At 40.8% G+C, this 288,358-nt stretch overlaps 3 protein-coding genes, 1 long non-coding RNA gene, 2 other non-coding genes and 3 pseudogenes across 12 annotated transcripts; 4 read left to right on the top strand and 5 right to left on the bottom strand.

Annotated features, from left to right (window-relative positions):
- Window positions 1-3,198: 3,198 nt before the first annotated feature.
- RBMX (RNA binding motif protein X-linked) lies at window positions 3,199-14,764 on the top strand. The gene is made up of 11 exons (XM_034949544.3): window positions 3,199-3,378; window positions 4,522-4,655; window positions 4,850-4,956; window positions 5,885-6,056; window positions 7,324-7,476; window positions 8,376-8,490; window positions 8,578-8,703; window positions 8,793-8,875; window positions 9,509-10,716; window positions 11,621-11,698; window positions 13,527-14,764. Exons 2-9 carry the CDS (start codon window positions 4,547-4,549, stop codon window positions 9,817-9,819), a joined length of 1,176 nt encoding a protein of 391 aa, XP_034805435.1. The 5' UTR covers window positions 3,199-3,378; window positions 4,522-4,546; the 3' UTR covers window positions 9,820-10,716; window positions 11,621-11,698; window positions 13,527-14,764.
- On the top strand, window positions 4,703-4,774 carry LOC112438576 (small nucleolar RNA SNORD61). The gene has a single exon (XR_003026981.1). It is a non-coding gene; the product is annotated as a small nucleolar RNA SNORD61 (small nucleolar RNA).
- A 21,110-nt stretch (window positions 14,765-35,874) lies between the features above and the next one.
- LOC100974289 (ras-related protein Rab-28-like) lies at window positions 35,875-36,753 on the bottom strand (annotated as a pseudogene).
- Window positions 36,754-36,808: 55 nt separating this feature from the next.
- On the top strand, window positions 36,809-76,990 carry LOC100986185 (GTP-binding nuclear protein Ran-like; annotated as a pseudogene).
- Window positions 76,991-91,458: 14,468 nt separating this feature from the next.
- LOC100986516 (large ribosomal subunit protein uL30-like) lies at window positions 91,459-93,117 on the bottom strand (annotated as a pseudogene).
- A 9,296-nt stretch (window positions 93,118-102,413) lies between these two features.
- Window positions 102,414-218,616, top strand: ARHGEF6 (Rac/Cdc42 guanine nucleotide exchange factor 6). 7 transcript variants are annotated; one of them, XM_034949540.3, is made up of 23 exons: window positions 102,414-103,370; window positions 104,589-104,672; window positions 136,480-136,564; window positions 138,717-138,841; window positions 140,278-140,479; window positions 151,909-151,979; window positions 170,565-170,659; window positions 175,478-175,573; window positions 177,215-177,337; window positions 193,518-193,656; window positions 196,272-196,331; window positions 198,337-198,483; window positions 201,310-201,396; window positions 202,184-202,262; window positions 203,276-203,421; window positions 204,480-204,617; window positions 206,196-206,216; window positions 207,436-207,529; window positions 209,063-209,152; window positions 212,047-212,146; window positions 214,630-214,684; window positions 215,996-216,101; window positions 216,376-218,616. In XM_034949540.3, the coding sequence occupies exons 1-23, from the start codon at window positions 103,206-103,208 to the stop codon at window positions 216,429-216,431; spliced, it is 2,364 nt and encodes a 787-aa protein (XP_034805431.1). In that variant the 5' UTR covers window positions 102,414-103,205; the 3' UTR covers window positions 216,432-218,616. The 7 variants fall into 7 exon arrangements, with proteins under 7 accessions (XP_034805431.1, XP_034805433.1, XP_034805432.1 ...); XM_034949541.3 differs by having other exon boundaries at window positions 102,418-103,370; window positions 204,492-204,617; XM_055106180.2 differs by lacking the exons at window positions 102,414-103,370; window positions 104,589-104,672 and adding exons at window positions 115,856-116,927; window positions 124,448-124,830.
- On the bottom strand, window positions 109,968-110,074 carry LOC112438552 (U6 spliceosomal RNA). Its single transcript, XR_003026963.1, has one exon. It is a non-coding gene; the product is annotated as a U6 spliceosomal RNA (small nuclear RNA).
- Window positions 218,617-224,487: 5,871 nt separating the features above from the next.
- Window positions 224,488-237,227, bottom strand: CD40LG (CD40 ligand). The gene is made up of 5 exons (XM_003812322.4): window positions 236,530-237,227; window positions 234,537-234,668; window positions 230,499-230,556; window positions 228,511-228,573; window positions 224,488-225,893 (listed from the first exon to the last, which is right to left on the bottom strand). Exons 1-5 carry the CDS (start codon window positions 236,683-236,685, stop codon window positions 225,517-225,519), a joined length of 786 nt encoding a protein of 261 aa, XP_003812370.1. The 5' UTR covers window positions 236,686-237,227; the 3' UTR covers window positions 224,488-225,516.
- Window positions 237,228-242,487: 5,260 nt separating this feature from the next.
- Window positions 242,488-246,173, bottom strand: LOC130541169 (uncharacterized). Its single transcript, XR_008955219.1, has 3 exons — window positions 245,116-246,173; window positions 244,044-244,143; window positions 242,488-242,814 (listed from the first exon to the last, which is right to left on the bottom strand). It is a non-coding gene; the product is annotated as an uncharacterized LOC130541169 (long non-coding RNA).
- Between the last annotated feature and the right edge of the window lie 42,185 nt (window positions 246,174-288,358).

The following is a 288,358-nucleotide window of genomic DNA, read 5'->3' as shown; positions in this document are numbered from 1 at the left end:
AGGGGAGACGGGGGAGGGGAGAGGGGAGAGGGGAGAGGGGAGAGGGGAGAGGGGAGAGGGGAGAGGGGAGAGGGAGCTCTATCTACCACACAGTCCTTCCAAGGTAATTGTAACTATGAAGAAGAAAAGGTCCGGCACGGTGGCTCAGGCCTGTAATCTCAGCACTTTGGGAGGGCGAGGCGGGCGTATCACCTGAGGTCAGGAGTTTGAGACCAGCCTGGCCAACATGGTGAAACTCTGTCTCTACTAAAAATACAAAATTAGCCGGGCATGGTGGCGTATGCCTGTAATCCCAGCTACTCAGGAGGCGGAGACGGGAGAATCGCTTGAACCCGGGAGGCAGAGGTTGCAGTGACCCAAGATCGCACCAGTGCACTCTAGCCTGGGCAATGAGAGCGAACCTCTTTCTCAAAAAAACAAAAAAACAAACAAAAAAAAAAAAAGGAGAAGAAGAAAAGTGAAAATTGTCCATAAATTCTACCACTCCAAGATAAACTGGTAACATTTTGGCATATTTCCTCCCAGTTATTTTGTCTCCATATGTATTTTTTTAATAGCTCATATTATGTGATCTTGGGCCGTCTTTTCCCACTGTACTCTCTTGTTTGGTGGTTTCATTCATTCTGATGGCTTTTATTACATCTCTGAGATGATAATTTAGCACAGATCTATGCTCTGAGCTTCAGATTTTTCTGCCCCTATATCCCAAACTTGCTCCTCTGAAACCATTTTGGTAAATGACTGTTACCATCTGTCCCACTAATACCAGATACTTGGAGTCATACATAATGACTTTCTTTTTCCGCAATTCTTCCCCACCCCTTTCCCATCTGTCTTAGTCCATTCCTGCTACTATAACAAAATACCATAAACTGGCTGGCTTATAAACAACAGAAATTTATTTCTCACATTTTTGTAGGCTGGGAAGTCCAAGATAAAGACGCCAGCATATTCAGTGTCTGGTGAGGGCCCACCACCACCACCAGTTTTCTGGTTCATGTAAGTGGCACCTCACTGTGTTCTCACATGGTGGACAGGGGCCTCTTTTATAAAAGTGTTAATCCCATTCATGAGGACCCTACCCTTTTGTGACCTAATCTTCTCCCCAAATCCCCGCCTCCTAATGCCATCACCTTGGGTATTAGGATTTCAACATATGAATTTGGGGGAGGACACAAACATTTAGACCATAGCACCATTAAACACGATACCTATCATATTCATCTAACAATTGTTCTTTCCTCCCCGTGTCCACTGCCGCCACCCTAATTCAAGCCACCATCCTCTCTTTCTGGTCTGCTCCCACAGCCCTATTAGTGTCCTTTTTCCCACACTTACCCCCTACAGTCATTTAATGGGCTCAAAGGTCCTGCCAATCTTGGCTCCCTCATTTCATGCCCCTCAAATTCTTGTCACCTGGCCCTCTTTCTGTCCCTTGATATATGCCAAGCTCTTCCTCTCTACTTTGTGTTTACTATTCTCTTCTTTTCCTGAAGGCTTTTCCCTCAGCTGTTCCCATAGCTAGTTTCTTTTCTTCCTTCAGCTCTGATCTCCAAAGTCACCTCTTCACATAGACCTTCCCTGATGTGTTAATCAAATTTGTTCTCCCTATTATTGTCCATCAAAGCAACTAGTTTATTTCCTCCCTGGCATTAATCACAACATGCCATTCTTTTGTTAATTGTATTCAATTTCTTTAAGAAAAAAATTAAAAAAATTTTTAGTTTCCCCCCTCAACAAGTAGGATGGGCAGATGAAATATAGAATGCTCAGTTAAATTTGAATTTCCGATAAACAGCGAATTTTTAAAATATGAGATTTGGGACATACTATACTAAAAAAAGTATTCGTTATCTGAAATTTAAACTTAACTGGGCGTCCCTTTTTTTTTTTTTTTTTTTTTTTTTTTTAGACGAAGTCTCGCTCTGTTGCCAGGCTGGAGTGCAGCGGTATGATCTTGGCTCACTGCAACCGCCGCCTCCTGGGTTCAAGCAATTCTCCTGCCTCAGCCTCCCGAGTAGCTGGGACTACAGGCACACGCCGCCACGCCCGGCTAATTTTTTTATTTTTTATTTTTATTTTAGTAGAGACGGGGTTTCACCATGTTGCCCAGGCTGGTCTCAAACCCCTGAGCTCAGGCAATCTGCCCGCCTCGGCCTCCCAAAGTGCTAGGATTACAGGCATGAGCCACCGCGCCCCGGCCGCGTCCCATATTTTTATTTAAAAATTTTTAACAGCTTCGCAGAACAAATTAGCGTCCCGCATTTTATTTTTTATTTTGAGACGGAGTCTCGCTCTGTCGCCTGCCCAGGCTAGAGTGCGGTGGCGCAGTCTTGGCTCACTGCAACCTCCGCCTCCCGGATTCTCCTGCCTCAGCCTCCCGAGTAGCTGGGACTACAGGCGCGTGCCACCACGCCTGGGTAATTTTTTGTATTTTTAAAAAGAGACGGGGTTTCACCGTGTTAGCCAGGATGGTCTCGATCTCCTGACTTCGTGATCCACCGACCTTGGCCTCCCAAAGTGCTGGGATTACAGGCGTGAGCCACTGCACCCGGCCTGGTATTTTCATTTCTTAAATCCGGCATCCTTACCCACAGGCCTGACTCTTGCCTTTTCCCTGGGGTTGTATCCTCCTGGCCTAGCCCAGAGCCCACCATTTACAAGGTGCTCAGTAATTGTTCTATATGAATGTACTATCTGCATGCTGTTTTGTATGTTTTTTACTCATCTGAAATTTACATGTATTTATCAGAAATTCCCACACCCACTAAAAACACTTGTTAAAGACAGTTTTTGAAAATATATTATATTGCCCAAACTTCTTTGTTTTCCGTTTCTGCAAAATTGGTATAGTAGGAGTATCTACCCTCATCACATTTTGACAATTAGAAGAGTTAATGGAAAAGTAAAAGTAAAGTTTTGCACCGTACCCGGCCCACTAGGACGCTCAATACACTTCAGTTCTTTATTAAATGAAGCCTGTGCACCATTTTAGCGTAAAGCAAAAAAAGCGCGTCTGTAAAGAACGGGTGGGGGTAGAGAAAACGGTTAGAAAGGTCTGCCGACCCAATACCGAGGGCCCGGGAAAAAGGGAGGAGAGAAGGGTGAATGACACAGGAGCCAGCCAATGGGGAGACTGGGAACTACTTCCCCCCTCCCTTTGCGTTTCAAATTCTAAGCTCCGTTTCCATCCGGGTCCTTCAGCCTCGTTCCCGGGCAGTATAAAGTTTGCTGTCTCCTTTGTTCGCCCTCGTTGCGCAGTAGTGCTAGCGGCTTCGCGGTTCGGTCCTCGCACCCGGCAGCCGCCACTGGTGCTGAGCTGCTAGGAAGCCCCTATCGGCGAGCTCGTTGGAGCTTGAACCCATTGTCACCCCTCCGGTACGTGTCTCCTTTCCTCAGTCCGTTTTTCGTGACACTCTCCCCGTGTTAGGACTGGGGATTATATCTCCCTGGAGATGGGGGTGGCGGGCGCCATTTTAAGAACCCAAAGGTTCCGACCTATTTAAATAAAGCTGAGGGGGTCGAGGGAAAACAAATGAGGGGGCCCGTTTGGTTGTATGCTTCTCGAGAAAGTTTGGCTGCCGTCTGCGGGAGTTGGTAGCGGAGGTCGGGGCTTTGTAGGCTGGAGCGGGGCGAGGAGCGACCGTACCACGGCGATACCTGCATTGGTATGGCGCTGGCGCTAATGATGGGCATGTGGACTTCCATGCGGGCTGCGGGCTTCGTATTCATTGGCGGCCCCGGAGAAGAAGCCCTCTGAATGTTCCCAGCCAATGTTGGTGGTAAAAGTTAGTCCCCTGACCAGTGTCGGTGGTTCTGGGTTGAATCCAAGTGTCGCCATTTTGTCTTTTACACGCGGTTTTTAATGACGAGTTTTAATTAGGTTCCGCTGCAGTCACGGAGTGTCGAGTGTTAGTGTGTGCGTCCGCGTTCCGTTACCTAATAGCAAACGATGTTGACAATTTGTTTTTATCTTTTTCGCCGGATAGTAGAATTTTCGGTAGGGCGGGGGCTGGTGAAGAAGAGGGGCGGCATAACTTGGCTTAAACTTCACATTTTTCCTTGGATTTAGTAGGGAATCCTAATGAGGAAAAGAGGAGTCGTTGGAAGAGGGCTTGGTGTTAAGGTCCTGTGTCTAGCCTGTGACCTTGGGAGTCTTTTAAAACCATCGTTAGGAAGGGTGTGATGAGTAATTGAATCTTTCAAAGGCAAGAGGACTGGAACTAAAAGTTGCTTTTTCAAATGTTAAGCAGCTGTTGCTTAAGAACAGCTAAGGGTGATCAAGGGTAGTGGTAAAAGTTAAGTTGGCCCTTTTAACCAGTTTTATGTAAATTGCACTGTTACTAAGCTACTTAATTCAAATTGCTTCCTACTGTGGCTGAGGCTTAGCTCGTTATCGTTTTCTTTAGTTATTAAGGAACAATGGTTTTAGTGGAAAATATGAGAAATGTGCGAAAGTAAAAGTGTCCAATAAACTTGAGGAACTTTTTGCAGTGAGGTAATACTATTCCTTTTCAACAGACTCACCGGCCCAAAAAAAAAAAAAATGGTTGAAGCAGATCGCCCAGGAAAGCTCTTCATTGGTGGGCTTAATACGGAAACAAATGAGAAAGCTCTTGAAGCAGTATTTGGCAAATATGGACGAATAGTGGAAGGTGAGTTGTCTGGCAGTACAGGCTGGGCTATTATAATTAAAATATAAGCTATGATGAATTTGATTGCATTGATCGTCTGACATGATAATGTATTTTGTCCTCTAAGAAGTTCTGAGCTTTCTGTTTACACATTTACTTTGGTTATTTCATTTGACCTAGGGTAACACTTTATTTTTCTGAAAACTACTTTTTAGTACTCTTGATGAAAGACCGTGAAACCAACAAATCAAGAGGATTTGCTTTTGTCACCTTTGAAAGCCCAGCAGACGCTAAGGATGCAGCCAGAGACATGAATGGAAAGGTGAGATTGTCTACACAATGGATGATAACCTGTTACTAGTGCATAAAATAACATGTAGTTGCCCAAGTCTGGTCTAGGACAGCTTTTGAGTTTTCGTTGTTTTTCAGTATATACCTGTCTGGGATTCACTCATCCTGTTTGTGATCCTGTTCCAAAGAGTATTCTGTAATTGCAGAACCAAATCTAGTAGTGAGTTATATCTTATGCTCGTAACATTCTCTCAGTTCAGAATAATTATGGCATTACATGGTACTTTTTTTTTTTTTTTGATAGTCTCCCTCCGTTGCCTAGGCTGGAGTGCAATGGTGCAGTGCCCACTGCAGCCTGTCTCCCGAGTTCTAAGCGATTTTTCTGCCTCAGCCCCCCCCCCCCCACCCCAGTAGCTGGGATTACAGGCATGCGCGACCACGCCCGGCTAACTTTGTATTTTTAGTAGAGACAGGGTTTCACCATGTTGGCCAGGCTGGTCTCAACTCCTGACTTCAGGTGATCCAGCTGCCTCAGCCTCCCAAAGTACTGGGATTACAGGTGTGAGACACTGCGAGCCACTGCGCCCAGCCAACATGATACATTTTATCTTGAGATCCATAAGCCATATTTTGATAACTTGGCTTTTGGTTTTGGCTACTAGTTTTGATAACAAGCTGATACCTACTTGGCCTTGTATTAAATTTTACCATACAATAATGCAGTGGGTTCACCTTATGTTTCAATCCAGATCATCAGTATCGGTTTTAAGTATTAAGAATTTTAAGCGGAAAAGCCCCATTTATATAAACTGACTATATTTGCAGTGTTTTTTCTTAGACTAATGAGCAACACTTACCCATAACTGCATTTTGAAGGACCAGTTAGTGTCTTAGTGCATAGTAGATGTGCAAATCATTTTTAAATCTTGATTTAATTTAATCATATCTTTTTTTTTTAGTCATTAGATGGAAAAGCCATCAAGGTGGAACAAGCCACCAAACCATCATTTGAAAGTGGTAGACGTGGACCGCCTCCACCTCCAAGAAGTAGAGGCCCTCCAAGAGGTCTTAGAGGTGGAAGAGGAGGAAGTGGAGGAACCAGGGGACCTCCCTCACGGGGAGGACACATGGGTAATAACTTGCGTGGACCTCGGGTTTGGTGTATAAGTTAGGGACTGCAAGCTCACACCAAGTGGATGCTTTGGTTAAGTCCTTGAGGAAAGGCGCCAACTTTTGAAATTGACAACACTTGTTCATTTACCAAAGTGATTGCCAATTGAAAGCATGGGAAGCATGTTTTAGATTATGGTGTTAAACCGTGGACAGTGTTACTTCTTGTCCAAGTAGTTCACTCTGTAGGAAAGGCATTTAAAAATTGATAGGCCAAGGTGTTGGACATGAAAATGAAATCATTTTTATTTTTTAAAGTTAGCTGGGCGTGGTGGCAGGTGCCTGTAATCCCAGCTACTCGGGAGGCTGAGGCAGAAGAATCACTTGAACTTGGGAGGCAGAGGTTGCAGTGAGCTGAGATCGTGCCACTGTACTCCAGCCTGGGGGAACAGAGCGAGACTCCCTCTCAAAAAAAAAAAAAAAAATTTTTTTTAAGACTACCTTCAGTTCTTATTTCCCCAGTCTCTATGACTGCACTGCATGCTCCATCAAGTACAAGTGAAACTAGACTACCCAAATCAATAATGGTTTTTTTTTTTTTTTTGGAAGGGGGGAGAGTTTAGCACTGTTGCCCAGGCTGAAGTGCAGTGGCACGATCTTGGCTCACCACAACCTCTGCCTTCCAGGTTCAGGCGATTGTCCTGCCTCAGCCTCCCGAGTAGCTGGGATTATGGGCATGCACCACCACACCTGGATTTTTGTATTTTTAGTAGAGACAGGATTTTACCGTGTTAGACTGGTCTTGAACTCCTGACCTCAGGTGATCCGCCCACCTTGGCCTCCCAAAGTGCTGGGATTACAGGCGTGAGCCATCGTGCCCGGCCCAATAATGGTCATATTCTTGATGAAGCAAAGAAAACTTTTATAGTGGCCGAGCCTGGTGGCTCACACCTGCAATCCCAGCACTTTGGGAGGCTGAGGCAGGCGGATCACAAGGTCAGGAGTTCGAGACCAGCCTGGCCAGCATGGTGAAATCCTGTCTCTACTTAAAAAAAAACCACCAAAAATTAGCTGGGTATGGTGGCGCACACCTGTAATCCCAGCTACTCGGGAGGCTGAGGCAGGAGAATTGCTTGAACCCAGGAGGCAGAGGTTGCAGTGAGCCGAGATGAAGCCACTGCACTCCAGCCTGGGCGACAGTGAGACTCTTCAAAAAAAAAAAAAAAACTTTTATATCTTGCTTGATTCTTGTGAGTAGTAATATTTTTCTTTTCTATTTTTGATGCAGATGACGGTGGATATTCCATGAATTTTAACATGAGTTCTTCCAGGGGACCACTCCCAGTAAAAAGAGGACCACCACCAAGAAGTGGGGGTCCTCCTCCTAAGAGATCTGCACCTTCAGGACCAGTTCGCAGTAGCAGTGGAATGGGAGGAAGAGGTGAATGTTCCGTGTATGATGATCTGTGCTACTACCATAACACAAAGAATTGAGAGGTGAATGATGCTTAAAATTTTAATTGGCCAGGCGTGGTGGCTCACGCCCGTAATCCTAGCACTTTGGGAGGCCGAGGCAGACGGATCACGGTGTCAAGAGATCAAGACCATCCTGGCCAATGTGGTGAAACCCCGTCTCTACTAAAAAATACAAAAATTAGCTGGGTGTAGGGCGGGTTCCTGTAATCCCCGCTACTTGGGAGGCTGAGGCAGGAGAATTGTTTGAACCTGGGAGGCAGAGGTTGCAGGGAACCGAGATCATGCCACTGCCCTCCAGCGTGGCAACAGAGTGAGATTCTGTCTCCAAAAAAAAAAAACTTTATTCATGGAGTCTGGGTGCGGTGGCTCACGCCTGTAATCTTGACACTTTGGGAGGCTGAGGTGGGCAGATCATGAGGCCCGGAGTTCGAGGCCAGTCTGGCCAACGTGGTGAAACCCTGTCTCTACTAAAGATACAAAAGTTAGCTGGGCGTGGTGGTGGGCACCTGTAATCCCAGCTACTCGGGAGGCTGAGGCAGGAGAATCACTTGAACCCAGAAGGCAGAGGTTGCAGTGAGCCAAGATTGCGCGACTGCACTCCAGCCTGGGTGACAGAGCGAGACTCCCATCTCAAAAAAAAAAAAAAAAAAACTTAGTCATGTGTTCTAGGTGATTAGATAAATGGAATTAGCACTGAAAAAAATTTAAAATGTGAATGGGAAATTGTAGCAAATAAAATTAGGTGATCTAGCCTCCGTAATGTCATCTTTGAAGTCAGTCTCATTATTTTTCATATCCTGAATGTAAGTTCACGTTATAATTTTTTCTCTGGCTATGTTTAAAAAAATGATATTTTTCCTTAAGCTCCTGTATCACGTGGAAGAGATAGTTACGGAGGTCCACCTCGAAGGGAACCGCTGCCCTCTCGTAGAGATGTTTATTTGTCCCCAAGAGATGACGGGTATTCTACTAAAGACAGGTAATATAAAAGTGCAGCTTTTTAAATTAATAATTAAGGTTGAAGGAAAGCTTATCAAAAGCATAAACCAAAACTTTTGCTTTGTAGCTATTCAAGCAGAGATTACCCAAGTTCTCGTGATACTAGAGATTATGCACCACCACCACGAGATTACACTTACCGTGATTATGGTCATTCCAGTTCACGTGATGACTATCCATCAAGAGGATATAGGTAAGTGACTTTGCTTCTGTGGCTTACATGTAAGAAAAGTTGCAATGAAAGTTGATTCTCTGGGACTTAAAGGTTTCTCTTTAATTTAGCGATAGAGATGGATATGGTCGTGATCGTGACTATTCAGATCATCCAAGTGGAGGTTCCTACAGAGATTCATATGAGAGTTATGGTAAGATACTGGTTAAGGGTCTTTAGTATCACCAGCTTGAGTTTTTAGGTTCGTGAGCCAGTTTATTAGGCTGTGTGGTGCTTGCTTTTAAAGGGATGTTTGCTTGCTTTTAAAGGGGTAACTTTATCAGCTGGGCTTTTCCTAGTTTTGTGAGGGGCTTTTTTTGTTTTTCTAAGTTTCTTTTGAGGCTGTTTGCTTGCTTTGGAGGGGATTTTGCTTGCTTAAATTGGCAGCCTTATGTGTTTTCCCCCAACAGTGAAAATACAATTTAAAAATTTTATTAACAAGATCAAATATTTACCATTGCAATATGAAGGCAAGTTCTACAGTTCAAAATTGCAACTTATCACTGGAAAGTGGCTGAGTGTCTACTATAAAATAACAAGCTCTCTGGAATATCCTCTTGAAATACACACCGTCTTCAGTCTTTTCAAACAAACATTAAAATGAATCCAATTCCATATCTCAGCAGATGAGCAAATCCCTGTTATGGCCAGCAATGGCAGAGTTTAAAACCTCCCACCCAGTTGAGAAAGTAAACTTTTAATACAAGAATTCTGTAAATTCAGATTTAAAATGTTGTATATATACAATTTATAGTGTTGCCATATTACCTGACCATTGACCCTGCAGGTAACTCACGTAGTGCTCCACCTACACGAGGGCCCCCGCCATCTTATGGTGGAAGCAGTCGCTATGATGATTACAGCAGCTCACGTGACGGATATGGTGGAAGTCGAGACAGTTACTCAAGCAGCCGAAGTGATCTCTACTCAAGTGGTCGTGATCGGGTTGGCAGACAAGAAAGAGGGCTTCCCCCTTCTATGGAAAGGGGGTACCCTCCTCCACGTGATTCCTACAGCAGTTCAAGCCGCGGAGCACCAAGAGGTGGTGGCCGTGGAGGAAGCCGATCTGATAGAGGGGGAGGCAGAAGCAGATACTAGAAACAAACAAAACTTTGGACCAAAATCCCAGTTCAAAGAAACAAAAAGTGGAAACTATTCTATCATAACTACCCAAGGACTACTAAAAGGAAAAATTGTGTTACTTTTTTTAAATTCCCTGTTAAGTTCCCCTCCTTAATTTTTATGTTCTTGTGAGGAAAAAAGTAAAACATGTTTAATTTTATTTGACTTTCGCATTGCTTTTCAACAAGCAAATGTTAAATGTGTTAAGACTTGTACTAGTGTTGTAACTTTCCAAGTAAAAGTATCCCCTAAAGGCCACTTCCTATCTGATTTTTCCCAGCAAAATGAGGCAGGCAATTCTAAGATCTTCCACAAAACATCTAGCCATCTAAAATGGAGAGATGAATCATTCTACCTATACAAACAAGCTAGCTATTAGAGGGTGGTTGGGGTATGCTACTCATAAGATTTCAGGGTGTCTTCCAACTGAAATCTCAATGTTCTCAGTATGAAAAACCTGAAATCACATGCCTATGTAAGGAAAGTGCTATTCACCCAGTAAACCCAAAAAAGCAAATGGATAATGCTGGCCATTTTGCCTTTCTGACGTTTCCTTGGGAATCTGCAAGAACCTCCCCTTTCCCTTCCCCCAATAAGACCATTTAAGTGTGTGTTAAACAACTACAGAATACTAAATAAAAAGTTTGGCCAAAACCAACCATGAAGCTGCAAAGGTGCTTGCTCTTACTGTTTCAAATTTTTGCAACTCTGTAGTGTCTCACTTTTAAAGGAACAGCTTGATTGCAAAGGAGAAAATAGATAAGCAATGAAGTTATCTCCAACTTCCTAAAGGCTTATGACTTCTAAAAAGTGAATCTATCAGCATTCCACATCAGATTTAAAGCATCAAATGCCTGTGAAACAGCAAAGATGGTAAGCAAAGCAAACTAGTTTTTCCGTCTAAGTCGAAATTGAACACTTACCTTCCTCATAGTACAGTGAAACATACTGTACCTCAAGGCAATGGAAATGCCTTCTAGATTAAAAAAAACTTTTGGAAAAAAGAAATATTCAATAGCGTATTAGAAGTCCTCCAAATTCAACACTTGGATTTTTTTTTTTTTTTTTTTTTTTTTAAAGCATGTGTGACACTTAAAGGCTTTATTAATAGAGCTGTTTACCAATGGCGATCTGGGGCTTGGGAGGGGGTATTTTTTTCAAAGTCCATTTTTGATGAAGACCTTTAAACATGCTTCATATGTTTTTAACATTTTTTTCAAATTAGTCTTTTAGTCAATATAGGAAATGGCTTAAGTTTGGGGTCCCCCTTTTTACCCCTGTAAGCCATTGCAAACTTGACATTTAGTTGGATGCCTGACTTGTTTTTAGTTCTATGAAACTACACTGTATGGAGAAAATCTATTGCAAGTGGTCTTTAAAAAGCAAAACCTGAGGCAGCATGACCCAGGTCCAGCCATGAAGTTGAAAAAGATGCTCTTGAATATAGTAAACTTGAAGACCTCCAACTAAAAATCCTTATACTGCACTTATTCCTTCAAATAAGTTTTGTTCGTTCAACTTATGGATTTAACGTGGCAGTGCACCATTGGAACAGAATGACAATCCATAAGCCATGCAACTTAACCATTTAAGCCATTCCAGTCCATCCCGAGCCAGTGAATCTTCCACTACTTAAGAGAAATAGTAGAACATGAAATATATTAAGCTGCAAGTCTGAACTTGCCTTTTCTTTCTGGAAAAGAGGGCAGTAATAGGCAAGTTTTAAAAGAATTTCCTTAAGAGAGATAACTAGTTTTCATTTATTTAACTTTTGCAGGTTGGTGATTTTGCTGATTATGGTCATGGAGTGCTGATTGATTCACAGTAGATAAAGCTGGCAGTAAGAAATGTTAAGGTAAGTGTTGAAAGCAGTGGCCTTTGAAGGTTTAAATGTTGTGTAACTACCATTTAGTTTAGCTGTGACATTGGCAAGTTATTGTGGTCCTCACTTCATCTGTAAAAGAAAACGCTGCTTGGAATTGATGAAGTTAAGTGCTTTAATGTGTAGTGCCTGACACATTCATTGTGAATTTAGAGGTTACATTTCTGAGTCTGGCTCATTCATGAGATTATTCTTAGCTATTTTTGAACCCATAAAGCTTGCTTATAGCTCTTCATATGCAAGCATTCTCAACAAGGAAGTACACACGTAAGAAGTTTGCTCAGCTGGGCACCATGGCTCATGCCTTTAATCCCAGGACTTTGGGAGGCCAAGGCGGGCAGACCATGAGGTCAGGAGTTCGAGACCAGTCTGGCAAACATGGTGAAACCTCATCTGTACTAGAAAAAAAAAAAAAAAACACCGGGCGTGGTGGTGTGCGCCTGTAATCCCAGCTACTGGGGAGGCTGAGGCAGAATTGCTTGAACCCAGGAGGCGGAGGTTGCAGTGAGCCGAGATCACGCCATTGCACTCCAGCCTGGGCAACAGCAAGACCCCATCTCAAGAAGAGGAAAAAAAAATTTGCTCAGTGCATTTTGTAAAAGGATATACTTTCGTTGTTACTAGTTAGTGCCTGCTCATTTGCATAGCCACAATACAAATTGACTAAATGTGGAGTTAATGATGCAACTGTGGCTGCAAGTTCCCTGTTTGATTAACATAATTTTATTGACATGACGACATAGTATGTAATTTTAATATTACCTTTTTTTTTTTTTTTTTTTTTGAGAAGGAGTCTTGCTCTGTTGCCCAGGCTGGAGTGCAGTGGCGCGATCTCGGCTCACTGCAAGCTCCGCCTCCCGGGTTCACGCCATTCTCCTGTGCCTCAGCCTCCCCCAGTAGCTGGGACTACAGGTGCACACTGCCACGCCCGGCTGATTTTTTGTATTTTTAGTAGAGATGGGGTTTTACTGTGTTAGGATGGTCTCGATCTCCTGACCTTGTGATCTGCCTGCCTCGCCTCCCAAAGTGCTGGGATTATAGGCATGAGCCACCGCACCTGGCCGCCTATGGTTGATTTTTTAAGCTTGCGTGGTTTTTTTTTTTCTTCTTCTCTTCTGAGACAGTTTTGCACTTGTTGCCCAGGCTAGAGTGCAATGGTGTGATCTCAGCTCACTGCAACCTCTGCTTCCCAGGTTCAAGTGATTTTCCTGCCTCAGCTTTCCAAGTAGCTGGGATTACAGGTGCCTGCCACTATGTTGGTTATTATTATTATTATTTTTTGTATTTTTAGTAGACAGAGTTTCACTGTTGGCCAGGCTGGTCTTGAACCCCTAACCTCAGGTGATCCGCCCGCCTCGACCTCCCAGTGTGCTGAGATTATAGGTGTGAGCCACTGCATGCGGCTTTCTTTTTTTTTCTTTCTTTTTTTTTTTTGAGATGGCTTCTCAACTCACTGCCTCTCAGGTTCAAGCGATTCTCCTGCCTCAGACTCCCCAAGTAGCTGGGACTACGGGTGTGCACCACCGTGCCCGGCTAATCTTTGTACTTTTTGTAGAGACAGGGTTTCACTGTGTTGGCCAGGCTGGTCTCAAACTCCTGACCTTGAGTGATCTGCCTGTCTCGGCCTCCCAGTGTTGGGATTACAAGCGTGAGCCACTGCGCCTGCTTGCTTTTTAAAGCAGTTACTTTTATTTTCAGCTAAAGCAACAAAAAAGTATATATTTAAATGATAGTTTGGGGGGAAGTACTTTACAGTAAAACAAATACTATGTAACAGGATCCCATGTTTTTCATTTTACAGAGTTGTTGAAGCAGAAGGCGGCTGATTGTCAATAAGTCACTACAGTTGCATAAGCAGTGCTGTCAGAATTGGTTTGGTGCAGGCAATAGATTTTGCCTTCAGGGGTTCCTGTGGATCTGAGGAAGGCATCAGTGTTGATTAACACTCATAACTAGGGAGTGACTGGTAGTTACTTAAAGCAAGTAATTGACCAAATGGAAAAGGGGAAGTAATTAAGGAAATTGGTAAGTGGAGGTAGTCAGGAAGTTCTTGTGGTTCTTTACATAGATTTTACAGCTTTGGCTTTCATTTTGTTTAGCTAAAGTCATGGGGACAACTCTTCAATTTAGAACTTAAGTTGAATTATAAAAATGATGGATATAAGTGGTAGCTGTATCTAGTGAAGTGTCTGTCAGTAAGTGAAACATTTTTTGGTGGTGGCTTATCCACAAACAGTTTAGTTGTAGAATAAAACTTATGAGTGACATCTGGAAAGTAACCATGCTAAGATGGCAAGCACACTGGAAACAATTAGGCCACTTGGCTTTCTTTTGCTGTATTGTTTTATAAGCCTACTTTACCTCCCAGTCTTGGAAACAAGTTTTAGTTTTTTATTGGTTTGGAGACTAGAGCCAATAGTATAATGTTCTCAAAGGAAACAGACTTGAGTTGTTGGATTAGAGGAACTAACCCAACTTCTATGATTTTTTTTGTTTGTTTGTTTTTGTTTTTGTCGTGTAGTTATGGCACTGTCTTATTTGGAACATTTGCAACTAGGGATAATACAACATTTTTAACTCTTATTTGACAACCTACTGCTAATCACAGACCACAAGGGTAATGACCAAATTTATGTGGTTTTTGCACTCCATAGTTGTCTTAGCCCAATCTTTCTATACTCTTACGATTACTTGGGTTAACGCTTCTGTGAGGACCTTCTGGCTCTTGAGATACCCTAAATATTTAAGATATTTAGATATCTTGAAGATAGTATAGGATATAGAGATTGTACCAAATAGGAATATAAGGAGTATGTTAAAATGACCAGATACCTGTTTGATAGTTTACTGACCTAGCAGATGTGTGGAAAAGGAATCAGATCTTGATTCTTCTGGGTTTATACTGGTTGTAAAACAGAATGATACAGAAAATGTTTTCCTTGTTTAACTGGTAGTTGAACATAGAACTTGGGTATTATAGATCACTTTTCACTTTTTGGAATGTTTTGTATTGAAACTTAATAAAACTTTAACATGGCATCTTTTTTTGTGGCAAGGGGCTCTTCTTTACTTTTTAGAAATTAGGGGTTTATGTTTTTAAATGTTTTTCCCATGTCCTCCTCCCCCAAACACTACCTCTGTTGCATTGATGGCACTTAATCAGTTTTGCATGGGAATATCCAGAGTCATTGAGGCTGTTCCTGTGACTAGGCCTCCTTTATTGAGAGTGAGCTTCAGGGGGAATGTAGATGACTTCATTCAGTCCTCACTCTAAAAGTTAAATGGAAGCACAATCACACACCTAAGAAGCAGAGGCTAAATAAACCAGGAGTCAACTGTAGTGCTTTTATTTAATTCCTGCTTACCTCTTGGGGAAAAACAGGTCAGCAACAACTCAGTTGTGGCTGTGGATTCCAAATACTTTGGGTCAAGCAATGCATATGATAATATGCTTCTGAATTTGCAGTTTTCAGTTTCTCTGCTTTACCTAGTGTCCTGTATATATCTGACTAGTTGATGTTCGTTTGTGTCTAAAACTGGGCATTGCATTTGGGTTATGTAGTCAGTTGAACAGAACTCAGCACATGGAGAAAGAATGCAGCTAAGCATTAAGATGGCAGAGAAAGCCCTAAGTATTGTCATTCTGTAAATAATCTCAGCTCTACACCTGTTTTTTTTGGGGGGTTTATTAATGAGATGGAGTCTCACCATGTCCCCCAGGCTGGAGTGCAGTGGCACCATCTCGGATCGCTGCAACCTCCGCCTCCCGGGTTCAAACAATTGTCCTACCTCAGCCTCCCAAGTAGCTGGGATTACGGGCGTGCGCCACCACACCCAGCTAATTTTTGTGTTTTAGTAGAGATGGGGTTTTCATCATGTTGGCCAGCCTGGTCTTGAACCTCCTGAACTCAAGTGATCTGCCCACCTTGGCCTCCCAAAGTGCTGGGATTACAGATGTGAGCTACAACGCGCAGCCAGTTCTATACCTATTGTTCCAGGAAAACAGCTCTCTACTCATCCCGTCAATACTTTATGTTGCACATGTCAGTATACTTCCTGAAAAGTAACTTGAACTTTTGTATCAATTAGTTCAACTTTAATCAATTTTTAAGATAACATTTAAATCTGAAATACTCAAGGGTACTGTTTTATGAACTGTGAGAAATGTGTACTCTATCAATGATGGATAATTACCATCATCTCAAAGTACTTGAGTTCTAGCCGTGTATACATCAGTAGTTCCATGTTGCGGAGTATGGTATGCTTTCCCATTCATGGAAACCTGGGCCTTTTCTGGTTTTTGGCTTTTATGCATAAAGTTGCTGTAAATGTTCTCACACTAGGTTTTGTTTTTGTAATTACTGAGATGAAAACGGGTGCGGAATTGCTGAATCAGGATAGATGTACATTTTTTGAGAGATGGCTAGGCATTTTTTCCAAAGTAATATTGTGGAAACACTTAGCCAATGATGTGTGAGTTATTCCATGCCTTGTCAGTATCTGGTGTTACAGTTTAGCCCTTATGGTGAATTTGTGGCTTATCCTCTCAGGAATGAGTAGTACTTGAAAAAAAGTATGGTGAAATGCACTGATCTCATGTACAGTTTGATCAGTCTTGAGAAATGCTTAGCACATCAAGACACAGAACTTAGCTCCGGAAAGTTGTGTGTGCCCCTTCTCAGTCAATAGACCACCTCCCAACACCAGCAACAAACACTGACCTGATTTCCATCATAAGATATTTTTTGCAAATTTTGATTATGTAAATTCTGTTGATGTAGTTTATGTCTAGCTGCTTACAGAATGTTTTGAGATTCATCCACATAGTTGCATGTATATTCCTTTTATTGCAGAGTAGAGTTGCAGTGCATGAAGTAACTATTGATGGACATCTGGGCTAGTTCCAAGTTTTGGCTATTACAAATACTGCTATGAGTATTCTTGTAGGAGTCTTGGACGTAACAGTTTATTTTTGGTAAATGTCGAGTGGAATTCATGAAGTGACAGGGTAGATAATACAGTAGATCTTCAACATTGTTGAAGATTTCTTGAAGGGTTCTTGGAAACTTTTATAATGAAACCAGCTTTACCATAGGCTAATTGACAAAAGAATTAAGTTCCTGCAACATATTTGTAGTTAAAAGTGTCAAACTTTTTTTGAGACATTGTACTCTGTTGCCCAGGCTGGAGTGTAGTGCTATTATGACTCACTGCAGCCTTGACCTCCTGGACTCAAGCAATCTTCCCACCTCAGCCTCCCAAGTAGCTGGGACTACAGGCGTGTGCTAGCATGCCTGGCGTTTTTTTTTTTTTTTTTTTTTTTTTTTTTTAAAGAGACGGCGGGGGTCTCCCTTTGTTGCCCAGGCTGGGCTTGAATTTTGCAATCCTTCTTCCGCCTCCCAAAGTTCTGAGATTACAGGTGTGAGCCACTGCGCCTGGCGCCAAATAAAAGCCAAAACACATCTAATACTGAACATTGAAATAAACGTGAGCTGTGCATACGTTTAAGAAAAGTTGAAAAGCTATATAGTTCTTTACCCAGTTACTTAAGAAGAGTTGAAAAGCTATCTAGTTATTTGCCCAGTTATTTCAGTTCAGAGTCTCAGGAAACTAGAACCTATCTAGCCAGCTCAAGGCCAAGGTGGGAACCGATCTTGGCCAGGAGACCATCCCATTGCAGGACATGCTCACACCCACATTCACTCAGATCGGAACCATTCAGACTTGCAAGTTTACCTTTGGGATATGGGAGGAAACAGGAGTACCCAGAGAGAAAGCCAATGCAGACACGGGAAGGATGTATTAACTCTGCACCCTGGTCCCAGCCAGGAGTTGATTTTTTTTTTTTTTCCTCAACAAAATGATGTTCACTAAAATGACGTTTTTTAAAGATCTGCTGTATGTTTAATTTTTAAGAAACTACCAGAGTTTTCCCAGAGTGGTTGTACCATTTTATGCCCTCAGTAGCATTTTTTTTTTTTTTTTTTGAGACGGCCTCTCTGTCGCCTAGGCTGGAGTGCAGTGGCATGATCTTGGCTCACTGCAACCTCTGCCTCCTGGGTTCAAACGATTCTCCTGCTTCAGTCTCCCAAGTAGCTGGGATTACAGGCACCCACCACCACACCCAGCTAATTTTTGTATTTTTAGTAGAGACGAGGTTTCGCCATGTTGGCCAGGTTGGTCTCAAACTGACAGGTGATACACCCTCCTTGGCCTCCCAAGTGCTAGGATTACAGGCATGAGCCACCGTGCCTGGCCTCATTAGCAATTTATGAGAATTCTGGTTCCTCCACAACATCCTTAACAACATGTGCTGCTATTGATCAGTTTCATTTTAACCATTCTGGTGGGTGGGGTAGTATTGATTTTAATTCACATTTCCCTGATGACTAATGATGCTGAGCACTTTTTTAAAAAGGCTTTATTTGGGGATAATTTTAAATTTTCAGAAGTTGCAAAGTAGAGAGTTCTCATACGCATTACCCAATTTCCCCTAATTTTAATATCTTACATTATTATGGTATTTGTCAACTAAGAGATTAACATTGGTATATTACCGTTAACTAAACTCTAGACTAGGTTGGGTGTGATGTCTCATGTTTGTCATCCCAGCATTTTGGGACGCCAAGGTAGACCACTTGAGCCCAGGTAACCAGCCTGGAGAACATAGCAAGACCCACCTCTACAAAAGAATACAAAAATTAGCTGGGTGTGGTGTCAGGAGGCTGAGATGGGAGGATGGCCTGAGCATAGGAAGTTGAGGCTGCAGTGAGCCGTGATGGCACCACTGCACTCCAGCTTGGGTGACAGTGAGACCATGTCTCAAAAAAGACTTTAGATTTCACATATTTTCTACTGTCTTCTCTCCATTGCAGGATCTACTCCAGTATCTCACATTGCACTTCATACTGGGAGTTTTGGTTTTTTTTTCTGAAACGGGGTCTCGCTCTGTCACCCAGACTGGAGTGCAGTGGCGCAGTCTCGGCTCACTGCAAACTTCACCTCCTGGGTTCAGGCAGTTCTGCTGCAGCCTCCCGAGTAGCTGGGATTACAGGCATCCACCACTATGCTGGACTAATTTAATTTAATTAATTAATTTATTTAGAGGCTGAGTCTCGCTCTGTCACCTAGGCTGGAGTGCAGTGGCACGATCTCCGCTCACTGCAAGCTCCGCCTCCTGGGTTCACGCCATTCTCCTGCCTCAGCCTCCTGAGTAGCTGGGACTACAGGCGCCTGCCACCACGCTCGGCTAATTTTTTGTATTTTTAGTAGAGACGGGGTTTCACCGTGTTAGCCAGGATGGTCTTGATCTCCTGACCTTGTGATCCACCCGCCTTGGCCTCCCAAAGTGCTGGGATTACAGGCGTGAGCCCCCGTGCCCAGCCCATATGCCAGGCTAATTTTTGTATTTTTGCTTTTTTTTTTGAGATGGAGTCTTGCTCTGTCGTCCAGGCTGGAGTGCAGTGGCATGCTGTCAGCTCACTGCAACCTCTGCCTCCCGGGTTCAAGCGATTCTCCTGTCTCAGCCTACTGAGTAGCTGGGATTACAGGTATGCGCCACCACGCTCAGCTAATTTTTGTATTTTTAGTAGAGATGGGGTTTCACCATGTTGGTCAGAATGGCCTTGAACTCCTGACCTTGTGATCCACCCACCTCGGCCTCCCAAAGTGCTGGGATTACAGGCGTGAGCCACCTCGCCCGGCAATTTTTGTATTTTTAGTAGAGATGGGGTTTCGCCATGTTGGCCAGGCTGATGGGCAGTTTCTCACGTGCTTAATTAGCCGTGTGTATAACTACTTTCACAAAGTGTCTAAGACTTTTGTCTGTCTTAAAAATTGGGTTGCCTGCTTTTTAAATGTTACAGAATTTCTTTATGTGTTCTGGATACAAATTGTCAGATATGTTACGAATATCTTCTTCCAGTCTGTCTTGCCTATTTTTTATTTTTTTCAATGAGCAAATGAAATCTAATTTAACAAAAATGGTTCTTGGTTTCTGTGACCTAACAAAATTGCCTACTGCCTGGTCATAAATATTTTTTCCTGTCTTCTGGAAGTTTTGTAAGTTTTTTTGTGACTGGGTCTCGAAACCTCATGACAAGGTTTCACCATGTTGCTCAGGCTGGCCTTCAACTCCTGAGCTCAAGGGATCCACGTGCCTAGGCCTCCCAAAGTGCTAAGATTGCATACATGAGACACCATGCCTGGACAAGTTTTGTGGTTTTAACTTTTATATTATGTCTGTAATCCATTTTGAATTTTTTTGGGTATGAGGTAGGTGTTGAAATTGATTTTTTCAAATACAGATAGGCCTTTGAGCATCTTTTTTTGAAAAGACTAGCCTCCAGTACTTCAGTATCTTAATAGGAAACATACATACCTGGGTCCATTACTGTACTTAAAAAAATTGATCGGTAATGTCTATGTCTATCCTTACCTTGATTACTGTAGGGTGTTTTTTTTTTTTAGACACAGTTTTGCTCTTGTCACCCCAGGCTGGAGTGCAATGGCATGAGCTCGGCTCACTGCAACCTCCATCTCCCTGATTCAAGTGATTCTCCTGCCTCAGCCTCCCGAGTAGCTGGGATTACAGGCACCCACCACCACGCCTGGCTAATTTTTGTATTTTTAGTAGAGATGGAGTTTCACCATGTTGGCCAGGCTGGTCTCAAACTCCTGACCTCAGGTGATCCACCAGCCTTGGCTTCCTAAAGTACTGGGATTACAGTCGTGAGCCACTGTGCCTGGCCTGATTACTGTAGTTTCATAGTAAGCTCTCTAAGGATACTAATTTTTTAAAGTCCTAAAGTTTTCTTCCTGCAGAGTGGATTTTTTTTCCTTTGAAGTTACTATTGCTGTTTTTTTCTACTTCAAACTTCTTACTAGGGGCTTTCCTCAAATAATTGGAAAGTTTTGGCTCTGTGTTGATGATTATAAGAAGAGAGGGGATTAACATGTTTGTAATCTCTGAGGGCTTTTTTACTGTGCTTCACTGTGGGTGCTGTTTGTTGGTGAACCCCTGTGCTATGGTTTGAATGTTCCCTCCGAAACCCACGTTGAAACTTTTTTTTTTGAGATGGAGTTTCACTCTTGTGGCCCAGGCTGGAGTGCAATGGCGCTATCTTGGCTCACTGCATCCTCCGCCTCCCAGCTTCAAGCAATTCTCCTGCTGCAGCCTCCCAAGTAGCTGGGATTATAGATGGGTGCCACCATGCCCAGCTAATTTTGATATTTTTAGTAGAGACGAGGTTTCACCATGTTGGCCAGGCTGATCTCGAACTCCTGACCTCAAGTTATCTGCCTGCCTCGGCCACCCAAAGTGCTGGGATTATAGGCATGAGCCACTGTGCCCCGCCCATGTTGAAACTCAATTCTCAGTGATTCATGGATTAATGGGTTAATGGATTATCATGGGACTGGGACTGGTGGCTTCATGAGAAGAGGAAGAGACCAGAGCTAGCACACTCAGCTTCTTCACCATGTGATACCCTGCACTGCTTTGGGACTCTGCAGCGTCCCCACCAGCAAGGAGGCTCTCACCAGATGTGGCCTCTTGACCTTGGACTTCTCAGCAAGCAGAACTGAAAGAAATCAATTCTTTATAAATTACCCAGTCACAGGTACTTAGTTATAACAACAGAAAACAGAATAAGATACCCTGATGTCAATTTCTTCAGGGTTTTTTTTTTTTTTTTTGAAAGAATTCCTCAAGGAACATATGGCCAAATTCTTGCCTTGAAAGTATAAGTTGTATTGACTAGCTGAAGGTGTAGTTTTCAGGGTGGCCTGTGTGCCTGCATATGTAATATGCTCCCCCATCCAACTGGGCTCCAGTGCTGCCTAAATGGAACCCACCTCCAGCTGGCTTGGCGCAGATGTTCTTTGTCTTGCTGTGGTGATGAGGTGGGAGATGATCTTTCTGGTGCAATGTTGGAGGAGAAAGGGCACAATGACACATTTCACCCCTAGCTTCTCCTCTGTCCATGGAGCCCCCTCTTCCTCCGTTTTAGGCTACCCTTCCCTGACTTCCATTCCTACCCCAAACTCACCCTCTCCCTCTCCCTCCTCTAGGTGTTTCTCTGTTCTATCTAGACTGAGTTCAAATCCCAGTTTCAGCATTACCAGCTGTGTGACCTTGGGCAAGTTGCTTAACCTCACTAGTTTTCTCATCTATAAAATGGGAATAATAATTATCTCATAGCATTGGCTGCTAAGATAAATGAGTTAATAGTTCCTGGCATATGGTAAATGCTGCATAAGTGTTAGATTTTATTATTTTCATCAATTTTCTTCTTGTGTGTCATCTTTAGGGGTGGAATGAGGGGAAGGAACCAGCACTTTGTTAGATCAGCATTTTGTCAAGGACAAGATAAGCTGAGTTTCTTCGTCTCCTGAGTTCGTCATACTCCTCAAGTATTTTGGTGTATTCTGATTAGTACACCCAGAGCCGCCCTCATTTTGTTTTTACTTTACTTCCCCATTCCCACTCCCATACATTCATTCACCTACCACTGGCAATCACTTTAATGCATTTAATGTATGTCCTTTTTTTTTTGAGACTAAGTCTTGCTCTTGTTGCCCAGGCTGTAGTGCAGTGGCACGATCTGGTTCACTACAACCTCCGTCTCCAAGGTTCAAGCAATTCTCCTGCCTCAGCCTCGCAAGTAGATAGGATTACAGGCGCCTGCCACCATGCCCGGCTAATTTTTGTATTTTTAGCACAGACGGGGTTTCACCATGTTGGCCAGGCTGGTCTTGAACTCCTTACCACAAGCGATCCGCCCGCCTCAGCCTCCCAAAGTGCTGAGATTACAGGTGTGAACCACTGCACCCTGCCAGGAAACTTTTAATACTGTTTCTTTTTCCCATTTAGAGGCAAAGTTACCAGCTGAAAGTGAGGAGGAGTGAAAAGTAGAGGTTTGAGGAGAGATAATAAATGAGAGTCATTTGAAAAGTTGGAAAGTGAACAAACTGGAGAAGTATTTGGTATTTTTGAGTCCCATTTGAGATTTGTATCATAAATTTATAGAGAAACCAGTTAAGCATGCTTATGTATTTTTCTCTAGCAGTACTTACAGCTTGAATGCAGGTGTTGATCCCACAAAGCAAATATACAATAAGGGAGAAGTAAATGCTCGAAGGTAAATTGATGTACCATGAGAAGGTAGAATGGATATGGGACAGTAAAGTCAACAATAACTATGCACTACACTATGCTGTCCACATACTACCCCAGTTCCTTATTCTCCTTTGTGGCCAAATGTCTTAAAGGAGTCACTTATGCCTGCTGTCTGCAATTCCTCTTCCCACATTCTGTTTAATTCATTTCAGTCAAGTTTTCACTCTCATCATTCCACTGAAACTGCTCTTGTCAAGGTCACCAGTGACCTGCACATTGTTAGATTCAATCCAAATTTTCCTCTTACTTCCATATTCGATTCCATTAGTCACTTTTTCCCTGATAGAATATCTTTATTTGAATTTTATGATACTACACTTTCTTTTCTTTTTTTTTTTTTGAGATGGAGTCTTAACTCTTATTTCCCAGGCTGGAGTGCAGTGGCATGATCTCGGCTCACTGCAACCTCTGCCTACCGGGTTCAAGTGATTCTCCTGCCTGAGCCTCCCAAGTAGCTGGGACTACAGGCGCCCGCCACTACCCCTAGCTAATGTTTTGTAATTTTGGTAGAGATGCGGTTTTGTCACGTTGGCCAGGCTGGTCTCGACCTCCCAACCTCAGGTGATCCAGTAACCTCGGCCTCCCAGAGTGCTGGGATTATAGGCGAGAGACACCGTGCCCAGCCCACTTTCTTTTTCCTTTACCCCACTGATCACTCCTAGTCTCTTACTGATCCTCTTGCCTAACCTCCATTTTTTTTTTTTTTTCTTTGAGACAGAGTCTCACTCTGTCGCCCAGGCAGGAGTGCAGTGGTGTGATCTCTGCTCACAGCAACCTTTGCCTCCCGGGCTGAAGTGATTCTCCTGCCTCAGCCTCCTGAGTAGCTGGTATTACAGGCGCTCACCACCACACTTGGCTAATTTTTCTAGTTTTAGTAGAGACAGGGTTTCACCATGTTGGCCAGGCTGGTTTTGAATTCCTGACTTGAAATGATCTGCCTGTCTCAGCCTCCCAAAGAGCTGGGATTGTAGGCGTGAGCCGCCGCGACCTGCCGGGGTACTTATTTTTAAATACCCATTGTTTCTTTTTGTCTTCTCTTGATAGAATATAATCTCCATAAGATGAGGGATCTTTGCCTGTTTTGTTTATTCCTGTCTCCCCAAAGCCTGAAGTTCAACAAGTATGTGTTAAATGAATATGCTTCACTTCTCATAGTTGTTCTTCCAAAAATATTTCTAACACACTTGAACTGTTTTGCATACATCTACAAGTGTACTGCTTTATGGCCACCCCAAAGAAAGGCAACCTAAAGTTTTATGAATAGTTGCATTCAACTCCAAGTGCAGAATGTCTGCAGTCTTACCTCTAAGTTTTCTAATACATAAACTGAAAATGTTAAGATGTATCCCTAAACATTCTATATAAAATATTGGGAGAAGAGAAAACAAGAGTATGATATAGTAAAAGGAGAAATTCAGGTAGAGACTATAACACTTGCTTAGGTAACTGGTCACAAGGCAATAACTGGTAATTAAAATATTCTTCCTAAAATATCCATTTTGTATTTTTTTTTTTTTTTTACCTTAGTTAATGGTGACATTTTACTTGGTTTACTAAACCTTCAATCCTGAGGGTTCTAAGCCTGTGTGATGTAATACTCTTTCTTTAGCTTTTATGTTTTTTTTTTTTTCTTTTTGAGATGGAGTCTCCCTCTGTCCCTCAGGGCAGAGTGCAGTGGTGCGATCTCGGCTCACTGCAACCTCCGCCTCCAAGGGTCAAGTGATTCTCCTCCCTTAGCCTCCTGAATAGATGGGATTACAGGCATCCACCACCACGCCCGGCTAATTTTTGTATTTTTAGTACAGACAGGGTTTCACCATGTTGGCCAGGCTGGTCTCTAACTCCTGACCTCAGGTGATCCAGCTGCCTTGGCCTCCCAAAGTGTTGTGATTACAGGCATGATCCATGTGCCAGGCCCAGATTTTGTTCTGTGTACTTTTCATTAACATATTTGTTCTTCATTGCTGGGCGCGGTGGCTCACACCTGTGATCCCACCACTTTGGGAGGCCAAGGCTGACGGATCACTGGAGGTCAGGTGTTCAAGACCAGCCTGGCCAACATGGCCAGACCCTGTCTCTACTAAAAGTATAAAAATTAGCCGGGCGTGGTGGCGGGCGCCTCTCATCCCAGCTACTCAAGGAGGCTGAGGCACAAGAATCTCTTGAACCCTGGAGAGGTGGAGGTTGCAGTGTGCTGAGATCGCACCATTGCACTGCAGCCTGGGCGACAAGAGCAAGCCTCTGTCTCAAAAAAAAAAAAAAAAAAAAAAAAAAAAAAAAAAAAAAAAAATTTGCTCCTCACAAGAACCTTTAAGGTAAATACTATTATTTTTCTCATTGAAGTTATAAGGAAATTCAGTTACATAGATTAAATAAATTACCCAAGTTACATACCTATATACTGATAGACTTAGATTTCAAGTCATGTTCCAGAAATCATGTTTCTAACTAGTATGCTACACTGCCTGTCATGTATATTAATCCATGTAATACTTTATGAATCGTTAAATTTGAGATGACTACTTGTCATCCAAACAGAAATGTCACATGTAGAACTAGGGGTTAGTAATGAGGTTGCTGGAGTTGTATGGGTTGGAGGTAAATTTGGGAGTCATGAGCATGTAGATGGCACTATAAGGTATCAATATTGAAGTGGATGAGATCATTCAGGAAGAGTGTAACTAGAGAAGTCCAAGGACTGAATCCTGGCATGCTCCAACATTTTAGAGGCCAAGGAGGTGAGAATGTAGCAAGAAATCTGAAAAGGAGTGGGCTCAGAGGTAGGAGGAAAATCAGGATAGTGTGGTTTCTAGGAAGCCAAGAGAAAGTTGCAAGAATGACTGTGTTGAATGCTGCTCAGAGATGAAGGAAAAGGAGTGAGCATTCGACACAACATGCTACATGCGTTGGGCATACTAACATGCAGTTAAGCCATTTCAGGGGGATGGAGGGCGCACAACCTTATTTGAAGTGGGTTGAGGAGAGAATGGCACAGAAACAAGGAAAGACAAGAACTAGAGTGAGCTATTTCGAGAAATGTTGCTGTGGTGAAGGACAGAGAAAAGCAGGAGGATGTGGGGTTAAGGGAGGTATTTTTAATGGGAGATACTAGAATATAGGTTTTTGGGACTGTTCCAGTAAAGGGGCAGAAATTGACACGAGAATGAGGGGATGACTGTATTACTGAAGTCTTAGGATGAGGGAGAATGGAATCCAAAAAAGTCACGGGACGTTAAGAGCAGAAGTATTTCATCCACCACACTATGAGGGAAGGCAGGCAAAGAATGAAGGTGGACAAGCAGAGATTAGTAGATTAGGTTGTGGGACAATAAGGACACTTATTTATGAGATGGATCTCCCTCTGTTGCCTAGGCTGGAGTGAAGTGGCGTGGTCTCAGCTCACTGCATCCTCTTTCTCCCAGGTTCAAGTGATTTTCCTGCCTCAGTCTCCTGAGTAGCTGGGATTACAGGCGCCTGCTACCACGCCCGGCTAATTTTTGTATTTTTTTGTAGAGTCTTGGTTTCACCATGTTGGCCAGGCTGGTCTTAAACTCCTGACCTCAAGTGATCCACCCCCCTCGGCCTCCCAAAGTGCTGAGATTACAGGCGTGAACCACTGCACCCTGCCAGGAAACTTTTAATATTGTTTCTTTTTTCTAGTTTAGAGGCAAAGTTATCAGCTGAAAGTGAGGAGGAGTGAGAAATGGAGGTTTGAGGAGAGATAATAAATGAGACAGTCATTTGAAAAGTTGGAAAGCAAGCAAACTAGAGAAGTATTTGATAGTTTTGAGTCCCATTTCAGATTTGTATCATGAATTTATAGAGAAACCTGTCAAGCATGCTTATATATTTTTCTCTAGCAACACTTACAGTTTGAGTGCAGGTGTTGGTCCCACAAAGCAAATATACAATGAGAGAGAAGTAAATGCTCGAAGGTAAATTGATGTACCATGAGAAGGTAGAATGGATATGGGACAGTAAAATCAACAGTAATGGCCATGCCCAGTGGCTCATGCCTGTAATCCCAGCACTTTGGGAGGCCAAGTCAGGTGGATCACCTGAGATCAGGAGTTTGAGACCAGCCTGGCCAACGTGGTGAAACCCTGTCTCTATCAAAAATACAAAAATTAGCCAGGCATGGTGGTGGGTGCCTGTAATCCCAGCTACTCAGGAGGCTGAGGCAGGAGAATTGCTTCAGCCCGGGAGGCGGATGTTGCAGTGAACCAAGATTGCACCATTGTACTCCGGCTTGGGCGACAGAGCCAGACTCTTGTCTCGAAAAAAAAAATAGTAACTATGCTCTACACTATGCAGTCCACTTACTACCCCAGTTCCTTATTCTCCTTTGCTGCAAAATGTCTTGAAAGAGTTATTTATGCCTGCTGTCTGCAGTTCCTCTTCCCACATTCTGTTTAATTCATTTCAGTCAAGGTTTCACTCTCAGCATTTTACTGAAACTGCTCTTGTCAAGGTCACCGGTGACCTGCACATTGTTAGATTCACTCCAGGTTTTCCTCTTACCTCCATATTTGACTCCATTGATTACTCCTTCCCTGATAATAATTTCTTTATGTTAATTTTAGGATACTACACTTTCTTTTTGTTTTACCCCACTGATCACTACCTCCATTCTCTTGCTGATCTTCTTCCGTGCCTTTTTTTTTTCTTTTTCTTCTTTTTGAGAAGGGGGTCTCACTGTCACCCTGGCAGGAGTGCAGTGGTGTGATCTCTGCTCATTGCAACCTCCGCCTCCTGGGCTCAAGTGATTCTCATGACTCAGCCTCCTGAGTGGCTGGGATTATAGGTGTGTGCCACCACGGCCGACTAATTTTTGTATTTTTAGTACAGATACAGTTTCACCATGTTGGCCAGGCTGGTTTTGAATTCCTGATCTCAAATGATGTTCTCATCTGGGCCTCCCAATGTGCTGGGGTTACAGGCGTGAGCCACCACACCTGGTCAACGTACCAATTTTTTTTTTTTTTTTGGAGATGGAGTCTCGCTCTGTTGCCCAGTGGCACGATCTCAGCTCACTGCAAGCTCCGCCTCCCGGGTTCACGCCATTCTGCCTCAGCCTCCTGAGTAGCTGGGACTACAGGTGCCTGCCACCACGCCTAGCTAATTTTTTGTATTTTTAGTAAAGGCGGGGTTTCAATGTGTTAGCCAGGATGGTCTCGATCTCCTGACCTCGTGATCCGCCTGCCTCGGCCTCCCAAAGTGCTGGGATTACAGGCATGAGTCACTGTGCCCGGCCTAATGTACCAATTTTAAAAAACCCATTGTTTCTTTTTGTCTTCCCTTGATAGAATATAATCTTCCTAAGACGAGGGGTCTTTGCCTGTTTTGTTTATTCCTGCATCCCCAAAGCCTGAGATGATGTCTAGAACATAGTAGGAGTTCAACAAATATGTGTTAAATGAATGAATATGCTTCACTTCTCATAGTTGTTCTTCCAAAAATATCTCTGCCTAACACTATTTTGCATACATCTTCAAGTGTGCTGCTTTATGGCTACCCCAAAGAAAGACAACCAAAAGTTTTGTGACTAGTTGCATTCAACTCTTAAGTACAGAATGTCTGGAATCTAATCTCCAAATTTTCTAATACATAAACTGAAAATGTTAAAATGTATCCGTAAACATTCTGTATAAAATATTGGGAGAAGAGAAAACAAGAGTATGATACAGTAAAAGGAGAAATTCAGGTAGAGACTATAACTCTTGTTTAGGTAACTGGTCACAAGCAATAATTGGTAATTATAATATTCTTCCTAAAATATCCATTTTGTTATTTTTTTTCTACCTCAGTCAGTGGTGGCATTTTACTTGGTTTACTTAACCTTCAATTCTGAGGGGTCTAAGCCTGTATGATGTTGTAATAATCTTCCTTTAGCTTTTATTGTTTTTTGAGACAGCATCTTACTCTGTCGCCCAGGCTGGAGTGCAGTGGTGCGATCTTGGCTCACTGCAATTTCCGCCTCCTGGGTTCAAGTGATTCTCCTGCCTCAGCCTCCCGAAGATCTGGGATTTCAGGTGCCCGCCACCATGCCCAGCAAATTTTTTGTATTTTTAGTAGAGACGGGGTTTCACCATGTTGGCCAGGCTGGTCTTGAACTCCTGACCTCAGGTGATCTACCCATCTCTGCCTCTCAAAGTGCTGGGATTGCAGGCGTGAGCTGCAGCGTCAGGCCCAGACTCTGTTCTAAGTACTTTTCATTAACATATTTGCTCCTCACAGGAACTCATCAGGTAAATACTATTATTTCCCTCATTGAATGTGTGAGGAAATTGTTACATAGATAAATAATGCAAGGTCACATACCTATATACTGATAGACTTAGATTTCAAGTCGTATTGTTCCAGAAATCATGTTTCTAACTAGTATGCTACATTGCCTGTTATGTATGTTAATACATGTAATACTTTATGAATCATTTAAGGTGACTTTTAGTCATCCACACAGAAATGTCACATGTAGAATTAGGTGTAAGTATGAGGTTGCTGGAGTTGTATGGGTTGGAGGTAAATTTGGGAGTCATAAGCATGTGGATGGCACTATAAGGTACGAATATCGAAGTGGATGAGATCACTCAGGAAGAGTGTAACTAGAGAAGTCCAAGGACTGAATGCTGGCATGCTCTAACGTTTTAGAGGCCCACGAGGTGAGAATGTAGCATGAAATCTAAAAAGGAATGGGCTCAGAGGTAGGAGGAAAATCAGGATAGTGTGGTTTCTAGGAAGCCAAGAGAAAGTTGCAAGAATGTGTTGAATGCTGCTCAGAGGTGAAGAAAAAGGAGTGAGCATTCGACACAACATGCTACATGCGTTGGGCATACTAACACACAGTTAACAAAAGCCATTTCAGGGGGATGGAGGGCGCACAGCCCTATTTGAAGTGGGTTGAGGAGAGAATGGCACAGAAGGAAAGACAAGAACTAGAGTGAGCTATTTCGAGAAATGTTGCTGTGGTGAAGGACAGAAGAGTAGGAGGATGTGGGGTCAAGGGAGGTATTTTTTAAAAATGGGAGATACTAGAATGTCTTATTTATTTATTTATTTTGAGATGGAGTTTCGCTCTTGTTGCCCAGGCTGGAGTGCAATGGCGTGATCTCGGCTCACTGCAATCTCTGCCTCCCGGGTTCAAGTGATTCTCCTGCCTCAGCCTCCCGTAGCTGGGATTACAGGTGCACGCCACCACGCCCAGCTAATTTTGTATTTTTAGTATAGCCAGTGTTTCTCCGTGTTGATCAGGCTGGTCTCGAACTCCTGACCTCATGTGATCTGCCCACCTTGGCCTCCCAAAGTGCAGGGATTACAGGCATGAGCCACCGCGCCCGGCACTAGAATATAGGTTTGTGAGACTGTTCCAGTAAAGGGGGAGAAATTGACACATGAGAATGAGGGGATGACAGTATTAATGAAGTCTTCGGATAAGGGAAGATGGAAGCCAAAAAAGTCACAGGACGACGTTAAGAGCAGAAGTATTTCATCCACCACACTATAAGGGAAGGAAGGCAAAGAATGGGGGTGGACAAGCAGGAGATTAGTAGATTAGGTTATGGGAAAATAAGGAAATTTACTTACTTATTTATGTATTTATTTATTAATGAGATGGATCACCTTCTGCTCCCCAGGCTGGAGTGCAGTGGTGCGATCTCGGCTCACTGCAATGTCTGTCTCTTGGGTTCAAGGGATTCTCCTGCCTCAGCCTCCCGAGTGGATGGGATTACAGGCGCCTGCAACCACGCTTAGCAAATTTTTGTATTTTTAGTAGAGACAGGGTTTCACCATGTTGGCCAGGCTGGTCTTGAACTCCTGACCTCGTGTGATCCGCCCGCCTTGGCCTCCCAAAGTGCTGAGATTACAGGCGTGAGCCACTGCACCCTGCCAGGAAGCTTTTAATATTGTTTCTTTTTTCTAGTTATTTAGAGGCAATGTTATCTGCTGAAAGTGAGGAGGAGTGAGAAGTGGAAGTTTGAGGAGAGATAATAAATGAGACAGTCATCTGAAAAGTTGGAAAGTGAACAAACTAGAGAAGTATTTGGTAGTTTTGAGTCCCATTTGAGATTTGTATCATGAATTTATAGAGAAACCAGTTAAGCATGCTTATATATTTTTCTCTAGCAACACTTACAGCTTGAGTGCAGGTGGTGGTCCCACAAAGCAAGTATACAATGAGGGAGAAGTAACTCCTGAAGATAAATTGATGTACCATGAGAAGGTAGAATCGATATGGGACAGTAAAATCAACAATAACTATGCACTATACTATGCTGTCCACATACTACCCCAGTTCCTTATTCTTTGTGGCCAAATGTCTTAAAAGAGTCACTTATGCCTGCTGTCTGCAATTCCTCCTCCCACATTCTGTTTAATTCATTTCAGTCAAGTTTTCACTCTCATCATTCCACTGAAACTGCTCTTGTCAAGGTCACCAGTGACCTGCGCATTGTTAGATTCAATCCAAATTTTCCTCTTCCATATTTGACTCCATTAGTCACTCCTTCCCTGATAGTATCCTAATTTTAGGATACTTCACTTTTTCTTTTACTCCATTGATCACTACTTCAGTCGTTTGCTGATCCTCTTCCCTAACCTTTTTTTTTTTTTTTTTGAGACGGAGTTTCGCTCTTATTCCCCAGGCTGGAGTGCAATGGCACGATCTCAGCTCACCACAACCTCCGCCTCCCGGGTTCAAGCAATGCTCCCACCTCAGCCTCCCAAGTAGCTGAGATTACAGGTGCACACCACCACGCCCAGCTAATTTTTGTATTTTTAGTAGAGACAGGGTTTCACCATGTTGGTCAGGCTAGTCTTGAACTCCTGATCTCGTGATCTGCCCGCCTTGGCCTCCCAAAGTGCTGGGATTACAGGCATGAGCCGCCATGCCCGGCCTTTTTTTTTTTTTTTTTTTTTTTGATACAGGGTCTCACTGTGTCACCCAGGCTGGAGTGCAGTGGTATGATCTCTGCTCACTGCAACCTCTGCCTCCTGGGCTTGAGGGATTCTCTTCCCTCAGCCTCCTGAGTAGCTGGGATTACAGGTGCCCACCACCATGGCTGGCCAATTTTTGTATTTTTAGTAGAGACGGGGTTTCATCATGTTGTCCAGGCTGGTTTCGAACTCCTGGCTTCAAATGATCTGCCCGACTCGGCCTCCCAAACTGTTGTGATTATGGGCGTGAGCCACTGTGCCGGGCTGACTTACCAATTTTTAAAAACCCATTCTTTTTGTCTTCTCTTGATAGAATTATAATCTCCATAAGATCAGGGATCTTTGCCTGTTTTGTTTATTCCTGTATCCCCAAAGCCTGAGATGATGCCTAGAATATAGTAGTAGTTCAGCAAGTATGTGTTAATTGAATGAATATGCTTCACTTCTCATTTGCTCTTCTAAAAATAACACTGTCTAACATACTTTAACTATTTGGCATACATCTTCAAGTGTACTGCTTTATGGCTACCCCAAAGAAAGACAACCTAAAGTTTTGTGAATAGTTGCATTCAACTCCAAGTGTAGAATGTCTGCAATCTTATTTTTCCAATACATAAACTGAAAATGTTAAAATGTATCCCTAAACATTCTATATAAAATATTGGGAGAAGAGAAAACAAGAGTATGATACAGTAAAAGGAGAAATTCAGGTAGAGACTATGACTCTTGCTTAGGTAACTGGTCACAAGGCAATAATTGGTAATCATAATATTCTTCCTAAAATATCCATTTTGTATACATATATATATATATGTATATATATTTTTTTACCTCAGTTAATGGTGGTATTTTACTTGGTTTACTAAACCTTCAATCCTGAGGGGTCTAAGCCTGTGTGATGTTGTAATAATCTTCCTTTAGCTTTTAAAAAACATTTTGGCTGGGTGTGATGGCTCACACCCATAATCTCAGCACTTTGGGAGGCCAGTCTTAGCACTTTGGGAGGATAGCTTGAGGCCTAGGCAACATAGTGAGACCCTGTTTCTATGAAAAATAAAATTAGCTGGTCGTGATGGCACTTGCCTATAGTCCTAGCTACTCAGGAGACTGAGGCCGGAGGATTGCTTGAGCCTATTAAGCCTGCAGTAAGCTATGATCACACCACTGTACTCCAGCCTGGGTGACAGAGCGAGACCCTGTCTCATAAAACAAATAAAACCATTTTTTTTCCACCACAAAAATGAGCATGAAAAAGATTTTAAAAATTGAACTGTAACACACAGAAAAGTAAACAAAGCAACTTCCATTTCTGGAAATGATGGAATAATCGATACTGCACCTACTCTCTCCCCATAAACAACTGTAAAACTAACCAACATATAATGAGGCAACTATTTTGAGACATTGCACAATAAGTACTCTAGGAGAACAATCCTTGAGAAAAGAAAGCCACACGAGGAGAGCCCCATGTTCACTCAGTTCTCTGACTAGGGGCAGTTTTCGTATTGTAGCACAGGAAGGTGAAGTTCAAACACAGCACACTGTTCTCACTGGACAAAGGAAGCAAAGATCACAGTTTGGGTTTTGAAGAGGAAGGACATAGACAGTGTCCCCCGGATGTTGGTGTGGGTGTTCCCTGTGGGTCTTTTTAAAAGATTTTATTTTTGAGATGGAGTCTCACTCTGTTGTCCAGGCTGGAGTGCAGTGTTGTGATCTCGGCTCATTGCAACCTCTGCCTCCCAGGTTCAAGTGATTCTCCTGCCTCAGCCTTTCAAGTAGCTGGGACTACAGGCGTCCGCCACCATGCCCAGCTAATTTTTGTATTTTTAGTAGAGATGGGGTTTTGCCATGTTGGCCAGGCTGGTCTTGAATTCCTGACCTCAGGTGATCCACCCACCTCGGCCTCCCAAAGTATCGAGATTACAGGCATGAGCCACCATGCCCGGCCCCTGTGGGTCTTTTCAGAAAATTTAAATTTGTGAGAGAAAAACATCTGAACATCAGGTACAGTCTGATCTACAAAGATTCAACAGTATTTCACTGCCCAGGTGTGGTAGCTCACATCTATACTACCAGCACTTTGGGAGGCCAAGGCAGAAGGATCACTTGAGGCCAAGAGTTTGAGACCAGCCCTTGAAACATAGTGAGATCCCATCTCTACAAAAAAATTTAAAAATTAGCTGGTGTGGAGGTACATGCCTGTAGTTCCAGCTACTTGGGAGGCTGAGGTGGGAGGATTGCCTGAGCCTGGGAGTTCGAGGCTGCAGTGAGTGTGGTTGTGGCTCTGCACTCCAGCCTGGGTGACAGAGGGAGACCCTGTCTCAAAAACAAAAAACCCGAAAAAATAAAAAAACAAACCCACCACCACAACAGACAGACCCCCAAAACAAAAAAAACCTGTCATAACTCATTCCTGGACTACTCTTACGTAGTTTGCAGGAGAAATTCCAGGTGGAGCATCAGCTGAACATTTATCTAAATTCATAAAGTCATGTAAACTGAGTATTACACAATACATCATGACTACAAACTACAAAATAGGCAATTTAGGCCCCTTTTTATTTATTCATTTATTTATTTATTTTGAGACGGAATTTTGCTCGTCACCCAGACTAGAATGCAATGGCACAATCTCAGCTCACTGCAACCTCCACCTCCCGGGTTCAAGCCATTCTCCTGCCTCAGCCTCCTGAATAGCTGGGATTACGGGCGTCTGCCACTATGCCCGGCTAATTTTTTTGTATTTTTAGTAGAGACAGGGTTTCACCATGTTGGCCAGACTGGTCTCGAACTTCTGACCTCAGGTGATCCACCTGCCTCAGCCTCCCAATATGCTGGGATTACAGATGTGAGCCACTGTGCCCGGCCAGGCTCCTTTTTAAAAATGAAAAAAAATTTCTATTACAGGCTTATTTTGAGCATTTTCAGTTAGATGATAGCTTTATTTTTACTCGCCATTGATAGCAACAGAAAACCTTCTCAAGTATCTATAGGCAAAATATGTTACTTATGTGAGTTCACATGAGATAATGAAACCACTGTGACAAGATCCTGGCTGATGATCAAGACTTGGATACTTTTCATATTTAAAACATTTACAGCAGGGAGCCGGGCGTGGTGGCTCACGCCTGTAGTCCCAGCACTTTGGGAGGCTGAGGCGGGCGGATCACAATGTCAGGAGATCAAGACCATCCTGGCTAATACGGTGAAACCCCGTCTCTACTAAAAATACAAAAATTAGCTGGGCGTGGTGGCGGGTGCCTGTAGCCCAGCTACTCGGGAGGCTGAGGCAGGAGAATGGCGTGAACCCGGGAGGCGGAGCTTGCAGTAAGCCGAGATCGCGCCACTGCACTCCAGCCTGGGCGACAGAGCGAGACTCCGTCTCAAAAAAAAAAAAAAAAAAAAAAAAAATTTACATCAGGGAGAAAAGCAAGAACATACAGAGAAGCAACACCATTTTTTTTCTTTTCTTTTTTTTTTTTTTCCAGATGGAGTTTCACTCTTGTTGCCCAGGCTGGAGTGCAATGGCGTGATCTCGGCTGGCTGCAACCTTCACCTCCCGGGTTCAAGCGATTCTCCTGCCTCAGCCTCCCGAGTAGCTGGGATTACAGGTGTGCGCTACCATGCCCGGCTAATTTTTTGTATTTTTAGTAGAGACGGGGTTTCACCATATTGGTCAGGCTGGTCTCAAACTCCTGACCTCAGGTTATCCCCCCACCTCGGCCTCCCAAAGTGCTGGGATTACAGGCATGAGCCACCGCGCCCGGCCGGACACCATTCTTTTTCAGTGAAACAGTCTGATTCCAGAGAATGAGACTTCCAGTTTGAATGCAAAGTGTGTGGTCCCAAAGTTGAATTCTTTTGAACCCAAGTACATGCCTGCGGTTGGGAGGAACACTTAAAGATGAAGCAAGTTCGGAGGAAAGTGTTAACTGAACTACAGAGATGGTCACTGATAAAACAAGTTCTTAGAAGTTCTCAGACACACCCAGAGGTGAAGGGCAGCCAAAACCATCAACACAATGGAAAAATGAGCTCACCCAACTGCACACACAGAGCTTCTAGAAGGGTTAACAGCTCTTGCCATAGGTTCCTGGTTGTAGTTTACAATATCTGCCTTTACCACCCTCTGTGACTGTTCTATTTCTGCTTTGTTTAATTTGATTCCAAGGATTTCAGCAACAACTTTTTGAAAACACAGGAAGACAGAGTCTCTTGCCTTGGCTGAAACAAAGTGGCTATTAAAACCATTTTCCTGGCAAAACCGTAAGTGTTTTTCAGGTTTTACTGTTCGATTATGCTCCAAATCAATTTTATTGCCCACTAAGGTAACCAGTGGCTGAGTTTCTGACTCTTCACTCACTTTCTTCACTAATCTTCTAAAAATTCTCAAAGCTTTGATAACTCATAATACCATATACCAAGATGATTTCCTGTGCTCCATAGATGGATCTGTCCAACATTTTGCTTCCTATTGTCTGGCCTCCTGTATCCCAAACTAGAGAGTAACATTCAAGTTTCCTGGCAATGTTATCCTTCTCAAAAGAAATCCAGTCCTATAGTTTGTACTGGTTCCTGAAAGTTTTTTGAGCAAAATCTGTAGCTAAGGAGGTCTTCCGGGAGGTGCTGTTCCCTAGCACGATGATTTTCAGTGCTGGTCCTGGCTCTCTTCGTTAGAGTCCTACATGATGTCCCAGGAACCATGCCCGCCCCGCTCCCCCAGGTGGAGGGAGGAGGGGAAGGAGAAGGTCTCCAGGGGTGAGGGAGGAAGAAGGGAGGGTAGTGGGGACAGTACCTCACTTGTCTGCTCGATGTCAGCAGTGGCTGGAGAATCTCTCGCCAGGTGCCATCTTGCCAATCTCTTCTCCCTCTGCCCTCTGTGGGTCTTTTGTTGAGGGCTGGGCTGTACATGCATAGTATGAGATTCTGTGAGGCCTAGAAAAGAGCAGCTGCTATGAGGTTGAAAGAAGAATGGAGAAGGCCGGGTGCAGTGGCTCATGCCTGTAATCCCAGCATTTTGGGAGGCCGAGGTGGGTGGATCAGTTGAAGTCAGGAGTTTGAGACCAGCCTGGCCAACATGGTGAAACCCCATCTCTACTGAAAATACAGAAATTAGCTGGGTATGGTGGCACATGCCTGTAGTAAAAGCTACTTGAGAGGCTGAGGCAGGAGAATGGTTTGAACCTGGGAGGTAGAGGTTGCAGTGAGCCAACATTGCATCATTGCACTCCAGCCTGGGTGACAGAGCAAGACTCTGTCTCAAAAAAAAAAAAAAAAAAAAAAAGAATGGAGATACTAGAGGTTGCACAGTGCTGAGAAATATGAGGTTCTGACCTAGCCAGAGTGGAGAGAACTTTTTAACATCATAGGCATTCAATTGAAAAACCACACCTTAGGGGAAAGAACCACCTCCTAGAGTAAAGACTACTCTAGGCAGGGTGTGGTGGCTCACACCTGTAATCCCAGAACTTTGGGAGGCCAAGGTGGGCGAATCACGAGGTCAGGAGTTTGAGACTGGCCTGGCCAATATGGTGAAACCCCGTCTCTACCAAAAATATAAAAATTAGCTGGGTGTGGTGGCAGGTGCCTGTAATCCCAGCTACTCATGAGGCTGAGGCGGGAGAATGGCTTGAACCTGGGAGGCAGAGGTTGCAGTGAGCCAAGATCACGCCACTGCACTCCAGCCTGGGTGACAGAGTGAGACTCCATCTCAAAAAAAAAAAAAAAAAAAGATGAGAAGAGAACAGATGGAAAATTGGAGAAGGGGAGGCCAATGAAAGGTAGAGAAAGGAAAGAAAGGGAAGAGGTGCACAGAAAAAAAAAGGTGGGGCTGGGCGTGGTGGCTCCCACCTGTAATCCCAGCACTTTGGGAGGCCGAGGTGGGCGGATCATGAGGTCAGGAGATCGAGACCATCCTGGCTAACATGGTGAAACCCCATCTCTACAAAAAATACAAAAAAATTAGCCGGGTGTGGTGGTGGGCACCTGTAGTCCCAGCTACTAGGGAGGCTGAGGCAGGAGAATGGCGTGAACCTGGGAGGCAGAGCTTGCAGTGAGCCGAGATCACGCCACTGAATAGAGCCCCAGAGACCTGTGGGACAATAACAAAAGAAGTAAATAACACATATCGCAAGAGTTACAGAATAAGAAGTGAGAGAAAATGTGGGGTTGAAAATATATTGGTTGAAGTAAGGCTGAAATTTTCCTAAATTTCGTGAAAGGTATAAACTTACAGATTCAAGAAGTTGCAAATGAATGCCAAAGAGGATAAACTCAAAGAAATACATGCTAAGATACTTTTTTTTTTTTTTTTTTTAAGAGGAGTCTCACTCTGTCGCCCAGGCTGGAGTGCAGTGGCGTAATCTCGGCTCACTGCAACCTCCGCCTCCCGGTTTCAAGTGATTCTCCTGCCTCAGCCTCCCGAGTAGCTGGGATTACAGGCACCTACCATCACACCCAGCTAATTTTTGTATTTTTAGTAGAGATGGGGATTCACCGTGCTGGCCAGGCTGGTCTTGAACTCCTGACCTCAGGTAATCCCCCCGCCTCGGCCTCCCAAAGTGCTGGGATTACAGGCATGAGCCACCGTGCCTGACCTGCTAAGACACATCTTAATGAAACTTTTGAAAACTAAAAGGAAAAGTCTTGAAAGTGGCTACAGAGAAATGATGTGTTGTATATAGGGGAACACCAATTTGAATGGCAGCAAATTTTTCACCTGAAACAATGGAGGTCAGAAGGCAGTGGCACAATATTTTTCAAGTTATCTCAAGAAGATAACTATCAATTACAAATTCTATCTCTGGTGACGATATCCTTGAGGAATGAAGGAGAAATAAAGACATTTTTACACAAAGAAAACAGAGAATTTGATGCTAGCAGACCTACCCTCAAAGAATGGCTGATGGAAGTTCTCCAAACAAAGGAAATTATAACAGAAGACATGGAACTTCAAAAAGAAAAAAGAACAATGGAATAGGTAAAAGTAGGAATAAGAATAATAGACTATCTTCAACAGTTTTAGAAATATGTGGTGGTTGAACCAAAGTCATATCATCTGATATGGTACTCAGTGTTTGTAGAGGAAATGTACATTGTCACTACATACACTTTGCATATAATTATATTTTTAAATAGATGTAATACATAAATATGTTTTAGGAGTGGGGAGGGTAAAGAGACCTAAATGGAAGCAAAGTTTCTGCACTTCATTCAAAATATAAATTGTATAAATTGTTGATATCACTAGACTGTGACTAGTTATATATTTATATTGTGATAGAGTGACCACTAAGCCTATACAAAGTGATATGTTCAAAAATACTATAGCTAATTCAAGATATAATTCTACAGAATGTTTAAGAAACTCACATGAGGCCGGGCGCGGTGGCTCACGCCTGTAATCCCAGCACTTTGGGAGGCTGAGGCGGGCGAATCACCTGAGGTCAGGAGTTCGAGACCAGCCTGGCCAGTATGGTGAAACCCCATCTGTACTAAAACTACAAAAATTAGCCGGGCATGGTAGCTCATGCCTGTAATCCCAGCTACTCGGGAGGCTGAGGCAGGAGATTCAGTTGAACCTGGGAGGTGGAGGTTGCAGTGAGCCGAGATGGCGCCATTGCACTCCAGTCTGGGCAACACAGCAAGACTCTGTCTCAAAAAAAAAAAAAAAAAAATGAAAGAAAGTAAAGAAAAACAGGAATGAGAAACTGAGAAACAGAAGGGACAGAAAAAAAAATAAATGGCAAACATAAGCCCTAACACATCAATAATTATTATGAATTTTAATGATCTGAATACACTAATTATAATACAAATTGGAAGAGTAAATACAGAATGTAATCCAACTATGTGCTATGTACAGTAAGCTGACTTCAAAACATGGTTGACATAGGTAAGTTGAAAGTAAAAGGATAGAAAAAGATGTGTCATAGAAGTATTAATATACTAATGAAATAATCAGGAGTGTATTAATATCAGATGCAGTAGACTTCAAAGCAAAGAAAATTACTAGGGATAAAGAGGGGCATTATTTATTGATGAAAGGATCAATCTAAAGAAGACATAATGATCCTTACTTTTGTATGCACCAAACAACAAAGCTTAAGCTACATAAATAAAAACTGATAGAATTAAGAAGAAATTTAAAAATCCATAATTGTAGATGGGGATTTCAGTATCCACACCCAGTATTGACAGACTACTGTAAATATAATCAGCAAAGATATAGAAGAACTGAAGAATGTCATCAACTAAGAGGATCCAATTGACATTTATGGAACACTTTACCCAACAACAGAATACACGTTACTTTCAAGTGTCCATAAACTATTCACCAAGATAGAACCATATCCTGGGTCATAAAACTCAATTAAAGAAAAATTCAACTCAGAGCATATTCATTTTCTGTTGCTGCTATAACAAATTACCACATATTTAGTGGTTTAGATAATTACAAATATCTTACATTTCTGTAAGTCAGGTGTCTGACATGGGTCTCAGGTTAAAATCAAGGCACCAGAAGAGCTGCATTCCTTTCTCTTTTTTTTGAGATGGAGTTTTGCTCTTCTTGCCCAGACTGGAGTGCAATGGTGCGATCTCGGCTCACCACAACCTCTGCCTCCCGGGTTCAAGCGATTCTCCTGCCTCAGCCTCCGGAGTAGCTGGGATTATGGGCATGCCCCACCATGCCCAGCTAATTTTGTATTTTTAGTAGAGATGGGGTTTCTCCATGTTGGTCAGGCTGGTCTCGAACTCCTAACCTCAGGTGATCCACCTGCCTCAGTCTCCCAAAGTTCTGGGATTACAGGCATGAGCTACTGTGCCTGGCCGGCTGCATTCCTTTCTATAGGCTCTAAGGGAGAATCCATTTCCTTACTCAGTTGTTGACATACTTCAATTCCTTGTGGTTGTAGGAATGAAGTCCATATTTACTTGTAGACTATAAACTGAAGATGTTCCCAGCTTTTAGAGGCTAACAGATTCCTTGGCTTGTGTCTCGCTTCCTTCATCTTCAAAGTCAGCAATGGCAGATTAAATCCTTGTCATGCTGCAACTCTTTTTTTTGCTTCCCTCTTCCACTTTTTTTTTTTTTAGACCCAGTTTCGCTCCTGTTGCCCAGGCTGGGGTGCAGTGGCGTGATCTTGGCTCATTGCAACCTCCACCTCCCGGGTTCAAGCGATTCTCCTGTCTCAGCCTCCCAAGTAGCTCTGATTACAGGCATGCGCCACCACGCCCTGCTAATTTTGTATTTTTAGTAGAGATGGGGTTTCGCCATGTTGCTCAGGCTGGTCTCAAACTCCTGACCTCAGGTAATCCACCCACCTTGGCCTCCCAAAGTGCTGGGATTACAGGCGTGAGCCACCTTGCCTGGCACCTCTTCCACTTTTATGATTAGATTGGGCCCATGTGGATAAACCAGGGCAATCTCCTATTTTTAGTAAACTGATTAGCATCGTTAATTTCATCTGCAATCTTAATTCCTCTTTGCCATGTATCATAAGATATATACAGGTTCCAAAGATTAAGATGTAGACATCTTTGGGTGGCCATTATTCTGCCTACCACACACAATATGTCCTCTGACTGTAATGGAACCAAACTGGAAATCAGTAATAGAAATACATACCACCACGCCTGGCTAATTTTATTTTTGTAGAGATGGGGTCTCGCTGCTCAGGCCAGTCTGGAGCTCCTGGGCTTATGTGATCCTCTTGCCTTGGCATCCCAAAGTGGTGGGATTATAGGCATGAACCACTGCACCCGGCTTAATTTACGTTTTATAGTGTGCAATTCAATGTTTTGGGTTTTTTTTTCTTTTTAAAGCATATTTACAGAGTTGTGCAACCGTCACCACTATCTAACTTAAGATATTTTAGCCAGGCATGGTAGGTAGCACGTGCCTGTAGTCCATGCTACTTGGGAGGCTGAGGCAAGAGGATTGCTCGAGCCCAGGAGGTTAAGGCTGCAGTGAGCTATGATCACACCCACTGTACGTCAGTCTGCTTGACAGTGAGACCTTGTTTCAAAAAAAAAAAAAATTTCTATCACCCTAAAAAGAAACCCCATACTTACTCTTAGTCACTTTCTATTCCTTTCTGTCCCTGGGCCCAGAAATAACTACTTTCTGTTTCTATGAATTTTCCTATTCTGTACTTGCATATAAATTGAATCATACAATATTTAGTCTTTCATGACTGGCTTCTTAGAATGTTTTCGAAGTTCATGCACATTGAGGTACACATCAGTACTTCATCTCTTGGTCAAATAATATTACATTGTATGAATGTATCACATTTGCTTTGTCCATTCATCAGTTGATAGATATTTGGGAGTTATACTTTTTGTCTATGATGAATAATGCTGCTGTGAACATTCCTGAGCAGGTTTTGGTAAGAACCCCTGTGTTTTCAGTTCTTCGGGGTATATACCTCAGAGTAGAATTGCTGGGTCCTAAGGTAACTAACTCATTGTTTACCATTTTGAGGAAATACAAAACTATTTTCCAAAGTGGCTATACCATTTTACAATTTCATGAAAGAGAAATTTATAATACTAAATGATGCTTATATTAGAAAAAAGGAAAGATCTCAAATTAATAATCTAAATTAATAATCTAAGTTCCTGATTCAAGCAACTAGAAAAAGAAAAGCAAATGAAACCAAAGGACTGGACGCAATGGCTTATGCCTGTAATCCCAGCACTTGGGGAGGCTGGGGCGGGAGGATTGCTTGATCCCAGGAGTTCAAGACCAGCCCAGACAACTAGTGGGACCCTATCTCTACTAAAAAAAAGTTAAAAAATAAACCAAAGAAAGCAGAAGAAACAGTGCAAGAAGAGAAATCACTGAGGCCGAGCGTGGTGGCTCATGCCTGTAATCCCAGCACTTTGGGAGGCCGAGGTGGGAGGATCACTTGAGGTCGGGAGTTTGAGACTAGCCTGGCCTACATGGTGAAACACCGTCTCTACTAAAAATACAAAAATTAGCTGGGCGTGGTGGCACATGCCTGTAATCCCAGCTATTTGGGAGGCCGAGGCAGGAGAATAGCTCGAACCCGGGAGCCGGAGATTGCAGTGAGCCGAGATTGAGCCACTGCATTCCAGCCTGGGCCACAGAGTGAGACTCCATCTCAAAAAAAAAAAAAAAAAAAAAAATCACTTGAAAACAGGAAAACAATAGAGAAACCAATAAAACAAAAATTTGTTCTTCTAAAATGTGGTACATATACACAATGAAATTCATCCATAAATAAAGAAGAAAATCTTGTCATTTGTAACAGCATGGATGGAGCTGGAAGATATTATGTTAAGCAAGATAAGCCAGGTACAGAAAGACAAATATTGCATGTTATTACTCATATTTGAGAGCTAAAAAAAAAACATTGAACTCGTGAAGATAGAGAGTAGAATGATGGTTACCAGAGGCTGGGAAGAGTAGTGGGAGGAGAGGATAAAAAGTGATGGTTAATGGTAGAAATACAGTTAGATACAAGGAATAAGATCTAATGTTCACTAGCATGATAGGGCAACTATAGTTATCTCTAATTTATTGTATATTTTGAAATAACTGAAAGAGTGGAATTTGGAAAGTTCAAAGGCTTGAGCTGATGGATACCTCAATTACCCTGATATGATTATCATACATTGTACACATATAAAAATATCACATGTATCCAATAAATAAGTACAACTATTATGTATCAATAACAAAATTAAAAATGTTAAAATCTATGTTGCAAAAAACCTGGTTATTCTTTTTTTTTTTTTTTTTTTTTGAGACAGAGTCTTGCTCTGTCATCAAGCTGGAGTGCAGTGGTGCGATCTCGGCTCACTACAACCTCCGCCTCCCTAAAACTAGTTATTCTTAAAAAATGAAAATAAAATTGATAAACCTGTAGCAAGACTGACAAAGATAAAAGGAGAGACAACGTAAGTACCACTATCAGGATTCAAACAGTGATATCACTACAGAGTCTATAGTTGTTAAAAAAATGAAAAAGAAAATATTAGGACCAACTTGACACTCATAAACTTGACAACTTAGAAGAAACTGGTCAGTTTTTCCAAAACCATGCAGATACCCAAACTAAATCAAGATAAAACAAATGAGCCAGGCGCAGTGGCTCATGCCTGTAATTCCAACACTTTGGGAGGCTGAGGGGAGGATCACTTGAGCACAGTAGTTTGAAAACAACAACGGCTGGGCGCGGTGGCTCGTGCCTGTAATCCCAGCACTTTGGAAGGCTGAGGCGGGCAGATCACCTGAGGTCGGGAGTTCGAGACCATCCATGACCAACATGGAGAAACCCCATCTCTACCTACCTAAAATACAAAATTAGCCGGGCGTGGTGGTGCATGCCTGTAATCCCAGCTACTCGGGAGGCTGAGGCAGGAGAATCGCTTGAACCCGGAAGGCGGAGGTTGCAGTGAGCCGAGATGGCGCCATTGCACTCCAGCCTGGGGAACAAGAGTGAAACTCCATCTCAAAAAAAAAAAAAAAAGAAAAAAAGCAACAACAACAACAAAAAACCCCAAATCATCAGAATAGTCCTTTAACCATTAAAGAAAATGAATTCATAACTAAAAGGCTTCTAAAAAAGAAATCTGTGTGCTTATATCACTTTGTTCACTGAAGAATCATCCCAAACATTTAAAGAATTAACATCAGTATTACACAATCTCCCCCCAGAAATAGAAGAGGATGGAACACTTCCTAGCTCATTTTATGAGGCCACTATTACTGTGATCCCAAAACTGAAGAGAGCACAAAAGCAAAAACTATAAACTAATGTCTCTCATAATAAATGTGGAAACAAAAATCCTTAATAAAATATTAGCAAATCAGGCTGGGCCCAGTGGCTCACACCTGTAACCCCAGCACTTTGGGAGGCCAAGGCAGCCAAATTGCTTGAGGCTGGGAGTTCGAGACCAGCCTGGCCAACATGGGGAAACTCTGTCTCTACTAAAAATACAAAAGTTAGCTGGGAGTGGTGGTGCACGCCTGTAATCCCAGCTACTTAGTAGGCTGAGGCAGGAGAATCGCTTAAACCTGGGAGGTGGAGGTTACAGTGAGCCGTGATCATGCCACTGTACTCCAGCCTGGGTGACAAAGCCAGACTGTCTCAAATATATATATATGTGTGTGTGTGTGTGTGTGTGTGTGTGTGTGTGTGTGTGTGTGTGTGTGTATCTCAAATGCAGCAACACACAAATTATATACCACAACTGTGATGATTGATTTTGGGTGTCGACTGGTTAAGGAATTCTGGAAAACTGGTAAATAATTCATTATTCTTAATGTTTCATTAAGCACCGAGCCCATCCCTCTTCTGCTTAAAGGGAAACTCAGGTAGTTTGGCATTTGATTAGAATGATTTGGCTGCTCCAGGTGTGTCTGTGACGGTGTTTCCAGAGGAGATTGGCATTTGAGTTGGTGAACTGAATGGACAAGATTTGCCCTCATGTTGGTGAGCACCGTTCAGTCAGCTGTGAGCCTGGGTGTAACACAAGGTTGGGGGAAGAAAAAAATTCTTGCTCTTTCTTCTGGAGCCAGGTCACCCTTCTTCTCCTGCCCTTAGATTTAAGAAATCCAGTTGTTTCTCTGGCCTTTGGGACTCACACCAGCAGCCCCCTGGGCTCTGGGGCCTTGAGCCTCAGGCTGAGCATTACACCATCAGCTTCCCTGGGTTGGAGGTCTTTGAACTGGAACTGAGCCATGCCACTGGCTTTCCTGGTTCTCAGACTTACAGATGGCCTATTGTAGGACTTCTCAGCTTCCATAATTGAGTGAGCCAATTCCCCTAATAAATCCCTTCTCATATATCTCTTTCTATGTATATTCCATTGGTTCTTTCTGGGGAACCTTGACTAAAACAGGTTAAGAGATTTAAACCAGTAATGCAAGACTGGCTCAATATTCAAAGATCAATTAATGTAGTCCACCATATCAATAGACTAAGGAAGAAAATAGGCTGGATGCGATGGCTTACACCTGTAATCCCAGCACTTTGGGAGGCCGAGGTGGGCAGATCATTTGAGGTCAGGAGTTTGAGACCAGCCTGGCCAACATGGTGAAACCCTGTCTCTACCAAAAACACAAAAATTGGCCGGGCATGGTGGCACACACCTATAGTCCCAGCTACTTGGGAGGCTGACATGGGAGGATCGCTTGAGCCTAGGAGGCGGAGGTTGCAGTGAGCCAAGATTGCGCCACTGCACTCCAACCTGGGCGACAGAGTGAGACCCTGTTCCCCAAGCCCTCCCATCAGCCCCCCACCAAAAAGAAAATAATATTATATTGATTAATGCAGAAAGCATATACAAGATTATTCAGAATTTTTCATGAAAAGGAACAGTCTCTAAAATACTTAAAACAAATTTGAGAAAGAATAAAGTAGGAGAAATTACTCTACTTGATGTTAAAGGCTAATACATAAATCCTATAATCTGGACAATGTGGTATTGGTTGAGGGGTAGCCAGCCATAAAGATTAACAGGACAGAATAGACAACCCAGAAATAGACCCACACAAATATGCCTAAGACATTTGTTGTTTTTTGTTTTTGAGGCAGAGTTTTTCGCTCTTGTTGCCTAGGATGGAGCGCAATGGCATGATCTTGGCTCACTGCAACCTCCGCCTCCCGGGTTCAAGTGATTCTTCTGCCTCAGCCCCCCGAGTAGCTGGGACTACAGGCATGCACCACCACACCTGGCTTGTTTTTTAGTAGAGATGGGGTTTTGCCATGTGGGCCAGGCTGGTCTTGGACTCCTGACCTCAAGGGATCCGCCTGCCTCAGCCTCCCAAAGTGCTGGGATTACAGGCATGAGCCACCACGCCTAGCTGCCTAAAAGATTTTTGACAATGGCATAAAAGTAACTCAAGGGAGGAAGAATAGCATTTTTAACAAACAGTGCTAGAACAATTGGACATCTAGGTTAAAAATAAAAAAAGCTAATCTTAACCTAAACCTCATGACTTATACAAAATTAATTCCAAATGGATCTCATATTTAAATATTAAGTGTAAAATTACAAAACTTTTGGGAAAAAAAGTATGACAAAATCTGTTGGACCTAAAGACAGGTGAAGAGTTTTTGGATTTGACACCAAAGTGCAATCCACAAAGGAAACAAAATGGATAAATTGAACTTCATCAAAATAAAAAAATTTTGATCTGCAAAAGACCCTGTTAAGAGGATAAAAAGACTAGGCCAAGACTGAGAAAATATTTGCAAACCACATATCTGACAAAAGCCCTGGATCTATAATATATAAAGAGCTCTCAAAATTCAACAGTTAAAAAAACAAGCATTTCAATTAGAAATTGAGCTAAAGAGGGCTGGGTGTGGTGGCTCACACCTGTAATCCCAGTACTTTGGGAGGCCGAGGTGGGTGAATCACCTGAGGTCAGGAGTTCGAGACCAGTCTGGCCAACATGGTGAAACCCTGTCTCTATTAAAAATACAAAAATCAGCCGGACGTGGTGGCAGGTACCCGTAATCTCAGCTACTCGGGAGGCTGAGGCAGGAGAATCGCTTGAACCTGGGAGGTGGAGGTTGCAGTGAGCCGAGATCTTGCCACTGCATTCCAGCCTGGGCGACAGAGCGAGACTTGGTCTCAAAAAAAAAAAAAAAAGAAAAGAAATTGAGCTAAAGATATGAACAGACATTCACTGAAAAGGACAACGGATGGTAAGTAAGCACATAATAAGATGGCCAACATCATTAGCCATTACAGAAATGAAAATTAAAACTGTAGTGAGATATCACTATATAACTATCAGGTTGGCTAACATTAAAAAAAAGTGACAACCTGTATTATTCCATTCTCACACTGCTATAAAGATACTATCTGAGACTGGGTAATTTATAAAGGAAAGGGGTTTAGTTGACTCACAGTTCTGCATGGCTCCGGAGTCCGCAGGAAACTTACAATCATGGTGTAAGGGGAAGCAGGCACATTTTACGTGGTGGCAGGTGAGACAGTATGTGAGAAGGAACTGTCAAACACTTATAAAACCATCAGATCTCATGAGAACTCACTATTGTGAGAACAGCATGGGGGAAATGCCCCCATGATCCAATCACCTCCCACCAGGTCCCTCCCTCAACACGTGGGGATTATGTAGATTACAATTCGAGATGAGATTTGGGTGAGACACAGAGCCAAACCATATCAACACCATATGCTGGTAAGGACTTACCAAGCTGGATCACTCATACATTGCTGGTAACAATGTAAAAGTGGTATAGCCACTCTGGAGAATATTTTTGTAGTTTCTTAAAAAATTATACCTCACTTACTGTATGATACGGCAAGTGCACTCTTGGGCACTTATCCTAGAGAAATGAAAACTTAGGTTCATAAACCTGTATGTGAATGTTGAAAGCAGCTTCCTTCCTTCCTTCCTTCCTTCCTTCCTTCCTTCCTCCCTCCCTCCCTCAAGCAGCTTCCTTCCTTCCTTCCTTCCTTCCTTCCTTCCTTCCTTCCTTCCTTCCTTCCTTCCTTCCTTCCTTCCTTCCTTCCTTCCTCCCTCCCTCCCTCCCTCCCTCCCTCCCTCCCTCCCTCCCTCCCTCCCTCCCTCCCTCCCTCCCTCCCTCCCTCCCTCCCTCCCTCCCTCCCTTCCTTGACAGAGTGTAGCTCTGTCACCCAGGAGGCTGGAGTGCAGTGGCGCGATCTTGACTCACTGCAACCTCTGCTGCCACCACCCCTGGCTAATTTTTGTATTTTTTGTAGAGACAGGGTTTTGCCATATTGGCCAGGCTGGTCTCACTCCTGACCTCAAATCGATCTGCCCACCTTGGCTTTCAAAAGTGCTGGGAGTACAGGCATGAGCCTCTGTGCCTGGCTGAAAGCAGCTTTCTTTATACTAGCCCAAACTGCAAATAACCCCAACATACTTCAATGGGTGAATGGTTAAACAAAATGTGCTATATCCATATCATGAAATACTACACAGCAAAAAAGAATGTACTATCAATACATGCAAATACCTAGATAAATCTCCAGAGAATTATGCTGAGTGAAAAAGTCAACCTCAAAAGGTTGCATAATGTATGATTTCATTTAAATAACATTCTTAAAATAACAAGATTATAGAGATGGGGAACAGATCAATAGTTGCCAAGGAGTGGGGCATGGAGGGGCTGAATGTGGCTATAGAGACTGAATGAAGGAGCATTATCATGATGGAACAATTCTACATTTTGATTGTGGTGATGATTCCATGAATCTACACATGTAAGAAACATGTAGATTAACACCTGGCCTCTCATCAGAAACAATGGATGCCAGCAGGCAGTAAGATGATATATTCCAAGTGCTTAAAGAAAAATCTTTCAAGCAGGAATCTATATGCAGCAAAAGTATTCTTCAAAACTGAAGGCAAAATAAATTCCCAAACAAATGATAAAATATGTTGCTAGCATAACTGCCTTACAAGAAATTAGAAGAATAAACCCAAAAGAAATGCCAAAAGAAGTTCTTTAGGGAGAAAATAATGAACACTAGAGATTAAATCTAATCCACAGAAACAAATGAAAAGCACAAGTAAAAGTAATTATGTAGGCAATTATAAACCTTGTAAGGTGTATGTATCTCCACACACACACACACACACGGAGTTTTCTAAAAGTTCATGGAATTGCAATATTATGAAAAAACTATACATGGATTCCAAAAATTTTAGCATCCAAATAAACTTGCACTAACTTGTTATACCTTAACAACCTCTAGTTTGAGGTATGAAAAGGATAAGACATCAGTTTGGAAATAGCCTCTATCAGAGCAACATGACTTCTGCCAAATTTGAAGTTAGAACAAACATTATGGTGAAGCTTGGGTGGAAGAATGGTGAAATCATTGATGCATTAGAAAAGTTTGTGGGGACAAAGCTCCAAAGAAATCAGCAGTTTACAAATGGATAACTCATTTCCTTTTTATTTTTTGAGACAGGGTCTTGCTCTGTCACCTAGACTGGAGTACAGTGGCATGTTCATGGCTCACTGAAGCCTCAACCTCCCAGGCTCAAGTGATCCTCCTACCTCAGCCTCCCTATTAGCTGGGACTACAGGTGTGCACCACTATGCCCAGCTAATTTTTGTATTTTTTGTAGAGATAGAGTTTCACCATAATGCCCAGGCTGGTCTTGAACTTCTGCAAGTGATCTGCCTGCCTCGGCCTGCCAAAGTGTTGGGATTGCAGGCGTCAGCCACTGTGCCCAGCACGGATAACTCATTTTAAGAAGGGATGAGACAATGTTGAAGATGAAGCCCACAGTGGCAGACCATCCACATCAGTTTGTGAGGAGAAAAGTTGCTCCTTCAGTTGGTGCTCTTTCAATTAAGGCATGAGTTCATCTTGCTCACGCCCTAATTGAAGGAGTACCTAATAATCACCAATGATCAGCGACAGAACCAATAGCCAACATCATAGACCCTTCAGTTGGTTCCGCTCACCCAATTCTGACTGAAAAACTAAAGTTGAGCAAATTTTCTACTTGATGGGTGCCAATACCATTGTAGCCAGATCAGCTTCAGACAAGAACAGAGCTTTCAAAGGAAATCTTAAATAAGCGGGATCAAGATTTTGAAGCACTTCTTTGAAGACTTGTAGCAGGATATGAAACGTTGCCTTACCAGTACAATCCTGAAGGCAAAGCACAAAGCAATGGCTACCCACAGTTGGAGTGGTTCAGTCAAAGCAAAAGCACAGTAGTCAAGAACAAAGGTCATGGCAACAGTGTTTCCAGATGCTCAAGGCATTTTGCTTGTTGACTTTCTGGAAGGCCAAAGAACAATAAAATTTGCTTATTATGAGAATGTCTTGAGAATGTTAGCCGAAGTTTTAGCAGAAAAACACCTGGGAAAGCTTCACCAGAGAGTCCTTCTTTACAATAACAATGTTCCTGCTCATCATTGTCATCAAATAAGGGCAATTTCGTGAGAATTTTGACGAAAAATAATTAGGCATCTGCCTTATAGTCCTGATTTGGTTCCTTCTGACTTCTTTTTGTTTCCTAATCTTAAGAATCTGTAAAGGGCACCCATTTTTCTTCAGCTAGTAATATAAAAAAGACAACATAGACATGGTTAAATTCCCAGAACCCTCAGTTCTTTAGGGATGGACTAAATGACTGGTATCATCCCTTACCAAAGTGTCTTGAACTTGATGGAGCTTATGTTGAGAAATAAAGTTTATATTTACTTTTTTTTTTTTTTTTGAGATGGAGTTTTACTCTTACTGCCCAGGCTGGAGTGCAATGGCACGATCTTGGCTCACTGCAACCTCCGCCTCCCGGGTTCAAGCGATTCTCCTGCCTCAGCCTCCCAAGTAGCTGGGATTACAGGTACCCGCCACCACACCCAGCTAATTTTTACATTTTTAGTAGAGACGGAGTTTCACCATGTTGGCCAGGTTGGTTTCGAACTCCTGACCTCAGGTGATGCATCTGCCTCGGCCTCCCACACTGCTGGGATTACAGGCATGAGCCTCCACGTCTGACCTTACATTTTTGTTTTTAATTCCATTTTTCCCACAAACTTTTTGAATTTCCTTATATGTGTATGTGTACAATTAATCTTTTCTTCTCTTAATATGTTTAAAATGATTCCATAAAACTGCAATTATAAAATCATATTCTTAGACTTTTAACATATAAAGATGTGATATATACGATTTTTAAAATTTTTTAATTTTTTACTTTTTGAGACGGAGTCTCACTCTGTTGCCCAGGCTGGAGTGCAGTGGCACGATCTCAGCTGACTGCAACCTCTGCCTCCCGAGTTCAAGCAATCCTCCTGCCTCAGCCTCCTGAATAGCTGAGTAGCTGGGATTACAGGTGTGCACCATCACGCCCGGCTGATTTTTGTATTTTTAGTAGAGGTGGGTTTCATCATGTTAGTCAGGCTGGTCTCAAACTCCTGACCTCAAGTGATCCACCTGCCTCGGCTTCCCAAAATACTGGGATTACATGCGTGAGCCACCGCGCCCAGCCAAGATGTGATATATATGATGATAATAGCATAAAGAAGGAGATAGGGATGAAACTACATTACAGTAAGTAAATGACACCAAAAAGAATTTGAAGCTACAGAAAAAATTGAAGAGTACCACAAATGGTAAATATGTACGTTAGTACAAAAGAATTGAGCAACCACTAAAAAAACAAACCCTCAAAATAGAGAAATCATTCAACAAAGGAATTAAAAAGGTACAGTAGAAAATATATGTTTAATACAAAAGAAGAAAGTAAAAGAGGAACAAATGAACATAAAAGATGAGACATATAGAAACAATTATCAAAATGGCCAACATAAATCCAGTCATACCAATAATAAATGTGAATGGATTAAACAACTGAATCAAAGGAAGATATTGTCAGAGTGGGAAAAATATCCCAAGATCCAACTATATGCTGTCTACATGAGATGTACTTTAATTTCAAAGACACAAGTAGGTTGAAATTAAGAGGATGAAAAACGATGGCCGGGCATGTTGGCTCATACTTGTAATCCCAGCACTTTGGGAGGCTGAGGAAGGCAGATCACTTGAGGTCAGGAGTTCGAGCCTAGCCTGACCAGCATGGTGAAACCCCGTCTAAAAATACAAAAATTAGCCAGGTGTGGTGGCAGGTGCCTGTAATACCAGCTACTCAGGAGGCTGAGGCAGGAGAATCACTTGAACCCAGGAGACAGAACTTGCAGTGAGCCAAGATCACGCTCTTGCACTCCAGCCTGGGTGACAGAGTGAGACTCTGTCTCAAAAAAACAGACAAACAACTAAAAACAAGAAAAAAGATGTACCATGCAAACAGTAAACATAAGACTACTGGTATGGTTATATTAATATCAGATAAAGTAGACTAATACACAAGGAAATGTAACTAGAGAGAAATTAGAACATTATATAATGACTAAAGGTCAATTCATTAGAGACATGAATTATAACGATAATTATAAACATGTACACATACTCACCACAGGGCCCCAAAATACAAGAAGAAAAATAGAATTGAAGACAGAAATGAAACAGTTCAAGACTTCATTATTGCTCTCAGTAATGGATAGAACAAACATTCTGAAGACTTGAGCAGTGCTATAAACTGACATTTTGTTTTTGTTTTGTTTGTTTTTTTTTCAGAGTCTCACTTTGTCACCTAGGCTGGAGTGTAGTCGCACAATCTCAGTTCACTGCAACCTCCACTTCCCGAGCTCAAGCGATTCTCGTGTTTTAGCCACCCGAGTAGCTGAGACTACAGGTGTGTGCCACCGTGCCTGGCTAATTTTTGTATTTTTAGTAGAGATGGGGTTTAACCATGTTGGCCAGGCTGGTCTTGAACTCCTGACTGCAAGTGATCCACCCTCCTCGGCCTCACAAAGTGCTGGGATTACAGGCATGAGCCACCACTCCTGGCCAGTATTATATTAAATGTCCAGAACAGACAAATGTGTATAGATAGAAAATAGATTAGTTGTTCCTTAGGCTTAAGGGAGTGGAGATTAACTGCAAATGAACATTAGGGATCTCCTCTGGTTGATGGAAACTTTGTGGTAGATTGTGGTGATGGTTGTACATACAACCCTGGAAATTTACTAAAAATTGTTGAATTGAGCAATTACACCAGTGAATTTTAAGGTATGTAAATTATGCCTCAAGAAAGCTGTTTTTAAAACATTGAACATGAAAATATGATCAATATCATTAGTTATGGAAATGCAAATTAAAACTACAATGAGATATCATTGCATACCCACTAGAATTGCAGAAATAAAAAAAAAAGCACACAGTAAAGAATTGTTGACAAAGATACAGAGAAATGGTAATCCTCATAAATTCCTGATGGGCACGTACATGGTATACTCACTTTGGAAAACAGTTTGGCAATTTCTTAAAAAGTTAAATATAAATTTACCATATGACCCAGTAATTCCTCTTCAAGGTGTATACCCAAAGGGAATGAAAGCACTTGTACACACAAAGACTAGTGCAAGAATTTTCAGAGCAGAATTATTCATGATAGCCAAAAAGTGGAAACAACCCAAATGTCCATCAACTAAGGGCTGGATAAACAAAATGTGGTATATTCAAACAATGAAATATTATTCAGCCATAACAAGCAAGGAAGTGCTGATAAATGCTCCAACCTAGATGGACCTTGAAAACATAATATTAAGTGAAAGAAGCCAGTCACAAAATTCTACAAATGGTATGATTCCATAGAGACAAGAAAGTAGTTGCTTGGTCCTCATGATGGAGAAAAGGAGTAACAATAAATGGGATCTTATTGGGGTTATAAAAATATTCTAAAGTGGATTTATGATGATAGTTACACAACCTGGTAAATTTACTAAAAATCAGTGAATTGTACACTTGAAATGGGTGAATTATATGATATGTAAAATATGTATAAAGACAGTTGAAAAGAAAAAAAAACTACTGTTAAATGTTAGGAGGTTGTACTGATTACTGTTGTTCTGCCCAGATCCTCTCAGATTCCTTTAACAATTTCTTGAACTCCTTCCCTGGCTTTTGTGTTTATTTACTTCCTTTTCTTTTTAGACAAAGTCTTGCTTTGTCACCCAGGCTGGAGTGCCGTGACACAATCTCGGCTCACTGCAACCTCTGCCTTCCGGATTTAAGTGATTCTCCTGCCTCAGCCTCTCAAGTAGCTGGGATTACAGGCACACGCCACCACGCCTGGCTAATTATTGTATTTTTAGTAGAGACAGGGTTTCACTCTGTGTTGGCCAGGCTGGTCTCAAACTCCTGACCTCAGGTGATCTGGCTGCCTCAGCCTCTCAAAGCGCTGGGATTACAGGCATGAGCCCCCACGCCCAGCTGTGTATATTTACTTCTAAAGGCCTGTACCTTTGCCTCTCTGGCTCTCTTGGAAGCCTGTTTTAAGGAGCTGCTTTGCTTGTATGTGCAGAGAACTGACAATGCCTGAGAATTTACATTCATATTTTTGCAACCCCACCCCTTTCCACTTGCAAGTTCTGGATAGTCTTTACCAAATGAAGGTTATTGAGGGAAAGTATGAAAGTTTAATTCCTCTGTCTTGAGTAGGGACAAACCCTGTGACATAATTTACACTTGGCATTCTCCTGTGGGATCATGTGGAAGCAACCCTCCATAGGATGTTGCCTGAAATTACACATTTGCTTAGCTACTTCCGCTTTCCTGTCCTGCTTCCTCCATTTCCTTATTGAGGTCTCCTGGGAGCACTTCCTTAAATTAACTGCATGTACTTGAATCCTCATCTCAGAGCCTGCTTCTGGGGAGCCAACCCAAGACAAGGGGGATTACTTATTCCTAATTTACCCAGTTTTCAGGTGAAGGGACACATATTCAGGTAACACTCCAGGCTTTTCTATGCCCTTCGCTGCTCCTCATGGGAGGAGGAGTGACATGCTAAATTGTGATTTGGGATTAAGAATTTGGCATCTGTGACTTATCCCCTTTCTTTGGGGTATTCCTGCCTGCAGGGAGCATGTGCTGTGGTCAGTAGGCTTAAGGAAAATGGCTCTGCCTTTGCATGAAAGGCCCAGAAGCAGAGCCTGAGGCAGGCATTTAGGTGTATGTGATTTATTGAGGGAGGGCTCTTTAGGAAAAACCTGTAAAAGAATGAGAGTAGGAAGATACAGGGGAGGAATGTGTGTGGTCATGGCCTGTAATGTGTCAGGAGTTGTTTCATGCAGCAATGAGGAACTTGAGGAGTTCTTCCATTAGGAGGCAAGGGAGTTAGGCCTATCAGTCAGTCATTGGTCATTATTGGCGGTGGTGGTGAGGGGTGGGGGTGGGAGGTGTTTGGATTTCCCAGTTGTCTTCAGAAGAGGTGGCTCCCCTTAGCAAAGGGTAATTATTTGGACATGTTTAAAGGTGTAAACTGTTAGCCACAGCACTCAATGTAGCTGGGGGATGGATGCACCAGTTAATGAAGGTGATCAATGAAAGGCACCAACAGTGTCTACTATAGTTCATTCCTTGGACCAATCAGATCCACTTGCTACTTCCTATTAAATTCACTCTATTTGGGCATGGTTTTTCCAGGATTCTAGTTGGTGGGAATTCCTTTGGGAAACTTGCAAGAGGAGATTTAAACAAACCACAGCCTTGACTGCTCTGATTGGTCCTGAGACTTTAACTGATATTCTTTTTTCCTTCTTTCATCACCCATTCTAGATTTCCCTAACTTGTTTTGTTCCTCTGCTGGTCTAGGTGGCTTTCCTGATGGGGTGACCTATACCCTCATTGCTGTGGGTCTGAGCCCGTTTTCATGCCCTTATCAAGTCTGTGGTTGCTTCACTTGCCCATTCATGGCTAAAACTGGGCATTACAGTAGCAAGAGATGCCCCAGTTGGTCACATGAATGCCAAACATACTCTTCCCTGCTCATATTATATAGCAGCAACTTTACGTCCTCATGATAATCTAGGGCCAATTCCCACTGTCAGTATGGTAACTCTTTTTCATACCTGTTGATCTATTGGCAGAAGGAGCCCAAGTGACCAGCCAATACGTGTAGCTTTAGGTGTAGTCAGACTCTTACTACGTCTCTTTGTGGAAGTGATCCCCATCTGGGAACTGGGTCTTCTAGATGCATAGATCCTAAGGTTGTAGAGACAGGAAGCATAAATCCCTCAAGTAGTTCATTAGGAGTGATGGTGAGAGGGTCACTCTTACTTCCATGTCTTGGTTCTTACACCCATGTATTTTTACCTGTTGGGGCCAGAGCACTATATAATGATCTCTGAGTTAGAGGTAGAGTCAGTGAGCTTTTTCTATAAAGGGCCAGACAGTAAATATTTTAGACTTTGCAGTCCATATGGTCTCTGTTGCTACTACTCAACTCTGATGTTGTAACATGAAAGCAGCCAAAGACAGTATGTAAACAAATGAGCATGGCTATGTTCCAATAAAGTCATATTTATCAAAACAGGCAGTGGGCTGGATTTGGCACGTTGTCCATAATTTGCTGATCCCTGGTTTAGAGTACAGATGCTCCTCAACTTTGTTAGTCAAAAATGCATTAAATACACCTAGCCTAGTGAACATTATCGCTTAGCCTAGCCTATCTTAAACATGCTCAGAACACTTATATTAGCTTACGGTTGTGCAAACTCATCTGGCAACATTGTACACTGTAGAGGATTGGTTGTTTACCCTCGTGATTGCCTGGCTGAGTAGGAGCTGCAGCTTGCTGCCCCTGCCCAACATCACAAGAGAGTATCATATTACATATCACTTCCCCAGGAAAAGATCAAAATTTAATATTCAAAGTGTAGTTTCTACTGAATGTGTATCACTTTTGCACCTTTATAAAGTCAAAAAATTCTAAGTGGAGCCATCATAAGTCAGGGACTGTCTGCATATACTGCATCTTGAAGGATAGTGCCCCATCCTCACAGGGATTGTTTCAAAGCTGGTGCTTCATCTGTGCCTTTAAAGTGCCTTTTTTTTTTTGAGACAGAGTTTTGCTCTTGTAGCCCAGGCTGGAGTGTAATGGCACGATCTTGGCTCACTGCAACCTCTGCCTCCCGGGTTCAAGAGATTCTCCTGCCTCAACTTCCTGAGTAGCTGGGATTACAGACGCCCGCCACCATGCCCGGCTAATTTTTATATTTTTAGTGGAGACAGGGTTTCACCATGTTGGCCAGGCTGGTCTCGAACTCTTGACCTCACGTGATCCGCCGGCCTCAGCCTCCCAAAGTGCTGGGATTGATTACAGGTGTGAGCCACTGCAACCGGCCCTAAAGTGCCCTTCTATCACTCTATTACACCAGCAGCCTCTGAATGGTGCACAATGTTGTAGGGCCAATGAATTTCATTGTTGTGTGTTCACTGCTGCATCACAGTTTTCATAAAGTGGATCTCTTGGTCTGAGGTGACATTAGGAGAGATCCTATGTTGGTAGATCAGATACATCATGATCTCAGGTAGTGGTGCTGACTGAGTCCTTGCAGGCAGTGAAGGCAAAATTTGTATGTAGCATATGTGGTAATCTCTGTCATAATGAACCACTGACCTTTTTAGAGGGAAGGGGTTGAATGTAATCATTTTGACCCCACATGACTGGTTGATATCCTCAAGGGATGGTGCCATATTGGGGACTTGGTGTGGTTTTTGTTGCTAGAAAATTAGACATTCAGCCACAGCCATCTCTACATTAGTCTTGGTGAGAGGAAGCCAATGTTGTTGGGCATGCATAACTTCCGTCTTTGCCACCGTGGCTACTCTATTGTGCAAGCACTGGGATGGCAGAGGACAGACTGGCTGACATCTACTGGCCAGATCATCCTGTCCTCTTGGTCATTTAGTGCTTCTTCTGCAGCGAACGCATTCTGATTAATGTTAAAATGAAGAGACAAAACCCTTCACACTTTGTACCCATTCCCATAGTTCCACCCATATGCGTTTTCCCCAGACCTCCTTGATCCCAATCTTTCCATCTTTCCCTTCCAATCCCCTGACCAACCAGCCAAGCCATTCACTGTTTCCCATGAATCAATATATATATTATAAGTTTGGGCCACTTCTTCCACACAAAGTGGATGACCAAGTGTACCACCAAAAGCTCTGCTGACTGTCTTTCAGAGACACCCTTGAGTGGGGTTGTAGGGCAGTAGCTACATATTTTCAGCTGGTACACAAATACTGAGCCGATCTATCAATGAGCTAAATTTGAGATTTTTCCTTCTATGCCAGCTGATCATAAGGAATACTTCCCCTTCCATGTGCCCATTGGTGTCAGTTAAGGAAGAAGCACCAGTGCATCAGTTGTGGATGACATAGGTGTCTGGACCACCTGTTTCTGTAGCTTACTTGGGTCTTTTGGCCTGCTAGCACCCAATCCTGCTGGATGTACCACTTTATCTTACAATAAATTGCTGCTGGGGCCTGCCCAACCTTATGATGGGGTGGGTCTGACAGACCCAAGCTCATGATAAGCAATACTGGGAACACGGTTATTTGATATCCAAAGGGCAAGTACTCAAAAAAAAAAAAAAAAAAAAGAATCTGGGCCAGGTGCGGTGGCTCACGCCTGCAACCCCAGCACTTTGGGAGGCTGAGGTGGGTGTATCACCTGAGGTCAGGAGTTCGAGAACAGCCTGGCCAACATGGCAAAACCCCATCTCTACTAAAAATACAAAAATTAGCTGGGTGTGGTGGCCCATGCCTGTAATCCCAGCTACTGGGGAGGCTGAAGCAGGAGAATCACTGGAACCCGGGAGGCGGAGGTTGCAGTGAGCTGAGATCGCACCATTGCACTTCAGCCTGGGTGACAGAGTGAGACTCAGGTTCAAAAAAAAAAAAAAAAAAGTCTGAAGAGCAAGTGCTCAATCTCTACCAGGGCCCAGGAGCATACCAGGAGCTCCTTTCAAATGGTATATAGCTTTCTGCTTCTAGATGGCATGGCCTTGCTCCAGAACCTTAAGGGTCTGCACCGCATGGTTCCTATTTGGGCTTCTTAGGGAGTCCACATTTTTCTTCTACCACAGATACGTCTCATATCAAGGAATCTTTTGGAGCGTATAACCCAAGTGGTGCGATTGCATTTACTGCAGCTTGGACTTGCTACAGAGGCCTTTCTTGTCCAGGGCTCCACTCACAACTAGTAGCCTTCTATGTCACTCAATAAATGGGTTATTACAGTATTTCTAAGTGTAGAACATATTGCTTCCCTACCCAGAGTCCCACCTTTGGACTCTTTCTTAAAGGTGGGAGGTTAAAGGTGCAATAATTTGTCCATCACTTTGGAGTGAATGTCCCAGCATTCCCTAGACCCTAGACCACTGGATCCCTAAAAACTTCACTCATGTAGCTCATCCCTGTATCTTTGCAGTGTTTATCTTTTACTTTCTAGAATGTACATCTTATTAGGACACCCAGGGTACTTCTGCTTCTTGCTCATCAGGTCCGGTTAACATGATACCATCAATAGAGTGGACCGATATGATGTTCTATAAAGTATTTAGTTGCTTCAGGTCCCGTTAAGTTATAAGAGAGAGCAGGAAAAAGAACAGCCTTGGGGTAAGACTGGGAATATATACTTCTGTCTGTTCCATGTGAATAGAACCAGTTTCTGATTTTCCTTCCTGACACGTATGAAAGAAATGCATTGGTCCAAATCAATAGCCATATACCATCTACCAGAGGTGTGTTAATTTGCTTTAGTTAAGATACTACATCAAGTTCAGTAGATACAATTGGGACTATTACGTTTACTGGGCAGGTGGCAGACTGATATATATATATATATATTTTTTTTTTGAGACAGAGTCTTGCTCTGTTGCCCAGGCTGGAGTGCAGCGGTGTGATCTTGGCTCACTGCAACCTCTACCTCCCGAGTTCAAGTGATTCTCCTGCCTCAGCCTCCTGACTAGCTGGAACTACAGGCATGCACCACCATGCCTGGCTAATTTTTGTATTTTTAGTAGAGGCAGGATTTCATTATGTTGGCCAGACTGGTTTCAAACTCCTGGCCTCAAGTGATTGGCCCACCTTGGGCTCCCAAAATGCTGGGATTACAGGTGTGAGCCACCGTGCCCGGCCCCCAGACTGATTAATTAAAGAAAGATATGACGAGGACCATGCCTCCTGCATTATTTAATATTTTGAGGGTGACACTAATCTTTGCTATTTCTCCCTTCCCCCAGATGTAATATTGGTTTTTATTTACTGTTTTGGCCATTGAAAGGTTTTTCTTTGGGGGTGGTGGTGACTTTCAGGGGCTTTCATAGGCCTTTTCCTATTACAGTAGCTCTCACTCTATAGAGCAAAGAACTGAGGTAAGGATTCTGCTAACTGCTAATGTATTCATTCCGATGATTCATTTGGGAGTCATGGAGATGACTATTGGACTCATTGTGAGACAAACCTGGGCCAATATCCCAATTATTTCCTGACCCCCATAAGCCTCTCCCTAACAAGTGGGCCACAGTAACACTTTGGCTCCTGGGTATCAGTGTCTATTTATTTCCTGGGTCCAGTAGACTTGAAAGAGTCTCTGTATTCCCCTTTCCCCAGCTATCTGAGTAAATGGTCATAGACACTTTTGGAGAAGGCCTGGAGAACGCTACTAAATATACTTACCATGTTGTTATAGGGCCCTTTCTCATGGGAACCTGACCTCTTTTTCATTTTATGGGCTTGGGGTCTGAGAACTGGCTTAGGTCTGGAAGTTAGAAAAGGAGCTGTGACTTTCCATTGGGGCAACTGACTTCAGACTTCTGCTTATCTATATATTTATATGTAGTAATACCCTTGCTGGCTGTTTTTCTGAATTGCCCCTAGGAACACAATGTTCTGTGGGCCATCTCATTAAATCCCTGTGAGTCAGGAGGCATCCCTTGGTGTCATTCCAACCTTGCTGCCTATACTTATAACCAATTCACTTTTGACGGTTAAGTGTTGTCACCTAGTTTCCCCTATTTCAGAATCCTATCACCTCTATTAGCACTAGGGAGCCCAGTTCTGTATGAGCATCTCCTATCATCAGCCCTGGTTTACAGAGGACAGCTACTACTATGGAGCTTTTCTTTTTTTTTTCTTTTTTCTTTTTTTCTTCTTTTTGTAGAGATGGGATCTCCCTATGTTTCCCAGGCTGGTCTTGAACTCCTGGGCTCAAAGGATCCACCCATCTTGGCCTCTCAAAATGCTGGGATTACAAGCATGAGTCACCATGCCCAGCCGACTATGAAGCTTTTATTTATTTATTTATTTATTTATTTATTTATGACGGCATCTCACTGTTGCCCAGGCTGGAGTGCAGTGGTGCAATCTCAGCTCCCTGCAACCTCTGCCTCCCAGATTCAAGTGATTCTCCTGCCTCAGCCTCACAAGTAGCTGGGACTATAGGCATGTGCCACCATGCCCGGCTAATTTTTCTATTTGTTGTAGAGACAGGGTTTCACCATGTTGGCCAGGCTGGTCTCCAACTCCTGACTTCAAATAATCTGCCCTCCTTGGCCTTCCAAAGTGCTGGGATTAGAGGCGTGAGCCACCGCGCCCGGCTGAAGCTTTTCAATAATGCTGGTGTCCCTTCACTATCACATTCCTTATTGTTTTGGTAAGTGAACTATACTCTGGGCCCCTCCAATGAACATAGTCAACTGGTCGGTCTTCTTCTCTCATGTAATAAATCCATCCTAACATGTTCACTTCTCTAAGCTTTTTGATCTATTCCTCTATAGTCTACCACTAAGTTCTAGTATTGATGCTTCATTTAGTGTGGACCACTGCTTTATTCTACCTTCCTAAAACCATTTCAAAACTGGCCTCTGGGGCACTTGCCAGTGTGCTGAATCCTGTGTCACAGGAGAGTACCTCCATATTAACACACTTTTCTCTATTCAGTTTTGTAATCTGTCCTGTAGATCCAGCATCCTCAGATATACTCTTCCAGTTTTTGCTGGTAAACGTCAGCCAAGTTCTGCAGCTCCTTTTGTGTATATAATGACTCTCTTTTTGTGTATAATTCCTCTCCTCCCTCAGCAGGTCAAGCACTTCTCCCGTTATCCCATGTTGAAATTTGACCATAGTTATTGTTCTAATTGCTGGGAAGGGAGGGGGCAGATCCTGAGAAGGGTAGGCATTGTCCCAGACAATGCCTCATTTGAGTTCCTTTCATGATCTTCAATTGGGGCAGGGTGCGGTGGGGGACTGCTGTCCTCTAAAAGGAGGATTGCAGCACTTCTGCATGTCCAGAAGTTTCTGGAGGATCTTGGGGTTCAAGGTTCCCAAATGCATCTACTCAGTAATCTCTCTTCCAAGTCTTAGGGTCCCACTCTTTACTGGGACCCTGGTTTTGGTGTAGGAGACTCACTGGAACTGAGGAATTCAACCTTCTCTGAATTTTAGCTTCTCTTATGATTTGCTCCTGAGCCTGGTGACATGGTTTGTATTTGTGTCCCCAACCAAATCTCACATTCAATTGTTATCCCCAATGTTGGAGATGGGGCCCTGTGGCAGGGGACTAGATTATCGAGTTGAATTTCTCATGAATAGTTTAGTACCATCCCCTTGGTACTGTTCTCACAATAGTGAGTGAGTGCTCTCAAGATCTGGTCGTTTAAAAGTGTGGCATCTCACATGTACACACAAACATATACCATATATAGCAACATTTGCAGTCCAAAAGAAATATAAACAACAGTAGAGATGCAATGTTAAATCATAACTGCATAAAATTAACTGTAGTATATACTGTACTACTGTAACAATTTTGTAGCCGCCTCCTGTTGCTATTGTTGTGAGCCCAGGTGTTGTGGGCATCTGCTTAGAACTGCATGGGACACTAATCATCTCTGCATGAGTAGTTTGTCTCTCCAGTAAATTGCATATCACAATAAAAAGTGATCTCTTGCAATTTTCATGTGTTTTTCATTGTGTTCAGTGCAATACCATCAACCTTGAATAACACCGTGGGACCTATGGTGGGACAAACCTTGAATAACGCCATGGGATGAAGTGCCACTAGTGATGCTGGAAGTGCTCCTAAGAAGCAGATAAAAATCATGACATTAGAAGAAAAAAGGTGAATTGCTTGATATGTACCATAGATTGAGATTTGCACCCGTGGTTGCCCACCATTTCTTTTTCTTTTTCTTTTTTGAGACAGAGACTCGCTCTGTCGCCCAGGCTGGAGTGCAGTGGCGCAATCTCGGCTCACTGAAAGCTCCGCCTCCCGGGTTCATGCCATTCTCCTGCTTCAGCCTCCCAAGTAGCTGGGACAACAGGTGCCCACCACCGCGCCTGGCTAATTTTTTGTGTTTTTAGTAGAGATGGTGTTTCACCGTGTTAGCCAGGATGGTCTCGATCTCCTGACCTCATGATCTGCCTGCCTTGGCCTCCCAAAGTGCTGAGATTACAGGTGTGAGCCACCACGCCCAACATTTGGTTGCCCACCATTTCAGTGGTAACCACTGATAAATGAATCCAGTGTAAGGACTATTATGAAAAAGAAAAGGAAATTAAATTAATGAAGTTGTTGCTGCAGCTGTGCCAGTAGGTATGAAAACCTTGAACATTTTGCAAAATACCTTTTTATGTTGTATTGAAAATGCAGCTTTTGGCCAGGTGCAGTGGCTCACACCTATAATCCCAGGACTTTGGGAGGCTGAGGCGGGTGGATCACTTGAGGTCAGGAGTTTCAGACCAGCCTGGCCAACATGGCGAAACCCTGTCTTTACTAAAAATACAAAAATCAGCTATGCGTGATGGTGCATGCCTGTAATCCCAGTTAGTCAGGAGGCTGAAGTTGAACTTGGGAGGTGGAGGTTGCAGTGAGCCGAGATCTCGTCACTGCATTCCAGCCTGGGTGACAGAGCGAGACTCTGTCTCATTAAAAAAAAAAAAAAAAAAAAAAAAAAAATAGCCAAGATAGGCCAGGCACGGTGGCTCATGCCTGTAATCCCAGCATTTTGGGAGGCTGAGGCAGGCGGATCACTTGAGGCCAGGAGTTTGAGACCAGCCTGGCCAGCATGGTGAAACCCCATCTCTACTACAGATACAAAAATTAGATGGGCCTGGTGGTGTATGCCTGTAATCCCAGCTACTCAGGAGCCTGAGACAGGAGAATTGCTTGAACCCAGGAGGTGGTTGCAGTGAGCTGACATCACGCCACTGCACTCCAGCTTGGGTGACAGAGCAAGACTGCATCTCAAAAAAAAAAAAAAAAAAAAAGTCAAGATAACAGGAGAAGCAGCTTCTGCTGATCAAGAGGCAGCAGACAAGTTTCTAGATGTCATTAAGACAATCATCGTGGAGAAAAGATATCTGCCTGAACAGGTTTTAATGCAGATTAAAGTGCCCTATTCTGGAAAAGAATGCCAGAAAGGACATTTGTTAGGAAGAGAAGCAAGCAAGCACCAAGATTTTTCGCAGGAAGGGACAGGCTAATTCTACTGTTTTGTGCAAATGCAGTTGGTTTTATGATAAGAACTACTCTTATCTATAAAACAGCTAACCCCTGAGCCTTGAAGAGAAAACATAAACACCAGCTGCCAGTCTTCCGGTTGTATAACTAGAAGGCTTGGACAACAAGAGCCCTGTTTCTGGATTGGTTCCATAGATGCTCTGTCCCTGAAGTCAGGAAGTACCTTGCCAGTAAGGGACTGCCTTTTATTGAATGATGCCCCTGGCCATCCAGATCCCTATGAGTTCAACACCAAAGGCTTTGAATTGGTCTCCTTGTTCTCAAACACAATGTCTCTAATCCAGCCTCTAGATCAGGTAGCCATAAGGACCTTTAAGGCTCATTACACATGGTACACTGTGGAAAAGATTGTCAGTGCTATGGAAGAGAACTCTGATAGACAGAACATCATGAAAGTCTGGAAGGATTACATCATTGAAGAAGCCATCGTTGTTATGGAAAAAGCCATGAAAACCATCAAGCCCAAAACAATAAATTCCTGCTGGAGAAAACTGTGTCCAGGTGTGTATGACTTCACAGGATTTACAACAGAGCCAATCAAGGAAATCATGAAAGAGATTGTGGAGGTGGAAAAAAAAGGTGGTGGTGGGTGGGGGGAAGGGTTTCAAGATATGGATCTTGGAGAAATTAAAGAGCTAATCAGCACCACACCAGAGGAATGAACAGAAGACAACCTGATAGAGATGAGCGTTTCTGAACCTGTGCCAGACAATGAAGAAGAAGATGTAGAAGAAGCGGTGCGAGAAAACACATTGACATTAGGCAATTTAGCAGAAGGGTTCTGATTATTCAAGATTGCTCTTGATTTCTTTTATGACATGTACCCTTCTACGATGCATGCACTGAAACTAAAGCAAACTGTGGAAGAATTGGTACTGTATAGGCACATTTTTAGAGAAATTAAATAGCAAAAAAGACAGAAATTACCACGTATTTAATCTCCATAAAGTTACACTAAGTGTGCCTGTGTCTCCTGACTACCCTTCCACCTCTTCCACCTCAGCCACCCCGAGACAGCAAGACCAACCTCTCCTCTTCAGCCTACTCAACCTGAAGACGAGGACAAAGACTTTTATTTTATTTCATTTATTTATTTATTTTTGAGATGGAGTCTCGATCCTGTTGCACAGGCTGGAGTGCAGAGGCACGATCTCGGCTTACTGTAACCTCCACCTCCTGGTTCAAGCGATTCTCTTTCCTCAGCCTCCCAAGTAGCTGGGATTACGGGCACGCTCCACTACGCCCAGCTAATTTTTGTATTTTTAGTAGAGACGGGTTTTCGCCATGTTGGCCAGGCTAGTTTTGAACTCCTGACCTCAGGTGATCCACCTGCCTCGGCCTCCCAAAGTGCTAGGATCACAGGCATGAGCCACCGTGCCTGGCCAAAGACTTTTATGATGATCCACTTAATCAATAGCAAATACATTTTTTATCATGATTTTCTTCATAACATTTTCTTTTCTCCAGCTTGCTTTGTTGTAAGAATATAGTATATTATACATTTGGCATACAAAATATGTGTTAATCGACTGAGTTATCAGTAAGGCTTCTGGTCAACAGTAGGCTATTAGTGATTACGTTTTTGAAGAGTCAAAAGTTATATGCAGATTTTCAACTGCACAGGGAGCGCCTCTAGCCCCCACATTGTTCAAGGGTCAACTATATTTTCTTCGTATATGTATATATATTTCATTGAAATTTCAATGAAGACTTCTGAAGACTACATAGACCTTTTATCAGCTTCATGACCCAGAAATGTCTTTCTCAAGGACCTGGGAGCCATTTTTTAAAAATGTAAACATCAAATGAGGTAGCACCCCATCTCCCAGTTTTTGTGGGAGTGTAGAAACCTAACTTTGGTGGGCACCTTGCTCCAAATTGCAAAACTATTTCCTGTTATAAAGATATGATAATTTTTTTCCTCTAGATAAAACCAATTAACTAGCACAGATGGTCACCTCAATTACTAGGTAAAGTTTGGGTGAAATATGTGTGACAAAATATGCTGCCAAGTCTTCTTACTTGAGGACTGGTCATTATTTATTTACTTGAAAACATGTAAATAATGGTATCTGCTTGGCTATATTAGGGGGTGAGATTCCTTTCTGTTTTTGCAATCTCTTAGTGAGTTACTTGGAATGTGCATCATGCTCTGATTTAATGCTGACTCAATAATAAAACGTTCTTTCTCTACTACCATTGTGGAGAGGAATTCTGGGTTAGGAGAAGATTTTGTTTTTAATTATATTTCCCCAACAATTTTGGTGATGAGAACATGGAAATATATGGTAGCTCCTGACATGAGCAGACAACTGACAGTCTGTAACCATAAAACAATCAGGTAGGAGACTCGGAATTATAAAAAGTCTTCCCTCTAGCGCTCTCTTTTTTGGGACTACTACCTAGACAATCCAACCTGTCCAAATTCAATATGTTACTATTAAATAAACATGGGTAATGTAGACTCTAAAATTCAATCAGGGTCATCATATGGTTGGAAAATATGGGAAGACAGGAATGTTGCCTTCAAGTCTCTCTCTCAAATAGTTAATATCTCTCTGTCACATTTGTGATGGTTATGCACATGAGAATCCAGTTCTGTAGTGGTGGGAGGATGGGTCTTTTGATTTGGATAGATTAACACATCCTTGGAGGGGTTTCATCCTGAATGAATGAGTTCCTGGTGTTATGGGATAAATATTGTTCTAAGAGGAGAGTTAAAAATGATTTAGGGCTGGTCAAAGTACAGTGGTGTTTACAACTAATTGATCACAACTGGTTATTTCTTTGTGTCTTCTCCACTCCCACTGTTTTACTTGACTAGCTTAAAAGATTCAGATAGGCTGGACATGGTGGCTCACGCCTGTAATCCCAGCACTTTATGAGGCCCAGGCAGGCAGTTCACCTGAGGGTGGGAGTTCGAGACCAGCCTGACCAACATGGAGAAACCCCATCTCTACTAAAAATACAAAATTAGCCAGGCATGGTGGCGCAGGCCTGTAGCTCGTGGTGAGCCGAGATAGCGCCATTGCACTCCAGCTTGGGCAACAAGAGCGAAACTCCATCCAAAAAAAAAAAAAAAGAAAGATTTGGATAGCCAGATGAAAAGAAAAAAGAGGGGAAATGCAAAAATTAAAGGCACTTTCTCTTTCATGGAAACCTTCTCCTCCTTTCTCTGCTGTTCCTGCTCCCTCTGCTTCCCCTGCATGTCCTTATGCTTCTTTGCTTCTAACTGACTGTAGTGGCTCCCAGGCAAGGGGGAGGTGATGATCTTTTAGAGAGGTGGCTCCCTTCATGAATAGATTTCCCTGTAAAGGGAGATGAAGGTACAACTTTCTACCGCTACCTGCTGTATTTGAGGATACAAGTTTGTGTGCCTGGTGGCCTAGCTCTGAGTCTACTTTATGTTTTAGACCAGATTCCACCTCCAGGAGGTCTTATCATCTACACACCACACAACACACAACTAGAAAGGCAGAAATAATAAAGAGACAGGATCATGGGATGATTGAGAACTTGGATAAAAGACTGCTTTGGTTTGAATGTGTCCTCCAAATTTCATGTGTTGGAAACTTAATCCCCAAATTCATATTTGATAGTATTTGGAGGTGGGGCCTTTGGGAGGTAGTTAGGATTAGATAATTTCATTAGGGTGGGGCCCCCATGATGGGACGGGTGGCTTTATAAGAAGAGGAAGAGAGACCTGAACTGACATGCTCTTACTCTCTTGCCATGTGATACCTTCTAGCACGTTATGTCACAGCAAGAAGGCCCTCACCAGATGCTGGCACCTTGATATTGTACTTCCCAGCCTCCAGAAATAAACCTCTATTCTTTATAGATTACTCAGTCTGTGGTATTCAATTATAGCAACAAAAAATTGGCTAAGACAGACTGTGTTCCCATGAGGCAACAGAATGGAGAGTAGCTGCACTTGTCACTTGGAAAAAGACAGGCAACCAAGGTATTAAACTTATGAATGTCAAAACTGGAACTGAAGTGTTGTGTAATTTACATTTTTATTGTCTCAATGTGAGGAAAACCAGACCTTCCTATTTGGATAGCCAGCAAAACTGATGCCATTGAGTAGCTACCCAGGACTCTTGGGTGGTTCAGATCCTTTTCTCACTCATTTAAAGGCTTCTCTTCCCTGTGCCCCAGAAATTTGCAGTACTACTATGCAGCATGTTTTCAGTTTACAGCTCCATGTGTGGAGATGTGCACCAGCTACTGCATGGAATTTTGCAATGAGCAGACTTTGATCCTTTGATGGAGCAAGGATGTTAGTGTCCAGAAGATTACCGCATCAGGGGTGTGGTGGTCAAGAGAAGCTGACTATCCACCATCCCTCACAAATATGGATAATCTGAGGATAGAGGTTCCTTGAAACCTTTCTTGTAAAGAGAAACTGGAAGATATTGCAGCTGTTTACTCATAAGACAGGTGAGTACCTCATTGATTTCCATCAGTGACTTCTTCAGGCATTCTAAAAGTTTATTGGCATGGATCCAAGGTCATATAAAAATTGCCCTCTGGCTCTAACCACCTTTATTTTAGCTCTCTCACTGACTATCCAAACCCAAGTTAAGGAAAAGGTAGTAGGATGGCAAAGGCAAACTATTACCCAAATCTTAGCAGCAGCTACTCAGTTTTGGGATAATCTAAGAACAAAAAAAGAAAAGAAGAGATTAAAGTTTGCTGTGTTCTCTGCTTAGTTAGAACTCTTTACTGAAGGGAATAATCCTACAATGACCAATCCAGAAGGGGAAGAAAGAAAGATGGGAGGCTGTATGTTGTTATTGCAAGAAGCCAGGGTGTTGGAAGAGGGATTGCAGAAGGACACTCTGGATGATGCAGAGACTGCAAAGATAAGAGAATTAGGAGAGCCTAGAACAAAACTTTCAGCTAGGAAATACTTGGCAAGTGGTTCAAAATTGACAAATTGAGGGAATCACAAAGGTGAGAACTAGTGGACTGTAATGTGTCAGTAACTTTTCCCATCTGGTGACAGGTTAATTCAGGTTATGGATATTTTGGGTCAGCCTTCTACTTGTCCCCTTTCCTCTGTAATTCCCATAGAGATAGGTCCTTTGACTGAGGAACATGTGTTCTTCATTTCTCCTGAATCTCCTATAAACCTACTGGTGAGAGACCTGCTGTGCAACTTAATAGCTACTATATTCTGTACTGTGGATGAAGTGTCTGTGGAGCCTTTTGGGAAAAGGCATCTGATTTGGATACTATATACTTCTGAAAGAAAAGAGGTATGGCAGAGAGTGGCAGTCTCATACTGTGCTGGAAAAGTCCCCACAAGCTCAAACAAGTCACTTAAATGTGAAGTAAAAAACTATAAATCTTTTAGAATAAAACATAGGAGAAAATATTCATGACCTTGGGTTAGGCAAAGATTCTTAGATACAACACCAAAAGCATGACCCATAATAGAAAAAAATGAATAAACTGAACTTCATAAAAAATGAAAAAAATTTGCATTTCAAATTATTCCATTGAGGAAATGAGAAGACAAGCCACAGACTGGGAGAAAATATTTGCAAATCATATATCTGATAAAGGACTTGTATCCAGAATACATTGAGAACTCTTACAACTCAATCATAATAATGATAATAATAATCAGACAACTGAATTTAAAAGTAAGCAAAAGACTTGAAGGAGCATTTAATCAAAGGGAATGACAATACCGGATTAATTTGAGATATAAAAAATAGCTTACCAAAAAGATGAGCCATGGCCATGTGTCAACAATATCCTTTTTTGAGAGCTCAATTAAACATAATAAAACCAGTTATAAAAGAATTAGAAAAACATGTAATCCCCATGCTTTGGAAGGCCAAGTTAGGAGGATCAGTTGAGGTTAGGAGTTTGAGACCAGTCTGGGCAACATAGTGAGACCTCATCTCTACAAAAAATTAAACAAAAATTAGCTGGATGTGATGGCAGGTGCCTGTGGTCCTAGCTACTTGGGAGGCTGAGATGGGAGGATCACCTGAATCCTGGAGTTTGAGGTTACAGTGAGCCGTGATCACACCACTGCACTCAAGCCTGGGTAACAGAGTGAGACCCTGTCTCTAAAAAAAAAAAAAAAAAAAAAAAAAAGAAAGAAAGAAAGAAAAAGGATAATTAAAAAGGGGCACTTACCCTGTAGTAATCCCACATTTCCAGTAAAGAAGAAAGGTAAATTTCATAAAGATGGGTAAGCTCTATATAGATTTGTACTGATTTTAGAGAAGTAAATTAATTTGTTGTCCATTAACACCTGTAGTTTCTAATCCTGCAACTATTCTGATCTCAGTATCATTGTCTGAAAAAAATTTTTTTGTTGTTCTATGTTCTATGTTCTGCGCTCCCTTCCTCTCTCCCTCCCTCCCTCATTCCCTTCCTCCCTTCCTCTCTTCCTCCCTTCCTCCCTTCTTCCCTTCTTTCCTTCCTTCCCTCCTTTCCTCCTTCCCTTTTTTCCTTCCTTATTTTTTTCCTTCCCCCTCTTTCTTTTCTTATAAGTGGACAAGTCTAAATTCTTACTTGCTCATAAAGGAGTCTGATACTTATAGCAGACAATTCCTCAAGGGTTTTGAGACTCCCCTAATGTTTTCTCTAGTCATTTACAGAAACACTTAGATAAATTTGTTTCACCAGAAGGATCTATAATTTTTCAAAATATAGGTGATTTTGCTGGTAGCCTCAGAAACTAAAGAGCAATGCAAAACTAACACTTTGGCTTTGTTACAATTCTTTGCTTCACAAGGGCATAAGGCCTCACTAGATAAATTGCAACATTGCTTTTCTGAGTAAACTATTTAAGGCATCTGTGTTCAGCTGTGGGCCTTAGAGTGGTATAATCTAGGGGTCATCTCATTTTGCAGATCTAACAGCCAAATGTAGTGCTATGGTTAGAATGTTTATGTCCCATTCTCTCCCCAATTCGTATGTTGAACTCTAATCTCCAATGTGATGGTATTAGAAATGGGGCCTTTGGAGGTGATCAGGGTGTTGCCCTAATGAATGGGATGAATGCCATTATAAAAGAGGCCTCAGAGAGCTTCCTGGCTCCTTCCACCATGTGAGGATGCAACCAGAAGGCACCATCTATGAGGAAGTGAATCCTTACCAGACACTGAATTTGCCAGCATCTTGATCTTGTACTTTCTAGCCTCCCAAAAAGTGATTAATAAATGCCTGTTGTTTGTAAGCTACCCAGTTTATGGCATTTTGTTATAACAGCCCAAATGGACTTAGACACAATTTTGGTACTAATGCAGTACCAAAGAGAGTAGATTCCAGGTTTTGCAGAGTGGGCAAAACCTCTGATGGAGCAACTACATGATAATCCTTCAGATCTTCTCGTTTGGTCCCTAGAATCTGAAGAGACTTTTGAACAAGGGAAATTGGGGATAGCCTCTCTCTTAGCTTTGAAATGTCCAAAGTTTGAAAAATCTGACGTGATTTATGTAATATTCCTGTTCAAAATGATGATATAATAATGTTTATCAATTGGTTATGTAGTATGGCTAAAAGTGGCCACTCAAAAAGCTTCCTAGCTGCAGTGACTTATCACGCAGCTTCGGAAGCTTATGCTTTATCTGCAATTAAGTCTGCATAAGCAGATGAGTTAATACCAGTTAGTAGAACTGCAATTCTTAGTTCTGGACTAAAAATAAACATAAAAATATATACATAATAAATATATGTTTGATGTCTGTCATGCAACGATAACTTTTTTTAAACAGAGGATTTTTTACTTCAATAACAACTAAAAAAATCACATGGAAAGTTGATAGCTGATTTGTTAGGGACTTTGCACCTGCTTTCTCAGATACCAGTAATTCATTTTGCTGATAGAGCTGTAAAAGCTGCTTTTATTTATTATTTATTTTTATTTTTTAGATGAAGTCTCTCTGTGACACCCAGGCTAGAGTGCAATGACACGATCTTGGCTCACTGCAACCTCCGCCTCCTGGGTTCAAGCGATTCTTCTGCCTCAGCCTTCCGAGTAGCTGGGACTACAGGCATATGCCATCACACCCAGCTAATTTTTGTATTTTTAGTAGAGACAGGGTTTCGCCATGTTGGCCAGGCTGGTCTCGAACTCCTGACCTCAGGTGATCCGCCTGTCTCAGCCTCCCAAAGTGCTGGGATTATAGACGTGAGCCACTGTGCCCTGCCAAAAGCTGCTTCTAAAACATGGCTGGCTCCAAACTTAGAAGCTCTATTTTTAATACAACAAGAAGCTTTTGTTCATTTTTTAAAATGTGCTTCACAAAAATAAATGAGCAAATGAATTGAAAAAGGAGCTAAAAGAAATTTGATTGGACTGTGGGAATTACCCAACAGTAATTCCTATACTTCAGTCCCAATTTGCTTGGTTAGTGGTGTTGTGTCATTGACAAAATTATCTGAACAAAAGAGGAATTTTAAAGGCATTAGACCCCTACTAGGCCTACCAAAAAGATAAAATTATTCACAACATATTAAAGAGTTAGGCTATGTAATGTATGCTATTGATGTGCTATTGTTTACGGGCCACTCCAAATATAAGCACAGGAAGTTCTGTCTAACCAGCTTTACCAGGAACGTGGTGGCAGTTAGATTTCGGTAAGAGATATTGTCTAGTTGTGGTATGTGTGACATTTGGATGGCCTGAAATCTTTCTGTCTTCAAAAGCTGATCTTCAGTTAAGCAAGATGAATAAACTCTAAAGGTCTACCATACAACATTGTGCCTATAACCAGTAATACTATATTGTACTCTCAAAAATTTGTTAAGAGGGTAGATCTCTTGTTAAATGTTCTTACCACAATCAAATAAAATTTAAAAAGCTGATGTTTGGAACAGAAAACCAAACACTGCATGTTCTCACTCATAAGTGGGAGTTGAACAATGAGAACACATGGACACAGGGAGGGGAACATCACACAGTGGGATCTGTTGGGGGGTGGGGGGCAAGGGGAGAGAGAGCATTAGGACAAATACCTAATGCATTCAGGGCTTAAAACCTAGATGATGCGTTGATAGGTGCAGCAAACCACCATGGCACGTGTATACCTATGTAACAAACCTGCACGTTCTGCATATGTATCCCAGAACTTAAAATAAAAATAAAAATAAAAAGCTGTTGTTCAGACAGTGGTAAAGCTTCTCTTAAAACTCACAATTTCCACTTCTGGGATACCAGAGCACATTGACTAGGACAGAGGAAGTCATTTTACTTCTACTGTTGCCCAGGAATTATGCCAAATGTGTGCAGATTCCTATAAGCCTCAGTCCTTTGGACAAGTAGAGTGAATAAATCAAACTCTAAAAAGCTATTTGGCCAAGATTTAGTAATCTAACATGTTAAAATGGCTTAGAGCTTTGCCACTAACCTTATCAAAAATTAGAGTGACCCCTGCAAGCAAGCATAGTATCTCTCCCTTTGAACTTATGGTTGGCAGGCCTATGAACTTGGGTCTGAGACCATGTTCTGTTCCCAATTTAACTGAATCCTGTCATAATCATGTTCAATAGTTAAAAGGCCTTCTCTTTTCCCTAGAAACCCTGAGACTTACAGTCATAAGGACTTGCCTGAGTCAGTCTGCCACCCTTATAGAATAGGAGACTTCATCCACATAAAGGTATTTCAAAGGAAAGACAGGTTGTCACTCTATTGGGAGAGACCCTTTCAGGTGCTGCTGATCACTCATACTGCTATCAAAGTGAAGGAGAACCATAGCTGGATTCATGCTTTCTATGTGAAACCAGCACCGCAGGAGGACTAGACAGTTGTTCCCACAAAGAACTTCACTAGAGTAATGGATATTGGTACTGAACTCAACTGAAAAGAGGTATTCTTTATTTTAAAAAAAAATTTTTTGAGACTCGGTATCACTCTGTCCCCCAGACTGGAGTGTTGGAGTGCAATAGCGTGATCTCGGTCACTGCAACCTCTGCCTCCCAGATTCTAATGATTCTCTTGCCTCAAAAAGATGTGTTCTAAAAAATTGATCGCTATTCTCATAGTACTACTCAGACAGAGGTTATTTGAATCACCACAATAAAGAATCACATTTATTGGAAAGCAAACATTATTACACCAAATTTCTGCATTCCCAGTAATGGTTCCTCCAAACACGTATTTCCAATGAGCTCTAAATTGTACTCCCATTGTGGATATGCTCTGGATTACTGGCCGAGTACAAGTGAGATCATCCTCATTAGTAATTTTTGATAATAACAAAGTAATTAGTATGCATCCAGGTACTCAAGTTCTAACTTTAACACAAAAATGTTTTATCAACTGGCTTGATTGAAAGAATGACATAGAAAAGAAAAATATCTAATTAACAGATGAACAGAAATCTGGTACCTACAGATTACTAGCAACTACAAAAGACAGATATAGTGTCACTACTAACATTGGGAGGCAGGTTTTCTCCAGTATGGGTGGATAAACAAAGGTGGATGCCTGTTATTTATAGAGATTTAGCTGACTGCTTTAATTATATAACTATTTAGACCAATGGAAAAAATGGCCCATAAGATGGATTTTTCCTTAAGGCTTAAAACACTAAAGTTGGCTGGACATGGTGGCTCACACCTGTAATGCCAGCCCTTTGGGAGGCCAAGGCAGGTGGATCGCTTGAGCCCAGGAGTTTAAGACCAGCCTGGGCAACACAGCGAGGCCTCATCCCTACAAAAATACAAAAATTAGCTGGGTGTGGTGGTGTGTGCCTATAGTCCCAGCTACTTGGGAGGTTGAGGTGGGAGAATTGCTTGAACCCAGGAGTTTGAGGTTTCAGTGAGCTATGATCATGCCACTGCACTCCAGCCTGGGCGACAGAGTGAGAACTTGTCTCAAAAAAAAGACAAAACAAACAAACAAACAAACAAACAAAAAAACACGAACAAAAAACCAAAAACCAAACACAAAGCAAATTAAAGTTGTGCACATTAAACACTAGAAGTTCAATCCGTACTCTAAAATCAGTGCCTCGTAAGACTTTTAACTAGATGATGGCCATGGATTTCTTTCTACTTCTCATCTTAAAATTATTTAGGAAGTGGAGCAATCACTGAACGGCCTAAATTACCATGTAAATGTGATGTTACTCATGTAATTGATGGAAACTCAGGAGAAATTTATTGGGGCATCAGAGAAAAACTGTTAATTAAAATTTGAAATTAGCAGGGTCCTGAGTTAAGCTACTCTATAGGCCTGGATTGGGCAAGACTTCATGAGGAACTACAAAATAATGCTCCATAGTTAATCATTTGAAAGTACAAGCAATAAAGACATCACAACACTTTATAAAATTAATGTATGGCTAAAACATTTTTTCATTGCTAATCAAGACTCTGGGCTTCTGCCATCTTTTCAGCCTCAGCTGGATAAGCACAGAGACACTTCTGGAAGGAACATAATGGTGGCTGCCCAAGGAGAGCCCCAAGTCCAGTTCAAATTGGTATTGGTTGGTGATGGTGGTACTGGAAAAGCTGCATTCATGAAATGTCATTTGACCAGTGAATTTGAGAAGTGTGTAGCCACCTTAGGTGTTGAGGTTTATCACCTTGTGTTCCACACCAACAGAGGATCTATTAAGTTCACTGTATGAGATACAGCTGGCCAGGAGAAATTTGGTATACTGAGAAATGGCTATTATATTCAAGCCCAGTGTGCCGTTATAATGTTTGATGTAACATCTTGAGTTATTTACAAGAATGTGCCTAACTGGCATAGAGATCTGGTATGAATATGTGAAAACATCCTCATGTTGTATGGCAACAAAATGGATATTAAGTATGGGAAAGTGAAGGAAAAATCTACTGTCTTCTACTGAAAGAAGAATCTTCAGTATTATGACATTTCTGCCATAAATGCCAAAAAGTAACTACAACTTTGAAAAGCCCTTCCTCTGGCTTGCTAGACAGCTCATTGGAGACCCTAACTTGGAATTTGTTGCCATGCCTGCTCTTGCCTCACCAGAGGTTGTCATGGACCCAAATTTGGCAGTTTAGTATGAGCATGATTTAGAGGTTGCTTAGACAACTGCTCTCCCAGATGAGGATGATGACCTGTGAGAATGAAGCTGGAGCCCAGTGTCAAAAGTCTAGTTTTATAGGCAGCTGTTCTGTGATGTCAAGTGGTGCACTGTGTGTGCCGCTTTATTATCTAGCTAAAGGCAACATGTGCTCCATCTGTGGGATGCTGAAGGAGATGAATGGGCTTTGGAGTGAATGTGACAGTTTAAAAAATACCTTCATTGTTTGGACCTGCATATTTAGTTGTTTGGGAATGCAATTGATTTCTTCTTGAGTTTCAAATGTAAGACTGCTACTGTCACATCACAATATTCAGTTGTGCCTAACTGGCATAGAGATTTGGTATGAGTATGTGAAACATCCTTATGTTGTTCAGTGGAGAAATTTTGTTACTATCATTGCCATTCCTTTTTGTTTAGAATCAGAATAAAAGTGTATTTCAAATATCTTTTAAAAATCAGATTTAACTATTCAGCATTAGTATAATATATTCAAAGGTTATTTCCCCAAGGCAGATAAAAATTTCTAAAAAATTCACTTTCTACAAATTTAGTAATTCTGATGTTCTATCATGCTTCTAATAATTGTTTTGCTTTGTATTTTACTACAGATTTGCTGATTTTAGATGGCTACAACTGCCCAGAGAAAGGGAAAAAAACCACAATAAAGATAACTAAAAAAATGTTCACGTTACTATTTTATAGTAACACAGGCAGGAGATTGTAAGGACAGATACAAATTAACAATAAGAGGCTTAATTACTCCCATTGAAAATAAGGTATGAGATTTCTCTCCCCTCCTTTTTTTCCAGAACATTTACTTGAGAAAACTTATAATTGTAAGTACTTTCTCCTCTCTTTTAAATGTACATAAATCCTTTTGCAGACTAAGTAGGTCTTTTGCCATCTTTGTGACCCACAAATGTCTTTCTCAAGAATGGACCTAAGAGTCATCTCTTTGAAATGTAAACATCAAGGGAGAAAGCACCCTCATTTCCCAGTTCCTGTGGGAGGGTAGCAGCCTAACTTTGGTCGCCATCTTACTCCAAGTGTCAGAATCACCTCCTGTCGTAAAGATATGAGAAGTTTATTTTTCCCCTGGATAAAGCCAATTAGCTAACACAATGGTAATGGTAACTTGGTGTCTTAGTCTGTGCTGTTATAATGAAATACCACAGACTAGGTAATTTATAAACAACAGAGATTTATTTCTCATGGTTCCAGAATCTGGAAAATCCAAGATCAAGGAATGGACAGGTTTGGTGTCTGGTTGTTACTGGGAATGAGTCCCGATCCAGACCCCAAGAGAGGGTTCTTGGATCTCGTGCAAGAAAGAATTCGAGGCAAGTCCATAGGGCAAAGTGAAAGTAAGTTTATGAAGAAAGTAAAGGAATAAAAGAATGGCTACTTCATAGGCAGGGCAGCCCCGAGGGCACTGCCCATTTTTATGGTTATTTCTTGATTATATGCTAAACAAGGGGGTAAATTATTCATGCCTCCCGTTTTTAGACCATAGAGGGTAACTTCCCGATGTTGCTTTGGCATTTGTAAACTGTCATGGTGTTGGTGGGTGTGTAGCAGTGAGGATGACCGGAGGTCAGTTTCATTGCCATCTTGGTTGTGGTGGGTTTTAGCCAGCTTCTTTACTGCAAACTGTTTTATCAGGAAGGTCTTTATGACCTGTATCTTGTGCCAACCTCTTATCTCATCCTGTGACTAAGAATGCCTTAACCTCTTGGGAATGCAGCCCAGTAGGTCTCAGCCTTATTTTACCCTGCTCCTATTCAAGATGGAGTTGCTCTGATTCAAACGCCTCTGACATGGTGAGGGCTTGATCTCTGCTTCCAAGATGGCACCTAGTTGCTTTATCCTCTGTCTTAATTTTAGCCCAGAAAGACCCATGTTGGACTTCTACAGAAATGTAAGATAATACATGTGTTTTTTTTTTTAAGTCACTAAGATTGTAGCAATTTGTTACTGCATCAATAGAAAACTAATAGAACAAGGTATTTCCCAACAGCTGAGTGCAAGTTTATGGAGAAGGTTGCATTTATAAGCTGTTAGCAGCAGCACTCCCAGAAATTGGAGGATGGGTGCACTCGTCATTAAAGGGTTGGCAGTGTTCACTTTAGTAAATCTGCCTAATTCTGGGATGCAATTTAAGGAAGCCTACTGTTTGTGATTTTGGTTGCTTTTTTGTTTGTTTGTTTTGGTTCTTTTTAGAGAGCTATTCCTTACCTCAAGGTAAAAAACATATTCTCTTACAGTTCTTTAAATACAATTTTAATTGGGTTTTATACATATAAATATTTAATCCATCCCTTCCGAAATTTGTGTATGTGTGTGGTAGGAAGTAGAAATTTACCTTTTTCCAGATAGATAGCAAATTGTCTCAGTCTCATTTATTGAGGAGTCAGTCTTCTTTCCCTATTGATTTGAAATATTATAACCCAAATTTCCACAAATGCATGGGTTAGTTTCTGGGCACTAGTGATTTGCTCACCTAATCCCAAATCAGCACCACGCTTATTTAATTATTATAGCTTTACAGTATGACTTCATATCTTATGAGTAAAATTTGTTCTCTTAAAAAATTGTCTTGGCTATATGAGGGTATTGGTGATGTTGACTCCATCTCTTATTTAAATATATATATGTAAATATATATGTAAACAGCTTTATTGAGATATAATTTATACATCATACAATTAACCCACTTAAAGTGTACAATTCAGATTTTTAGTATACTCACAGACATGTGCCAGCATCGCTGCAATCAACTTTAGAAAGCCTTTACCAAATAACATCCTATGAAGAAACCCTGAAAGAAATCCCTCATTCTCCCCTCCCCCTGAGCCCCTGGCAACCACTAATGTACTTTCTATCTGTATGGATTTGCCTGTTCCAGATAATAAATAAAAATGGAGTCATACAGTGTGTGATCTTTTGTGTCTGTCTGTTTAACATAATGCTTTAAAGGTTCATTCATGATGTAGCCTGTATTGGTACTTCATTCGTTTTTATGACTAAGTAATATTCCATTATAATGATAGTGACTGGAGGCAGCCAAATGCCTAGGCAGATAGGGGCGGGTCCCTGGTGAAACCCCACCTTCAAACCCAAAACAGCCTGAAACCCGGGGCCCAGAGTGAGAACTTCTATTCCTGTTTGCCTGCTCTCTCCTGATTGGTTCTTTCTGAATAATGCCTTTTAACCAATTGAATGTTGCCTTTTCCAATACTACCTATGGCCCGCTCTGCCCACATCCTGTACCTATAAAGACCCCAGACTCAGTCAGTAGAGAGAGAGAGATGGCCTGACTTCAGGGAAGAGACCTCCTGACTTCGGGGAAGATGACCTGCCCTTCCCATTCCCTTTCCAGCTCTCCTCTCTGCTGAGAGCTATTTTAATTGCTCAGTAAAATTCTCTACTTTCACCATCCTTCAGTTGTCAGAATGACCTCAGACGTGCACCACCACACCTGGCTATTTTTTTGTATTTTTAATAGAGACATGGTTTCACTATGTTGGTCAGGCTGGTCTCGAACTCCTGACCTCAAGTGATCCGCCCTTCTCAGCCTCCCAAAGTGCTGGGATTACAGGTGTCAGCCACCGTGCCCAGCTGACATTTGATTTTTGACAAAAGTACCAGAACGATTCAATGAGAAAAGATAGCCTTTTCAACAAATGGCAATGGAACAATTGAAGATCCATATACAAAAAAGGAACCTCAAACTAAACTTCACATCTTATGCAAAAATTGATTCAAAATGTATCACTGACCTAAATGTAAAACATAAAAAGCATAGGAGAGAATTCTTAGGATTTAGGACAAGGCAGTTTTAGACTAGACACCAAACATATGGTCAATAAAAGGAAAAATTGACAAATTGGACCTCATAAAAGTTAAAAACTTCCTCAGCAAAAGCCTGTGTGGAGAGGATGAAAAGACAAGCTACAGACTGGCAGACTGGGAGAAAATATTTGCAAACCCCATATCTGACAAAGGACTAGTATCAAAATTCCATGAAGAACTTTCAAAACTCAACAGTAAGAAAACAATCCAATTAGAAAATGAGCAAAATATATAAACAGACATTTTACTGAAGAGGATATCCAGATGTCAAATAAGCACAAGAAAAGATGTTCAATATCATTAGCCATCAGGTAAATGGAAGTTAGAATTATAATGAGATATCACACATGTATCAAAATGGCTTAAGTAAAAAATAGTGAGAACACCAAATGCTGGCCAGAATTTGGAAAAACTGATCACTTGTATGTTGTTGATGGGAATGTAAAATTATACAGTCACATTGGAAATAAATTTGACGGTTTCTTACAAACCTAAACATGCAACTATCACACAGCCTACCAATTTCACATCTGGGCATTTATCTCAGAGAAAGAGAAACTTATGCTTACACAAAAACCCATACACAAATGTTTGTACCTACTTATTCATAATAACCAAAAGCTGAAAGCAACCCATATATCCTTTCATGGGCGAATAATTCAATCAACTGTGGTACATCCATATGATGCAATACTACTAACCAATAAAAATGAGTGAACTCTTGACACATGCCTTTTCAACAATCCTGTGACCTCAATATCCAGTTAATGTACTTGCTTTGTAATTAACCATCCAGAGTCATCTCCTCTTGCTTGCAGCTAAGAAAACTGATTGATACAAAGAGAAATAAATGTAAGAGGAAACTACAAGAAACGAGAAGTAGAAGTCAGTGAATGCCTTGTTAAGGTTTATAGTTGCCTAAATAGCCAAAGCCAAAAAATGATACCATAGATAATACTAACAGTCAGGTGACAGGCTGAGAGAAGATCTTTTCAATGTATAAAATTGACAAAAACTAATATTCAAAATTTTAAAGGAATTCTTTGAAAACTACCTGAAAAGACTGGCAACACCATAGAAAAATGGGCAAAAGGCCAGGCGCAGTGGCTCATGCCTATAATCTCAGCATTTTGGGAGTCTGAGGCAGGTGGATCGCTTGAGATCAGGAGTTTGAGACCAGCCTGGCCAACATGGCAAAAACTCGTCTCTACTAAAAATACAAAAATTAGCTGGGTGTGGTGGTGGGTGCTTGTAATCCCAGCTACTCAGGAGCTGAGACCAGGAGAATCGCGTGAACCTGGGAGGCAGAGGTTACAGTGAGCTGAGATCATGCCACTGCACTCCAGCCTGTGTCACAGAGCGAGACTTTGTCCCAATAAAAAGAAAGAAAAATGGGCAAAGCACTTGAATAAGCAAATCACATAAGGGGAAACCAAAATGACTAAACGTGTACGAAGAGATGCTCTACCTCACAAGTAATCAGACAAACGCAAATGAAAACAACAATGAGATATAAGTCTGGACCCATCACATTGTCAAAAGTAAGTTCAATGATAAAGTGGTTGTGAAAATATGATAGGATGAGAGCAAATCCTTGGATTCTGCTAGTGTGAGGTTAAACCTGTGCAGCCATTCTGATGAGCAATCTGGCAGTGCCTAGTGAAATTAAGAATGTGTGCAACCCAAAGCAATTCGACAGGGGAAAGGAAAGTCATTTCAATGGAGGGTAGTTGAAAAACTGAATATTTATATGGAAGTTAAAATACTAGATCTTTAACCTCCCTACTCAGTACAATACACAAAATAAATTTGAGAGGGATTACACACTTAAAGGTAAAAATGAAAGCTATAATGCTCTGGAAGAAAACAGGAGAAAAAACAGGAGAATTTCCCTTCCTTCCTTCCTTCCTTCCTTCCTTCCTTCCTTCCTTCCTTCCTTCCTTTTTTTTTTTTTTTCTTGAGACAGAGTCTCACTCTGTTGCCCAGGCTGGAGTGCAGTGGCAAGATCTCGGCTCACTGCAACCTCCACCTACTGGGTTTAAGCGATGCTCCTGCCTCAGCCTCCCACATAGCTGGGATTACAGGTACGTGCCACCACACCTGGCTATTTTTTATATTTTGGATAGAGACGAGGTTTCACCATGTTGGCCAGACTGTTCTCGAACTCCAGACCTCAAGTGATCCACCCAGCTCGGCCTCCCAAAGTGTTGGGATTACAGGCGTGAGCCACCGCACAAGGCCGAAAACAGAAGAATTTCTGTGTGACCTTGAAATAGTCAATGACTACTTAGGACACACAATATACTAATTGCAGAGAAAAATAATTGATAAATTGGACTTCATCAAAATGGAAAAACGAATGCTCATCAAAAGATACCTTAAATAAGCAAGCCAAACACTGGGAGAAATATGTATTTTTTAATTTTTGTTTTTAATTTTTGTGGGTACATAGTTGGTATATATGTGGGTTACCTGAGATTTTGATACAGGCATGCAACACATATTAATCACATCAGGGTAAACAGGGTATTCATCACCTCAAATATTTATCATTTGTGTTTCAAATAATCCAATTATACTTTTTAAGTTATTATTTTGAGGCAGGATCTCACTCTGTCACCCAGGCTGGAGTGCAGTGGTGTGATCATGGTTCACGGCAGCCTTGACCTCCTGGGCCCAAGCGATCCTCCCACCTCAGCCTCTCAAGTAGCTGAGACTGCAGTTGTCTGCTACTACGCCTAGCCAAATTTTATTTTTGTAAAGACAGGGTCTCCCTATGCCCAGACTGGTCTTGAACTCCTGGGCTCAAGCAATCCTCCCACCTTGGCCTCCCAACGTGCTGAGATTACAGGCATAACCCACTGCACCCAGCCTCTTTTAGTTATTTTAAAGTGAACTATTAAATTATTTTTTACTATAGTCATTCTGTTGTGCTAGCAAATACTAGGTCTTATTCATTCTTTCAAACTATTTTTTTGTACTCATTAACCATCTCCCCTTCCCCCTCCAACTCCTGTCCTAGCCTTTGGTAACTATCCTTCTACTCTCTATCTCCATGAGTTCAATTATCTTAATATTTAGCTCACTGGGAGAAATATCTACACTACATGCACCTGACAAAAGTTTTGTATTCAAAATGCATGAAGAACTCCTGTAACTCAATAATATAAACAGAAACCAACTTTTAAAAAAGGGCAAAGCATTTAAACGCATTTCTGAAAGAAGATGTGAGTGGCCAATAAACACATGAAAAGGTGCTCAACGTTGTTAGCCAACAGAGAGATTAAAATTAAAACTATGAAATATCACTACACACAAGAATAGCTAAAATCAAAAAGAATGATAACACCAAATGTTGGCAAAGATGTAAAACAACTGAAATTTTCATATATGCCAATAGGAGTATAAAATGATATAATCACTTTGGAAAACTGCTTGACAGTTTCTTAAAAAGTTAAACATGTACATATTTTACAGCACAGCAATCCTACTTCTAGGTATGTATTCCATAGAAATGAAAGCTTAAGTTTACAAAAAGTCTTGTATAAGGACAATCATAGCAGCTTTATTCATAAGGGCCCCAAGCTAGAAACAGAGCAGATTCCCTCACCAGAAGAATAGATAAACTATGGTATATTCATACAATCAAATACTATTCACTGATAAAAATGAATTAACTACTGATGTATGCAACATGGATGAATTTCAAAAATATCATGTTGAATGAAAGAAGTCAGGTAAAAAGAAATACATACTATAAATTCCCATTTATCTGATGTTATGGAATAGGAAAGACTAATCTATCATGATAGAAATCAGATCAGTGGTTACTTCAGTGGGGAGGACATGGGATTAACTGGGACAGGGCATGAAGGAACTCTCTGGGGTGATGGAAAAGTTCATCTCTTGATTTGAGTTACCTGAGTGAGTGCATTTGTAAAAACTGGTTGAACTGTACTTTCAGATCTGTGGATTTTGCTATATGTAAATTATATTTCATTTTTTTCAAATACAAATATAAAACCTACTGTTAGAAAACACCTCAACCTCACAGTAGTGGTTACCTGAATAAAGGAAGAAAGTAGAAGGAGCTAAAGTGAATGCCTTACGTGTACTCATAACTTGAAATGAAGAGAGAGAGAGTGTGTGTGAAAGGGAAAACGAACGCATGTCCCGTGAACTTGCTCTAGTATTCCTTCTAATTTTTTTTTTTTTTGAGACAGAGTCTTGGTATGTCGTCCAGGCTGGAGTGCAGTGGCGTGATCTCAGCTTACTGCAACCTCTGCCTCCTAAGCTCAAGCAATCCTTCCACCACAGTCTCCCAAGTAGCTGGGACCACAGGCGCATGCCACCATGCTTGACTAATTTTTGTATTTTTTGTAGAGATGGGTTTTTACCATGTTGCCCAGGCTGATCTTGAACTCCTGAGCTCAAGCGATCTGCTCACCTCAGCCCCACAAAATGCTGGGATTACACGCCTGAGCCACCGCACCTGGCCTCTCCTACCTGCTTTGTCATTCCATCTCATTCTGCTCTCTGGCTCATTTTACTCAAGCTTCCCACTGAATGTTGATGTTCATCATCATTTTAGCTTTTATTTTTTGTCATCTGAAAATACCAATGTTGCTTAAAGTGGATCATAATCTCTTGGGCTGCTTGCTAAAAATGCAGATTGTACCTACCTCATAGGACTACTTGGGCAACTGCATGAGATAATGGTTATATGATGCTTAAAATGGTGCCTATGACAAAGTAAGGACTCCTCCAAAAATTCTGTATTATTATTATTAGTTATTGTTGTTGTATTATTGAAACAGAATATTGGAAGTTGGTGGTGGATAATTTTCTTTTTTTTATTTTACCTTAAGTTCTGGGATACCTATGCAGAACATGCAGGTTTGTTATGTAGGTATGTGTGCCATGGTGGTTTGCTGTACCTATCAATCCATCATCTAGGTTTTAAGCCCTGCATGCGTTAGGTATTTGTCCTAATGCTCACCCTCCCCTTGCCTCCCACCCCCAGAGAATTTTCATTTTTATTAAAATCTTCAGGTGATTCTGATGCATATTAAGTTTTGGAACCACAGAAGAACACACTCCCTAAGGAATTTCATTCATATACATGACCTCAACTACTACTTGTATGGAAATGACTCACGGAACACATTTCCAGATATTTCTCCTGAGTACCAGATTCTAATGTATCCAGTTTCTTCTGGATACCTCCATTTGATAGCCCATAGATACCCTACAATTGACAGATTTGAAAACATACTCAGAGTCTTTCCCTGGACCCCTTTCCCTTCTTTCCCAGGCCTACTGAATGGTAGTTCTGCATTTCATTCAGCTGAACCAGAAAGTAAAGAATCATCTAGACTCTTCCTTCTCTCTTCCCATTCAACATCCGTTTGCTGACAACATTCACTTTCTTTGATACCCATTTCCTGTCAAGCCTACCCCCTTTATCAGTCTGGGTTTTTGTTTCCTCATTTGCATCTCACGGCTGCAGCCCAGGTCCTCTTCTCCCTTGCCTGGATTGTGGCAATGGCAGTCAAATTGGTCTTCCTCTTCCCAGAATATCACCAATTCTAGGAGTGCATGAATTAAAGCTATATATCCTATGAGTCTCAAAGTACTTCATTCTTGCGCAAACACCATGGCATTTCTTTTCCCTGCTTACAAAAGTAACACTTTCTTATGACAAGCAATAGGCAACAAAGAAAGATATAAAGAATAGAATAATAACATGTGTAACAAACCTGCATGTTGTGCACATGTACCCTAGAACCTTAAGTATAATAAAAAAGTTTTATATATGTGTGTGTGTGTGTGTGTATATATATATATGTATGTATGTATAAAGAATAGAATAATACAGTTAGCTGGGCATGGTGGCACACACCTGCAATCCCGGCTACTTGGGAGGTGGAGGCTGGAGAATTACTGGAACCCAGAAGGTGGAGGTTGCAGTGAGCCAAGATCATGCCACTGCAATCCAGTCTAGGTGACAGAGTGAGACCCTGTTTCAAACAAACAAACAAACAAAACACAACAACAACAAAATAGAATAATGAGCAATCATAATACCACCACACAGAGATGAGTATTACTAACATTTTTTTTGTATTTATTTATTTATTTATTTTAGAGACATACTCCCACTGTTGTTTTCCAAGCTGGAGTGCAGTAGCACAATCATAGCTCACTGCAGTGTTTTTATTTTTATTTTTTTTTTGAGATGGAGTCTCACTGTGCCACCCAGGCTACAGTGCAGTGGCATGATCTCGGCTCACTGCAACCTCCGCCTCCCAGGTTCAAGAGAATCTCCTGCCTCAGCCTCCTGAGTAGCTGGGATTACAGGTGTACACCATCATGCCCGGCTAATTTTTTTGTAATTTTAGTACAGATGTGTTTCACCATGTTGGCCAGGATGGTCTCGATCTCCTGACCTCGTGATCCACCCACCTCAGCCTCCCAAAGTGCTGGGATTACAGGCGTGAGCCACTGTGCCTGGCTTTTATTTTTTTATTAAAGGATAACTTGCATACTGTAAATCCTAATGAATTTTTACATATAAATAGACTTGTGTACTCATCACCCAGAATACTGCCATCAACACAGACAGTGCCCTCGTGCCCCTCCACAGTCTATACCATTCACCAGAAAGAACCACTATTCTGATTTGTATCATTGTAGATTAGTTTTACCAGTTTTTGAACTTTATCTGCATGGAATTATACAGTATTTACTCTTTTATGTCTGTCCTCTTTTGTTCAAAGTTACATCCATGAGATTAATCCATGTTGTTGGGCATATCAGTAGTTCATAACTGTTAACATTTTGATGTATGTCTTTTCAGAAGTTTTTCTATACACACTCAGACACTAAAATAGTGTCTATGTTATGACCTTTTTCTCCTTTTCATGTCATACAGGAATGTATCATCTTACAATTGTTTTGTTCTGGTTAAAAAGGCAATACATTCTTACTGTATAAAATGAAATGCTACTGAAATACATAATTTAAAAAGAAAAAGTCTCCCACAATTTCCCAATACACCCACAATAGCACTAACATAGAGGAGGTCATGGACATTTTGACTGGCATTTATCATTCATTCAACAAGCTTTTATTGAATGCCTTTTATGTGCTAGGCATTTTTTTGACACTGAGGGTATAGCAGTAAACAAAACAAAACCTTAGCTATCATGAAACTTACTTTATAGTGGGAGCTACTAACAAATAAACAATTAAATATGTAATGTAATATCAGGTTAGTGATAAATGCTATAATGATAAGTAAAAAAAAGAGAGAGAGTGATGGTGGATTTTCAATAGTATGGTCAAAAAGAAGGCTTTTGGAAGAAATAATATTTTATGAACAGAAAGAAAAGCAAGTGCAGGCCAGGTGTGGTGGCTCACGCCTGTAATCCCAGCTGTTTGGGAGGCCGAGGCAGGCAGATTACCTGAGGTTGGGAGTTCGAGACCAGTCTGGCCAACATGGTGAAATCCTGTCTCTACTAAAAATACAAAAAAATTAGCCGGGCATGGTGGTTATAACCTGTAATCCCAGCTACTCGGGAGGCTGAGGCAGAATTGCTTGAGCCCGGGAGACAGAGGTTGTAGTGAGCCGAAATTGTGCCACTGCACTCCACACTCCAGCCTAGGCGACAGAGCAAGACTCTGTCTAAAAAAAAAAAAAAAAAAAAAAAAAAAAAGAAAGTGCAAAGGCCCTGAGGTTGGGACCTGCACGCATGCAAGGAGGCCAGTGGGTCTGGAACAGACCAACCAAAGAGAAGTGTAGTAGAAAATAGGGTTTGACATTCTGGACATAGGAAGAGGCAAAGATTTCATGACAAAGATACCAAAAGCAATTGCAACAAAGCAAAAACTGACAAATGGGATCTAATTAAACTAAAGAGCTTCTGCACAGCAAAAGGAACTATCAACAGAGTAAACAGACAACCTACAGAATGGGAGAAAATTTTTGCAAACTATACATCTGTCAAAGGTCTAATATCCAGCATCTATAAAAAATTTAAACAAATTTACAAGGAAAAAACGACCTCATTTAAAAGTGGGCAAAGTACATGAACAGACACTTTTCAAAAGAAGACATACATGCAGCCAAGAAACACATGAAAAAAACTTCAACATCACTGATGATTAGGGAAATGCAAATGAACACCACAATGAGATATCATCTCACACCAGTTAGAATGGCTATTATTAAAAAGCCAAAAATAGTAGATGCTGATGAGGTTGCAGAGAAAAGGGAGTGCTTATACACTGTTGGTGGGAGTGTAAATTAGTTCAGCCATTATGGAAAGCAGTGTGATAATTCCTCAAAGAGCTAAAAACAGAACTACCATTCGACCCAGCAAACCCATTACTGATATATACCCGAAGGAAGAGAAATCATTCTGTCATACAGACACATGCCCGTGTATGTTCATTGTAGCACTGTTCACAATAGCAAAGACATGGAATCAACCTAAAAGTCCATGAATGACAGACTGGATAAAGAAAATGTGGTACATAGACACCATGGAATACTACGCAGCCATAAAAAGGAACAAGATCATGTCCTTTGCAGGAATATGGATGGAGCTGGATGCCATCATCTTATGAAACTAATGCAGAAACAGAAAACCAATACTGCATGTTTACACTTATAAGTGGGCGCTAAATGGTGAGAACACATGGAGACATAGAGGGGAACAACAGATACTGGGAGGCCTAGTGGAGGATGGAGAGCAGGAGGAGGGAGAGGATCAGAAAAAAATAACTAATAGGCACTAAGCTTAATATCAGGGTGATGAAATAATCTGTACAACAAACCGCCATGACACGAGCTTACCTATATAACAAACCTGCACATGTACCCTTGAACTTAAAATAAAGGTTAAAAAAAAAGAAAATAAAGCTTGAAAGTAGGCAAGGGTCAGATATTGTAGGGCCTAGTAGTCTATCTAAGTCCTTTGAATTTTATTCTAACTATGATGGAAAGCCATTGGAGAGTTGAGAGCAGGTGAAGGAGATTATCTCATTTGTGTTTTAAAAGAATTACTCTGGCTCCTTTGTAGAGAATAGACTGCATAAAGGAAAGAATAGAAGTGGATACCCCAGGTGAGGAGCTATTGGCAGTGATCCCGGTGAGAGACAATGTGGCTTAGGCCAGGGTAGCAGCAGGGGAGGAGGTGAGAGGAGCATTGGTTCTGGACTTGTGTAGAACTGACAGGACTTGTTGGTTGCCCTTATACAAAATGTAAGAGAAGGAGAGGAAGTAAAGCACAACTCCAAGGTTTTTAGACTTGATGATTTCAGTATTCACATAGATCAATCAAACCTCCTTGCCTCTCAGTTCCTTTAGGAAGAACTGGCTTGATGCGTGCATTGGGAGAAAAGATTAGGTGCCCAATTTGGGTCATATTGAGTTTGAGATTAGATCATCCAAATGGAGATAGTGAGTAGGCAATGGAAATATGAGTCTAGAGTTCAAAGCAGAGGTCAGGGCTGGGGATTTACTGCCATGAAGCTGGATGAAATCACCTAGGGAGTGAATGCAGATAGAAAAGTGAAGCTGCCCAGGGCCTGAGTCCTAAAGCACTCCCATATTTCATAACCTGAAAGATGAGGAGAAACTGGCAAAAGAGACAAACAGAAACCAAGGAGGCCAAAGGAAAACTGTGTGGAGTCATGGAAGCCAAATGAAAAATCTGTTTCAAACAGAGCCACTGCTAGGCCATATTATTCCTGTGTGAAAATAAAACAATACAAACAAAAAGCCCTGTTTCTTCCTCAAGTAGAAGACAACAATTAATATTCTATTTATTTTCCAATAAGAATGGTTACAAAACCCATATACTCATTTTGAATAAATTGTACAAATCAAATATTGAACACAAAGGTATAGACAATCCCAAAATTTAATCACAATTAGGAACTCAAAGCCACCAGGATATAATAATTTATTATAAAATAGTTTCACATTTTGCTTTTATCAAAACAAAATTCTTTACGGCAGTTTCAATGCTTGCTTGCTTGCTTGTCACTATATATGACAGTCTTTTAACATTGTACATATTAAGTAGTTCTTAATAAATTTTAATTTTGGGAAGATACATTCTTTAATGGTGGCCATTGTTGACAAAATTAATATGTCCTGAGAGCTCATGAGCTATTTGCAAATGTACCTGATAAATTATTGCTGCAAATACGTTGCAGCACTTGAACAAGAGTCTTAATAGTTTTTTTTATTTTTTATTTTTTGAGACAGAGTCTTGCCGTGTCACCAGGCTGGAGTGCAGTGGCACGAACAGGGCTCACCGCAGCCTCGACCTCCTGGGCTCAAGCAATCCTCCCACCCCAGCCCCCCAAGTAGCTGAGACCACAGGAATGTGCCATCACGTCTGGCTAATTTTTAAATTTTTTGTTTGTAGAGGCAGGGTCTCCCTATGTTGCCCAGGCTTGTGTCAAACTCCTGGGTTTAAGTTAGCCTCCTGCCTCGGCCTCGCAAAGTGCTGGGATTACAGGCATAAGCCACGTCTGGCCTAGACTCTCACTAGATTTTAGTAATCAACTTTTTAGTTCCAGATTTTAGTTCCTCACACATTAAAAATCATCAATATCACACTCCATATATATTTTCATCAGTCATTTCAGTTGTAAAATTTTTGTAGATGTATTTGTTAATTTTATTATTAGTTTATATTATTATTTTATAATACTTAAGTTATATATGTTTTTTAGAACACTGTAAAGGCAATTATACTTGGCTGAATAATGGTCCCCCAAAGATATCAGTTCCTAATTCCTGGAACCTATAAATGTAACTTTATTTGGAAAGCAGATTTTTTTGCAGATGTAATTAAGTTGAGGATTTTTTTTTTCCGAGAGAGGGTCTTGCTCTGTTGCCCAGGCTGGAGTGCAGTGGCACAATCTTGGCTCACTGCAACCTCCACCTCCTGGGCTCAGGTGATTCTCCCACCTCAACCTCCCGAGTAGCTGGGACCACAGGTGCCTGACACCTTGCCTGGCTAATTTTTTGTATTTTTGGTAGAGACGGGGTTTCACCATGTTGCCCAGGCTGGTTTTGAAATCCTGGGCTCAATCAGTCTGCCTGCCTTCACCTCCCAAAGTGCTAGGATTACAAGCATGAAGCACCATGCCCAGCCCAAGTTGAGGATCTTGAGCTTAGGAGGTTATCCTGGATTGTCCAAGTGGGACATAATGCCATCACAAGTGTCTTTATAGGAAAGAGGCAGTGGGGAGACTACAGACACACAGAGGAGGTACTGTGAAGACAGACAGATTGTGGCTGCAAGCCGAGGAATGCCAGCAGCCACCAGAAGCTGGAAGAAGCAAGGAATGGATTATCTCCTGAAATCTCTGAAGGAAGCATGGCCCTACTGACAGCTTGATTTCAGACTTCTGGCTTCCAGGAGACTGTGAGCGAATACATTTCTGTTGTTTTAAGCCACTAAATTTGTGGTAACTTGTTATAGCAGCCATAGGAAATGAATACAGCCATTATAATCTTTATTATAAATTTTTCCTTTAAATATGATATTTTATTTACTCATCTATTTCAATTTGAAATCACGTACTGTTTATTAACTGACCAGATTAGAAAAATAATCACAGTAGACACCTTAGTTCATTCTTCTAAGAAGGCTGTTGATCTGGTCCTCCCTGTTGCCAGCATCTCCACCTTCTACAAAATGGGTGGTCTTTTTCTTCATCCCACCTCTTGGAGAGGATAATTTGAAGGGCCACATGAAGTTATTTGTTTCTTTGAAGTGTTTTCCAACAGTATAGATCTCATTAACAAGATCCTCCCTGCAGATGATACTGTATTTACCAAGAGATCAAGCAATCAAAGTGTTATCTCTCAAGGCAACTCACTTCTCATTGATTTTGCCATAACCACGCTTGTAGATTAGCTCATTTACTGACTTCAGCTTTGGGTACCCCCATGCAATATATGGTTTTACAATCATCAGCATGTTAATTGAATCCTTGTTGAGCTTTGCAAAGGTTCCATTGAAGATTTGACGAAGGCGAAGAAGCTGCAACACCTTTCGGACCTTTGGGCTCAGAGCATTGCTACCTCTGATCCTGATGACAAATGCCAATTTGAGTTTGTGGGTACATAGAAAGTTGCCAGCTTTTCTTGCCATCCTAGCTATTTTAATCTCAGCTCTGTACATTTGTCTATATTCGTTGTGCTAGTGCTTCATTTTTTTCCTACAAAAGCTTCCTCCTTGCCTTTCAAAGCATCTTTTGGGCAAACTTCTCTCTTGGGCTCTGCGAAATTCCTCCACTTTTTCTTAAGGGTTTCTGGAACAGCAGGAAACTTCTTCTCTTTGACACCCTGTATGGTTTCAGCCAGAAAAGAGCTAAATATGATATTTTATACAATGATTTTTTTTTCTTTTGAGACAGAGCCTTGCTCTGCAACCTCTGCCTCAGCCTCCCAAGTAGCTGGGATTACAGGCGTGGGCCACCATACCCAGATAAGTTTTGTATTTCTAATAGAGATGGGGTTTCACCATGTTGGCCAGTCTGGTCTCGAACTCCTGACCTCAGGTGATCTACCTGCCTTGGCCTCCCAAAGTGCTGGGATTACAGGCGTGAGACACCGCGACTGGCCAAAATGCCCATTGACCCCGACGTGATAGGAACGATTTTTTTCTTTTTCCAACTTTTATTTTGATAATAGGTTCAGGAGTGCATGGGTAGGTTTGTTACATGGGTAAATTGCATGTCACAGGGGTTTGGTATACAGATTATTGCCCCAGGTGATGAAGATAGTACCCAACAGAATACCATTCTCAACATAGGCCCTGGGAAAAATTTCATGGTGAAGACTTCAAAAGTAATTGCAACAAAAACAAAAATTCATAAGTGAGATCTAATTAAACTAAAGAACCTCTGCACAGCAAAAGAAACTATCAACAGGGTAAACAGACAACCTACAGAATGGGAGAACATATTTGCAAACTATGCACCTGTCAAAAGTCTAATATCCAGAATTTATAAGGAATTTATATAATATTTTAAAAAGTTGAATTTGAAATTGATCATAGATTGGCTCTGTGGGGTTATATAGATCATATATGGGCTCAGATATACAGTTGAAATGAATTGTATTTTGCCTTTTTCTAGTGTTTCTATACTGGAGAAGTTGGTGTCAATTTTAAGAGACCATACAATTCGTTTAGCATTATTAATAAATTTTTCTTAAATAGTACTGTTCAGTTTTTGTCAAATAATTTCTAACTTCTTTCAATGCTTTAAGGAGAACCTGTACTTGGATGACAAATAGCCTTTTCAATTGTTATGACATGCCAAAAACAGCTCCTGATACTCACCAAACTCGCTTTTCCTCAAAGAACTGAGAAAACAGGATGTTGAATTGGTCGTGTATGGTCATATTGAAATCACCAATCTGAAATCCCTGAGTTCTTAAACTTAGAGTCTTTGAATTGTAAAAAAAAAAAAAATCACAGATATTAAGATATCTGTGATTGTGAATAGCACTGCTTTGTAAGGCTCTTGTGCAATGGACAACCTGAACCTCTTTTCTGCACAGAAAAACGCATTACATACAGTGTGAGAGAACATGGATATTTAATGACATTTATTTTGCATATTAGAATGGCATCAGTGAGGGGAATAGTGTTTGTGAATGAAGGAAAAAAATAGGAGGAGAGTTTTTATATGTATGATAAACTGAGTAGTATGATCAATTTAACCTTCTGCATCTGAAGTTGAGGAAACATTTAATGAATATTCAGTAAAAAGAGCTGCGTGTCTAGTCCTTTTTTTTTTTGAGACAGGGTCTCACTCTGTCGCCTGGACTGGTTTTGACTTACTGCAACTTCCGCCTCCCGGGTTCAAGAGATTCTCCTGCCTCAGCCTCCCCAGTAGCTGGGATTATGGGCGTGAGCCGCTGTGCCTGACCATCGTGTTTTTTTAAATAAGTACAATTAAGCATCTATTTTTACAAAGGGGATCAGACCATATGTGCTATTTTGCAATTTGCTTTTTAAACTTAGCATATTTTGGATATCTTTCCATGTCAGTACATGATTTATATCATTCTTTCTAGAAGCTGCTTAAGTATTTGATTTGATAGGTGCATTATAATTTAAGTCAATGCTCCATTGATATTTGATTTAAAAAAAGAGTATTTTGCATATTTATTATTTTATGGCAGAATGCCCAACATAGAGCAATATTGCAAATATTCAACTGTGCAAAAATAGTATGTGGTGGTTTAGTACAAATGGGACTGCTTTAAAAAAATACTGAAACAAAACTTGACGGTACTATAAGAAACATTTAAACTAAGTGGTTTCTAGATCTGCTTAGCTTGAGATCTGTCCTCTGTAGACCTATAATGATGGTTGCTACTTCCGACCATGATCAATATACAGAATAATCAGTTCCAATGATCAAATGTGATCACAGCAGGTCTCCTTCTCAGTATCTTTCTACAGACATGTCTACAGACATGATCTGGCCTGGATAAAAAGACAATGGAAATTTCTCAGTGGTTGAAAATAATAAGTATGGTACATATTCTCATGATTCTCTTGGTTCTCATTTCTAGTTAGATTGCGCTTAGATGGTTTCTTCAGTTTGTCATACAGAATGAGCATTCCACCAATGCCCCTGAGAACGTTGGACTATGCATCTTTGTTAAAGGCTTTTCCACATTCATCTTTAAAATCTTCACCCCACAATATATGAAGTTTCCGTTATATGTGATGTCAGTTCTTTGTGACCAGACTGCATCATCACCTACCCCATCGCAGTATGGAGTAGGGAAGAGAACACACTGGCCATCCAATTTAGTGATTTTACACACAGTCTTCTATGCCTTTGAATTTTTTTCCCTTGACAGGTTTCCCAATATTCGTTGCCCAGTGGGTTCTTGCAAAACCTAAGGAGTAGAAAAAGCTGAAAATGACTCCTGATGTACCACCAGAGGCCAGATTGTCAGCAAAATACCTCCAGAACCCAAGCTGCCCCTCCAGAAGAAGAGTATTCACTTCTCCTTGGGAAAACAGACTATATAATCCTCTATGCCTTTGTACTGTTTGTCAGAGGCAATATTTTTACACACACACTGTACCTCTGGCACTGTGAGACCCCTGGGGATCTTTCATTTCAAGAATATTATATAAATGAAGTCATACAGCATATAACTTTTTGAGACTGGCTTTTTTTACTCAGCATAATTCCCTTGTGATCCATCTGAGTTGTTGCATATATCAATAGTTTATTCCTTTTTAGTCCTGAGTAGTATGCTGTGATATGCATGTACCACAGTTTGTTTAACCATTTAACTATTGAAAAACTATTGTACATTATTTAAAGTGTACAATTCAATGGCTTTACGTATATTCATAGAATTGTCCAACCATCACCAAATCAATTTTAGAACATTCTTGTTATTGCTCCCCTTCCCCCTTAAAACCCTCATACCCATGAGTGATAACTTATCATTTCCTCTCAACACTCACCCCAGCCCTAGGCAACTGCTGTTCTATTTTATGTCTTTAGGGGTTTGTCTATTCTGAATATTTCGTATAAGTGGAATCATACAATATATTGTCTTTTGTGTCTGGCTTCCTTCATGTAGCATAATGTTTTCAAGGTTCGTTCAAGATGTAGCATGTATCAGTACTTCATTAATTTTTTATGACTAATATTCCATTATAACATTTTATTTATCAATTTATCAGGTGATGGACATTCGAGTTGTTTTCAATTTTTGCTATTATGAATAATGCTGCTGTGAGTACTTGTATATAAGTTTTTGCATGGATATATGTTTTCATTTCCCTTGGAGTGGAATAACTGGGCCATATGGTAACTATGTTTAACATTTTGAGGAACTGCAAAACTGTTTTCCACAGCAGCCCCATCACTTTACACTCTCACTAGCATTGTATGAGGATTTCAGTTTCTCCACATTCTTGCCAACACTAGTTATTGTCTGTCTTTTTTATTATTGCCATCCTAATGGGTATGAAATGGAATCCCATTGTGGTTTTGATTTGCATTTCTCTGATTGCTAATGATGTTGAGCATCTTTCCACATGCTTATTGGCCATTTGTACATCTTCTTTGTAGAAATGTTTACTCAGGCCGAGGCGGGCGGATCACAAGGTCAGGAGACCAAGACTATCCTGGCTAACATGGTGAAACTCCATCTCTACTAAAAATACAAAAAAAAAAAAAAATTAGCCGGGCGTGGTGGTGGGTGCCTGTAGTCCCAGCTACTCGGGAGGCTGAGGCAGGAGAATGGAGGTGGAGTTTGCAGTGAGCAGAGATAGTGCCACTGCACTCCAGCCTGGGAGACAGAGTGAGACTCCGTCTCAGAAAAAAAAAAAAAAAAAACAAGAATTGTCTACTCAATTTTTATCCATTATACTTATTTGTCTTTTTATTATTTAGTTATGAGTTCGTTATATATTCTAGATACAATTTCCTTATCAGATATATGATTTGCAAATATTTTCCTCCCATTCTGTGGGTTGTCTTTTCGCTTTCTTGATGGTGTCCTTTTGATATGGTTTGGCTGTGTCCCCACCCAAATCTCATCTTGAATTGTAGTTCTCATAATCCCCACATATCATGGGAGGGACCTGGTGGGAGGTAACTGAATCATGGGGGCGGTTACTCCCGTGCTGTGTTCTCGTGATAGTGAGTGAGTTCTCAAGAGATCTGATGGTTTTATAAGGGGCTTTTCACCCTTTTGTTTGGCACTTCTCCTTGCTGCCACCATATGAAGAAGGACATGTTCGCTTCCCCTTCTGCCACGATTGTCAGTTTCCTGAGGCCTCCCCAACCATGCTGAACTGTGAGGCAATTAAACCTTTCCTTTATAAGTTACTCAGTGTTGGATATGTCTTTATTAGCAGCATGAGAATGGATTAATACACCTTTGAAGCACAAAAATTTTAATTTTAGTGAAGACCAATTTATCAATTTTTTTCCTTCTGTTGCTTGTTGTGTTGGTGTTATATCTAAGAAACCATTGCCTAAGCCAAGTTTACATAAATAGTCATTCTGAACTATGAGGTGACAAACTAATTATGGCAGAAGAGTAGAATCCTGGGTCTCTGATGATTACGAAGCTGCATATTAGGCTTGGAAACCCAAATTCTACATTTATTTTACGCAACGGTGAGATAAAGTATTTTATTTTTAAAAATCAAGACCCTCTGTTCTTTAAAATACACATAAAATGAAAAACAAAGATATAAGAAGATATTTGCAAACACATATAAATGACATAAATTTTGTATCTATAATATATAACAAACTTTCACAAACCAATAACAAAAAGACAAACAACCCAATAGAAAAATGGGCAGTAGGAAGGAGTATCTCACAGAAGAGGAAACATATATGGCCAATAAGCATATTAAATGCTCAACCTCATTAGTAATCATAGAAATATAAATTTCATACCCATGAAATAACAAAATTTTAAGTCTGAAATATCAAGTCTTACCTATGACATGGAGCAATGGGAAATCATACCCTGCTTGTGGGAATGTAAATTTGTATAATCATTTTAGAAAAAAAATGATTTGGAGATACCTATGAGGTCAAGGAATTGTAGTGGGAGTAACAAGCAAGTTGGAAAGATGGTAGGTTGTTTAGAAAATATAATGTTGGGTCGGGCACAGTGGCTCATGCCTGTGGTCCCAGCACTTTGGGAGGCTGAGTCGGGTGGATCACAAAGTCAGGAGTTCGAGACCAGCTTGACCAACATGGTGAAACCCCGTCTCTACCAAAAAGGCAAAAAAAATTGGCCAGGCCTGGTGGTGCGTGCCTGTGGTCCCAGCTGCTCAGGAGGCTGGGGCAGGAGAATTGCTTGAACCTGGGAGGTGGAGGTTGCAGTGAGCCAAGATGGCGCCACTGCACTCCAGCCTGGGTGACAGAGCGAGACTCTGTCTCGAAAAAAAAAAAAAAAAAGTAATGTTGGAATTCATGACTTAGGAGACAGAGAAATTTGTGTGATAAAAAAGTACAAGGTGTAACCTTCCAAGAGGTTAGCTAAAGTGGAGAGGAAGTATACATTTAAGATAACAAGGTGTATCAGTTGGTGTCCAATCAGAACATAGACACTACATAGTATTTTTTTTTTTTCTTGAGATGGAGTCTGGCTCTTGTCGCCCAGGCTGGAGTGCAATGGCACGATCTCAGCTCACTGCAAACTCTGACTCCCAGGTTCAAGCGATTCTCCTGCCTCAGCCTCCAGAGTAGCTGGGATTACAGATGCCCGCCACCATGCCTGGCTAATTTTTGTATTTTTATTAGAGACTGGGTTTCACCATGTTGGCCAGACTGGTCTCAAACTCCTGACCTCAGGTGATTTGCCCACCTTGGCCTCCCAAAGTGCTGGGATTACAGGTGTGAACCACCGTGCCCAGCCTACTACATAGTAATTTTAACAAGAAGAGTTTAACATAAAGAATTAACAATAACAGGGGATTGGAGTGTTGAAGAATTGGTTAGTAATAAATAAAGGAAACTCTAAAAAGTATGGGATAGCAGATATAAATAGCAGACAATATAAAAATAATATGTAATGGCCGATACCTCTAGAGCTGTGATAACCCTCCTCTCCACCCACGGTCGAGCTCCAGGCCTTATTGGAGAAGTTGCTCTGGTGCTGAGTTGGTGGAACTTGTTGGATGTACATTCTCTGGAACTTGCTGAAATATACCCCTCTACGGTGCTGGTTCACATGGAAGGTGTCTGTCTCATCAGAGATTCTTTGCTGCCTAAACACTCAAGGGTAGTGCCTGGGGAGGCTGCTACCTACTGTTTGTTGGGAAAACCAGTGCTGCAGAAGGTGGGCAATAGGAAAGCTGGGAGCTCAGCAGGAGCTTGTGGAGTGAGCGCACAGAAAACAGGAAGTAAAACCCCTTCTTCCTGCAATGTCTCTCCACCACTGCCTACTGATAAAACTTCGTATCATGCCAGCTGGCAAAGTCAGAAATATTTCAAGGCCCCAGGTCCATTTCACAGAATAGGCATAAAGGGGAAATGAGAGGTAATAAATTGATTACAGGTTGAGAAGTTCAAGGAACTGAGAGGTCATGATGTTGGATTGTTGTTCTTGTGGATATTGAAATGACCCAAGTGTTGGCAGAAATTAGAGTGGGGTAGAAGGTTAGAGACCAATAAACTCATTTCTGTAAGTGTGACCTTGGTCTATCTGCATCAGAATCAAGTGGGATACTTTGATAACACAAATTCCTTTTTCCCACTGCAAATCTTCTGAACTGGAGTATCTGGGAAGAGAGCTCCCAAATATTCTTTTTTAGTAAGTGCCTTAGTAGATTTGAAATGAAAGAGAATCGGTTAGTAACATTTTAAACACACAAAACTAAATAGTAAAACAGGTACCAGTGTACCCAGCATTCAGTCTTAACAAATGTTCACATTTGCCTTATTTCCTGAAGATCTTTTGATTTTTCATGAAATGTTACCTATTTTAGCTTAAGTTCCACTCTCACCTTCCTTTCTCCTTTATGCCTCACAGGAGATGATCATATGAACATTGTTTTTTGTCAATTCCTGCTTTAGGCAATAGAGAGCCTTTGAGGGTTTTTGAACAGGGGTATTAACACTAGAGGTGTTTTTGGAAAATCAACCCAAATGTGCCCTGTTAGAGAGTTCATTAGGATGAGAGGATGGAGGTGGAAAGCCCTTGAAGAGGCAGGTTCAGTGGCCCAGAGGGTGTGGTACTGAGGATCTGAGGTAGGGTGAGAGATCTTTGCTTTTTTTTCTCATGCTCTTGTGTGAAGCCTGCTCTTTGTGTTGCTGTGACCCCCCAGTCTTTGAATTCCCCCTCTTCCCCCATTCCCTCAGTTCATCAGCTCCTTTCTAGCTTCATTTGAGTCCCTAACCAGCCTGGGTTTCATGGGTACCCATTTCACCTATATGCTTGCCACTGCCCTGGAATTCCTTGCTTTGTTGACATTTTACCACACCAACTGTAACTTCCAATCTTTATACAAATAGAACTGGTTCTTTTGCCTTGAGGCAGTGGCCTTGCCATTCTGATATACTTTATTACTCATAGTAATATTTGCTATAGTGAGTGTCCAAAATGAGGCAGAGTTTTGTCCAGATGACCTTGGTGAACTCAAGCCTGTTTTGGAGGAGGCTGGGTTCACAAAACTTACTCAGGCTTTGTTCTTCATCAGAAGATGTAAGTGATACCTCAATAATACTGCCAGATTTTGTTTGTCTGTAGAGTAAAATTTTGATGAGCAGTTGTGAAAACTGTTCAGATGACATATAAAAATGTGTTTAAGTTCGTCAGATTTGGGAATTTTATTTATCAACAAATGGACTCTGTTTTTATTTCCATTACATAGATTTGGCCATGGGTCAACGTCAATGAAAACTTTTGATTGATTATACTTATTTTGCTTAAGTCACAAGTACATCAAGCAAACCTTGTTATAGAACTATGGACAGACACAATAACATGAATGAGTATGAAAATGATGATGTTGAGTTAAGAAGCCAGAAAAAAGATAGTACCATACTGTGTACTTCCATTTATATAAGATTCTTGAAAATGCAAACTAATCTATAGACACTGAAAATAGATTGGTGGTTGCCTGGCATTTGGAGGCAAAGAGGAAAGAAAGAATTGAAAGGGCACGAGGACAATTTTGGGGGTGATGGAAAGGCTTATCTGGATTGCATTTGTGTGATTGTATCAAAGATGTATGTATACGTCAAAATTCATTAAATCATATATATGCAGTTCCTTATGTGTCAATTACAGCTTAATAAAATGGTAAAAATCATTGACAAGAAAAAATGTTTGTTTTAAGCCATTTAAACCAACCAACAAACAAAAAATCCTTGCTATAATCAGTTACTGTCTATATCAGGGACACCATCTGAATACATTCATTTATTCATTCAACATTTTTTAACATCTACTGTGTATACCTGGCAGTCTGCTGGTAACACAGTGTTAAATAAAAAAAACAAGACCCCGAGTTTAGGAAGCTTACATTCTTGTGGAGGAGTCAGATCATCAGATCAACAAGTGATAATAGTAAAGTGTGACAAGTGTCCTGACAGAGCAAGAAAGGGCAGCTTTGAAAATGTTTAGTAGGGTTATCTAAGCTGATTCTTTGGTAGTAGATGCCTGAAGCTGTGTTGAAAAGAATTCTGAGGCTTAGTAGGAAAGAGCTATAAATGATCTGATGTCTCCCATGCACGAGGAGAGGTAATCATGGTAAGTGCCACACATTTGCCAACATAGGGTTATACTATTAAAGTTGGCCTTATCATAAATTTCCCAATAGTATGCCTATTTCAAGTGGTTCTGAAAATGTTTGAGAATGATGAAGATCTCTTGTTATAGACAGTTTTTTTTTCAGAGCAGTATTTTAAGTGCAAAGTGTTTTTTTTTGTTGTTGTTGTTGTTGGGGAAATAAGAATCTTCCACATTGTAGTGTAGACAGAGGACAAGTGCTCTTTTGTTCTCAAACATTCTATTTTTTCAAGTGTATTTTACCCACTTATGTGACTGAGTCTGAGCCTTTGCTAAGGGTACTGCAGCTGGATTATGTAGTGGAACCAGGTCCAGAAAAAGAATTGCTAAAGAATGCAAGTAAACAGGATGTCAGATGTTATCCTTAGCCTATTTCCCTAAACATAGCTTTTTGGCTGCAAAGTAAAATGCCATTCTTCTAGCTTCTGCTTATACACAGTGATGGCTGACAGCAGGCATAATCTTCGTTTGCTTGGCACGTTGTCACCATGCAACTCAACGTGTTTTGCAAGGAATGATCGTGACACACCATCTCTGGGAGATACTATGAGGACATCCGGCTATTTCTTGGAAGAATTTTCTGTCTACCTTCTTTGAGCCCTGTTGTGCCAGCACATCTCCCCATGAGGCTCAGATCTGTCTGACCTAAGAGCCAGTTGGCATCGTCCTCCTAACAGAAGCCAGATTTTCACTGGGGCTAGACTATTTATTGACAGTGTTTTCCCAGACTGGCCCATGAGTGTCTCATTTCCAAGGTCCCCTGAAGTGCTGGCTCACCTCTGTTTCCCAAAGCACTTGCTTGCTTGTCTCTCCTCCCTCCCCAGCATCCTTTTCACTTTCTTCCCTTATAACTTCTTGCACTCTGTGTGCGTGTGTGTGTATGCGTGTGTGCATGTGCGTTTCTTCTTTTTTTTTATCCTAACGAATTTGTTTTGCAGGTTTTGAAAAGGAAAAACCAGCGTTATCCAGGATTGTTAAATTAATTCTTATCTGTTTCCACATCTTGGACCGTGATCTCTGTGGTTTTAAAATCCCATATTTTGAGTGGGTTCCGCTGTTGTTTAAGAAAAGTTGCTTTAAACCTTTGCTCTGCAAGCACCCGAAGAGAACTCATAAAAAGGAAGACAACAGCAGATGCAATCGCGGATGTGGCTTAGTCCTTGCAGCTGCCCCAGAGTGCTGTTTGGAGTGTACCGTCCTCAGTAATGAATCCAGAAGAACAAATCGTGACATGGCTTATATCTTTGGGAGTTTTAGAGTCCCCTAAAAAGACCATCTGTGATCCGGAGGAGTTTTTAAAGTCCTCGCTGAAAAATGGGGTAGTTCTGTGCAAACTGATCAACAGACTCATGCCTGGCTCTGTGGAAAAGGTAAGGGAAATTTGCAGTCTCTTTGGGACTGCTTATCACCAGAGAGCAGCAATCATGTAACTCTTGAGATTTTTCTATTTCCCAGGCCATGGGAATCTCCTACTTTAATATTTTTCTAAGAGTTAGACATTCTTTCTTACTGTTTTTGTAGTTTGAAAATGTAAGAAAATGAAACGTTATTCTTTAGTAATTGGCCCCCAAATTGTAGTATAGGGAAAACCTGTGACACCACTGGCAACAAGGGACAAGGAGAACACTCATATCACAAGCTTGCTCTATCATGGAGATGCATGTTACATCTCCTTGTGTACAGAGGACATGTTTTGAACTTGGGGTACTTATGAGTCTGTGGAAAAATAGAATGATTTATAACAGATCTTGGTGGTGTTTATTGGCAGTTTGACTAAAATCAGTGTAGATTTCCTTTTACAAAAATCCATTGAAGGAGAGACTATATAGCAACTAGGAAAAATAATTCAAAATGTCACATAAAGTTTGTAAAAGCAATAGAAACCAGATATATGTTTCGAATGCAATGTGCGTTCAAAGTGAAACTAACTTTACTCTCTTTAAAACAATTCAAGATTTTTAATAGCTGGAAACCCACGATCACGAGAATAGATAATTTCTAAAGTAGGCACTTTAAGTAAGCTTAAAGGTACAATTTTACATTTACTTTCTTAAGATCATCATGGACTGTGAGTATAGCACTTTTGCCTTCATGAGCCAGTTTGTATTTTTATTGAGCAAATAAATTTACTTATAATTTCTTAAACTTGAGAAAGAGTGATTAAATAGTGATAAAATGTAAAGAAATGTGGTCAAATGTAGAGGGGAAATAGAATTTTATTAAATTATCAGGGGGAAGGAGGAGAGAGAGGTACCAGGGATTGCTTCCTTTCTTGAAAGCAAGAACTAAGCTCAAAAAACTGTCTTGGTCTCCCTAATTTGCCATCAGCACACTGGAACAGAAGGCATGAGAGAAAGCTTGTAAGTAGACATGGCTTGCCACTAAAGGTTTGGTGACATTTGAAACAAAGATCGACCGTTTAGATTTTTGCATCACTTCCTTCAGTGGTTATTTCTCTTCCTGGATTGACAGCAGTGTTGCCCCACACCTTAAGAGGCCTGCTTTCTCTAGTTATCAGCAAATGATGAGTATACTTTGCTTGGCATGGGATGACAATCTCCAAGTGACATTTCACTGTGTTCCTCTAGTTTTGTCTGGATCCCCAAACTGAAGCTGACTGCATCAACAACATCAATGACTTCCTGAAAGGATGTGCAACCCTCCAAGTGGAAGTAAGCCTACCCCGGGTGCCTTCCCTGTTGTCATCGTTTTTTTGCTCTGCTAATCAAGATTGGTAGTAAGAGTACTTGTTTATTTTCACTGTCATTGGCCACTGAGTTAAACAGAGGTAGCAGACTGGTGGTCCCCAGTAATGGATTGCTAGTCTGTCTTTTCCAGAAACCAGTTCCAAGCAAAACAAAACAAAATAAAAACTCAAACAATAATGTCTTTTATATACAGCATCCAAGCCCTGTAAACAGGCTTCCAGTGACAGAGCTTGTGTGGGTGTGTTCTCCTACTAAGGGGAACCAAAAGTGGGCCACTGACTGTTGGAGAGGGTCACTGTAATCCTCCCAAGTTGAGAAAAGAGGAAAGGCCATTGTTACTCCTTCCCATTAACACTTTAGAACAGAGGCCTTGAAAAGCTGAGAGAACTTGGCTTTGAGGTAGAAATTGTATAGTAAATTTTGTGGCATTATTTTATATTATATGGATCCCTACAGTGTGTATAGGAAGTGTTACTGAAAGGGAGGTGATACTTCCACACGAGCATCAAGTTGCTTAACTTCTCTGTGCTTCAGTATTTTTATCTGTAAAATGGACATGCTAATAGCCAACTCATGGGATTGCTTTAAGAATCAAATAAGGCCAGGCATGATGGCTCATGCCTTTAATCCTAGGCCAAGGCAGAAGGATTGCTATAGCCCAGGAGTTCGAGACCAGCCTGGACAGTATGGTGAAATGGTGACTCTACAAAAAATACAAAAATTAGCCAGGCGTGGTGGCTTGTGCCTGTAGTCCCAGCTACTCGGGAGGCTGAGGTGGGAGGATCGCTTGAACCCAAGAGGTGGTGGAGGTTGCAGTGAGCTGTGATTGCACCACTGCACTCCAGCCTGAATGACAGAAAGAGACCTTGTCTCGAAAAAAAAAAAAAGAATCAAATAAGATACTGCATAATAATTTAGGGCCAAGAGCTCCAACCTTGTAAGATCTATGAGATAATTTATGTAGAGTCCTTAGCATAGGGTCTGGGACAGAAGAAGTACTCTATATTAATAGACTAGTATTAGTCATATTATCCGTGGACAAATAGTTGTGGTTTAAGCATGGACTGTGGTGCTAAACTTTTTGGGTTCAAATCTCAGTTCTCTCTTACTAGCAGCTTTGTGACCTTGGGCATGTTACTTAACTATGACTCTAGGCCTCAGTCTTCCTACCTACAAAATGGGAATAATAGTGGCACCTAATTCATAGGACTCGTGTGACCTTTTTAAAAAATATTATTTCAATAGTTTGGGAGGAACAGGTAGGTGGTGTTTGGTTACATGGATAAGTTATTTAGTGGTGATTTTTGAGACTTTGGTGCATCCATCACTTGAGCAGTGTACACTGTACCCAATGTAGAGTCTTTTATCCCTCACCCCACTCCCACCCTTCCCCCTGAGTCCCCAGAGCCCATTACATCATTCCTATGCCTTTGCATCCTCATAGCTTAGCTCCCCCTTATAAGTGAGAACATATGATGTTTGGTTTTCCATTCCTGAGTTACTTCCCTTAGAATAATGGTCTCCACCTCCGCCCAGGTTGTCGTGAATGCCATTATTTTGTTCCTTCTTATGGCTGAGTAGTATTCCATGGTGTGTGTGTATGTGTGTGTGTGTGTGTGTGTGTATGTATACATATTATATATATGTATATTACATTTTCTTTATCCACTCTTTGGCTGATGGGCATTTAGGCTGGGTCCATAACTTTGCAATTGCAAATTGTGCTACTATAAATATGTGTGTGCAAGTGTCCTTTTCATATAGTGACTTCTTTTCCTCTGGGTAGATACTCAGTAGTAGGATTGCTGGATCAAATGGTAGTTCTACTTTTACTTCTTTAAGGAATCTCCATACTTAAGGTTTTCCATAGTGGTTGTACTAGTTTACATTCCCACCAGCAGTGTAGAAGTGTTTCCTTTTCACCACATTCATGCCAACATCTAATATATATATATATTTTTAATTGTGGCCATTTCTGCAGGAGTGAGGTGATATCTCATTGTGGTTTGATTTGCATTTCCAGTGCTTAGTGATGTTGAGCATTTTTTCATATGTTTCTTGGCCATTTGTATATGTTCTTTGAGAATTGTCTATTCATGTCCTTAGCCCACTTTTTGATGGGATTATTTGTTTTTTGTTTTTGTTTTGTTTTGTTTTTTGAGACTGAGTCTCACTCTGTTGCCCAAGCTGGAATGCAGTGGTGTGATCTTGGCTCACTGCAACCTCTACCTCCCTGGTTCCAGCAATTCTCCTGCCTCAGCCTCCTGAGTAGCTGGGAATACAGGCGCCCGCCACCATGCCTGGCTAATTTTTGTGTTGTTAGTAGAGACAGGGTTTCACTATGTTGGCCAGGCTGGTCTCAAACTCCTGACCTCAGGTGATCCGCCCGCCTGGGTCTCCCAAAGTGCTGGGATTACAGGCGTGAGCCACCGCACCCAGCCTATTTGTTTATTTTTATTTCTACTTTATTTATTTATTATTTATTTATTTATCTATTTAGTTTTGCTGATTTGTTTGAGTTCCTTGTCGATTCTGGATATTAGACCTTTGTCAGATGCATAGTTTGGGAATATTTTCTCCCACATTGTGAGTTGTCTGTTTACTCTGCTGATTATTTATTTTGCTGTGCAGAAATTTTTTAGTTTAATTAGGACCCATCTATTTATCTTTGTTTTTGTTGCCTTTGTTTTTGAGTTCTTGGTCATGAACTCTTTGCCAAAGCCAATACCTAGAAGAGTTTTTCCAATGTTATCTTCTAGAATTTTTATGATTTCAGGTCTTAGATTTAAGTCCTTGGTCCATCTTGAGTTGATTTTTGTAGAGAGGTGAGAGATGAGAGATGCGGTGAGAGATGAGGATCCAGGTTCATTCTCCTACATGTGGCTTGCCAAATATCCCAGCACCATTTGTTGAATAGGGTGTCCTTTCCCCACTTTGTGTTTTCGTTTGCTTTGTCAAAGACCAGTTGGCTGTAAGTATTGGGCTTTATTTCTGGGTTCTCTATTCTGTGTCATTGGTTTATGTGCCTATTTTTATACCACTACCATGCTATTTTGGTAACTACAGGCTTGTAGTATAGTTTGAAGTCGGGTAATGTGATGCCTCTAGATTTGTTCTTTTTGTTTAATCTTGCTTTGGCTATGTGTGTTCTTTTTGGGTTTCATATGAATTTTAGGATTGTTTTTTCTAGTTCTGTCAAGAATTATTATGGTATTTTGATGGGAATTGCATTGAATTTGTAGATTGTTTTTAGCAGTATGGTCTTTTTCACAATATTGATTCTACCCATCCATGAGCATGGGATGTGTTTCCATTTGTTTGTGTCATCTATGATTTCTTTCAGCAGTGTTTTGTAGTTTTCCTTGTAGAGATCTTTCACCTCCTGGGTTAGGTATATGCCTAAGTATATTATTTTTTTTGCAGCTGTTGTAAAAAGGGTTGAGTTCTTGATTTGATTCTCAGCTTGGTTGCTGTTGGTGTATAGTAGTGTTACTGACATATTGATTTTGTATCCTGAACTTTACTGAATTCATTTTTCAGATCTAGGAGCTTTTTGGATGAGTCTTTAGGGTTTTCTAGGTATACAATCATATCATCAGCAAACAGTGAGAGTTTGACTTCCTCTTTACCGATTTGGATGCCCCTTATTTCTTTCTTTTGTCTGATTGCTCTGGCTAGGACTTCCAGGACTATGTTGAACAGAAATGGTGAAAGGGGGCATCCTTGTCCAGTTCCAGTTCTCAGGAAGAATGTTTTCATCTTTTCCCTGTTCAATATAATGTTGGCTGTGGGTTTGTCATAGATGGCTTTTATTACCTTAAGGTATGTCCCTTCCATGCTGATTTTGTGGAGGGTTTTAATCATAAAGGGATGCTGGATTTTGTCAAATGCTTTTTCTGCATCTATTGAGATGATCATGTGATTTTTGTTTTTAATTCTGTTTATGTGGTGTATCACATTTATTGACTTGCATGTGTTAAACCAAACCTGCATCCCTGGTATGAAACCCATTTGATCATGGTGTATTATCTTTTTGATATGGTATTGGATTCAGTTACCTAGTATTTTGTTGAGAAATTTTGCATCTATGTTCATCAGAGGTACTGGTCTGTAGTTTTCTTTTTTTGTCATGTCTGTTTCTGGTTTTGGTTTGAGGGTAATACTGGCTTCATAGAATGATTTAGGGAGGATTATCTCTCTCTGTCTTTTGGGATAGTTTTAGAAGGATTGGTACCAATTTTTCTTTGAATGTCTGATAGAATCATGTGACATTTCAATGAATTCATATATGTAAAGGCCCCAGAAGAGTGCCCGGAATGTAGTAAGTATTCTCTGCATGGTAGATATTATTATTAGCAATGCTGGTAGCTTTGCCCCAGATAAACTTTGCTTCCTTCACCATTTTTCCTAAAGTTAGCCCTAGGACCAGGTTATATCTGTTTCAGAATATTTTATTCCATTTTCCCCTATTGCCTAATTTGCACTCTCTCTCTCAATCTCTGTTTCTTTCTCTCTCTCTATTTATGTGTGGGTCTGTGTGTGTGACTTTTGAGGTAGGTGTGATGGGTGACCACTTTATATCCCTTGTAGAATAATGTCTACTATGGAATTTTCTTTTTTTTTCTATTATGGTCCAGACTCTTCAGGAAATTTTAAATTTTTCTTTAATAAATACTATGATATTTTCTTTTTTATTCCTTTTTTTTTTTTTTTTTGAGACAGAGTTTTGCTCTGTCACCCAGTCTGGAGTGCAGTGGTGTCATCTCTGCTCACTGCAACCTCTGCCTCCTGGGCTCAAGCAATTCTCATGCCTCAGCCTCTCAAGTAGCTGGGATTACAGGCACGCGCCACCACGCCCGGCTAATTTTTGTATTTTTAGTAGAGACGGAGTTTCACCATGTTGGCCAGGCTGATCTCAAGCTCCTGACCTCAAGTGATCTGCCCACCTTGGCATCCCAAAATGCTGGGATTACAGGCATGAGCCACCACGCCTGGCCAATACTATGGTATTTTTTTTTTCAAATAAAAACATGGTGAAGTTGCCAATGATTTCTGCATTCTAAAGCTGCCAGAAGGTTTACTTAGCTTCTTTGCAGTTCTAAGAATACTGGATGATACAGAAACACCTTCCAGGTTAGGCATTGTTCAGGATTTTTCTGATAACTAATGCTTACTCCTTTAAGCACCAATGCTTAAAATATTCTTCTACTTTGGATAGAAATATTTATTGTTTAAAAAAATTATGTTTATTACTTTTATTTTTTTATGGGACACTTCACACATTTTTGTGTTATTCTCGTACAGGGGCCATATGAATATTCTCTGTATCGTTCCAATTTTAGTATATGGGCTGCTGAAGTGAGCACAAGATAGAAATATTTCTAAAATGTATGTCTTAATTTTCTCTCTTCTTAAATAAAAGGCACTGGAAACACTTTTATCTCTTTTTGGTAATTCATGCTGACCTGGGCATTATATGAATATTGTAATGAGGCAATATCTGACATCGTGGTTAAGCACATGCCTTCTCTAATTTGGCAGACCTAGATTAGAATCTTGGCTTGGTCAATTACTGGCTGCATAACTCTGGGACAGTTACTTGACCTCTCTATGCTCCTTTTTCCTCATCTGTATAATGGAGACATTAATAGTATCTGCTGTATATGATTGTTTTAAGGATCAAATGAGATAATACATCCAAGGCACTTAATATAGCACTGCACATAAGGCATACACAATAGCTGTTTTCTGTGGTGTTATTACTCGGTAATGTTCTCTGCATTGTTGTGTGCAAAATTATTCTTGTAAGGTATATATAGGAGCCATATTGAGGCACTCCTAGAACCCAGAAAGAAGACTAATAAAATCAATACATAAGGAATGAGACCGAAAGCTGAGCTGGGGAGCACGAAGCAGCCAAGGAGACTCATCATCTTGTCTGAAGCTTCCAGGTAGCTGGAAGACAGACCTAAACATAAATATTTGCAAATGTCCCTGGATAGAGTCTCTCTCGGGCCCAAAGTGCCTGGCACAGTGCCTGGCATAGGACATACCTAATAGATTTTTGTTGACCCTATAAAACTGTAGATGTACAAAAAGCAAGAAGAGCAGGTCTTGACTGTTGCTTAGAACACAATATTATTTATCTAAAGAAAGCATACCGGCTTGAAATTGTCAGCTTGGAAATGCAGAAAAATGGAGCCGCAGATGCAGCACCGTACCGACAAATTGAGTACTGGGCTCTGGGGCATGGTGACGACATTAAAAAAGCTGTTGCCTTCTGGTCCTCTGGGTGGCCAGTCGGCTTCTCCAAGTAACCCCCATCTGTGTGTTCTCATATGGCTACAATGTCTTAGGGTCTTTAGAGGATCACACATTTAGTAACTGATCAGGAAAGTCTGCTGAGACATCTGGGAACAAAGTGCTCTCGGAAGCACCCCACCACCTTCTTGATAGTGTCCTTTGTAACACCATTTTTTTTGTTGTTGTTGTCTGTTTGTTTGAGACGGAGTCTTGCTCTGTCGCCCAGGCTGGAGTGCAGTGGCACAATCTTGGCTCACGGCAACTTTGGCCTCTTGGGTTCAAGTGATTCTCATGCCTCAGCCTCCCAAGTAGCTGGGATTACAGGTGCCTGCCACTATGCCTGGCTAATTTTTGTATTTTTAAGTAGAGACGGGGTTTTGCCATATTGTCCAGCCTCTCCTGGCCTCAAGTGATCCACCTGCCTCAGCCTCCCAAAAGGCTGGGATTACAGGCGTAAGCCACTGTGCCTGGCCCACAAAAATTTATTAATTAGACATTTTTGTTTTTTACTTTCAATTTTTGTGGGTACATAGCAGGTGTATATATTTGTGGGGTACATGAAATGTTGTGATACAGGCATGCAATGTGTAATAATCCCATCATGGAGAGTGGGGTATCCATACCCTCAAGCATTTATCCTTTGTGTTACAAACAATTCAATTACACTCTTTAAGTTATTTTAATAAGTACAATTATTATTGACTATAGTCACCCTGTTGTGCTATCAAATGGGCCTTATTCATTCTTTCAATTTTTTTTGTACCCATTAACCATTCCTACCTCCTTCCCCAATATACTTCTCAGCCTCTGGTAACCTGTCTTCTACTCTCTATGCCCATTAGTTCAATTGTTTTTATTTTTAGATCCCACAAATAAGTGAGGACATGTGATGTTTGTCTTTCTGTACCTGGCTTATTTCACTTAACATAATGATCTCTAGTTCCATCCATGTTGTTGCAAATGACTGATTCTCATTCTTCTTTATGGCTGAATAGTACTCCATTGTGTATACATACCACATTTTCTTTATCCATTCATTTGTTGGTGGACAGTTAGGTTGCTTCCAAATCTTAGCTATTTGTGAACAGTACTGCAACAAACATAGGAGCGCTGTTATCTCTTCCATATACTGATTTCCTTTCTTTTGGGTAACATACCCAGCAGTGGGATTGCTGGATCATATGGTAGCTCAATTTTCAGTTTTTCGAGGCACCTCCAAACTGTCCATAATGGTTGTACTAATTTACGTTCCCACCAGCAGTGTATGAGGGTTCCCTTTTCTCCACATCCTCTCCAGCATTTGTTATTGCCTGTCCAAAAGTTTTTAATTTTGATGAAGTCAAATTCATCTCTTTTGTTGTTTGTGCTTTTGGTGTCATATCTAAGAAACTCTTTCATAATCAAATGTCTTGAAGAATTTTTTTCCTGTTTTCTTCTAAGAATAATATAGTTTTACTTCTTACATTAAGGTCTTTGATCTATTTTGAGTTAATTTTTGTATATGGTAGGAGGTACGGGTCCAAATTCATTCTTTTGCATATGCACATCCAGTTGTTTCAGTACCATTTGTTGAAAAGACAACATTAACCAATTCCTCCATTGAACTGATTAATGTAGCTACGTAGTAAGTTTTAAAAGCGGGTCCTTCAACTTTGTTCTTCATTTTCAAAATCACTTTGGCCATTCTGGATCCCTCGCATGTCCATATGAATTTTAGGATCAGCTTGTCAATTTCTGCAAAAAAGGCCAGCTGAGATTTTGATAGTGATTGTGTTCAATCTATAGATTGCTTTGGAGAGTGTTGCCATCTTAATAATATTAAATGTTTGAATCCATGAACATGGGATGTATTTCCACTTATTTGTCTTATGGGATGTATTTCCACTTATTTGTCTTTAGTTTCATTCAGCAATATTATGTACTTTTCAGTGTACATGTCTTATACCTGCTTGGTTCAATTTATTCCAAAGGATTTTATTATTTTTGGTGTTATCAAAAAATAGGATTGTTTTCTTGATTTGGTATTTAAATTGTTCACTGCAAGTGTATAGAAATATAATTATTTTTTTGAGACAAGGTCTTACTCTGTTGCCCAGGCTGGAGTGCAGTGGTGTGATTACAGCTCACTGCAGTCTCAAACTCCTGGGCTCAGGTGATTGTCCTACCTCAGCCACCTGAGTAGCTGTGACCACAGGTGTGGAGCACCATGCTTGGCTAATTTTTGTATTTTTTATAGATACAGGGTTTCACAATGTAGCCCAGGCTGGTCTCGAGCTCCTGAGCTCAAGTGATCCACCTGTCTTTGGCCTCCCAAAGTGCTGGGATTACAGGTGTGAGCCACGGTGCCTGCCCTATTGATTTTTTAATATTCATCTTGTATTCTTCACTTCCAAGAACTTATTCATTAGTTTGAATAGTTTTTTAGTGGATTCCCATATGGTTTTCTTATACAAGAGTATGCCATTGGTGAATAGAGATAGTTTTACTTCTTCCTTTACAATCTGGATGCCTTTTATTTCATTTTCTTCCCTAATTTTTCTGGCTGGAACCTCTGGTACAATGTTTAATAGAAGTGATGAGAGCAGACAGTCTTTCACCATTGAGTACGATGTTAGATGTGGGTTTTTGGTAAATGGCCTTTGTCAGATTGAGGTTTCTTTATATTCTGAGTTTGTTATAAGTGTTTTGTTTTGTTTTTTATCATGAAAAGAGTTGGATTTTATCAAATGCTTTTTCTACGTCTGTTAAAATGATCACTGGTTTTTGTTTGTTATATTTGTATGCTGTATTACATCAATTGATTTTCATATATTAAATCAATCTTGCATTCCTGGGATAAAACCCAGTAGATCATGTTATATATGCACATAGAAATTTGTGCACATCAGTGATTATTCTTGAAGGATCTTTCTTCATAGAAATGGGATTACTGTGTAAAATTATGATAGATAATGTCAAATTGCCCTTCAAAAATGTTATACCAAGTTACACTCTCAGCAATAGTGTACACAGTGTCTTCTTCCTGTCCCTGGCAACACTGGATATTATTTGTCTTTAATGTTTGCTAAACTGATGGATGAAAATGGCATTTCATTTATTGCTGTAATTTGTATCTCATGATTACTAATGAGTTTGGACATCCTCTTATCCCTTTATAGTCTATTTGTATTTCCTTTTTGTGAACCAAATATATCTTTCTTACTTTCTTACAGAATGGAGAAGGCAGGGAAAATACTTAGGTCCCAAGTGAAGTTTCCAGAATATATGGAAGAATCCTCCTGTCTAGGTAGAGGGTCACTGATGTCTTTCAACAACACAAGTTCTAGCAATGGCAGTTTTATTTTTGTGTTGCCCCTGAAGTTGGTGAGAGTTGGGGACACCTACAATTCTTCCGATCAGTCAAGAATGGCCTGGGTAGTACCTCTTTGATTGCATTGTCCTGGCTACAACTACATGACCGACTGGTCTCTGAAAGCTCTAAACCTATGGTTTTCCTGTTAGCCAACCCTTTCCTCTGCCTTATCCCCAGAAGGTAATCTGCCTTTGTCCTCTTCCACCATTACTACCAACCCATTGCCAGGGACACCCTACCATCTCCTATTCTGCTCCTGAGCCAAGTTTATTATTTATTTATTTATTTTTATTTATTTTTGAGATGGAGTCTCGCTCTGTCACCCAGCTGGAGTGCAGTGGCGTGATCTAGGCTCACTGCAGCCTCCACCTCCCGGGTTAAAGTGATTCTTGTGCCTCAGCCTCCCAAGTAGCTGGGATTACAGGTGCCCGCCATCATGCCCAGCAAATTTTTGTATTTTTAGTAGAGACAGGGTTTCGCCCTGTTGGCCAGGCTGGTCTCGAATTCCTGACCTCGAGTGATCCACCTGCATCTGCCTCCCAAAGTGCTGGGATTATAGGCATGAGCCACCGCACCCAGCCCCAAGTTTATTTTTTTTTAAAGATATTTTATTCTGGAAGGATTTCACTGAATGTATATGAGATTCAATTAGTACTTATTTCACTTTCTTTCTTCCTCCTTCCCTCTCTTCCTCCTCTCTTTCCCCCTCTCTTACTCTCTCTCCCTCTCTTTCTCCCCCTCTCTCTTTCTTTCTTTCCAGTACCAGCTGGTAGCAGTATGTTTTTTTCTCTGCCCCCACCCCCTCATTCCCTCCTGTCTCCCTGAGTCACTCCATCTGCCTTGTCACCGGAACAGCAGGGGTGCCCTCCCCAAAGTGAGGCTTGTGGGATGGACGATTTGCCATTTCCCAGGGGCTGCTCTGCAGGGAAGCAGTTCTGAAAGTAAGTCAGCTCTACTAATGATCATGAGTCAAGACTAAGTATCTAGCAGCGCGGTGCCTCCTGGGAGGAGTTAGGCACAAGGCCCGGCCTAACCACTACAATTACCAGTAGTTGTAACGGGTATCAGCAGATCTTGCTTCAAGCCCTGACCCTGCCACTTGTGTGAAGTCAGGGTCTCCTTTTCCAGGCCTCAGTTGAGTCATCTGTAAAATGAGGAGACTAGAGTAGGGGTTGGGTAATGTCTAATGGTTGTAATGTCTGTTTTTAACTGGCCCATTTCCATCAGTTTCCGCTAGGCAAAGCTTTGCATATTTAGCTGCTCAGTTGGAACTAGTAGGAAGACCAAAGAGGATTTTGGCAAGTTCTTTTCTTCTGTTGTGCAAATCTGACATGCTTAATGGAATTTCCAAGAGTTACATTAAATGTCACCCATGAGTCTGGCCATCCTAATGTTTTACAGATTGCATCGTATTTCTGTAAAAATTAGACATTGAATAAGATTTTAAATATTTCCCATCTATCATGAACATTTTCGTTCTCTCTCAAAGAGACTATTTGATTTGGGGCCTGTTATCAGAGAGGCCGGAAAGGGCATCTAGGATAGTTGGAGGAAGGGTGGTATGTGAAGGGCCTCTGGAGAGCCAACGCTTCTCGGGTGTCTCAGCGGCTCACCATAGAGTTTGGGGGTTCTGAGTTGCATCTGGGGGTGAGGGAGGAAGCAGGCCACCAGAAAGGGCTAGTCCATGAGTCCGGGAATCCCGCCCGAAGCTCTGGCAGTGACCCGCAACATGCCAGGCACCGGCAGCCCTCGGGTAGGGGCTGAAGCGGGCGGCAGCAGCATGCGCAGTGTGGCCGCCGCGGGTACACCGCGGCTTTTGCTGCTGCCACAGCTACCAGGGCTGCTGCTGCTGCTGCTGCTGCTGCTGCTCTGCCTGCGCCGCTGTCACTTCCAGTTCCTACTTCTGCGATCCAGGTCCGGGTCACTGCTTACCCGCTGCTGGCCCAGTGCCTCCAGGCCGCTTTCCCTCCGCTGCTCGGCTCCGGCTGCGGGCAGGAGGGGACCGGCGCGGGTAGCTGAGCGTGGTCTGGAGAAGCTTCGCGGGCTGGCTCCCCCGGCAGTCGCTCCCCTCCACTCGCCACCCCGCGCACCCTCGCCCGGCTCGCAGCCAGCGCACCCAGCGGGGCGCGCCTCCGGCACCCCCAGTTCGGCCCCGCGATCCTCCGCCCGCCGAGCGGCACGGCTATGGCAACAAGAACTTGAGGACAAGACTCTGACTTCCCTTTAGATTAAAAAACAATCCCTGGGCTGGAGAGGTTGCGGGCGCGGCACAGAGTTTGGAGACGGGCGCCCCCTCCTCGCCCGCGTCCAGGCGCAAAGTTGCAGCCGCCCCTCCCCGCTGGGGCGAGCCTAGCCCAGCTCTCCAGTTTCGCCCTGGTGGCCGCCGCGCTCAGGGCAGGGTCCCAGCTCCGGCTGGGTTGATCTGTTCCCGCAGCCTTGGCACAGGCTTGCCCGCCCGCTCGCCGGCCCCGTGACTCGGGAGGGCGAACGGCTTCCAGGAGGCGGCGGCGGCGCGGCTGGAGTGAGGGAGCAGCCGGAGGACAGGCGGGCAGCGGCCGAGCCAGGTGACCTGCCTGGGGGCAAAAGGGTCAGGGGAAGGGGAGCGCGCGAGGGCCCGGGGGTGGGTGCCGAAGGACCCCCTTTGGAGAGGAACCGCCCTTCTTCCCCACTGCCGTGGCTCGCAGCCCCAGCTGCGGGGTCCGTTCTCTGCCAGGGCCTCACAGTTCGCTGAGATCCAGGGTGCCGGGAAGGGGGAGATGAGGGCCAAGGACGCAGAGCGAGGACGCGCCAAACTTAGGGGCGAGTTGTCCAGCTCTGGCCGCAAGGTTTGCATCCGACTGGATTCTTTCCTTCCCCCAGAACCAGAGCAGGAGTCAACAGTACCATTTTTAATACTAATGTGATGCCCTCCCAACCCCGAGCATCCATACATTTGGAGATGTTTTCTGCGTTAAGTACAGAGATCTGTCGCAGGAATGGTTTGTAGATGGAAAAGACCTGTATTCTACAAGGTGTTCCAAAGTGCCTGTAGTTAATTACAAGTTTTCATTTTCCAGTCATTTAGGAACCCAACAGGTATTTGAGCTATTTCGTTTCTTAGCTCTGCAGCGGAGAGCCCTCAAGTTTATCTCTGCCTCTTCAAAGGTCTTATATTTTCATTTTTGATTTGTTATTGTTTTTGGATAGAGGGGTAACTCACATGATATTTTTCCCTTTTCTTAATGTGTAGTGGGAGTAAAAATACAGTAAATGAATATATTTTCCTCTGCAATTATGTATATTTTGGTCAATAAAAACTTCGCATAACCCCCCCCCCCAAAAAAAAACCTCACAAAATAGGATAAATTTCAGTTTATGCTCTGTAAAGTATTAATAATTTTAAAGGCAAGATTCAAAGGTTCAAACTGTTTTTTTTTAAACTTATATTTGCCTGGAAAACTCATAGTGTCCTTGGACTTCCTATCTTAATTTTGACATTGACCATGGTAAGAGGATCTCTGATGACATCATTTGCTCCAGCCACAGTCTGGAATTCTGTGACTGAGAGCACCTCTCTCCAAAACGTAAGGCCTGGGCCTGCCCTTGTGCTTCAGCTGAGGCATTTCCAAGGATTTCTCTTCAGCAAAGTATTATGCTACATGCCAGGCAATGCTGCAGTCCCTTCTTACATAATAAGCCAGCTTCAGGCCGGTGTACGCTTTGGGTGTGCTTAGAGCAGTTAAAACAAGGGAGTGTTCTGTCTTAGTCTGGGTGCCGTGCAGATGATTGGAGTTTTGAACAAAGTAAATTTCCAGCTACTATTCTCATATTGCATTTCTTTGGTGCTTAATTTTTTGAATGCCTTCTAGTTATCTGAAATTCCCCGTGCCCTTGTAAAGGATGTAGGAGAGATGGCATTACTTTCACTTGACAAAGAAACAGAAAAGTTTAGTTAATCGAAGTCATACAGCTTATCACTGGTAGGATCAAAACTCTAACCTGGATCTCCTGCTTTCAGCCTAGGTTTTTTCTTTGTTCGTTTGTTTTTACTAAAATGTGACATTTTATACAAAAGTGTTTTATTTGGCACATTTTATGGATGGTATGTCTTCCAAGCTACTAATTTTTTCTATTCTTTTTGCCTACTCACATCTCAGCCTTGTCTTTGCTTGTGCAGGGCTGGTGCTGTTCTTAGGGGTAAGGACAGGAGGAGAGTTTTTCAAAGGATGGTCTGTGGTTTCTATTTACCTACAGTCTGCCTCTTCTCTACTCACATTCAGGGAGAGCAGGTGCTGAATAGAGTGAGTAGCCAGGGCCCAGAAATTTCTGATATTCATTTGACATCATTAGTCCAAGTATAACATTACTTCAATCTTTACAAAGAAACTCATTCAGGAGAGGAAATTGAAGAGTATGAGTTTTGTTCTTTTATAGCAATCTGTTTATCACTGTGCTTAGGACCGTAGATGCAAAGGAGGAAAAGGAGTTGAGTATCTACCATTTCTCAGGCACCTCCTATGTTCCAGGCACTATGCTAGGTGCTTTAAATCTATTATCATATTTAGCCCTTGCAACACTCCTGGGAGGTAGGTGGCATTGTACTCATTATACCCTGGTGGAAACCAAGGTTTGGAGATGATCCAGACTGATGCCTCACACTGCCAGTGCAAAGAAGAACCGGAATGTAATCACTGATGTACCTGACTCCAGAACTCATTCCCTTTGCCTTGTGCTAGGCTGCTGTTGCCCCCAAAGCTATTGATAAATACAGGAACACCTAGCTCCTTTGTTTTCAGACATGGCTGTACATTGGAGTCACTTGGGATACTTTTTAAAAATACAAATTTTGGGGTCTTATAACCCAGAGATTTTGAGTTAATTGGTCCGCAATGAGGCCCAGCCACTGGTATTCCTTTTTAAAAAAAATGCTTAAATCAACTTTATATTTACATTCGGGAAATTGCACAAATCCTAAGTATATAGTTTGGTGAATCTTCACAAACTGACACACTCATACAGTCTGCACCTTTATTAAGAAACAGAACAGGATTGGTGCCCAGAAGCTATCCTCGTGCCCCTTCCCAGTCACTATGCCTCACCAAGGGGCACTACTATCATGACTATCCACCACTATCGTAGTAGATACCCTGCCTTCCCACCTGTTTTGGTACTCTATATGAGCGGACTCATACAGTATGTACTTGTTTGTATGAGGTTTCTTTCACTCAGCATAATATTTGTACAAGTCACCCGTGTTGTTGCAGGTAGTAGTGGTTCACTTTTTTTCTTGCTGTATAATATTTCATTGTATGGATATACCATGTTTTGTTTTTCTATTCACTTGTTGATGGACATCTACATTGTTTCCAGTTTTTGTTTGCTGTGAACAATGCTGCTATGAAGATCCTCGTGAGTGTCTCCTGGAGAATATATACACCCATTTCTGTTGGGTTTATGCATTACAGTGTCAGTGCTACGTCATAGGGTCTGCATGTGTTCAGCTTTAGTAGGTACTGTCCAGCCATTTCCCAAATCAGACAAGCCTTGTGATTTTTTTTTTTGAAAGCTCTGCAAGTGATTCTAATGTGTATCCAGAGTTGAGAACCATTTCCCTGGTTTATCCAGCATTCAGCAACCTAGTGACCTCAACTGTCTGCCACTAAGCTGAGAACCATACAGAAGGAGATACCAACTTTCTTCTCAGCCTGGAATCTTCTGGACAGTCTTCTCAGCAAAATTGGGCAGCTTACACTTATTTTCCCATAATCCCTTGTGCCAAGCTACCTTTATACTGCTCGTCCACCCTTGCTTTGTTTTTTTTTGTGAACACATCTGCTAGTCTCAGAACTTTTCAAAGGTAGGAACTGGAGCCTGATCTTCTTTATTTTATTTCTTTATTTATTTTGAGACAGAGTCTCACTCTGTTGCCCAGGCTGGAGTGCAGTGGTGCGATCTCTGCTCACTGCAACCTCTGCCTCCTAGGTACAAGCGATTCTCTTGCCTCAGCTTCCTGAGTAGCTGGGATTACAGGCACATACCACCACGCCTGGCTAATTTTTGTATTTTTCATAGAGATGGGGTTTCACCATATTGGCCAGGCTGGTCTTGAACTCCTGACCTCAAGTGATCCACCTGACTTGGCCTCCCAAACTGCTAGGATTACAGGCGTAAGCCACCGTGCCCGGCCGTGATCATCTTTATAACCCTAGCACCCAGTAGAGGACATGGCACAGAGCAAGTGCTTAGGAAGGGTTTGTTAGATGAAAGATTGATAGAATGACTGAGTACTCAGAGAAGATCTGGGCTGCAAAGGAGACATCCCATCTTTGCGCTAAGAATTATGTACTTTATTCGTAGGACACTGCCTCAGGCCCTCGCTCAAAGCCTAATTGCTTTTACTTATCTCAGCATGTTAGCATTATGGGTAATCTGGTTGCTCACCCTGAAACTGATTAGAAATAGCAGATTAAATGAGATGAGGTAAGGTATGTGAAAGCACATTGTAAACTGGAAAATAGCATCTAAATAGAAAGTTGTGATAAAGGGAAATGAGGGGCTGCCCTAGATTAGATACACTGGCAATGGCAGAAACTCTATATATCTATGTACAACGTGGAATAACTGAAATCAACAGCATGTCAGCAAAGGAGACAGAAAAACTATAAAAAGCAGACCCCCAAACACATAACTCTCTGGGGACTTTTGATGTGGTGTCAGGCATGCTGTGTGGTCTAGTCGCTAGAATATGTTCCTTTTCCTGCCTTGGTCTGGGTTTGATTCCTGGTTAGGGCAGCCTTTTTTTTCTTGAGAAGTTGTATACCAGTGCAGGGACTATGAGCTTGAGCTTTGGACATGGACTGACCTGGTTGGCCACTTATTAGGTATATGCTAACCTCCTAGGAGGTAGTAGTAATACCACTTATTAAGTATATGCTTCTGGCTGGGCACAGTGGTTCACGCCTATAATCCTAGCACTTTGGGAGGCTGAGGCAGGCGGATCACTTGAGGTCAGGAGTTCAAGACCAGCCTGACCAACATGATGAAACCCCATCTCTACTAAAAATACAAAAATTAGCCAGGCATCGTGGCACAAGCCTATAATTGCTGCTACTTGGGAAGCTGAGGCAGGAGAATCGCTTGAACCTGGGAGGTGGAGGTTGCAGTGATCCAAGATTGTGCCACTGCACTGGAGCCTGGATGACAGAGAGAGACTCTGGTTAAAAAAAAAAAAAAGTATATGCCTCTTCCTAGGGTTAAATGAAAGAAAGCAAGTAAAGCACTTAGCACCGTCCTTGGCACTGAGTGAACTCTCAATAAAAGCTAGTTCCTAATTGGAATTTTAATATATCCCAGTAGATCAGTGTTCTGGGATATATTAGATAAAAAACATTGCATTATTTTTTTAAAAGTTCACTTAGTTCAGTTATGGTAAGCTAACTCTGTTTAAGAAGTGAGTCATTGATTTTTAGAAAGATTTCCTTTTGAAAATTTAACATTTAAAAAAATTGGAAGGGCAGGCTGGCATGGTGGCATACGCCTGTAATCCCAGCACTTTGGGAGGCCGAGGCGGGAGGATCACCTGAGGTCAGGAGTTCAAGACCAGCCTGGCCAACATGGTGAAACCCCATCTCCACAAAAGTACCAAAATTAGCTGAGCATGATGGCGGGTGCCTGTAATCCCAGCTACTCAGGAGGCTGAGGTGGGAGAATCGCTTGAACCCGGGAGGCGGAGGTTGCAGTGAGCTGAGATGCTGAGATCATGCCATTGCACTCCAGCCTAGGCGACAAGAGCGAAACTCCGTTTCAAAAAAAAAAGAAAAAAAATGGAAGGGTAAACTGTGGGCTTTCCAAGGGTTCTGAGGTTTTACTAGTTACATTTGCAATTGAGACAGGGCTAAAACTTGAAATAGGAAAAAAAAATCCAGCCATTTTCTCTCTCAGTTCTATGCTCTATTCGGCAGAGACCACTTGTTTTTGGCAAAATGTTTTTAAAAATAAAGTCAAAGGTAAAATCCTCACATATTTTCTAATACTTAACACATCTCTAGAAGGCAAAACAAAGTTGAATATTTCTGGGCGTCTTAGATGAAAAGTGATGTCATACTTGGCCTCTGTTCTCCATGCTTAACAGCAGAAATTAATCCTTCAACATTATTAGCATCTTTCACTCACTATTAAAGTGCTTTCATTTCTGAGTTTGTCTCTGTGCTTTTCATCATAGAAAATAATTCAAATTTAGATTACAGTGTGTTGAAATATGTTTAAAATAATTTAGATATTATATTTAATTGGTTTTTTATATTTTATTTGGAAGGCTACATAAAGACAGTTTAAATTTCCGTGATATTGCAGCCCAGTGATATCCATGGAACAGAGATTGGAACTTTTAACTACAGTTTCAGACAATATATATGCAATCTGAAGAGTTTTAGGAACTCCTTGTAAGAGTTCTTGTTCTTTCCCTAGCTTATTGTCTTGCTGTTGTTCTCAATGCTTAGCATGGTCAATTTTTAACTGCTGAAAACAATTTGTGTATGGTTTCCTTTATAACAGCTCAGGACTAGAAATATATTTGGGGATCCAGTTGTAAAGAGGAACTGGAGAAGACAAAGCAACTGAATTCTTCAGAGACTATGAATTATTCAGTTGTTAACCACAGTAACTTCTTGAGCTACCATTTTGTGTTCTAATAATAGAAACAGTTTGGATGGATTCCTCTGGGTATTGAAAAATCAGATCTTTTCATTCTTTTCTAGTCTATGCATAAACTAGAAGAATGTGAGAAAAGACTATTTTCAGTTGCTCATGTTTACCTGGATGAACTAGTTTAATTTTTGTCTTTTAAAACAGACATATTTATTTTAAAATTAAAATAGCTTGAAATTTTAAAATACACCCCAAAGCAAGATGATCGTTTAAGTTAAGTTAAACAATACAATGAATGGTCTTTTATTTTTGGTGATGATTGCCAAAAACCTCTTGCCTTCAGGAAATAAGCAATAAACCTGATGAATTGGGCATAGTTGAGGGGGAAAATAAAACTCAATGGCTTCTATTTAAAAAACACAGTATGTAATATCTAAAAAAGAAAGGCATTGTTTCTGAATTGGGGTGAATGTACCAAACATATACCAAAAGGAAGGCATTTTGTTAGAAAATTTGATTAATTATTAGAATCTTCCTGACTGGAGATGTAAATTATCTTGTTTTAAATCTAACTCACTCTAATTTGGTTTTAATGTTGGCTGTAATCCAGGCTGTTTCTGGGGACAACAGAACACAATATACCTCTTTATTCAAACCACACAATCTTGGCCAGCTATTCCCTACTCCAGCCCCATTCTAACTTGGTCTTATTGTTATCATTGAGGTGGCCCTCAAGGATCAGTCTGAGAGGTGATGTGATGTTGCCAGCACAGCATAAGGTAGGCAGAGCGATTGGTGATGACATTTGGGGTTAGTACCAAGAGGAAATGCAGAGTTGGTCCTTTGAATTGCAAATGAGGAAGTGTGAAGGCACTTGCCAGTTTCTTAGGGCCCTCCCTTTACCAGTTTTTTAGAGGGGGTTGTTTATGTCCACTTAGTCCAGAAGCTACTCTGTATCTGCATTTCAACATGGGCAATGGCACTTCCTCTGCTGTCAGCTGGAAGAAAGACCTATGACACTAGATGTCTGTCCGATTAGCTCCAGGCTTTGTCATACCCTGGCAAACTGGGCCTTATCACACAAAGAGATGTATGGGCTTAGAGATGTGGATCATCCAAAACAGCATGTAGTCACGTATCATTTCCATTGGACTTCTGGCAGAAGATTTACCTTCCTAATTAAGTTCTACTTAGGCAAATCTGGTAAAATCCAAGCTTTATACTTTCTTGGGGACTTGAATATTATTCCAGGGATCAGACATGTCAATTGAGTGAGTGAATAGGGCAACAGGGAAAAGAAGGAATTAAATTAAGGTGAGATAAAATGCAGCAGTTTGCAAAGCAGCAAGTGAAACTATTATTAAGGACTTGTCTCACCCTCAACAATAACAAAGATGTTTCCCTACTTCTTGGAAGCATGGACATTATTTTAAGAGGCTTTTTTTTTTTTTTTTGACAGAGGCTTGCTGTTTTGCCCAGGCTGGAGTGCAGTGGTGCGATTTTGGCTCACTGTAACCTCCGCCTCTTTGGTTCAAGCGATTCTCCTGCCTCAGCCTCCCAAGTAGCTGGGATTACAGTCACGTGCCACTATGTCCGGCTAATTTTTTGTATTTTTAGTTTCACTATGTCGCTCAGGCTGGTCTTGAACTCTTGATCTCAAGTGATCCGCCCCCCTCGGCCTCCCAAAGTGCTGGGATTACAGGTGTGAGCCACCGCGCCAGCCTTAAGAGGCATCTTTAAGGTGTCAAACTCTTAACATCATTTATGAAAAGCCCTGCCTGTGAAGCAGGCCTGAACACTAATTTGTATGTTCTTCATGAGGAGGTCTCCAGCAAAAGAGAGGTATGTACTAATAATTTCTGAGAAATGTATGCAGATCAGGAGACTGCAGTCTTTCACTAACAAAAGAAGTTTAACAACTTTTTTTGTGAGAATATACATTGTGATAGTGGAAATAAGCGTTTACACTGTTTGTATAACCACTTTGCATTCTCTGAAGAAGGATTGGTATTTGGGAGTGTGTTGTGTATTGGGGCAAATCTTGATTCGAGATTAAAAAATCACCTTCAAGTAGAGACAACAGAATAGAAAATGGTTTTAGGGCTAATGCACCTGTGGGTGACTTCATTTGCCAGATTTTATATAGGGTTCTTTTTATTTCTCATCTTAAAACAAATTTATGTATTACTGCCTGGCATAGACACCAGGTGTTCAACAAATATTTGTTGAATGGATAATGAATGGGTATTTGAATGGAAATGAACTTCTAAAATTTCATTTTAGATAGCTTGTGTATTTAAGAGTCTACATGTAGATGGTCAGGAGTTGACTTTTATTCATAAAAATGACTCTTTAATGGGTAAAAATGAGGACAGAAAGAAAGCTGGGTTTCCCCTAAGATAACATTACTTTATGCCAAGCTAGGGTACTTGTTTCAAGTTTTTTAAAAATTAAAAAAAAGAAAATTAAAGGTGTGAGATACTAACTCCTGTGATGTCATATGGAAGCCTTTTTCTACTTTTCCAGTCTCTAGGCTACTTCTTATTTCTTCTATTACCGAAACTCTCTTGCTTTCACTGGGCTTTCAAGGTGTGAGCTCTTCATGTGAGGATTCTCTAACTGTGATTTTCTCCAAAGTGATCTCAGGCAGTAACTTCATTTCTTTTCGGTGAGGTAAATGCTTTGTCAGCATTTTAAAATCATATTCTTAAAAAAAAAAATTTATTTTTGGCCGCGCGCAGTGGCTCACGCCTGTTAATCCCAGCACTTTCGGAGGCCGAGGCGGGCGGATCACGAGGTCAGGAGATCCAGACCATCCTGGCTAACACGGTGAGACCTCGTCTCTACTAAAAATACAAAAAAATTAGCCGGGCGTGGTGGCACGTGCCTGTAGTCCCAGCTACTCGGGAGGCTGAGGCAGGAGAATGGCGTGAACCCAGGAGGCGGAGCTTGCAGTGAGCCAAGATCTCACCACTGCACTCCAGCCTGGGCGACAGAGCGAGACTCCGTCTCAAAAAAAAAAAAAAAAAAAAAAAAAGAATTTATTTTTAGCAGGTGATGGAAAATATATGAGCCTTGATTTATCAAATTCTACTTTAAAAAATTTGCCTTTTCCTCCTCTCTTTCCTTCTCGGAAAGGCATGCCCAAAGGGCAGGTGCTTCTGGTGGAAGACATACCTGTTTGAATTTTAGACTGGGAGAGAAAACTGACACTTAGCAAGAACTTGTCCAATGTCTGTAAAGTGAGCACCATGCCTGGCACTGTGGGCTCCTGCCTATTGGACAGAGGCAGCATGTATGTGTGAAAGAGTAGAATTTAACAGCATTTAGCAGTGTATGGTTAGGTGTCCAAGTTAGTGGTTCCAGAATCTAGAGCCTAAATGCAAGAGGAATTCAGAAATAGGGAAGCCTGTTGTGTACTGAGGCGTAGTGTTTGGGGAAAACACCATGGAAGGGAGTGATTTGGATTGGGCCCTGAAGGATAGCTAGCATTCAGATGATTGAGGGAACTTTCTGAAGGAGAAGTATAAATGTCAGAGAGAGGCACAGTGAAGAAAGAAGATTCTGGAGCATATAAGGAGATGATGGTGAGAAATGATGGGCCTGCTAAGGTCTACCTTAGAGATGCTTGAGAAGAAATTATTTTAAATTTATTTATTATTACTATTTTTTGAGATGGCATCTTGCTCTGTCACCCAGGCTAGAGTGCGACAGGCTAGAGCGTGACAGGCTAGATTGCCGAGGCTAGTGGCGCGATCTCAACTCACTGCAACCTCCGCCTCCTGGTTTCAAGCGATTGTCCTGCCTCAGCCTCCCCACTAGCTGGGATTACAGGCGTGTGCCACCACATCCGGTTAATTTTTGTATTTTTAGTAGAGATGGCCATGTTGGCCAGGCTGGCCTTAAACTCCTGACCTCAAGTGATTAGCCCACCTCAGCCTCCCAAAGTGCTGGGACTACAGACATGAACCACTGCGCCTGGCCTTGAGAAGTAATTTGAATGCTAGTCTGAAGAGGGTGGTCTTGATCTTGGGTTATATTAGGCTTTTTATTGGATGCCTTTGCTGTGTTTTGAGAGACATGAGTGCTAACTAAAAGCACCATTTCTGATGTCTGTGAGATCTGAGCTCCTGAATGCCCACCTAACAGTGTTTGGATTGTTTCCTAAGTGCAAATCCTGTTTGGAGTAAGTTGGAGCAGGATTCACTAATTAATTTATGTCTGTTAGGCATTGATGAGTGTCTCTGAAAATGACATACTTTTCAAAAAGTGAATCACACAGATATATAAATGGGAAGAGCCAAAAGTCTTTGCCAAATGAATGGCTGAAGGTAATCTCTAAGTAAAGAGAGAAAATAATAATAACTTTGGCACAGCATCCTTTCCTCCAAGTTTAGCAGGTGTTAGGAGGATTTTGGGCATGTGAATTGTAGTCTTTCCAATTACACGTTACCCCTTCTTGCTGCTGGTGAGTTGCTTTGCCGTGTCCCATTGTGCTCTGGCTGTGAGTTGGAGCTAGTTTTAGAGCATAGGCATGAACAGGGGAGGGTGGCTTGTAGTGTTTGCCATTTATTCAGTTTTACAACAAAAACGGTTGAAAATATAACCAATTCCAGAAAAACCAGTAAAATCCCACAGTTCTTTGCAGCTTCTCTTCTCTATGATAATGAGGTCAGGGTGCTTTGTGATGGCATTTAGAGGAACCTCTATTACCTGGGACAGGCAAGCAATTGCAGATGTTGCCCACACTCAGCACACAACTTAAAAAATTAACAACCGTAGAGTCTGAAGCACCTTTGGTCACCTCGTGGTCACAGAGCTTAATTTTGCTGATGAGCACAGGTACATCTAATTTTAGATGTTACATGTTTCCTGGAAAATTGCGTGGAGATTGTTTTTTTTCTTTCCTAAGTGATATCTCTTTCTGAGTTTATTATACTTTCTGCAATACTTTTTCTTCAAGTATGATTAATCATCTATTGATGAGAACAGCTAAACTCTCATTAATTAACCAAATATCTATTGAGTGCCTACTGCGTGACAGGCACTCTTCTAGACACTGAGGATCCAGAAGTGAAAAAAAAATTGACATCATGGGGCTTACGTTCTAGGCATAATTTACCTTTATAAGTCTCTCTGACAGAGCATCCTGTCAATCAACCAATGAATGGTTATTTATCAAGTATTTCGTGTATGTTGAATATTGGGGCCAGGTCTGTGGGGGAATGCGGACTTCAAAGAGCCTACCTTTTAATAGGAAATTCAGGACTAATCTCAGTACCTGCATAATGAATAAAGAATATTGGGCTGATAGACCACTGACAGCTTAAATTTACAACATCTCTACAGACTATAAAGCTGTAGCTGTTTGGAAAAAAGAAACATGAAGGTAGGTCAGTGAGGACATTATGGATAGCAACAGGTGATACTTGGAAGGGCTGCTGCTGAAAGCGACTAGCAGTGGCTCTTTTGTTTCATGGCCCTCGTTTCTCCCTAGTCTTTGTGTGGGACTATTTACCACCAGTCTCTGCTGTAAATTCTGGTAGGCTCTGGGGCTCCTACCCTAAATCTTAGTAGCTCCTAGGAAAGCAGGGACCAAGGGAGCCTTCTCTCCATAGGTGAGGCTCCTCTCTAACTGCCTGGATTGTTAAACAGGCAGGGAGGAGCTGCTGACTACTGAAATTTCTGAGGGTATTCTCATGGACTTCATATATTTACCTTGATTCTCTCATCACTAAGAGTTCTAAAATAAATAGTACCCTGAATGTCTAGGGCATTTGTTCATCTTTTATATGAAGGGACAAGGAAAAAGCATAAAGGATGTTGGACATTGATTTGGGAACACATGTCTGGCCACTCTTCAATGTAAAAACAAATTATTTTCCAAAAGTTCATTTTTAAGTGATTATTAGGGACACAGAAAACATTTTCCCATAGAAACAAGGCTCAACACGGTGATTATGTTTTCTGGCTGGCCCACAACAGCCTGTTGAATACTTAATGTGGCTGAACTATAGAACTCACAGAGGCTAAGTGGCAGGTGTGATGCTGTTTCTGGGAAAATGTGTTCCGCATTCCAATTTGGAACACTAGGGAGTCAGTCCCTGTTTCTAAAGGGGTGGGAGTGGGGGCATTGGGGAAGACACCCTCATGTTTGGCACACAGATGCTCCAGCAGCTGAGAGATCACCCATCCACCCCACGCCGCAAAACTGGCAACCAGTGTGCTTTTGCAAAGGCTCTGGTGACAGGAGCACAGGAGGAGGGGTAGGAGCCCGCCAAGCCACAATGGCTGGCTGACTGTGAGGCAGCTGAGTCTAGGCCTCCTTCTTCCTGTCCTTGGCTTGGCAAGGGCTATTGACAGAGATATTTCATTTTTCCCTTTCCTTCATGCCTACTCTCTTTTTGGTGAGATTATTCAAAACCAGTTGTTCCTTCTTCTTTTTTCTTTTTCTTTTCTTTTCTTTCTTTCTTTCTTTCTTTTTTTTTTTTTTTTTTTTTTTTGAGGCGGGGTTTCGCTGTTGCCCAGGCTGGAGTGCAGTAGTGCAATCTCAGCTCGCTGCAACCTCCGCCTCCCAGATTCAAGCCATTCTTCTACCTCAGCCTCCTGAGTAGCTGGGATTACAGGTGCCCACCACCGCACCTGGCTAATTTTTGTATTTTTAGAAGAGATGGGTTTCACTATGCTGGCCAGTCTGGTCTCGAACTCCTGGACTCAAGTGATCCACCTACCTCGGCCTCCCAAGGTGCTGGGATTACAGGTGTGAGCCATTGTGCCCAGCCATCAGTTGTTCTCTTTTGCTCTCCCTTTATTTAATCCTGTGACTGGCCCCACTAAGATGCCTATATTGTTCTTCATTCATTCCCCTCTTACCTGAACACTTAATACTCAACTAAAGTCTCTGTTATAGAGAAAGGGGTTCTCCCCTATAGGAGTGCTAACAAGGAAGAGTGGGAGTCCTATGGTGATGCTGAGGTAGCCATCAGGGAATGAGATTTGTGACTTAATGAAGAGTGAGGGAGCAAGCTCAGATCTTGGCTTCTGTCATAGGAGCTCCATGGAGCTGAACTTCCTGGCTCTAGATTCTATGAGGTTCGAGTAATCTAGGAGTCCATATTAGTTATGTAAAGTGACTTTATAGAAATCCACAGAGCCAAAAAGAAAACATAGAGAGTTAAAGCTGTCCATGATCACAGTCCAAATGCCACGATGCAGTGGCAGCAAGATAAAGCCAGAATTTATAAATAGGTCATTTAAAAATGACATTTTGAAAAATCAGCTTGTAAACAGGTTATAAGCATGTTAGGCTGCAATACCCTAGACTCTCTTTGCTCTGATTCTGTAGTACTCAACACACTTCTGATTATAATTTAGCTCACCAGAGAGATTTCTCTATTGGGAGAGAGTGCCCTGGCCAGAAAATGGGAGTATTTAATCTTCTTAGTGCTTCATTTATTTTTAGTAAAAATTAAGAAATTGGCCTTTTGGTTTATGCATTGGCCTTTTGTGAGCTTGGCTAGTGTGAGTCCATTCTCAAGAGCCTTGAGAACTGAAGACCTGATTCTGGGCCTTGGGGACCCAGCCAAGATGCTGCCTTTAAAAGCTCCTATTTAGATGATGGACCACAAGACCTCTCACTGAGCTCCTTTGCTCAAAGACACTTTCCAGATGGGAAATGGAGCCTCATAAAGGTAGTGTTGCTTTCCTAAGGTCCTCACAACTGCTCAATAGTGACAAAGCTGAGATTGGAGTCAAAGTCTTCTGACTCTCACATCAGTGCTCTTTCCAATACACTGTATGTTGTTTCAGCTACAGGCACAAATTAGATCTTGGAGAGAAAGGGAGGAAATAAAAGTTGAGAGCAAGATTTGCTCCCTTAAGTTTGGTCCATATCAAATAGGAACAGCTATTATTTAAAACCAGGCAGAGTAGAAATGCCATCCACTATATTCTAGTAAGTGGAATACCAGTGGGTAATGAATCCAATTTCTGAGCTAAGAGCATTATTTGTTGCTGACTTTGTGACTGCTTTTAGTAGGAGCTATGTGCACACATCCCAGATCACGTTCACAGGGCCAGGAGCGGTACCACCCAGTGAAATATGACTAAGCAGCTCAGATTTGCTTGCTCTGTTGCACTATGTAATGACATTTCCACCAAAGTTCAGGGGTTAACAGAGGCAGTGTGCTCAGCTGTGAGAATTAGAGAATGTGATTCAAGATGAGCTAAGTTAATTTAAGATTTTGTTCAATAAGAGCAATAAGAACAAGGAAGAGCTGGAATGTTCCTAAATATTTGGAATCTTTTTTAAAAAACAGGCTTGAAATATAAGCTATATGTCCTTGTAGTCCCAATGTATCACTTGCTTTTCAGTTGATTAGACTTTTAACTCTTGAGTAATGGAACCTATTATAATCACCCCCAACCTTAAATTACCTTTAAATAGCAGTTGATTGGGTGTTACTGAAACCACATGACATTAAACATGACCAGTTCTGAACCAGGGTAGGGTATGCCTTCTTTTCTTAACTAAGATGTGGCTAGACTGCTGTGACTGGTTAACTCAGGTGGTTAGAGCATGATGTCAAGAAAATCAGGAAGCTAGGTGTCATTGCACGTGGCGCAGGTGTTTTAGCTTGGTTCTGTAATCACGAGCTGGACCCCTACCAGACCAGGACCTCACAAATATGGATCGTGGCTCACGAGGCAGACCTGGTTCAACAAATAGGAGGAGCTTAGTGTAGCTTTTCCCCTCTTTTGGCAAATGTGGCCAAGTGCCTCCTAGGTGAAGGCTGACCCTTGAAATGGGAAGGACAGCACAGGAATTAGGCAAGGCCCCTGTGGAGACAGTCTTGTAATATGGAAAATTTTCTCTTTGCTACAATTAGTTGAATTAATCATTTTAGAGGCTATAACAAACTCGATGCAGATGATACAGATGCTACTTGTATTGACAGAAGCAAAGGATTTCTTTTCGCATACAGACTCATGGATTGCTTTTTCATTTTTTCTCTATGTCTCATGGAAACATAAGGTGTGCATGCAGGGCTACAATGCCCCTCAGAGCATTTTCTTGTGTATCTTTATTGGCTCCATCATTTTCCTGCCCTGTGACTTAACTACTCTGAGTCTTAGTTTACTCATCCGTGGAATGGGAAAAATAATTGTACTGACATCATGGGCTTGCTGGGAGAATCAAATGCAAATAAAAAAATATATTTGTATCTTAGTCTGTTCAGACCACCAGAACAAAAAGCCATAAACCAGGTAGCTTATAAACAATGGAAGCGTATTTCTCATAGTTCTGGAGGCCAGAAATCCAAGATCAAGACATATTTAGTATCCTGGTGAGGGCCTACTTCCCTATTCATAGATAGTACCTTCTCTCTATGTCCTTACATGGTGGAAGGGACAAGGTAGCTCTCTGGGGCCTCTTGGATAAAGTCAACAATCCCAGTCATGAGAGCTATGCCCTCATGATCTAATCACCTCTAAATGCCACCACCTCCAAATACCATTATACTGGTGATTAGGTTTCAACATATGAATTTGGGAAGGGCACAAACATTCAGATCATAGCAATATGTATGTGATGTCCAAGCGTGGTGCCAGGAACATAGCAGGAGCTCAGTAAATCAGTAAACAGTAGCTATAAGATAAGTGAGGGAATGGAACAGGGAGTTGGGAAAGTTTCTTCTCATATGCTTCCTGGCTTTTTGCAGTTTAGGGAAAGTGTCATAAAATAGCATACATGTTGAAACTGAGAACTACTCCAAAAGGTTCTATTTGTAATGCTATAGAAATATTAACTTCTTGCAGTTTACATTGGCAGATCCCCAATAATTCACAATTAACACCTGGTGTTTAGTGGTTTGCAAATAGGTTTTGCTGTCATTGGGGATATCTAGAATAAAAAGCTGTGGGGAAACATTTAAAAATTAAATGTCTGGGCTGGGCGTGGTGGCTCACGCCTGTAATCCCAGCACTTTAGCAGGCCGAGGTAGGTGGCTCACTTGAGGTCAGGAGTTTGAGACCAGCCTGGCCAACATGATGAAACCCCATTTCTACTAAAAATACAAAAACAAAAACAAAAACAAACAAACAAACAAACAAAAATTAGCCGGGCATGGTGGCAGGTCCCTGTAATCCCAGCTACTCGAGAGGCTGAGGCAGGAGAATTGCTTGAACCTGGGAGGTGGAGGTTGCAGTGAGCTGAGATCATGCCACTGCACTCCAGCCTGGGGGATACAGCGAGACTCTGCCTCAAAAAAAAAAAAAAAAAAAAAGTTTGATTTCATCTACTGATGTAGGAATGCAACTTAGGTTGGCTATATGTAAATACTTAAAATATCTTTAATAAAGTTTAATCCCTGTCTGTCCTATTGGTTAGAGTAAATGTTTATATTGTTGTTAGATTTGAACATTGCATCATCTGATTGCAGGAATGATACCTTGACACCATCTAGCAGTAGTCTAAGAAGTAGTACTTTTTTCTTGTCTGAGTCACAGTAGTGGTAAGATGAATGGAGGGAGGGAATCCTGCTGTTCATCTGACCTTCACGGATCTAACTGGAACTAACTGGCTTTTTGTGCACCAAAATAGGTATAAAGAAAGTTCAGCTAATCTGGGACTCAGTCACAAACCAGAGACACTGAACAGACTAGTGAGGCTTGCACAGGGTACTAGAAGATGAGTATCATCATGACTTTGCCATGATTTGACTTTGACTTTGAAAAATTTCATTGAAAATGACTTTGGAAAATTACATACAGCATAAATGTGCAAATTTACATTACCTTTTTAACAAGTTCCAGTGCTTTGCAGACGGAAAAGGGAATTGGTTCTCTATTTTGGATGTATAAATGAGTGGGATTAGTCCTAGAAAAGTGGTCTGTACTGTAATCTACCTTTCCTTGTTCTTCTCACACCCTCTCTACATTGGGGAATTCTCCTTTGCTTTCTCCTATTTGGGGACCAGAGCCCTTAGTCTTTCTCCACATCAACATCTCTAAACTTGGTCTCACACTGCTCATTTCCACTAAGACATAAATAACTGATAGTGGCTGAAAATGTTGTGATCCCTCCAGATAATATTTCCATTTTCATAGGGGAGCTCTCTGAAGTGCATGGAAGAAAGATCTAGGGTGGAATTTTCAATATCATTCAATTTAGGACTTAGAAGGTATAGTGTGGTGAAGGGTGTTTGTGGTTGTATCTGATTCTCCAGCTACTCTGAAATAATAATGCTTAGGCATTGCTTTCTCTAGCAGTTCCCAGAGGCTTCTTCCAACTCCTTCCTCTGTAGTTTCTAGTGCCTCAGAATAGGCTTGCAGCAAGAACAGTGTCCATGGATAAACTTGAGTATATTGGGGTTTTCTCAAAAGAGAACCGAGTACAGTTCAGGAAACTTCCCTCAAGCAGATGCAATGACTCTTCTTGATGCACATTTCATTTTCTGATCAGTTTATTTATTTTCAAAATCAGTCAAGTACTTGTACAAGTGAATAATACCAGTGTTGCCATGTATAGGCATTTAATAACCCTGGATAAGGAACAACTAAAACCAGAGGGAGAGGTTTTTTTATCACAACTTTTGCTCTCATGCCTTATTCTGCTAATATTTAACTTCTGCTTATTATTTTAGATCTACTCATCTCTACCACACCCGCCCAAAACGTGTATCCACATGCACACACACATGCACACTCCCATTAGGACTGATGGGCTAAAAACAAGTGAATTTTTTTGCATTGCTACTATTTTGGCATACATGTCATTAACATTTTCCCAGTTGATCAGTTCTAAGGGAGACTCAATAAGTCTGAAATCCCCGGAGATACTAGACACTCTCTCTAGTCTATTGCCTCTTGTTCACCCAGGCTTTGACAAACTAAAACAAAACTCTTGTCAATGTATTTCTGGAAAAGTTTGAATTTTATATTGTAGCATTCAGAAATATATTTGGAATGTGTTGTTGTTTAACTCTTTAGTAATATTAGCATTACTCTTTTATCAGAAATATATTAATGTCTCATTTTTAGATGCATCTGGGCTTTTTGGTCATTTTAACTTTGAATGCAAAATATTCATTGATTAAATGAATAAAGCAGTGAATCCTAGAATAGGCAGACTTGTGTAGGTTTGCATTTGCATGTATCTTTATTGACCCCCCAAAACGTGAAACATTGATATCATATATTTTCACTCTAAAAACAGATTATAGGTTTTCAAGAACATGTACAAAAAAGATAGAAATTTGTCTTGATATGGTTCCCAGAAAATATGCAGCTTAAAAGTGGAACAAATGGCTCTACCTAATGGGAAGACAGACCCTTTAAAATCCTATGCCCATTACCAATCATGTCCCATATGAAAAGGTACATTTTATTTCCATCACCACATTTGGGGAAAAAATGATGCAATCTGTTTTCTTTAAGAGACTTCTAGACATCCTGGAACAAAATGTTTTTAGAAGGGGCATTTCCATCCAGAAGGTGGGCATCTGGTTACCTTCAGATATGCATACTTACATTGTTGGCTGGCAAATTAATAGATTGTACCTGTGCATGAGAACACTTCTAATTTCAAATATACATATTTGAGACTCAATATATTTTAACACACTGACTACATTTCAAAGGTAACAGGTAAACTGTATTGAAAACAACATCTGATTGGTATCTTCACTGGGGACAATAGCATATCAGATTGACAGTTGACTGGTAAAGTGAAATGTATTTCCTTAATGTGTTTTTTGCCAAGAGTTGAGTAGTATTAGACAGGCCAGAGGTCATATTTGGGAAAGTCATCTAAAGCCAGGAAGAGCCCATAGGCCCAGGCAGGCAAATACTTGAATTCATGATGAGCTGAGAGGGGCAAGGTCAAACAGCAGAAACGGAACTGAAGCTGGGAGCAAAAGGCAGACCTGGGCAGAAAGTTTGGGCAACATGGAATTGGGATCCTAGGCAGTTGAGATGCAGCGGGTGGCAGTTGGGAGGAAGGAGAGCAGAGAAAAAGGCACTTTTGACAGTGACTCAACTAGGCACAGCTAATAAACTGTACAGATGCAACCATGTCAAAAAGGCTCCACCTCCTTATTTGTGGACTGTCGAGGACATTATGTAGGTGATGGGCATTAATTGTAACCCATGCATATGAGCTTCCTGTAACTGGGCTGAAACTATTGATACATTCAGGCCAGAAGAGTGGGTCTGAGTATGCACTGTTTATTTCCTGGTGGGCGCTGCCTTCTCAGCTTGGCTCTCATTTCCCATTACTGCTTTGCTCTGACTCACTGATGGCCTGCCACATGTCATTAGGCGGCTCAGCTGCTGCTCTCATTTCTCCCAAAGGTATACGGAGGTTTGTGTCTTGGCTTCTACACTTTTTTTTTTTTTTCCGGAGAGCTGGAGGAAGTGGCCTTTTGATAGTTTTGTTTGTTGAGTTGAATACTTGTAGTGTCTTACGGTTTCAATTTTCCTTTCTCATAGGTATTTGATCCTGATGACCTTTATTCAGGGGTCAATTTCTCCAAGGTACTGAGTACTCTTTTAGCTGTCAACAAAGCAACAGAAGGTAAGCCGGGCTTGTGATTTATATGTTCTGGGTGACATTTTTGAATCCATGTGTTTGTGATTACCCTAGGAGCCAACTCTGGCCAGGATTGTTCTCTTGATGCAAATTTTCCCCTTGCTTCCCCAAATACACCCCAACAAATGTCAAATGCTTGAATTTTTCATGGCTTAGGATTTAAAATATACCTATCATAGATGTTATTCTAATGCCCTTAATATAATGATAAGAACTAAGAAACTATTCCATTCAAAGCTCTGAATCACCAACTGAGTATAACAAAACAGAGAAGAAAAAGGAAAGACCAGTTCCCTTTTTCATAGAGTTTACAAAATACAGCCGTCACTTCCCTTTCCCCACTAGAGACATATTTTTCTCATTGTTTTACGTATGCCTTTGTCCATGTAAAGGAACCCCTCAGTAGCCTTGCACCAAAAATGAAATCTTGGGGTCATAGGGAGTGAAAATAATATCTTTTATTTAAATGTTTAACACCTACCACACTAGAGGTATTAAATATAAATGCTAGTAAATGTGAAGAAAATGATGATACACTTAGAATGTAGCTTCACTCCTTCCCTGGTATATTTTACCAACAGCTGAATAGTAATAATCATACTTAAAATGCTTTGAGCTCTTGCCCTGGATCTAGGCTGTCATAAGAGCCACAGGTGATCTCATCCAATCCTTGAAACAACACTGGGGGTAGGTATTATTATTATTAGTTCCATATTACAGATAAGGAAAGTCAGGCCAACAGTTGCCCAACTAGAAAGTTAGTCGCTGAGTTGGGATTCAGACCCACATCTGAATGACTACAGAGCCCTTATGCCCAAGCACGAGGCTTGCTGCTCAAACTGTTGTAGAGTCAAGAGGCTGTGTGCCCAGCATCGCCAGGTGCTACAAAAAATGTCAAAGCTATGGTCCCTGCCTTTGAGAAAATTACTGTCTATTTAAGGAGACTCAACTTACCCACGTGAAACAATTAGAGGACAAGAGCAGACAATATAATCAAGTGCCAAATAGGTTAGAGCATCTAGGAAGCTATCGAGTAATTATAGTTTTTTGTCAAAAGAGCTGTATATAATAGCAATACAAGTAAAAATACTTCTCCAAAGTTGTTCTTTTGCTATTTGGAAAAAAAATGCTTTTGCAAGGCGTATAGCTGAAAGTACAGCTAATTCAAGTAACTATATTTAACACACATGACAACTATCCAGTTCTAGTCAGGGAGGATCGTGTAATTCTAACATTATGCCACACAAATTATACGTTCCTTTGCCAAACTCTCCTAGCAAGTTTTACAGTCTCTTCCCTTGCCACAGATATTTATAAAATACAAGGAGGTGAAAGTTAAAACCCACAGCATCAAGGAAATTACTTGGATACTGAGCTTGTCGCCTAGGGAATGTTTGGGCTTTAGACTTTTGCAGTTTATATCTTTTAAAAATAAATGGAGAGGAAAAGAACCCTTATTGAAATTTGTCAAGAAGCCAGCTCCTCTCTTTTGTATACTCTCAACAAACTGAAAACATCCAGCTCAGCTCTGGCCTGGTCGAATTTCACAAGGTTTCAAGGAAGAGAAGACTCTTGAATCTGATTGTTAAAAAAATTATTCTAGTATCAAGATTGCATCTTTCCCAAACACATCTTCTCTTTCACTCTCATTCTCCACCCTGCCCCACACACATCAGGGAGATTTTACATCATATATGCCACACATATTGTTACGTGTGAGTAAGAAATGAGCCACTGAGTTATGGGCCAAAAAACAAAGAGAGAAATTTGAAATATTTCAAAGTAATAAGAGCCACAAACAGCTGTTTGGTACCCAATATAGTTCTGCCTTGGATAACAGGGCATACTGTTGCAACTGGTTCAGGAGGGAAGAGTTGTAGGGAAATGGTTAAGAGAAAATGTGGTTCTGTCGCTGTTTTTCATTCTACTGGAGCACGATGGCCAGTAAGGTTAAGAACAGGAAGTTGGCCACCAAAAAGGGAAGGGGGATTGAAATACACTTGGCATGTTCATAATGATAACAGTTAGAATTACAGCCAGGATGCCTCTGATAGTATCCTGAGAAAGATAATGTTATGCGGTAGATGTTTTTCTGATCTGAGTGGTTCCTTTAACATGCCTTTTCCTCTTTTCACAGATCAGCTATCAGAAAGACCATGTGGACGTTCCTCTTCTCTTAGTGCTGCTAATACTTCTCAGACAAACCCACAGGGAGCAGTTTCTAGCACAGTTTCAGGGCTGCAAAGGCAGTCAAAGACAGTGGTAAGTATAGTCCCCAATTCTCCGTCTGTTTTAAAATCCATAAAATTAGATTGATATCCTAGTTGCATCTCCATATGTGGTGAGACAGCCATCCGGTTTGTTTTGGGCATCACTGAGAAAACTAATTATAAACCGAGCACCAATTCAGGCTGGCCCGAAGGAGCAAATCAAAGGCATGTGGTGGGGCAAAAATCCGGATTGAAGCTCCAGCTCTGTCCCTTACGAGAATTAGGCAAGTCACTTAACTGAGAATGCTATGCAAATGGAAGTCATTATGGCTACTTTCTGATGGCAGTTTGCTGTTAATTTCCCTATCCCTTGTTTTATTAGAACTAAATAGTGCCTGACACATAGTAGGCAATCAATAAATATTGATTAGTATCCTCATTATTATTGCCATTTTTATTTTTCTCTTTCCATTCCTAATGAGGAAGGCTTGATTTTAAATTTCAGTCTATGATGAGCTTCTATATTAGGATCTCCCAGTTGCCTTTTCACTTGCTCTTATTGGGAGCTTTTATTTGGGAGGAAATGCCTCATCTTCTGCTCTTTGGGTGAAACCTTTATTTCCTGTCAAAAGCCACCCACTTGCAGTAAGACATTATGACCTATTACTTCCAAAGCACTTGAGCATGTGGTTCTTAACTTTTTTGGATCACAGATCCCTTTGAAAGGCTGATGAACACTATGTCTCTACACCCCTGGTACCCTCTCAAATTGTATACAAAAGCCCATGTGTATGAACTTATTTAGACAAAAATATGTTGTGCTCATCAGATCCTCTAAAGGGTCTGTGACCCTCAAAAAGGAAGTCCAGTTTATACATGACAGATTAAGAATTCCTGACTTAATATATCCACGTAATAAAACTGCAGTTGTACCCCCTAAATCTATAAAAATAAAAAAATGGAAAAAAGAATTCCTGACTTAGGCAACTATGGGTTATTTGATCTTTGCATATAAATAAGTCTTAGCCAAATTAAGATATCCTTAGTAATTAGGAGATGGGAGGCAGATTTTATGGAGGGTAGGGTAGTACATCTTGGTTATATAATTATGTGGACTGTTTGTGTGTTGAGTAGAGGCGGGGTGGAATAGCTTATCCAGGGTGGAATAGCTTATCACTCTACTTTGTTATCTGGCTTAGTTAAATAGATAATCTTTAGATAATGGGGAGGGGTGTGGAGAGAAAAATGAAAGCTATGACCCACTTCAAAATACAGATTCTCACAAATGCCAACGTTTACGCACTGTTTTGAGGGATTTATTAATCCCTCTGAGACCCATTCATGGATTCCTAAGTTAAAAACTCAGGACTGAGATGGATCTGGGGTTTTGTCTTTGCTTCCTCCACTTTATTTGCCTATATCCATATCATTTCTACCCCTGCCTTATTTAGATGAGTGCTTAATCTGGTGTGGCTTTTGTTTCTCTAGGAGATGACGGAAAATGGAAGTCATCAGTTGATAGTAAAAGCAAGATTCAACTTTAAGCAGACTAATGAGGATGAACTGTCAGTTTGTAAGGGGGACATCATTTACGTCACACGAGTTGAAGAAGGAGGCTGGTGGGAAGGCACATTAAATGGGAGAACAGGCTGGTTCCCCAGTAATTATGTCCGTGAAATTAAATCCAGTGGTAAGTGAAGTTTTTAAAAGGCTTTTTGATTGTGACTCTTGTACTTTCTTGGTATTCTTACTGAAAATTGTGTAGTTTTAATTGGTTAACAGAAGCTGTTTATACTTGTATGTGTATGCCAAAAATAAGAGTAGAACAGAACTGGGAAAAATCTGTGATTAGATATTTTGAAACAAATTGTATTTAGATTACATTAAGGCAGCAGAAAAATAAAAAAAGCAAAGGAATTCAAAGCTCAGACAACTGGTCCACCCTAACTGTATCCCTTTATGTCTACTAATTCTAGCCCATGTAATATAGTACATAGTCCTTCTCACCACTCTAAAACTTACCATGGCAGAATCCAATAATAAGAGAGGCCATGTGCTAACTTCCTTTTTTTAGCCTTAAGCCCTGTAAGCAGACCTGAGACTAAATGCCTCAGACATGAGAGATAATAATGATAGGGCTGCAGGAAGCTGTCTGGCCGCTTTGATGCTGAACAAGATTGCCCTTAACTCACTGAATACTGCTAGCTGTTTACCTTTTTTTTGTAACAATAGCCAGAGAATGAAATTGAATTGCTCTTCAGTAGTCTTTTCTTCTCTCTCTCTCTTTTTTTTATTATTATTTTTAGACAGGGTCTCACTCTGTTGCCCAGGCAGAGTGCATTGGCTATCACAACTCACTGCAGCCTGGACCTCCCGGGCTCAAGTGATCTTCTTGCCTCAGCCTCCCAAGTATTTGGGACTACAGGTGCACGCCTCCACACCCAGCTAATGTTTAAACTTTTTGTAGAGACGGATCTGCCTATGTTGCCCAGGCTGGTCTTGAACTCCTGGGCTCAAGTGATCTTCCTGTGTCGGCCTCCCAAGGTGCTGGGATTACAGGCATAAGCCACTGTGCCTGGCCACTCTTCAGTAGTTTTCCTTAGAGTTTTTTTGATAATTCACTTGCCCTTTATTGTTTAAGAAGGTAGGCTCTGCTGATATTGCAAAAAACCCAGCAAACCCTTATACATAAAAATATGTCCCTCACAATACACATAAAACAGCATTTAGTTATTCACATTATTACATCTCTTTACTTTTCAAAAATATTTACACAAGGGCTCTTTTGAGTGGTTAGCTCAGCGCATTATTTCTTTTGTAAATATCTTATTGCTTTTTCAATGCCTCAAAATTGATACTATTAATTAATTAATAAAATTTTAGGCTCACTGTAAGTAAAATGAAACATTCTGGAAATATACAGTTGACTCTATTTTTTTGTTGTTGTTGTTGTTTTGAGACCGAGTCTTGCTCTGTCACCCAGGCTGGAGTGCAGTGGCGCAATCTCGGCTCGCTGCACGCTCCGCCTCCCGGGTTCACGCCATTCTCCTGCCTCAGCCTCCCCAGCAGCTGGGACTACAGGCGCCTGCCACCACGCCTGGCTAAATTTTGTATTTTTAGTAGAGATGGGGTTTCACCGTGTTAGCCAGGATGGTCTTGATCTCCTGACCTTGTGATCCGCCCGCCTCAGCCTCCCAAAGTGCTGGGATTACAGGCGTGAGCCACTGCGCCCGGCTACAGTTGACTCTTGAACAACATGGGGATTAAGGGCACTGAGCCCCCATGCAGTTGAAAATCTGTATATAACTCTGAGCTCTTGAGAGCTGAAAATTTCCGATTCATTTTGATATTCTTGAAGGCTGGCACCTGAGTGGCATCTCATTAAGGGCTCAATTCATTCAATATGGACCAGGTACTGGATGAGACACTAAGAATATCAAGAAGCATTCCATCAATTTCATCAAGAGGGAAATATGTGAATATTTGGAGGCAGCTGTCTTTCTCCAGAGTAACTTGGTAGGATTTCCCACATTTTCCTTGCCTTCTCTAGAATGATTTCAATACATAAATTTCCTTCTTCAAACATGTGGAACTTGAAGACCCTTAAAGGCAGTAGGATCATTAGGGCTTATTAGTTACTTCTAGATTCTAGTGTTCAGAGCATTGCTTTATTTTCATCACTGCCCTAAAGTTACGACTGTAAGACTGAGAATAAATAAAACACACACACACACACACACACACACACAAAAAAAAAAAAGAAAGAAAAGAAAATCCATGTATAACTTTTGACTCCTCCAAAACTTAACTTCTAATAGCCTACTGTTGGTTGGAAGCCTTACTGATTGTATGTTATATGTATTGTATACTGTGTTCTTATAATAAAGTAAGCTAGGGAAAAGAAAATGTTATTAAGAAAATCATAAAGAAGAGAAAATACATTTACTCTTAGTTAAGTGGAAGAAGATCATCATAAAGGTCTTCATTTTCATTGTCTTCACGTATAAATGGGATGGGCCTGCAAAGTTCAAACCCATGTTGTTCAAGGGTCAGCTGTATAATGTAGATAATGAAAGTTCCTCTTCTCTTTGCACTCTCCCCCCGACAACCAGAGTTAGGAGCTTTTTCCTAAAGTGTTTAAGATAAAATTAATTTTCACACTTTTCTGTGTTCTATGTTGTGTTAAAAGGGGTATCCCCTTTAATGGAATATGTTTACTAACAGATTTATAATTATATACCTATATGGAGACTTCTTAGCATTTTTAATTACTGGGAATCAAGAAGGTTCTATTGAGCCCTGGAGTATTTCCACAGGCTTTGCCTGGAATTTCCTTGGTTTTGATGATATTCACAGACGATTTTTACCTCTCACTACATCTTTCAATTGATATAATTTTGTTGATATAATTTAGGAAAATCCCTAAAAGATTTTCCAGGTTCACTCTAACATTGTTCCCTGATACAGTGTCTTTATCTGCAAAGCTAAAAGGAGCAGTAATTTTGTCCAGGAATCCCAAGCACTGCGAGGGGACCTGGGAAGTGAACAGCACACCCTCACTTTGACGTCTCTGCTTATAATGTCCCTCACTGTGACTCCTTGTAGCAGTCTGGCCACTCCCTTATAGACTGCCCCAGGTTATTTGTTCTGGTCTTAGGGGCCTTCATTTTAAAATTTCTCCTATATTCTCTCTGGTTTAGGACTCAGCTTAGGATTCATGTGGCAAGCTCCGACTCTGACTTGAGCACTTAGGTAACCCTTAGAAGCATCTAACCCAACGGTCAAGGACAGGTCTGAGTTGCTTGGGTCAGGAAATGAGTGCTAGTCAGGGAAGGCCTGGAACTAGCAGTGTATGGAACAACCTCTCTCATTTAGCTTATGGCAGCAGCTTCCTAATTGGCATCTCTGCCCCTGTTGTTGTCACTCCTATAATCCAGTCTAAACTCAGTACCCAGAGTGATTCTTTCAAAATGTAACTTGGGGCCGGGCACGGTGGCTCATGTCTGTAATCCCAGCACTTTGGGAGGCTGAGGCGGGCAGATCACTTGAGGTTAGGAATTCGCGATCAGCCTGGGCAACATGGAGAAACACCATCTCTACTAAAAATACAAAAATTAGCTGGGCGTGGTGGCGCATGCCTATAGTCCTAGCTACTTGGGAGGCTAAGGCAGGAGAATAGTTTGAATCGAGGAGGCGGAGGTTGCAGTGAGCTGAGATCGTGCCACTGCACTCCAGCCTGGGTGACAGAGTGAGACTCTGTCTAAAAATAATAATAATAATAATAATAATAATGTAACTTGGGTCATGGCTCCCCATCTCAATAAAAGAAAAAGCCAAGGCCATCACAATAGCCTCCAAGGTCCTCCAGGATCTGGCCTTCCGTTGCCCTTTTGGCTTCCTCTCTGATCTCTCTTCCCCTCACTCATTCCACTTTAGCCACACTGGTCTCTTGGCTGCCTGTGCCAGACAGGCTCCTGCCTCACTTGCTGTCCCCCAGTCTGGAACATTCTCCAGCTATCAGCACAGCTGGCTCCCTCATCTCCTTCAGGTCCACTCACTTGCCTACTTCACAGGAGGGCCTTTCCTGGTCACCCAGGAGAAAATTTAACCCTATCCCCACTCCCTCTATCCCTCTTCCCTGCTTAAATTTTTTGCTTATTATTTTTCCCCGTCTAACATAATACACGTTTACTTATTTATTTCATTTACTGTTTACATTTTACCATTAGAATTTGTAAATACCACAAGGGCAGAGACTTCATTCGTTTTGTTTATGCTCAGTAAATATTTGTAAAATGAATGAATATTACAGCGTAGGTAATTCAATTCTGTTCAGCTTGTTCACTGAGTACCTCCTAGGCACAATCTATACCTCATAGACCCCGTCCCCTAGCACCTTTACAGTCTAGTAATCAACACAGGTCTGTGCAGAACTAACTGTTACAGGCCAGGACACAGTAAGTAGCACAGACAAAGGACTGAGTAAGATGCTGTAGGAACAGTGAAGAAACAATTTGTTTAACAATAACATAAGGAGTGGGGAAGCACTTGAATTGGGTCTTGAAGGATAGAAGAAGCTTCTGACTGGGAGAAGAAGATCAGAGGGAACTTTTAAGTTCAAGCATGGAAGTAAGAGTGGATGGTGGGGTGATTTGGGTTGAGAATCAGATGCATGATGATAAGGAATGGGACCTTGAGCTGGAGCTACATTAAGAGGCGGTGTCAATGTCAAGTTTTAAGCAAGGGATAACATGGTCTAGGAAGATCTTTCTGGAGGTAGCGTGGGGGATGGATTTCAGGGAAGTGGTAGGAATAACCAGCAAGGGTGTAGAGAAACTAGCAGAGGCTACTGCTAAGGTCCAGGCAATCCAGATAGTGGTGTGGATTACTCTGGGGATAATGGGGAGGAAGAGAAGTGGATGGATGCAGTATATACTATTGAAATGAAATTTTAAAAACTTGCTGATGATTAGTTTTGAGGATAAGGGAACAGATGAGAACAATACCAAGTCTAGAGGTCCAGCTTGACGGTGAACGCCTTAATGGCATGCAGTGTCATGCTTCTAGCCAGCCCACAAAGGTTGATCTCTCTTAATGAGGGTGTCAATCTCTGTCTTGGACACTGGTGTGGTGGAGAAGCATAAGACATGGCTTTTGCCTTCAGGGTGTTCATACTGTAGTGTAAGAAGACATCATTAGAATACAATATGATAAGTTTAGTGATAGAGCTAAATACAGTATGCTATGGAGAGGTGGGAGGAGAAGAGAGGAGCATAACTCATCTTGACAGGGAAGTCAAGGGGACTTGTTCATCTTTGTATACTGTCTTGTCTTCATATGCCTAACATGGTGCTTTAGACATTGGAAATATTTGATGTGTGCTGAACTCCGTTAATAGAGAAGACAGGAGGAGGCAGAGGTTGTGTGTGCATGTCTCTGTGTGTGTCTGTGTTGGGCGGGTGATTGGTACTGAAGATGATGAACTGTTTTGTACTTGAGTAGAGGTGCACCGAGTCATAGGTCTGAAGATTTCTAGCAAGTAGTTGGCAGTATGGTTATGGAGCACAGGAGAGAGATAAGAGCTGGTGATGAGGCAACTGACAGTATAGGTCAGTGGACGATGAAGTATAAAATATATAGCAGAGCATCAGTATTCAGACACAGAGAGTGCATTGTGCCTGAAGAGGTTAGGGGAGGCTTCATGGAGGACATAGGGCTTAAGCTGAACACTGAAAGACAGGTAAGTTGTGAATAGGCCCAGAAGAGAGGCAAGGACAATCTAAATCACAGTGATTGTTCAGGGAAAACAAAACCCACCATGATTCTGTGGTAGGACTGAGCAGAGTGAGCTTGATGGACAATGGAAGAGACTAGCTTCAGGTAACAAAAATGTCTTGCTGGGAAACTAGGTGCTCAATAAATCTTTGTTGACTTGAATTCTTTCCTACCCCAACTCTTGCCACCACCACAAAATAGTAGGTAAGCCAAAACCTATCTAGGATGCTGCCGAGGAATATTTTAAATTAAATGCTGTTGTGTTATGTTTGGTCTAGAAAATACTTGTAAATTTTTAATTAATTAATCTCTCTCTGTCTTTTTTTTTTTTTTTTTAACACGGGATCTCACTATGTTGCCCAGGCTGGTCTCAAACTCCTGGGCTCCAGCGATCCTCCTGCCCTGGCCTTCCAAAGTGCTGGGATTACAGAGGTGAGCCACCGTGCCCGGGCTTTATTTCTTTCAATGAACTCCATACTAATGTATAAGCTTAGGAAAATTTGTCTTTAAGGAGTTTGAAAAAAGTGATGTAGTGAAACCCTTTTTTTTTTTTTTTTGAGATGGAGTTTCGCTCTTGTTGCCCAGGCTGGAGTGCAATGGCGCGATCTCAGCTCACCACAACCTCTGCCTCCCAGGTTCAAGCGAGTCTCTTGCCTCAGTCTCCCGAGTAGTTGGGATTACAGGCATGCGCCACCACGCCTGGCTAATTTTGTATTTTTAGTAAAGAATGTTGATCAGGCTGGTCTCAAACTCCCGACCTCAGGTGATCCGCCCGCCTCGGCCTCCAAAAGTGCTGGGATTACAGGCGTGAGCCATTGTGCCCAGCCAACGTAGAGTTTTAAACCCCGTTGCCATACAACCTTTTAGGCCATTTATAAAGTTCAATCAGGCATGGAACTAAAAATCTTTAGTGATCTCAGTCTGCTTACTATTGGGTCAAACATATAACACTGTGGCCACTCGAAGAGTCAGTAATTCTGACACATTCATACATGCAGCCTGGAGGGTGGAGGGACATTTAGCCTGATACTACACATTCTTTTGTAATGTCTTACAAGCAGAACAAAACAAGCCCAAAGCCATACAACCCTCACCCTGCAGATTGCTGTGCCATGGGAGTGCTGTGTGTAGTTTTCCTCCCTTGAGCCTGTCACTGACAAGAGCACTTTGTGCTCTGGTAAATTTGCCCTTGGGGAGTGGCGTTTTAAGTTTTGGATTCCACTGTAGCTCTCATCTAGAGATAATTACGGCCAAAGCTCTGGGGATAGCTTTTTCCCGCTCTTTGAGAGGAGGCCGATTTCAGAGGTCGTATAGCATAAAGAATCACCCACCTAATACTATAGAAAGTTAAGAAATAGAAGACTTGAGTGTGAAACACACACACACACACACACACATCTCTTTTTAACATGAGCTTGTGGCTGAAAGTAGAATAAGTTTTTGTGACCATGATGATAAAAACCTCTTTCCAAGGATGATTGAAACTGGACATTGATGACATCATGAAGCCATTGTCACCAATTCTGCTTGCCTACCTCTGGATTTCCTATTACATGAGAAAAACCCTATTTTGACCAAAAATATGTTTTTTAAGGATCTTATTTCATGAAAAATACATGTATTAATAACTTAGTCATTATATAAGTTACAGAACATATATTAAGGGACTTTGCTCTTGTATTTCATTTGAGTCACATACATTATAAATGAGAAAATTAGCCACTTATACAATTTTCCGTTCTCTTTTAAAAATCAGAGGTAACTTGTAAATTAACTTGTTATTTATACATCAAAGTAATTTCTGCTAGCACAGTGGCAACATAATGGTAATTATATCCTTTTTAAATTTTTGTCTCTGTTCTGTTACCTAGAAAGGTTGAGGGTTTTGTTGGGACTTTGCATTAAAAATTTCCTGGCAAAATTTTTAAGCCAAGAAATTATTGACGCAAGTGTGATTGAGCAGATATTTTAAACAAATTCTATTTTCTCCCACTGATTCAATTAAGAGGGCATCAAATCCTTCTTCTAAAACTTCTTATTAGCAGTAAATATAGATATCAATTGAGGGGATTAGGTACATGGTTAATTAAATTTGTATTAAGGCATATTAAGAAATCACTCTTCCTGCTCATTATAACCAAAGCTAGGATTGAGCTTTATATTTAGACTTCCTGTTTTAATCCCCTGGGTGTATCACATAGATGTTTCCTGTCCAGAGAGACTATTTGTCACTAGATTTCTTTTTGTCTTATCACCACCAACAGGCAATAGTAATCTGTACACCAGCAAAGGAAGAGAAAGAATCAAAAGTTAATTGGAAAGGAGTCTTTACATCAGGATCAGGAGGATTTCTTATGCCTGTATTTGTGTGACACTCTTGTTTGAGTTATATTATACGAACAATCCATTGGAATTCTTCACTATATTGACTGATTTCCACCCCCCCACCCACTGGTTGGATTGCCCAGTCTCCTCATTGCCTTAGAACACCACCTAAAATGTTTACATTTTCATGTTCGTTCTAGTTAGGGCACTTTGAATCCCCCCCACCACCCAGGGACTGAACTTGTCTCCTCGGAACCTCCACATATTCATTCCTTCTCTGCATGTTGCTGAGTGTGGGTTTCAAAGAATCCTTCACATGGCGGGAGTAAGAAGTGGTAGGGGTCGGGGTGGGGAGCAAAGGAGGGACAAGAGGCCAGAAATTGTCACTGAGGTCATAGTGCTGGTGTTTTTCTCTTTGCATTCCCTCTTGTAGTGTTTCATGGAGTCAGTCATTTGCAAGGGCTACATTTTTTTAGACTTTCCAAGTTTATCCTTCCAAATCTGTCTCCCTTCTGTTCTTTGTGTTAATTCCCCATCCTAGACCAAGACTGCAGAGAGAACTAGAACTTCAGTGCTATGCTGAATTAATAGCGGTGAGAGCATGCATCCTTGCCTTGTTCCTGATCTTAGGAGGAAAGCATTTAGCATTCAGTCTTTCCCCATTATGTAAGATGCTAACTGTAGGTTTTTTGTAGACGCACTTTATTAAGTTGAAGAAATTCTTCTTTATTCTTATTTTTTTCCACGAGTTATTTTTTTTTGAATAGGTGTTTAATTTTGTTAAGTGCTTTTTCTGCATCGGTTAATATTATCATGTGACTTTTTTCTTTTAAGAGTGTTAAGATCATGGGTTACATTAATGGATTTTAAAATATTTAACCAACCTAGGATGAATCCCATAGTATACAATTCTTTTAAAATATTGCTGAATTTTACTTGCTAATATTTTGTAAATTTTTTTGCATCTATATTCATGAGGGATATTGGTCTGCAGTTTTCTTTTTTGCACTGCCTTTGTATGGTTTTGGTGTCAGTGTAATAGTGGTTTCATAAAATGACTTGGGAAGTGATGTCTTTTATTTTCTATGTGACATTATATGGAATTAGTATTGATTCTTCCTTAAACAGTTAATAGAATTCTCCAGTGACACCTTATGGGCCTGGAGATTTCCTTTTTCAGAGTTTTAAATTTATAAGTTCAATTTCCTTAATAGTTATAAGGCCATTCAAATGATCTATTTCATATTGGGTGAGTTGTGGTAGTTTTTGTTTTCTGAGGAATTGGTTCATTTCACACGTAAGTGTCAAATTTATGTGTGTAGAGTTGTTTGTAGTATTCCATTATTATCCTTTTTATATCTCCAGGGTCTGGAGTGATGTCCCCTGTTTCATTTCTGATAGTGGTCACATTTTCCCAGGAAAGCCTTATGAACCACCAGTGGATCCAGGCGGATCCTGAACTAGCATAAAGCTTCCAGGAACTGGCTATGCTCCACTTGTCCTCTCTGGAGAGTGACAGAATTGTCCCTCATTGCTACTTTTCTGCCTTATTTTCACTCTACCCAACCTGGCCCCACTGGATAACTCACTGTCGCAAGAACAGTTCTGCCTTGAGCATTGCCATTTCTACATCTGTGTTTCTGAAATCTTCCCTGAAAAGAAAACTCTGTACTGCTTTCCCTGCCTGTTTGAATTCCATCTGCCCTTCAGGGCCAGATCGAGTACCTCCTTCCCAGCAAGGTCTTCTCTAACCATCCCAGATCAAACTCACAGCCCCTCTGAACTCCAGCAGGAACCCCTGCCCATGCCATTGACCAAGACCTTCAGTAGCTTTATCTCTGGGTATCATATTGGTTAGGAACACAGGCTCTTGTCAGGACATACCTGGGCTTCAATCTTGGCTCTGCCATTTCCTAGCTGCATGACCTGAGATAACTGACTTCACTTCCTTGAATCTTAGTGGCCTCCTCCGTAAAATGAGAAGATAGTCTGCCTGTCAGGGTTGTTGTAAATATCAAATAATATGTCTTAAAAGCTATTAAGTATGAAATAAATATTAGGGATATTCCAGTACAATAATAATTAAAAATCAAGGTTAAATGGGAAAATATTTATAAAATAATATTGTAATAGAAGAATTATAAAACTGCAGGTAAGGTTAGAAAGATCCAAGAGTGTGTGCATATGTGTGTTCACAAACATACATAAAAGAATGGGAAGACACACTTCAAAAACAGTCTAAATGATGATGGTTAGCTCTAGGTGATGGGCTAATTGCTGGGTTTTATTTTCTATTCTGTATTTTAAATTTTTGGGGGTGGGACTGCAATAGATTTATAACTTGAAAATATTATTAAAAAATCAAGGTCTGATGATATAGTATTATTTGGTTATTTATACTGCACTATACTTTAGAAAGGGTTTAAAACAGCATACAATATACCAAGTTAAAATTAAAATATAAACCAAAGTGAAGCAGAGGAGAAAATGCAGTAGGAAAGATGCTATGTTGTGACACTGCTAAAAATTTGTTATGACTGTCTCATATTTTTATTGTTTTTTTTTTTAAAAAAAGAATGTCCTAGGATTTCCTTTAGTCATGAGTTTAATAAGTAAAATTAATTTAGGTAAAAGAAGGGCAGTATTTTACAACGCAATGGAATAATATTAAAATTATACTTAAAAGAGAATAATTTCCTGCTAGTTTTCATTGAGTTAAACCTTCTGATCATTTTGTTGTTGGCATAGTAGACAGACCCAAGAAAAGCATGCTTGCCATTACTTATATTTTATTATACTTGTATATTAAATTGCACATTATAAGTACAGATGCTTCTTGGCTTACAATGGGGTTACATACTGATAAACCCATCATAAGTTGAAAGTATCATAAATCAAGAATACATTAATACACCTAACCTACTGAACATCATAGCTTAGCCTAGCCTACCTTAAATGTGCTCAGAAAACTTACAGTAGCCTACAGTTGGGCAAAATTATCTAACACAAAGCCTATTTTATAATAAAGTATTTATTAGGTCATGTACACAGTAGTTTGCCAAGGCAGGAAAATATCAAAATAAAGTATGATTTCTACTGAATGTGTATCGCTATTGCACCATTGTTAAGTTGAAAAATCGTAAGTTGAACAATCATAAGTTGGCGACTATCTGTATACATTTGGCTAGTACTGGTTTTGCGTATCTGTTTTGAATAAGTTGAATGGAGAGGGCAGACAAACCCCAACTGGGAGTAAAGTTCTTGCCCTGGCCCTGCTATTTCTTAGTTAGGTCTTAACTCCTTGGCTTATTCCTTCTTTGGAAATTGAGGGGTCTAGACAAGAAGATCTAACTTTGACCATCTATAGTTTAGCACAGTTGTAGTTTCATTTGTTTAGGAATGTACATTTCCATTGATCCTTCCACTGGGAATCTTTATAGTATGTTAGTTGACCCATGTTATAAAATGTTCATCATAGCCTTCTGTGATATTAACATAATTTAAATGTTTTTTTCACAGAGAGACCTCTCTCCCCAAAAGCCGTCAAAGGATTTGAAACTGCTCCACTTACCAAGAATTATTATACTGTGGTAAGTGTTCAGATGATGAATAAAAATTTTCTTGACTCTATATGGAACTTTTTCACTTGTCAAACCATTGATGTGTTGAGGTGACACAAAGGAAAGACTGAATAAAGTTGCATGCATGAGTCTAATGCCATTCGCATTACAGTGGAGCTCTTTTACTTATATGCTTCTTGCAGATGTCTAGAAGTCTTACATCTACTGTGCTGAAAAATTCAAAGGTAGCACGGATTCACAGCAAGCCCTATTAAACAGCATGAAATAGAAATTGGCTAGTATGTAAGAATTATGGTGAAATTCAGCAGTTAGACATACCCTTACCAGATATTTAGAAGGTGAATTTCCAAGTTCCTGTAATGCAATAAATTTTAAGTGGTTGCATTTTGTAATTTTACTTTAGAATCAATGACTTCATTATTATATCGTCTGGAATATTATCACCCTTTAAAGAGAGCCCAAAAGGAAAACTGCCCTTTGGCACAGTGGGAGGAATGACATGGCTCTGGCTTAAACACAGATATGTCAAAATATGTTAGCTATAAATAGGGTATGTGCAATACTCAAAATAAATTCCTGTTTGAAAAAGAAATCGCATCATTCTCCTTCATCTACTCTCTGCTTTCTCTTCATGTCTCCTTTCCAGACTTGGCCTAGTCACTAATTAAAAGGTCAAGTCATGATTAACCTCTAAGTTTCCCTGTCTGGTAGCCTTGTCATTCCCCCGGCCCTGCCTCACCACCTCAGCTGAAATACAGTTTCACTTTTTACCCAGTGTTCTATGTGCGTTTGTCTTGCGTACTCATCTCCCTTTGTGCATGGATAGAGTTTTTAAACATCTCTATACAGGTATGTGAATATCATTTGGTTTCAAAAAGTTGAATTTCACTCTTCAGTGAATTTGCTCTATAATGATGACACGAGCAATAGAGAATATGAAAAATCAAGAAGGAACTCTCTAGGTAACATGGACAATAAATAATCACAGTCGACTATTTTGTTAATATCTTTTATCTTACATTTCCAAGGCTAAAATATATTACCCAGCAGAGGTAGGTTCCCTTCTCCCTTACTTCCTGACCAATTCTTTTAGCTTTTAGATAACCCCTAATGATTTAATTTTTAAAGAAAGGTTGTAGTGGAATGGTGGATGAAAATATTACCATAGCTTCTTCTCTCTGTGGGTCTGGAGCATATCATCACTCTGCTTTGGATCTCTCTCTGCCTCTGCTGATTCTACCAACTTAAAGTGTGGTTGGGATTATCCAAGGCAGAGTATACTCTGTGATTCTCATGGAATTTATATCAATCCTATATATATAATGGTCGAACTCTGGACATGCTGCAGTTTATATAACCCACCTCCTGTTGGAAGACATGTGTTGTTTCTAGTTCCTTGCTGTAATAGACAATTCTGCATTGAATAGCTTATATATATCACTTTGCCAAAGTATATAAAGATCTGTATGGTGAAAGTTAAGTGCTTAGGTCAAAGGACATATATGTTTAACAGTTTTTTTTTGGTAGATATCATCCCAAACCTCAGACCTAATAAAGAAAACAAATGTCTTGGGGAACTCATGATAGCCTGTGAAGAACCTGTAGAACTTCGATGTGAATATTGCTTAATTATTGGCCAGCTGGATATATTGTAACTAGATATGGATGTGAAGAGATTTTGGTTGGTTGGTTTTTTAAATCCACATTTCTTTGGCTTTGAATAGTTAGGCAAATTTTTAGTGTCAATTAATTCAAAATATGTTTTGAGTGTTCTGATTGTCCTCCTAATCTGTGTTGAATAAAAAAAATCTATTTCATCCACAGGATTTGTAGACTTGTAAAATCAATTTCACTCACATGAAAAGTGCCCTCATCTGATGGTATATTAAATCTTCTTCCCTCCAAGAGTCATTAATTGTAGATATTTTCTGTTGCTAGATCTATAAGAATACTAATGACTGATTTTTACTTCATTAAAAAAATGAAATAACATTTTTCTTTTATATAACTAGTTATATAAATGTTTTTTAAATATCAGACAATACAGAAATAATGTAAAAAAGAAAATAAACACCACATGTAATCCCACCACTTAGAAATAATCACTATTAACATGTTAGTGAATCTCATGCCAAATTTTCTTTAAGGTAGGTGTAAGTGTATATATATATATATGCATATATATGTATATATAGCCTGTAATATCTATGTGTGTATATAAATTTTTAAATAAAACAGGAAATTATGTATTCTTTCTTTTTCATAAAGATTTTTTTTTTTTTTTTGACACGGAGTCTCACTCTGTCGCCCTGGCTGGAGTGCAGTGGCACGATCTCAGCTCACTGCAACCTCCGCCTCCCGGGTTCAAGAAATTCTTCTGCCTCAGCCTCCCGAGTAGCTGGGACTACAGGCGAGCACCACCATGCCCAGCTAATTTTTGTATTTTTAGTAGAGACAGGGTTTCACTATATTGGCCAGGCTGGTCTCGAACTCCTGAGTTCGTTATCTGCCCGCCTTGGCCTCCGAAAGTGCTGGGATTACAGGTGTGAGCCACTGTGCCTGGCCCATAAAGATTTTTCTATCCCTATACCCCAATAATACTTGTCTCTGACCAGACCTGTTCTTTTTTTTTTTTTTTTTTTTTTTGAGATGGAGTCTCACTCTGTTGCCCAGGCTGGAGTGCAGTGGCATGATCTTGGCTCACTGCAACCTCTGCCTCCCAGGTTCAAGCGATTCTCCTGCCTCATCTTCCCGAGTAGCTGGGATTACAGGCATGCACCACAATTCCCGGCTAATTTTTGTGTTTTTAGTAGAGACGGGGTTTCACCATGTTGGCCAGGCTGGTCTCGAACTCCTGACCTCAGGTGGTCCTCCCGCCTTGGCTTCCCAAAGCGCTGGGATTACAGGTGTGAGACACTGCTCCCAGCCAGACCTGTTCTTATGCTCTTCCATTTAATGAGTCTTTGCCAGCCCAGGGCTCCCTTTATTTTGGTCCTGTGTATTAGGTTTCCCAGAGAAACAGAACCAATGTGGGGGGTGGGGGGCGGTGGGGGAGGAGAGAGAGAGAGAGAGAGAGAGAATGAATAAGGAATTGGCACATGTGACTATGGAGGCTGAGAAATTCCACACTCTACTGTCTCAAAGCTGGAGACCCAGGAAAGCTGGTGGTGTAATTCCGTACAAGTCCAAAGGCCTGGGAACCAGAGAGCTGATAGTGTAAGTTTCACTCTGAGGTCAGGAGAAGATCAATTTTCTAGCTCAAATACGCAGACAGAGAAAGCAAATTCTCCCTTCTTCTACCTTTTTGTTCTATTCAGGTCCTTAGCAGATTGGATGAAGCCCACTCACAATAGGCAGGCAATATGCTCTACTCCACCTACTAATTTAAACGCTAATCTCATCTGGAAAACCCTTACAGACACATGCAGAAATAATGTTTAGCTAAATATCTGGGCACCCTGTCTATCCTGCCCAAGCTTACAGGATGTGATGATTAATTTTATGTGCCTACTTGGGTCGACACATAAAATTAATCATCACATCCTGTAAACTTGGGCAGGATAGAGACCTCTGGGAATTTGCAAATCTGTAGACATATTCTCCCCTTTTTCAAGTTTCTAAGGGATTATCTGCTGATTTCAGCCCCATTTAGGCCTTGATGCAATTCTGGTGTCATGTCAATTTTGAAATGTTACATAGTTGTCCAGTGTGACCAAAGTGGCTGTGGGCACCCAGCTCAGACCCGCACCTGCCACTAGGCATGTTTAATGTGGGTAATTGAGACTTGGCCACTCCTGGCTTGTTGTTTTGAATAGGAACTTAGCATCCTTGAGGGACATGGCAGTCCAGAGAAAGCTTTTGCTGCCCCTGACCTTGGTTCCTTAATTGTCCTCAATTATTGCTGCAATATGTTAAACTTCTCTCACTATTAATTATTTTTCTAATAATCTTCTTCTGCCCATTGTCTTTCTTTGCTCATTGTAACTTAATGTTATATGCCAGGAAGATTTAAAAAGTAAAAGTCAGAAAAAGGAATTGATACAGCTTGGTTGTCAGGCTTAATTTGTGTGCAGCACTTAGGTCTTGGCACCCATGGTCTCATTGGGAGGGCAGGTCAAACATGATAGTGTAAGCCACATGGTAGAGAATGATGTAAGGTTGTAAGGTGTTGTAAGGTGGGTTTTTCAAAATGCGGTTGGGATCCTTTGTCTCGGAGGCACCTGGGGAGCTTGTTAAAAGTACAGACATACGGGTGTGGTGGCTCACGCCTGTAATCCCAGCACCTTCGGAGGCCAAGGTGGGTGGATCACTTGAGGTCAGGAGTTCAAGACCAGCCTGGCCAACATGGCGATACCCCGTCTCTACTAAAAATACAAAAATTAGCTGGGCATGGTGGCCTGGGCCTGTAATCCCAGCTACTTGGGAGACAGAGGCAGGAGAATTGCTTGAACCTGGGAGGCGGAGGTTGCAGTGAGCCGAGATTGCACCATTGCACTCCAGCCTGGGTGACAAAGTGAGACTCTGTCTCAAAAAAGAAAGAAAGAAAGAGAGAGAGAGAGGGAGGGAGGGAGGGAGGAAGAGAGAGAGAAGGAGAGAAGGAAAGAAAGAGAGAAAGAAAGAAGGAAAGAAAGAATGAATGAAAGAAAGAAAGAAAGAAAGAAAGAAAGACTACAGACATCTGGGCCACACACCTGACTTGCTACATCAAATTCTCTGGCTGTTGATTCCAGGAAATAGCATTTTAAACAACTCCCACTCCTTCCTTTACCACTTCCCCTTAACACACAGGTGGCTCTGATGCTCACTTCACCTAAAATATGAGAACCAATCAAGGAAAAGGTTGAATGGAGGATGTAGGATTCAAGGCAAATCTTGGAGGAAGGTCGGAAGTTAGACAAGCAGAGAAGAGCTGAAAGCTTATTCAGACAGGGGGAGCCATATGAGCAAATTCTCCCAGGCAAGAATGTGCCTGTCTGTAATTAGTCCCTGCAGGTCAGAGAGTGGACTGCACGCTCTTCTTCTCCCATCCAAATATCCCTTGTAAGATGAAATTCTTTATTCACTGCAACTATTGCAACACACTTAATAAAGCTGGCCTTTGTGCTGTCACAAATAGGCCAGACTCACAGTAATCCTAATATTCAACTCTGGGGATGAGCATCTGTGTGCAGAGTGAAAGGTGGTATTTCCCCCCATCCAAGTAAGAAAATATAATCACTAAGGACCAATATCATTTATTTTGTTCTTGCTTTCTCCTACTTTATGTAACATAATGGTAGATGCCTAAAGGGCATGTTTTATAGAACCTGCCTGCAGTAGAAAATGTGGGAGGAAGGCTGTGGCATGTTACATTACAAAAATCCTAGGAAGCCTCGGGTAACCTTTGCTGTAGCTTCCCGCCTTCTGCTCACCCTCATTTTCTCTCTCACTCATCTATCTACCTCTCTCTGCCACCCTGGATTTTTCTACCTTTCTAGTGCTCACCCACCTTTTTAATTCTACTAGCCTAAACTACCTTACACATTTATCCATTGATTCTCTTTTCCATATCCGCTCTTATTTCTTTCTTACCCTCTTCCCATCTTACTCCTCCATACTGCTCTTCCATGTGAGGGCTGGAGGTGGAGGAAGTGACAGGATCCTGTGGAGTTCGTGAATCTATTTGTGGATAATGGGGAGTAGTGCTGCTTGTTTTGTGAAAGCTAAGGACCTGGGCGTGCAGAATCAATCACTGCAGGCGGTTCTACTGGCATAGAAATCAAATATGACATAAATATTATAATATATTGCCTTTTTTGTTCTCAAAGAACTTTACCAACATTAGCTCATTTTCATAGGCACCATAATTATCTCAGAATTCCTATAATGTAATATTTTTGCTTTGATTTAAGGTTTCCTGAGACCATTATAGTCTCCTTTATCATTGGAGATATCTCTGTTTTCAGCCATTGTTTATGCATTTTAGTTTCTTAAAATAATTTCTTTATACTTTTATGACTCCTTCCCTTTGGAAAACATAGTTATACAAACTCACTCTAAAGCCTCTCCAGGAAATGTGGGAAATGTGTTTTATTGGAAAATCAATAGCCCAGGATGGTGGTAGAAAAAGCCTCCACCTTTTTTTTTCCTGTGGTTTCTCACTGTCTATTTTATTCTGAATTCAGGCAAAGGTTGGTTGAGCAAAAGGATGCCCAGTTGTCCTTGTGAAGACAGAGTCAGGGAGGCAAAGGCAGTGTCTGGACAGAGTCTATTTTAGTGAGTTTGAATGGATTTCATCAGATCAAATTGTACTGCTCTGAAGTTGCTTGGCCTGCCAAACTCCTTGCCTTCTGAGTCACCACTGAGGCCTTCTGTTTGGGAGCACATAGCCTTCTCTGTCTGCTTCCCTTCTTATCCTTTTACATTAGATGCCCTGTGGCCTGAAAAATAAAGAACCAGTCTCAGAAGTTCATCAGTTGATCTTTTGAGATTGAAGAAAGCAATAAAGTTCTGAGTGACTTTGGGAAGGAATCCCAAACATCCACCCTGATGAACATTCCTGCTCATCCAACCACAGCAAGAGAAGTTCTATTTAGTATATTACTACTCACATGTTTTTTTTTTTTTGGGGGGGGGCATAATTTGATAAAAAGACTTATTAACCACTTTTGTCATTTTAATTTTGTAAAGTCCATTCTGCCACTCTCAAAACTTGCAGTCATAGGAGTTTAATGTATATTTCCATTTAGCTCTCCAGAACTCACTCCAAGGCAGCAGGAAGTGTCTGCGTGCCTCCCTCCCATGGGAAGTAACTGCCCTATGCCAGTGGTTCCAGCAGACATGGGTACCCTAGAAAGTGTGTTGCCTCACCTAGCAAATAAACCCACTGGAGCAGGACACTTGGCATCTTTCTTGAAGAATCTTAGCAATTTCAGGTACAAGAGCCCTAGATGGTAGCATTTTAAAGGGAGTTGAAATATTAAGGCTATTTCAGTGGGGAAGAAGCAGAGTGAATTATATCAACCACGGAATTAAAGTAGTGTTTGTTTTAAAAATCACATTTTATGATGAAAATAATATCTATGATTTTTCTAATTTAAAAATTCCCTTCAAGCAATGACTGTTTGCTGTTGTTTTTCTTTATTTCAACAGATATTATAATTCAGGGACTATGACAGTTATAGACAACAGTGCTTTAAGGGAGGGTGACAGCTGGGCATGGTTGCTCATGCCTGTAATCCCAGAACTTTGGGAGGCAGAGGCAGGAGGATAGTTTGAGCCCAGGAATTCAAGACCGGCCTGGGCAACATAGTGAGACTCTGTCTCAACAAAAAATAAAAAATTAGCTGGGCATGGTGGCATGTGCTTGCAGGCCGAGCTACTTGGGAGGCTGAGGCAGGAGGATCATTTGAGTCTGGGAGGCCAATGCTGCAGTGAGCCAAGATAGCACCACTGCACTCCTCCTTGGGTGACACAGCAAAACCCTGTCTCAAAAGCAATCAAACAAACACACAACAAAAAATAAATGAATAATTAAAAAAATTTAAAAAATGTTAGAAAGGAAGGATGAGGATGTGAGATGGCTTGTTACCAGACATGGTCTTTTTAGAAAAGTGTGAACAGGCCAGGCATGGTGGCTCACACCTCTAATTCTAGCACTTTGGGAGGCCAAGATGGGTGGATCACGAGGTCAGGAGTTCGAGACCAGTCTGGCCAATATGGTGAAACCCCGCTTCTACTAAAAATACAAAAATTAGCTGTGCATGGTAGCATGCACCTGTAGTCCCAGCTACTCAGGAGGCTGAGGCAGAAGAATCACTGGAACCCAGGAGGCAGAGGTTGCATTGAGCCGAGATTGTGCCACTGCACTCCAGTTTGGGCGACAGAGTGAGACTCCGTCTAAAAAAAAAAAAAAGAAAAAAAGAAAAAAAGAGAAAAGAGAAGTGTGAACAAAAAGATTAGAAGATTTAATTCCCTCCCGAATATAAAAGGGCCCTATCCTTTTTGAATCTCAACACCAATACTATAGATAACCAAGTAAATATTTTATTTTTATTTTTATATTTTTTGAGACAGACCCTCCCTCTGTCGCCCAGCTGAAGTGCAGTGGCGCGATTTGATTTGGGCTCACTGCAACCTCCACCTCCCAGGTAAAAGCAATCTTCCTGCCTCAGCCTTCCAAGTAGCTGGGATTACAGGCATGTGCCACCATGCCCAGCTAATTTTTGTATTTTTAGTAGAGATGGGGGTTTCACCATGTTGGCCAGGCTGGTCTCAAATTCCTGGCCTCGAGTGATCTGCCTGCCTCGGCCTCCCAAAGTGCTGTAATTATAGGCATGAGCCACTCCCCCGGCCCAAATAAATATTTTAAATAAAGCAATGTGCATATGAGCCTTACCTTCTCCTTTTTACTTAATAAAATATAGTACTGTTGAATTCTAGTGCATTTCTCTCCATTTCTATGAATTAAAAAAAATGAATATCAGTGCTGAGTATAAGTGATTACTTGAGGAACTGCAGTGAACAACAACACAGATGGACAAAGAGCTATCATGATGAACAAGCTTGAGTATTGAGGGCCATGACCCTGCATAAGGACTTGGAGTCAGAGAAAAAACAGAAGAGTTTTTATTGACAGGTGAGAAATTTGTGCTTTGTTTTTAAATAATAGCTTTATTGAGGTACAATTCACATAGCATAAAATTCACCATTTTAAAGTGTGCAATTCACTGTTATTAGTGTATTCACAGAGTTGCACAATGATCGCCACTATCTCATCTAATTTCACAACATTGTTATCACCCCACCAAAAAACCTTCTATCCATTAGCAGTCACTTCCCATTTCCCATTCCCTCCAGCCCTTGGCAACCACTAATCTACTTTCTGTCTGTATGGATTTTGCCTATTCTGAAAGTTTTACATACATGGAATTCTATAATGTGTGATATTTTGTGTTTGGTTTCTTTCACTTAGCATAATATTTTCAAGGTTCATCCATGTTGCAGAATGTATCAGTACTTCTTTCTTTTTATAGCTAAGTAATATTCCATTGTATGGTTAGACCAGCTTTTATTTATCCATTTATCAGTTGATGGACTTTGGGTTGCTGCCACTTTTTGGTTATTATTAAAAATGCTGCTGTGAACATTCATGTGCAAGTTTTTGTGTGGACATATGTTTTCACTTCTTTAGGAGCAGAATTGCTGGGTCACATGGTAGTTCTATGTTTGACTTTCTGAGGAATGGCCAAACTGTTTATCACAGTAGCAGTACCATTTTACATTCTTACCAGCAATTGTAAGAGTTTCAGTTTCTCTACAACCTCACCAACACTTGTTATTGTCTGCTTTTTTTTCTTTGTAATATAACCACCCTATTGAGTATCAAGTAGTATCTAATTGTAGTTTTGATTAGCATTTTCCTAATAGTTAATGATGTTGGGTATGCTTATTGGCCATTTGTATATCTTCTTTGGAGAAATTTCTATTCAAATTCTTTGCCAACTTTAATTGATTATTTTTGTTGTTGAGTTGTAATAGTTCTATATATATTGTGGATACTAGACTCTTATCAGATATATGATTTGCAAATATTTCTTCCATTCTATGAGTTGTCTTTTCACTTTCTTGATAATGTCATTTCACACACAAAAGTTTTTAATTTTGATGAATTCCAATTTACTTATTTTTGTTTTGTTTTGCTTTTTGTGTCACCCAAGAATCCATTGCCAAATTGAAAGTCATGAAGATTTCCTCCTCTGTTTACTTTAAGACTTTTGTAGATTTAACTCTGAAATCCATTTTGAGTTAATTTTTGTATATGGTATGAGGTAGGGGTGTAAATTCTTTCTTTTGCATGTGAATATCCAGTTTTCTCAGCACCATTTGTTGAAAAAAAAGTTCTCTCCCCACTGAATGGTCTTTTTTTTTAATTGACAGATAAAATTATATGTATTAATTGTGTACAACATGATGTTCTGTCATGTTTAGTCATTGTGGAATGACTAAAGCTAGCTAATTAACACACATATTACCTCACAGAGTTATCATTTTTATGGTAAGAACAATTAACATTCACTCTCTAGGCATTTTTTAAGAGTACAATATATTGTTATTTACTATAGTCACAATGTTGCACAAGAGCTCTCTTGAACTTATTCCTCCTAACAGATGTTTCATATCCTTTGATCAACATCATCCCAACCAGCTCCCCCAACTTCCCCAGCCCCTTGTAACCACCATTCTATTATCTAGTTCTATGAGATCAACTTTTTAAGATTACACATATGATGAGATCATGTGGTATCTTTCTTACTATGCCTGACTTATTTCACTTAACATAATGTCTTCTAGGTTCATCCATGTTGTTGCAAATGGCAGGATTTTCATCTTTTTAATGACTGAATAGTATTCCATTGTGTTTTGTTTTGTTTTGAGACAGGGTCTTGCTCTGTCACTCAGACTGGAGTGCAGTGGTGTGATCCTGGCTCACTGCAACCTCTGCCCCCTGGACTCAAACAATCCTTCCACCTCAGCCTCCCAAGTAGCTGGGGCTACAGGGGTGCACCACCACACCTGGCTAATTTTTTAGTTTTTTGTGGAGACAGGGTCTCACCATGTTGCCGAGGCTGGTCTCAAACTCTTGAGCTCAAGCAATCTGCTCTCCCCAGCCTCCCAGAGTGCTGGGATTATAGGCATGAGCCACCATGCCCAGCCTCCATTGTGTTTTTATACCATATTTTCTCTGTCCATGCATCCGCTGATTTCATATTTTGGCTATCATGAATAATGCTGAAATGAACATGGGAGTGCAGATATCTCTTCAACATACTGGTTTTATTTTTATTTTTGAAATTTGAATCTGTCAATATCCACAAAATAACTTACTGAGATTTTGATTGGAATTATGTTGAATCTATAGATCAAGTTGGAAATAACTGACATCTTGATAATATTGAGTCTTTCTACCCATGAATATAGGATATCTCCCCATTTATTTAGTTCTTTGATTCCTTTTACCAGAGTTTTGTAGTTTTATTTGTATAGATCTTGTACATATTTTCTTAGATTTATACCTAAGTATTTCATTTTTAGAGGTGCTAATCTAAATATTATTTTTTTGTTTCAGATTTTAATTGTTTATTGCTGATATAAAGGAAAATGATTGGCATTTGTGTATTGACTTTGCATCTTGCAACCATGTTATAATCACTCATTAGCTCCAGAAATTTTTTGATTTATTCAGATTTTCTACATATACAATCATGTCATCTGCAAATAAAGACGGTTTTATTTCTTCCTTCCCAATGTGTATACCTTTTATTTTTTTCTTATTGCATTAGCTAGGACGTTCAATATGATGTTGAAAAGGAGTGGTGTGAGGGAACACTCTTGTTTTGTTCCTAATCTTAGTAGGAAAGCATCTGGCTTCTTACCATTAAGTATGATGTTAGATGTCGGGGTTTTTTGTTAGCTTTTTTTTCCCTTTTTTTTTCGTAGCTGTTCTTTATCAAGTTGAGAAACTATTCCTAGTTTTCTGAGAATTAAAAAAAAATCATGAATGGATGTTGTATATTGTCAAATGCCTTTTCTGCATCTGTTGATACGATCATGTGATTTTCCTTCTCTAGCCTGTTGATGTGATAGATTACATTAGTGATTTTTTGGAATGTTGAACTAGTCTTGCATACTTTGTTAAATCACACTTGGCTGTGTTGTAGCATTCTTTTTATCTATTGCTGGATTTTATTTGCTAATATTTTGTTGATGATTTTTGTAACTATGTTCATTAGAGATATTGGTTTGTAGTTTTCTTGTAATGTCTTTGGTTTGGGTATTGGGATAATTCTGGCTTCATAAAATGAGTTAGGAAGTATGTATTCTCTCTGCTTCTGTGTTTTGGAAGAGATTGTAAAGAATTGATATAATTTCTTCCTTAAATGTTTAGTAGAATTTACCAGTGAACCTATCTGGGCTTAATGCTTTCTGTTTTGGAATGATGTTAATTACCAATTCATTTTCTTTACTAGATGTAGGCCTATTCAGATTATCTATTTCTTCTCTTGTGAGTGTTGGCAGATTGTATCTTTAAAAAGCTGGTCCATTTAATCTAGGTTATCAAATTTGTAGGCAGAGTTATTAATAATATTCCTTTAACATTATTTTAATGTCCATGGGATCTCTAGTGATATCCTGCCATTTCATTTCTGATACTAACAGTTTGTATCTTCTCTCTTTTTTTCAATGAAGTTCATCAATTTTGTTGATCTTTTCAAAGAGCCACCTTTTGGTTTTAACTTCCTCTACTGATTTTCTGTTTTCAATCTCATTGATTTCTGCCCTAATTTTTATTATTTCTTTTCTTCTGTGTGCTTTAGATTTAGTTTGCTCTTCTTTTTGTAGTTTCCTAGGGTGGAAGTTTAGATTATTTATTTTAGATCTTTCTTCTTTCCTAATATATGCATTCAGTGCTATAAATTTCCCTACAAGCACTGCTTTCACTGCATTCCACACATTTTAATGTTCTTCTTTCATTTCCATTTAGTTCAAAATATTTTAAAATTTCTCTTGAAATATCTTTTTAGAAAATAAATGTATTTTGAGATGTGTTGTTTAATCTCCAAGTATTTTTCTGTTATTGATTTCTAGTTTGATTACATTGTCATCTGAGATCATAGATTGCATGATTTCTATTCTTTTAAATTTGCTAAGGTGGGTTTTATGGATCATAATGTGGTCTGTCTTGAGGAATGTTTCATGTAGGCTTGAGGAGAATATGTAATCTGCTGTTGTTGGATGAAGTAGTCTATAGATGCCAACTCTATCTAGTTGCTTGATGGTACTATTGAGTTCTAGTATGTCCTTACTGATTTTCTGCTTGTTGGATCTCTCCATTTCTGATAGAGGGGTATTGAAGTCTCAACTACAATAGATTTATCTATTTCTACTTGAAGTTCTAGCAGTTTTTGCCTCGCTTTTTTTTTTTTTTTTTTTTACCAAGTATTAAATCACAGGAGGAATTTACTCCAAGAATGCCAGTCAACATACTGGACAATGTCTTTAACTATAGTTTACAACAATAGTTTACAACTATGATGGCCTTTTATGTAGCTTCTTCTAATGTCAGTTCTCACTGAAACGCATAATATTAAAATATAACTCAGCCAAAGAAAATGTTTCTTTTGTTCATTTCTTTTGTTCCTTTGTTCATTTATTGGAATAGCAATTAGCAAGTACCAATGTGTGTAAAATGCCTAAAAAATACACAATGCCATTGTCAAATATGTTTGAAAAACACAATATCATATTGGCCCTGCTTAGAGATTCAAAATATATTTATCATACTAAAAGTTCTAAAAAGCTATGCATAAAGAAATTTGTATAAATTATTTAACAGTTTTTCATAATTGTTATTGTCATTCTTTGGGAAGTTAGATATATCAATATACTTTCAGATTTATCAATATACTTTATTCACCTGGTCTTTGAATGAGAGTGGGTTAAATAAGCAAATTTATTGTCATTTGCACTGACAAGGAACTAGAGTGTTAATATTTTTTTTATTGTTGATTGAAGGGAGAATGCTTCCACTGCAATTTTGATGGAAGAGTTTTCATTTGATTATAAAAGTTGTGCCTCATGTAGTTTGATTCTGTTTTTAGGCACATACATATTAAGGACTGTTATGTCTTGTTGGAGAACTGACCTCTTTATTATTATGTAATGCCTCTTTTATTCCTGATAATTTTTCGTGCTCTAATGTTTGCTCTGTCTAAAATTAACATAGCCACTCCAGCTTTCTTTTGATTAGTATGAACATGATATCTCCTTTTTCATCCCTTTACTTTTAATTTATAAGTGTCTTTATATTTAAATTGAATTTCTTATTAACAGCATATGGTTGGGTCTTATTTTTTGATTCACTCTGAAAATGTCTGTATTTTCATTGGTACATTTAGACCACTGACATTTAAAGTGATTATTGATATAGGTGGATTAATGCCTACCATACTTGTTACTGTTTTCTATTTGTTGCCCTTTTCGTTGTTCGCTTTTTGTCTTCCACATTTTTTTGCTTTTTGTTTTAATTGAGCATTTTATATGATTCCATTTCTCTTTTTTCACTTATCAGTTATATTTCTTTAAGAAAAACATTTTTAGTGGTTGCTCTATGCCTTGATAGCTAGTCCCAGTTCACTTTCATATAATATTATACAAAGATACATACTATATTCGCAGGTAGTGCAAGTACCTTATAATAACATAGTATTCCTAATTATTACCTCCCATCCCTTGTATGATCGCTGTCACTCATTTTACTTACACATAAATACACATTAGTATATACACACACATAATCAAATACATTGCTGCTATTATTATTTTGAATAAACTGTTATCTATTAGGTCAATTAAAAATAAGAAAAAAGTTTTTATTTTATCTTTACTTATCCCTTCTCTAATATTCTTTCCTTCTTCATGTAGATTCAGATTTCTGACCTATATTGTTTTTCTCTCTGTGAAGAACTTCTTTTAACATTTCTTGCAAGGCAGGTCTAATGGTGACAGTTTCCCTCAGTTTTTGTTTGTCTGAAAAAGTCTTGATATGTCTTTCACTTTTGAAGGGTAATTTCACAAGATACAGAACTCAAGGTTAGTGAGTTTTTCTCTCAACACTTTAAATGTTTCACTCAACTCTCCTCTTGCTTGCATTGTTTCTGAGGAGAGGTCAGATGTAACTTTTATTTGAACTTCTGTATAGATAAACTGTTTGTTTCCCATGGCTTCCTTCAATAATTTTTTCTTTATTTTTGATTTTCTGGAGTTTGAATATCACATGATTATAATTTTCTTTTGCATTTATCCTACTTGGTCTCTGAGCTTCCTGGATCTGTGATTTGGTGTCTGACTAATTTTGAGTAAATTCTCAACCACTATTGTTTCAAATATTTCTTCTATTATTTTCTCTTTCCTCTCCTGATATTTCCACATTACATGAATGTTGCACCTTTTGTAGTTGTCCCACAGTTCTTTCATATTCTCTTCTATTTTTACCCCCAGTCTTTTTTCTCTTTGCTTTTTGGTTGTAGCAGTTTCTATTGACATATTCTCAAGCTCAAAGATTCTTTCCTCAGCCATGCCCAGATCACTATTGAGTCCATCATGTGCAGGCATTCTTCATTTCTGTTACAGTGTTTTTAATCTCTAGCATTGCTTTTTGATTCTTTCTTAGAATGCCTGTTTCTCTGCTTATAATATCCATCTATTCTTGCACGTTGTCTACTTTTTCTGTTAGAGTCCTTAGTATATTAATCACAGTTACTTAAAAACACTGGTCTGATAATTCTAACATTCCTGTGTTATCTGACTTAAGTTCTGATGCTTGCTTTGTCTCTTCATACTGTATTTTTTGCCTTTTAATATGCCTTGTAAATTGTTGTTGGAAGCCTGACATGATGTACTGGGTAAAGGAACTGTGGTAAATAATCCTTTAGTAATGTGGTGGTAAGGTGTAGAAGGAGGGGAAACATTCTATGTTTCCAGATTAGGTCTCAGTTTTTAATGAGCTTGTGTCCCTGGACTGTGAACTTCACCAGTGCTTCCTAGTTCTCCCGCTTAGGTGGGACAGGATGGCTAGAAAGGGCTGGAGTTGGGTTATCTTCCTTCCCCCATGTGGAAGGCTAGAGCTGGCTGGAGTTGCTTATTGACCTTCCCCCATAACAGTTAGCATCTGATAAAAATTCAATAGGTTATGCTCAGGCCGGGCGCAGTGGCTCACGCCTGTAATCCCAGCACTTTGGGAGGCCAAGGCAGGCGGATCACCTGAGGTCAGGAGTTCGAAACCAGCTTGACCAACATGGTGAAGCCCCCATCTCTACTAAAAATACAAAATTAGCTGGGCGTGATGGCGCATGCCTGTAATCCCAGCTACTAGGGAGGCTGAGGCAGGAGAATGGCTTGAACCCAGGAGGCGGAGGTTGTAGTGAGCCGAGATTGTGCCATTGCACTCCAGCTCGGGCAACAAAAGCGAAACTGCGTCTCAAAAAACAAAAACAGAAACAAACAAACAAACAAAAAATAGGTTATGCTCTGGTAAAATAGTTTCTCCTGAGGGCAGACCTTGTTAAGAAGAATAGAGTGCTCTGGCATATTCAAAAAGGCAACTTTTTCCCTCCCTCTGCCTGAAGCATGAGGGTATTTTCCTCTAATCTTCACTGAGAGAAACTGGAGCTTAAACTCACAAAAGTGTGAGTGTGCTGTCCTAATATTGGGCCCCTGGAGTTCCTAACTCTCAGACTTGTCTGTACAGAGCCCCCAGAAGTTTGTCAATTACAGTGTAGGTTTTTCTACCCTAGTGCTGGTTCCTGTGGAGGCTTCTGCTTGTGGACTTCTGCTCTGGTAATTTGTGATTCTCTTTATCTGCCTGTTTCTCCAATTTTTGGAGTAGCAGTTTTCCCTGTGACCTCACTTTTCTGACAGATTTAAGAGAAAACGATGGTTTATTTCAGTTTGTCTAGCTATTTCCTTCCTGTTAGGATGGAGTAATGACTTCTAAGCTCCTTACATGTCAGACTGAAAAATGAAAGTCTTTTTTTTCTTTTTTAAAATAGGCATTTATAAGTATATAGTTTTCTTTAAGCACTGTTTAACTGCACCCCATGAGTTTTTGTATGTTGTGTTTTCATTTTCATTCATCTCAAAGTAGTTTCTAATTTCCATTCTCATGCTTGGACTTTCTATAGAGGGGAATATTTCTATTCCATTACTGGGTTAATTTCCGAGAACATCAATACCTCCAGAACCCTGCATTTACACTTTTACAGGGTAGTTTCTGAGGAATAGAGGAACTGAAAGTAGACATGAGTGGCTGGGTATAGGGGTTACAATTTAAGCCCGAGCTTTTGAAGCCATCCTGTGTTCTTCTAAGCCAGTGATTCTCAACTGGGGGCAATATTGCCTTTCAGGTGACATTTGGCAATGTCATGGCAATGATATGGGCATTCTATCACAACAAAGACTTATCTGGTTTGAAAGGTTAATAATGTTGCTATTGAGAAACCCTTTTTTAACCCTTTAAATTGGTAGGTCTGTTTCCCACTTACCCAGCACCTATCTGTACAGTGTGTCACTACATCTTCATAATGGTCCCCAAAACAGGTGCAATATCATAATCTGAGATGATGTAAGCAAAGTTTTAAACTGAAGCAACCTCTCAGTCAGCAGCAGAGTCAGGACTACCACCCTGCACTCCAGTTGTTTCCCAGAGAACCCATGGTTACCGGGATCTCCACTTGTTTTGACCATTCCACCTTTCAAAAGCAGATCATCATGCATTGTCTTGTGAGTATATGGCTGGCATATTGGTAGGCTAATACACTTCTCCTAGTTAAGGACACTTCACTCTGTCTTGTAACTCTCTGTTTAATGTCTCTGCAAATACAGTATAAACTCCCTGTGGGCAGCACGGCAGTTGGCAGAATAGGCACTCAGTCGATTTTGTTGAATGAATTAGAATATATGAAAGAAAATATACCAGAATGTTAACTGGGTTGTCCCTAAGAGCTTAAATGAAGGTTTTAAAAATTATTATTATACTTTAAGTTCTAGGGTACATGTGCACAATGTGCAGGCTCGTTCCATAGGTATACATGTGCCATGCTGGCCCACTGCACCCATCAACCCGTCATTTACATTAGGTATTAAATGAAGGTTTTACCTGTCACTAGAAGAGGCTTGGAAATGGGTTGTGACATGACCCTAGAACTGGTAGGGGAAGAGAAATTGTGATCCCCCATATTGGTTGTTTTGCCTATAGGATTCTAATTACATTAATAATAATAATGATAATTTTTATTTCTCTTGTTAAATTCCTCACACTTCAGCCTACTTTGTTCTTTGAATTGTTCATGGTAGCACCTTTTGCCTTTAAGAAAAGACTAGTTTTAACTCTGCTTAAAAATTCACTGTATCCTCAGATTTTGTTCCCCAAAGGTCTTATCACAAACATAACTTAAACAAAAATCTCTTGTGATGTTTGTTATCACAGTGATCCTTAAATTATACTGACATTAAGTCTCTATGTCTAAGGTAGCTGGCCTCAATTTTCTCCTCCATAAAAGAGGAATAATGATTCTTTGTTAACTAACTGAGAACTTCCTAAGGATAAAATCATTTACAGCACATGAAAACATTTTAAACAGTACTGTGGGGTTTGATGTGGTCTCACACCTGTAATCCCAGCACTTTGGAAGGCTGAAGCAGGAGGATTGCTCCAGACCAGGAGTTTGAGACCACCCTGGGCAACATAGAGAGATCCTGTCTCTACAAGAAATAAATAACCAAGCAGCACTGTGTAAATCGCAAGGCCCCTTCAGTTATGGGTAACTGAAAAATTGTATTCATATGAATTGTGCAATATAACCAGTTGTCATGCAATAATTAAAGTAGTTTGCTAGATTGAAAGAAAATGCATTCAGATTTTGTGTTCCTTGCTTGCAATGGTAGCCTGAGTAAATAGGACCTTTTTTCTTCCTAGTAATTTGGTTAAAAGATCAAAGCTACATTTTGCCTTAGACTATCGTGATGATTATAATACATTGACTTTTTTTTCCATAGGTGTTACAGAACATCCTGGACACTGAAAAAGAATATGCTAAAGAACTTCAGTCTCTTCTTGTTACTTACTTAAGACCCCTGCAGTCCAATAACAAGTAAGATGTTTATTGTAAATCCCTCACTAAGTAAAGCAACATAATGTCAACATATGGAATCATTATTCTTATGTCACTGAATAATTGATTTTGCCCTTTAGAAGAATTTCCACAGATCACAGGTTGCCAAGAACATGGTCAGGGCAACAGAAATTATGCAAGATGTTGCTTTTGGAGAGCTTGGCTTTCTTTCTCTTCTGGCTGTGAAAGGAATGAGCAGATCTGTGTTTCTTCCTGTCACAATTTTTATCTTGTACATTAAAAAAAAAAAGTGATGTGCTTGGTTTTACCTTACAGGAAAAGAAGTCCCTGGTGCTTTTATTCAGAAAGCACATAGACTGGAAATTCTCATGCTCACTCTGACCTTTGTTTGCCAGGGCAGAACTTCTTTCCCATGCTCTGAGAATGGAAAGAGTATGGCATTTTGTGAATGCTTGTAAGAGCTATTCAAGCCATTATTTCACCCAGGCAAATGTGAATGATAAAGAGATGCTAAAGTGTTTTTAAAGACAAAATGTTCAAACCTTACTCTGGTCTTAGAAATCTGAAGTGATTGTGTAAAGCCTGAATTGAAAGAATTGAAAGCTTTAGTTTTCATGAAAGAAAAGTAGTGACCATTTTTTTTTATCCTTGTAGGCACAGCATATTTAACAAATAGTGGTGAACTGCATTTATTTGTTTTTATTTTAATTAATTAAATTTCACTAGAGATCATGATCATATAGAAAATTTACCAGTCAGCCCATATAATGCAGAAAAAACCCCTCTCTTTTTACCTTGGAAAGAGTTTACTATTGCTAAACAGTTGTCTAAACTATCAGCTTCAAACTTAAATAAGTTAATATATTTGAGAAATTTGGCCGGGTGTGATGGCTGAAAAGCCTGTAATCCCAGCACTTTGGGAGGCTGAGGCGTGCAGATCGCTTGAGGTCAGGAGTCCAAGACCAGCCTGGCCAACATGGTGAAACCTTGTTTCTACTAAAAATACAAAAGCAAATTAGCCGGGCGTGGTAGTGCAAGCCTGTAATCCCAACTACTTGGGAGGCTGAGGCAGGAGAATCGCTTGAGCCTGGGAGGCGGAGGCTGCAGTGAGCCAAAATCACATCACTGCATTCCAGCTTGGGAGACAGAGCAAGACTCCATGTGAAAACAAACAAACAAACAACAACAACAACAACAAAACCAAGCAAACAAAAGAAAAAGAAAAGAAAAAATATTGTGAGAAAAATTCTCCCCTTTTCCAAATTATACTTGTTTAGTTATAATGCCTTTGTTCTTGCTAAATTTCCCACTTGTTTATTCTCCTGGCACTATGGAAATCTACTTCAGTATAAAAAAATTTTCTATTCCTGTGTTGTAAGAGTTTAAACATGATCAACAACAAAGTGCTTTTTGGGCCAGGTGCAGTGGCTGGCTGGGCACGTTGGCTGACGCCCGTAATCCCAGCACTGTGGGAGGCCGAGGCGGGTGGATCACTTGAGGCCAGGAGTTCAAGACCAATCTGGGCAACATGGCGAAACCCCATCTCTACTAAAAATACAAATTAGCTCGGCTTGGTGGTGCGCACCTGTAGTCCCAGCTACTTAGGAGGCTGAGGCAGGAGAATCGCTTGAACTCGGTAGGCGGAGGTTGCAGTGCGCCAAGTTCATGCCACTGTACTCCAGCCTGGGGGACAGAGTGAGACTCCATCTCAAAAAAACAAAACAAAACAAAACAAAACAAAAAACAAGTATTTTTTGTTATTATCATGTGAAATATGAAGTGTTCTGTGAATCATAGTTCTTAGAGCTGAAGTAAATCAGTAAATCATTGGGTCTAGTATCCTGGGAGAAATGACTATCTCTATTAAATAGAGAAGAAGCTGAAGTCCAGACAGGTTTACTGCCTTGCCCATCCCACAGCCAGTACATGGCCAGGCTGGAGCCACTGTGCCCCCTGCTGCCAAGTGAAACATGCTTTCTGTTTTCTGGAAGTGACAGGCAGAGGAGATGGAAACTGAAGTGGTAACTCTGGGAGGGGAGACGGTAAGATTTTAAATGAAGGAGAGGGACTGATTAGCGATCAAGAAACAATAAGAGGATTTAATGAGTTCTTTTCCTTTGGCTAAATACTCAGTAGTGAGATTGCTGGATGGAATGGTAGATCTACTTTTAGCTTTGAGAAAACTCTGTAGTGCTTTCCAAAGAGGCTGTACTAATCTTAGTACTAATGTACTAACATTCCCACCAGCAGTGTGTAAGTGTTCCCTTTTCACCACATCCACACCAACATCTATTATTTTTTACTTTTTAATAATGGCCATTCTGGCTGGGCGGAGGTGGTATCTCATGGTTTTAATTTGCATTTCTCTGATGATTAGTGATACTGAGCATTTCTTCATATGTTGGTTGGCCATTTGTAAGTCTTCTTTTAAGAAGTGTGTGTTCATGTCATTTGCCTACTTTTTGACGGGATTATTTGTTTTTTTTTCTTACTGGTTTGTTTGAGTTCCTTGGAAAAGAGTCAGGGCCGAGGAGGTGAGAGACCTGAGTCAGACCTGTACTGTTCCTAAATGAATTCAGAATGCAGTGATAGTAAGTTTCCATTACTTCTCACTATCTTGTCGGCCCCAAAGTGATTTGAGCAAACCAGACTGACTATTATCTGATCGTGAAGGGGCCAGATAAGCCCCCAGTCAAGTTCAGGTAAGGCCCCAACTTAAGTTCTCACTGCTCTGAGAGAGCAACAACCAGGGAAGTTGGTTGGCTAAAGGTTTCACTTTAGAATAGGGGTTTTCCAGCTTGTGATTCAGGATGGCATTACAGCAGAGGAACTGGCAGTTTTTTATTCTCTCAGAGTTACTGGTAATGTTTGTTTTGGTCTTCTTCCCTTTCTTTCTTAGTCAGCAAAAAAATATTCTCTTGGGAATACTCCCCTGGTATTCTATATATATATATGTATAATATATAATATATATATTATATAGCATATACAATACACTCCACCCCCAGGCTGGAGTGCAGTGGTGAGATCTCGGCTCACTGCAACCTCTGCTTCCCAGGTTCAAGCGATTCTCCTGCCTCAGCCTCCTGAGTAGCTGAGACTACAGGCATGTGCCACCACGCATGGCAATTTTGTATTTTTAGTAGCGATGGGATTTCGCCATGTTGGCCAGGCTGGTCTTGAACTGCTGACTTCAAGTGATCTGCCTGCCTTAGCCTCCCAAAGTGCTGGGATTTCAGGCGTGAGCCACCACACCCGGCCTAGTGTTACTATACACTTAAGGAGAAGAACATGTGGCAGACATGGGCTTTTTTTTTTTTTGACAGAGTCTTACTCCATCACCCAGCCTGGAGTGCAGTGGCACGATCTCAGCTCACTGCAACTTCCGCCTCCCAGGTTCAAGCAATTCTTCTGCCTCAGCCTCCCGAGTAGCTGGAATTACAGGCGACTGCCACCACACTCGGCTAATTCTTTGTATTTTTAGTACAGACGGGGTTTCACCATGTCGGCCAGGCTGGTTTTGAACTCCTGGGTTCAAGTGATCCACCCGCCTCGGCCTCCCAAAGTGCTGGGATTACAGGCATGAACCACCACGCCCAGCCCAACCTTGGCTTTTTAAACAAATCTTCAGAAACGTTTTCTCCCAAAAAGTGGTTAAGAGCATGGACTCTGCAGCTAGAATGTTTTGGTTCAATTTCTGTCTTTGGCATTTCCTGGCTTTGTAGCTTTGGATGATTTGCTTAACCTCTCTATGCCTGGGTTTCCCCACCTGTAAAATGGAAACAGCACTGGCATAATACCTACCTTAAAGAGTTATTGTAAGGTTAAAATAAGGTTTTAATTGTAAAATGCTTGTGTAAGTGTTCAGTGCTCTATGAGTGTTGGCTCTTGTTATTATTATCACTTACTATTTGGTAGGGGAGGAATGGATAAGAACATTCTTCATACAGAGGCCCTGGATAAAGTGGTTCAGTTTGCCTTTATTTGACTTCACTCTACTCCAAAAACAAACAAACAAATCAATACTATTTTTTTCCTCCTACTTCATCTCATAAAGATTTCCTTTAATTGATGTATGAGCATTTTAGTTTAGGAGAAAGTTGATTTTGCTATTTTTTCTTGTGTATTATATGAGCATATATAATATCTTTCAATTACTTTTCCAGTTCATCCAGAGGAAGGTACTCAAGAGTTTTTTACACTTATTCACAGCTATGATGTATTTTTATCTATTTGTATACTTCAGTATTAAGCACTTGTTTTAATTTACCTGTTGCTTTATAAAATACCTAATTGTCCCTTACGACCACTCCATTTCTTTTTTTTTCTTTTTTTTTTTTTTTTGAGACGGAGTCTCGCTCTGTCGCCCAGGCTGGAGTGCAGTGGCGGGATCTCGGCTCACTGCAAGCTCCGCCTCCCGGGTTCACGCCATTCTCCTGCCTCAGCCTCCCGAGTAGCTGGGACTACAGGCGCCCGCCACTACGCCCGGCTAATTTTTTGTATTTTTAGTAGAGACGGGGTTTCACCGTTTTAGCCGGGATGGTCTCGATCTCCTGACCTCGTGATCCGCCCGCCTCGGCCTCCCAAAGTGCTGGGATTACAGGCGTGAGCCACCGCGCCCGGCCCACTCCATTTCTTTAGGATCATTATTCTTATTATATAAAAGAAAATCAAGGGGAGAAGCTTAAGAAGCTGCCTAAGACAATAGAGTTGTTATACATTAAAAAGCAAAAGTTAAAATATAGGTATTACCTCCCTTTTATTTACCATATATTAGCAAACTATTAGCCAACTAGACTACAATAGATAACTACATGTACTGTATTTTTTTTTCAGTCTGAGTACTGTGGAGGTTACATCTTTACTGGGAAACTTCGAGGAAGTATGCACATTTCAACAGACACTCTGCCAAGCCTTGGAAGAGTGTTCAAAGTAAGTGTGGCATATTTCTGATAGGATAGCCAGCAACATTGCTGTTTGTGTTTTGTTTTCCTTTTACCTGTTGCCTTTGATAAGGACACTTCATAGTTAAGTATTTGTTACAGCTCTGAACAAAGTAGCAATACATAGACAGTGTACTAGGTGGCAGTGTTCACAGTGTCAAACCACTAGTTGTATATTAGAATTCTATATCTCGTAAATTACTTTTGACTTTATTTAAAAAATACATCAGTTTGCTGTTTCTGGTCAGTATAAGAGACATGTAAGGTCTTTTTTTTTTTAATGTTCCTTAAAGTTCTGGGATACATGTGCTGAACGTGCAGGTTTGTTACATAGGTATACATGCGCCATGGTGGTTTGCTGCACCTATCAACCCGTCATCCAGGATTTAAGCCCCGCATGCATTAGGTATTTGTCCTAACGCTCTCCCTCCCCTTTCCCCCCACTCCCCGACAGGCTCCAGTGTGTGATGGTCCCCTCCCTGGAGACACATAAGGTCTTAATTGACCATGAATGACACCTCTGGCACTGATTACATATTTTCTTTTGTACATTGCAAATTACTTGGAAAAGTCATTCAAATGATTCATTCAGTTTCACAGATTTGGTGTCTTTGAATTGCTCCTGATACTATGTCTATTATATTAAGAGTTGAAACACACAGAAAGTGGGGGAAGGAAAAGTATATCTTTATGTGAACCAACACATTTTTGATGGCTAGCTAGATTGTCCAGATGTTTAACTTCATACTACAGTGAACTATAATGATCATCAGGCAATATGTTTCTATAGAAAGACTAATTTTTCAAGCAGCGTATCTTAAAGAAGTTGGCAGCTTTCATCTCTCTAGGGAAATTGAGGTGATTACCTGTTATTTAAGCTTAATGGGACACAGGTGGTTGTCCAGGAAGAACAATGGAGAGGGCCCACACTAAAGGGACTTGAGGGGCCAAGAGGGATCTAGATTATTGATATGCAAAGATGTTCACTAAGCGAGAAGGGCAGATTACAAACTAGATTCATAATCCTTATGTTTTCCATTTTATAGAGAAACATGTAGAAAAAAGCCCAAGAAACATGTCAACATTTTTAGAGTCAGTATCTCCAAATGGTGGGAGTCTGAGAAATTCATTTTTCTTATTACACTTTTCTGATTTTTCTACAAATGAAGACAGGTGGCTTATAATTTAAAACATTAATTTAAAAACTTTTGAGGCCACCCTGCCTAGGAAACACCAGGCCTCCAAGATTACATAATATTCTTTTGTGGTATGTCATTTTTGGATTTGATTAGTTTTGTCTGTACTCAAACTTTAGATAAATTAACCAAGAATATTTTTAGTGTACCCAGCTAAATTTGAAAATAATCATCTTAAAAACAAACAAGCAACCATACCTACTAATTCCAAGTAAGTATCTGACCCTATGTATTACAACTATGTTTGGTGGCTAGAGTTTAAAGCAGTGGGCAAGAATTTGAGTTTCATGGGTAAAATGGTTATAATATAGTTTCTCTTTTAACCTTGGCAAAATATTCAGAAGGCTTTCATGCTGCCAGATTTAATTGGAATAATCTTCCTTTGCCTCCTGTTTCCTATTTTACATTCTGTGTTTTGTCCATTTTGTTTACAGGTTTCCAGAAAACCAGCACAAAGTAGGAGGTTGTCTACTGAGTCTCATGCCTCATTTTAAATCTATGTATCTGGCTTACTGTGCAAACCATCCTTCAGCTGTAAATGTGCTCACTCAGCACAGGTAAATAGTTAACATTTCCCCAACTTTTGCAATGAGATCCTTTCTTAGGACCACGTCATTTGGAAATCCAAGGTCTTCAGTTGGACTCTTGATTATCCCTGTTCATGATGCCAGGAATTGATTCATTGTTACATGGATTGATTGTCCATTAATCCAATGAATAAATTCTTGAGCACCTACTATGTGCAAGGCCCTGTACCAGCTGATGGGGATACAGGAATGAACAAGGAGGAGGAGGTCCTTCCCCTCATTGAGCACAGAATCTTGAGGGAAATGCAGATATTAAATTAAATGTTGTAAACATGTCATATTATGAAACAGTAAATTAAAAGGGTTCTGTGAGATAACATTAACATGATATCAACTTAGTGGGATGTGAAGAAAGGGTCAGGGAGGGCTTTCCTGAAGCAAAATTCTATTTCGAGCCTATCATTTAGCTTTCCCCTACCCCAATGAATGTTTTTTCTGAGTTGCTGACACATAGCTAAACTCTGTAGCTTCATCTCTTTTTGCCTTCCCTAGTCTGCGTAGAGAAAGTTTTAGGCAATGATGTAGCTACAAAGCAGGTGTGAGCTGTGTGACAGATACTTTAAGCAAAGGGCTCTGATAATAATTATACATGAATATAAGTTGCTTCCGATTCATGATGAACAATAGAATAGTGTCTCCTTTAAGAATACGAGTCCTTGCAAGGGACCTAGATAAGTGTTACACCTCTCCTGCCATCCTTAGCTTCTGACTACCCACCCCTGACACATTCACTGACACATTCATCTGGGCCAGAAAACTGTAGGACAGGCTTAGTGACAGAATTTTACCTTTGAAGTCATATGCTGGAAATCCAGGTGGGACAAAAGCAAGTCCAACATATAGAGACTCTTGACTTAACTTGGAGACTAAGATGCAGAATGGACATGGATTCTGGAAGCTGTTCAAGACTGAAAATAATATTCTCTTAATCTGACCTAGATTTGAGCTCCCAGAGCTAGGCTAGAACATTAGTTGACACGAGCCTCCAGAAATGACAGAAATTTTGGTTCTTGTCCTGGTTTATTAAGGTGCAATATTTATTGGCTTTACAAAGATGTTATGTAAGGACATTTTAAAGGTTGAACGCAGTAAGTCCTGCTTGAAGGTCAATTTTATTCCTCTGATAAATTTTGAACTCTTATGGAATAGCAAATATGGAAATTGGAGTTTAAAGAAAGAGAGGTCATGAACCTGGAATTTTTAGGCAAGTGGCTCAACTGCTTATAGCTAACATTAGCTAGTAATAGCACTGACGATGTGCCAGGCACATGATGTAAAAGCCTATGAGGGAGTTATTATTATTACCATCTCTGCTTTACAGATAAGACATTGGAAGGCTTAGGTTAAGTAATGTGCCCAAGAACTCATAGATCTTAAGTGGTTGAGCCAGAATCCAGGTCTGTCAGACTTCTAAAAAACATTTTTATTAAGACATATATTTTATCCACAGAAAGAATAATGTAAATGCAAATTTAAAGGATCACAATAAAATGAGCACCTGTGTATCTACCACCTGGCTTAAGCAATAGAAAGTTACCCTTTTCTTTTCTCCTCCCCCTCCCCTCCTCTTCCCTTCCTTTTTTTTTTTGACAGAGTCTTGCTCTGTCACAGAGGCTGGAGCACAACTGCAACCTCTGCCTCCCAGATTCAAGCGATTCTCCTGCCTCAGCCTCCAGAGTACCTGGGATTACAGGCACGCACCACCACGACCAGCTAATTTTTGTAGAGATGGGGTTTCACCATGTTGGCCAGGCTGATCTCGAACTCCTGACCTCAAATGATCCGCCCACCTTGGCTTCACTTGACAGAGCAAGACTCCACCTCAGACAAAAAACAAAACAAAAACAAAACAACAACAGCAACAACAACAAAACAAAGTCACTGCACCAATTTATTTTCTCACTATCTGTGTATGAGGGTTTCATTTTCTCCACACCCTCACCAAACATTTGTTATTGTCAGTCTTTTTGATTATAGACATATTAGTGGATATGAAGTGGTTTCTCATGGTGAGATTGATATGCATTTTCCTCAGGAATAATGATATTGAGCATCTGATATGGTTTGGTTCTATGTCCCCACCCAAATCTCATCTTGAATTGTCAACCCTACATGTCGAGGGAGGGACCAGGTGGGAGGTGACTGGATCATGGGGATGGTTTTCCCCAAGCTGTTCTTATGATAGTGAGTGAGTTCTCACGAGATCTGAAGGTTTTATAAGGGGCTCTTCCCCCGTCGCTCTTGCTCTCTTTCCTGCCACCTTGTGAAGGAAGTACTTGCCTTTTCTTCTCCTTCCACCATGATTGTAAGTTTCCTGAGGCCTCCCCAGCCATGTGGAATGGTGAGTCAATTAAACCTCCTTTGTTTATAAATTACCCAGTCTCAGATAGTATCTTTATAGCAGTGTGAAAACGGACTAATACAGCATCTTTCATGTACCTACTGGAAGTTCGTATACCTTCATTCAAAAAAATGTCTATTCAGATCCTTAGCCTGTTTTTAAATTGGGTTATGTGTATTTTTATTGAGATATAATTTATATAACATAAAATTCACGATGTTAAACTATGCAATTCAGTGGTTTTTAATATATTCACAAGGTTGTGTAGCCATCACCACTGTCTAGCTCCAGAACATTTTTATTACTCCCCTCTAAAAACCTGTCCCCAGTAACAGTCACTCATTATTAATGGCTAGTGATGTTGCGCATCTTTTCATCTTGCTTATTGGCTATTTTAATGTCTTCTTTGGGAATATGTCTATTTAAATCTTTTGCTCATTTAAAAAATTCAGTTAGCTGTCTTTTCATTGTTGAGTTGCAGCAGTTCTTTATATATTCTGGATATTAGATTCTTACCAGATACATGTCTACCTTGGAGATACTGTGGATCCAAACCACTACAGTGAAGTGAATATTGCAATGAAGTGAGTCACATGAACTTTTTGGTTTCCAAGTGAATACAAAAGTTATATTTACACTCTACTGCATAGTCTATTAAGTGTGCAATAGCATTATGTCTAAAAAAGCAAGGTACATTCCTTAATTAAAGAATACTTTATTGGCTGGGCGTGGTGGCTCATGCCTGTAATCCCAGCACTTTGGGAGGCCAAGGCGGGCGAATCACCTGAGGTCAGGAGTTTGAGACCAGCCTGACCAACATGGAGAAACCCCGTCTCTACTAAAAATACAAAATTAGCCGGGCATGCTGGCACATGGCTGTAATCCCAGCTACTTGGGAGGCTGAAGTAGGAGAATCACTTGAACCTGGGAGGCGGAGGTTGCCGTGAGCCGAGATTGCGCCATTGCACCCCTGCCTGGGCAACAAGAGTGAAACTCCGTCTCAGGAAAAAAAATAAAAAAAGTTTGGAGTATTGTAAGAATTACCAAAATATGACACATAGACACAAAGTGAATACGCACTTTTGGAAAAATGGCACCGATAGACTTGCTCAACACACGGTTGCCACAAAACTTCAATTTGTAAAAAATGCAATTATCTGTGAAGTTCAATAAAGTACACTGCAATAAAATGAGGTGTGCCTATATATGATTTGAAAAAATGTGCTTTCATTTTTTGGGTTGTGTTTTCAGTTTCTTGATGGTGTCCTCTGAAGCACAAAAATTTTGATTTTACATTTTAATTTTGATGATGTCCAATATGTTGTTTTGTTATTGTTGCTTGCACTTTTGGTGTTATATCTAAGAAATTATTGCCTAATCCAGGTCAGGTAGATTCATGCCTATTTATTTTCTTAGAGTTTTATAATCTTAGCTTTTATATTTAGGTCTTTAATTAATTTTGAGTTAATTTGTGCATATGGTTCCATTTTATTCTTTTGCATGTGGATATCTAGTTGTCCCAGCACCATTTGTTGATTTCTATTCTTATAAATTGAAGTTGTGTTTTATGGCCCATAACGTGGTCTGTCTTGGTGAATGCTCCATGTGAGTGTGAGAAGAAAGTGTGACTGTTGTTGAATGAAATATTCTACAAATGTTAATTAGAACCACTTGACTGATGGTTCTATTCAGTTCAACTGCCTGCTTACTAATTTTCTGCTGCTGGATCTGTCAGTTCCTGATAGAGAGATGTTAAAGTCTAACCACAATAGTAGATTTATCTCTCTTTTCAGTTCTATCAATTTTTGTTTCATGTATTTTGATACTCTGTTGTTAGGTGCATTCACATTAAGGATTATTATGTTTTGTGGGAGAATTTGCCCTTTTATCATTGTATATTTTTCCCTCTTTATCTCTGATAATTTTCCCTGATCGGAAGTCTGCTTTGTCTGAAATTAATACAGCTAGTCCAGCTTTCTTTCAATTATTGTTAATAGGATATATCCTTCTTCATCTCTTTACTTTTAATTGTCATAGATTAAAATATATGTTGTAGACAAAATATAGTTGAGTCTTGTTTCTTAATCCACTCTGACAGTCTCATTCTTTTAATTGGCGTATTTAGAAAATTCACATGTTAAGTGATTATTTATATATTTGGATTAGTATCTGCCATGTTTTCTATTCATTGCAATTGTTCTTTGTTTCTTTTTTACCTCTCTTTTTCTGCCTTTTCTGTTTTTAGTAAACATTTTATTTTATTTTCACTTTTCTCTTAGCATATAATACTCCCTTTAAAAAATTTTACCAGTATCCCTAGAGTTTATGTTATGTATTTACAGTTAAATCTAACAACACTTTCACATAACACTACACAATTTCATAGGTAACTTATAACAGAATATTCTCAATTCCTCCCTCTTATCCCTTATAATATTATTGTAATTCATTTCACTTTTCTATAAAGTAAAATCACCCAATACACTGTTGCTATTATTACTTTGAACAGTTATCTATTAAATCAATTAAGAATAAGAAAAATGAGGCCGGGTGCGGTGGCTCGCGCCTGTAATCCCAGCACTTTGGGAGGCCGAGGTGGGTGGATCACGAGGTCAGGAGATCGAGACCATCCTGGCTAACACAGCGAAACCCTGTCTCTACTAAAAATACAAAAAATTAGCTGGGCGTGGTGGCGGGCGCCTGTAGTCCCAGCTACTAGGGAGGCTGAGGCAGGAGAATGGCGTGAACCCGGGAGGCGGAGCTTGCAGTGAGCCGAGATGGCGCCACTGCACTCCAGCCTGGGTGACAGAGCGAGACTCCATCTCAAAAAAAAAAAAAAGAAGAAGAAAAATGAAATATTTTGTTTTACCTGGATTTATTATTTTTCTGATACTTTTTTCCATGTATCCAAGTTTTGTTTGTTGTTTTTAAATCTATATCACTTTCCTTCTCTCTGAAGAACTTCTTTTAACATTTTTGCAAGGCAAGTCGTCTGGCCACAATTTCCCACATTTTTTGTTTGTTTGAGAAAGTATTCAGAATTCTAGGTTGTCATTTTTTTCCTTCAACACTTTAAATATTTCATTCCATTCTGTTGTTTGCATGGTTTATAATGAGAAGTCTGATACAATTCTTATCCTTGTTCCTCTATAGGTAAGGTGTTTTTCCTTGTCTGGCTTCTTTCAAGATTTTCTCGTTGCTTTTGCCTTTCTGCAGCTTGAATATGAAATGGCTAGGTGTAGATATGTTTTGCTTTATATCCTGCTTGGTGTTCTCTGAGATACCTGGATCAGCAGTTTGGGGTCTGTCAATAATTTTGCAAAATTCTTGGCCTAATAGGGTCAACATTTTAAATATTTCTTCTCTTTTCTCTTTCTTTTCTGTCTATATTCCCATTATGCATGTTACACCTTTTGTACTTGTTCCACAGTTTTTGTGTATTCTCTTCCATTTAACATTTTTTTCTTTACATTTAAGTTTAGGAAATTTCTATTGACATATCTTGAAGCTCACTGTTTCCTCAGCTATGTTTAGCCTATTTGTTAGACTATCAAAGTCATTCTTCATTTCTGTCACAGTGTTTTTTATTTCAGGCATTTTCTTTTGATCATTTCTTAGTGTTTCTATCACTCTGCTTACATTACCCATCTTTTATTACATGTTGTCTATCTTTATCCGTTAGAACCTTTAACATATTAACCATAGTTATTTTGAATTCCCTAATAATTCCAAAATTTGTGTCATATCTGAGTCTGATTCTAAAGCTTGCTTTGTCTCCTCAGACTGTTTTTTTCTTGCCTTTCAGCATGCCTTGTAATGTTTTGTTGGAAGGCAGACATGATAAATTAAGTAATAGGAACTGAGGTAACTAGGTGTTTACTGTGAGGTTTTCTGTTAATCTGACTAGGATCTTGCCTGTGTTTAATGTTTGCTGTAGCTGTAAGTATGAGGGGCTTTAGATTTTTTTTGTTTCCTTTCCTTCTCTCTTATTAACTTTGGCTTTCTTTCTTTCCTTTCTTTCTTTCCTCTTTTTTTTGTCTCACTGTCTCCCAGGCTGGAGTGCAGTGGCGCGATCTCAGCTCACTGCAACCTTTGCCTCACAGGTTCAAGCAATGTTCATGCCTCAGCCCCCTGAGTAGCTGGGATTACAGGCATGTGCCACCACGCCTGGCTAATTTTTTTGTATTTTTAGTTTAGACAGGGTTTCATGAAGTTGGCCAGGCTGGTCTCAAACTCCTGACCTCAAGTGATCCACCTGCCACAGCCTCCCAATCCTGCTGAGATTGCAGGCCTGAGCCACCGCGCCCTGCCTATCTTTGGGTTTCTTAAGAACTCCTTCTTAAATAGAGTCTGTGTCTTGCAGATCCCTCCCTGTAATCCACTGTTATTATATATTGGGGCCCTGTCAATGTGGTGATAAGGTGTTGGGGAAGGGGACACATTCTATAATGTTATGAACAAGTCTCAATTTTTTAGTAGACCTGAGTCCCTGGAAATTGACCTCCAGAAGCAATTCTTAGCCTTTTTTAGTCCTCTCACATACGGCAGGAAGATGAGAGAGGGCTGAAGCTGGCCTATTGTACCTTCCTCAGGTCAGATAAGACTTGGCAACATAGTTTCCCTTGGAAGACAGGCCTTTGTTTTGGAAAAGGTTCTGGGATTATTTCAAAATGGATGCTCCACCCCGCCCCCACTCCTATCCCAAAACATGAGAGGATTTTTCTCTGATCTTCACTATGGAACATTTTTGGGTTTTTGGATCCCAAACCCACAAAAGCATTGCCCCGCCTCAAGATGGTTCTCCAGGAGCTTTTAAATCTCAAGTTGGGGTCCACATTCAGACTCCAGGAATTCATTAAAATCACTATGCAAGTGTTCCTGCCAGTTACTGGGTCCAGTGGCTTCTGCTTTAGGGAAGCTAATCTCAGCTGTAATTCTCTGTATTCACTATTTCTCCAGATTTTGAGGTGGTGATTTTTTCTGTGATCTCAATTCTCAGTAAATCTAACAAAAGTCATTGATTTTCAGTTTGTTCAGTATTTTTTAAATTATGACTATAGTGTGGTGACTTCCAAGCTCTTTCGATGTCAGAGCTGAAATCAGAAGTGCTTTAATGATTTTTTCACTATATTTTATTTTTTTATTATTTTAAACGTTTTTGTTATAAATTTTCTCTATAATATTTCACTATATTTTGGGGTGTCTTTTAGTGGTTACTCTAAAACTTTCCATATATATCTTATCAGAATGGACTTCATTTTTTATGCTAACTTAATTCTAGTTATATATAAAAATGTGACTCCTGTATAACTGTTTCCTCTTCCCTTTTTGTTATTATTATTATAAATATGAACTCCATATACACAATAATACATGTTATAATTGTTATTTAATTTTATGTCCATTAATACAACTAAGAGAAGAAAGGAAAGGAAAAATATATTTATAGTGTTTGTTATATTAACTTTCTTATTTACCATTTCTATTTCCCTTCATTTTTTCCTGTGAATTTGTGTTACTATCTGGTATTATATTCTTATTCCAACAGACCTTTGCTCCCACCTTTCTCCTTCATGCTGTGGTTTTCAAATATATTAAATTTATGTGTGTATAGGTCCAACAATGAAATTATAAAATTTTGCTTTGGCCAATTGCTTTTATATCAGTTAAGAGAAGAAGAAGCATGTATTTATACTGTCTTTCATAATTGCATATTTACCTTTATTGGTGCTCTTTGTTTTAATATGTGAATTTAAATTTAAGTCTGGGTTTACTTGCTTTCAGCCTGAAGGTCTTCACTGAGTGCTTATTGTAAGGTGGATTTTTAAGAAAGGATTCTCTCAGTTCTTGTCTGGGAATGTTTTCATTCCACCTTCCATTTTGAAAGATAGTTTGAATGAATACAGAATTCTTGGTTGGCAGTTCTGTTTCTTTCAGTACTTTGAGTATGTCATCCCACTGCCTTCTGGCCTCCAAGATTCTGATGAGAAATCAGCTGTTAATATTATCTAGGTTCTCTAGCCCATGACGAGTTGTTCTTCTCTTCCTGCTTTCAGTTTTCTCCTTGACTTTCAGGATTTTTATTATAATTTGTTTGAGTGTGGACCTCTTTGCATTTATCCTACTTGAAATTCATTGAGCTTCTTGTATGTGTGGGTTGATGTTTTTCTCAAATTTGGGAATTTTAGTCATTATTTCTTTGCATATTTTTTCTGCTCCATTCTCTCTCTCCTCTCTTTTTAGTACTTCCATTATGTATATGTTCTTTTGCTTAAAGATTTTCCATATTTCTCTGAGGCTGTATTCGTTTTTCTTTATTCTTTTTTCTCCTTTTTATATTGCATAATCTCTATTGATGTATTTTAAGTTTACAGATTCTTTCTTCTGCCAGTTCAGATCAGCTGTTGAGCCCCTCTAATGAAATTTTAAATTTCAGTTATTTTACTTTTAAATTCTAGAATGTTCATTTGGTTCTTCTTCTTTCTTTTTGTTTACAATTTCAACATCTTTATGGATGTTCTCTATGTGGTGAGACATTGTCATCATAGCTTCCTTTACTTCTTTAAGCATGGTTTCCTTTTGTTCTTTGCACATATGTATAATGGCTACTTTGAAGACTTTATTAAGTCTGACATTTTGCCTCTTACTGACAATTTCTGTTGTTTCTTATTTGTGTAAGTTACACATTCCTGTTTCTTTGTGTGCCATATTGTTTTTTGTTGTTGAGAACAAGACATTTTAGGTAATTTTAGATTTCACAACTGTGATACTGATTTCATTCCCCACTCTCTGGACATGTTTTTGTTGTTTGCTTATGTGTTTGTTTAGTAACTCGATTTGACTATTTTAGTGAAGTCTATTTCACTCACAGAGTACAATCTCTGGTATCGCTCTTCAGAGGGCACAGCCTTGGTCAGGCATGCAGTCACTCTGGAATGACAGTGGTCTTAGCAGAGCTGTCTTTGACTGTCTCACTCCCTGATCTCTCCTTTAAGCCCCGTTTGGTATCACATCCAGGTGTTAGGCTCTCCTAATTTCCAGCTGATTGGCTCTAATATTTTTGACAATTTCATGGGGACATAAATTGCTCCACCATCTGATCTAATTAAGTTCAAGTGGAGACACTTTTTGAGACTAGACTTTGAGGTTTCTTCTGATCCTTCTTAGCACTTCCTAGCTGTCTGTTTCCCTGGTTCTCTCTCTGGTGACCTAGCTGGCCTATGGGTTAGCTTTTTGCACTTAAGTGACAGGAGCTACCTGCCTCCTTTTATTGGCTTACTACCAAAATCTCCTTTGTTTTGGCAAGAGCTCTTAAGCTTGAATATCCCCACATGCCTTTTTTCCAAATAAAACCAATTTCTTCATGGAGAGCTTCAGAACTCTTCTGTTCCCATGGACTGCGTCTCCCTCTGGGCAAAATCTCACTACTCTGGGAGCTGGGCAGCATGGGTACCCTCTGGTTGCCTCTTCCAGCTTGCCTTTTCCAGCATGGAACTCTCTACCCTACACTTGGGCTGGGGTGAGGGTGATTGGGCCTACTCTCCAGCCTGTGTGGGGGCTGCGTGAAGTGAGCTTTCAACTTCTCAGGCACACTTACCAGGAATTTAGCCTCTTTTACACAGAGTTGAAGGGGAGAGATGTGCTGATGACCTGTCCCTCCTGGTGAGATATCATATTTTTTGGCTGGTAGCTGAGAGGCCAGGGAGGCCTCTCTACTTGGTCACAGTTGCCCGGAGTGGAGCTTCTGTCAAGCTGAGTTGGGAGGAGGGAGAAAAGGGAGAGCTGGTCATAGCTCAAATGCTGTAAGTTCTCCCTGTTCTTACTGAGTTTTAGTAGATTTTCCTGAATAAATACTTTTTTTCATTTATCTTATATCATTAGGACAACTTCTAGATATTTTATTTATTTTTATTTTTATTATTATTGGCTTTTCAGAGACAAGGTCTTGCTCTGTCACCCAGGCTGGAGTGCAGTGATACAATCATAACTCAACGCAGCCTTGAACTCCTGGGCTCAAGCAATCCTCCCACCTCAGCCTCCTGAGCAGCTGTGACTACAGGCACACACCACCACACTCAGCTAATTATAAAAAAATTATAGAGACAGGGCTTTCACTATGTTGACCAGAGTCTGCTGGTCTCAAACTCCTGGGCTTAAGTGATCCTCCTGCCTCAGCCTCCCAAAGTGCTGGGATTACAGGTGTGAGCCACTGCGCCTGGCCTAAATGGTTTTCACCTGCTATGCTTTTTTTTAACTGAGTAGTGCATCCAATGAATCTCATGCCACCATCTCAAAAGTGGAACTCCTTACTGTTTCCTTTTCTGTCCTTCTGTGCCCTTGCCTGATCTGAGCCTAAACTTTTTACCACTTTTTTAATGTCTCACTTCACAATTCTACCACTTAGAGGCTGTTTTACCCAAGGCAATTCACTTCATTTCTAAGCCTTAATTTCCTCACTTGTAAAATGAGGGTCAAACCACCTACCTTGCAGGATTGATGTTAGTATTAAATGAAATAGTGTATACTAAGCACCCAGCACTGTGTCACCATGCCCCATGTGTCCTTTAAACATCTACCTACCAGCTACTAGTTTCTTTTTAGGAAAAAAAGTATAAAATATTTCAAGCATACAAAGAACAGAGATAATATAAAGTACATCCACGTACCCACTATTCAGCTTAAGAAACAAATTATAGATGCAATTCAAGTTCTGTGTATCCCCTTCAATATTTCCTGCTCTTCTCTCCCTCACCAGAGTGAACCACAGTCCTAAATTTGTTTTTGTCATTTCCAGGAATGTTTTCATACTTTTCTACATATCTACAATAAAGAAAAAATGATTCACAGACTTTTTTCCTTTGATGAATTCATAAATGTCCTGTGAATATAAGGGCAAATTCCTTAACACCAGTAAAATGAGCACATGTTCTCCTTTTGATATGAAAACAATATTCTGGATGAATACTGGAAAGAAATGGTTTACCTCAAGTGGCAGACTTTCTGTGGTGTTTAGAGAAGTTTCCATTGTAACTCTATGTGTTAAAATGTTACTGACTACATTTACCTATGTTGGGAATTTAATTTTATAATTAAAATTAAGTAAAGCTTCCCTCAAACATTATGGTTTGATGTTTGTTACACAGTTGATTTAAAAGATTCTCAAGTTTTTGGTGAAGTATAATGCCCTGTTTAATTTTAGTTAATGGTGTTTTTGAGAATTTTATAATATCCCTTGAAATGATGGAAGACTCACTGGAGTCCTCATAGAACTAAATTTTTATCTTACTGGTTTATTTACAGGTAAAAGGGATGAAAATTAAAATACTTGAGGTTTTTCTCACATGTGCTTTTAATATAATCTCAACTATTTTACATGCATCTAGTGGCAATTTATGCTGACCTATTAAAGGCAAAGCACAGTGAAATGAAATTCACAGAAAATTCACATTAAACATTTTTTAGATGAAGATTTCAGCTGAAATAGGGACATTGGTGGATTTCTGTTCTTTCCTTGCTGAAGCTGTGATGTTCAGGTGAACTTCTTCCTTTCGGCCTTTAGGTGGCAATACCATACCAGGAATGCTTATAACAATTGGCCCTGAGAAGGGATCCAGCCTTAAAATTGTATGATTGCATGCAGCTGTCTTGTTAAAAATGCAGTCGTGTATGGCCTGAATTTGGATATGTAATCAGACCCCAACCTTGATGTGTCCCCATATTTGCATATATTTGAATGGCCGCTCTAGTCTTTTGTTGTCCCCTGGGTGAGGTATTTCGGGATTTCCCCTCCCTCTCCCCTGCTAGCTTGCTATGGTAGCTCCTGTTTCTTCCTGGGAATAACCTCTCTTTTACAAAAATACCCTCTTCTCTCCTGTGCTTGCTTCAGTGTGGCATTCATCCTTTTTCACGAGGGAGAGGGTTAAATGAGAGATCAGAGAGAAGAGGAGTTGGTGCTAAGACAGATCCGGACCTCACTTCCGTCTCTGCTGTGCTGTGCTTTTGCTCTTGTTAGTTCTCTCCACTCTTTGTTTACCATGGTTGCCAGCAATGAAGACTTTGAGAAACCCCCCAAAAAGTTGTGTACTTGCTCTGGGGGCAAGGAGCACATAAAAAATTCTGAGCCTAGGTTCTGTTCTTTTCTGTCTTTGAAGGGCCAGAGAAGGGAGCAAGTAAGACTGATCACAAACAAAAAGTGGTAGGGACAAGGCCGGGCGCGGTGGCTCACGCCTGTAATCCCAGCACTTTGGGTGGCCGAGGCAGGTGGATCACTGGAGGTCAGGAGTTCCAGACCAGCCTGGCCAATATAGTGAAACCCCATCTCTACTAAAAGCACAAAAATTAGCCGGATGTGGTGGTGTGCGTCTGTAGTCCCAGCTACCCAGGAGGCTGAGGCAAGAGAATCGCTTGAACCCTGAAGGTGGAGGTTGCAGTGAGCCAAGATCGCACCACTGCACTTCAGCCTGGGCAACAGAGCAAGACTGTCTCAAAAAAAAAAAAAAAAGGAGTGGGGACAAAAAAAGAAGCAAAAGAAGCACACCACCTAATCTCTGGGGCTGGATAAATGAAAAAGAGAAGAAAGGGAACCACTCTACCCAGTGTGAGTGGCACTCTTGAAATTTTCCACTGGCCAGAGGCTGTGGCAGCCAGCTCCTCTTGCCTCACCACCCCTTTTGGACCACAGTGATTTCCCCCGAAGGGCTGGTGGGGTAGTAATTGAGGTGGAGAGGAGGAATCTCTGACCTTCTGCTAGGTAGAGTTATGATCGTTCAAATTAGAAACCTATACAAAGATGCCACAGAAGCACTTCTATATGAGATGGCTAAGCTCTGCAGTGTTATTATAGTATACATAGTTTTCTTCAGCTTTCCAGTCCAACCCAGAATATCCCAGAGCCCCATCCACCATGCATTCTATGAAATAAATGTATGTTGTTTTAAACAGCATTTATACACTGAGAACTGCTTCTATTGTATCATGTCACATATACAGAACATTTTAAGCTTGAAAAGCAAGTCTTAATCCACTGCTATTTCAAATGGGCTGTATAAAATTCTACATTTAAAAGACAGATTGTTCTTTGGTATAACAATATATATTTATGTATTATATTTGTGTATAATGATACTAATTTGTGTATTATGTTTATTTGGCTAAATAAAATGTGTCTTTTAGGATCTATTTATCATAGATAAAAGGCATTTTAGGACAATTTTGTTCTTTTGTTGCCCTAGTAAAATTATCTTTTCTGAAGAACCAGTGTTTTAATCCAAGATAGTGATCTCATGTTGTACTGAAATAAATTTAAATTGTTTTATAATGTTTAGCAAGCCTAGAAGTTAGAATGCTGCATGGAAGGTAATAATAAGGTACACATTAGCATTTGCTTTTAATTGCTTTCACTCTTGCATCAATTAGAGTAAAATGTTGAGGATGCGGGCAGTCATTTAGTCACTGAAAGAAAAAATAAAACTTGTTTACTAAATTGAAAAGAAATTAGGAAAATGATTTTCTCCAAATTACATTTCTACTCAAATGCACTCCAAACCCGAGTTATTTCCCTAATTATATTTTATATGCAATGAATTTTTAAACCTCTTTATGCACTTTATGCTCTTGGTTGGCAATTGAACATCAATTGAATTTCCATTAAGCTGGAAACCACAGGTACTGGTAGTTTTTAAAGATGTGATTTTAGCAAGGTATTTGTCTTGGGATAATAATAATAATAATGCATCCATTGACTACTTTAAAGTTTACAAAATCCTGTCCTGCAGAGAGCCAGTATGGTATCCTAAAAAGACCTGAGGCTTTGGCTTCAGACCTGAGTATGAATCCCACTGTAGCCACTTACTATCACCCTTCCTCTTAGTTTTCTCATCTGTAAAATGGGGAGAACACCTATGTTGAAATGTTGTCATTAAACAAGAATGAATGCATGTACAATTCTTAGCATGAAATAGTAGCGTTAAAACCCCTAATATTTAATCTTTGCAATTTTATTAGGAAGTAGGTTTTATCTCTCTTATAAGCATGAGTCAGTTGAGGCTCAGGCAACTCATCCAGGGTTGCCAACTCTCTTTTATGACTCCAAGTCTAGGACATTTCCCTCCCTTTGGCTACTTCTGGAACAAGACTACAAAAACTGATAAAAGGATTAGCAGCAGGCTGGGTGCGGTGGTTCCTGCCTGTAGTCCCAGCACTTTGGGAGGCCGAGGTGGGAGGATTGCTTGAGCCCAGGAGTTCGAGACCAGCCTGGGCAACATGGCAAAACCCTGTCTCTATAATTTTGTAAAAGTTTTATAAAAGGATTAGCAGCAATTGCTAGATATGACCTCTCATATGTGATCTAGACTCCATTAAGGCAGCCATTCCTAGCCCAACATACGTGCAATACTGCATGACTCAAGGCTGCTGTTGCATTAGCTGAAACTCCATCTTTTCTCTCCTGCTCAGAAAAGCCCACGAAGGGAGAGTGTGGGTGGGGATTGCAGGGATAACCTGCAATCCGCTCTGTTTCCAGCCTCCTAATACTTTATTACTGATAGCAAGTTTTTTGAACACACTTCACACCTTATAGCAGCACACCACAGTTGGGAACCATGGCATAAGACGTGTTCTAGGGAGAATAAGTAGGTCACTTTGCACTAGGGGTTTCCTGCTGGGGAGTAGTGAGAAAGATGGTGGAGCCAGTAGGAGTTTAAAAAGTTAAGACTTGATCTTGTAGGCACTCAGCTTCTTGGGTAGGAAAGCAATGAGGCTAAAATGGTAGTCTGTAGGACCTGGAAAAAGCCTGGAAGCCAGGAAAACAGTTGGTCTATTGAAGTGAGCCAGATGGAATGAGCTGAAATCCTGAACTAAGGCAGTGGCAGCAGGAATGGGAAGGAATGAACAGATCCAAGAAGATTTGTGACTGACTGGATATGCATGGCCAACCAAAGAGGTAAAAGGGCCATGTAATAAAGCAGAAGTTTCAACATAAGCTGTCACTTAGGCAGTAGGTTTCCTCCTCTAAGTATATTTTGCTTAAATATGTATCAAAATGATCTTGCAGCCGCAGGACTCAATATCCCTGTTGGTGGAAAGTAAACAGTTTGGAACGGTGCTAAACAGCAGAAAAAGCACTGGCTTAGAATTAGACATTTACAGCACACAATTCATAAAATATTAATATATTTTTTCACCAAGTTACTGCCTTATGGAAGTGTTTGGTTAACCTGCTTCACTGGTTTTTGATATTGGGCTAAGTGACTTTGTGGTTAGTCATACAAACATGCTGGTATCTAAATGCAGGAAGTGATTCTAGAACATTACAAGTGGGTGATACAACCTTGTGGATTGTTATCTTTAGGCACCTGACCAGCCAATAACTAGGACGTTTGAAGTGATTAAGAAAATCTATTTTTTAAATTATACTTTAAGTTCTGGGTCATCTGATACACTGTATATCTCACACCCATGAATGTAGGCTCCTTAAGGGTGGGGATTTTTTTTTTTTGTTGTTCACTGCTGTAGCCCCATCAGAGAACAGAGCCTGTCACTTAGTAGATGCTCAATCAGCAATTGTTGAATGTGTGACACCAGGGATCATGAGTGTCTGGCTCACCAAAGGAGCCCTGGTGCTGATTTTACAGAAGGAGCTTAATAAAGCCTGATTTAGTTGAGCCAAAACAAATTGAACAGCATTTGGACTAGTAAAACACATTTTTATTTGGCTTTATATTGTGTGAAATACAGTAAAATAATTTTAGGTTGATAATTCTTTACATGAGATATTCAACAGTAACAAAATTATATTTGTTCTTTTGCTAGTGATGAGTTGGAACAATTCATGGAAAATCAAGGTGCATCGAGCCCAGGTATCCTCATTTTAACAACAAGCCTCAGCAAACCATTCATGCGACTGGAGAAATATGTTACTCTCTTGCAAGAGTTAGAACGGCATATGGAGGTAAGGGAAGGTGAACTTTTTCAAGCTTGTGTGCCAAGTATGGTCCTGTGCTCTGGAGGACGCAGCCAATTTGCCTCCAAAATGGCCTTGCAGAGGAATCAAGGTCTTGGATTCAAAATTTACTTTATCTGTTCTTCCCTCTTCTCAGGCTTCTAGTTTTCCTTTTTATGCAGCAAAATAAGATCCTTACTCTTTGCTACTAGATATTAATGATCATTCTCCCTTTTCGCTCTTCTCTTCCAAGCCTTGGTCCTGTGGCTTCCCTTAAGTCTATGCTTACTTGCTAACTTGAGTTTTCTTTTGCCCTCTCAGTAGTTTGGTCAAAATCCACCTAAGAAATCTTCTTTGTTTCTGGTATATTAACCAACTTTATTGTGGGAGATAGAGCAAAACAACATCAGAATGTACAAAGAACAAGTTCACTATAGACAGGAATATTTATCTCTAGAATTCTGCCATCATTCAACTTCCTGACTCTGGATAACAATGGAAGATTCTGGTATTCCTTAAAGACTAATGGATGGATACAATATTAGTGGTATCTCTCTACACATCATGCATGTACATCAGAGTCCCCCCACATTTTTATTTATAAGCCTACAGTTTACTTGCAACTGTTGTAGCATAGCTATAATCTTTTCTAAATACTAAGATTTTGCAATGAGGCCTGATAATTGAATATTTTTTCACCAAGAACCAAAGGCCTCATGTTATGAAAAACCAATCAGCAGAGCTAGCTCCTTGAGCCATTCTTTTGTGATTGTTCATGGGGGATTTAAGTGTGGGTGGGAGAGGAGGGCCTGCTGGAGGAGGCTGCATTTACCCTAGTTGCTCTTCCTGTGTCTGGGGAAAGGTTTTGAGGTTTCAAGGGGTTTGATTATCTTTAAAGAAAAAGAGTGCACCCGCACTCTGCCGGGCTTGTCAGCATTTGTAAGGATTGAAAGAATGTTCTCTGAGCGAAACCACATTCTCAGGGTATTTGACCTGCCTGAAAGCTGGAGGCAGTGGGGAGCTGGTGAGCAAAGCCTGTCAGTGTGAAATTTCAGTTAGGGCTCAGGAAGGTGTTGACCTCTGGATGCCTTTCCATAAGCTAAACCAGTTTGCTGAACCGTTTGAGGTTTGCCCCTCCTTGCTTATCACAAAAATCCAGAAACGAGTGGCCTCAGTTTCTATTACTTTTCAGTGTTGAAATGCAAATATGCACTTATTTTGGGGAGAAACAAATCCCAGACGCTCCTGCTGCCTGGATCCTATATCTCAGTCTTTCTTGTAGTGGAGCCTGTTCTCCTCCTGCTTCCATTTGCTGTGGGTCACATGTCTTTGGCTGCCTCTCATTTCCCATGATCAGAAAATACAAGCCTTTAGAACTAGTTCACCACTGGGTGAGACACTTTGTGCAGATTTCAGAGCATTTGGCATGGCTGCTAACAGTAGAATAAAGCCTGAAATTCTTGTTTGTCAGTTGATTTGGATAAGGATAAATTTTACTGTAAAGGAATACAACCTTACTTTTTATGAGCAATGTCATTCTTGGCTTGGGTCAGGCCCCTAATCTGTTCAGCTCTGTATTTTATCACCCGAGACTAGTGGGGCAGGAGATTTAGTCTTCCCTTACTCCAGCTGAGTTCCAAAGGTCATATCCCCTATGCCCCAATGTTAGGTGCACATCTACCCATAAGAATCTGTGTCTTCCCTTCATAAACGGTTATGGAATTATGGATTCCTCTAAGCCGTTTTTGAATCTGTCCACTTTTTGGAATTGCAAGTACCACAGGATTGCAGGCCATGTGTAAGAGACTTGCTTAAGAAGGAAAATATGGTATGAAACTTGGAATCTTTTCCCATCTGCCATGTTCACACTGCTGAAAGAAAATGGAGGCATTTTAGGAAATGGAATTAGATTGATTTTTCTCTTGAGTTTTTGTTGTTGTTGTTTGTTTGTTTGTTTTGAGACAGGGTCTCACTCTATCACCCAGGCTGGAGTATAGTGGCACAATCACAGCTCATCACAGTCTCGACCTCTGGGCTCAGCTGATCCTCTCAGCTCAGCCTCCCAAGTAGCTGGGACTATAGGCATGCACCACCATGCCCGGCTAATAGATTGATTTTTCTCTAACCACGACTCTTGTTTCCACCATTCCCTACCTCCTGTCATCTACCAACAACATGACCTAATGATGTACCCCGAATAATTATTTAATTATTATATTTATTATTAAATAGTCATTATCCAAAGTATAATAGCAAAAAGGGAAATGGGAACTCTTGCCTTTTACTACATTGTTACTAAATATATGATGCATTACCAACTCTCTTAATTTCTTAATCACCTAATAATTAGAGTCACTGAGATTCCAAATGCTCCCATGCTGCTCTATTTTTTAATCTTTAGTATACAGTAAAATTAACGTTTTTCTTCTGGTGCACAGTTCTATGAGTTTTCACACAGGTATAGATTCATGTTACCATGACCACAATTAAAATACAGAACAGTTCCATCATCCCCCAAAATTCTCTTGCTATCTTTGTGGCCATACTCTCTTTCTACCCCTAACCCTTGGCAACTGCTGATCCTCTCTCCTCTAACATTGTTTTCAAATGTATTCCTTTGATAGGATACTCATCCAGATCATCAGGATATTCTGAAAGCAATCGTAGCATTCAAAACTCTCATGGTAGGTGATGCTTTAAAATCACAATTCTCCATTTTGTATACTTTATTCCTGAAAGAGCGATTTGTGTGTAACATTTCTTTCCCTATACAAAGGTCTTTAGAATGGAAATAAGCTTTCATGACAGTATAGCAGTGATTGTTTCACTTAATTTTGTCCTCCAAAAATCATGCTTACCTAAAGAAAGGTTGCCAGGCTGAGGGTATAAAGCAATCACATTTACAGTCTCAGCCACATTAAGCCACATTAAGCATTGGTGTGTAGGTGGGGGGTTTCCTTTTGTCTCTTTGTCTTTACCCCCATTGCTCACCTAATGACGAGTCTGTGTAACTCGTCATTCACTGATTTGCATCAATACTGGATTCAACTAGTTATGCCAAAGGGTATGAGTTTTTTCTTTGCATATGAAGAAGAAATCCTTCATCAAATCTAAAAGGGGGGAAAAAACCTAAAGAACTAAAATGCAAGTGCTTTATATAGGTTGCTATCAACAGTACCCGTGATCTTGTATCTTCAGTATGATGGTTAATGTATCTTCTTGAACCCACTGATATAAAACCACTTGGTGCCATTTTAGGAGGAAAGAAAACTTCATTTTGGGCAATTGATTAAACTTAGCTTCATTTCACACAATTCTGTAGCATTATAAGTGATTTGGACTAATGTTTAATTATTAATCCTTGTTGAAAGATCAGTAATTGACGTGTCTGTAGTTGAACAGCAAGTTGAAGACCAGAGTAAGTATTAGATTAACATTGCCATTGTTATATGCCAAAAACAGTCCAATATTGGCAGTTTTACATGGCGCAAGCTAATAGAACAGCCCAGTGAAACCCACAGCATTTATTATAATTATGGTTCTTCTATTTTTTCTTGTATAAATAGGAATGTAAAATGAGTCTTTTTAAAAACCTGTATTTCTTTCTGATTATATTATATAACTTGCCTTGATGGTTTAGTATATTTATTCCTACTATAGGTGCTCTTAAAATATGTGTACAGTGAATTTATTTCTTTGAGTTTCCATGTAGCTGAAAGGGACAGCAGAGATTTTATAGAAAATATACCCCCAAAATATTATCTTACATTCATTTGGAAACAGTAACAGAACCAACCATGTGCTTATTTTTGTATTCAGTTTGGAAGGCATGCTGTTAAATTACTCTAAGATAACCTCACAGTTTCTTAAGCAGTGATATATATATATATATATATATATATATATATATATATATACATACATACATACACACACATATATATAGAAAGAGTATTCATAACCCACATAGTGTTGGCAAACTGTAATTTTTTCTTGGTTTGAAATTTCAGTATGTCATCATGAAATTCAGTTGTATCTCTTTTTTCCAATCCTTTTAGGAATAAAAACTATTTTAGTATTTTTTTCACAGCAGTCTTGGTCCTTAAACAAAGTACAGCAGTGCCTAGGTTTCATTATAAGTTTGATTCACTGTAGCATAAAGAATTTAATTTTCTCTTTCACTATAACTCCAGGAGAAATTTTTTGTTTTTTATTATTTTCAAGATGTTACCTTGTTGAAAATTGAGCATATGTTAGAAATACAATTATTTTGTCACTAAAGCCCTATTTATGCAAAGATAGACAAGGTAAGAGGAGCTAAAGCAGGGGCACCAACCAGTAGATCTGAATCTACCAGGTCCTCACCTGGCTCTGGTCAGTGTGATTTGGCTGCTTGCTTTCCCATATTCTTTACAGGGAGGGAGAAATAAGCTCTTTCTAGCATTATGTTTTGATGCTTTGGCAAAATGAAAAATAGGCCTTCCTCACAAAACCTTTGGGGGCTCAAGCCTAGAGATTTAGGGTAGTGGATCTTTCTGTCTATCAAGAACAGGCCTGGTCATGGGATGCATGATGAGGAATAGGGACTCAGTGGGAACCAAAGAGTCAGAAGCCACATCTTACTTTGGTCTTATTTTAGTCTATTTCATAAGAATTCCTATTCCATTATGTTCTGCTTTGGTTCTGTAGGGGCAATGTCAAGATCTGAGGAAGAGAAAACAGCTGGAGTTACAGATACTGTCCGAACCTATTCAGGCATGGGAAGGAGAAGATATTAAAAACTTGGGAAATGTGATTTTTATGTCACAAGTAATGGTGCAGTATGGAGCATGTGAGGTAAGGTATTTCAAATCTCAACATTATTTCTTCCATCTTTCATATTTTTCTTCCTTTTTTTTTTTTTTTTGACGGAGTCTTGTTCTGTCACCCAGGCTGGAGTGCAGTGGTGCCATCTTGGCTCACTGCAACCTCTGCCTCCTGGGTTCAAGCAATCCTCCTGCCTGAGCCTCTTAAGTAGTTTTTCTTCCTTGTTCTTCCATCAAAGTCAAATGCTACAACATTCAAATCAGAAGCTGAGCACCTGTTCTTTGTTCAACATTCTGCTAGGTGCTGTGGGAGATAGGAGAAAAGAACAAGCAATGATCCCTGTTTTCAAAGAACTCATTAAAAACAGACTAAAACACGAGTTGCAACTAGCTGACAAACCAAATAGTCAATGTTCGATTTTGCAATCTCAACAAGAGTCCATAGAAGTTCACAGGAGGGAGAGATCAAGAAGACCTTATGGAGACAGGACTTGAGGAGGGGGCACAAAAACAAAAGGGGAGGATTTCGCAAGGCAGAGGTCATTGTTATCTTAGGAGAGAACAGAAATGTGGCTTTGGTTTGCTGCAGCACAGTAAGGAAACCAGCCTGTAGGGAGCAAAAGAAGCAACTTGGCCCTAGTAAAAGATTGATTGAGTCAGGTAGAATTAGACTATGCAGAAGCTTGACATCAGGCAAGAGTAGTTCAGATGGATGCAACAGGCCATGGGAAATAATGAAAGAGTCCACAGTCATAGAACAACACTCCGAAAGGGATGTTTCACACTAATCTGCGACCCATATATGTCAAATGAACTGGAGGGAATGGACGAGAAGCAGAAAGGCCAGCTGGGATGGAAAGTGAGAAGGAGTCCCCTAAGACGGTGGTAACACTGGGAATGGAGCAGAAGGAGCAAATTGGAGGCATCTTTAGAAGGGAAAGTCAACAGGAAGTGGTGCCCCTGGGTTAGAGGAGATGAAGAATATAATTTTAGACCTGTGGATATCTGGGTGGAGATGTCCCATAGGCAGCTGTTAATGTAGTATGGAAATGTGAGTGAGAGGTCAGAGTTAGAGGCAGAGACTTAGATGTCCCTAACAGATGTACCTTCCTAGGAAGTAAATATCCAGAGAGAAGCCCGGGGGGTGGGGGGAGCTGAAGATGGATTATTTCTTTTAGGAAGGAGCCAGGGAAAGGGAGAAAGGTTGATTATGGCACCTGGTTTGATGTATCGGGTGTTAGAATTGTCTTCCTTCTCCCAAAACATCTTCCTACGCTCTCTGACACGTCTTTGGCAGAGATTCATTACTTTGGGTTAATAAGCAATCTCATTTAAAATGCAAATACCCCAGGGAAGGTTACTGCAGTGAGTCTAACTATTAGTCATTCACACCTTTGGGATAAACCCCTTGGGTGAAGGCAGGAGGAATCAGTGCCAGAAAAAATAAAAAGACAAAGAGGAAGGTAGAGAAGAACTGGGGGAGCATGGTGTCATGGAAATTCCACGAGGAGCATTTGAAAATGGCCAGTGTGCTGACTGCTGCTGAAGGTTCAGAGGGCAAGGAATGTGAAGACCAAGAGGAAGCCATTGGATTTTGCTAGAAGGCAGTTATTGATGACTTTCCAAGAGCAATGGGGGTGCAGTTAGGGATGGATCAATGCGGAGAAAATGAAGGCAGCAAGTAATTTGCCAATAAAATGTCAAGAAATGGGATATTATGCATAAAGGGCCACATGGGGGCAAGCCAAGGTCTGTTAGGATAGGAGGTGTACATATGTTAAAGAAAAAGAGGAAAAGCTAGTAAAAGAGAAGAGGATGCTGGGAGAAGAAGAGGTGTCTGTAGAGGAAAACTAAGTGAAACAAAGATGTGAGAGAATGTGGAGCACTTGTTAGAGTAGTTAGCCTGGAAGGGTTGCTCTTCTCAAATGGAAGGAAGGAGATGGAGACAGGCATAAGGATAATTGTAGCTAAGATGGCTGGGCATGGAAGGCAAATGTAATTTTTGCGTATACTAATTGCATATCTGTTGAAGGGGCTCACAGCAGCCCTCATGTTTCAAGGTTTCCTCAGTGCCATTAAAAAGTGTATGGGAGGCTGAGGTGGGTGGATCACCTGAAGTCGGGAGTTTGAGACCACCCTGACCAACATGGAGAAACCCCATCTCTACTAAAAATACAAAATTAGCCGGGAGTGGTGGCACATGCGTGTAATCCCAGCTACTTGGGAGGCTGAGGCAGGAGAATTGCTGGAACCCGGGAGGTGGAGGTTGTGGTGAGCCGAGATCGTGCCATTGCACTCCAACCTGGTCAAAAAGAGCGAAACTCCGTCTCAAGAAAAAAAAAGAAAGTGTATCTACTTTTATATTTTACATAAATCCAATAATTATCTTGTTCTTAATGACTAAAGCTAATTTTATGAATACGACTTTAACAAACATGTTAGAGCATACTAAATCTCTTATCACCTGAAAACCCCTTCATCTTGCCATTTTTTCAAAGTAAAATATATTTTCATTTTGTGAACCTGGAGACTTATTTTGTGCCCAGGTCTAGCACATCTCACTGGCTGCATAAACTGTGGTGACTTCTCAGGCTTTCATACATGGAAAGCAAGCATGGTTATTTGTATTTAATTGTTATATATAAGAAGAAGAGAGATAAACTGTGGGTTTATGTCCATGTCAAAGTAAAATTCAACTAGTTTTGTGTTTTCAAGTTGGGTATCTTTTTAAAAAAAATTACCGTTAATGTTTCAGTTGTTTATATAAGGTCTATGTTATAAGGCAGTGATTCCAGAAATTCTCAACAGATAAAGTGTCCAATTCTGTTCTTCATGTATTATTTTCATTCCCTCTCAGGAAAAAGAGGAGCGGTACCTTATGTTATTTTCAAATGTCCTGATAATGTTATCTGCAAGTCCTCGGATGAGTGGCTTTATCTATCAGGTTAGTAAATTTCATATAAAACACATAGCAGACCCCCTAATGAAAACAGGTTTCCATCCAGATGCAATATCTCCACTATGGTATTAAAAGCTCAAGCCAGGAGAACCAGAATGTTCTGACCCTTCATTGTAATTAAAGAGCTTGTAAGAGCAGATGTTCCTTAGATCAAAGACCTTTGTATTAGTATAATGAGTTTATCTTGAATATATCCACCGCTTTAGTTATGCACTAGGTTTTGCATGCATAAATGGAAACTAGATAAATTAGCAGCAGTATTGTACAGGCCCATGTCATTATTGCTGAGAAAACATAAAGCTGGGACCTGCTCCTATGTTTGTCTTATTATAGTCACAGCACATGATTCAGGCTTCTAAGAAGCGTGTTATTAAACTCCTTAGGAAATTAAATGTCCCTCAGTCAGCTCCCAAGATATAGAGTATTATAAGTTACTATTGCCTGTTCCATCTTGGCCTGGCAATTAATAATTTTCATAACATCTAAGCCTTCACTTTTTTTTACTGATTCTTATGAAAATGTGTTAGAAAAGTAAACTGCTTTGTAAATCCTGATCTTATAGTTTAGGGTGTGTTAGCCAAACACAATCCACATTTTCCCCTTGCTTTCTTAGTCTGATTAAAATTTAGAGCAGGGAAACATATTATCTATTGACAGACTGGAGAAATACGTCTAGCCATAATTTTGCCGTGCTGAGAGGGTCAGAAAATCTAAGTGAAATAAACAGAGACCTGTAACTGCAGAATTAATGAGAATGTTCTTTTTCTAATAGGGAAAAATACCAATAGCAGGAACGGTGGTGACTAGATTAGATGAAATTGAAGGGAATGACTGCACATTTGAAATCACTGGTAGGTAATTTTCTCTTTTTCATGTAACTACTTCCAATTCTTTTTGGAATGAAGGGGAATTTAATAAATAAATGCCATTATTTTCTGTTACATAGGCCACGAGCAAATTTTATGTGGGCATGGCAAAGTATATTCCATTTCCTGGGATAATTAGGGTACAGCAATAGCACAGAGAAGTCTCCTCTCATTCAAAAGCCATGGCTTTGCCATTAGTTTCAATCTTCTGTTGCATGAGAGCTACTTGTGAGAGCTAAGGAATAACGAAATGGGCTGATGTAAACGCAATTTTCTTCCCCTCTGTCATTTGTTCCCTGGTGGCAGAGGAGCCAAAGATATGGACTTTTATCAGCAATTTTATCATCAGCCCATGAGTTAGTAAGATTTGGTTGTATTTCTAAAAAGTTCTGAAAAGCCATCAAATTTTCTTCACAAATTGAGCATAATGCCAGGCTTCAGTAATGCTCCCTGACATTTTAGCTTATGATCCCTTTTGCCAGGTCTGTGTCATTTATATGTAGTGGCCTGACTGTTGGTGCTGATATGGCACAGTGGCTAAGACTGGGATCGTGGCCTTACCCTCTTCTTTCCCAAGAAGGAGCTTAAGGTTTGGTGTTTGCCAAAAGGTTGTAAATAGTCTTAGTTGGATCTTGTTCCAACTTTGATACCAGGGGAACCAGGACAATATTCCCACTTTAGACTTAACTAGATGGACTATGTGCTTATGTTTTTGGATTGCAAGTTTGTTTATGGTGAAGTTTTACACTACTTTTAAGCTTCTGTAAGCAGTAAAAATCAAGGACAGTTTTCTAAATCAGACATGAATATTTATTTACTTTATAATCACAGGTTATCTGTTTCTGATATAGAAATTTCAGCAGGGTTATCCCATAGGTATGAAAACCCCTGAAAATACACACCCAAGTCCTAATTGCATGAAGTGTATTTATGAATGGGACAAGCTCAAGTTTTTCCTTGCCTTTTGTTTTCAAACTGATCATAATTGGGGGATGTAGGTAACACAGTGGAGAGAATTGTGGTCCATTGTAACAACAACCAGGACTTCCAGGAATGGTTGGAGCAGCTGAACAGACTGATCAGAGGACCTGCCTCTTGCAGTTCATTATCCAAAACCTCATCGTCATCATGTAGTGCTCATTCCGTAAGTAGTCCATGTGTTCTGTCCAGAGATTATTGAGTCTTTCGTCAACTCCTGCCTGCTGGAGACTTACAAGAAGCAGCGAGCACACCCTTAGTCTTTTGGGCAGCCTATATTTGTAGATTTTGAAGTACAGTTAAACCTCACTCATTCTGATTTCTCATTATGAGGCCCATCCAAATTAATGAAAAGGTTTACTTAGAGTGTGCAGTTCTGTTTGACAGTATTCAGATACCCCAACTAACTGCTAGCAAAGTATTTCTAACCAGAAGTCCTGCTAAAATATTTTAATGATAAGCAAGGCTTATTTCCATGAGCAATGGTTATTCTCCTACTAACAGTGGGCTAAGTTGAAACAAATAGTTTACCTCCCTAAGTACTTAAACATCTCCATGTCATCTCACTCATGCTCTCACATTTGCTCAGTAACCTTCTTCAAAGGTAAACTTTTAGCATTATCTCCTTCTGAGTTATCACAAATTTAGACATTGGAATTTGAATTGATGAGATTTTACTGTACTTGCTGAGTGAGATGGAAGATATGCTGTGTTGTTTGTTAACATACAAACCTATGATGCCAAAATTCCAGTTTTGAGGACTGTGTGTTGTGGTTGGAAGAATATGGACTTTGGCTTCAGATCTGGGTTCAAATCTTGGCTTTGCCAATTACTAGTTAGTTGCTTCACTTGACTGAGTCTATGTCTTAGGCTGTTCTCATGAAATAACCTATTTAAGCACCTACTAGAGTGCCAAACATATCACTGAACTCAAATGTTGACTGCTACTCCATTTTCCTTCCTTACAGAGGAAAGAAAATTAAATTAATTAAATTCCAGATGAGAAAGAGAGGACAGGATCATGGAATGTTGAGTCAATTTTGTGCTGTTTCTTAGAGACCCGATAATCTGGACTGGAAAGAGCCAGTTCTCAAACTAGAGACTTTTGTTTTTCCATCTATCCCTTTCTATGGCTGTCTTTGCTAATCCAATGAAGCTATTGTTGTTCTCTCACTGTGTGGCACAAGGTCGGGTTCAGATGGCAGATTGCCAGCATCTCATCAGACATTTTCCCAGTCTTTTAGCTCTACCGGACAGCCCCGAGGACCCTTGGAGCCTCCTCAAATTATAAAACCGTGGAGTTTAAGTTGTCTACGACCTGCACCTCCACTTAGACCATCAGCAGCACTAGGTTATAAAGAGGTAATTTTGCTACCTATGGTATAAAATGCTTCTGACAAGTTAATTTCGTAGCTTATTACAAATAGTTCTGTGGGAATGTGCTAGAATTTAAGATAGATGGTATTATGTGAGTCAGTCTTGAATTGCCAGACTCAGTGATTTGTTTGATTTCTTAATTTTCCATTTCCCATTGTCCATCTGCAAATATGTACTGAATATCTACAGGATCTATGTGCACTGCCTGAGTGTTCCCAGTCTCCTCCTGAAGTGCCTCTGGTTTACCTTAATGATTATTATGATAATCCTTTAGATTTGTTAATAATGTACACAAATCTCAAACAAGAGCCACTTCATTGTAGTTGAGTTGCCAATGAAGCAGACCTAATTCAGCATTTGGGATCATTTTGATCAATTTGAACCAAATTAGTAAAGTGCTATGGGACCAAACTATGAGTCCAAACTATAAAAGTGATATTTGCTGCAATTGGAATGAGAAAAGAATTTGATGAAAGCAGTGTCTTTTAAAAAGAGGCTTCTCAGAGACAACCTTAAAGGCCATTTGATATTTGGGTAGTGTGGGGATTTAAAGGTTTTGTGTATTTTTTTTCTCTCTCAAAGTTGCAGTCAGGAAGTGTCACTCACTAGCTTCTGTAACTGTGTGGAGTATTACTTTTCCATCCAAACAGTGGCTTTATCCCTAACCTGTCTCAAATCATTTCAGATTTCAGAAATGATGCTCATTTATTAGTAACTGTTCTTTAAATTGGTCTTGTTGAGTGAAGATTAAGTTTGTGACAGTTATGAGATGAGTCTTAGAATTATGGGGCAAAGGTGGCTTATATTTCTATATCAAACATGTGTTTTGATGAGTGATGCAGACTTAGCTCAATTTTGAGTGTTTTGATTGAAACCACCATGCTTTTGTTTCGATTAATTGTTGCTACCAACTCTAAGTGCAATAAAAATAGGACAATATTTGGACACTGGAGGATTTTTTGATCCTTTCAACTTGACATGATAGGACAAACAACCCTCGAACTGAATCTTTGTTATATAACTCTATTTAGAATTTGGTCAGGAAGCAGTCCCACAGATTTGCTTTGGAAATTTACCTGCAATTCTTGCAATCATCCAATTTTCTTCTTTGATTATGTAAACCAGGAGTGCCACTTGATAGTTACCTAGGCCCCCTTTTTAATGATGGATATTTTGTAATTATCAGTTACTAAGTTCAAATTAAGGGTGAGCTTTGAAGAGTAAAGTTGACTTAATCCTTCACAAAACTAATCTATTAAAACTAAGGCATGATCACTTCGTTTCTGCTGGGGGAAGAGAGTTATTAATATATTCCTACTAGATAGTATGTATTTCAGTTGTTTTCAGCATTTGTTATTCTGCACAGAACTGTATTCCTCGGGCTTTTGCATGATAATATTGCATCTGAAACTAATGTGGGAAATGTGATTATATTCCCTCTGTGTAATTTATGATAACACTAACATTTCAAATGTTGTTTTAGAATTATTGATAAGTGGATTTGGTCATTATAACCATCGACCTCTCACGCTCATCTTCTCTTTCTTTACATATTCATTTTAGAGGATGTCTTATATCTTAAAGGTAAGGGTAGTACAATATCTTTGGCTTACAGTGACATCATAATGCTGTACTGTAACCTTTGATGAATGAAGCTTTCCCTTATGCTTGTTTTGTCCCTTGTTATAATTGGTGGCTAAAATATGAAGATGCAATTTTGACATGTAAGTACTTTGTTCAAAAAGCAGGCTTGTGTGAAATACATATAAAAATGTCATAATGCCCTAAAATGCCCATTTTCCTGTGTTTTTTTTTTAAATTCTGTTTTTTCCTGTTATTTTTGTCATGTGAGAGTTTTTCATATCTGTCTTGTTTTCAAGTGTAAGTACTGTGGCTAAGTGAAATAAATTAAATGATTTGTTTCCTATATTTTTAAGGTACTATTAACAATTAATATCCATGCTCCATGTATACACATTTCTTGGAAAATTGGGATTAGGTGATCATGAGAGTTTTTTCCTAAGTCTAAGGTCGTAATCTGTTTACAGATTATTGGATTAATGATTAAGGATATTGACAATGAGTATTTTTTTGACCTGCTGGTTACTCATATGGCAAAAACAAATTCAATACATTTATTTTGTCTACTAGTTAAATACATGGCTTTATATATGGATAGTTAAGTTTGGCTGTGGGTGTGTTACTTCCAACCCAAAATTATTTTTTAGGAAATCCTTCATTTGGTTCTTCTCTTTGACTGCGGAAAAATGGCTTAGTCTCTCTGCCTTAATTTTTCTGTCTCACAAATGGAAATTATATTCTTATTTGTGGGACTGTTTCTAAGGCAGAATTATTTAAATAGCTTTGAAGCTCTTTGAAAAGTGATCATTACTACATTAGTGGTTACAGTGGTTATTTAGTTCCCCTAAAACTGTATCAGTGGGGAACATAAACCAAATTAGGAATACTGTTACGTTTTTAGGGTTGACATCCCTTACTTTCTCTGCAGATGGTTCCCTAAAGCCATTTGGCCTCCTGGAGAATCTGCCACATCCTCAGTAGGCACACTCCACTCTTAGTCCCACCTCTGTGCAAATTGAGAGGATAATGTCATTGCCTCTGTTTTATTTAACCTTTTAGAGTTTATTGGAACCATTTTAATTGTGCATAGAATTAAACATTGATGTACTCCTAACTGAGACTGTCAAAATAAGAGAGAGGAATTCTACTTAGTTTCATTCGTGCTTTTACTTTTGTTTTTGAGGGAGAATTTTAATTCATTAAGAAACCTCTGTCCTCACAGGAGTCTAGTAAAAGCCCTAAAACGATGAAGAAATTTCTTCATAAAAGGAAGACTGAGAGAAAACCATCGGAGGAGGAATATGTGATTAGGAAAAGTATGTGTTTTGTACTTTCTGAAAGTTGTTTATGGATAAATTAACATGAGAATCTTCTTTTATGTGAGGATTTATTTGAAAGCAGATGATTGGAGCAATTTTTTCTTGACATCGTCTTTTACATATAAAGAAGAATGCATGGAAAGCTTTGGTCACTTCTTAAACATTTGAATAAGCTTCTTACGGCTGCACTTCATGTCATCTTAGGCAGATGTCATCTGTATCATTTTTGTGTTGAGTATTTTGCCTCACCTGGTTTAGAACCTCTAAAGGGACCCATTTCCTATGGATACATTTTTTCCCTCTTAGTTTCTGATACTTGAGATATTTTTCTGCAGGGAGATAGACTAAATAGACCCGAAGGCTGAAGTCCTTCCAGAAGTCCCATGCTCAGTGATGCTCTCAGTTACTCAGGGAATCAGCCTGCCCACATCTAGAAACATGGTTTCATTTGGAGACAGACTGCAAAGTCAGTCAGCCAGTCGATATGGACATATTTGGCTATAAGGCTGTGAACAAGGTACTTTGGGACACAAGGTACTTTGGGACACATGTGAAGGAGTAAGTGATGTCTCACAAAGAGGTGACAGAATTGTGTGTATCAGCTGGGAATATAGTTTGGATAAATATTTGCTCCACTTCAGCTTTGGCATGCCCCACCCCCCACCCCACACCTGGTTATGCACACTGGCGTGTTCACAGGGTGCTGCCTGCCATCCAGCCATTGCAAGAATGAGTTTGGAGTAGAGGAGAAGGGAGAAGGGAAAATGAGTGACTATGCTGACTGGTTAGAAAATTGGGTGGGGTTGGCCGGGCGCGGTGGCTCATGCCTGTAATCCCAGCACTTTGGGAGGCTGAGGCGGGCGGATCACAAGGTCAGGAGATCGAGACCATCCTGGCTAACATGGTGAAACCTCGTCTCTACTAAAAAAAATACAAAAAAAATTAGCCGGGCGTGGTGGCGGGTGCCTGTAGTCCCAACAACTCGGGAGGCTGAGGCAGGAGAATGGCGTGAACCCGGGAGGTGGAGCTTGCAGTGAGCCGAGATCGCGCCACTGCACTCCAGCCTGGGCAAGAGTGTAAGACTCCGTCTCAAAAAACAAAAAAAAAGAAAACAAAAGAAAATTGTGTGGGGTTAATGAGGGAAAGCTTCCTAAAGGTGAGCCTTGAAATTTAAAGGAGAGGAAGGCTGGGGTATATTGATGGGAGCTAAGCTAGCAACAAGCTCAGTGCTGTGATTTTGGCCTCACTGAGACCACTGACAAAACACCGCCCCCCCACCCCGGTCCCAATGTAGAGCTCTGGGCTTCAGGAGTAGGCCCTCCACTAAGCTGAGCTCACTGAGGCTGACTCCAAAGCTCCATGAGGATGCTGTCACTCTTCTCCATCACCAGCGTTGGACAGCTCTTTCTCCTGCCTTTCACAAACTCTACTGGTCAGAGAAGCCAGTCCCAGGCAGTGGAGTGTGCTGCATCATTTTGAGGGTCCAAAAGCATATATCTGTGAAAAGTCATGATGAATTAAATTTCATAGGTACAGCGGCTCTGGAAGAGGATGCTCAAATCCTTAAAGTGATCGAAGCCTACTGCACCAGCGCAAATTTTCAACAAGGCCATGGCTCAAGTAGGTTCCCCCAAACTACTTTCTCTAGTGAGTGACGTTTCTTCCTTACTGTTTAGTGTCTTTTAGAAAAAGAGAAAAGCAACCCGGATGGGTTGCAGGGTGTGGAAAGCAGGTGACTTGGTGCAGAGGAGTGGTGCAGGACTGCATCTTTCAGATAAGGTCGTTTTAGCTACCAAGCGGTTTGTTTACCCACTGTTGTTTTTCACCCAGAAAGAGAGATGCAAGAGTAAAAGAGTTGGAGGTGATAGAAGTGAAAATTTTTTTTTAAAGTTGTTCTCCTTTGAAGTACACAGATACCTTCACCAACACTAGTTAGGAATTAAAGGGCCTAGAGAGTTCCTGTGTCTGTGAACTGATGCTAATCTCTTCTTATAGGCAGATTTGGAAAGGAAGTCAAAATACTATCTTTGATCAGCTGCATATTTAAACGAACAATGCTTCACCAAACTCAAGTTTCAAAGTTGCTCTGAAAATCTGGAAAGGTAGCTGCTTAGCAGAGGTTGTCCAAAATGTATAAAGTTGATCAGGGAGTTATTAGGTTAGGGTATTTCCCCAAACAACTTTCAGGTTACAAACTGAAAGCAAGATAATATTTTCTGATTCATCTTTATGCTTTTAAAAAGACAGGTCACTTCGATTATGTCTTTTGTCTCCCATTATTATAGACATTCAGAATACCTTTTGTGAGGTTTTTGCACTTGCATAAGAAATGAATACTCCATAGTACTCCATTTTGGACATCCAGTGACCAATCATTTGAATGTGGGAGGGGATTTCTTAGGTGCCTTGACATATTCTTTGAAAGTAATGCATCTCTAAGGCTGACATAAAAGAAGCATTCTACTGGGCATGATGGCTCACGCCTGTAATCCAGCACTTTGGGAGGCCAAAGCAGGCAGATCCCTTGAGGCCAGGAGTTCAAGACCAGCCTGGGCAATATGGGAAAACCCTGTCTCTACTAAAAACACAAAAGTTAGCCGGGTGTGATGGCGCACACCTGTAGTCCCAGCTACTTGGGAGGCTGAGGCAGGAGAATCTCTTGAACCCGGGAGGTGGAGGTTGCAGTGAGCCAAGATTGCACCACTGCACTCCAGCCTGGGTGACAGAGTGAGACACCATCAAAAATAAATAAATAAAAGAGAGCGAGAGAGGGGGGAGAGAGAGAGAGAGAGAAAGAGAGAGAGAGAGAGAAAGAAAGCATTCAATGATTCAATGTGAAAGTTGACGCATTTGGCCATGAAGAGAGGACTGTCACACTCTGCTTCACAGAGAAAACCTGGCTGTGGCTTTGGGCATGCATAGCTCTGATAACATGTTTCAAGGAGCCAGGAGAGGAAAGTGAGGGCAGCTTTAGTTTTGAGAACTAGAGAAGAGAGGGGGACAAAGAGATACCAGAAGCATCCCTTCTACAAAATCTGACCTCATCTCCTCCCGCACCACCTATTTTTATATTTGACAGAGTGGATGGGTCTGCAACTGGGAAGTGCAGCCAGATATTCTGGCTTAAAAAGACACGTCTTCACCCCGGCTCCCTACCCAACCTTTTACATGTGGAAGATGTCTGGCACTGTGCTTGTCACACAGCAGATCATTTAGCATCGTGGTGACCTCCTATCCTCTATCCCTCTCTAATCAGAAGCCCTGTTTCTCTAGAACTGACTGCCCTCGGCTCTTACTGCATTCAGCCAGTCATTCAGTCAGTTTGCTTTCCACTTATATTCGTCCCTTGGTATCTGCAGGGGATTGGCTCCAGGACCCCCAGAGATAACAAAATCTGACGATGCTCAAGTCCCTGATGTAAAATGGTGGAGCATTTGCTTATCAGCTCCATATATCTTCCCATATACTTTAAATCATCTCTAGATTGCTTATCATACCTCATAAATGTAAATGCTGTGTAAATAGTTGTTATACTGCATTGGGTTTTAAATTTGTATTGTTTTTTGTTTTTTCTGAACATTTTCAATGCACGGTTGGTTGAATCCACAGATGTGAAACATGCGGATATGGGGGGCCACCTGTATTAAGCACCTACAAAGTGCTAGGCCCTGGAGAAGGCAGAGACACATCTCACCTCAAGAAAGGGGAGGTGGTCAAGTGAAGGCAGTGAGTGTGCACACCTCTGAAGGAACTTGGCCTAGAAGAGAGGAAGCCAGTGGCTCAGGGAGACCCAAGATTAAGCACTTGAGCTCTGAGAGGGAGGATCCAGAGTGAGGGAGGTGCAGGAGAGCTGTTTGGTTGGGCCCCCATGCCTGTTCTGTCACCTCTTCTGTCCCAGAGCCTGGAGACATTCTGGGCAGAGGACACCTACATCTTTGCTGATGATGTGATAATCTCCAAACCTCACTCCACCCTTGATGAAAATGGTCTTAGGAGACATACCTACCTTACCCTATAAGACTGTAAAGAGAACAAATGGGGGTGATGATGCTTCTGAGGCCCTTTAAGCACACTGTGTTTCAGTGCAGTGCTACTGTCAACCTTTTACTACAATGACAAAACACCGTAGCATAGGATGTAGTGTGTCCTTCCTTGGAGATTTGCAGGGAAGAGTGATCACTGGTCAGCTCTTTGCTCTGGAGGAGGCAAAACAGGAAAGAATGGAGGTCTTGGTTGTGGACAGGTATTACAGGGGCTCTTTTGCATTATTTTTCTGAATACAAAACGCTTCCCACCTCGGGAAGATTGAATCAGTGTATTTGGCCATTTAGAATTTCTCATGTCAGGAAAATTTAGTCAGCAAATGATGGGTGACTGTCCTCTGGGTGTAATGTAGCAACATGCTATGAACAAAGACCCTTCTGTAACAATAGTGGAAAAGAACTAACACCCACTATTTCTACTCTTCACTAGTAACTCTCCCTCCTCCTCCCTCTTGCAACCCTTGTTTGTAGGTACTCGAAAAGATTCCATTCCACAAGTCCTACTCCCTGAGGAAGAGAAACTCATCATTGAAGAAACCAGAAGCAACGGCCAGACCATCATGGAAGAAAAGTGAGTAGAGCAGGCAAAACCTTGCCTAATTTCTCTTGGGGCTGGCAAGAAGGTCTGGTAGGACGGGGGGCTCCTGGAGAGTCTATGATGAGGGACAACTCCTCCTTACCTGGGAATGCGGCCTGCTTTGCTGTGCATGCATGTGGGAGACTTTAGAGGGCTGCCCACTAACAAATGGAAAGAGGAAGGAAAAGCAGCGGTGACAGAGCCCTCCAAGGCAGCTCCAGCTGGCAGCTGCCCCTGCAGCCAGCTCCCCATCCAGTAAGCTGCTTCTGAGCACATGGGAACATCAATGCCCTGGATGGGTTTAGGAAGTGGCTGGGAATTCCAGCCACAGAACCAATTTCCTTGCCCGGAGAGATGCCACTCACATGTTTTGAGTCAGAAGCTGTGCTTTCACATTTTTGACATCATTTAAAATCCTACAGCAATCCGGTTAGATAAACATTACTCTCACCACTTTCACAGATAAAGAAACTGAGGTACAGGAAGTTCAGGGAAATTATGTCTCTGACTTACCTTTACACAGTAGTGTGGGTGACCTAATGGGGGAAAATCAGGTTAAGTACCTTCTGGCTCATAAAATTAACACAAAGTAGCCAAATAATTCATTTGTCTAAACTTGAGTCATTTCTGAAGTCAGGCCTAAATTTGCATAGGACAGCATATTTCAAGGTGCTTGGCATTGTCAATGCATTTTACATCTGGTGTGTGAAGTGATACAGCAAAATGGTTAAGTACTTGGGCTCAAGCAAAAAACAGTGTGGTTCAACTCCCACTTCTGCTACTCATTAGCTGTGTGACCTGGGGCAAGTTGCTTCACCTCTCTGTGCCTCAGTTTCCTCATCTGTAAAATAAGGATGACGGTAATGCTTTCAGAGTTGTTGTGAGGTTAAGTGAAATAAGTATAAAGGCTAGCTCAATAAATAATGATAGTTAATTCTTATTATAATGATATTCATTTTTACAACTTTGTGAGGTTTTCAGAAAATGTGCTATTATCCCCATTTTACATGTAAAGAAACTAAGACCAAGAGAGGATGAGAAGGAAACTGGTTCCCAGAGAACAGAGGACTAGTAAGTGGCAGGATCAGAACCAAAACTTAGATCTCCAAAATCTTTGTCCAGGGAGAGACCCAGAGAGGAAAAGGCTGTTCTGCAACCCAGTAATTACCAAAAAATTACTTTTTTGGGTACTGTATGGTTGAGATATTCCAGAAAGAATGCCTCTGACTTTGTGTCATGTGCAGTCAGAGAACTGGGAAGGGCAATGTCATAGCACAAATACTGTAGACTAGGCAATCTTGTGATACCTCTCATTATATGATAGGTGATGTTCATTCCTGCCCCAAAGCTAGAGAAATCAAAACCTTATGACGGGAATTGAAAACGTCGAACTCCTAAAAACAGAGAGCAGAATGGTGGTTTCTAGGGACTGAGGGGGAAGGGGAAATGGGGAGATGTTGGTCAAAGGGTACCAAATCTCAGGTATGCAGGATGAATAAGTTCTGGAGAACTAATGTACAGCATGTTGACTACAGTTGGCCCTCTGCATGCGTGGGCTCTGCATCTGTGGATTCAACCAACCCCAGATCAAAAAGATATTCAGAAAAAAATGGATGGTTGCATCTGTATTGAACATGTACAGATTTTTTTCATACCTAGTAAAGTTTTTCTTTTTCCGGCTTTGTTGAGGGATAATTGACAAAGGTGTACAATGTGATGTCTTGATATATGTATGCACTGTTATACCATATTGTTTTTTCCTAAGAAATATGGTATAACAAATATTTACATAGCATTTACATTGTATTAGGTATGATAAGTAATCTAGATATGATTTAAAGTGTATGGGAAGATGTGCATTGGTTATATGCAAATACTATGCCATTTTATGTTAAGGACTTGAGCATCTGTGGATTTTGGTATCCATGGGGGTCCTTGAACCAATACCCCATGGATACCGAGGGAGGGAAGACTGCATAGTTTACAATGGAGTATACTTGAAGTTTGCTAAGAGTGTAGATTTCCACCACACACATACAAAAGGTAACTATGTGAGGAGATGGATATGTTAATTAGCTTGATTATGGTAACCACTTCACAATGTATACATATATCAAGACATCACATTGTACAGCTTTGTCAATTATCCCTCAACAAAGCTAGAAAAAGAAAAACTTAGTGACGGGCCCTAGTCTCTTGTGTTTTGTTCACCCAAGCTGGGAAGTGAGTAGAAAAGGAGGAGGGAAGTATAGAAAAGGTGTAATGACATTGCATTTAGCTAAGCATGTGTGGTGGTGGTTGTTCTTCCATCAAAGTCAAGAAGATGGAAACCATTTAGAGCAGTACCATTCCCAATCAGCTAGAAAGTCCACTGTTTTTCAGGATCTGTATTTTTATAAAGTGGCTTTTATTGTTAAGTATTTTAACAGTACCTCAGTGCAAGCCATTTGTCTCTGAATTTTATCTTTATTTTCTAGGAGCCTTGTTGATACTGTTTACGCCTTGAAGGATGAGGTCAAAGAACTGAAGCAGGTAATAAAATATAAAATCATTTTCTCGGGTAATAGAACCATTCTCTTTTTCTTGCCTCACGCTGCTCGTGCTTTCAGGGAAGGCCTAGGAGCAAGGTAGCAAGGGGGGATTTTTGTTTTCCTTGTGTCATCAAGGTAGGTTTTGTTGATTTTATCATGTAGCCTTGAATTTAAATTTCCGAGGCTTGCTTGTATTTCTATGTAGTAGTTCACAATAGAGTCCCAAAGTTAGTTACAACTTTCCTGTTCTCTGACATCCATAAACAGACTTTAAGAAAAGACTAGTCATTCATGAGTGTGTAAGTGTAAAGAGAACCATTCATCATGGTTTGTGGGCTTTTCTGCCGATGTGGCCCAGTGCTCCGTGATGCACACTGTGCCTTGTGTGTGAGGACTGACTGTATCTGGTGACAGAGTGAAGGATGGATGCGAGGAGAGAGAGACCAGGGACTAGAAGACCACTTAGGAGGTTCTTACAAAACTCAGGGTGAGACCTGTCAGAGTCCTGAACTGAGGCAGGGTAATGAGGCTGGGGAGGAGGAAACGAATGTAAAGGATGGCATACTGCAGAGTTTGAACCTATGGACGAGGATAATATGATTTTGAGATTAAGAAAGAGCCAGGGATTAAAGATGAAGCTTCTTCCCAGGGTGTCTAGTTGCATATGGTGGTGCCCCTTCATGGAGATCAGTAATCACAGGAGGAGGAGAAGTTTGGGGTGTTGAGAGAGATACTGAGTTCACTTTAGGACCTGATGGGTTTAAGGTGCTTGTGACATATCTAGGTGGAAATACCAAGCTGCTGCCAGGTAATCTCAGGTAAGTGAGAGGATCACTTAAGCCCGGGAGTTTGAGGCTGCAGTGAGCCATGATTACACTGCACTCCAGCCTGGCAATAGAGTGAGACCCCATCTCTTAAATAAAATAACAATAATAATAATAATAATAAGAAGAAGAAGAAGAAGAAGAAATACCAGGCTGACAGTTGAGATTGTGGACCCGATTCTCAGGAGACGAGGTCAGTACCAGAGATATTTGGGAGTCCCCTTAATAGACACTTGGGTTGAAACAGAAGTGACACTAAGTGAAAAGCAAGTTAAATTAGAAGAGGATCAGGGCAGGGAAGAAGAATCCAAAAGGTTTCCCAGAGATAGGCAGGAGAATCGACAGGCTGCTTTGTCATAGATGCTGAGGGAGGGAAGGTCGAGGAAAGAAAGAGAGTCAGTGATGAAAGCTGCCCCGAGGATGAGCAGGAGGAGCCCTTGGAAGGGCCCCCCTCTGTTTGATAATCAACAAATCTTTCCCCATCATAGGAAAATAAAAGAATGAAGCAATGCCTGGAAGAAGAATTGAAATCAAGAAGGGACCTAGAAAAGCTGGTGCGGAGGCTTTTGAAGCAAACAGATGAGTGTATTCGAGGCGAGTCCAGTAGCAAGACCTCAATTCTTCCATAACCATCACTGTGCCACTGGGTGGAGTGTGCCTTCAGAGCATCTTGAAATGTCCCGCTGAATGATTTGACTCAGTTTGCTCACTTCTTTGGCTTTTGTTTTGTGTTTGAGTCTCTCTCTCTCTCTCCCTCTCTCTTCTCTTTCTCTCCCTGCTGTGTGTGTGTGTGTGTGCGTGCACGTGCGCGCTTGGGCATTTGCTGTTGTTTGGTTATTGGTTGGTTGTTCATTTTTTTTTTCAACAGGTGAAAAAGCAGGAAGTGGTGGTAGAGATGGCCTCAGAGTCTTTTCCATTCAGTAAGAAAGAGAAAGGGAATGCAGGCCAGTTACTTAAAAGGTCTTCAGATTGCCTTCAGTTCACAGTGCCTCTGCAACAGCCATTGCCCTCAGGTCACATTCTTTGGGCTGGCTGCCCTTGCAAAGCAGCTGGCCAAGGCTTATTAAATGTGAACCCAACTTTTCCCCCAGTGCTTTCCTGTACCTGCAAGCCTCTTAGTACTTAATTTACCGAAGGCAAATCTTCCAGACTATGGCTTGAGTAGGATGAAAGACAAACACATCTGCCCAATGATCCAGCTGCCCTTCCTTAGACCATCACATGCCTCCCCTCAATCACAGGTTTTAAAATTACTGCCCTATGTTGTCTATAAGACCAAGAAAACTGTAGTACCCTTATTCCTTTTGTGTCATGTAAATTGTAACTCAGGGGGGCAGAAGCTCTGGTCACCCACACCAACACCAAATCCATCAGCAAATTCTACTGGACAATCCTCCCTTTTAGTAGCAGAGTTGACCGCCTTTTCCCATTGCATGATAGGTTTCTTTCCCTCATTCTGCCTAGTGTGTAAGTTTTCTATTTCCCCAGTGCTTTTAGCCAACCTTACCAAGTGGTGTGTAAACTAGTATGTATGTGCTTTGCTTACTTTTTAAAAAAATGTAGTTAGACTGTGAGGAGTTACTTTATGTATGCTGCATATTCAAACTGTGATGTTTTATCCTTCAAAACAATCTGCATTAAGAAGATATTGTGCCCTAGTAGACAGCTTTCATTCACTTTATTACTCTCTCATATATGCTGTGAGAAGTTGTAATATTAATTGGCCTCTTTGGGTGGGACTCTAAGCAGTATTTGCAGAAATATGCTTCTGGTCCAATTTGTACATCCAGAACAAAAGGGCCCCTCTAGTAGCTGTGTGCTGGATTATTCGGGACTGATTAACTCAAGTTGCTCATTGAATCACATCATCCATTTTATCCCAGAAACTAGAACTGTGAGAAACCAGGTTTAGAAGACAGTCACAGAACAGCACACATCCAAATTCAGCGCCATTGAAAGTTGGCCTAAGGCTCAGTGCCACTCACCCCTCCCTCCCCAAAAGACAAGAGAAATTTGGCCAGATGGGGAAGGTCACTGGAAATTGAGGCCAAAGGGCTGATCAGAATTGCCTTTATAATATATTTGATGGATGCCTATAAATGTGGGTTTTGCAAATGTTGTTTAAAAACCAAACTTGAAGCCAGGCATGGTGGCCCACACCTGTGGTCCCAGCTACTCAGGAGGCTGAGGTGGGAGGATCATTTGAGCCCAGGAGGTCAAGGCTGCAGTGAGCTGTGATGACACCACTGCACTCCAACCTAGGTAACAGAGAGACACCTCTGTCTCTGAAAAAACAAAACTTGAAGTTTGAAACCCCCAGCTTGCTGAGGAGCCCTTTTTATTTTTGGTACTGAGAGTCTCAAGGTCCCATAGCTACATGGTACAGGGCTGTTGTCTGCTTGCTGCACAGCAGAAATTACACCATCCACAGGAAATGGACTATTCTTGCAGTCCAACATCAGCCAACCACACACAGCCGTGTTTGGAAGCTGAAGAGTAAAGAAATTTCTAGGAATGGCTGTTGTTCTGTTTTTTAGCACAGCCATTTAGATATAACATCCTTCACTTAAAAATTAAAAACATCAGTACTACCACCACCAACAACAACATCAACACAGATCTTCACATCTGCCCATTCTGTGGTTAGTCAATGGCTTGCAATAAATGTGCAAACTGCATCTATAGGAAACATTTTTGTGATTACGGAATACTTTAGTTGATTGCTGAAAATATTGAAAGGTCTTCATTTTACAGTGATGAGTACATATGCATGTTTCGGGGACTTGGCCCTTCTGATGAGGGGCCCTTGGTACTCTGGATAACGAAGCTTGTGCAGAGTGGTAACCATGCTTACACACTAAACTATAATATAAAGGAAATGAAGCCATGTTAATCTGAGAGCAGTGTCGCCATAGTTGTGTTGTTTACAATACTCTATAAATGGGTTCCTGTTGCCCTGTAATTAAACTGCTGCCCGTAGAGGCCTTTCAGTTCCTTTTCTGTCCTGTCCCTTCTTAACACAAGCTCAAATTTTCTAACTTGTTTTTATTTTGAAGACTTTTAAAATGGACATTTTCAATACATAAAAATAAACAGTGCTTTATAAAAATAAGTCTTTTGCTTCTTTTTTTGCTAGTCGGTGTGCAGAAAGATTTCTTGTGCTGTGTCAGCTTCCTCTCCCATTTCCCTCATTAGCTAGTCTGCTCTCACCAAGCCCTCTAGCCAGTCTCAACCTTTTTCACTCAGGGCAGATGACATTTGCTCCCAACTTTACAGAGATAATACATGCCCTGAGACAGAACCTTCCTTAACTTCTCTACCTCTCTTCTTCTGGCCCAAACCTATAAATTATATCCCTGCTCACCATCTGCTTTTTGATATTAGAGAAAGATGTATTTTCCTGCTCAAGCTTATCCCTTGATATTTATTCCTGTCCTGATTCCTCTTTGAATTTGGCAGGATTTTGTCAATCAGTGATAATCCTATATTTTGACCACAGTTGGAATGCTGGTGTCAGCACTCAGGATGGAAATATTCGTTCCACTTAAAGATTGATGAGGTGGAAATTATCTGCTGCTCCACATGCATTCTTACCCCTTTTCTGTTTCTTTCCAAAAACATAAAGGCTGAAAAATCAATTTCCCAGACTCCCTTGCAGCTAGGATTCTGGATAAAATGTGGGTTCAGATACATGTTCACTTCTGCCAACAAAATTTGGAAGGCTTAAGTTGGGCAGAGGCTATCTTCTTGGGGTTTGGTGGCCAGCAGGTGATTCCAAAGATGTGTTTGTGGCTTCTGTACTCCACATTCCAGTGTGTCTATTCACAGCTTTGTGAGTGAGAGACTGTAGTGGTGGCAGCAGCCTCCTAACATGTGGATCACAACTGCAATGATATGACCTTGAAGCCATTAGTCCAGTGGCAGCCTCCTGACTTCCCCTGACTTCCACTTATGTAGCCCAATGGTTTTGTAGACAACTGATTATCTTTCTGCCTGAGATACCTTCAGTGGTTTATGATTCCTGCTCTGAGCCAATAGATAGAACATGGCATCTCATGTGTGCTAGGCACTGTACTAAGTGGTTTACACGATTAAGCTCATGTAAGCCTCACAACAACCTTATTAAGTATTTACTATTGTTATCTCCACTTAAAAATGAACAGAGGCACAGAGATGTTGAGTAACTTGCTAGTACATGGTGGAGCTGGAATTTGAAACCTTAGTCTGTCTTACTCTCGGACCCATGCTCTCTCTATCACGTATCCTCCTGCACACTTGGTACATGCTAAGGTTCCTACCTTAGCCATCCACCTTTGTGAAGTCACTATTAAGCTTATAATTGACAAATCCATCGGCTTTTCGATCCTCACCTTGACGTCTCTGCAGTATTTGACCCTTGCTTTCTTGATGAATCTCTCCTTCCTTGGTTTTCATGAGCCCACACTTTCTTGGCATTCATTCAGTCACCCCTCAGTCTCCTTTGCTGGACCTGCCTCCTTAGGCTGTCCCCTGAACATTGCTGATCCTCTTTTCCTCATCTCTTCCAATCTATAGCCTATTCCTAGACAACCTTGACTACCCCCATAACTTCATTTATCAAAATGCAGATGACTCCCATGTCCACAGTTTTCCATTCTGACTTTTCTCCTGATCTCCAGACCCATGGATGCAGCTACCTTATAGATAACTCAGTGGAACTGCAGGAGTGGGGCAGTTTCCTGAAAGTTACTGAATTGCTTGAAGAATGACTCAGAGGAGTGTGAAAGTGTGGTATGGAAGGGGGAGGTTTGTGTGCTGATGCCCCTTAGACTGGGAATCAATGGTCATCGTCTTTTAAAGAAACATTCCTAAATATAGAACTTTGGCTGGGCTCGGTGGCTCATGCCTGTAATCCCAGCACTTTGGGAGGCCGAGGCGGGCGGATTACAAGGTCAGGAGATCGAGGCCATTCTGGCCAACATGGTGAAACCCCATCTCTACTAAAATACAAAAAAAAAAAAATTAACTGGGCGTGGTGGCATGCACCTGCAGCCCCAGCTACTCGGGAGGCTGAGGCAGGGGAATCGCTTGAACCTGGGAGGCAGAGGTTGCAGTGAGCCGAGATCATGCCATTGCACTCCAGTCCAGCCTGGCAACAGAGTAAGACTCCATCTAAATATATATATATATATATAATATATATTTTATATATATTATATATATAATATATATTTTATATATATATATAATATATATTTTATATATATTATATATATAATATATATTTTATATATATATAATATATATTTTATATATATTATATATATAATATATATTTTATATATAATATATATAATATATATTTTATATATATTATATATAATATATATTTTATATATATTATATATAATATGTATTTTATATATATTATATATAATATGTATTTTATATATATTATATATATAATATATATTTTATATATTATATATATAATATATATTTTATATATATTATATATATAATATATATTTTATATATATTATATATATAATATATATTTTATATATAATATATATAATATATATTATATATATTATATATATAATATATATTTTATATATATAATATATATAATATATATTATATATATTATATATATAATATATATTTTATATATATTATATATAATATATATTTTATATATATTATATATAATATATATTTTATATATATTATATATATAATATATATTTTATATATATTATATATATAATATATATTTTATATATTATATATAATATATATTTTATATATATTATATATAATATATATTTTATATATTATATATAATATATATTTTATATATATTATATATAATATATATTTTATATATTATATATAATATATATTTTATATATATTATATATAATATATATTTTATATATTATATATAATATATATTTTATATATATTATATATATAATATATATATTATATATATAATATATATATTATATATATAATATATATATTATATATATAATATATATATGTAATCTTCTCAAACCTACTGAAAAATTTGGCAACTCCAAGCCCCCAGCGCTTAGCAGTTTTTGACAATAAAACTATACCATAAAAAAAGGGTCTTTGCTATCCACAGGTCTACTGTAATGTTTGGTTTTTCTTTCTTTCTTTTTTTTGGTTTCACTTTGCTTCACATTGGGTGTGGTCTTTGATCTAGTACATGAGCAAAGGCTCTCATGTGTACCTGGGTTGCCAGGCATTCTCCTTGGTCTCAGAAGTTTCAACCATTTAAGATGGCACCCTGTCCACTTGCACCACTGAATGCAGACAGGTGTGCTGGGGACCATGTAGAGACCCACCTTAGTGCTTCTTACATGATGATCTTCTCCAGAGAGCAGATTCTGCTGGGGACTTTCTGTGGACAATCTCACTGAATCTTTATAAACTTTTTTTTTTTTTTTTTTTTTTTTTTTTTGAGATGCAGTCTTGCTTCTGTCGCCCAGGCTGGAGTGCACAGGCACCATCTTGGCTTACTGCAACCTCCCCCTCCTGGGTACAAGTGATTCTGCTGCCTTAGCCTCCCACGTAGCTGAGATTACAGGCACACACCACCATGCTGGGCTAATTTTTGTGTTTTTAGTAGAGACAGCGTTTTGCTGTGTTGGCCAGGCTAGTCTCGAACTCCTGACCTCAAGTGATCCACCTGCCTCAGCCTCCCAAACTGCTGGGATTACAGGCGTGAGCCACCATGCCTGGCCCAGCATGTCTTCTTTTTATTCCCACTTTACAGATGAAGACACAGAGGACTAGAGGAGGTGAAATGACTTGCCTGTACTTATAAAGCTGGTTAATAGTGGAGCCTAGATTAAGACTGTATCTGTCTGACTCGAGATTTAACTACTACACTACAATGAGCATTTCTGGTTTTGTTTTGTTTTAGTGGGGATGTGATTCACAGAGAAAAATAACATAAAAATCATACTTAGTTCCATGTTTCTGTGTCTCAAAGTACTTCAGACTACTTTAAACGTCTAAAGCAGTGCAGTTCCCAACACAGTGGCATTGGGCCCTGTGAAAATAGTTGAATGTAGCACAGAATGTATTCTCTCCTGAAGCCCAAAAGTTTACATGTCATTTCCATTTAAGTGGGGGCGCCCCTGTTCTGACAGCTTGCTAGAGCACACTGTTTGCGTTTTGTGGTCATTTGCTAACCATCAAATAACAGAGGCAGTAATATTTTATCCTTTGTTTATTTTCTCTTTGTCTAGAAATAATTATTTGGTATTTCAAACATTCCCACCGTCCCCCTTAGATAGAAGACAGAAGTGACATGATTATAAAAATGGAACTAAGTTAGATAATTTATGATCAGACTATTACAGGTACATCAGAAATGTACTCGAGTCTTTTTCATTTATAGGAAAATGCTGAAAATGTTCAATTGAAGTTTGGAACAAACATATATTATTTTGCAAATAATCATGAAATGTATAATAAAAACATATTATCTGTTTTTAGCTACAGCATAATTCTCAGTCATTTTTTACTCCATGAGTGCATTTTTATCATCCAGATATTTTTGACATAATGAGGATCCTTTCAGTGTAGCAAATTTTTGCCTCAGCCAACACACAGAATTATTTTCTGGGCCATTGAGTTATAAGCAGCTGTATTTATTCATTCATTTATTCCTTCATGCACCAAATAAAGGGCCAATTCAATGCTGGGTCCTGTGGTAGACGCTGAAGTTATCATGGTGAATGGGACAAGGTCTTGGTCCTCAAGAAGCTCACAGCATAGTAGGGAAAACTTCAACCATGATAAGTGCTGTGAAGCACTTGCTAAGTGCAGGGTGCAGTGGGGGAGAGAAATGGGTCTTGCAAGAAGAGAAAACAGCATTCCAGGGCCCTAAGGTAGGAAAGCATTTGTAACCTTGCTTAGAGGAACTGAGGGCTAGAACTTAAGAGACCGAGAGAGGTGGCAGCAGGAGATGAAATTGATTATTTTGGTCTTTATTCCAAGGTTCATAAGAAGCAGGGGACTGGCTGTGCATGGAGAATGGATGGAAGGGAGCAAGAGTGGAGGCAGGGAATCTAGGAGGCTGTTGTACTATTCCAGAAGAGAGATGGTGACAGTTGGGACTAGGATAGAAATAGTAGAGATAGAAAGAAGTAGATTAACTTAAGGACTACTTAAGAGATAGGGTTGATGAGCATAGGCTGGAGGGATTGAACATGGGGGTGATGAGAGTGAAGTCAAGCCAGGTTTCTGACTTGAAAAACTGGGTAGATAAAGACACCATTCATTGGACTGGGAAACATTGAACACAGATCCCATTGTGTGGGGGGAAATGTTAAGAGTTCGGTTGGAATGTACTGGGTTTGAGGAACTAGGCTCACCCTTTGGAGATGCAGGCAAATTCTAGGAGACAGTTGAGAACAAAAGGCATGGCATTAGTGGCTTGAAGATGCTGCTAAGTTAAAACCATGAGCCCAGGGAGATAACCAACAGTGAGCATATAGGACTTACCCGGTAAAGATGAACACACCACTCTGGGATTCTTACATGAAAAATTCTTCTATTGGAGGTGACAAGAAATGGCTCCATTGACTTCAGTGGAAGACTGGGGGGCCAATACTTCCCCTCAGGTTTTCCCAGCTCCATTTCCTCTTGCCTAAGTGGAACCACCTAGACAGCTATTAATAAGCTATGCCACTGCTCCTTATTTAAGGACCCTCTCCAGCCTCACTTGGCTGTGATTAATAAAAAAAAAGTTCTTTCAATCTCCTGCAACTTTTTCAGAAGAAGCTGGAAATAAAGACCTAGATTGCTTTTCACTGAATAGGCTAGCACATCATCGATCAAAGGCTGTCACAGACTTCCAGAAAGTGTGCTGCCACCAAGATATTTTATAATGTAAGTAGCTTGAGAACAAAGTTTATGAAAACATCACAAAGGTTGGGAAAATTCCCTCCAAATGCTTCCTCTTTCCCCAACCTGGCTGGGAGCTTTAGGTACTCAAACAACAACAATAATGTTAAGAGGTCTTTATTATTCAAAAAATAAATAACAAGATAATTACAAGTTCACTCTGGAAACAATGGAGACTGCAGGTAGATACAATAGATTTCCTTTAAATACAGTCATTTCGTAATGAGGAGTGGGCAGGCTCAGGGCTGCACTCCCTACTCCTCACCCTCATCTATAGTGGTAGAGATAGGGACAGGGTGGAAAGAAGAGAACTGACTAGCAACGGCCTGACTCCTGTGTGTGTGCGTGTGTGTGTGTGTGTGTGTGTGTGTGTTTATGTGTGTGTGTTAGAGAGAAAGGGGGATTGAGAAGAGAGACTGGGGGAGGGAAGAGACTGACAGAGGGAAACAGAGAGATTGAGAAAGAGAGATTGGAAGAAAGAGGTTGAGAGAGAGAGACTGAAAGAGAGAGATGGAGAGAGAGAGATTGAAAGAGAATGAATAACTGTCCGAGAGGGTGGCGGGGGGTGGTTTTCGGTTCTCCACTGTGTTAGACGTTCTAGAGCCTGGCCCCCTCCAACAAGGCCATAGGAACCCAGAGTCAACCATAACTGAATGTGAGCTGAGGCTCCCCATTTCCCTTCTGCATCTTCACTGATAAATCAGATGCATTATCCATGGAAAGACACTGCACGCAAAGAAACGAAACTGAACTTGGCAAGTTATCTGCTGTTTACTCAGAATTCAACCTGTGCATAATGGCCTTGTCTTTTCATAGGACTCTCTGGATGTCTGCATCAGTGGGGTTGCTGCTTCAGATATATAAGCTCTTATGGAGCAGGGCCCGTTTTGGTTTCATGTGACCTGTAATTCACTTATTACAGTTCTACATGCCTTGGAGTGTATAATAAATAGTTCTCCATAAGGAGGATCCTAGGGTTATAAATAGGCAGTTAACAGGGGGTGGGCTTAACTGCTGTGCTGTATTATGAAGACTCCCAGTGTCAGCTCCACCACAGCCTGCAAGGTGACACTGTTCAGAGTTTGAGTAAGCCAAAGGACGTGAAGCCAGTGCCATGGCTCACTTGGCTTGGATCAGTCACATTGACAAACACCGAAGCACCTGGTTGCAATTCAAATACTCCTCCCAAGTGAATGGATTGTTGCCCGCAAGGTTTGGCGGAACTGTGGGTATTTGCAGCTCTGAGTAAGATTCTCTCGAATCTACCGGGGGACTTTAGGCAGAGGCTGGCTATAAATGGAGCTTGACTCGAAGCTTCCCGATTGGAACAGAAGGTGACTTGGGCATAGATATAATAGAGTCCTTGTCTTTTAACGGTCAGCTGTTTCCCATTTTCCAGGGTTACCAAGTTGTTGCTCATGGTGTAGTATCCTTTTTCAGCCCACTGTAACACTGTTACAAAGAGAGGGAAAGTTTGTGGTGAGGTGAAGCAGAGCATGGTTCACATTCTGACAAAAAATATAGTTTAATGTTGGATATTGGCTTTGTATAGGGATGGATTCTCAAGGCCCCTTCCATGGGCTTCAGAGTCAGACAGAGCCATGTTCCAATCTAGGCTCTATTTAAGCTTGGGCAAGTCTCTAAATCTCCATGAGCTTCAGTTCCTCATCTGCAACACGGGGCTCATATTGGAGCATATTTCAGAGACTTGTGAAGATTAAATAAAGTAAGAGATCACAGTGAGTTTCTTTCTCTCGTTAGAGTTCTTATAGCCAATTTGCCTTGAACTTAAGAAGGCACAAATGATTTCAAAATTTGACATCATAAATTATACATACCAAATTACTCGGACCAAATTTTTGCTAATATTACCATGAATACCTTGCTTGCCTTGAATTTTACAAAGTCAGAGAGTTGTCAGTCTACCTAGCTCAGCCTCAGCACAGAGAAAAGACCCCATTTCTTCCTACCTGATCATGCTGTTGCAAACCTGATCTGCCTCCCCCAGCAAGGACTAAAATTAGGCAAGGAAGTATGAAAATAAACTGTGTGCTCATTTCACGGTATGTTTTGATCTCCCATTGTAGTGGGCGCCACCAACTTGAAAGTACCAGTATTCTTGTGGCTAAGCCAGAGTACCCACCAACAGTGTGCCATTTTCTCGGCTGAGATGTTGAGTGGGTTCAAAGTAGTGTGTGCACCCGACTTGAAATCTCAGCTCCCACAGAAAGCTAGACTGACTGATGGGGGTGAGGGTTGAGGAAAAGTGAAAGTACTGATGTGTTTGCTTCCTTGAGCTTTTTAAAAAATAATTCCTATTCGATAGTCTTAGGTCTATCAGGGCACAAGATCCCACCTGCTAAGACTCGCCCTTTACTAATAGGGCGGCATCCTGAAATGCCTGACAGATCCGGGCCCTCCAGACCACTCCAGAAACAATGCTTCATTAGAATGTTTGCCCTTTTGAACCATTGTATTGAGAAAAAAAGGGCAGGTTCTCAATCTTTTAGTTCAGTAAGTTTACTTTGGTACGTCCTTACCTAATTTTAGTACTTGCTGTGGGATGTAGGGCAAGATTTTAGCAGCATGGCTAGGTAGGAAGAAGAGGTTTGGGACTGGGGTGGGGGTGGAATGTTACTGTCTTCCCATCTGATCCCCTGGAAACCTATTGTGATGCAGACTGTAAGATATTGTAGGACTGATATCCATTACAAGCCTTTTGGGAGAATCTGAGCTCTATGAAATATATCCAAGATCAAGGGTTTAGATACAGGCAAAAAAAGACCAGTGGGAAGCTATTCTTCTAGGAGATTTCTCTGTTGTTGTCATCTGATCCAGAAGAGAGAAGGGGTACTTGACAAAATTATTAAATATTGTGTAACTAACTGGTATTAATGAGGGGCTTTATGTCACCCTTTTGACATCTAAGCCATGGTGAAGTAAACTAAGTAGTGTCACCTTACGGTTGTACAGCACTTGACAGCATCACTTTCGGCCACATTAGCTGATTTGATGCTCAAAGCCACCCTATAAAGTAGGTGAAGTAGAAAACTGCTGCATAGGTAAAGGGTCTTGCTCAAGGTCACCCAGCAAGCAGTGGTCATGGTCCTTGAATCCCAGCGTTCAAAAACTCCCTATTCAGTGCTCTTACTTTGGTACCATGATCCATGATAATGATAACTGTCCATGTGTTACGCCTACTGAGAAGCCCAAGCCACTTCAGAGATGAAGCAGTGTCTTTTTTCTCTCTCTGTCCGTCTCTCTTTCTCTCTCTGTCACACACATACACATATGCACACACACATGCACTGCTTAGAACTCCATTCCGGAGCACTCTGTTGAATTTTTCAAAGACTCCTCTGACGCTCTTGCCTTTATGTTGATGGGGGACTTTATGTTAGCGTGCATGTTTCCATCCATTTATCAGATACGACATATTCTTTGGCACCAGTTATCGCAAGATGCACATTTGGGAAAAAATATCTAAAGGCTAGAATGGTGGCAGAACGTATATGGAAATAAAATCGTTCAGAGTTGAAAAGATCACAATATGTCGTCTGTTGTTACTTCATTGGAAAATGTAACGTCTTGGGACCTATTGATCTTTACAGAATGATTTTACCTTTACTTTCCCTGAGGTTGGCCTCAGTGAGGCTGAGCTTAATCATACAGGGATTGACAGATGGCAGGAAATACCCCATGAGGCCCATTTCCACACAGTGAAGAGGGGTTAGGAGGAGGGATGCTCCCAGTCAGGAGGTCACTACATGCCATTTCTTCTATGTTGTCAGAACAATGGTCCCTCCACCCAGTAATTCATCATTCAGAATCAGCCATTGAGCAAGAACATAATGAGAACATCCAGATTGCATTCCACCTCCTTTTGTCCCTCTAAGTCCCATCTGTGCATTTGAACTCACTTTGAAGACAAAGAAGGGAATAGGAGAAGTGTAGGGGTAGGTTTGTAAATTGGGTCCCAGGGGAAAAGAGTTTAACCATTAGGTAACATGACTTCGGCATCCCAGCCTTTCCCCTTGGGTGGCTACCGCTCAGATGCTGTGTGACTTACCAGATGTTGTTTTACTGCTGGCCTCACTTATGACATGTGCCGCAATTTGAGGATTCTGATCACCTGAAATGGAACCAAAAACTGTCAGGCTAAAATAATGCAAAAACTGCCCACAAAACTATCTGGTCCAGTTCTACAACTGTGTAATAGAGACTGTGCAAAAATAGATTATATAAAAGGAAAGATAAAATGGTCTGACATCTCTCCCACTGAAGGAAAAGTTGGTTTCTAATATCTGAGTAATTGAATTGGCTGTTTCCATTGGTCTCATTCTCCTAACAGTTGATCAATACTCGATTCCATTTTGCATAGATTGACACAGGCTAAAAACACTGGTCTTCACTAAACATACCGTGAATCTTGCTTTTAGGAACAACTCCATACACTGGGGATTTTAGTGGGCTCCAAAGTCTGCACACTTAGTAAGATTCTTATGGTTTCTGAATTGGTCAAGCAACTGGCCGAACTATTGTATCTGTCTTTAATTATTTCTTGTGTTAAAGCCCTGCTCCCTAATGAGATGTGTCAATCTTCTAAGGGCAGAGACTGTGTGGAAGTTTCTTTTTGTCCAGTTATGAGCCTGATATTGGGCACTTTGTAAGTGCCCTATAAATGTTGAGTTAAATTGCATGACCTAAATGACCAGTTTGGTTAATGTTATCATTTCCCTGAAGACTTCTAGGCAGCATCTACATAAACTGTTTCCTCAGATTCCTCTGTAATTAACAGACAGCGTGGTACTATTACTCAACATATCTTGCAGTCATTCTGAAGATAAAACCTTCATGGAAGTCGGATGACCATTTAGTATCCAGAACAACAGTTAAGGCAAGGTCTGAGTACTCTCTTTGCCTCAGAAAATAGTATCTCTATCCCTGTATGTATGTATGCTTTTGTGTGTATTAAATTTGCAGAAGCCATAACATCATGTTCACCAACTTTGTGATATAATATTCTCTCTAACAACACCCCCTCTTTCCCATAATCTGCTGCTGAAGTCACTTCAGGCATTATTGTATTCGTTTGCGGTGCCACATTCTAAAGGAACAGGAAAAAGTTAGTGTGTCCAAGAAAAGGAGGTGAGTGGCAGAAAAAAGGTCCTGGAAAGGGTCATAGGAGAAACAGTGGAAGACATCAGGGATCTTTAGCCTGGAGAAGAAAAAGCTCAGTCAAGGCTTGGCCACCATGATTGCTGTCTTCCATATCTGGACAGCTGCTGGGTAGGAGAGCAATTATACTTTGTTTACTAGGGCCTCAAAGAGCAGAACTGGGACCAATGAGTGGAGATTATAGGAACAAAGTTTGACTTGAGGAGGAAAGACTTCTCTCGAGTAGTATAGTAATCTTGGTATTATTAGAGCCATTCAAAGACGGATCAGGCTGCCTTATGAGGTGGAAGGTGCCTCATCCCTCGACATGTTTGATCAGAGGCTGGACGGTCAGTGTTATTGTGAAGGAGATTTTTGTTGTGGGGATGGTGCTGGATTTGAGAACTCTCAAGGTCTCTTCCAACCCTGAGATGTTCAGGATGCTCTCACTTTAAGAACAGGGCAAATAATAGAACACTGTGACATTGTCACTCCTTGATCCCAGAGGCTCCACCGGCCACTGTGCCCCATGAAAAACTGTTATCAATGAGTGATGAATGCCACTGTTACCAAATGATGACTTTCCTGTCTTCTTATTCCACTGTAGGTGGTATCAGGCTGTATGGTTGCTTCTATTAAGGTATTGAACATAATGGGATTTCTTCAGATTTGGTATCATCGGCATTAAAGGAACATATCCTTTTTTCATAAATATATATGTACAAAGTCTTTCCAAATCACAGGGACCAGAGAAGGTGTCAATTTGACAATTCTGTTCCTGTTTTATTTCCAGGGCTAAAAGTTCCCTGATGCAACAACACTGGATTGTTCAATATGATCAGCCTAAAGCTTCCTTTTAGTTTTTAGGCATTCATAGAAATTAGCAAATAGCAAACCTACCTTTTTGCATTTCAAAGCTGTTTTCTTTCTTCGTCTCCTCTTTGTTTAACATTATATCCTAAAATAAGAAGCATTGCAAGAGGTCATTTTGACAGGGGCTCTGCTGTGGGGTTTTAAAATTATCATTCGTTTTGCATCTGTCATTACTCTGTTGTCTGTTTCTGGTGAGGATTACCATATAGACTCAGATCCTGTCATTAATTCCATCATGCCAATTGGGAGTCCATGGATCTGACAGATGAGCCAACAACCCAGAAAGCCCAGGGGAGAATCTGGAAGTAAAATCCAGGCCTTATTATCTCCATTCCAGTGCTCTCTCCAGACCAGAGGCTGTGATCCTGACCCTTCCTATGACCTCAACCTCCTTGGCTTTGACAGATATTGACAAATAATGCCGAATGGGGAGATGATTCTACCCTGGGAACTGGTATATGGAATATTATTAAACATAAAGCATGGTGTGTATCTATTAGAATAAATTTGGTCTGAAATCCTGTAGGAAAAGATAATAGTAAGTTTGACCTTCGGGAGAAATGCCAGACTATGAAAAGACCCTCAGACATTTTTAATTTTGCTATCCTTTTCAATGGGCTGAAGAGATTCTCTTATTGATAGTTGCACTGTATTTATTTAGAATAATCAGCATTTCGGAAACACAGGCCATCTCCCAATGGTGTTGATGTTCAAAGGCAAGTGCGACACTTCTTAAAAGATTTCTTTTCACTTATAAACTGAAGGAAGTCTAGAGGTATTTAAAGAAGCTAACAGGAACTTCCATCAACACAGGTTGGAAGATGATAAAGGCTGTTGCTGCCATTTTAAAGAGACTGAACAAAAGGCCTGGAGGGCTTAACTGGTCATTATGAGGTCACCCAAAGAAGCTGAGGTTTAAACCAAGAGTGGAAACTGTGAGATGGCATTCATAGGCTGGGCTTAGCTAATTCCATCTGTCTATCCTCTGCACACAAGGGAAGAAGACAGTAGTATTTTCACATCTTATGATAATCAAAGTCCTGTGCTCCTTCCCACTCCTGGAATCAGTTGTCTATAGGACCCTTCCTTTTATTTCCTCCTCCAGAAGGAATTTGTGCTGTCACTGTTGAGTGCTGGCTGTAGGCCCAGCTCAGTTGCCAGATTTAAGGGCGTAGTTCATAGAGCCTCCAGGGGAACCTGAGCCTCAGAACACTCACATGGGCCCCAGAGCTTCAACTTTCCATTTGAGCTGAAGCGCGGCACTATGAAGATGTGGTGACAGGAAAATGTTTGTGAGATCACAAGTAAACAAATGACTATTTAGTGTCTTTTCAAAAAGTAGAGTGTGGTGATCAAGGTTGAGATACTTTTAGGCTAAGTTGTTGCATTGGTGTTGAGGCCTGGCCAAGATGAAAACATGAAGTCAGCAAAGCTCGTGTTTCATGAGCCCAGCCTAGCCTTTCCGTGAACTTTCGCCCAACCACACTCCCCAGAGCCTTTTTTTTTTTTCTTGCTTCACTCCCCACCTCAACTGAAATACTTTTTAAAGTGGACTTTCAGAAAATCCAGAATGGGTTATTTCTCTCTTAGTGGGAGTTCCATGTGGCAGGTATGGACAGGTTGCCCTTTAACTTGAAATAGAAATGCTTTGACTCTCTCAAAGGCATCGCAGGCATTGGTGGGCAAATAATCATGGAACTGAACATCTAGCAGAGGTGTGGTGGGTTGTAAGTTTTAATATGAAATTATACTATTCAAAATAATACCTCTGCTTACCTCACTTGAGCCCTGAATACCATCTTTCCCCCAAAATGACAGATTGGTGCTACCTGCCTCCAGAGATAATGAGTTCCTTGTCACTAGAGTTGTTCAAACAGAGATTGGATGACCACTTAGTCAGGAGGTGGAGAGAAGACTGAAGTTGTGGATTGAGAATTGGATCTGATGACTTCTAAGACCCCATCAAGACCTGATTCAAAGACTCCAAATTCAAACTTGAGGTTGCTTAGGTGCAGCCAGACTGTGGCCCGGAAAGAAAGCCTACTAACATTAGCTAAGAAAATATGAATCTAATCTGGAGCTATTCTATAATTGTCCTATTGAGTTTTTTCAAAGTCTCGAATTTTGTTTTAGAGTGAGAAATTTGGGGGAAAGCGTATTGGAAAGGGGATCCGTCATGGGGGAGGATTGGGTAGCTGGAGGACTTTGTATCTACTCATTGTACGTAATCCTAGGTATAGGTGGTGTTGACTAGGGTTCCACACCTGCTGCAGTAGAGACAAGGAGCCTCCTTAGTTGCATGTAAGGAGGAGATCCCTGGGGCCCTGGCTGACATGCCTGAGAAGATCTGCCTTTTAAGAATATGAAACTTTGGAGCTGTCACTTTTTTCATACAAGCATAAGCAGGGAGGCCAAACTGACTGTTTTCTTTACTCCTATCCTCGGTAGCTGATTTTGGGAGCTTTACATACATAGCCAACCTGAAATAATGACGTGAGGAATTGACAATTCAACCGTAAAAGTCTCCGTAAGAAACGAGGGGGACTGACAAGCCACTCTCACTGCCATTGGAGGGAACTGAAGGCTTATCACATAATTGTAGAATGTCAGAGCTGGTAGTGCCCTTACAGATAATCTGTCTTCTCATGTTATAGATGACAAAACTGAGGCCCAGAAAGGTGAAGTTATTTACCCAAAGTCACATAGCCAAGCACATTCAGTCTGTTATTTGGATTATTAGCCATTGTTTTGAAAGTGCCTTTATTCACATTTAAACTGGTAACATCTTCCAATACTCTGTAATACTGGCCCAAATCCTCGAAGAACCGAAGAAACTCAAATCATTTTCCTAGCCGGCCAGTCTTGCAAAGAAAGGGTTTAGGAGTTTCATCTAAAGCCTAGATTAGTGTAAAGAACCTGAAAGCAAGCAGCGGATTTGAGCCGCATTCTGTTCTCCGTAGGTGACTCAGGAATAAGCTGTTAGAGTCTTCACTAATGAATTAAATGGCACCTCGGTGACAGTACAGGAGGGCAGAAATAAGATCAGAAATAAGATCTTAACCCTTTTACGCCTGCATTAAATTACACATCATCTATATGTGAGAACTAATTCCTGTTGGTTTACCCAGATACCCACCCACCTGGCCCAGAACTGTCCTCAATGTGGAGTGCTGCCTCCTAGAAATGACCCCTAAGTGAGCCGAGGCCCAAGGGTATTTGACTCAGTGTTCTGAAAGGGACATAGGCAGAAAGAACTCTTGATGTTCTACCTCAGGAGAAAGAGCCCCTAGACCCTATGTCTGTGATGATGGAATTAATGTAAAGGTTCTAAAAATTCTTGTTTTAGGTATCTGTTATAAGCCACAGTCACTGCAGTGACTTCATGCTAGCTACCAGCCTGGTGGGCTAAAAGGCTTTGAAACCTCTGTGCCTCTGGTCATGACCGGCCATAGAGTGGGCGGGCTTCATGAGCAAGTGATATTATATGGAGTCTGGTTTGAGCGACACTGAGAATGTCTATTACTTATTCCCTGCACCTCTCTCCCCAGTAAAAGGGAAAGATCTCACTGTCAGGACACCTAAAATTCCATCATCAGAGAAGCACCAGAGACTGTTTGTTACAAGTCTTCAGGTGTCCCTTCACTTGTGGCCTGCTGCCACGGCAGCTGTTGACGGCTATTGCTTCCCTGGGAAATGGGGATCAGACTCTGGGTCCCCAGTGCGAGAGCATCAAGGTTTGGATGGGGAGACACAGCAATGCAAAAACCAAGCTTGGTGGACTTCATCATTTTGCCTAGTGGTAGCTGCATATGTAAGCTGACAAATATGTGTGACTGTGCCCCTAAGGGTGTATTTTCCCCAGAGAGTGTCTTTGTGTTTTTTTTTTTAACCCACACACACACACCCATGTATGTGTGTATATCTGCATGCATATATGTGTGTGTGTGTGTGTCTGTGTGTCTGTGTCTATAACCAATCTTTAAACATTGGCATTGTCAGTTTCCCGATCTAGCAAATGTAGTAAAATATTTCAATGACACTTTTACCAGTAATTAAGCTGCTTACCTTCACAAAGCCTTCAAACTGGCTTTTAATCTCCTCGCAGTTCAGTAAGGATAAGGATCTTTCTCCTGTGTTGCATCTCTGTATCGTTTTCATGAATACAAAATCTTCATGAAGATTCCTTTCATCTTCTATCTATTTTGAAATAAGAAGGATATGATAAATGTCATTCGGAAGGAGAATACAGCTAATGATATCTGCCTCTACATTCATTTCCACGGCATCAACAAGAGGAGGACTTTCAGGCATAAATGGGGAATAATAAGTTATTATATTGGCTGATTGCTATTTTGTATTTGCAGTTTAAAAATCTATAAAAGACAGCAATTAAGATGTCATGTTATCAGAAACTCCAGGTAGAAATCAGAGCTATTCTACTAAATGTTCACTACAAAATGCATATTTTTTCAACATACTATAGCAGCAATATTCTGTAATTGTCACATTTCTCATTGCTTCAGTAATGATTGGTCATTATAAACATCAGCCTAGAAAATAGTTTTCTGCAGAGCTAATTTGCCCACTTCATTTTAGTGTTTGTGATGCAGTGCTTTATAAAAAGAAGTTAATTTGCAATGTGTCAGTTAACGAGTTCTAATTACATCTCTCTCCCTTTTAACTTTAGTATTTGTAGAAAACACTTGCATTTTTAAAGAAATCATCTTTTATCCTCAAAGTAACAAGATATTTTATTTTCCAATGTCTTAGAATAATTAAATGTACAGAATTCACTTGCATTATCAACTAATTTTATACCATTTTCTTGCTTTAAGAGTAGATTTTTTAGATTCAAAACAAGATTCAGTTAGCTGGCAGCTTCTGCTGTCATTAAGAGCACATGTAAATAGTATGGTAAATATCAGTCCACTGAGGTCACTATTGCCCCTTTAGAAGCTAGGCCTATGTCCATACATTTGATTGACAGAGCACATCAGGCCAAACACAAATAACCAACCAGACCAGAAGCCCCCTCTTTTGTCAGCAGTGAAACCTAATATTTGGATAACCCAGTGGATGACTTCAGCCCTCACTACCTCACCTTATCCTGTTAGAAAAATCTCATGACATTAATTCTAGGTCCAGATCCTAAGAGAGGACGCTCAAGTATCCCTGATAAAGTGCAATCATCCAGATGCTTTCTAGCCACAGTTCCTGCATCCAGAATTTTAGGAACAGCCAGAAAACTAATCAACTTTCTCCTTTACATCTATGATTGGTATTTTGTCAACACCAGCCAATTATACTCCTCAGTGGAAGTGAAAAAATACATGAAAACAAAATAAGTCCTGATGGTTTTCTTTTCCTAAGAATGCAAAACAGCCTACTAAGTTACTCTGCTCTTTTGTTCCTGCAAGTCTAACCATTTAAAAATGTAAAACATCTCAGAGGGAGACTGAGCATCCTGCAACTACAATCAGTGCTTGTGAAGAATTACACAGAAAATGCTACTTTTACTAAAAGACTGCAAATTCTGGGACTTATCCATGTCTATGTTAATCTGAAGCACTATGAAATTTTAGATCAAATTGACGCTCTTCTTGCCTAGCTGGAAATTTAAAAGAAAAAAGCTGTCTCCATAAAAAAATAGCTTACTTTTAAAGCAGAACTTTAGCAAATAATTATAGCTAGTGCGTACATAGTGCTTACTATGTATCAGACCCCCTCCTAAGCTTTTTACAAGGCTAAACTCACTTAATCTATGAAATGGACACCAATACCATCCCCATTTCTCAGATGTGGAAACTGAGGCACTTGCCCCAGGATAACAGAGATGGTATGGGCAGAGCCAAGATTTGAACCCAGGCAGTCTGACTCCAGATCCCAAGATCCTAACCAGAGACAAGAATATGAGACTTCATTGACTAGGCAACAAACATTATGCCACAAGACCATTCTTCTATTTGGTTTCTACCATCATCCATCATTTGGGTAGAACCAACCTATGAATTAGTAAGGACCCCAAATTTAGTTAATAAAGGCTTGTGGTTCATCTTACCTTGTCCAACCTTCTATGAAGATACACAGCAAAAAGTGCTGACCCAATCATCTGGGTGATAAGAAAAACAGTAAGTAAATACATAAAAATTTTCATGCTGATGGGCAGTCCAGTGGCCGCAGATCGGGGAGAAGGTTGGTTGTATGTTTCGATCATGCTGTGTTAAAGTTGAAATGGTATCTTCTGGCAGAGAAGGTGGCAGAGGCAGCATGAGAAGACTGTCAAAGTGGCCACCTTACTCAGGATTAGTTAAGAGCGCACAATCGTTGCAGCCCACACTTCCTGGAAAATGTGCTTCGTAGTCTTCTCTCCCAGCAAAAACGTTACGTAAAGGTTTTTTGTTTTGTTTTTTTTTAATTATACCCATATCATTCACTTCCAGGCTTTCCTTTTTGTTAGTAAAGAAGAAACAAGTTTCTTCTTCCATATATTCATTCTTGCCTTGAAATGTCATAGACTTCTTAACAGACAATGGCAGTATTTTCCTATCACTGTCTAACTTTTTGGGTTCACCAGTTTCAAGGAAAGTGACAAATTCATCCACCAGCAATAGACTTATTTCAATTTCAATCTTACTAATACGAAGCGGGAACCTGGTATATGGAGAAAGAAACACATGTCAACAAAAGTTTGGATTGATTTTATGACTGGTGTCCCATCAACTAATTGCTTCTCAGAACTTTGCTTCTTTAATCACTAAACTCAATGAAAGCCTGGCAGGTTTTCAGGTCAAGTCTACATGGCATAAAGCAAAAAAAAGCATGCTGATGGTTATTAAATAAAATTTAGCTGGAAAGATAATGCAAGAAAAATAAATTTTGCAAAGGCAAAGATAAGTAGGGTCTTGAGGGAAATCAGGCCAAGACTCTGGAATTGAAGTTAAAGTAAAAATCGTGACTTGAAGTAGCTAAGCTGCCTGTGTACACTGTTCCAATCCATTAGATAATTGTTGATGCTGATGTAACAGTTCAGAATAGGGAAAATAGGCTGCAGTTAAGAGATCTGAATTCTAGTCTTTGCTCTACCAATAAATTGCTATGAGCCTTGGGCAAATCACTTCATCTCTTTAGACCTCAGTTTCCTCATACCGAAAGGAGGCACTTGCACCTGTCTTGCTTATCCTGTAGGTTGCTGTGAAGATCTAATAAAGATGTGCATGGAAGAAATTTGAAACACGTTAAGCAATAAACAATTCTCATCCTGAATTTTTTGGAATTTATTTAGCCTAAGACATGAGTTTAACAAATAATTGCCAACTCCTTACATGTTGGTAAAAACCAAGTGAACAATAACAATATTAAAAACACCTTAAGTTTTGACAATGAATTGAATCACTGAAGTGTGTAGGATTACACATTTCTGAAGGGCTTTTGCATCATCTTATCAGATTTCCTTCAAACTAAAAGCAGCTGTGGAAATCCCTACCTCACATCCAAACCTGGTCTAGAAACCATGATAAAATTGCTTTGATGATTCCTATAAAATTGTTTTGAGAGACAAATAGGAAACGTAAAAACTGCTCTGATAGGCATGCTATCTATATAGTTAGCACCTGCTTTCTTCCCCTCCCACGCCCCAGCATCCTGTCCTGGGCCCAGATCTATGTAGCTTTTCACTACATCTGCCAAGTAGGTGGCTTCGATGCACGTGATGAACTTTGATCAGTCAAGTCAGAGGCTTTGGTTCTTAGACAAGTAACCTTAGTTCCACTGAAGGAAAATTATCATGAGAGCCAAAATGGGCTCAAGGACTTCTGCACTGTCAGTTTTATACAATTTGAGAGTGCCAGAGCTGCAGGGGCCCTGCAATCAGCTCAGCCAAGACCCGAGGGAGGGGAGGCTGAAGGTCACAGATTTGTTCACGTGACCAACTTGAAAAAACAGTTGTTGTCCAACTTCCTTGCCTCAACTTCTTGATCCCCAGCCTCCTACAGTCTGACTTCTGCCCACAATATTCCCCTGAAATTGATCCCACCATTATTAGCTCAATAATAGTTTTGGCTGAATACTTCTTAGAGTTTATTTTTAGCGACCTCTCTATTACTCTGTTGACCTATTATCCTGTTGTCATCTTCCTGAATGCTCTCCCCACTTGAATTCTATGTCACCCTATTCTTAAGGGCTTCTGCCTCTCAGAATCCTTCTTCATGTTATCTTCTTTCCTCTTTGTATCCCTTAAAACTTTGGTATTCCTTCTCTCTATTTCCTTTCCTTCTCCCTTCTCCTCTCCTCCCCTCTCTTCTTGTTCTCCATGGTTTCATTGGGTGATTCATGGGTTTCATGAACTTTCATGGGTTTCAATCTCACCTTCATTGTGATAAATCTCAAATCTATAACTGAAGTCCTGAACTTCAGAGTTGTAAGCACAGCTACCTCTGAAAATCTCTACTTGGATATCCCAAAGCCATCTCACATTTGGTATGCTCTAAAATTAATTTATCTCACCACTCTAATTCCAATCCAGACCTGTTCTTCCTTAAGATTCTCCGTATCTCTGTGAATGGTCCCACCACCCACTTAATTGCCAAAGTCAGAGATCTGGGATCCATTCATGATTTTTCACTCTCTCTTGCCCCAGATTGCCCCAATCCCAGTGGCTTCTTCCTCCAAAAACATTGGTTGCCACCACTTCTCTCCATGGCCCCTGCCATCATCCTATTCCAGGCCCATATATCCTCTCCTTTGTAGATTACTGAATTGTACCATCCTAACTTATCTTCCTGTTTCTCTTTCTGTCCCACCCCATCCATCTTTCACACTGACAGCAACTGACTCCAGAATGCCCTGCTTGTACCTCAATTCTTGAAGCCTTCTCTTTCTCTCATCCTTCTGCCTGGTCCTCTACCATAATGCCACAATTGGCTACCTTTCCAGCTTCCTCATTTAGGCTGTTTTTTTGATTTCTGACTCTGCATCAGAAGTTCTTTGTCTCAGAATCTCTCATGCCTGTCTCTCCCTAACAGGGAGTTGGCTCCGTTTTAATATCTTCAGCTGCCTAACACGTCCAGAAATGATTATCAAACTTAGTTTCCAAGAAATGTATACATGTATAGGAGTGCATGCAAGTGTCTATAGCCAAAATCAAATATTGACCATCTTTTTCTAAGTTTACAGAAAGAATTAAGTTAATGGATTGAAGTCTCATTTTTCAGTTATTTTTACACAGAATTTTCTTAAATATTGGTCACCCTTTTCTACTACTACTTTTCTGCTAGCTAGTGATTGATCTGTAGCAAATCTCAAGGGAAAAATAAGAAAAACAATGGATCATACTTCAACAGTTTGTTTTTGATGTGAATATGCCTGTGGTTGTGATTTTATATTGATAACCCAGAACACAGTCATAATTTCTGCTTCGAAAATCATTTCCAGTACATATGAAAGAGTTAAATATAACAGTATTTTGTTTGTTGTATGAAGGGCCTCCTAAGGGTTCTTTTCCCTGAATATACCTGAAAAGCTCTAGACTAGAGGAAAGGGTCTCAATTCTTAACATGGCAGATGAGTTGACCCCTGCCCACATTTCTCTCCTCATCGTCTACGACTCATTAGGTCTCAAACATTTTAAGCTAGTTTTATTTCCTGAAATGTGCTGTGCTTATTCATGTTATTCGTGTGCCAAGGCTAATTCTCTCCTGTCTTATCTATTAATGTTTTTTGTTTGTTTGTTTGTTTGTTTGAGACAAAGTCTCACTCTGTCGCCCAGACTGGAGTGCAATGGCACGATCTCAGCTCACTGAAACCTCCATCTCCCAGGTTCAAACGATTCTCCTGCCTCAGCCTCTCAAGTAGCTGGGACTACAGGCTTGCGCAACCGCGCCTGGATAATTTTTACAAATTTTTTTTAGTAGAGACGGGGTTTCACCATATTGGCTAGGCTGGTCTCAAACTCCTGACCTCATGATCTGCCAGCCTCGGTGTCCCAAAGTGCTGGGATTACAGATGTGAACCACAGCGCCCAGCTATCTATTAATGTTTAAGTGAAATATTCCGTTCCAGCTGACAAGGTGCTCTCTTCTGTACTTAATCTTTTTGTTGTTGTTGTTGTTGAGAAGGAGTCTGGCTTTGTCACCCAGGCTGGAGTGCAGTGTCATAATCTTGGCTCACTACAACCTCCACCTCCCGGGTTCAAGTGATTCTCCAGCCTCAGCCTCTTGAGTAGCTGGGATTACAGGCGTGCACCACTCTGCCTGGCTAATATTTGTAAATTTAGTAGAGACGGGGTTTCACCAAGTTGGCCAGGCTGGTCTTGAACTCCTGACCTCAGGTGATCCACATGCCTTGGCCTCCCAAAGTGCTGGGATTACACAGGCGTGAGCCACTGTGCCCTACCTCTTCTGTGCTTAATCTATCATAGCATTTGCCACATCATATCATAATGGACTTGTCTGATTTTTCTACCATTAGCTATTAGAGGAAAAAGATAATTAAACAAACAAACAAAAAAACCCAGAAATTTTGGTTCCTGACACATTGTAAGGAGTTAGTAAATATTTGCCAAATTACTAAATATTATTTTAAAGAGATAGAAGGGGAAGTTGTAAAATATTCTAACCTGGGAGAATAGCGCTTGGCTAGCTTTTCTAGCAATATATGTCAGAATATATTTACATTTTCTTCAATTCCCTTAATTCTCCCTCTTTCCTCTGGGTCAGTTCCATTTGTTTATTTTGGTCCTTTTCATTATGTTGCTAGTTTTTCTCAAATGCTTGGCGATTTATTTATTTATGAATGAAAACCTGTGTTGGTTATTATGGGTAGATGGCATGAGTTTCCTCTGCAATTGTGTTGATCTATCTGTTTTCCCCACAAACCTCTCTCCGGAATGGGAGGGCTGACTGTGGGTTCTGTTTAAGTGGGTAGGAAATGTCAACAGTCAGGCTTCCCTTTAGGTTATGTGGGTGGAGAGGCAGGAAGACCAGGGACCCCCACAACTGATGAAGTAAGGAGGGCTTTTCTCTGGGGGTGGAGCCTTGTAGAAGGTTTCACTCTTGACTAATATTGGTTTTCCTTTTGGTTTTGTCCTCCTATCTGTTGTGGAGGTCTCAGCACCCTTCCTAGAGCCCTCTCTAGGTAACTTTAGACTGAGGGCCAAGGCCAAATGCTGCTGCTAACAAATGGTCCACTGGGGGAAAGGAGAGAGAGGGAGAGGGCCACTTTTCCCAGCTGTTTCCACTGCCACTCTTCAATGATTGCCTCATAGCCCACCCCTGCTCCTCACATTCATTGACTCTGTGATTAATGCTTCTTTGGGAAAGCATACTCTTACAACTTATTGAATTGCAATGTTTACTGCTCTGATCTGTCTGTTAGTCCAAATTCATGGCCTTTCTTGCTTGTTGGTATCTCTCAAAATTTATGTCACATTGATGTCACCTTTTCTTATTTCCTATGGTTGTTGTGGTTTCTTCCTTTTTATATTTATTTTTGACTAAATAATACATTCACATGGTCTAAAATGTAAATGAAAGAGTATGTAATGCAGTCTTTTTCCCATCTCTTCCTTTCAGTCTTCCATGGTTAAACAGTGTTGTCAGTTTCTTATGTATCTTCCTGGAATGCTTTTATGCACATTCAAGCAAATACATAGATATTCCCTTTCAGCCTTTTAACACACAGCAGTATATGACACATTGTTCTACATCTTAACAATGTGTCTTGGAGATTGTTCTATGTCAGCAAAACACTTCCTTATTCTCTGTTTTTTTACAACTTCATAGTGTCCCATTACATGAATGATGATGTACCATAAATTATTTAACTAGTCCCCTATTGATGAACATTTAGGTTGTTTCCAATCATATGATATTTTTAAATGCTGTAACAAATAACCTTGTACTACTCATTTTTAAAAGTTTTTTTTCAGACATTTTCATGGGATCTGGAAGGCTAAAATTTACATATATTTTAACACTGACCAATCAACTTTTAACCTAAACACATTACACTTGAAGAAAGATGATTTATGGGTTATTGTTTATTTTCCATTAGTGAGACTGATGCACAGTAAATTATGTGTGTTATACACCCTCTTCAAAGCCAGACATCACATTTTAAAGTGTTCAATGCAAAGTCCTATCTAACATTAAGGATATGTGTGATTCTTCATGTGGATCTGCAGCAGAAAGCTGAAGATGACGTGATCTCTGGTACCTCCATTCAGAATACTGCATTTGTTAGCTGGATTGGAAAGAAGCAACTTCAGGAGACACTTCTTTGAATCAGTTCATTTGTTCACATCAACATTCACTGAGTGCCTAATGTGAGCCAGGTGCTGAGCTGGACCCTGGGGATACAAAGAAAAAGATGATAGTCCCTGCTTTGCCAGGAGCTTCCAGTTCAGAGAAGCTGACCAATACATGAGCAGACAGACAATCATAAACAGTGTGAAAAGCACCACTGTAGAAGTGAACACAGAATGCTGAGGGAACAAGAAGGAGGAGTACCTACACACCCAGGGGGTGGGGCGGGGTGGGGTGGGATAGAATGCATGTCTGCGAAGCCTCTCTAGAAGCAAAGACACCTGTCATAACTTTGCATCCTGTCTTGCAGCACTCCACTGACAAATCTCAACATTCAGTGTCCATCTGCTGTCCTTGGCCTTTCTAGTCTGGAATCTTCCATCCTTTTCCATTCTGCAGAAGTCTTCTAGTTGGTTATGTTTATTCTGGCACTCCAATGGCTCAGGAAGAGTAACATAGGAGGGGCGTGGGGATAATCACCTCCAGCATAGATGAGTGTGGTTGGGAATGGGGATGTTGGGTGTCTTGATCTGGTTTCTGGTATTAGTTTTCATAGTGTGCCCAGAATCCTCACTCTCCCTTTCTACCAGATGCCTACCTCCATCCCAGGTCCCCAAGGTGAGCTTTCTTGGCACATATCCACTCCAGAGTTGTATCCTAGAGGCAGGATTGTGTCCCCTCGCCACTGCCACACACTCCCCACCCCAAACACAGCAGGAGAATCATGCTTTGAAGGGAATTCTGGAAGAAATTTCTAGTCATAAATGGGCTCTTGGGTGCTATTGTAACTCTTGTATGACTCTAACACCTATTGCTGTGAGTTTAGCCAAACAAACAAACAACAACAAAAAAAACAAACCCATAAGTTCCCCACAGCATCTCTCTATATATTCCAAAAGGTTCTCCCATTGATGTTTCCTATGGCAAGACTGTCCGAGGGGCCTTGTGGCTAACACTGAGTAGTCAATATCCTTTCAATAAGTATTTTCCCAGCATTTGGCAAGCACTAGGCTCTCTGATAGGTCTGGGAATCCAAAATGAAAAAGACAGAGCTGCTAGTTAAGGAGATACAAAAGCCAGAGTGGACCACAGTGCACTGGGTAAGCATCCACAGTAGAGAAGTGCAGGGGATTTTGGGAGCATGCAGAAGGAGTGAGGGTGAAGAGGTGACAGACTCAGGGAAGACTTCCTGGAAGAGGAAGCCCTGAGGGAATTTTCTGGGTCAGGAAAGAATACATTCCAGGTACGGGAACTAGCATGTGGAAGGACCCACAGGCTGGAACTCATGGGCTCGTTCTTCTCTTACGGCTGCAGGCTTGGGATCAAAGCCTTCCTCTGGTCTCTGCACAGCACCTCAGGTTCTCCAGTCAGCCCTTAATGTGGAACATGAAATATCAGGTGTTTATAGAACAAAAAGTTCCCTTTCTTCCACGGTGAAGGGTCTCAGGGATGGCATGCTCTGCAGGTGGGCACATAGTTGGCACCTGTTTTCCTTCAAATATCAGCCTGACATGATTGAACATTTAAGGCTTGTCTGTGTGGTTCTAGTCCATTTTTTAAACCTCCCTTGCTCTAGTCTCAGCCTGCCTTTTTTTTTTTTTTTTTTTTTTTTTTGAGACAGAGTCTTGCTGTGTCGCCAGGCTAGAGTGCAATGGCGCGATCTCTGCTCACTGCAATCTCCATCTCCCAGGTTCAAGTGATTCTCATGTCTCAGCCTCCTGAGCAGCTGGGATTACAGGTATGCACACCACGCCTGGCTCATTTTTGTATTTTTAGTAGAGACAGGGTTTCACCATGCTGGCCAGGCTGGTCTGGAACTTCTGGCCTCAAGTGATCTGCCCACCTTGGTCTCCCAAACTGTTGGGATTACAGGCGTGAGCCACCATGCCTGGCCTCAGCCTGCTTTCTGCATCTCCCCTAGAGCTCCAGGACTTTAGTAGGCTAGCTCCTGGCTCCACTGCCCAGAAACCCCTCTCCACAGCCTTTCCCCGCCTACCCTGCAATTTACCTCTACCATGATCCTTCTTCTTGACTTAACTCATTCAGAGCTCTCTCTCTCTCTTTCCAACTTCTAACTGGTGTCCTCCAGGCTGCCCTCTTCAGTTCAGACCCCAGGCTTGGGCAATTTCTGTCTCTCTGATTCTTCCTGTGGTCTGTTCCTGACAACCCCTTGGGGGCTGTTTGTGAAATGTGCCCTCTGCTTCTAACTCATCTCTTAGGTATCCTCACAGGAGACTGCCTTCTTAGTAGGGGCCTGACGCAGAAGACCTCTAGTTCTCCCACAGTGTCTTCTGGGGCCAGGCCCGCTGTTTCTCACTGAGGCTCGGAGAAAGGCAATGACTTACCATGGTCATGCAGCATGTTAGCGGCAGAACTGAGAGTACCCCAGGCCTCCTGACTTCCAGCCCAGTAGTCTTTTCCAGGAATCAAGCTGCCTCTCGGAAGACTCAGGTCTTCTAGCCAGCATCAGCTCCCACCCACTGACTGCACTGTGCACCCATCTCTGTTAGCACTTCCTTCCTGAGCCACTTCATTAAAACTGAAGCTGGCCCGTCCAGGCTTCTGACTCAGCAGCCCAGCAAAGAACATCCAGCCATGTCTGCATCTGATTAAGGAAACGCCAGGGGCAGGAAATATATATATATATATTTTTGTCCTGGCTGAGTCGAGGGGTGCAAAAGGAGGTGGAGAGCTTCAGTAAAATAGTTAAGATTTGAGTAGAAGGTAATCTTTCAGCACAAGATGTACCACAGGGACCACAGGGGTGGAAGAGAAATGGAAGGGCTTTATCAAAAGATTTAGGATTACCAGTTAAATACATTTTGGTACAGAAGTATATTACTGGCTTAGAAGGACCCCTGTGATACACTGATAGTGCAAATATCATGGCAGAAATAGGATGTCCCCAGTTTTTTTTTTTTTTTTTTTTTGACAGAGTTCCACTCTTGTTGCCCAGGCTGGAGTGCAGTGGCATGATCTCGGCTCACTGCAACCTCCGCCTCCTAGGTTCAAGCGATTCTCCGGCCTCAGCCTCCTGAGTAGCTGGGATTACATGCACCTGCCACCACGCCCAGCTAATTTTTGTACTTTTAGTAGAGACGGGGTTTTGCCATGTTGGCCAGGTTGGTCTTGAACTCCTAACCTCAGGCGATCCGCCTGCCTCGGTCTCCCAAAGTGCTGGGATTACAGGCGTGAGCCACTGCAACCGGCCCAGTTCCAGTTTTGTAAAAATAAGTTGAGAGTGTCCCTAAAGTGCTTATGAGTAGTAGCTAAAAGTTCCCCTCCATGCTCTGCACCCATGTTAATTTTTGCCCACAGGTAGATAATTGGAAAACAATTACCACAACCTTTGATAGCTATTGTGGCACGGGTGTTCCCCTGTGAATAAGTGGAGTTGGGAATCTTTCTTCATCACAGTGCCCCATGGTGAACTGCGCCATCTTGGTAAGCGTGGACCTGGGACAGTTTCCACTAGAGCACTTCCACATAGAACTCAATAGCCCATATCTTTGACATCAGGATGTTTTCTGACTTTGAGGAGAAGGATGTCCTGGTACTCCTTGTCACAGGGTGGCTGATGCCTGGAGCCCTCTCTCTCCCCTGACATCGGGGAACCAACCACATCTGAAGCAGTTTCAAATAAGCAGTAGGGTTGATATCTGTTCTGGATTGAACAGTGTTCCCCTCCCCAAATTCATGCCCATGTGGCACCTGTGAATGTGACTTTTTTTTGGGGGGGGAAATACTTTGTAAATGTAATTAGTGAAATTAATATAAGGTCAAACTGAATTAAGGTGGGCCCTAATTCAATGACTAGTGATCTTATAAGAAGAGGGAAATTTGAACACAGACAAACACAGAGGGAAAACAGCCATGCAAAAACAGAGGCAGGGATTGGAGAGATGTGTCTCCAAGCCGCAGAACATCAAGGATTGCTGGCAACCATTAGAAGCTAGGAAGAAACAAGGAAAGACCCTCCCCTAGATCCTTTAGAGAGAGCATGGCCCTACCAACACCTTCAAGTTCAGACTTCTGGCCTCCAGGACTGTGAAAGAATACATTTCTATCGTTTTAAGCTCCCCAGTTTGTGGTAATTTGTTATGGCAGCCCTTGGAAACTAATACAACACTTCTGTAGAAGAAACTGGCTCCATCTTTTGAAATGCTGCTCCAATCATGACCTGAGCAGAAAGATGTTCATCAGCAGAGGACACACAGTCAAGCGGAGGAACCGCATGGCTCTTTGATTATGCTCTACACTCCTCTACATGTGCACACAGAAACAAGTCTGCAAGGTACCACAAGACTTGTGTCTGGGTGATAGGTTCTGGGGTATCTTTATCTTTTTGCTTTAACTTGTCTATATTTTTGAAGTTTCCCACAATGAATATGTGCTACTTGTGTAAAAAACATGTATCTATAGCTATATCTACCCATCATCTATTTATCTATCTATCTTTAATCATTAGATTTTTGCCATTGAAAGTAATGGTAAAACCACAATTACTTTTGCACCAACCTAATACTTGTATTCTCTATTCTCATGCACTTGCAGAATCCTTCCAAATGAAATAGACCCAGGGTACCTTCATTTCTTGTAGGCCCAAAGCTAGGAACTACTCCCTAAAAGTGGTGGCAAGGATGAGGGTAGACGATAATAAAACCATACGTTTATATGGTATTGGATACTCTTCAAAGAGCACACCTCTGTATCTGTCCACCCATTCAGCCTGATACCCCTCTGATAGATGAGAAATCTGAGGCTCCAACTTCTAACTGCTATCTTCCACGCTGCCCTCTTCAGTTCTGACCCCAGGCTCAGGAAGTTGTTAAGCAGCTCCTCCAAGGTCTCATAGCTAATAACTTATGGTCTTGATGCCTGGTCCAGCACTGGTTTCTAGAATGTAAGATCCATCCATAAGGGCAGGGCCTTTTTGTCTTTTTTATTCACTGGTGTATCTCCAGCACTTAGAATGGTGCCTGGCATATAGTAGGTGATCAGTAAATTTTCATTGAATGAATGTATATATAATTACAGTGTGATGAAAGCAAGCCCTTCTGGAGAAGTGTCTTCTGCCACTAGGAACATTTTTGTTTAGGCCAGGCTGTTGTGCTCTGCAGAAGGTAAGCAGGGCTGCTGAAGGGGTCCTGCTCTCTTTCCAGTCTCTGTCCTTCCACAGCCTGGCCCCCAGCCCCAGGTAAGAGTTAGCTAATTCCTAGAGCTTTGACTCTCACATCATCTACACGGAGGCTTCTATGTAGTGTGGTTCAAGGCAGGACTGGAAAAGGCTCTTTGTCCAAAAATAGTGCCACTCGGCAAAAAGATCCAGGGACAAGGGAAGGGCAGGCCAAGTGATTTGGGACCAGGACAAGGAACAGGACACAGCAAAAAATATTCAGGGAGAAGGTAGTGGAAAGGTGCATGGGACAGTTTAGGAACAGAACAAGAGGAGTGCAGAAAGTGTCCAAAAACAAGTCAGGAAGGAAAATCTTGGTGAAACAAATGGGAAAAAGGAAGGTGGGGGTAGTGCAGGCAGAAAAGTCTTGTCCTCCCCACCCAACCGCTGCCCCGCCCCAGACCAACCCTCGTTCACACACTCTCTCCTCAGGATAACCTCCCACTTCCCTCACACAGGTGACACCTTCACACCTGGCGGCTGTGTCCAGGTCTTCTAAAGGACAAGCTTTGTACAGAGGGGCAGGCTCCCTCCCCAAGTGTCCTTTTTAAGTGCAAATCCTCCTGGGAAAGCTGCCAGGGAGTAAATTTCCAGGAAGCCCTAAAGCTGCCCCTTCCCCTGCCTGGGAGGGTGGGGGTGGGGCTACTCTTAACGCTGGCAAGGACTGAGTTGAGAGAAGCTGGGGAATTTGAGAAGTGGAGGGAGGGCAGGGGGCCTCCGAGGGCTGGGGTCAGGGGGCAGAGCTCTGAGGACTTTGAGGATTTCACAGTCCTTCTCTCCCCTGGCCCTCTTCCACACACCCCAGGATGGGAAGAGAAAGCTTAAGGAGGATTAAGGGCCAACTAATTATAGGTAAGGAAGTTGTCTTAAAAAACCAAGCTCACAGCACTATCTCAATTAAGAGCCATGTCTGGCTAATTTACTAGACAAGGGGAGAGGTACGGTTTTGAGAGCAGAAGAGCACACATTTCTGCGTCCAGGTAGACCCACAGGTATCTGGGGAAAGGAAGTCTCCTGGGGACTTTGAGCTATACCGGAGGGGAGTCACGAGGGTGTTTTTCTTCTCTTCCAACATTGCATACTGCTGTCCCCAGCCTTCCATGGGTTCGCAGCACTAGTCATCACTAGGTACAAAATGCCAATCCGGGATTTTACTCATGTGGCTGAATTAACGCATTTCACCAATTTTCAATGCTCCTATTTCCATGCTTCTTAACAAAAACTTATCTCAAAATCCTCTTCCACCTGGGAGCAGAATGCTTATTTGCAGCTTAGGACACATAAGGATTTTCTGTCACTGGGATGAGATTTGGGAATATCCTTCACAGAGTGGGTGAACTGTAAAAAATACTGCATTTTCAGAGTTAGCGCCTCTGAAACCGGAAATGTGAACAGAGCTGACTTAGTGCTAATACTTTCTCTTACTCCTGTAAGAAAGAGGAAAGACTGTGCTAGAGTTAGCAGTGATGTGCGAAAACCACAGTAGAGGTTTTGTGAAGAAGAGCATTTGTGGCTTTTGCACAAGTTATTCCTAAACCAAGTCTGGGGATGGCATATGACACTTTTCAAAGTAGCTTCTGGATTGGTATTTCACTGAAATAAAGACCTTTCAGCAAGACCGGAAAGCCAAAAATCTACGTTTCATGACCTCTACAGGAAAGTAATAGTTGCATTGTGGAACATTCTAGAATGGCAGGCTCAAACCATGGCCCGGAAGAACTGTAGGCTTTTTGGGGTGGGAGGTGGGGCGAGACAGGGAAAATCTAATTCCCAATGAAGGTTTCTGATCGTTTTCCACTCACTCTCCCCACCCCCTCACCTAGTTCTGTGGCTCTTCTCCAGCCACCTCCTCTAATAAACAGGCTTCTATTAAATAGCTGGGAAAGAGAAGGTAGAGGAAACAGAGAAGAAAAATTAATGCTAATCTCAGGAAGTCCGTAACACTTTTAACTCAAATGTTGCTTGCATATGCAAATAATTTGCATCAGGTACCCAGTTATACTGTGAGTGTTCCAAAGTATGTCATGCACCTAGATGTGGCCCTGGAAAAAGTCACTGCTGTTTTGTAATTAACCCAGACTTGTATAAGAAGAAAAGAGGGATTTGCCAGGTAAACATATGTTTACCACTATTAATAAAAGTGAATGAGAAGAGGAAAGAAACAGCCTAATGGAGTAAAATGAACATCTTTGCCTCTCACTGCGTTCTTTGGGCTGGTTAAGTCTCTATGGAATAAACTAGTATTTTTAATATCCAGAGAAAACTGTGGGGTTTTTTTGTTTTTGTTTTTGTTTTTTGTTTTTTGTTTTTTTTTGAGACAGAGTCTCACTCTGTCACCCAGGCTGGAGTGCAGTGGCATGATCTCGGCTCACTGCAACCTCCGCCTCCTGGATTCAAGCAATTCTCTTGCCTCAGCCTCCCAAGTAGCTGGGATTACAGGCCACACCACCACACCTGGCCAGTTTTTGTATTTTTAGTAGAGACAGGGTTTTGCCATGTTGCCCAGGCTGGTCTCGAACTCCTGACCTCAAGTTATCCACCCAGCTCAGCCTCCCAAAGTGCTGGGATTACAGGTGTGAGCCACTGTGCCTGGCCCAAACAAGGAGTGTTTTTAAATAGCCAATTATCCTAAACAACATCAGGCTGAAGCAGTTTCATTCATGAATTCTTTCAAATTTTCAAGGAACAAGTAATGTTGATACTTTTTCAAATGTTCTAGAACAGAGAAAAATAAAAATATTCTCATTAAAAAAATCAAATCCAGCATGACATTGATATCGAAATCTGACAAAGAGCATAAAAATTAAGCTGCCTGCAGTCTCACACATATTTATTGAAAATATGCCAAGTAAAATATTAGTAAATGGAACCTAGCTGTATGTGAATAGAGTCATACCTTCACCAAGAGGGACCCATTCAAGTAATAAGAGGATAGTTTAATAGTAGAAAATTCATTAATCTAATTCACTTAACAGAACAAAGAAAAAACATTATTGTGATAAATAGTGAAATAGCAAAAAATTCAACAATAATTCTTGGTGATGTTTTCAGAAAAGGAAGAATGGCAATGTTCTTCATTCCTAAGATGAATTAATATTTCTATCTTACTATCCTTATAACTTCAGGCATGTCACTTACTCTTTGTGCCTCCGTTTCCTCATATTTAAATAGGGATGCTTCTCAGTATTGTAAGGATTCAATAATACATATGTAAAGTGGTATCACACTACACCCAATTCCCCCCATCCTCTCACCACCTTATTTTCTCACCTATGTAATGCCTATTAAACTGTGTGGAACACACGAAGAGAAGTGATATACTATCATTTTTCTGTTTTCCTGTGTTTTCTTCACTTGCACCAGTGAATGTGGAATGTTTTACTGCTGCACTGGCTTGTGTTTATTAATGCATGGTGTCAAAGTCAGATAAAGATATAGAGTCAAATCTCTAAAACAAGACATTTTATTTGGAAAGCAAAATTGCAATTTTGGGCATACATGCAGACTGGGTTGGCCTTCAGTGTGTCCAAAGAACAAAGAGAAGGTTGGAGGTTTTAGTAGAAAGAGAGGCCAGGCATGGTGGTGTGCGCCTGTTGTCCCAGGCACTCGGGAGGCTGAGGTGGAAGGATCGCTTGAACCCAGGAAGTCGAGGCTGCAGTGAGCTATGATTGCACCACTGCACTCCATCCTGGGTGACAGGGGAAGACTCCGTCTCAAAAAGTTAAAAAAAAAAAAAAAAGAGAGAGAGAGAGAGACATGTCACATATTGTTTTGAAAGAAAACTCATTGGAACTAGCGAAAGTTTTGGGAGTGGGCAAGCTCTGATCAGTGAGTGATGGCAGTGGGTAAAACTGGTCTTAGGGTTATGGCAGGTCATTTTGGTAGCTGGCTTGTGGCATAATCTCTGGGCAGGTGCTTGCTCCATGGTCTCTCAACTCTAGCTGGGTATGACAAGGTAACTCCAATTCATAGAATCAATTTTCACAATAGTCTTATAAACAAAGTAACATTCTTCCTGACCACTTAGGCATTTGGATTCCCTCCATGCTACTCCTAGACTCCCTTAAAGTAAGATTGTACTGAATGGCTTCATTGGTTATAATAACCCAATGGTTCTCAGCTCTGTTTGCACATTAGAATCACCTGAACAAGTTCCTCAGGTGATTCTATTGGGTATCTAGAATTGCAAACTGATAGTCATTTCCCTCCAAGTTACAATACTTTTACTAGCTCTACACAAATTGATTTATATGACATTTGATTCTGAAATCAGCTGTGATTCATTGCTAAAAATTAACTGCATGACTTCATAATACCCTAAAAGACCATTCATCGGAATGAATGCACTGTCAAAAAGAAAGAGAACTTAGAGGAAAGAGCAGGGTGCAAGTAACCCAACTTTGGGGGAAATCTCAAAATTAGGTAAAAGAAAAAAAGAGAAGCAAAGAGGGATTTAAAAACAAAACAAAACAAAACAGAGAACCAGGATTGGCAAGTACCATAGAAACCAAAGTGGGAAACAAATGCAAGAAGGACCAAGCTCAACTTTCTTTTCCCCTCAAACATCTCCCATCCCAAAAGGAAGGCTTTTTCTGGGCTAGTGGGTGTGGCATAACCCTCAGGACCAAAGCCACACTGCCTGGCTTCAAATACCCACTCTACCATTCCCCAAGAATACAACATTGGACAAGTCACTAAACTCGGTGTGCCTTTATCTCATCACCTGGGAAATGGGAGAATGGCAATCTCTTCCTAGGGCTATTGTGAGACCTAAGCAAGGTACCAAAAACAGCACCTGAGAAATAGTATATATTATGTTGAGTGTTAGCTATGTTTATTTTAATCGTACCATGTATTCTCCTTCTGCAGCATTTGTCCCAGTTGTCATCTTACAATTTCTTTTGGTGATTAAGTTGACCCATCTTGTATATCCTCCCTTTTGAATTAACTAAGAGTCAACTAATTTGGGACCTTAATTACATCTGCAAAATCCCCTTATCTTTGCCTTAAAATGTAACCTAATAACAGGAGGAATACCCCATCATGCTCACAGATTCTCCCCACAGAGAGGGAAGGGAATTATATAAGGCGTGTACACCAGGGGTAGGAATCTTAGGGGCCATCTTAGAATTACCTACCACGGGAATTACAGTTGACCCTTGAACAACTGGGGGTTAGGGGAGTTGGCCTCCCATGCAGTCGAAAATCCTTGTATAACTTTTGACTCCCCAAAATGTAACTAATAGCCTACTGTGGACTGGAAGCCTTACCAGTAACATACACAGTTAATACATATTTTGTATGTTATATGTATTATATACTGTATACTTAAACTAAAGAAAAAATGTTATTAAGAAAATCATAAAGAAGAGAAAATAATTTTACTATTCATTAAGTGGAATTGGATTATCATAAAGGTTTTCGTATTGATCATTGTCTTCATGTATAAGTGGACCAGTGTAGTTCAAACCTGTCGTTCAAGTGTCTACTGTATTTGAGTAATCTCTCTCTCCCCCACTAGATCATAAACTCTACAGGGGCCTGGGCCATGTCTGTTTTGTAGAATGAACAAACCAATGAATGAATGAAAAATGAAAGAGAACCAGAGAAAAACAGCTGTGTATATATCTGTTTTGATTTACCAAAAGCCTACCGCTATGTTCAAGAAGCGAAGGAGCCCCTACAACTTCACAAAAAGCTGTGGAAAGCTATAAAGCTGATGCCCAGGTGAGCAGCAAGACTGAACCCTTCTTTGGTGCTCATCACGTTCCCTAGAGGCAATGGGGGAGCTGTCTGGGACCTCTGCTGGCTTGGGCAGTTCTCATACCACAGGGTCTCCATATGCCCAGCTCTAGCTCCTTGACAGCACCTGAAGCATAACACCTGGTGCTCTGAACACAGGGGCACCCTCTGATCTCAACTGTTTATGAAGAGATCAAGGGCATCCTGAGTGAGGAAAGGAAGGGGAGAAATGGTATCTAAGGCCAAACCTAAGAACTTCAGAGAAAGAATTCAATATCTTACCTCAAAGGCACCCAGAGTATTTTTTTCTTTTCCTTTTCCTTTTCACTTGGGGTGTATGAAGTGCCACAGTTGCTATATGGTCTGAACTGCAGATCACCCTATTGTTCTCTCATTCACTGGCCCCATTCCCTTCCTAGCGACTGAGCCCCTGTTCTGGGCCAGGACCCAGGATGGGTCCACTCAGTATTTTTTTGTAACACCATTTTTGAGATATAATTCTCATACCATATGATTCACTCATTATAAAATGTATAGTTCAATGGTTTTTAGTATATTTACAGAGTTGCACAACCATCAACACTATCTAATTCCAGAACATTTTTTAACCACCCCTTAAAGGACACCCAGTCCCCTTTAGCAGTCATGGCCCATTCCCCCACCTTCTGCCCCTCACTCAGTTTTGATTGAGGCAGGATCCCTGCCCTCAAGGCTCTCTCATCCTAGTACCATATCACTGGGCTCTGGGGGGCCAGAAGGCCAAGATTCCACTACTGGCTGTGCTCCTGACTAGCTAGGTGACAGGCCTTCTTTTTCTAGGACTCAGTTTTCTTAGATATAAAATGATGGGGCTGAACAATTAGAAGGGAGTTTGCTGCTTGCATATCTTATCCACAAACTATTGCTGTGAGCAAGGTATTAATTTAGTCCAACAACTTAGCATTCTTCCTGCCTTCATAATGCCTTCACTTTGGTTCGCCTCACCTCCAATGCTTTCTCCTCCTTTAGAGCCACCCCAAATGTACTTCTTCCAGGAAGTTTCATATGATGTCCTCTTTTATCTAAACTCCTATGGCAACTAACCGTCTACCACACAACTTGGCCCTTCCTTATCTAGAGAAAGTCTGTGCTTCTTGTGGATGGCTGGGGTATGGTATCCCACAATGTCATTCTCTTTCTTCACCCAGTACCTCATGTTTTTGCAATTCTTTCCTGTTTGACACCTAACAAGATATTGCAGTACTTCAGAACGTGCCTTGGGTTGGGAAAGAAACAGGATGGGACTAAAATGGTGTGGGTACTTCTTATATGCCCAGTCCGTGCTAAGAATCCGATATGCCACACTGGAGGCTCCCAGCAGCAACTTGTGGGGTAGGACCAAGGCTGGGAAGGGTCAAATTACTTGGCCAAGCTAGTAAGCAACATAAAAAAGATGAAAATCCATTTGTGTAAATCCTAGGTCTGTGTTTTTAACCTCTATGCTATGATGGCTCTCACTATGGTAGGAGATGCTGGAGGGGAGGTAGTCAGATAAAGTCCAAATTCTTCCTGTAACTAATGGGCATTGGGCTCACGACAGAGAGCAGTGACCTATGCAGCTCCATCACAGCCAGCTGCATGCTGGGCACACAGTAGGTCCTCAGCTCCTGCTTGCTCAGGCTCTGGGTGAACCGTCAAGACACTGAGATAAGACAGCAGACTTGTGGGAGGATGTGGCTGCCCCCTGAATCTCAGTAGAAAAATAGTTTACCTCAAACAGGCCTAATTTCTGTTAAGAATTCATTTTCAGTTAGCCAGGGATTTCTTTAAAATTGCCCTTAAACCCATCTTATTATTTTCACGGAGAAGCTCTACATTTTAGAATGCTTCACGCACCAATGCTCGATGGAGCTCTGGTTTTCTGATGAGAAAAGTGATAAGTGTTCATTGTGGGAAACTTTAAAATGCAGAAAAAATATAAAGAAGGAAACAAAAGCACCCACAACCTAAAGATAACCACTGATAACATTTTGGAGTATTTCCTTCTAGACTTGCTGGCTCGCATGCATTCTCTCTCAATAAAGAAATAAATACACATATATTTGGCATCACTGGAATCACATGGAGTATATAACTTTATACCTGCTTTATCCCTGTGCACTTTTCCATTGGTTTCCAAATTTGTCCCTGTTAGGAACTGATTTTGTAAACAAGTTGATTTGAGCACTGGCTCTCAGGCACTTTCCATAACCATCAAGTACTGAAACCTAATCAAGTGGCAAGAGCTCCAAAGCCTGGAGGGTGGTGGAGTAATTCGAGAGGTTGTTGTTTGATAGCCTAGGAATTCTCTTCCATTTACCTGGCACTTAATTATGTAGCACCAGGCAATGGTACTTAACTGTTTTTTGTCTCCTCAATTAGTTTATGAGCTGCAGAACAAGGGCAAGGTATGAATCTTTGGTGCCCTATACCTTCACTCCGCATTTTTTCAATAAACAATGGCTAAATGGGCTTAAACGTATTTTTGAGATATTTTTGGTCAATGTAGTAAGTGGCCCCCACAAAAATATTTTGGTAAATCTGGTGATTCGTTTGATGATCTGTGAGACCAGGAAAAGCTCTAAGTGGAAAATCTTAGCCACAAAGGTCATCTTCCTTCCCAGGAAGAGGAGGCGCCATCTTGTACCCAATGCACATTTCCTCTGTCTTCCCTACTTGAGGACCATCCACACTGAGCTGAAATTGGGTGCTCCCAACTGTTCCTTATCCTCCTCCTGAGGCTCAGCTTTCTAAAACCACCCTGGCAGGCACTCATAAAAATGGGTTGCACCAAGGCTTCAACTTAGAGGAACAGAAGGGAATGAGGCTGATGGCTCTTGGGCTGGGGTGACTCTGTTTCTCTGGCCTTGTTACTGAGAGCCAAGAGCCCAGCTGAGTGCCTCTCCTGGGCAACCCTTAGAGGATGGATTATTGCTCACCCCATTGAGATTCTCTGTTTCTGGAAGACTGGGGTAGGTGAGGGGAAAAATCAACTCATGGTTTCAGCCTGGGGACTTGATTGTATAATACCTGCACAGAAACCCCTCTTTTAAATAAAATTCTGAAAAAGCATAAAAGTAATTTAACAATATTACCAAAAAAGGAGAAAAGGAATACAATTACCAATTACTCAAAAACCTACCTTTCTAACATAACTATTGTTGTCATATTTCCTTCTTAGTCTTATTTTTATATATTTTTTCATGGTTATAATAATAGAATACACGTAATTTTTGCATCCTGCTTTTTTTCACTTAGCCTTTCCTAATAAGCGTTTTTCTATGTTGCCTCATATTTTAATAGCCACTGTTTTAGAAGGCAAGATGATAAAATATTTCCCTTTAATGACATCACATCACTGTGAAATTGTGTTTTTTCTCCTATTTCTCTGCAATAGATACAAGGTTAAGAGGTTCAAGATATGACTTCTGTCCTCAAAGAGCTTTTACTTTTTCTGGCAGGGATAGTCATTTCTTCAAAGACCCTTAAGTTGGAGCTGCATGAGTCGCATCAAGTTCATGAGAAATGGAGTATGTATGAGTACCACTGGATGAGTCATTTTTAGTGACCCAAGTCTCCCACCCTCAAACTTAGATCCTATATTGGCACCTATCACCTACATGACCTACTCCCAGCTAAAGAGGTGTTTCAGTGGCCTTGATGTGGGGGTTGTGTGTGTGTAAGCCTCTCCCACATCCTTTTAATCTGGTTGTTTGGTTTGCTGGAGAGTGTGCCCCGGTGGGTTTACACCCCACCCCCGTGGTAACCAATTAAGAAGATTCTAGCAACTTGGAGGACATCAAGTTAAATCCCAACATGAGAAGCAGAATCTTTCTGACACTAACTGGCTCAGCTGATGGAAGTTTCACTGAGACTCTATAATCCTGATAAGAATGACTGCATTTTGTCACATTGCTGAAAACCTCTAACCCTAAGTTTTACTTAGAGGCCAGTTAATGCTTAGGACTCTTTGAAATCTATAATTTGTGGTTGTTGATTTGCACAGGAATTGCCAACCCAAACCATTTGCATCATGGGCCTCTTTTATTAGGATGGACCCTTTTTAGTATCCTAGATTACATGAAAGAAGCATGTTCTTGATACAAGGAAATCTTCATCACTGGCTGCCAAACCTCAGGAAATAACAAAGCCACCAGCACCATTGTGTTCTCAAGCGAAAAGAGTCATTTGAACATTTGGTGTCTTTGGGTATACTAAGAGCTATTCTGACTTCTAAACAGGGTACTAGCCCTTTAGCCAACATTCTGCTAAGAAAAATGACCTTTCTGTGCTTTTCTAACTGACTCTACAGTATGTTTTTTAAACTGAGCCCAAGAGTTATTGACTTTGGTCAATAGTTTCCTAGATCAATTGAAATAAGCAGCTTTTCCTGAGGAACCAAACTCAAGCATCCCAGGTACTGGAATGTGGGCAATGCCAGATGATTTGAAAATCAAAGTTTAAACTTTGAATTATAGAAATACTGTGAAAAACAGATGTCACAATAAGGCCCAGTAAAACATCCTTCAATGCCATTCCCTACAGTTTGTCAGAGGGAATCTTGAATACTCAAATTTTTTCCTCATCTTTAAGAACAGCTTCTGTTCATTTCCCTGCTAGAAGGTGGCAGATGGTACTCCACCCTTACAAAAAGTCTCTCCCATTTGAATTGCCTACTTAGCTTCCTCAATAAAATATTTCAGTAGTTTGTCCACAGCCATTAGTCTTCCTCTAATTGCTCTGACTCAAATGAAGATTCACTTTGTGGTTGGAAATTTCGTGACATTACCAAGAAAGCTCAGTCAGTACCAGGACTCTTCTCAAACTTCTATTTGCAAACCCAAGGAAAGACCTTTAGCAGGAAAGGACAAAATACTGATATGCAAAACAATTATGTGATGTTTGGTAGAACTCAAATGATTAGTGAACCTACCCTTCTCTCCGTTTTTTTTTTTTTTTTTTTGGTCAAAGGAATGAGTTCAAGGAAATAGTGAGGGTACCTACTGATCATTTGTGTTCATGAGGGACAAACAGGTTCTGGAAAATTAAAAGCCAGGCAATATCAAAAGTTTATGTTAAGCTAGTACTTTCAAAATTATTTCTCACTAAAGCTTTATTTTTGCTTTTCTCCTTGCTCTGGATCATTCTTTGCTGGAAGTGGAAATATGGCTTTCACAGCTAGAAAGCACTTGAGGACATCATCAGCTGTATTAAGGATCAAACTAGAAGCTAAGAGCAGCATGGGGTCCAGGCATGATCCTGTTTCTAAATAGATGATAGGGATGGGGCAGAGTGGGTAATACATCATAGACTCATGAAATGCGAAGGTGAAGGAGATCTTAGAGCAATGAAACTTATTAAAAATGCAGATTCTAAGACTCTAACACCAGAGATTCTGATCCAGTGGATCCGGGCTGGGAACAAATACATCAGGTGATTGTGCAGCCAGTGGTCCATGCTGGGCTACTTTGAGAAAGCCTACCTTAGCAGGACGGTTATAGAGCCCATTTATTTTACAAAGTAGCAAACAGAGGCCCTGAAACATTGGTCATTTGCTCAAGGGCCTTGAGAACAAAATTAAGATGCCAGGTTACTCAGCCCAGGGCCTTTTCCTCTCTGTGATGGTCCTAGTGAGAGTCCTTTTTCCTTCCGGGCTTTCCATGTGAGTGTGTACCAATGGCCAAGGATTCCAGTTGGCCTGTTGTTTCCAGCTACAGCCAGTATTACTGCTCACTAGAAGCTTTAGACTGAATGGGCTGTGCTAGCAGGGGAGGGGCACCCACAAAAAGGATCTGGCCCCCTCAGCTTCATTGTTCCCTGTAAACTGACTGAACTGCAACACAGACTTCCTTGGGGCCAGAGTGCCAGACTGTAAGGACAAAGTGTCATTTCTGTTGGCTAAGCCAGCCAGCTATTTCACATCCAGTTACACATCTGGATCCCTGGGCCCTCGAATATATCTATTCTGTTGAGAACTTTCCCCAGGAGACCCGACCCCTTGACATATACACAGTATTAAAAACTTGAACATCTGGTCACCTTACCTAGCCAAAAACAAAAATATTAATTGACCACATATATATAGCGTATTAGTTTGCTAGGGCTGCTGTAACAAAGTACCGTAAACTGGGTGTGGCTTAAACAACAGAAATTTACTGTTTCACAACTATGGAGACTGGCAGTACAAAATCACAGTGTCAGCAGGATTGGTTCCTTTTGGAGATGCAGAGGGAGGGTCTGTTTTATCTCTCTCCTGATGGTTTGCTGACAATCTTTGGTGTTCCTTGGTATGTAGATGCATTCATCATGATCTCTGCCTTCATCTTCACATAGCATTCTCTCTCTCCCTCTCTCTCTCTGTCTCTGTGTGCGTGCGTGTGTGTGTGTGTGTGTGTGTGTGTCTGTATGTGTGTTCATGTCTGTCTCCCAATTTCCCCTTTTTATAAGGACAGCAGTTATATTGGATTAAGAGCTCACCCTCCTCCAGTGGGGCCTCATCTTAACTAATTACATTTGCAATAACCATATTTCCAAATGAGGTCATATTTTGAAGTACCAGAGTTAGGATTTCAATCACCAGTAGTACTAAGGATCAAACCAGAAGGCAAGAGCAGCACAAGACCCAGACACGATCCTGTTTCTAAATAGATTATGGGGATGGGGCAAAGTGGATAATATGTTATAGACTCATGAAATGTGAAGGTGAAAGAGATCTTAGAGCAGTGGAACTCATTAAAATGCAAATCCCAAGACTCCAACACCAGAGATTCTGATCCATTAATTTCAAGGGACACAATTCAATGCATAACATGTCATCTTTGTTTAGTCAACAATAAATAGGGATGAGCAACTGGTAGTGGAGGTGAGATGGGTGAGGAGTGGAGAGAAGAGCAGAAGAGTAGAAACAAACCTGAGTATAGGGCTGCTTAGTGAAGAGAGAAGTGTTTGTTAAGCAAGAGAACTCAGATGTCAGGGAGGAAATTCCATCAATTCAATACTAAAATTATGCACCATATACCTTTTATTTGCACTAAATTCAACATTTCATAAGGACAGATGAATGTTTCGTGAGAACTCTCCACATGCATGAAGTAATATTTTGTTGACAGAATGTGCTCTTCTGAATCAAGAAAAAAAGATAATCATGCCCTTTTTTATTCTTTGGAGCTTTCTAATATAGAGTTCTCCAAATCTCCTAACTTTAAGAGAAAAATAGAAAACATTAGCTTAGAGATTTTTTTTTAAAAGATATAGAGGCATTTTACTACTGAGAATGTAAATAGAGATGTTATAGACCTCCTATTCAGATGCTCCAAAGGTGTGGTTTGCTACGGCTAACTTTGAAAAATAGAGGATATAGCTCACGGGTAGCCTGGCAAGAGGAGGGAGGACATGTAATCAGGAGCGGGATGGAAAAAGCCAAATTGGTGATGACAAAATTGTCTTGAATCAGTCCTATAGTTCACTAACAAAGATTAGGAAGCTATTTTTAATAGGAGAGAGAGGGGCCACCCAACAGACACTGCCAAGATCACCCACTGTTGTGGTTCAGGCTAGCCTCAGGCTTAGGGTACTACAGGAGAACTAGCAAGTGAGTGCTGAGTCACCTACCCAGAGTTTCTAGAAGACAGAGGTGGGCAATTCTGGGGTTTGGTGGTCACAGAGTGTGGCTTCTGGTGGGCCACAGTCTAACTACTCCAGATCTCAACAACAGTGAAAAGAGGAAAGAGAAATGCTTGGTGCACGGAAGTTATAACTTGAAGGTTTAAACTTCAACTTAATGCTTCTGTTTTGTCTATTTAGTGGCCTATCCATGGGCCAATTTTTATTCACAGGTTCATTTATTACTTGAAGCAGCATAATAACTTACGTAGCATTTACTATGTGCCAGGTGCTAAGTATTTTACAAATAATAACTCACTTAATCCCCACAACAGATGAGGAAATGGAGGTACACAAAGATGAAGTAACTTGCCTAAGGTTATTGTGCTAGCAAGTTGGCAGAGCCAAGATTAGAACCTTAGCAGTCTGACTTCAGAGTCTATGCTCACCATCACTGCAACTGCATACTGCCTACTCACTGCATGTGAAGGAAGATCAGTGGAGGCAAGCAAGTCCACTATCCAGAACCATCAGGGGAAACACTCTTCTAGAGAAGAGTTCTAGAGAGTACTCATTTTTCAAGTACAATCAAGGGCTGCATAATGACATTTTGGTCAACATGGAACTGCATCTACAAAGGTGGTTCCATAAGATTACAATATCATATTTGTTTACTGTACCTTTTCTATGTTTAGATATGTTTAGATACACAGACACTGAGCACTGTGTTACAATTGCCTACAGCATTCAGTACAATAACATGCTGTACAGGTTTGTAGCCTAGGAGCAATAGGCCATACCATATAGCCTAGGTGTGTAGTAGGTGATACCATCTAGGTTTGCGTAAGCGCACTTTATGATGTTCATACAATGAGGAAATTGCCTATCAATATACTTCTCAGAATGTAACCCTGTCATCAAGCAATGCATGATGCTAGTTGACGGCCAGTCTTTTACAGGTGGAAACTTCCAAAGTATAGCTGTTGTTGGAAAGAAACTTCCTAAAATGTTATCTCCCAACAGAAGACTCTAAACATGTGGTCATGTTTTCTTGAAGATTATATGTTTCATTATGAACATTATTCATGCATTCACTCCACATTTATTAAGTGCTTGTGATGTTATTGTAGATGCCAATGGTGACTGCACTGAACTCTAGCTGAATGAGCTTTTTGGTCACTATAGGACAACAGAGCCCCAGTGTTCTACCTGAATGCTGCAGCATACCGGTTGACATGTCTTCAGCTGGATTGGCTCTACAATTAGATAGACCTTAGGTGATTCATGTTCAAGTGACTCTACCACTTACCAGCTTCGTGACTTTAGGTAAGTCAATGAGCTTTAGTTTCCTCATCTGTCAAAGGAAGATAATTATGTCTCGCCTCAACGGTTGTGAAGACCCAAATGTCATAATGCAGGGAAAGCACAGTGCCTGGCCCCTAGTGAACCCTGTGATCACAAACCAAGCAGAAGATTCCTCTCATTCTACATAGGAAACCCACCCTTCTTAAGCACTGGGTATCACCTCAGGGGCTTTGGTCTTCCCAGCTCTGTTCTTTTGCAGCTGCATGCTCAAATGCAGCTTCTAAGCTATTGCAGAAGCCTTTCCCCGTCCTGAGCCAAGCAAACCTAGGCCTGTCTGAATGGGAGAAATAACATGGGCTAGTGGTTGACATTGCTCAAGCATTATGCCTTGTACAAAGTAGGCACTCAATGAGTGGCAACTCGAATGAAGTAAACAATAAGCAAAGTGGTTGATTCACCTGGCTTGCCTCACCCTCACCCCGCCTTGGTTGTGCCTCACTTTCTCCGCCTGTATGTGAGCCTAATAATACTTGCCACCTACACACCTTATTGCTGTTGTGAGGGTTATCGTGGGCAAAGGCCATAGAGTGCGGGGGATCATTAAAAGGTGTACATCTAACAAAGTGGAAACCTTTGAACTTTCAGAGCTGTGGGGTTGTCATGCGGAGAGCTGTTATCTTCATCTTTCAAACTCCTCTTCAGCATTTCAATTATGTTAGAAGTGAAAAGTGTTCCCTTCCGGCCTTGAGCCAGTGCATACATATCCAGGAGAGTGTCTTGGCCTCTAGGCAGCCTGTACTCCAGCTTACCTTTCACCAAAAGTCCACTGAAGTGAAATAAGCCAGGCACAGAAAGACAAACATCGCATGTTCTCACTTATCTGTGAAATCTAAAAATCAAAGCAATTGAACTCACGGAGGTAGAGAGTAGAAGGATGGTCACCAGAGGCTGGGAAGGGTGGTGGGTAGAGGGGGAGGTGGGGATGGTTAGTGGATACAAAAAATAGTTAAAGAATGAGTAAGACCTAGGGTTTGATAGCACAACGGGGTGGTTATAATCAATAATAACTTAATCATACATTTAAAAATAACTAGAAGAGTGTAATTGGATTGTTTGTAACACAAAAGACTAATGTTTGAGGGGATGGATACCCCATTCTCCATGATGTGCTTATTACACATTGCAAGCCTGTATCAAAATACCTAAAGTATCTCATAAATATATATACCTACTATGTAACCACACAAATTAAAATTTTTTAAAATACATACATAAAGTTCATTGCATGATGGTGACTAACTGACCCACGCTTCCTATCACTGCCACATCTGCTAATTAATGTTAAGGGAGAACAAAGGGTAGTCTGTTTGCCCCATAAAAAAATGTTTGGGTTCTGAATTGTCAAAGGCTATGGGGAAGGGTGAATGATTTATTTTCAGGAGACCTTGCTTAAAAATCATTTCAGTTCATTATTATTTCATTCACACCACAAATATTCATCAAGCACCTATTGTGTTCCAGACACTGTTCTAGGCACTTAAAGATACAGGAGTGAACAAACGGACAAAGTCCCTGTCCTCATAAACATTATTGAGAAAGTAGACAAACAATAATCAAATAGATAAATTAACAAGATGCTTTCAGGTAGTAATAAAGATTATGAAGAAAATGAAATGGGATAATTGGTTAGATGACCAGGATGGGGAAGATGGTTTCATTGGAATAATTAAGAAAGGTTTCACTTAAACTAGCTCATTTCACCCTGAGGCTTGGAGATGAGAGGTCACAGGGCTTGGGTGTCCATTTTAGAGATTTCTCACCCTGAGATTCTCTTCAAATTTTAAGTATGACCTAAAGCGGTTGCACCCACACTACTCATGCCTTATTGCAAATTTGGTGTCAAATCCTTTTCACTCCATCCAGAGGGATGAACCAAAACGTGGACTGAGGAACCGAGTGGGGTAGAGGATGAGGTGGGGTAGAGAAGGAACCCTTCGCAGCCACTGTGTCATCGTTTCCGCCTTCATATCAAGGTGCTTTACCCCTCAGGAACAATCTTTAGATGACGAGTGACTAGAAATTGGTTTGAGAGATTTCCAAAGCTGTAGATCTTGTGATCACTGTTGCCATACCTGCGTTCTTCCCTTCCTATCAACAAACACTGGAAAAGCTCTGATTCAGGGCAATGGGCTTGCCATACGGGCCTCTTGTTCTGAGTCAGAGTGGAAGAGCTTGGAGGCCTTCGGTTGGTAGGGCTTAGTAATGAGGAAGGAAACGGTTACTAGGAAATGAAGAGTGACATTCATCAAAGTGATCAGTAACCAAAGAACGGTGACTTGGTTCTTTGTTACATGGTGGAATAGAAAAGAGTAGGTGTGTGACAGAACCAGACTCAGATGACCCCGCATTGCTCAAAGGGCCAGTGCCAGCTTCCTATGAAGCTGCCTAGGAAGTAGGTGGGGACGGCCCCAATTGGACCTCCATATTGTTTATTTTTGCTTTTCCCGAAATAAGCAATCTCAATCTTTAATTTCCATGTGGAAACACTCCCCACTTTCCCCTGCCCCTCAAATGTGGGTGTGTAGAAGAACAAGAACGTAAAAACAATGTCAACAATAGATTTTGCAGGCAGTAATCAATGACCTGAATTGGGAAATTTTACTCACTGCGGCTCTCTTCTTACCTGCCTTTGAATTGTTTTGTCAATAATGGCTACTTGCTAACTTGGTATAGTAGCCAAAGTCGATTGAACATTCTAGAAACATCTAGAATTCAGCAACAATATACATAATATACATCACTAAATATGTGCTTGGCTGTGTTTGAATCACTTTCTATATAGTAACAAACACATTTAATCTTGCAGTAGCTCTGTAAGGTAGCTATCTGATTATTATACCTATGTTACAGATTAGGAAACTGAGGCCCAAGGAGGTTAATTAACTTGTCCAGCTACAGAATGGTATGACAGGATCTAAATCTGCTTCGCCCACTGTCTGTGACGGATGTTACCCACATCTCAGTGTTTCTGGCTCCTCTTGTGTATTTGCTTCAACTCTGCCTCTGTCACTCATTTCATGTATTATTTATCTCCTCCACAACTACTTCCAGAAAATATTGGAGGCAGTGACTTAGCCTCTAAGGATTCAACCTACCTAGAGGAATGTCTACGAGCTGGCTTATAGTTATTTGTTACCCACCCACACACTTCCCCCAAGTGTTTTTTCGTACCAGATCCTTCCTTAGAGAATCAGGACTGTGAACTTCTGAAGCCCAAATGAGCACCATAGTATTATTTGAAAACCATGAGTTGAGTGGACACCATGCCCAGAGATGGCCCTGGCAGAAAGTCTACTTTTTAGAGATTACTGATTTCATTTTCAGAAACTCTGAGCCAAAGCAAAATCTTGCTGAATACTGGGATGACAGCCCAAAGTTTGGTTATTACATATAGTGAGAAATCCTGCCTGGGGGTTTAGGGAAAACAGTTCTGTAGTTCAATGGGTTGGCTTAGCTATGCTACGTTAGCTGATTGAAGCGGTGTGCTTATAATGATAGGGTCATGAGTTTTCTGTTAGGTGCAAGAGTATGATGGTTGGGTGCAGTTTGGGTTTTGCCCCTAGGGATATAAGCTGAGGGGAAGAATCTGAAGCTTCAAACCAAAGATCTGTCCACATTCCTGGAGGAACAGGTCAAAGGGAAAACAGGAACTGAAGAGGCACAACTTAACTGGCATTTGTAGTATGATGGGATGAAAGAGTCCCAGGGAGCTGGGTGCCAAACTTGTACTTGTTTACTGTAATCCACAAGTAAATTTCAACATGTCCTTAAAGAAGAAAACTCAGTAAGAGTGCAACCTCAAATTCTACATTCCCTTCCTCTCAGAGACCTATCACTTAGGTGATCTGGCTCAGTTTTCTCTCCCTTCTTGACCATACTTTCCAAACCCCTTTTTAAAATTCTGACTCTAAAGGGGGTTTTTGCCCAGGGGAAGATTAAAATCTTGTCTTCTTTTCCACAAAGAGAAAAACAAGAGGATATAAGTTTACATTTAAGACACGGGGAATTTGCCTGATGACCACTCCTGACATCCTCTTTACTCCTTAATTAAGGGTCACTTCAGTACTTGAGTAATTAATTTCCAGTTTATTACTAGGCATGTGGCCATCTGTTGCTTCAAGATGGTAGTGCCAGGCCGGGCACGGTGGCTCACGCCTGTAATCTTAGCACTTTGCAAGGCCGAGGCAGGCTTGAGCCCAGGAGTTGGAGACCAGCCTGGGCAACACTGGGAGACCCAGTCTCTAATAAAAATACAAAAATTAGCCAGGGTGTGGCATTGTTTGACTATGGTCTCAGCTACTTGGGAGGATCACTCAAGCCCAGGAGGCAGAGGTTGTACTGAGCCAAGATTGTACCACTCCACTCCAGCCTGGGCGACAGAGCCAGACCCTGTCTCAAAAAATAAAAAATAAAAATAAAAATAAATAAGATGGTAGTGCCTGTTTTTTGTTTGCTTGAGTGTTTGCTTTTCTTAACAAAGTCCTTTGGGGCTTCTCACAAATCTAAGTCAGGTTTCAAACATTCAAAAATTTGGACGATGTGAAGCAAAAACCTAGAGGAGCTGTTTTTGTGTTTGAGGGAGCAAATGTTACCCATTCCCATCTGGGACAAGTTTGTGCCCGGTTTGTGGTAGCAGTGGTTCTCCAGGTGCGTGCTGGCCTTTTTAGCGATCACTTTATACTTGGTTGTGCACTGTCAAGCATTGAGAAGAGTATAAAAAGCCTGAGATGACTAATGAGCTCCCCTATTTAAAAGACACCAGTCTTCAACACATCAGAACCGCCCCTTTTACTGAACACTGAGGGGAAGGCCCCTCATCTGAGCACACCAGGAAGTCAAATGAAGGGTAAAAATGGTTTCTCTTTATAAAGCACTTGCTGTGTTCAAGGAATTTCACCAGGATTGTCTCTTTTTATCTGCACAGTAGCTCTGTGAAATAGAAAATGTTAGGATCATGTTTATTTTACAGGAAACTGAGGATCAGTGGGATTTAAAAACTCACCCAAGCTTAATCAGCTTGTAAGTGGCATAGCTGGAACTTGAACACAGACTAGAGAGAGGCCACCACCTGTGTTATTTGCCACCACACTATACTGTATCTCAGAGTTCCACAATGCTTGAAGGTGGGCCTGGAATTGGACCATAGGTACCATTTAACCATTATTTGGATTTCCTCAATTATAAGATACCATCGGGTATCTGAAGAGGCATAATTGGTTTCAAAACAGCTTTTGAAGCCAGGCACGGTGGCTCACACCTGTAATCCCAGCACTTTGGGAGGCAGAGGTGGGTGGATCACTTCAGGCCAGGAGTTTGAGACCAACCTGGCCAACATGGCAAAACCCTGTCTCTACTAAAAATACAAAAATTAGCTGGGTGTCATGGTTACGGTCATTGACTCTGCCTACCTCTGCCACCTAATAAGGGTGTGTGTGGGTATGTGAGGGAGTTGGGGTGTGATACCTCGGAGAACTTAACATTTCTGTGCCTCAGTTTCCCCAACTGTCAAAAATAGTATAATAACTATACTTATAGGGTTGTAAATGAGCTAATACAGATAACGCACTTAGAATAGTGCCTGGCATATATTCAGTTGTACCTAAGTGTTAACTATTATTATCATCATCATCATCATCACCACCACTGTCATCATAATTATACAGTCTGATTTCAGTAATGATAAGATGTGAAAAAAATGTGTTTATTTATTTATTTGTAACAGAGTCTCGTTCTGTTGCCCAGGCTGGAGTGCAGTGGCATGATCTCGGCTCACTGCAACCTCTGCCTCTTGAGTTCAAGCAATTCTCATGCATCAGCCTCCTGAGTAGTTGGGACTACAGGCACATGCCACCCCACCCAGCTGTTTTTTTTTTTTTTTTTTTGTATTTTTAGTAGAGACAGGGTTGCACCATGTTGGCCAGGCTGGTCTCGAATTCCTGACCTCAAGTGATCCACCCGCCTTGGCCTCCCAAAGTGCTGGGATTACAGGCATGATCATGCCTCCATGCCTGGCTGAAACATGCTTTTTAAAAGTGAGAAAATAAAGATAGTGATCTGATTTAATGACTGCTGGTCTAGATTGTGCATATTGTCTTATAATGTTATCATCTATGTGACCTAAGGACTTGTCACTTCTGCCACCCCAATGGACACTTTTTCCCTAAAATCTTGGGGAAAGAGATTTTGTCCTCTCACACTTACTCCTCAGTCAGATGGTCACTGGGCAGCCACTTCTCTGAGTTTAGATCTCTCCAGGCCACTCACAGTGATTTTTCCTTGCAGGTCACTGCTCACCTCTGAGCTGTGCTTGTCACCACATGGATCTCCTGAACGGTGGCCTTTCCTGATGTGCTGCCACTCCCCTGCCTAGACCTCAGCCCCACATCACATGTGGTGCAGGACCTTCTCCCCTTACTGCTCACTCTAGTAATCCCCACAAGCCCGCCACAGAGTTCTGTAGGAGCACTGGACTGTACCGAAGGGTTGGGAGTAAGGGTAACTAAGAGAATTACAATGAGGGAGGGAAGGGTGCAAAACTGTACACGCAAAATGGCTTTTGCCTTTGTGTTGTGCAACAGAAAAACATGAAAGAATTTATCCTTACACCAAGGTCCTTTGTGAGCATGCCCAGTCCCTAGCCTTGCTCTCCCCTGTTGAAGGCTGTGGGGCCCTCCTTCTCAATAAGGCCTCCATTTTCAAGGTGGGAATTACTACCTTCCTTTAGGGCAGGGGTGTCCCATCTTCCACATTGGAGGAAGAAAAATTGTCTCGGGCCATACATAAAATACACTAACACTAACGATAGCTGATAAACTTTAAAAAAAATTACAAAACAAAATCTCATAATGTTTTAAGAAAGTTTATGAATTTGCGTTGGGCCACATTCAAAGCTGTCCTGGGCCACATGTGGCCTGTAGGCCATGGGTTGGACAAGCTTGTTTTAGGGAAATCACACTGCATCATAGCAACCTTTGAGCACTTGCTATATGCCAGGCACTGCTCTAAGTACTTGATCAGTATTAACTACTGTATCTCATTGATTCTGAAATAAATGCATCTATTTCACATTTTAACTTTTTTTTTTGAGACAGAGTCTCACTCTGTCTCTCAGGCTGGAGTGCAGTGGCACAATCTCGGCTCATGGCAACCTCCACCTTCCAAGTTCAAGCAATTCTCATGGCTCAGCCTCCCAGGTAGCTGGGATTACAGGCACACACCACCACACCCACCACACCACACCACAAAATAATTTTTGTATTATTAGTAGAGACAGAGTTTCACCATGTTGGCCAGGCTGGTCTCGAACTCCTAACCTCAAGTGATCCACCTGCCTCGTCCTCCCAAAGTGCTGGTATTACAGGTGTGACTCACCGTGCCTGGCCCACGTTTTAACATTTCTGAAACCAGGATGTGTCTCAAAATCAGTGGCATATAGAGTTTAAGGAGCAACTTGTTATTTTCTTTCTTAGTGGTACATAAAATAATGGTTTATCTTATAATTGGTGATGCCTTAGAATCAATGAGATGTAGCAATTTAATTGTCACAATGACTCCATCATGTAAGGACTATTTTTATCAACATTTTACAGATGATGGAATTGAGGCTCAGGGAGCTTACACAGCTAGTAACCTCAAGATTGCTCAAGGTCACACAGTTAGTAAATGGTAGATTTGAACCTAGGCAGCCTGACTCGAGAGCTCATACCCTTAGGAGATGATCTGCTTCTCCTGGATTAACACCTCTCATGGGTCCCCATTAGTTATCAAGGATGGTCCAGTCTGATTCATACTGGAAAGGAGAGAAATTTTTTCCAAAGCTTCACAAAACCTGCCCAGCTGGCCCTCTTGAGCTCTGCTTCCCCTTTCAGACTGTGCCCAAAGGGGCAAGGGAGAAGGGCATTCCAGAGGCATAAAAAGTAGGCCTATCCCAGAGTCACCAACCCCAAAAACTAGCAGAAGAAATGGAAAGCGTTTTCTTTATTTTGGAGGCCAGGTCAAATTCCAAGGACTGACTCTCTCCTGCAATCTCTGGGAATGGAGGCTGAATGAGGATTTTTCTGTCCTAGCAACCCTGACATAGAGAGATGAGGGGACAGGCAGTGGCTATCATTCCAGTTACATATATTTGTCATATAATGCATTGTGTCTTGTCTATTAAATGTGTGTTTTTCATCTGTTCATTCTCCATGAGCCTGTGACAGAAAGAAGGAACTTTAACACCAGAAGCAGAGATTTATGTCTCTCAGACTGTGTCTGTATCACACAAACAAAAAACCAGAATACTTCTCAGTAGGGATGGCCCATCCCAGCCCCACTTTCTAAAAATTGGAAAGAAACAGCTATTTCAACAGCTTATGAAATAATTCATGAGTTTGGGAGCAGTCTAATCTAAGAGTTGGAAATGCTGCAAAATATGCATTTTGTGTTCTTCCTTTTGCTACGCAGACCTTTGTAAAACAAGAAAAAGCAAACTGAGGAATAAACGTAATACTATACCTGACATAAGGATAATGGAACTTCATTCTTAATATTAAATGGGCGTTATGGGATATCTTTTGAGAAGGAACAGTTCACTGTTCTCGTGTGTAAATGTTTTGTGTTCTGTGTCATATTTCATATAAAAATGTAAATATATATTGCTCTATCTTGTTATATTTTGCAGTTTTTAGTATTAAAGTGATTTAATTTCTTATTTTTAGGTGCAACAAGAAGTTGCCCAATGGAAGTAGGCAAGATTTATTATTAATTTTTATTGTGTATGTTTAAGGTACTCAACATCATGTTTTGATACACTTAACTTGATTTAATTTCTCTATTTAAAAATTCTTGGCCAGACACAGTGGCTCATGCCTGTAATCCCAGCACTTTGGGAGGCCAAAGCAGGCAGATTCCTTGAGGCCAGGAGTTCGACACCAGCCTGGCCAACATGGTGAAACCCTGTCTCTATCAAAAATACAAAAATTAGCCGGGCACGGTGGCGCACGCCTGTAATCCCAGCTACTTTGGAGGCTGAGGCAGGAGAATTGGTTGAACCCAGGAGGCAGAGGTTGCAGTAGCGGAGATTGCACCTCTGCACTCCAGCCTGGGTGACAGAGTGAGACCCTTCCCCTCCCCCCCGCCCCCCAACACACACACACAATTCTGTAATAAAGACTAAATCGGCATATGAATCACATCCTGGTCATATTTGTAAGCAACAACTAATTGTGAAAACTATGTTTTGCTTTCTGCTATCTGCATGTGCTATCCATGGGTACCTGCTGGTGTGTTCGCAATAGATTATAATTTTAAAGTATTTAATGGCTGAATAAATTCGAAAACTCCTAACAGACATGCCGAACTTTTAAACTGAGAGCTGAGTAATATAAATTAGGCTTGCCAGGCGCTGGGGCTCATGCCTGTAATCCTAGCACTTTCGGAGGCCGAGGCAGGCAGATCACCTGTGGTCAGGCGTTTGAGACCAGCCTGACCAACATGGTGAAACCCCCGTCACTACTAAAAATACAAAAATTAGCCAGGCATGGTGGTGGGCGCCTGTAATCTCAGCTACTTGGGAGGCTGAGGCAGGATAATTGCTTGAACCTGGTAGGCGGAAGTTGCAGTGAGTCGAGATTGTGTCACTGCACTCCAGCTTGGGCGACAGAGCGAGTCTCCATCTCATAAATAAATAAGGCTTTCTGGGAGTCACTCTTGAAAAAGTTTGCCCTCTAGTTTTTTTTTCTTGCATGACACACCCCCTCTGTACAGGTCTTCTCCCTGTTTTTCTTTTATGCTATTAGTTGTAGAAACACTGCTCTGCTTACCTTTATAAATGCTATGAGATAATAGCTATCCTGAATGAAGCTCTACAGATGCTGCTGTTGCAGTAGTGTCCCTCCGCCTTATACACGGGGGATACGTTCCAAGACTCCTGGTGGATGCCTGAATCTGCAGACAGTACCATATACACTATGTTTTTTTCTATATATACATACCTATGATAAAGTTTAATTTATGAATTAGGCATAGTAAGAGACTAACAACAATAACTAACAAGAGAATAGAACAATTATAACAATATACTGTAATAAAAGTTATATGAATGTGATCTTTCTCTCTCTCTCTCAGAATATCTTTTTTTGTTTGCTTGTTTTTTTTTTTTTTTGACGGTGTCTCGCTTTGTCACCCAGGCTGGAGTGCAGTGGCACGATCCTGGGTCACTACAACCTCCGACTCCCAGGTTCCAGCTATTCTCCTGCCTCAGCCTCCCGAGTAGCTGGGATTACAGGCATGTGCCACCACGTCTGGCTAATTTTTGTATTTTTAGTAGAGACGGGATTTCACCATGTTGGCCAGGCTAGGCTCAAACTCCTGACCTCAGGTGATCCACCCGCCTCAGCCTCCCAAAATGCTGGGATGACAGGCATGAGCCACCGTGTCTGGCTGTCTCAGAATATCTTATTGTACTGTACCTCAGGTAACGGAAACCACGGAAAGCAAAACTGCAGATAAGGGATGACCACTGTACATGGAAAATCACTCGGTCAGTAAAACAAGTTGAGCCATGCTCTGCCTTCCAAAATAAAGAGTTATGCCCTTCCTGCCACCCCTTGCCTAACACTGGCTGTTTTGACCTAAATATGATACTTCCTGCAGGCAAAAGCAATTGCTCTGTTAGGCTCCACCAACTCCTTGGCAAAATCTGATGCCATCATCCATGCATATATCCCCTTACACTGTCATTCTTCCTACTAGTGTGGGAGAATCGTGAGCTCTGGCATGGAATTTCACTACGATGCTTGACTATCTTTTGCTGGGATTTGTACCTCTTTCTATTTCATGAGTTATCTTATGCCCAGGCAAAGCTTATTGGAAGCTAGAGAGTGTCTAATATTTTTCTTTTACTTAAACATTTCTCAGTAGTCCTAGGAAAGTCTTTTTGCAGTTCTGCCTCTGAAATTTTGAGAGATGTGAATTTTTATATACACACAGATCTGTGCAATCATCACCACAGCCAACTTTAGAAAATTTCCATGACCTCAAAAGAAACTGTGTATCCTCTGGCTATCTCATTCTATCGCCAAGCCTCCCAGCCTTAAGCAACTGCTAATCTTCTTCCTGTCTCTTTATGTTTCTCTATTCTGGACTTTCATATAAATGAAATCATATGTCTAGGGACAGTGGTTCATGCCTCTAATCTCAGCACTTTGGGAGGCTGAGGTGGGTGGATCACTTGAGGTCAGAAGTTCAAGACCAACCTGGCCAACATAGTGAAACCCCGTCCTTACTAATATATATATATACACAAAATACAAAAATTAGCCAGCCAGCCAGGCGTAGTGTCATGCACCTGTAGTCCCAGCTACTTGGGAGGCTGAGGCATGAGACTCGCTTGAACCTAAAGGGTGGAGGTTGCAGTGAGCTGAGATTGTGCCACTGCACTACAGCTTGAGTAACAGAGTGAAATTTCATCTCAATAAATAAATAAATAAATAAACAAATAAATAAATAAAATAAATAATATAGTATGTGGTATTTTACGTCTTGCTGCTTTTGCATAGCATAATATTTTCAAGGTTCATCCATGCTGTAGCGTGTATCAGTACTTCTTTCCTTTTTATGACTGAATAATATTCCATTGTATGAATAGACTGCATATTGTTTCAACAAAGAAACTTAAATGGAAACAATGGGGACCAGTGAACAGGGGCTAGGAAAGGCATCATCCTGATGGGGCTTAGGAGCTGAAAATTCTGGGAGTTTCTAAGACTAGATGGGACACATGAATATCACGCAGGATTTTCAAATACTGGTAGGTAGACAGAGCCCTTGGGTCTAGATTTTCACCAGACCAGTTTCCAGGCCTACTGTACTAGAGATGATTATAATTTCCCTGCCCACCCATAGGGGATCTGCTCATCACTCCTGGGACGCTAAATGTCTATAGAAACTGCCCCCGCTCCCAGTCTTGTCTGATTGCAGCAGGATTGGTGATCATCTGATCTGATGATGGCCCCCTTTTAGGCAGGTTCATGCTCTATGTAGAACCTCTGTGGTCTGGAGCTTGGGAAATCGGATTTCTCTCATGGGGGTATGGTATTGGAAGGCCAAGAGTCTGGGAGTCTGAAAGACTAATATACTGAAACTGAAAGGCTATAATACAGACATGGAGCTCCGTCAACTGTGAGGGGCCATGTATGGGCAAAAGTTCTGAGGAGATCAGTCAGTAGAAAGAGGAGAATGGAGCAGGTATACAGTGAGGAGCAGAGACACCAAGAGAAATATCATGGGCCTCTGGAGAGAGAACCAGAAATTGTAGCTGCCTTGCTACCTGTTCCAGGTCCCACTATGGTGGCTGTCTTGGGAGTACCATGAGATCTTGGTCTCCTTACAATGACCTATGCCCCACCTTCCTGCCCCACCAACACCCACAGCTTGTTGTTGAACCAGCTCGAATGGGTCTCTGTTCCTTGAGTCCAAAGGAGCCCTGACTGAAGCCTATGCAGAATGGGTATAGAGTCAGGAGTTTGGAGTGCAGAGGGAGGCAAGTTGCAACAGTGGAAGTTCAGCAGGATGATGGACATTGGCCAAGCAGCACTGAGGCCAGCTGGCAGCATGGAGTGGGTGAAGGAAGAGGTGCCTGGGTAAAATAAAGAGGGGCAAAGGCTTCTTATGAACTTCCTGGCCAGAGCTAGATGTGTGTGTGTGCATCAACATGTGTGTGCACACGTGTGCATGTCTCAGTGTGGCAGGTTTTGGCAGGGAAGGGGATCTTACAGCAAAATCTTAACCCAAGGTGAGCTTTGCAGCAGATCCTGGAAGCAGAGTGGCACAAAAGATAGTCAGACTTGGCTGGCAGCAAGAGCACTGCCTTGCCCTTCTGCCTTCTGCCTCGTCTACATATCACGGTATCGTTCATCTAACCATTGGCTTATGTTGGCAAGGACAAAACCATCCTGCTTAGAAATGCCTCTGGTGAGGGCAGCTGTTATAAAATGAGAAGAACCTTGAGGAAATGGGTGAGGGAAAAGTGTCTAATGAACACATTTTTCTAGATTTTTCTTCTTCAAATATGCATTTATAGAGATGTACACAGACTACAGTCATGAACCTATGAAGGCTTCAAAACAATAACCCCAAACTCCTCAGCCAGTACCTGGGAAATTCTTAGCAACCTGAAGCAGAGGTCATTCTAGAGCCAACTGACACTGGTAAATTTGAATGCCTGGTTGACTGTCCAGAAGTTAGCTGTAAGAATCTCCTTGGGGTTCTCAAAGCCAGGGCAATGCCGTAGAATCCCATGCATCAAAGCATGCAGAAAGCCACAAAGAAGGTTTTACAAATGTGAAGTAAGTCCGCAGCCACTGACGGCCAGGGGCCACACGGCGCTATATGTTAATTGCAGCCCTTTGCCCCATATTCACACCACTCTTCCTGGCATTCTGCCAGTGCCACGCCGGCATGTACTTGGGCTCTGGTGCACCCTAGCCTGGCAGAGGGAAGCAGAAGTTGAGGCAATCCTGCCACCTGCTGCCTGATATGTTCTGCTAAGCAGCTTCTTGGCTCTTTCAAGCTCTTTTACTTTTAATAATCCCTATTTTGGTATTTTTCTAATTACAAAGATGAGATATGTTTGCTATAAACTTTCAGATAGTAGAGAAGCCTATGAAGTAAAAAGTGAAAGTTCTCCTTCCATAATCCCACTCCCCAGAGGTACCACTATGACTAGTTCAGTGTGGTTACAGATCTTCTTCTATGTGTTTATATAACTATATATGATACAGTCAATCACTCACTCAAAATATTTAGCCTGATATGGTGGCTCATGCCTGTAATCCCAGCTACTCAGGAAGCTGAGGCAGGAGAATCTCTTGAACCCAGGAGGCGGAAGTTGCAGTGAGCAGAGGTCGTGCCACTGCACTCCAGCCTGGGTGACAGAGGGAGACCCAGTTTCAAAAAAAAAAAAAAATCACAGTAAACAATTTATTGAAGGTATTGTGAGACAATTTGAGAAATATGAATTTTGGCTGTTTTTAACATTACTCATTTGATGTTAAATGTCTTCGTATGATAGTGACATTGTGCTTATGGTTCTTAGAAGATACATGCTGAAGTATTTAGGGTTGAAGTGCTGTTAAAATATGAGGACTAAACTCTGATTTTTTAATCTTACCCAAATTCCTATCTAAGGGGCCTGGGGAGTCATGGCCTACAAATAATAAATTCTCATCAGATGGGTTTTATTTAACCCTATATATTGTGACTTTCCAACCTGACTCTGGCATAACATTACGAGACAAGGAAGAAAATAAAAATATTTTACCCCGAAACATGTTTCTTTGCCATATTTTGAAGTGGCCCTGCAAAGCCATTCTTTGTGGGGGAAAATTTACATCTGTAAAGAATCTCTATTAACATAGCTAGATATTTTTCTTCCAGATCCTCCCAATCCAAAAGAGATTAAGATCTGAACAGGAAACATTTGTCATCTGTTGTCTCTAAGGGCAGCCACTATAAGACTTGAAAAGAACTTTGGTCTCCACAATCTTTACCTTAACCTGAACATTCCCTTTCTATGAATCCCAGGTCTTTAGACAAACTCAACCAATTAATTGTCAACCAGAAAATGTTTAGATTCACCTATAGCCTAGAATGCCCCCCTCCACCCCCTGCCCTACTTTGAGTTGTCCCGCCTTCCTGGACCAAACCAATATATTTCTTAAATATATTTGATTGATGTCTCATGCCTCTCTAAAATGTATAAAACTAAGCTGTTCCCCAACCACCCTGGGCAGATGTTCTCAGGACCTCCTGAAGGATGTGTCACAGGCCACGGTCACTCATATTTGGCTCAGAATAAATCTCTTCAAATATTTTACAGGGTTTGACTCTTTCTGTCAACAAATGACAAATGTCTGCAACCTTTTAGTGTTCCAGAATTTACACACACACACACCACATGTATCCAGAGAGATAGAGGAAACGTGTTAAAATGTTAAAAGTTTTAAGTGAAATATAAATTTAAAATATATGTATAATTCTTGGAGCACCTGCATCAGAATTGTCTGGGATACTTCTTAAAAATACAAATTTCTGGCTCACTTCAGCTCTCTTTCTCTTTTTTCCACTTGCATATTATTATAAATACAGATTTTATCATTAACTCTTTAAAATGTCTTTTAAATTTACAAAAGTATCATAGTCATTGCAAAATAAAACAAAACAAAACAAAATCCTGAATAAACAACAAACAAACAAAACACCTCCTCAAACACACCTCCTCAAACAGTACAGGACCAAATGAAAACACCTCTGTCCCCTTACGCCACCTAGAAGTCACACCCACTGTCAATACTTCTTCTTCCTTTTTTTTTTTTTTGTATTTTGTAGAGATGGGTTTTTGCCATGTTGCTCAGACTGGTCTCGAACTCCTAAGCTCGAGGGATCTGCCCGCCTGGGCCTCCCAAAGTGTTGGGATTACTGGCGTGAGCCACCACACCTGGCCTATCAATAGCTTCTTGTGTTTTCTTATAGACTTTATTTGCTCATATATATGTATTTTTAGTTTTCTTTCCTTTTTTTTTTTTAACGCAAATGGGATTGTAATACACATATTGTTCTGTGTCCCATTTTTTCACTTAATATCATATTTCAAAGATCTTCCCATGTGGATATATACAGATCTACTTCCTGCTTTTCACAGGATGTATACGCATCTGTTGAAGGATGCACTGTAACTTACTTATCCATTTCTCTATCGATAGACATTTGCATTGTTTTGCAAGCTCACATTTTGTAAGAAAAAGTTGTTCATGAAGCTACATTGTCCCTATACAACATATGACAGAAAAATACTGCCAAAGATGAGAAGGGTAGTAAAAACATATGTTTCTGTTTTATGTCTAATCAAAAGGAATGGAACAAGCCACACTCTTCCCTTAACTGCCATCATTATGTTCATTATAATGCCTGCACTTCAGGGGACACTGCAGGTCAATCTGAGTGAGGCCTGGGGCTCGTTTTTGAGTTTTGCTAGTTGCTTGACAGGGCAGGCTGGGTAGGGTGTGCAGAACGGGGACAGGCTATACAGATTTGTGTCGAAGAAAGAAAAATCTTTTCATTCAATGAAATAAACAATTACAAATCATCAACAACAAACACATCTTCTGAAGGCCTTCTTGTCTTTGGCTAATTTCTTCATGACTCCTACCCAAATAACTTGTCTGTTAACAGGCATGATATGGATTTGAAATATTTGTCAGTGCATTTTTTTCCCCCAGGAATTAATAGTAAGTTCTTCTCTTCTTTGGCCCCCTGGGGAAGTAAAGTGATTCATCTGATTGGTAAATTTGAAAAGAACCAATTAGACATGCTTAGTTCTAAAAAAAATTACTGGTAAGCAACTGAATTTTGCCTCTACACCAGAACCCAAGCAAACCTAAGGATTTTGACGGTTGCCCTCATGTCATTCAGCGTTCTCTTTGGGATTCATAAGGGGAGAGGCTTTTCTATTGTCATGAAGCAAACTAAACAAATAATCCTGAACAGAAAGAAGGTGGTGCTCCAGACCATTGAAGGAGTTCAAATTTCCATCATGATGATTTTGATTTCTCATTACCCCTCCTTCACCTAGGACAAAGGCCTTTGATGTACTTCTTACCAGAAACACCAGTCTCTTTTTGGAGATTTCCGTTTGGAAGATGAAATCAATGGCTTTGCCCTGTTCTAATGAAATCCATTATATGGACACTCATTTGCTCTTCTTTAGATTTCTGCTTTTAAATGTTTCACTGATTGTATGATTCCTGGGGTGAGAGACAGCACAGTGGAAAGTAACAGCCACTAACTCAGGAGGCAGCATAGTATAGAGCCAAAAGCTCTGGCCCTAGCATCAAACAGATCCAAGTTCAAAACTCAGTCATATCAAATGGATATGTCACTTAACCTCTCTCTGCCTAATTTTCTCCACATGTCAATTGGAGATAATGTATTATTGACTTTAAAGAATTGTGAGCATTTAATGTGATAAAAATAGGCTGAACTTTCTGAATTTCTCATTTCTGTAGGTGAAAACCAATCAAATTACAGCAATTTTGTATGGTTCAACCTATACATGTGAAGCACAGTGCACTTAGTAAACATTAGCAATGATTATTTGGGAGATATAGGTTCTGTATCCAGCCCCATGGACCAGCTGTATGACTTTAGGTCCTCTAGGTCCCAGGGATTTCATCAATCCATTAAGGATGTTGAACCACTCTGGGATCACTTTAAAGTTTTTTAATGCTTTTACTCTCTGTGTTTTCATTGAATGATGTCAGTTTTTCCCAATACACAGTGTGCATAAGCTCTTTGAGGGCAGAGATCTTTGTCTAGTGCATTGTTGTCTCCTTAGTGCCTGGAACAGTCAGTGCCTGGCACATAAGAGGGGCACATTTAGTGAGTGAGCAGATGACTAAATGCATAAATGAAGGCAAAATCAAGGCCAAATAGGAGGCAATTAGTTCTGATAATTTGAGTGCCTTTTTGCCTTTCCTCCTCCAAGGCTGTTGAGACCAAGTTGAGGTGAGGTACTCTAGATTGGCAGTCAACAGTGAGTACTGATTGTCTTCCAAAGATAATTACTTTTTCTCCACTTCATTTTTGTTTTTTTGAGGAGATAAATGGAGTTGCCACTTGTACAGAAGAGTCAGGTGCTCAATTTTTTCCCTGATTCAATAAGCATTTTAAAAGAAAAGATGAAAAAGTTGAAATGATGATTGAGTCACTGCACTGGAGAGATAAAGATGGCCTGCCATAAGTCTTTTGGAAAAATTTGTGGAAAAAAACCCACAGCATTTCCTATACAGATAGGAAAATAAATCAATGTGTTATCAAAATAATAGTGTTATCAAGAATCCAAGGTACATTTTAAAAACAGTTTAAATGCCATTTTAATAAAGTGCTGCAATTTTAGAAAGGTTATGAAACATTTTGAAAAGCATTCGGTTTCTACATTTCCTTAAGGTAGAAGGCTGATGTTGCAATATTGAATCCAAAATAAGAAATGAAGATTCTTGCTACAGTACAGATCCCCAAACCATTATTTAAGGTGTTTCGAGTCAATAAACTGTTACAAGATTAAATCTGACAGCTGCTTTAAAAAATATGACTACTGTTGATTTTTTTTAGCACAATACAAAATGTGGTCAAAAAATTTCTGATTGTGATAGATTTGAGGTTAAATATAATTATCTTAGAAATGAAATAGAAAAAATATTCTGAATCTGTTATCTTACTGCAGCAGACTATCATTTCCCCTGTATCTTATTTCTTTCTATGAATAGCATGGGACAAAATAATTTCATCAATCCAGAGTGATTGAGATCAGATGTTACAATGGTGAGGTGGACAGAGGAGGGAGACCAGAGAGGGACAAGGACCTATCTATCTCCTCCCATGCCTAGAACCTCCATCTATAAACATTAGTTTAAAAGGAATGTCAAGGACAGTTTTGATGGAGAAAAGAATTTACGAAAAGACAAGTGTAGTTTGAGAGATGGGGAAGGAGTGCTATTTGGGAGTTTGAGCTAACACTGCATGTGTTGATTATGTGTATTTATATGTCTCAGGCTTTTGCTTTGCTTTGTTTTTTAACTGCAGCTAGAGTCTTCTCCTCAATCTCACTAAGAGGTGGCCCAGAGCAACGTGTTTACTTGTTGATAGAGAAATGGATGGCTGGGGCAAACACTGTTCGGTGCCTGCTCATTGGCCTTCCTGTCTTTATGTCCTACTTGATAGCAGAACCCTGTTTGTGTCAGGCTTTCTAGGCAAGAGCTCTTGATCTCAAGGAAGGTGTCCCTAGTCATTATCATCACTGGTCCAAGCCAAGCATGGTCATCCCATTCCTCTTGCCGTATTTATAGGTGTCTGTGTGGCCTAGGTTGGGTCAATGAAACAAGGGGAAGTTCACTGGGGGACTTCTGGGAAGGATTTCCCTCTCTGATCAAAGAGAGAGGCATATATAGAGAAAGTATTTTCCCTACATTCACTTCCTATTTTTGGAGGTTGTCAGGTGATAGTGTGATGCTTGGAGCTGCTAAGTACATTTTAGACTAAGAGAGACATCGCCTGCCCATGGAAGGCAGCATAGTGGAAAGATAGAACTGGGGACCTGACCTGTGGTGCCTTCCCTGTAACCACATCTTTCTAAACTTTTTATTATGTGAGAAAATTAGATGTATTTATTGTGTAAACTGGTGTTAGCGAGTTACTCTACTACTTGCAGCCAAATGCCACTGAACAGATACAAGACATGAATAAGGTAAATGACATATTCAGGAGTACTCAGATTTTTGGTGTCAGCACAAGGGATAGATCTGGAATGAACATGGAGCTTGGAGTCAAATAGGCCTCGGTTTGATAACGGACTTGCTGTGTGCTCTCAGACAAGTTACTTCACCTCTCCGGGCCTCAGTTTTCTCTTCTGTTAAATGGGGATAATACCACCCACCTCATGGGATTGTTGCATGGTTTAAATGAGATCAAGTAATATGACTGATGGTCAATGAATGTTAGCTTTCTTCTGTTTCCTCCATGACTCTGCTTCCAGTGCAATCTTTTTATTCCATTTCAAAAAAAGTGTTTATTTTCAGAAACTTAACTTGAAAATTCTTTTTTTTTAATTATACTTTAAGTTTTAGGGTACATGTGCACATTGTGCAGGTTAGTTACATATGTATACATGTGCCATGCTGGTGCGCTGCACCCACTAACTCGTCATCTAGCATTAGGTATATCTCCCAATGCTATCCCTCCCGCCTCCCCCCACCCCACAACAGTCCCCAGAGTGTGATGTTCCCCTTCCTGTGTCCATGTGTTCTCATTGTTCAATTCCCACCTATGAGTGAGAATATGCGGTGTTTGGTTTTTTGTTCTCGCGATAGTTTACTGAGAATGATGATTTCCAATTTCATCCATGTCCCTACAAAGGACATGAACTTGAGAATTCTTAATGCAGTGCTTTAATACAGTAAAAATTTTTAGTCTTTTTTTTCTACAAAATGCATTTGAAAAGTGCACTCTTGATCTTGTCTTTTCTTTCCTTTAGAATCATATTAGCAGTTGGACGTATATATAAAATATTAGTGTACATAATCTCAGAGTACCTAAAGGATTTATTTTATTTCAGTGTAAGCAATTTTACATATTTACAAAGTACCTTTTCTCTGAAAGCCCCTCAAACAGTAGATTACTTAGTACATTAGTATCTGGAGGAGTAACTGCTGAAGATCTACAACTCTACTCTGAAAAATAATATAGACTTCCTGCAATTTGATGCACTATCTTGAAAATCTTTAAGTGCTTCTTAAAAGTAATCCTTAGGTCTCTGCTATGAATGCTATTTTTAAATGACAAAAACAGATGGAAATAAAGAATGGCTCAGTTTTTCTTACCTGTGAATACTGGAAAGCAAAAGGATGTCTCAATAACAGTAATTTATAAAGTGACCATGGCGTTTTATAGCACAGATGTTAACAGCTTCACACGTGACCAAATAGTGTTTTGTGCCAGGTGGTACACTAGTTCTTTCCAGTCATCATCTCATTAAGTTGTGCCAACAGCTCTCTGTGGTAGATTCCGTTATCCCCACTTGAGAGATGAAAAGACTGAGACTTGAGAAGTTTAGCAATCTGTCCAAGGTCACCCAACAAGTTAAAGTGGTACAGCTGGGATTCAACTCAAATTCTGTCGGATTTTGGAGCCCTTGCTCTGGATTCCTACACCATACTGCTGCCTACTAAGCTTGCTAAACCTTCCTGAGTTACCATACTCTCTTGAACAACTGGACCTAAACATATATCATATTCATTACAATACTAGTTAGCATTTATTGGGCACCTATCTATGCCAGGTAAATGATAACATTTAATTATCAGAACAACCCTGAAAGGTAGATAAAGGTAGATACTTTTGCTATTATTATTATTATTCCAACTTAACAAATGAGGAGAGTGAGGGGCAGTGGTGGGCTGTGACTTCTCCAGGTTTGCACAATTTTAGTAATACACATTCAAACTCAGGACAGCCTGACTCCAAAGTCCATGTTCTTTCCACTCTACCATATAACTTCCTATTGTAACAAAAGTAAGCCACCATGGGGAAGCTGCTGCATGTTTAAGATGGGAAATATATCTGCATTCATATACTTTTAAATATCTCAGGGCCTTACATTTCTTTTGTTCCTGAAACAACTAGAATAGTGCTAGGCACCTACTTGGTTGATTAATCAATGGACTGATTGATAATAAGCAATAATATCTTACTTGCACACATTTCCTTCTGAAGAAATATTAAAGGGCCTGACAATGACATGAGTGGACATGAGTCACATTATAACTTACCATATATATATATATTCACAAAGATTGTATATATATATATTCACTATATATATATATTCACAATGATTGCAGGATAATTTCACAGCAATGACAATTTCATCAGTTTCTGGAAGTCTTGAGGATGCAATTGTCAAAATGAAAGCTGGTCACATCATTTTTAAAAGGCCAGATGTAGCAGTAGTTCTACAAGATGAAAACAAAAAGGCCAGAGGCCTGATTTTTCATTAGACCTTCATGTCAGAGTCAAGCATTGGATATGAATCAAAATAGCTTGCAGAACTAAAATTTTAAGTGTCACAGCCACAGTAACCCTCCAGCAGATATATAACTTAAAATTCTTGACATTTTACATATTCATGAACTTGAAGAAATAGAATGAGTGGGGGTGGGGAGTGATGTGTATTCCAGGAATAAAATAAAGTTTGGTGTTTTAAAAAAATGCATTGCAATTTCATTTACAGAATTTCAGATTGGAGGCCTGTAGGAAACTAGTGAGTCAGAATAAATTGGGAGAACTAGAATTGAGTTCTGGCTCTATTACTAACTTATTAGTAATAAGTAATAATTATTAGTAATATTACTAATAATATTTGTTCTTAGTAACAAATTTTTGTATTAGTACAAACATTATTAGTAAAAAGTTAGTAATAGAGCCAAAGCTCGATTCTAGTTCAGGGAGGGGAAGGGATGATGTGCTCCCAAAGTTGCACATCATCCCTGGGCTCCATTCCCCATCTGTACAATGGAGGTTTGACCAGATGATCTGTAAAGCCTGTTTCATGCACAAGTACTTAGGAATGTCAACCCATTCTCTTTCCTTTTCTTCCTAGGTCATTGCCATGGGAGGAAGAGTGGACATTCTTGAGAAAAGTCATTTTGATAGAAAAACTGTCTTGAGCTGAAAATACTTGGAGACTGTAAGGCTCTTCATTTCTTTCTGGAGCTAATAGCATGTTCTGTGTGTATATTTGTCAGGATTGTTGTGGTTTCCAGTGACTGAAAGCCAGGTGGAATTTTGCTTAGGCAAAAAAAAAAAAAAAAAAAAAGAGGCTTATTGGTGATCATGTAACTGAGCCATGGGAAGGCAGGAATAACTAGAACAAAGGACTTGAGTAACTAACAGGATTTCTCTCTGTCTGTCTATTTCTCTTTCATTCTCTCTCTCCTTTCCCACCCTTCCTCCCTCTTTTTTCTGTCTCCCACCTATGCCTGAGTGTCAGTTTCATTCTCTCAGTCTTCTCCCACACCGCTGATGCATGGTAGCTGGCCAGTTCTGTACTCATACCCCCCTGCCCCAGAGTTGCTTCCAGAGAGGACTTTCTATTCACTCTTTCTATGCCCATGTATTCAAAGTCCCTGGAAGGATTTTAATTGACACAGCTTGGATCAGGTGCCCATGTCTTTACCAGTCACTGTGTGCAACAGAGTTCCAGAAGAACATAGCAGGCATCCTTCAAATGCATGGTTGGAGTGGAGAAAAAAGCATTTCCCAGAAGGGGAGTGCTGCTCTAGGTAGACAGAACACCAGGCTAGATCACCACTGCAGTGAGGTTTCATTGCAGGACTTCATGGAAGACTGCTGAGCACAATCCACAATGACACCAAAAACTCCTTGGCATTTTTGTAATCAGGAGGGTCCTAGAAAAGCAGATATTTAAATGTTGAATCCAAAGGATGGAGGGGTTGAATACATTTTTACCAGTTTCTTTTCTACAATGCAGCTATGCCCTGTGGTTTGGCAAAAGACATCCATTTTCTATAATGTCGTTCAAGGAGTAAGCAACAGAAACTTCATTCCTTTTTTCTTATTCATAACAATACTTGATACTTACATACTCTGGCATTTTCATCAAAGGATCTTAGAACATACAATTAGCAAGTATTAGTCAGTTTTCAGATGGGAAGTCAGAGATGCTGAGAAGGCAAAGCCAGGCACCTTGAGTCTGCCTGGGATGGTGAACTTCTGGAAAGTACCTTTTCTAACCTTGGCCTAGTCAGCGGGAGTTCGAGGGTGACACACCCTCCAGTTCAGAAGCCAGGTTCCAGTCACAAGAAAAAAAAAAGGAAGGTCGGGCTGTCGCGGAATCAGAAATACTCAGATGTGGAAGAGGTCGTGGGGGCCAGATGCAGCTCGACCTTCCATCCAATGCATATGCTCTTTCTAGATTATCCCCCATCATGAGTAGTCATGTGGTGTCCAGAAGCTGCACACTATTTAGCTCACTGTGAAACAGATTTTGTTGTTGGAACTAGGCTATTCTTTAAGTTAGAATCTGTCTTCCCCAGGGCAGCCACTCTTTTTTTTTCATTCACTCTTAAAGGCTTGTTTTGTGACTGACACCCTTCTAGCCTAGGGATGCAGAGGTGAGTAAGAATTGGTCTCTATCTTCCAGGATCTCAGTGTCCAGTGGAAGAAACAGACCCATCTGTCTATGGCAGTTGCTTTAGTGGATGTGTGAACATTGTTCCCAGAAGTGAAAATGCTTATCACCTTCCAGAGAAGTCAGAAAAATTCTCCTTGAGGGGCAAACCCTGGAGCTTATTTTTGAAAGATGATTGAGAATCTGCCAGATGATTGAAAATGAATCCTAGACTAGGCAGGGGTGATACCAGAATATGAAAAGGCTCAGAGGTGAACAAGACAATGGTCCATGAAGGGAACCACAGGTGATTCAGTGTGACTGGAGACAGGTGTGTGTAGTTTAAAAGGCCAGGCTGCAGAGTAAAGCAGGGCTATATAATGAAGGGCCTCTATATCACAGCAAAGATGTGGTGTTTACATTATAAGCTAGTGGGTCTTGGCACTTCTAGGATCATGGATCACTGAGAATCTGATGAAAGGCTAGAGGGGCTCTCTCTCTCTCCAGAGAGATACATGCACACACATACATGCACACACACACATCCTTCACAACATTGCTTACCATTTCACAGAAGCTCTAAAGTCCATTCATATATTCATTCATCAAGGAGTCACTAGGGGAATTAGGGGCCCGGAGGCAGGCTCTGTGTTAGATGCTGGAGACAGAGCAGTGTTCTGTGTTGAATTGTGTCCCGCAAAAAGATATGTTGATGTCCTAGATCACAGTATTTCAGAATGTGACCTTATTTGGAAATAGGATCCTTAAAGATATAATCAAGTTAAAATTAGGTCATTAGGGTGAGCCCTCACCCAATATGACAGATGTTCTTATAAAAAGAAAAAACTTAAATGCAGAGATACATACACACAGAACACCATGTAAAGACAAAGGCAGAGATCAAGGTGATGCATATACAAGCTGAGAAATGCTGAGGATCACCAACAAACCACCAGAAGCTAGGAGAGAGGCATGGAACAGATTCTTCCTCAGAGTCTCAAGAAGGAACCAACCCTGCTGACACCTTGATCTCAGACTTCTAGACTCCAGAATAGTGAGACAATACATTTCTGTTGTTTAGGCCACCCAGGCTGTGGTATTGTGTTATGACAGCCATAGCAAACTAATATAAGCAGTGAACAAAGAAAATCTGCATTCTGTTCTTATGAAGCTTATACTCCAGTGAGGAAGAGAGATCATGGCCGGGCGTGGTGGCTCACGCCTGTAGTCTCAGCACTTTAGGAGGCTGACTTGGATGGATTACTTGAATCCAGGAGTTTGAGACCAGCCTGGACAACATGGCAAAATCCTATCTAGAGTTTAACCTTGGGCCCTCTCATTTGCCTATAGTCTCTAAATTATTTCATCCAGTCCTATGGCTTTATCTATTATCTATGTATGCTGATGGCTCTAAAGATTTAATCTTCAATCTAGACCCCTTATTTGAGTTCCATGTTCATATATGCCACCTCCTGCTTAATCATTTCCTTTAGACGTCTAATAGACATCTCAAATTAATATAGCCAAAGCAAAACATTTGACCCCCTACCTCCTACCATATCCCTGCAAAACTGTTCCCCCCACAGGCTTCTCCATCTCAGAAAATGGAATCACACTCCAATAGTTGCTCAAGCAAAAACCTAGGACATTCTTGATTGCTCACTTTTTCTTCATCCCTTCCATATAAACCCTGAAAAATTCCAATGGGCTATATCTAAAAAGTATATCAAAATTTAACCACCTCTCACTACCTCTACCATTCTCCTCCTAGTTTAAGCCTGGTCCAAAGAGACTAGTCATTCCTTGCTTGGACCACTGAAATAGTGTCCTCACTATTCTAATTTTTCTTTTGGCCCCATTCCAATCCATTCTCTATATCACAGCCAGAGTGATCTTTCTAAAATGTAAATCAGATCATGTCTTTCAATTTTTTTTTCAAAATCCTCCAATGTCTTGCTGTCTA

This window comes from Pan paniscus, chromosome X (assembly GCF_029289425.2).
Source record: "Pan paniscus chromosome X, NHGRI_mPanPan1-v2.0_pri, whole genome shotgun sequence".
In the NCBI taxonomy this organism is placed as follows: Eukaryota; Metazoa; Chordata; class Mammalia; order Primates; family Hominidae; genus Pan; species Pan paniscus.
Note: the sequence above shows the minus strand (reverse complement) of the source record. Positions and strands in the feature narration are given on the sequence as shown.

What these genes read in the sequence shown, in the direction of transcription:
- ARHGEF6 (XM_034949540.3), top strand. Translation starts at nt 103,206, where the DNA reads ATGAATCCAGAAGAACAAATCGTGACATGGCTTATATCTTTGGGAGTT. An exon ending in GTGCAACCCTCCAAGTGGAA is followed by an intron (nt 104,673 to 136,479) that starts GTAAGCCTACCC and finishes CCTTTCTCATAG; the next exon opens with GTATTTGATCCTGATGACCT. An exon ending in GCCTTGGAAGAGTGTTCAAA is followed by an intron (nt 175,574 to 177,214) that starts GTAAGTGTGGCA and finishes TTTTGTTTACAG; the next exon opens with GTTTCCAGAAAACCAGCACA.
- CD40LG (XM_003812322.4), bottom strand. Translation starts at nt 236,685, where the DNA reads ATGATCGAAACATACAACCAACCTTCTCCCCGATCTGCGGCCACTGGA. An exon ending in AGTTTGAAGGCTTTGTGAAG is followed by an intron (nt 230,557 to 234,536) that starts GTAAGCAGCTTA and finishes TTCTTATTTTAG; the next exon opens with GATATAATGTTAAACAAAGA. An exon ending in CAGCAGTAAAACAACATCTG is followed by an intron (nt 225,894 to 228,510) that starts GTAAGTCACACA and finishes TCTTTGTAACAG; the next exon opens with TGTTACAGTGGGCTGAAAAA.
- RBMX (XM_034949544.3), top strand. Translation starts at nt 4,547, where the DNA reads ATGGTTGAAGCAGATCGCCCAGGAAAGCTCTTCATTGGTGGGCTTAAT. An exon ending in CAGTGGAATGGGAGGAAGAG is followed by an intron (nt 7,477 to 8,375) that starts GTGAATGTTCCG and finishes TTTTTCCTTAAG; the next exon opens with CTCCTGTATCACGTGGAAGA. An exon ending in GGGTATTCTACTAAAGACAG is followed by an intron (nt 8,491 to 8,577) that starts GTAATATAAAAG and finishes TTTGCTTTGTAG; the next exon opens with CTATTCAAGCAGAGATTACC.